Source organism: Falco peregrinus, chromosome 7 (genome assembly GCF_023634155.1).
Source record: "Falco peregrinus isolate bFalPer1 chromosome 7, bFalPer1.pri, whole genome shotgun sequence".
In the NCBI taxonomy this organism is placed as follows: Eukaryota; Metazoa; Chordata; class Aves; order Falconiformes; family Falconidae; genus Falco; species Falco peregrinus.
In genome coordinates this window covers 28,440,931-28,729,288 of record NC_073727.1, presented here as the reverse complement: position 1 = coordinate 28,729,288, position 288,358 = coordinate 28,440,931, and the positions used below count along the sequence as shown (strand labels likewise).

The following is a 288,358-nucleotide window of genomic DNA, read 5'->3' as shown; positions in this document are numbered from 1 at the left end:
TCTATCCTCTTTTAATTCGCATCTATCGAAACTTATTTTGAAGTGGAACACAGAAAAAGAATGTTAATTTTATATTAAACAGAACTGGCAAAAATATAATGAGAATTCATTACTGCTTTTTTTTGAAATTTATGAATGGCTTCCTATACCCTCCCATTCTTGATATACATTGTTTTAATCACTTATAAATAACCATATACTATATTGGTACAATAACTGCATTTAAAGTTTTTTGCAATGTTCCTGGTTACATATTTCCTGCTGCCTAATTATCTCCAGAGCTCATTATATGGCTATATTCCTATCCAATAGAAGATGAGATTACACCAAGCTACTGCTTGTGCTGGAGGAATCAAACTACTTTCCACATACATTTTGAGAGAGTCTGATATGATCAGCTCTCAACAACCAATATCTTCCTGCTGCATGTCCAAGCAGAATTATGGTCCTCAGGATGGCTTCTTAAAAAGGCATATAGATGGGCCACTGAAGTTCTCAAATTTGCCCTAACAGTATCTCTATCTCTGTATGATTTTATTATTATCCCTCACTCAGGATTTCCTGGAATAAATTATTTGGGTCTCAATTAATTGCAGCAACTGAGAGTTGAAGCTATTAGCAAGACTTTGGCAAATAGCTGGGCATTAGTATTTATTACAGACACAGATGCATGAGAGGTGCAATCAATTTTGTCTTGTTGGATTTCAACTTCAGTGAATTGTTCATTGATTTTGGAATTTGAGAGGATTCTAGGAAACTATTAAACAAATGGGCAGTTTTGGGAACCATTTTATAACACATATGACAGTCTAGACAATAGATTTCGTGCCATTTACAAAAAGGTCCTTTTCTGCCTGACTTGGTGCACACTATCTTCCACCTCATTACTTATTAGCCCATGGTAAATAGTGTTCTTTAGACAATTTCTCCCCTAGGAATAAATGAGAATAAAAACAAACAAGGAAACATCTCATACACAGGTTTTGTTTGGTCATCTTTATTTTTCTTCACATTAATACCCTTTCTTACTTTTGAATTTTGCTTCTAATATCATGTGGTGTCTTACCTGGTGCACTAGAATTCCAGAAGTCAAATAAATTTTAAAATATCCTTTAATTCCTATGTTTTGGTGATTGAGTTATTTCCCTATGTCTCTGAAATATATGGAATTATTTGAAAAAAAATCATGGATTTACAGAGTTTACCCAAGTTACATTCTCTGAGCTTTGTGTGGAATGCGTTTCTATAATTTTAGTAACAATGTGGACATTGTAACAACAGCAGCTTGAATTTCCAAAACCCAAAACTCCTAGAAACAAATCCAAAACTCCCCAAAAAACCACTCCCAAAATGAATTGAAACAATGCATGAAACATGTAGACATGCAAACAACTTTAAGAAACTGTCTTACAGGCACTTTGAAAATGTGACTGTCACATTATTATTCATCAAACAGTTAGATTTGGTTATATTCTATTAAATATTTGTTGAGTGTATCATTTAGAAAAGCATTCATTTTCTCTTCTGTGGCTGTTAAATGTTTCATGGCCCTGAAACAGTGAACATATTACTGCATTAAATCTTTGTTGCAACAGTGTAGGAAAATAAGGAGAAATCTTTTAAAACAGGATTAATTTTTCCCTCCCAGGATGTAGAATTTCCGCTCCCAAACTTCATGCTATCTCTTACTAGCAGCAAAGTGTATCTGTCTAGTGTAATATCTAATATATCTCATATACAAAAATTTTATCTTCAAATTCAGATCTATGCATTTGTTGCAAGATAATGGGGGTTAGGTGGTTTGTTGGGGGTTTTTGCCTGTGCACTCATCTATATAAATTTTAACATTATTACCTTTCACAAGGGTGTTTTTTGTTGTTTGGTTGGGGTTTTTGGGTTTTTTTCCAAATAGAAACTATCTTTAAATCAGCATAATGAAATTATTTTTTGTATATTTTTTATCACTTTGCAATACATAAAATTCTTTCTTATGCTAACCATCATATCATATACTTTTTATTTTCTTATGAGATGGTGTATCTGTTTAAAAAAGAGGTTTTTATAGTTTTTTTAAAAAAACAGTCCTGGCTGTTTGAACTGATACACTGAAATACAGGAGTACAGACTGTCACTAATCTAGGTCTGTATTTGTTCAGATGCCATAATGCTCTCTTATCAAGCACAAAGTTATTGTCTTCACATTTTCCCTTTAGTGCTAATTCAATTATAGCATTCTCACATTTAGACCAGCCATATTTTTAGTGGTATGCTAGCTGAGCATCCTCTTGCCATTTCATTTTCTTAGCTCACTCCTTCTTCAGAGAAACATCCATCTCAGAAAATTTACCATCCTTTCCTGCCAGTCATGCTCCAGAGAACTTTACTTTTCCCCAAGATTTGAGATTTTTTTTATTAGCAGCTTTGAAAGTTACATTTGAAAACATTTGCTATTTTAAAGGGAATCAACATCCTTTGAAATAAACAGACAAGTTCTTTTTGTCTCATGCTACAGATGGCAAATAAATATTTTTATTTATGGGCTGTTTAAACAACGCTCTGCAATAGGAATCTATTTCTCCTGTATGTGTCCATTCTTAGATTAGCAGCAGAAATACATTATTGTTTATAGAATAAGGATAACAAAAACTATCGTGGTACATCCCTTCCTACTGTTATACTACATAACATTACCTGCAGTTACCTCTTGAGTCTGAATTCACCTTGCCAACTGATGTGATAAATCCTTGCACTGTTTTCTTACCTGCTCTACATAAAACTGTTGTAGACTCATGTACTGACACTGCTTTATATAAATTATTTTTTTAAAAAGAGAAATTTTAGAATTGTAGGTGTCCTAGAAGGCCTTTAATGTTTCCCCTTAATTATCTTCTCTCCTTTACACTTGGTTGCTTGTCCTCGTTTTTGCCTTTGCCTTTTGCTCCCTATAGAAGATGCCGTTTTAATGTTTTCTAGCTGTGAGGCTTCTGATGAGATAAGACCTATTGCCAAGTCAGGAGAGTTCCTAGGCTGAAATCATTTATGTCTTTAGCATCTTTCATCTCAAAGTATAATTTCAGCCTTTCAGGAATTTTTACCTATGAGCAAAGTTCTGTGTCATAATCTCCAGTTTTATCATAGGGCAAATATCTCTATGGAACCACCCGCGATGTATTTTATTAGATTATATGAGCACTTCATTGACTGTTTTCTAATGTGAGGGAGGAAAAATTTTGAAGAATAACTGATCTCTGCACTTACAATCCAACATTTCATATCCTAATTGCTCTCATTAAGTGATTCATGTTTTCACAGCAGTGGAGGCAGGTAATACTCCTTGAAACAAATGTTAGGTGATTGTATATTGGAAATTAATTCTTTCCCCTTTGTTACAGTCTTTCTGAAGGGATCTCAAATATTCACATTCACATTTTAACTGGGTATACCTTTAGATATACATGATTTTTTACATGCTGTTATCCACATATTCCTTTTTAATATCAAATAATATTTCTATTTCCACCTGATATTATTGCTCAGTGCTGGTAATTGCCACTTTTGGATTTGGGAACTTTCCTTAATTTTTTTCCCATGGAGCTGTGACTCCTTTAGAGGTTTTTCAGATTCCTTTGTAGTTTATATACATTTGTTTTCCTTAGTCATCTCCTGCAGAGCTTTAAGAATCAGACCCTGGACCCATGTGGCCTATACAGGAGAGGAGAGCATCACTGGCTTAGGGCATCTGGGAATTTCTTTAAGCCTTTGCCAGCTTCAGTCAGCCTACCAAGTGCTTCTACCTTTCCAGTTTTGTCATTTCCTAGAAGGAGATTTGTACCTCATGTGCCATAGATTTTATTTCAGGTAAAGAGTCTTTAATATCTGTCCTTGTGAGAAGCTTTCCTGTTCAACACCAAGATTTTTGGTGGTGGTGGTGTTACTTCATGGTACCAAGCTGACCCTAGAGACTGTTACAGTTCTACCCTTCACTGCCTAAAAGGAACAAGTGGTGGGAGGGGTGGCGGGTGGGGGGATATGTGTGTGTGGTTTTGTTTCGGTTCCTTTTAAACTACATTCCTGTACTTGGTCTTGGGGGTCTCCAGAGACTTTTTAGTTGGGAGTCTCAGGTTTCCTATCCACTAAACTGTGGATACAGATGCTCTTTTTCTGTGCCAAATCCAGGACCATGTTATTGCTCTCCTTCATTGCATGGAGTAAAGAGGCAGTGGACCAGTGGACCAGGATTATCTCTCTGAGGCTTAGATACTTTCACTGAATGGAGCAACTTAGTTTCACTCTAGATAAGTAAAAGATAGCTGATTTTTAGAGTAATTTTGTAAAAGGACACTGCAACACAACATTACTGTTCTCATGACATCATTTTGATCCCAAGCATTTTAAAAAAGAAATGGAATGAAGGAAGGGAAAATACTCTTGTTTATTCTGGAAGAAGTAGTACTCTCACATTCTCCAGGTGACAGCACAAACCAAGAAACCTGTTTCTGCTTGTTCTAGTCTTTCCATGGACTCTCTGGGGAAGGCTGTAAAACATCTCCTATATCATGTCTTTAAATCTTTTCAATATCTGTCCAAGGAAAGTGTATGCGCTCATGGACATTCCCTGGGCTATCCTTGTTTGAGATTCCTGTTTGCACAAGCCAAGGAAAGCAAAAGACCATTAGCCCTGACAGGTCACAGGTCAGGCCCTGGTAGCAAATAATCTCCCCTGCTCCAAGGCTCACCAGCCACAACTTCAGCAGCCATCCTATTTTAATTCCTAGTCCTCAGCAAAGACTGAGTCACACCAGTGCTAAGCCTGGGGGATGCACTAAAGGAAGGCTGTTCTGCTCAGATCTTCTATACATCAAGACAAGTTTCAGTGAGCTCACTCAGGGAGAAAATAAGAACTAGTGCCTGGCTGCACCTAATGCTGTTAGTTAAACAAGTGTGATCATCCCTGAATGAAAGGTTAGATTTTTTTTTTTTTACTTGAGGAAAAACAATATTGAATTCAACTGTGAAACACTACACACCAAATTGACCACAACACTCACTACAGTTAAGTCTGAAGTTTAACTATATGTTACAACAGCTGTATTACAGTCCAAGAGGGAGTGCAGGAAGACTTTTAAACAAGAAACAACAGAGTAGGTTTGATATTTCTGTGGTGTTCTCATACAAAGTAAAAATATCAATAAATAGAACTCGGGATTCAAAATTTATTTTCTCTCTCATTGCCCACAGAAAAATATATGGTATGCCTGTGTCTGAACTGGTGCAAGTCCACATACTTCTACTTGTGTTCTGTCAATTTACAATGGCTGAAAATTTTGTTGAGCATTTTACTGACTTTCCGACAGAGGGGGGAAAATCAACAATACAATTAATTTCAGATGCTGAAACAGTAAGTCAGGCTGATTCAGTCACTCAGAATTCAGAATTCATAACTTTTGAATGACACAGCTAAGTCCAATAAAGCAAGAACTGAGCACCAGGTTCACAAAAGTGAACATGATACACTTTTGGAACTTAATATACTTTGGTGTTATAAAGAAGAATATTAAATACATCTACTGAAACTTTCTTTATTTCATTGTTAAGAACAAAGAAGAAAAGAGAACAGAACATCTGGCAATTGATCTGATTCAGATTGAACAGATGAATGGAAACTTATGTCTCCTCATTGCAGGAATTGTACCTTGAGTCCTGTTAGTTCTTAGAAAATTGACCAGATGATTAACTTATGGGTTAATTCATGATCTTTGGTTTTACTAACAAATTTCAGTATTAAAAAAATAAAGCCTGACTTAGGACATTGGAAGCATAAAAATGGCCAGAAGTAATTTTTACAGTAAATAACATCTTGCTTTGACTTTGAATTTTTATTTACTTCTGTCACTTCCCAGTGTGAATGTCTGCATCTATATTTATTTGCTTAATGCTGTTTCAAACCCCTGTGTTTTCTCAGAGCAACTATTACTGGAAGATCCAGGAGAGACTGCATTACCCAGTTTTTAGTAAGCAGCTCCCTCCCACTTCCCCCCAGTACCCCCAGTTTTAGTTCATTAATTCTTTTCCTCCCCTTCACATGCCCATGTCTGATCACCCTTCATTACTGATTACTAGTGTTTGCCTCAGAGGAACACTGTGCAAGAGACTGTGGAAACTCTCCTCCTAAAGAAGTTCAGGACCTCAGAAGATAGGAATGGTAGCATGTAAGGAGATAGGCAGGGATAGCAGCCTTCATTCCCAGCTTGGAACAAACCAACCTGTGCATGGGACCAAAGCCATGTAGTAACTATTAGTACCCATGACCATATGTGGTCTCTCTCTGCTCAACACACAGGAACGTGCCAGAATCCTCTCCTCCAGGTAAGGACTTGGCAGTCAGAGGCCTCAAGGAAAGCTGTGGCAGGTGAGTGTGTACTTCAAAGCTGAAGCCCTAGTTTGTGGAGGTCGGAAGAGGTGGAAAGAAGCAGAGAGCATGGATGTTTGTGGTTCAGAAAGACAAAAATGTAGGGAGATACGCTTAAAGATGTAAGGAGATAAGTGTTTGGGAGATAAAGATTTGTAACTGGAAAACATCCTCAGATGGGCCCTTGGCACGGACAGTGGGTTACTCACTAGTGCATTTTCCTTTTTAAAAAACAAAACAAAACAAAAACCAGCCAAACATACAGCCCCTCGTCCCCCAGGCCATTTACTGAAGTTAATGCTTAGAACTTCACCTTTTACAGATTGCACTACCTCTGGATCTCTTGATGCATCACTTGTCCCTCAGTACATTCTTTCTCTTTTGATAGATGTGGAAATTCTTCACTCTTGACCAAGTTTTTTTCACAAAGGACATTATGAAAGACTAGAACAATCTCTTGTTGCTGATCTTTTTCTTGTTTCTATTCCTACATGCCCCAGAGGAGATTTGAAATGGAGAAACTGAGCTTACAAAAAGACACTGAAAGTCTTTCCCCAGAAGGCATGGAAAAAAATTTCTTTAGTAGAGCTAAAAAGTTGTTAGACGGCTAGAGTTTCTTTCATCATTAGAAGACTGCTTCTAATGACTGCTAGCTTGCCAAATTAATGCTGTAGCTATTAACCCAATCTTTCAAATTACTATCCCTACAGAAAAACATTGAGGAAATAAATGAGACTTTATTCCCTCTCTGGGGAAGTCTGGAAGGAAGAGGTAGTACAGAAAGTGTGACATGGTAGGTACTTCAACCAGTCCTTTGTAGTTAGGGCCATGATTTCACATGGGAACCAGCCTTACTCTCTGACAGTTTCACAAGACTGTTCACTCTTCCTGAAATGGCTGTCTGTATAGTTTTTCTGTTGTACGATATATGCCAGGTGTTCACTTTGTTTCCATGTAAGAGCTAGTTTCAACCCTATGTTCATTCTCCTCTACTTTCAATATTAAACTAAAGATGGATGTTTAAAAGTCGCTTACCATAAGATAGGATCCAATATTTAGAAAAGTTATGGGTAAATGTGTTATATATTTCACTGCTTGAATATTTGCAACTCTACCATGTGAAGAGAACATTTTTGTTCAATAAGAAATGCTTATGCTGATTCTCAGAAGAGATGTGGCTATAAAAGTGTAATACTATTTGGGTCCTTCAAGATTTACTCTATCAATGATTTTCTCAGTACATTACAGAACTAGTTACAGCTGTAATATAATGCAGATATGATCTCTGTTTAAATGAAAAAACTTGAACTAAGCAGCTTACCATATTCTATACTGCAAACCATCTTGCAAAACTAGAATCTCCTCTGAGACAATCTTAATGAGTGAGTTATATAAATTTTGTACATCCTAACACCCTTACCCTCCCTGGGATTTGTCAAGAATCACTTTCTTTACCTCCTGGGGTGGAACACAGCAGCTGTTTGACTGTGCACACAACGGTTTCAGGGAATAAATTAAGATTAACACATTGTTCAGAATGAAAGGAAAGCTTCCATAAGCCTCATGTAAACACTCGACAGGGTTAAGACAATTTGGCTAATGCTGTACGCTTGTGAAAAGCTTTATTGCATGTTTAATGGTGGCAAAACTATTGCCTGTATGTAAGTGACTGCCCTGTGGCAAGCAAGAAAAAGTTGCCTTAACAGAATGACAGATAAACGCTGATTTTCCCATGGTTACTTCTGGTTTTGCACAAACATGATTCTATTGAATCAATGGACTTCTAGATAGCAAAACTGATGCACAAGGGAAGAATTAACCCCCAAAATATCTGAACATTTACTGAAGGGAAACATATGGCCTAAGACAGTGCTTGCCAGACTTTCTTTAGATCAGATCCATTGGTAAAATAAAGTAGCTCTCTAAGTTTTCCATAGGAAAATAACAAATCAATTCAACTTTACTTGGTTTGTTAAAGTTATTAAGAACACAAACTAAGGTGGTCAGGCTGCAGGCCTCTGGTAAATACCATATGGACAAATTACATATTTATCATATTTTATACCCCTTTCATAAATATGATTATTCTGGTATGTCATAATTTATTCATCAGCTTGCAGAAATAATGTATGCCAAATTTTGTGCTTCTTTTATGTGTAATTACTCAAAAAGGGCAGTCACGACAAGGTAAGGAACCTGATGAAGTTCAACAAGGAGGATGGCAAGGGTCTGCACTTGGGGATGAACAACACTATGCACAAATACATGCTGGGGGCCACCCAGCTGGAAAGCAGCTTAGTAAAAAGAACCTGGGGATCCTGGTTGGCACCAGGTTGAACACGAGCCAACAATGTGCCCTTGCACAGGAATGAATGGTATCCTGGGCTGTATTAGGCAAACCATTGCCAGTGGATCAAGGGACATGATCCTGCCCCTCTACTCAGTGCTGGTGAGGCCACAGATAGAGTGCTGGGTCTAGTTCTAGGCTCCCTAGTGTAAGAGAGACATGGACACACTGGAGAGACTCCAGCAAAGGGTCTTGAAGATGATGAACGGACTGGAGTATCTCTCCTATGAGGAAAGGCTGAGGGAATTGGGACTGTTCAGTCTGGAGAAGAGAAAGGCTCAGGAAGATCTTATCAATGTATATAAATACCTGAAGGGAGAGTGCAATGGTGCAATGGGAAAAGAGCCAGGCTTTTTTCAGCGGTGCTCAGTGATGGGACCAGAGGCAATGGGCACAAACTGAAACAGGTTTCCTCTGAGTGTCAGGAAACACTTTTTTACTGTGAGGGTGACCAAACACTGGCACAGGTTGCCCAGTGAGGTTGTGGAGTCTCCGTCTTTGGAGATATTCAAAACCTAACTGGAAATGCTCCTGGGCCACTGGCTGTAGGTGGCCCTGCTTGAGCAAGGGGGTTGAACGAGATGACCTCCAGACGTTCCTTCCAAACACAACCGTTCTGGGATTCTGTAACTGCATGCATACAGTTACATGAGGTTGTATGTGCACTCTCTGTATCTGTACAGAGGGTATTTGTATTTCTGTACAGCATATCTGTTGTGTAAACAAAGATCATTTTTTCACAAAATGCAATATAATGTACTGCAAAGGCATCCTGTGTTAAAACCGGATGTGGTAACACTTACTGTGATGATACAGACTTCATTATTTAAGGTGCGTTTCATCTGACAATTTTTCCCTGTTCTTTCAGGTTTGTTGTCTTGTGAAAATCTTATGAACTCATAACAGGACCCGTATATTCATCCAGTTTTATCTGCTAAGAATAATATCAAGATGACTGGGAAATAATGTACTGGTCTGACAGAGACTGAGTACCCTGATACAGAGTTTGCATTCTCTGATGCAGCAAGATAAATTACTGAGGTTTATTTCCACTTTAATACTTTTTCATGACAGAACAAATAAGGTGGCCATTGAAAGTAAATAAATAATTAGATCAAACTGTTAATTACAGACTGCACTCCCTCCTGGCTGAATTTGATATACTGTTGGCCCCTTGCCTTTCTATGTTGACTACGTCATTACTGTTCAGTGCATATATTATACATTTTGGAGGCAGGAGGGAGGTGTGCAAAAAGGTTTTGCTTACTTGCAATCAATATGAAATTTTTAAACCCAACATAATTTATAATCTGTCTGCTGTATCTTCTTTCAGGCAGGAATAGCCTTTATAATCTATGTTATTATGTGTGCTGCTATCTCAAAGTTACTACCTTCCTAAGTATTTGGCTAATCAGTGTATTAAAATCATATATATATAATTTTAAATTTTTAGAATAAAATCCTCTGCCATTGATTCTTCCTACATGACTTTTTCCTCCTCTAATTTGTGAAACATGCATAATGCCATTGAAGCTATTTCATTTTTGCTAGAATGTGACCCCAGCATTTTAGTGCTAATAAATAAGGACAGGAGAAAAGAAACAAGGCAAGCTTTGAAAGATGGGGCTGAAGATAAGAAAACAAGTTACAAACTGAGAATTGGAGAGACAAGTGGACAGGAAAGTGCAAGTGAAACGGCGCTCACACTTGAAGCGGAGTGTAATCACAGGCAGATCCAGATGTGCCAGAGTAACCAACGTGCAGCAGGCGCAGTCTTGCTGGGAGCCTGCACTGTGGCTTCCAGGTCTGACTGCAGGAGTACCAGCAGAATGGCCTCAGACCAGAAATCACCCCACTGTTTACGACTCATCTGGGAAAGAATGAGCAGCATTTGAAGTAACCACAAAATTAGTATCTTAAAGTTGTAACAGGCTGGCTTGTGCCATTTGTCCTCTTTGTTACCATTTGTCATGTGTGTAGATGAATGTAAGGTTATTTCCTACTCTTGTTGCAGTCTTTTGCTATGATAATAAAGTATGAGAATTTGAATGTCTAGCATGTCCTTGGAGTACAGGAGCATTTGACATTTTCCATTTTAGTACCTAGCTCTGCCTTCCCCAGAAATGAGTACGGCTGTAAATGCTGATGAGTGGAATGAGTAGCCAACCAAAATTAAGAACATTATAAAGGTCAAAGTAATTTACCACTACCATTCCCAGTGTGTCATATTCCAGTCACTAAACACCATCACAAAGTCTGCAGTAAAAAACAAAGCAAAAGCACACAGGTTTTTGGGTTGGGTTTGGGTTTTGGTGTGGGGTTTTTTTAAATTTTTTTAAAGTAGTGACAATAGTAACAAACAGATGGAAAACAAGCCACTTTCTTTACAATGTACAGATACTAACTGAATGGTCTTTGTGCTACAAAATAGCTTCCATTTACTTTGCATCTGAAATGATTTTTAGAAAGAGAGCATAGCTGAATAAGGTCCATGGAAAACAAAAGCTGTAAGTCCCAAGACTAATAACCAAAAATGTTCTTCATAATGCTTCATTTTATATTGTGTGGCTTTTTTGCTTCCTTTTTTATCACTTACATGTCAAAATGGAAAATCAACTGTAATGGCATCATTCTAAAGAGAAATGGAAATATGACATTTGTCAATCCAGCCCAAAATGGTTGCAAAGAATTTATGCGTGTTCCCATAAAACACAGCTGTGATACTGCTGCAATTTGAGTTGAAAACAAACTGTAATTTTAATGACAAAATGGTTTTGTTGTGTAAGCTTGCACAAAAAAGATGATTACATCTAATGTTTTAATTTCATCAAACGAGAAAACTGCTAGCTGACTCCAGACATATGATTCTATTATTAAATCTAATCTATTTATCCATCAGTTGTACTTCTGTTAGTTCACTGAGCGTTGCGAAAATATAGGCCCAGAATTATTTGGGACAGATACTGTTACAAGCTAAAATAATTAATCAGCACATAGGACTAGAGAAAGCCCTTAAGTAAAAGCATTTCATTGCAAAATAAAAAGCCCAGTGTAGACAGGAACCGTCAGTGATGCTGCTCCTTTTAAATTTTCTTGAACAGGAATTCATGGTCATCATCTCCAGTGCAACACGCTGTGATCTCACATTGCACAGAAAATAGGAAAAGAAAGTCAGCTTATCCATCCTTCACAATTAGCTTGCCAGACCTTTTCCATACTAAAATATCTCTGCCAAACTGACTTTCTTAAAGAAAAATAACCAGGTTTGAAAAGAGAGTCTCAAGAAAAATGGTAGTATCCTGAGCTATGCTTACAAATAGTTTTTTAAGTGGGGTGTGGGGTTTTTTTAATCTAGAACTAAAACCTACTTATTTTTATTGAAAAAAAAACCATAATTGAAGACTATAATTATCCTTTTTATTTAGCAAAATGCTAATGAGGATATAGTAAGGAGGTTTTTTGGTGGGATTTTAGTTAAAAAAATAAATATTCATTTTGTATTCTGCTTTGAGTATTTTGAAATCATGCAGGTTCAGTTACAAGTTTTTCAGCAAAGCCATCTTTGTAAGGGTTTATTTTATTATCTCAGAATTTGAGATAAAGAATTAAAAATGTTGCATCATTGTTAAAATGCATTTTATATTGTTATGGTTTGTTTTGCTATAAATAAAATATATCTTGTGTTGTCTAGATTACTGTAAAGAAGTGTTACCAAAATAAGTAATGATTATAGGTGAGAAAATAAACACAAAACAAAGCCTAAATCTGATTCAACAGGAGATTTCTCTACCAGTCATAAATAAATGAAAATAAAGTTTTAGAGACAGAGTGTAATTTTGTGCTTCATTTTTCCAGTGTTCTCTTTTCCTTCCTCTGGCTGAAATGTACCTTACTTTGGGGGCAATTTGACATCCTTTTGTTGGTTAACAACAAAATAACAGGTGTCATTTTTACCTCACAGATACATAATCAGGGTTTATGAAGGCAGACGCCACTGGACTGGCTAGTGACCAAAAAAAACCAACCTAAGTATCATTTTTATCACTGGTTATTAATTGATTTTAGGATCTGCTGTGTCTTTATCTAAAGATTTATTTTTCATTAAATTAACATAATTTGCTTAAATGGAATGATATTTAGAAAAAAAATAGGATGAATCATTAAGTCAGCATGAAGTTTTACGTTAATGACATTTCCCCTTTTTCTTCTAGACTCGGCCAGGAGACATTTTTCTCTAAAGCCTTAACATATCCTCACATTGCAGGAAACCTTATCTTATAAGCTTAATAACCCCAACATTCCCCAGCTGTATAGGTTTCTCTGCAATAAGATCCATCCAGTAATTTGCAGATGTGGAGGTTTTCAAGAACATCCTTAGAAATCTTTAGAAAAGTGGAAGCATAGGAACACATTATCAATACTCCTTTCTAAAGTCCTGAAATGTCCATCTTCTCTACCGCCTTCTGGAAGATAAACCAGGTTCTGCTATGGGGGCAAAGAAGACACCTGGAGATAGTCCAGATTTTGTGTTTCACTAATGCTTTGCCTTTCAATGACTTTTGGCATTCTGTTCCTGGGCTGATGGCCCATTGCCATGTAACCATCAAAGAGAAGACAAGGCAGATCTGGTGCTTCCTGAAGGTTTTGTCCTGGAGATCACCTAGTATCACATAGCACAAGAGGGTTTTGAGATAATGAGAACTTAGGCTGAGCTCAGATTTCCAAACCAAAAAATTCTTCACAGTGATAGTGGTCAAAATCTGCAGAGACTGTTCAGGGAGGCAGTAGAATCTTCATCCTTGGAAATACTTAGAAAAGCTTAAATAAGACCCTGAGCAACCTCATGCAATTTCTAAACTGGCTTTGAGCTGGGGATCAGACTTGATAGTGTCCTAGGATTCATCCAAACCTATGCAATTCTATGCGTTGGGTGTTGCAAACCTTTGAGCTTCAGATATATCTTAGATGAGTACATGAGGGGAATTATACAGAAGGGGTCAGTCCTGCTTCATTTGGTATTCCGTTGTACACCAAGTTGACATAGTCTAGGCTTAATGAAGGCTTCAATGTCTACTGACTTACAAGCTACTATAAAGCCATAAAAGTATTATTCATTACTATTATTAGCTCAGCTTTCATTACTGAGTAATTGTCGGTTAGTAATTCTTTGTTTAACCTGCTCTTTTTGAGGGCAACCAATAAAGAACTAAGATTTAAGACATTCAAGAATTTAAGTAGTAACAGGTTTTCAGTTAGCTTCAGAAAGAAATACACAGTGTCAATTCTTCTTTCTCAATATTCTTTGATAAATACAGTGCTAGATTCTCTTATACATTGCTCCTTATTCACACCTAGTATGGAATGTATGGGGGTTTTGTTTATGAAAAGACTGGACTTTGCTGGATTAATGAAGAGGTCATATTCCTTTTTCCGAAGGGAACAGATCATGATATAGATTTTTAACATTTTTTTCTTTTTACACCTACATATTCTCGAATAAAACTAGAAGAAAAGTAAAAAAATATGTAGTTCTGGTATTTTCTTATAGCTCAGATGTTCAAATATGGTAACTGTATTTCTGAAGTCAGTATATATCGTTTTCTGCTTAAGATGCACAGAGGATCTGGGAGATAAGTATTCATAAATGGATTTTTCATTTCTCTTATTTGAAATCCTGATAGTCTCTTCTTTTTTTGACAGGCTTGCTAATGGCTTTTTGGGCGCTAAAAAAAAAAAAAAAATAAAAAAAATTGAACTTTTAATATCATCCATACTTACTGAAGGTTGCCATAATCTGCGGGTTTTCTGCCTGGAATGTGCTGTGCTTATCATAATAGCACTGTGATATTTAAGAATGTTATCCTTGCCAACTTGTGGATGTGCCTTGCTAAAAATGATTTCTTTGTTTTGCTGACACGAAAGGAAAAGAGAGGAAATTGCAAGAGGCTGGGGAAGGAGTAGTAGAGTCTGGGGAGGGAGAACATGTTTTAATAAACTCTTTACCAAGATCCAAGAGGATGTCTTTTGCCGCTGCAATGTGTGTTCTGGAAGCAGGTAGGGAGCAATCTCATCTGGATGTATTACTAAAATATGTGGAAAGAAGGATCGCACACTGCAAGACAAGTACATCACAGAGAGGAAAAGCTCCCCTTCTTCTGTGAGGAGACTCTGGGAGCTCAGGGGGAAGGGAATCCTTCCTACTCCCCCTTTAACTGCCTCTCGCTGTCCATGAAGACACAAAATCACAGTATTTGTTGTATTGTCTCTCCCCTACAAACCTAGACACTGAAAATAGGAGTATTTCATCTAATTAGTTGCCTGAAAGTTCCCATTTTAATCAAACTAAGTTATTACTTACCATCAATGACTGAAAGAGCCTAGAGAAATGAAAGAGAGGGACCTCTGTAGTGCAATTATTCCCGTCCTCTAGGGACCAATTCAGACCACATAACACAAACATCTCTCTTAAAATGGAATGAATAGCTCTCCAGAGATGCCCCCTTTCTCTCCACTGACTGTAAAGGAAGCAGTAGACACCTAGCACTGGTAAGAGAGAGTCTGGATGCCCAGACAGATTTAGGTAAAATTAATTCCCTTCTGAATGCCTCATATTATTGACACTGTCAAATAAAGTCAAGGTAATTAAACTGAATTAATCTCTTACTTTAATTTACAGGTAAAGAAGAAATGTTCTCTCCAATAGTACCCTTCAAGGTGAGAATATGTGCTGTAGAACTTCATTAGTCTATGAAAAATGCAAATAAAGTACAGTGTTAATAATTGCTGAAGTAAGAATAACAAAGTGCAACAGAAACTTGGGCACTGATCTGGGAGGCACGAAAGCTAAAGGACTTTTACTTATCTTTGTCTCAGTTTCCTTTTATTAACATTAAGTTTCTAGCTATTTAGAAGCAGAAACAGTATCAAAAAGAGCAATAGGAATGATCAAAATTTTGGCATGGCTTACATATTAGAAGAGACTAAAATGACCATTACTCTCCAACCTGAGGAACAAATATGATGGAGAATAATGACAAACATGGAAAAGTAAGAAGTGAGCAATTAAATATTGCTCCCTGTGATTACATTTCTTGGAGGAATAGAATGAGATCATTAGGGAAAAAGCTGGAAATAGAAAAAGGGAATACTGCTTAATTCTATCTTGTTTGAAATAGTAGACCTCTTGCAACAGGATGTGCAGGTGACAGATGTTTTTATGGACTCAGAAAGTATTTGGATCTATCAAAGTCTATCATACATAGTCACTTCCACATTCAGTCCCTGAATGTCTCATTGTCAAAAGCTTTCATGATATTTCAGATAACATTTCACAATACGGTTGTCCTATTCATGTGTACTTTCCTAAGACCCTCTACAGAGAAAAAGTTGCTCAGCCAATTAGAGCTTTACATGGTTTGATTAAAAATAACTGTTCAGATGACCACAGAGCATTCTAGATCCTAAAATGTAAAGGTCGATAACATTTTGAGTATGTTACAATTACAAGCTTAGAATAGTAGCCGTATTCACTGATGCTGAGAAAATGTTTTAAAGACCAGTCACATTCCATTGGTAACAGGCAATTTGCTATGGCTCACAGTAATTGTTTTCTCTCTTTTTTTTTTTTCTAAATCAGAAAAGTCTTCAGTTTCTTTGAAATCAGGCAACCTAGATACGTACCCTACAAGAGAGTACCTTCACTTGCTGTTTTGTCGAATGTCTTTTCTTCCTTATTTTTAATAAATTATGTCAGTGCAGACCCCTGCCAACACACTGTTAGAAACTTAATTGGGCAATTATGCTACTAGCATGCTGGAAGCATGATAACTTGTGATATTCTTAATACCCAACTATGGCCCCATGACAAAAAGGACAACTCTTTTTCAGGTTTCCAATATACTGTCAATGCAGAAGAAAAATCCTGGAAGTCATTATTGCAATGGACTTGCAGAACTTTTGTCTTGATCTTTCACAGCTCTCAATGAAATCAAGCTTTCTTCAGCATCAAATACTAAATACTTAAATAACTAAATACATAGTTCAATACTAAATATTTTTATATTGCATGATGTGTGAGAACACTAACAATAGTGACAGATCACAATTATAATTCAAAAATTCTTTTGGGGCCATGACCAATTGATTTTATGCTATTTATTATGTTTAGGGTATCCTTCCTACCACTATAACCACAGAAAGTGGCATTTTTCAATTTGGCAGTTCAGAATGTATTGGTTGTTTTCCTCCTGTAATTGAATGCGGTCTTTCCTAAAATCTCCAACCAATTTCACAAGCTTCTATTTTACATGGATGTGGTCTTGAATTTTTTAATAAACTTGCTTTCATTTAAAAAAATGTGCTAAACAAAACTGCAATTTCTTCCATGCTGATGCTGACAGGCTTGGGGGATTCCAACTGCCCTCTCAAAGCTTTTCACGTGGAAAAAAATATTGCCCTTTGATCTCTTGTTTTAACTACTGGAAATTGTTGTAATATCATAGGTATCACTGCAAAACATATTAGTAAATCAAATGTAAATATCTTCTATGTAGATATCTGCTATTTTGTCTGAAATAATCACCTGAGGGACTGGACAGAAGTAGTCATGCCAGAGCTTGACTTACAGGCACATAAATAAATCAGAAATATTGGCTTCAAAGTTTCTCTGCTTTCTCTTTCCTCCAGGGAGACTCTCACCTGATTCAAGTTTTATTTTGTGGTCATTCAAAGTCAAGTGACATAAGAGTCTCACTTTAAAAAATGCAACAGGTAAATCAAAATAACCAAACATTCAGATCTCAGCTGCTACGCATACTTACAGGTGCTAGTTTATTTGCTATGAGCGCTACAGTGTATGAGCACTTTGGTATAAGTCCCCTGAGCACTAGTTACCAGATTCTCACTGTACAACAGATCCTTTATTTGCAGAACTGGAAATTCCTCTCATCCTTCTTCCCAGTCTGGAACTCTCCCAAATCCTGCATATCTTTACCAACAATACAGCTGTTTTTGAAACAGTCTGCTCCTTGTCTAACTTACAGCAAGCATGTTCCTCACTGACCAGAGACAGTTACAGTAACCGAAATGTTGGTCTGGTTTTTTTGTGTTGTATAATACACAAAGAACCCTAGAACCTGCTCAGTCCTTCCAAAACGTTGAAGCATGGGCAGAAACCAGCAAGTCTCAGACATTTTACTTGCCCTTACTGGTCAGGTGACTTATACCCATGATCACCCTGACTGCTTTTGTAGGATGTATGCTTACCTGTAACATATTCCTGTGAACCTTTTGTCTTACCATTTTTTAACATGGTGATAATCAGAACAAATTGATTTTGTTCCTAAGATTGCTAAAATCCTCCCAACACATTCTTCAGCACCAATGCTGAATAAATCATTGTAATGTTCCCCTGAAGTGAATTGAAAATTAATTTACACAGCTAAGATGATCCTCCTAATAACAGGGTACATGGAATGGGGAAATTGGAAATCATTACCCAGCAAACATTATCTGCATTATTTTTGTAGCTGCTTTAGATTGCATTGTAATAGAAAATTAGGAGACTGGCTGTGAAGAAGTTTAAGAGGGTCCCCTGAAGAGCTTCTGCTTTAAAATTGATTCTTTAAGAAAGCATTAAAAAGCTATTGGAATTGATTGCCTGCTAATATAAAGGAAAAACTCTTTGCCACCATTTGTGTTAAAAAAGAGCATCTTCATTCATGCATGTTATTAAAACTACTGGCCTGAAAGCCCCTGTAGAAAGATAAAGGATATGGATGGGATATTAAAACAGCAATCTTTACTTTATCTGGGATTTAAAGTTAATATGTCGCTTTTATTAATTCAGCAGGAACCATTAGTTAGGATGTCAAATAAGGGATTTACAATTAAAATACTATAGAACAGAGGTGTCTTTAGTAAACAGTGAACCAGGAATTCTTCATTAATCTTCCAAGCATGAGGTATACCCCTGTAAAGAATAAATCCTGCATTTACAGTTTTCTTTATTGCCTGGTTTGCTACGCGGTAGCAATAAAAGTCAGAGCTGATAACACCCCTGATTAGCTCCATCAACTTCCACTGCTGTGGGGTAATGGTGAATGAGATCTTAGCCACCAACGAAATGGGATCCACCATGCTTTGCTTACAAAGACTCAGTTGAATGACCTTTGGAAGATGCTGCTGTATGTAACACATTTGTAATATTTAAAAATTATATGAAAATATAATTTCCTTTCCTGACTTTGAACTGCTCAAAGCTTTTCATGTTTTTATGATTTCTAACACATTGGGGACAAATTTTCCTTGTCTTAATTTGTGACAACAGGAAACGTTAAAGGGCAATGAACATTAAGGAGGGAATATCTTAATAATGATCTTATTAGGAAAAAAATGGTATGAACTTTAATGCAGTGATTTACATGGGTGCATTCTTCAGTTTTCCTTTCCTTTTTAAAGGGAAAGAGAGATCGTGCAAGAGGGAACACAGTCCTGGGAACTTTGCCCGACACAGAAATCAAGGTGAAACGTCCTTAGGTAAAGTTGCAAAGAAACGCAAGTCGATGAAACTTTATGTCAATTGCAGATCCAGAGTGAAAAGGGATAGAAACAGAAGAATGACAAACCAGATTAGCAACCAAGTGGAGATTAAAAAGAAATAGCCCCGTCAGGAAAGTGACAAGCCAGGTACAGTGGAAGGGCACCTAGCTGATAATAGCAGCCAATGTTTATTTATTTTGGATTTAAAATGTCAAACAGTAGTAAAATATTTTCAGAAAAAAAAATATGTCATAAAACAGGAATGAATTAGCTTAAATTGAAAGGAAGCGTGATGAAAACTGAATAAGGATATTGCCTACAATCAGGACATGATGCAAGGACAGTAAATCTTTTTCCAACATTTTATATATTTACGATGAGAAGGAAGATTATCTTGCAATTCAGCCTATGGACAAACACTAATTCTTGGACTGAGTAGAACTGAAGAGGAAAATGGAAAAGTTTAAGAGAATTGAAGGGTAGAAGTTTCTGTAACATGAGATAAAATTCTTGGGAATCCCTGGTTCAACCTTTATGCATATTTGGTCTGGTGCCTGGAAAACAAGGTGTAATGTAAATCTACAAGGATTTTCTCATGTGGCTCAGAATTCAGTAGATAACCTAGTTTTTTAGGCAAACAGCAGGAATTCCTCTCCCTGAAAAAAATCTGGAATTTTGGTCTCTGTCTTTGCCAATCAGTCTAGAAAGTCAGCACATCTTTGCATGAAATAGCACGTTCTGAAAACATGAAATTAATTTAACAAAGGTGGTTGTAGTGATGAACTCAGTATGATGTATTTTACATGTCACAATAAAATTGACTTTGCTGAAATGACAAATATCAATATTAAAACAAGCAAAAATACATAAGACCTAGGAATTATTTTAATTTTTTTTCACACCAAGCTTTCCTGGCAGAAAGAACAACTATGACAGCAAGTGTTCCACCACTTCTGGTAATGACACCATTTTTGTGTGTTTGTTTCTTGCAATGTAAGTTTTTAGGGAAAAAATGTAAATATTGAGGAATAATAAATGTTTTTAAAAGGAACTGGTAAAAAAAATGTTCAAATTTGGGAGTACGCACTGGCAACAAGAAAAACTTTTATTTACAAGGAAGAAACATTGATTTTTGAGTGTGGTGAAAGCTATATTGGAATGATCAATAAGCTGTTAATGCAGTTCTGAAGGTACTTGCAATAGAACTTTCTTAGAAGAAAAATAATTGTTTATTTTGTGTGACTGTTAATGATTGAAGGGTTTACTACCATCAATAGCTTAACTTTCATTGATGAGCAAATGCAAGTTACCTATAGGCTTCACCTTGTGGTGTGTTTGCCATTCATAAGTTTGGAGGATGATAATGGAGAAAAAGCACCATGAGTCTTCTAGGAGCAACCAATCTAAGAAGAAAAGCCAGTTACAGATTTCCTAGGCAGATATGATGTAATAGGATGAGAGGCATAAAATACTGACTTTATAAAAAAAATCCTTAACTTTTTACATTTTATGTTTTAAAGCCTGTTGTTAAAGATTTGGTAATTTCAGTGTTGTGTTGATTTATCTACATGTGCTGATTATAGCCAAGTTAAAAAAAATCCTGCACAAGAAGACAGCTACATGGATAAATTCTCACAGGTAAGCTGGGATGTAGATTTATAACATTTTTGTTACTCTCTAACAACAGTCTGAGTGCTTGCTTTCACTCTGCAGTAAAAGTGAGACAGCTTATCCCTCACTGAAGAAGAAAACTACCTACATTTACCATGGCATAAGAACAGAGAGTTATTACAGAGTAGCTGATATCATAAATTCAAACTCTTAACTTACACTTCATTAACCTGTTGAGAGACTGGGAGCCCTGTACGATAAGCACTGTACAAACACAGAGGGATAAATATTCTTTGTCAGAAAGAACAAAGAAAACAAAGGATGGCTTTAGAAACGATGATCTGCATCATCGAAATCAGATGACTTCTTCAAGGACATATGTAAAGACATGAAGTCACAGACCTGGGACTTGAATATTTATCTTTGACATTCCAGTCATAAGACCATCCTTTCTCACCTCAGTAGTACAAATTCTTATCCGCAGACAAAGCGCACATGTAAAACTTACCTATGTTCTTTCACTTCAGCATTGCTATAAATCGCTGAAGTCACATCCCTACCTAAATGTGAAAAAAGAGATGCTGGATAACAACATGTTTGATATACTCACTGAAGGGTCAGTGTAGCACTGTGGAATCTTATCTTGTCCTGCTGTCTGAGGAGAGCTAGGCAGCTTCTTGGTCAGGTCCCAAAGGGGCAACTTAACCGAGGGACTGCTTGGGAATGGGAAACGTTTGTGCTACTCATATTTGTTTGAAATGATAACTTTCATTTTCTCAGCTGCTAACCATAATGTGTGTGCTGATACAGGAAGGTATGCTTTTTGCTGTGACCCTGAAACAGATCCTGCATGGAGAAAAAAGCTGGTCACCCAGTGCTACACCTGCAGGCTCACCTTAGAGCTATTCGCAAGACCTCATGAGGCATGCCCTTCCCTCCTCCCATGCCAGCAGCCAATGCTGCTTTGGCTTCTCTGAGCCATCCTCCTGAGCAACAGAAGCAGCAGGGAGTAAGGCTTGCTTGTGCCAGTACCCTCTAGGGACCCCTTGCTGAGAAGGGTTCAGGACTTTCACCGCAGGTCCTAACCCTTGCTCTCACTCTTACTGGCATGAATGTTTCCCTGACGTGCAGCTGGTTAGTGTTTTGGAAAGCTATGCCAAAATAATTACAAAATTGCAGTAAGCTGTCAAAAATGCGTATCAGCTATAAGAAAATCACGCACAATGATCACTGATGCATTACATTGGGGGTGGGTGGGTGGGTATGTTTTTTGAGGAGGGAAGGGTGTTAAGTTGGACCATGCATACGTGTATATCACGGGGTATTTCTCTATAACATGCTGGGAAAAGCTACTGTAAAATCCAAATAATTACCCTTAAAAACCCCTACATTAATAAATTACTTTTATGACCGTGATCTGTGATACATTTCTGTTATGTCATAGACCCTGAAAGTGATTTTACAGATTTCTTCTCCTTTTCCTGTGTTGTATTATTCTTGTGGGTTCCTTGATTTAGAGATGGATCCGGGTCTTCCAAAATTATAGCAAAAAATCATCATTCTACTTTTCTCTTTTTCTGGTTAGTATTTTTAAACGGCCCTCTCGTTAGCAGCCTCTAGTTTTGTTTAAAACTTGCATCAAAGCATAATTCCAGGCACATACTGGACATTCAACAACAACTTTGCATTGCAATTACGAAGGAAATCAGCATTCCCTTGTAATTAAAATAATAACATAGCACTGCCTTTTGCTAGTCCCTAATGCCTATCTCTCTTTTGCTCATTTTTTTCTCTTCAGTTAACACAGTGAACAGCTGTGGTCATAAATATGATACACCTGGCAGCTTTGAATGTCCAGATGCCAAGCTTATCTTTCCAATATTGGCATTCATTTATTAATTTAGCTTTACCTGAAGTGAAGATTTTGCCTAGAAAAAAGTGTTCCAAGTGACAATTGTCAGAGAACGGAGATACTTAGCAGGAATAATTAACCTCCCACTTGAAATTTATTTTGAGTGCTCACAGGTATCATAATTAAAAGGGCAAGTGAATTATGGGACTAAAGGAATCTTTGCCTATTTGAAATTCATTAATGAAGGCTTCAATAGTTAATGTTGAACATTTAGATAAATCTTCAACTGAGTTTTGCATACACCTCCCTGGCCAAATGGTAAGGCCCCGGATCCCATCTCCACTGTTAGTTAATAGACAGAAGTAGGTGTAAAGGTAATAAGATTTGCTTTTCTGGAGCACTCAATTCCATCTAAAAGTGCCAGAAGGTACCCTCATGACATCTTCACAAGATAGACTGTATCATTTTCCCCCCAATTTGCTGCAAAATAAATTGAGGATCAAAGAGGTTAAACTACTTGCCCATGTATTCACACAAAGCCTGGGGCACAGCCAGGATTAGAGTACAAGCTTCCTCACTCCCAGCCTATGTTTTGCCACAAGACCATTCAACACTTGGTAAACAACAGACTTGTAACTCAGCCATGGGGAAAATACTGCAGTAAAGTGGTTTGGGTTTTTTCCATCTCACAGTATGATCAAGGAAGCTCTTGAGCCAAAGAAATGACAGTATTTTGTAAGGAAGAGTTGCAAATCTTAAATGTTTCTGAAATTCTTCAGCTCAGGGACTGCCTCATTTATCATTTACAGATCATATAATACTATATATACTGGATGATTAAATAATTGAAGAGTTTATCAACTCCAAGGGTTGAGTTCACATTGTTTAGGATGGCAATCAAAGTCTATGCTTGAATTATTTCAAAAGTCCAACATTGTCTAAAAACATTAGTGTCTTTGCAGTATTTTTTTCCTCTGACCTACCAGTCTCTGACACTTCTCTTCAAGAAATCGTAATATTTTTGCTAATTCACTCCCTTATTTAAATTATGTAAGGTCCCCTCTGTAAACTATGGTATTGCATACCTCTTCTTCTAAGGCAGAGAGACATCATGCATATCATCTTACTCAAATGGCATAAGGAAATTTTTTGCATTTTGGTTTTTTTCTAAAATGTGCCACCTAAACCAATGTCAAATTCCAAGTGTATACAGCACATACACAGTATGCTCCACATTTTCCAAACTGCAATAAAATCAAACCTCTCTAAAAAGAAAAGCCCTGGTCTTTCTTTTCTTTAGAAAGTCACACAACCACAGAATGGTCAGGGTTGGAATGGATCTCTGGAGATCATCTCGTCCAACCCCCCACTAAAGCAAGTTCTCCCAGAGCCGGTTGCACAGGATCGCATCCAGCCAGGTTTTGAATGTCTCCAGAGAAGGAGACTCCACAGCCTCTCCGGGCAGCCTGTCCCAAGGCTCTGTCACCCTCAGAGTAAAGAAGGTTTCCTACAAACTCAGAAGACACTTCCTGTGTTTCAGTTTGTGCCCATTGCCCCTTGTCTCCTGTCACTGGGCACCACTGAAGAGTCTAAAAATTCAACCAAAAAGTCAACATTTTATTTAAAAATGTGATGCTGTCAAATGCACTTCACAAACTCAACTTGTCTCCCCATCATTTGCTTGTATGGTTTATCTGGATCACAATGAAAGCTAACCTGGAGCCTAATTATGTAGCGCCCTGTAGCTTTTTTGTTGTTGTTGAACTCTGATGCTTCAGCATGGGAAAGCTCTGAGGAAGAGGAGGTTCTCTGAATTGCCAATATTACCTCCCACTGCCAACCTGGAGACTGCCAGAAGCACTTCCAGGGAAAATCAGGCATAACTGATTACAATGTGCCATATACAGGTAGGTAAAGATTAAGTTAGATCTACTGTTTTCAATACCGTATGAGCGACACTGATCTCCTAGCAGTCCCAAAATTTGTGAGGTACAAATCAAAAGAAAAAGTTTATTTCTCTTTGGTACCTGCCTCTTATGAAAGGCTTGTATAAAGTGAACAGTTTGGAAAGGATGAGTCTGGGTCAAGACAATTTACAAACATTTTTAAAAATACTGCTATTTTTAACTAAATAAAATACAGTGTAGCTCAAATCAGATGACTTCCAAAACCCTGAAGTAACACAGGATAAGCTACAACATTTGGCTAGCAGTAGGTAGCACTGGCTTTAAATATAAATAAGAGAATTTACTGATTTTGTGTTGCTTTGTGCTAAGAATGGTAATGAGATGTTGAACTTCTCAGCAAGCCTTTTATTTGTGAAACTCTGTGGTATAAGAAAAAAGCTTCAATGAAAATCTGAAGCTGCTAATAACTATAAAACCAAGTAAAGAAACTGTGAACAACAATTTTAGCAATTTGAATCTACAAGAAGTGTTTAAGAAAGCGAATATTACACATTTTCATTTAGAGTGCAATTTAAACCAGAATCTTGGTTGTTCTCCAGTGTGTTCCTTTCCTAGCGGTTGCTGTGAGTTACTCTAGCTGCATGCTGTGAAGGTATGGCACTAACCCACAAACTCAGAACTTAATCTGGACACATACTCCTAGACTTTCTGTTTCACTTGTCATTTTAGGGCATGGAGTAACTTTTAAATCATTAAGTATAGTGGAAAGGAGATATTTTTTTTTCCAGGCAAATACTGGCTTACCCATCAGATCTTATTTAGGGGGGATCTTCCTGCTCTCTACAGCTACTTGAAAGGAGGTCGCGGGCAGGTGGGGGTCAGTCTCTTCTCCCACATAACTAGCAACAGGAGAAGAGGAAATGGCCTCAAGTTATGCCAGGGGACATTTATACTGGATATTAGGAAAAACTTCACTCAAAAGGGTGGCCAAGCATTGAAACAGGCTGCCCAGGGAGGTTGTGGAATCACCGTTCCTGGAGGTAGTTTAAAAATGCATAGATGTGGCGCTTAGCGACATGGTTTAGTGATGGACTTAGCAGTCCTGGGTTAGTGGTTGGGCTGGATGATCTCAAAGGCCTTTCCCAACCTCAATGATTCTATGATTCTATGATCTCAGTAACATGTAAGCCTTCAGACTGCAATGAAACATTTTAAAATAAATCTAAGGGGAGGGAGCAAGAATTACAGGCATAAAATGTCATGAAAAATGGCAGAAATTTACCAAACGGTTTATGCTAAATTAATCTGTTAATTTGCTTTGAAAATACAAGGGATTTCTCTGGGATGTTCTTTTAAGAATTTTATCTGATGCTTTGGGAGAACAAGTTGGTTAACTTGGAGAAGTTTAGGACAAGGACAGAAGTCAGAAAAAAAGTCAAGGAAAGGGAGAAAACACCGGAACATGCTGAAGGAAGCTTACCACCAAAGAATCATGGGGATCTAACTAACGTTTTGGTTAGTGACCTTGGTGCAAAAAGAAAGCTTATTTTAATGGAATTTACTGACAGCAACATGAAGTTGGGAGACATCTCCAATGAGAGAGGATTGAAAGACACGATGACCTTGGGGATTCGCATAACAGCAGTGAGATAAGAACCCAATCATGCAAAGGGCAATGGCATACACTTAGGGACTAACATAAAGAAATTATAAGCTTGAAATACTAGGAAAAGAGAGGATCTGTGTGTACCAGTGATGCCTGTGAACTGTAGTGACGTATGTAAAAAGACCAGTGTAATTCATACTTGTATTAGGTTAGGTATTTCCAAAAGGAGCTATGGCACTTGAATGGCTTTACATGAGGTCCTGCTGACCACTTTTACAGTATTTCAGACCACTCAGCAAGGAAGAGGTGAAGAAAAAGCTCTTGGAGTGATCAGAGAACCGTGAGTCCTAGAAGAAGAGTAAAACTGGGTTTGTTTTGGGTAATTTGATAAAAGAGGTTAAATGATATTGAATTACTATCTATAAATACACAGACAGGGAAACACCAGGGCAAGACAAGATCTATTTAAACTGCATTGGCACAAGAACAAATGGATGGAAACTGGCCATAAATAATTCTAGTGTGGAAATCAGAAGGAGGTTTCTAGTCGTTAGGAGAAAGATACTCCATGTAATATCTTCCCAGCAGGCTTTTTGCCTCTCCCACTCAATAATTTTTTGAAAGAGATTATGAAGAATGACTGCTCACAGCAGCTGAGATAGAGAACCAAAGATCCGGGAGCTTCCAGTCTAGGTTAAACACCCATTCCTATTTTACTAAATAAAGAAAATCTTCTGCACATGTTATGTCATGTTATAAAACAAAAAATTTTGAATCTCTGCCTTTGCTGGTTAGTGGGTCAAACTGTGTGGTGGAGGAATGAAATAGAAAACAAATGTTTTATAAAAGGTAAAGATGCCTAACTGCAAATTGCTTTAACTGCCTTTTAATAGAGAGATTGCATGGAACGGCAAATCCTGTGGCCTACCCTGTAAAAAAAAAAAAAAATCTAATGATGTGAAGTTCCTACATACTCCTTTTAAAGTTTACTGGGGAGTTGTGCCAGCCTGGAAAAGGATACTGCCTAAACCTTTAGACCATTATTTATTTGTTTCTACTCAGATTTATGTCAAAGCAAGACAGGAAGAAACACGAAACTTTTTATTGTAATGAAGCTTGGCGTTTGACTTCCATTATAAACAACGTGAACTAAAAATGCCTGAAGGCACAATACCTTGTGCATCTGGCATTTATATAGCAGGTTACCAGCACTCTCACTGACCTTGGTAGCTCTGGAGCGGACACACGGCATTGTCATTTAGCTGAGCTGATTTTAAAAACCTCATGTCTGTGTGCGTTCATATCAGGGTGAAGCTCAACTTACCTTCATCATTTTGTCAAAAGGATTCATCTGAACCTCATCATGCCTTCAGCAAAGCACATTTGCAAAGGTATTAAATCAGGTGGCAAGGTATTTAAAAGTCCTGTGCTCCAAAACCCCCAGGCTCTTACACGTTTGTAACCCACTGGGTTCAGTGCAAACAGTTGTGGGAGTTGTTACATACACTCCAGAGCCTACCAAATCAGAGGATATAAACATTAAGGGTCAAGTTTCCCTAGGCTCTTCTGCAATTGTAGGAAATAGCTGGACACAAGAAGTTTTCCATCTACTTACATGTTCTGTATAAAAATCATCTCTACCACTTCAAAGAAATAAAGTTTGAAAAGTAGGCCACTGCCATCAGACTTGCTGGATGGTAATGAAAGGCCAGCTGACATGAAAGGTTTGGGGGAACAGATGTAGCACTCAGCAAACAGAGACTGCCTTCACTTTCTTTGCTTATCATTCCACTGTACCTTTAGAAACCAAGTCTCCAAAAATTCCCAGCAGACTAGGCACCTCTCGGCCATTCAATCTCAGAAATCCTTTAAAATGAGAGTGTGGCTTTTGCTGCAATGCACTGTTTGAAGTTATAGTAGTGGTAGCTGTAGCAATATTCCTAGTCTCAATTTCCCTTATTGTTAAGTTCTACTTATAAAAAGACTTCAAATAATAAAAATGCAAAGAATTAAAATTAGTTCTTCTGGCAGTCTATTTTGTGTGTGTTTACTTCCATCACAGTTTTCATTATAACGGAAACATAGTGGGTGCTTATAATCCAAACCCTTTGGATTTTTTGAGAAATAAACCAGCCAAGATCATGAATACCATGCAGATTATGAATGAATTTATTTCTGACCAATATACACTATTACATATAAACATACTAAGATGTATGTACACCATTACATGTATATTAACCTTCAAAAGCCTCTTAAAAAATCTGTTTCACTACACCGTAAAATGAATATCTATTAAAATATGTTATTTAGACATAATGCAGTCTATAACATTTCTTTTGAACGTAGCATTTACCATTCTAAAAACAGATCTAGTAACTGCACATGCTGTTTCTGAAGAGCTTTATTTCATGAACATAAAGAATAGGAGAATCTTTTTAAAGGATAGAAGAATCTTGTAGTTCATTGAATAACACCGTAGTTCAAAGAGCATGCTGTCAGATATAGCTGTCTAAAATGTGTTCTAAGAATTGCTGAAAGAATTATATATCTGCATTTTGAAGTAGAGGCAGAATGAAGAATATATAAATTTTCTGAGAAGAATTTAACAAATAATGATTCTTATTTTTTCAAAGTTTTCATAGATATTATTATGAGAAGCAGAAATAACTAAACCCACCATGCAGTTGTTTTTTTCCTGCAACAGAAAAACACAAACTAACCCCTCCCCCACTCCCAGCAATCCTAACAGGAAAAAAAAAAAGAATGTTGGCTTTGCATTTACAACATCATTTTCAGCAGTCAAAAATATTGAGCAAAATATACCCTAAAACTAATTAACCAATTGTAATCAATAGCAGCCTCAGTATTTCACTCATTTAAGCAGGTGTTTTTTTTTTCATTTGACATGTTTAATTTTAGCTGCCAAGCACAGAATGAGCTTTCTAGTCATTTAATTACCTGAAATTATGAGTATCTTCCTGATAGAGAATGCCACAGTCACGGTTAGATGGTCAGGGCAGAACTCTTGGCTTTTGTTCCAGAGTCTATGTTGCTGATGCAGCGCAAAGCTGACCCACTTGCTTCAGGTCCCAGTCCTCAGCCTTTCTCAAAAGTGTTATTGAGGAAAGAAGTGTAGGGGTGAAATGGGGATGGGAAAAGAGGGAATGGCATGTGTAGTGCCCTATTGGATCTTTGGCCTTGAGTAGCGTGGGCATCATTGTAAGTTAGAGTACCCTAAAAATAATCTTAAATTATGGATTTTCTTGACTAGACAGGAATTGTAAAAGTATAGAGAAATGGATGAGAGGCACCCTCTCCTAGACATTTCTGCAGGTACTTTGAGATAATGAATTCTCTGACACCAGTATAAGCACCCAAAACATCAGATTTCCCATATACTAAAAGCATGAAACAATGAATGCCTGTTCTTTAAAATTCTTTACTATTTATTGGCAACCAGTGTAGGGTTATTTGAAGCAAATGTATATTGCAGTTCTCCCTTTGGAGTAATATTTTCTGCTAACTTAACAGGTCAAATAATAGTCTTTTAGCTAGAACCTGGCCTGTCATGCTTATTGACATGAAAAAATTAGCAACTGGGAAGGAGGGAACTTTAGAATGTAGAATAGCAATTAGCATGTATATTAACATTTAAAGAGTGTTATGTGCCTACAAAAGAAATGAGGCATAGTTTGCTGCATTGGTGCTATTTCTATACTTCAACAACTTTCAGGTCACACAGTGAGGCAGTATCTCATTTAAAATGCAAGAGTGAACAAGGAGACATTGTTTCCATCTATCTTGTTGTTTCAAGTATGATGTTAGCTCTTGGAAGTAAATTTATATGGTTTCATTTATCTCTCCAACATAGGAAATTTCAAGAGAAGCCCATATATTTTTCATACATATTTTTGAGTTTATTCATTCTGCGTGCTGGTTTTCATGTTTTTGCAAGTTCAGAGCACTTGTCTCACACAACTTGAGATATAATTAATCGCACAGGAGTAGGATTATATGTTTAACACTTTGTACTTTGAAAAAAATCAGACTCTCCAGAGGCTGCTCCATTTCCAGTGTAGTAATGTATATAAGCAACTTTCCATCAGCAGACATGTTTGAGCAGATATACACAGCTTTACAGCTCCTCATTGGCTTCAGAATACAGGAAAAAAACACAGACTTGGTTACACTAATGAATCACAGCAACTTGTTTTAAAGTTTTTGATGAGAAAAAAAAGCTAATGAAGGAGTGTTTCCTAAAATCTCTTCATGGTTAAACTCTGGTTTAAGCCATTATGGCTGACACACAATATACATTCACAGCAGAAATATAAAAGAAAAACTAATTAATAGTAGGGAAAAAAAAAAGAAGAAGTAAAACCCTTGGACATCATTTCTTTCTTCTGCAGAATATCCATGCACCAGCTACTGCTCAGAGGAAGTTCTGCATAACTCAGGGTGAAAATACCCATCAGTGCTCTGCCATAGCAGGCACTCTGCATGGGATTCATCTGAAAAAATGTGGATTTCTACACCTGAGTGAGGCTTCCTTTTTAGTCCCCACAGAGAAACAGGCATTTCATGCTGAAATATGTCTCATCTTGAACTAAAGATCTACATTTGGTCAGATGAATCACGCGATAAAAATACCTATCTCTATCCACTATGCTGCTCTCTCCCAGAGTTAAAGATGACCAACTCAGATGTAGATGTCCTTGTCATACTTTCTGACCTCTAGGTGACAAGAATCCCATCCTAACTACCACTTCAGCATTAGTTGCTAACTACAGCTGCAGCTGCTTACAATTCCCTCTTACCCTGATAGTCATCCAGCTATATCTCCTTGGGCAGCTGTGCATGAAAAACACTTTCTGTAATGACCAGCCTGAGCTGGGTACTACTGCTGTCCCAGCCTGTACTGTCAGGCAAATCCTGTAAGGCTCAACAAAGTCCATATGGGAGAAGTACTGACTGACTGTATAATGGTACATTTTTTCCAGTATAGTACAGTAAAAGCAATGACAAGTGAAAGTCATAAGGAAAAACAGAGGGGAATTCAGTAAAAAGAATAAAAGTATATCTAAAACAGAAAGATAAAAAAAAACCAAACATTTCAACCAGGTACATAACATATGAGAGAAAATTATGTTTTAAGGTGAAAAACTAAATAATTTTGATGATTGTTATAAACCACAGTCCTTCTCCTTTGTACTCTCAGCAGAAGTCATCACAAGACTGATCTGTACAATGCTTCTAAGGATGCCCTGAGCATTCACTCTTCACTGTTTCTCTATAGCCATTAACTACGCTTCTCATTTTCTTCTTTGAACTTGTGTTCAAGCTGATACTCTCTGGCCCTTTTTTTAATTATTTTTCACATAGTTCACTCAGTCCTCTTCCTCTCTTGTTCATCTTAGAAACTGATAAGAATGATAAACTGACCTTTTTCTTTGACTCAAATATACAGGAACTTCCTGATACCACAGATGCAGCAACCTGTCTTCTCTCCTGTTTTCAGTTCCACCTGCACTGTGGACACTAATTGAGAGGGAAGAGCACAGCTGTTCATTAAAACACAATATGTGCAGCAGCTTAGTCTCCTAAAGGAGTCATTCCTTCAATCTGTTTCAACATGTATTACTCTGTGTGTATATATAGATATGTATATCAAAGAAGAAAAAAAAAAAAAAAAAGTGCAAGTTTAAGGTTGCTAAATTCTGTTAGGGTGTGGATATTTATATATTTATGTAATGTATGTATTTATAATGCCATCCAACAATTTTATCAAAATTACTCTGAAAGGTTCTTTCTTGTGAAAAAAATTGTAGCTCAGAATATAAATATATATCAATAGCTGCAAGTATTTGATACATTTAGAAACTAGTTGAGAAGAATCAAAATCAAACATGAAGGCATGCTGGGGCAAAAGTATGTTCTGGAGCATGCCTTGCATTGGTAGCACCTAAAAGAAGAATAGAACATCAGAGGTGCCTCCAGCCCAGCATGCTGTCTCCAACAGCAACCCAAACCAGATGGCAGAGGGGGGGTAAGAACTAGTAACCATTATTTCTCCCAACTAACCCCCTAGACTTCAAAATTTTTCAGCTCAGGCTGTTTCCTGAACCAAATAGGGTTTGTCTGTTTAGTAACCTTCCATGAATATTTCCTCCAAGAATTTATTCAGTCTCCTTGAAACGATGCACCCACAACATCTTTTGGTGAGGGACTCCTCAGGTCTGGTACCTAAAACTTAAGTAATTCTAAATGCACCAGTTGTGAGGTGAAATCTGGGCAGAATTGTAAGACAAAACCATGAACCATCCATCTTTAATTGTTACAGCATATAACCAGAAAAAATACTGAGGATTTTCACAAACCTATTGCACTTTCAGATACAACCAGTCTATTTCTATTTTTTTTTTTTTAACTCTGCAGCAGTATGAGGATTACTCAGAATTTCCTGCCACTCTTTCCAAATGGCTCCTTTGCATTATTGCTAATGGTCATTCTCCAAATCTTTGACTCTTTTTGTATAGACACCATTCATTTGATATTAATGTCACTTGCCCATGAATTTATAAAGCTGTTATCGCTGTGACGCTTCTCAGTTTTTTGCTTGGTTTTGCCAGAATACCATAGGTGGAGCTTTAATCTTTGCTGACTCATCCCAGTAAACTACTAGCCCATCACGTCTCCAGACTTTTCAACAGAGAATACTTTTTTTTTCTTTGAAGAGAAACCAAATTGTGTTTTAACAATCTGTACACTGTATGAGGGACAACCTACCAAATCAAACGTTTAGGCCTGAACTTTAACTTTTTGTTAAAGTTTTGGCTTTGTAATTTGCTGTGATCCTTTTTTCATTTTGGGTCCTTTTACTTGTAACAGAATCTGCAGACTATAAATCACTCTCCAGAAATATCCACAGCAGTATCTGACAAAAAAAGCAGTGAGCTTTGTGTTTGAGTCTTAAAAGGAAACATTTTCAGAAGGGTACTAGAGGAGCTAGTAGAAGAAATGAGGAATCACTTCAGATTATTTTTTAAAGAAGAATGACTTAATAAAGATTTTTTGAGAAATGGTGAAAACATAATGCTCTGATTTCCTGAATAAGTCATAACTTATCAACAGCTTTTGCCTTATAAATATTATTTTTCCCAGCATGAAGGTCTTTTAAAATCTCAGATGCCTGGGTTTCAAGGGCTAACGATATAGATAGTGTGAAAAAGAACACAGAGACAGTGTCTTTGCATCTTAACTATAGCAGTCCTCTTCTTTCCAGCACTGAACCAAGCTACACCCAGAGCATAGGGAGATAAATGTGGGAGCTGTACGCTTGACGTCTAATATCTGCTACTGAAGATTTGGGATTTGATTTAGTGCCTCTATTGGAAGGTTTGAAAAAAACAGGTCTTCCATCTTCTTTTAATAAATTCATTTTTAGACCTGCAATTTACCTTTTTGGCAGTTTTACGATTCAGAACAATGGGCCTTTTTTAGTTGTGTAATTTTTTTGGCTGTTTCCGTTTTCTCTCACATTTATAAGCAGAAAAGTGGTGTTCGGTAATTTGCAGAATAGGGAAGCAGGACACATTCATAGCTCCCTAGCTGGAAAAACTTCACCATGAATCCTGATTGCAGAAAATGTTGGGGGACTATTTGACATTTTTTAATAGTTCCTTGCACATTACTAGGCTACATTATATTAATTCCATATATGCCTGCTATATTGGAATTTCTGAAAAGTAACAAATTCTGAAGTGACATAATACAAATAGTTCCCAGCAGAAGGGAAAAGATATTTTCTGTAAGGAAGAAAAGGATCCCATAATAGTATGACTTTGCCTTTATTTCCCAGTAATCTAAAAACAAAAAGACATTAGAGTGGGTGGGGGTGGGGATGGCACAGGACAGGAGATGTTTAAGAGGACACGGGTAAGCTCTGAAGACTAGTGATCCTGATGAATCTGAGACATGGTGAACTCAGGACACTGTGCTGGCCAAATTTGTGCAAGGCCACCAACACACATTACCAGAAACAGGTTGTGTGATTACTCAGACCACATACAAGAATGTGGTGACTGCTATGGGCAGAAAAAGACAACAGGATTACATGTTCACCACCTCCTGGGGGACTTTCTGAACTTGTACCTAGAGGCCACTGGGGCATCAATGTGACCTTCCACTTTTGAGTAGACTTCTCAGTTGACCTCCTTATTGTCGCTACCACTAGGTAACTATGACTGAGTGTGTATGTGTGTGTGAACTGTGTGAGGAAACAAGTCAATGCACTTTGTGAACAGCTATTTGGTATTAAAAACAATGACTAGATTCTTTAAACAACAAAAACTTAAAACAATAGTCATTCTAATAAATTTTGGTTATGATCTGCCCCCGCCCCTGACACAAGAACCTGTCAGCAAAAAAGGAGGTCACAAGAGCAGCCATCATCCCTCTGCATACATGCATGGCATCCCGTCTGGCGGCGGTTGTGAGTAACACATATGCTATAACTGCATTTTCTTAAAGATTGTACAATTTGATAAAAATAACAAGAGTGACACAGCTGTTGGGTCAGCTTCTCTATTGCATTAACCTTTTACAAACCTAGATGTCTTGAGCCCATGGTTCAACCAGTTTTTAAATAAACTGTTAAGAGAGGAAGAAACTATTCTGTATTCTATATAGATAAATATAGCATCATCTAATCTGTCTTCTGTCAGCCAAAAGAAAATAAAGAAATTCTGAGATTGATGCAGCAATTCAGTTGTGTCATATCACCATATCACCATAAAACTGAATTAAGATCATAGTAAATCAGTCCTGTTATGTTTGCAACTTTCAGCAGATATTCTGTGCTCCAAGTTCCATTTCTTTGCTAGGAAGCAGGGAATGTCCCTTGATCAGAAACCAATACCAGCTTCACAGTCCGTTTATGCCTTGCTTGCTCATAGACCTGGACAGGATCCCAGTCTGTGACTGCTCCATGTACACATACCTGCACTGGCTTCAATCTCCCCTGCTATTAGCAGTGCACACAGGATGATTAGGGTGATGGGATAACAGGTGTTCATGTGGTTGTTTCTATAGGGAAAATGTCTTCCATGCATCAGGACCAGTAACAAGAAAAAGGTTGTGGTATTTCTTATTCAGGTTGCTCATGGTTCAGTGTAAAGGATGTGTTAGATATAGCATGGCTTTTTTTTTCATTTAGATCCTTTTCTACAGTTTGTGGGAGGAATCTTGGAATGATGCTGTGCTTAGCATTTTTCTAAAAATAAAATCACAGCATTATTTATATAATAAAACATTCATCTTCACTTTCTCCAGATTTCCACAAGAGTTTACTATATTATTCTAAGGGAAGCACAACTGCTTTTATACTTCTATTCAATTCTGTTCATTAACAGTAAAAGCCAGGGTTGTATTCTTGTTCTTTTGATTCTTGTAGTCAGCATCCTTTTCTGTAAATGAAAGTCCCATAGGGCATCTTTGCCTTTGTCTAAACCCAGTAAGAATGGAAGAAACACTTAGGCTTTCAAAGGAAAAAAAAGGGAAAAAGAAAAAAAAAACCCACAAAAACAACACAAAATCACCCCATTCCAAACAATATAATTAGGACAACTAAGGATCTAGCCTCCACCCAGTACGCATACATAATTCTGATTAATGTTATCAGGAAATACAGACTCACAGACTGGAGAATAGGTCCCTTAGCTCGGAAGAGAGCATTACTCTTGTATCTGAATGTGTCCTTTTAAAAAATGACCCTTAAGTTTATCCCACAGCAACTATCTTCCCTTTTACTGCATATTTGAAACTATTTTAGTTTGAAGTGCTGTCAGGAAACTAAAATCTTGTTATAAAATTCCCCAAAGAATTTGAACCACATGTTTAAAGAATCACTTGATATTAATTGCAAGATACGTGGAAATAAATTCTGTGATACCCATGTGGACCATCTCACAGATGGCAAGATGTAACAGGGAACAGAGTCCATCCAGTTTATGCTCCTTAATGCAACAGCATACAGGAGTATTTTTGTAGAGAGGAAAAAGGAAAGAAAAAGGAAAGGAAAAGGAATTGTAAAATGGTTTTATCCCCTTGTTTTCTTAAATATCATTATGACTATATAGGTCTATATTCTGCAGTAACAATAACAAACGGAAAATCTATGCAGATATGGGCTCCAGCAAAAAAAAACCCAAACCAACCTCTTAGACAATTACAGAATCTTACTTCTGTTTCAATTTTCCATATTGTAAGAAGGGAGGAAACTTATTTTAGTAAGCCATTTACTGAAACAATCTCAAAACCTATTTCATTAACTCATGTTCCTCATATCAGCAGACAAGATTCAAGCTTTTGCCTTCTCAGCTGTTTTGATGGGCAAAATATTACACCTCCCTCACAGATGTGCCATCAGGCAGGGATGCTTTCAAAACAAGTTTAAACAAGAAATGCTGGACTGGCAATTAAATTCAATCACTCTGCTTAGCTAATACATCCGTAAAAACAACCTCTTCTTTTTGCCAGTAGAATACAGATGTGTTTCTGACTTGCTGTATACACTTGAAGGCCTTCAGGTCATTTCTACCTCGATATACCAGAGATGGTCCATTACTGTGACACCAGGCACTGTAGTTCACTTGTGTATATATAGTTCAGTATCTCTTGTATTCCTCTGTGTGAAGTCTGTTATCTCTTCACTAAAAAATAGATGTTTTTAATCCTGGTAGAATGTGATTCTTCTGGGAAGTTTACTGAGAATGGAAATAATTGGTGTGTGGCCTAAGAAGGCTAATGCTCTTAAGTTATCTTTACAGACAAAATCTACTGAGGTCAACTGGAATCTTTCAGTTTGCTTCACAGACTTTTATGGCTAAAAGAAATCATTACATCTTCTAGTCTGAGCTCCTTCTTATTAAATTTCAACCAATTAGGTTTGCAGTGTGCTCACTAACTTGTTTTTGGCTAAAGCATCTCTTTCAAAAAGGCATCCAACCTTGATTTTAGGACCTTAGCAGTTGAAGGACTGGTCACATCGATACATATGTTGTTCCAGAGATTAAAATCTGTGAGAAAATAACATTTGCAAACTTGTGCTTTTCATACATTAGAATTTGCTTGATTTATGTTTCTGGAAATTGGCTGTTGTCCTTCCTATCATTGATAAATTTTAGCCTTTTACCACTCACTATTTTCCTTAGAAACTTACTTATAGAAATAAGTAATTTCTCAGTCTCTCTTTTAACAAACAAAACAGATTTTTCTGTCTGCATAAATCTTGATCTAGTTCTAGTTAATTAGAAGCTGCCTTGAACTATTTTCTCTAATTTAAAATTATCTGTCTGTATGAGACAAAAAATATCTCATTTTTTCTCTTCCAGTTTTTAACATAGATTTAGAAACAAGAATAAAAGAGTGGTTTGCAGCTGACAATTTGATTTAAGCCACATTCAGACATAGAATTACCTAAATGTATCCTAAACACAAGTCACTGATTCCCTATCTATAACTCTAAAATTTAGGGGTTTTTACAACAGCATCACACTGGACAGTTTCCTGTCTGCTATAATCACTTCTCAGAGGTGTTGCTTTCCAGAGTTGCAGCCCCTCATTTTGTAACAGTTATATACTTCAGGTTTAGATGTATAATTTAGACCTATGCAAATATGATTCTAAATTATGCTGCTGTTCTGAATTTCAGGCATTTTCTACTGGTCTTCATCTGCCCCTCTCCTTCATTTAATAGAGTTTCTATACTGGATGCTAGCATGACACTAATACCTAATGCTAGTTCCTTTTAATTCTGCAAAAAGTTAAATAGAAAATAAGAGCTAGTGACTGACATGGGTGAGTTTCAAGCTAGCAAGCTTGTACATTTGACTGAAAAGAGTAGGAAGCACTGCAACAGAAGATACATTACATCATTCTCAAATGCAGCTATGCCAGCAACAGCAGCTGGGAAGAGTATGGGGTTCTAATTACAGATTGCATCAATCTCTGTGAACAGAAGCAAATCTCCTTCCTAGGTTTCAGAGTTGCAGCTTGCCTGGAGAGGCATAATGAGTTAGGATTAAATGTTCACTTACAATAGGATGACATTATAGGATGTAAGCAGATGTTGCATGTAAGAGCTCTAATGATACATATTTCAGTGCACCAAAACTTCGAACTTCTAAATTAAGTCTTTATTAACCTAACTGTAGGCGTGAGGATCCCTTATTTTGGGATGCAGAATCAGTGATTGGAAGAGTGTTCTCTGTGCATGTATAGTAAGATTATAAACCAGCTAGAAACATCTTAAAAGAAATACTGGGAGAGGGTTTCCACACAAGAATGAGGCAATGTGTGTTGAATGCAAACAGAAATAGTGAAATTACAATGCTAAAAGTCAAAGTTTACCAGATGATACTGAGAGGTAAGCATGTTATCATATTCTCTCCCATCGCAACATTAATCCCCAAAGACCCCAAATTAAGATAGCACTGCTGTGTACTGTAACATTTAATCTGTGTTACTAACAATGCAATTGTAGTTCTAAGAGGATAATGAAATTGTGTTAAATCTGACCTCAAAGCACACATATTATAGCCCAAGAGTATGGTTCAAACACATCTCCATTTTGTTTGCTTTTTATTCCTATTACTCTGACTTCATCACTGCTGCTGGCTTTAAAAAATATATTTCCTACTGTATCAGGAAGTTTATTCAACAACAAAGAACCTATTTAAAACCTTTTTAAAGGGTGTATAAAAATCAGTAATAGAGGTTAGACGGATTTCCTTTGCATCATCTGTACCATGAAACCAAGTATACTGATGCCCTTGTCTTCCCCTCTGCTGTTTAAAAGCCTACACCAAAACACATAACTCTCCAGGTGTTTGGAAGTCTAAGCAGAGCCTTAATAAATGGTGGTAAGGGAATTATTTAGAGCCAGAAGACTAGATACCTAAGACAGGCTTCTGCTTCAAATGGTTGAAAAACCTAAGGGATTCTTACATCAGAAGATCATTAAAGCCAATGCATCCGAGCTTCTGCTGATCTCCAGGCATCACATCTTCCATGACCATCCTCTCACAGAAGGACACACTGCACCAGCCTTCCTCTGCTGTGAAGGACTCACTGATACATGTGAAAGTTAGGACTGCCTGGCACCAAGACTGGCCTTCAGAATCAGACAGCTATAACCAGACACTGACAAACCCTCTCGCTCCTGTGCCAAGAAAAGATCTACTGCAAGACTATTGACAGCATCATTTGCTTGTAAAAACATTGTGTTGTCAATTCAGTTAATGCTAGAAGACAAACAAGATGCAAGGACTAGAAAGCCAAAATAATCCCTTTTCTCCTGTTTGATGGAAAGGAACAAAAGGGGATCTGAGAACATTTTAGTTTGATATTCCTAATCATTCCTCACAGAGCAGACATCTATGAGCAGAAAATAATAGCTTGCTTAATAAGTTATCTTGTTTACTAAACATAAAGAGAATCATGAACCTACAAATTTATATCTGGCAAATTAAGATTTTAAAATATCTTTAATGGAACTCTATTGAGTTTACCATAAAATTTATCTAAGGAGTCAAAAGTGACTCCAGGACAGAGCATGTCCTCATTGACAAGCACCACTCTGGACTACCTGAGCAGGTCACAGAAGTGGATCCCATCAACAATCCAGTGAAAATGAGATGAACATGAGATGACAAGTCAGGTCCAAGATCCAGTCAACCCAGGAAATTCAGCAACATCAGCTGGGGACAAGGCACAGATACTTCTAAAACACAGATCAGCAACAGCTCCAGGCAGATCTGAAACAGGGCACCCAGGCCCATGTGCAGAGTGTGGGAGAGGGTCCCAGGTGAGGCTGCTCAGAGCCGCTAAGGCCTATTGGTGCCCTCAGGGCCCTGATACAGAGACCCTCTTTTTTTTTCGTTTTCTTTTAATGCTAAGTACATTGCTTCTGGGATGTACTTTTAATGTTATTACTTTTCTTATATTTTGACAGACATGTACAGCTGTGCTCTTCAAGTACTTAGAATTCTTACTAACGTGGGTTTATTCATTTCAATAGGAGCTATATGCAATACCTATTCTTAAATAAATATGCAATTGGGTCATATTAGTTCAGTGACAGTGGTTTATTTGTGCCTCAGAGCTTCCTATGCAAAATTAGCCAGAATATATGAAGAAAAATTCTCTTGGTAGTTTCCTAGGATCTGTGTACAGAGGGAGGTGGGCTTGCCCAGCCACCCACTGCTGCAATGACGACTGAACCACTGAGCCGCACAAGTTTCCAAAAGCCACAAAAGGTCCAGGGCTCTCTGAGGGCTCCTCTTTCTTTGGTTGCTGTTTGCATGCACACACCTGCTTTCAGCAACACGGCTCCATCCCTACAGGCACTTCCCAGGAACAGTATGTTATTTTCATTGCTATGGCATGGAGAGCTTGAATTTAACACTGAGATTACTTTTACTTAAACACTGCGCAACTCAAGCAGTAAGAGCTTGGCTTTGACTGCAGACCAGAGCCTCAGGCTTTGAAAATAGAAACCAAACTTTGTTCTCTATAGCTGCAACCCACTTCCTTGCTGAAAAATAGCAACTGCTGCATGAAGAGCCTGTGCAGAAGTTGTGCAGTTTCACGAGGATAGATTTTTATTGAGAAGAGACCCTGTATAGAGAAAATCTTACTATTACCAAGGTACTGAATAAACATGGTGACACAGAGCAAGGACAACTAGCTAAATTTAGAGCACAGATTCAAATGCCTTCAGCTTATATTGCCAATTATGTCTAATTTAGGAGCATAGTTGTGACCAGAGAAAGAGATTTCCACAAATAAATTAGAACACTAGTGGCCAGAGGTGCTATTTTTTTTTCTACTGTCCATACACAAAGTTTAAGTGACTGCCCTGATTTAAGTGGTCCACGCTAGGTGATTTCATCTGAGCCTAGAATGGCAACTGTTAGAAATACCACTTCTGCAAATCCTTCTCCTTTTCCACCCCTGTGTGCTTGAGTTTAGAATAAGATCACACATTTTTTCAACTGGATGAGAGTAGAAAGATTATTCTTTCCCTCATGTAGGCTGTCCAGGCATTTGTCTTCTGACCAACACAGGTTTCTGTATGCCTGGAAACAGTACTGGGAGGAGATGTGGCTGGTGGGACAGGCATGGGTTTGTTACCCTAGTCCTGTGAATCCAAGAATTATGAGGGATATGAATTGGATGTGTTCTCTTTGCAAAGGAGTTCCAAAATGCATAGTATTACCCTGGAATAAAATTTTATTTTTTAGTTCTTTTCCTAGGTGTGTAGTTTATCCAAGAAACACTCTTTTCTTGTTCTCTTTCTTAATTACTTACCCTTTCTGAGAATTTTTTTCCTACCTTGTTTCATAGCCCGGTCCAGCTTCTCTTGACATTTTCTGCTATACAGCCACCATTCCGGAAAAGCGCTTTTTTCCCTGTTGCCCATCTATCTGTTCTTCTATTTCCATCATCTCAGCAAACAGAATACATACCTTTTTGGTTTTGGTTTTGGCATCCTTGCTTGTTCATTGTTTGTCTAAATGTTACTTATCTCACTGAAAGTCTTTAAGGATTCTGTTGACACAGAGAAAGCAAAAGTTTCATTATGCTGGATTTTTTTTTTTTTTTGCGGACTACTTATATCATACCAGTGCCTTATAAACCAGTTAATCCAATACTCCTGAAGTCAAGGTTTGCAGTTCTCCTGAGGAACTGATTTTATCATCTTGTCTATATTATAAAGGCACTGTCTGGTTGCTCAGTCAACAACATATCCATTAAAAATACTATTCTTCTTATAACTTAACCATTCCAAATTGTAATTGGCCCAAAAGCTGGCCTACAAGTACTGGCCTACTGTTGTGTTCAAATTGTTTTCTTCAAAAGGAAAACCAAAGGCCTTTTAAAAGATCTTACTATTCTGAATCCAACTGAAAGACTGTCATGGTAATGGCTAGACAAAAGCTATCGCCTGCCCTGTCTTCCTTTCCTGTTCCAAGGTAATATTACTGCACATAACAAGTGCTGTTCTGATACTTCATCTTTAATTTAGACTTCCCTAGAATTTGTCAGCTTAAGCCAGAGACTTAACACTATTTTTATGCAGCCTTTTTGTACTTAACGACAGACAATCCATTCTGCTGCAGAGCAGTAAACAAGCTCACTGCAAGATGCCAATTGGGAATCACAATGGGAAATAACTGATCTCCTGTGTGATATTAGCTAAAATGGTGTGTCCTACAGCCAACCTTGAGACTTGATAAAACATTGTTTTGTGAGAGATTAACTCACACTTAATACAAACTGCAGCAAACACCATACATTATCAGATAACACAGAGGTGTTTTAAAAACAACCTTAGTTTATTGAGAGGCAAGTAAAGCTAGCAATCATATATATGTCGAGAGATGTCTGTGTATTTATAGTTTAGATGTGCAAGTGCACGTGTATGAAGTTGAAAGCAACTTTAAATCTGATCTCCTTCTCTTGTTGCCACTGATACTGGCATAGTACTGGGGTACTGTTGATTAATTTAGAGACACATAAGAAAGTGTGAAGGATCAAATTTATCTGTTCTTTCAGGTGGCTATGAGCTGCTGTAGTTCACACCAAAACAAAAGAACTGTAAATCTGAAATAACTGGCAAATGGTCAGGGGGTTGACTTTCTGACTAATTTTGATTTAGAGAAATAGTCCAAAGCAGCTAAAATGTGCTGCTGAAGTTTGCAAACAGTCTTAGTGAAACATTTTCATTACACTGTACTAAGACTGAAGGAAAGAAAATTTAGGAAAGGCCATCTCTTTCTATCCATCAAATACTTGCCTTCTTTCCAAAAAATCCCTCTGAGATCATATAAAAACCTTCAGATCTAAGCCTAATCTAGTTCCTGTTTTGTTTGGTCTTGAGAAGGTATAAGAAAGAGAACTTACTTTAAACTTAAAGGTCTACAAACTAAGGATAATGCATCATCCTTGAGTTATTTTTAGCTTGTTCAGATCATGGAGAAAATAAAACAAAATCTGACAAAGGAGAAATTATATAAAAGGAAACCATGACTCCGGATGCCTGAAAAATACCTGTCTTCATTTAAACAGATTATTGGGGTCATATGATTCACAATCTAACGACTGTTCTTTTGTAAACAGACAAGGAAAATTCTTGTCATTCACAGTTGTTTCATCTTAAAGCAGTTCTGAATGTTTTTGCACAAAGCACTGTTACATTCAATATGAAAGGATACTGAAAGGAAAATCAAGCAACTCTGATGGCGGGGGACAGGGGTTGTGTGGGGGTGGCAATAAGGATTATCAGCATTAGCAGTCCAGGTGTCTCCCAATGTCCTATTGCATACAATCAGGAGGCTGTAACTGAAATGTATCAGTTTACACCCGTCAGCATTATTCCATTTTCTTTTGCCACCCACTGGCTGAGAATTTCTGTCTTGTACTGTTCAAGTTGCTCTGCCACCTCTCAGTGCTATCTTGATAAGTACCTTGGCTTTCCCAGTTAAAATGCATAGTAGGTCATGCATATGAAAAGCATTCCTATTTCTTGGAAATGATCAGAGTACACATTATGCCCTGGGGTTATCAAAAAGCCCTTATGAATATGTCCAACTGTTCCCCAGATCAGGAGGTGCTTAAAGTTGCACAGTATGGACTTCAGGTATTGCTGCTGTTAAATGCTTTTTTTCATCTGGGGAACTTTTATCAGAGAAAGCTATTATCTGCCTTACTTCCCGGACAACACCGTAAAGCTGAAGATTCTTAAAGATTCTTTGCTGCTATTTCTACAAAGTACTTGCTACATTTTAGTTATTCATTCTTCCCTTTTGCATGTATGGATAGATATGCATATACAAGTGAAAGTACCCCATTTCATTCTACAAATGGAAAAATAACAATACCAATTATCTCAGTTTCTTTCTTAATTGCACTTACAGACACAGAGCCTTTTTTAAATAGCATATAAACGAAACATGTTATTTGAGCACTGATAATATATATTCCCAAACCTCACTGTTACTTGAGGGGGAAAAAATCACAGCAAAAGTATTATTTCAATATGACAAATTCATGTGTAATACTGACTCTTCTACTCCGCTTACTTTAAAGCAGGGGTCCTCAAACTACGGCCCGCAGGCTGGATACGGCCCCCCAGGGTCCTCAATCAGGCCCCCGGTACTTACAGACCCCCCCGCCGGGGGTTGGGGGGACACCAAGCAGCCGCAGATGACTGCCTGCCACTGCATCCGCGCCGGCCCCCTGGTTAAAAAGCTTGGCGACCCCTGATGTAGAGGCTACCTGCACTGCAGGCTTCAGGGTAGGTGGGACAGCAGCATCTGTGGAAGGGCAGTACCAGCTCCACATGCCTGGAGAAGGGAACAGGCAGTGTCAACACAGACAAGGAAGTCAGCGTGTGGTGGAAAAGCTTTCTCCTCTCTTCGGGTGGTGCTGGAGCCATGGAGAAGTGGCACAGACTCCTAGAAATGGCTTCACTAAGTGCTGGAGCTTCATGGTAATTGTGCAGCTTGGGACTCAGATGTTTTTCCAGGAGACCTTAAAATGCAGTCAATGCTGACAGATTGTGATAGGTTTATATTTTCTCTGTTCAGTGTCAGACATGATTCCCTGTGTTGTAGTGTTGGTAAGAGTATGAAAATAATATTTGTGGCAGAATGCAGTTTTGTCAGGCTGTACATGTAGACTAACATTAGGCAAGCGGGACGGTTTGCCCCAAGGCCCATCACTTGGAAGGAATAGAGTAGATTAAAGACTTTACAGTAGAATATGTCATCATATAGATAAGAGACATACAGAGAGCATATATTTGTGAATATAGTGGAGGGAATAAAAATTTTTGTCCTCGATCTCTTTGATTATTTGTACGTCATTACCTTCATGGGAAGGCCTCAGCTAGGCACAAACGTCTCTTCACACTAAAGTCTCTTGGAAGAAGACTATGTCACTAGGTCCTGTTTAAAACCAAACCACATACACACACACAAAAAAATCCAAAACAAAAAAAACCAAACACCTTTTTTTTTTTTTTCATGCATTGCATATTTGTAAGGGCAGAGCAAGGAAATGCTGCCTAATTTTCATCATCTGGCTTCACCAGGAGGTAAGAGTGAATCTTAATCTCTCCTGCATCCTCTATTCTGAAAAATGTGTGCTTCAGAAGAAACAACTTAAGGAGTTTATACTCCACGCCCCTAATTTCCTAGAATGTTAACAGTGAAGCCTAAAGCAACTTGGATCACATTATAAACATGTTTAAAGCTAATCCAGGGATCTAAGTGCAGCCCAGAGGGGATTCTTTGAAACAGGAAATTCTTGCCCCAAAATGCAAAGACTTATATGGTTCAAGTCAAGCAGTGTAGCAAAAGCAGGTCAAATAAGAATTGTGTTATTGACCTTCCTGTGGTTTCTCTGTGTAAGCATTGAGTAGCATAGCCTAGCTGATAATTAAAGTTTGTACATATTGTACAGCTTTCCAATACCAATATGATTTTCTTTTACTCTCAGATAAAGCTGGAATCAGAAGGTTAAAGGTTATGTCTACCTTACATTTGAACATATCTATAAATGTTTGCCCTTGTGCGGGTTACAAGCCTTGAGGGTTTTTTGTTTGTGTTTTTCTCTTCATTGACTACAAATCAGATATTGCATAGAGAAGCTGGCTAGATTCAATCTGATATCCAGTCCAACTTTGGTTTATTGCTACTATCTGATTCAAAGAATTATTTAACCCATGTGTTGCTTTTGCATTGGGTTTTCCCAGTAGATATGCTAGAACTTGTAATATTTCTGAACTCTTGGGTGTACAGATGAAATACTTTGTACTTGTTTCTCCTCATTAGCACCCTAGCTGATTTCTCTTGAACTAATAAATAAAATGACACTAAAAAGCAGAGTGGCAAAACCATGTTTGTCATCCTCAGCAGCAAGAGGTGTTATTTCTTGCATGCAATAATGCATAAAAGTTCTTATCAGGGAACAAAACAACAATCAAGTGCCAAGAGCTGAAGCATATGAAATAAAAGCCTCTTACATTTTAAGTGGAGTGGGTAGAAGAAAACGACAAAAAATAAGACAGTGGGAAAATCCCAGAAAGGAGGGAAGTCAAGGCAAAGGCATACCTGATATAATCCGCAGCAGCTGTAGTACAGTCATTATCTAACCAAGTATGTCACCGGATTCCCAAAACATTAGATGAGCAAATATTTTGCCTTTAGAAAAACTCTGAATGATCTGATAACAGGCACATGGCACAGCATAATTGTCTCACGCTTTAATCCTAGCTTGTTTCACTTCATAGTTCAGGACAAATCACTTTTCACCCCTCACCATCTTCTAAGTGTGAATAATTATAGCTATCCTACTTCACAAAGGTGGTATTAGGAACAATTTAATTGATGCCTGTGCAGTGCTTTAAGAAACTTGGGTGGGTAGATCAATGCTAAATTAGAGCAGGCAATTATATTCAGCCTGAGGGAGAGAAATCAATATCCATATGGCAAGACAGGAGGAACACTTTCAGGGGCCTGTTTTAAATCTCCCTTACTCCACTCTCACATCCCTGTATTCTGTGTACTTCCTTGGAATTAGCACTGGAAAGATAAAAGTACAGTCAGACCTGGTAAACCCATACCTGTGAGTAACAGTGGCCAAAATGATCTGCTTGGGACTGGAAGAGAAAGAAAAGAGGAAAAGCAGTTACAGCTGAAGCTCTTCCATACTGTGCAGACTATTCTTCACTTTTACGCAGGCTTGGATTTTTATCAAGTATTACATTTTAGGGGAATAATGTTATTACATTTCTAGAGGAAAACTGAAATGCTCACACTGAGATTTTGTATTTTATGGCAGAATATTTTTTTATTTTCCTTCCTTTGGAATAATGACTGAACCTTTTATTTAGTTACTGTCTCAATAAAATTATTTCTTAAATGAACCGAGGTATGACCTGAACCTTCAAAATCAATTCACTGATTACATCTTAGAGGGTAAAAAAAAAGTTTCTAAAGAAGATTTTTATGCCTAAATATATAAACTCAACTAATAAATATTTTCAAAATATTAGATCTATTTCAAAGCATGAAACATGAAAACTTTGACATTTGTTTCGAAAGTATTTTTCTCATGTGCAATTAGGCAAAAAATCCTGACAAATTTTATGGAACAGCCCACTTTTTACAAAAAGAAAATACTATATAAAAAAGGTTATAGCTAAATTTGTTTTCATTCACAGGACCCCAATCTTAATTTTGCTGTGATCTCTGCACCACTCCAAAGAGTCTGGAAAGCTGTTTTATCCAGCAGGTGAGGACTGTCCTGATGAGGGGGTGAGTTATAGCAAAAGCAGTGATCGGTTATTAGAACAATTCCTTTGGGCAAAGGGGAGAAGTTGGCAGCTGGAATTATGTTAGGCTGTCCTGGAAGCTTGAGACTGCTTTCACACCGCAGATCCAGTGCCAGAATTAAACAACAACTCAGATTTGGGCCTGGAGAGTACAACATATTAATATCGACATGTCTTCCTTGAAAAAGCGTATGCACAAGTGTACAAGTGTATTGCACTTCACACTCCTGGGAACCAGCAGAGAGCCTTTCAAGTCAAGACGTGATTAGATTTGAACACTGGCCCTTTTTTTATGGTGTTTATTGCTAGAGAAATGCATGTTTTGTAAACTTGGTGCAAAGCATACTGAATTTCCACAAGCTGAAAAGGCTGGATCCTTCCACAAACACACGCTTCTACCTGAAATCTTTCTCTTTACTGTTACTGATGATGCTGTTGCTGGTTGTTGGGACTTGCAATTAAAAGTTAAGTGAAAGTTTTTGTTTATTTTGCAGCAGAATTCTTAAATATTTATGAAGGACCTTAAGTCTAGCTTGCCTTGAGGAAATATAGATGAATTAATAATTTATGTGGTTGTTTTGCAGAAAATTAAAGGTTGGGAACAAGTGTTTAAAAATTAAATCATCCACAATCTAAGACAGCAGATGTTATTTTGGTAAAATCTTGCAAACGACAAAGTACGAGGTGTTATCTTCTCCTTGATCCAACTAAAATCTTAATGATTTATTACAATAGAGCAGATTCTAAGGCCTGAGGCTAGTTAATGTCAGAATAATGAAGAGGAACTTCAATTATATAGCCTAGATTTTTTATATTTGCTTTTGTTTTATTTTATTGCCTGCAGTGAGAAAGACTATCTGTATATTGCATAGTGATTTGTAAGATGTTGCACTCCCACAAAAATCACTGCATATTTCATTAGTAATCCCACAATGGAATCCCCTGTAACTAAAATGCGTGTGCATCTACCTGTGTAGCAATAGTAGTAGTAGTAGTAGTAGTAGTAGTAGTAGTAGTAGTAGTAATCGTTGTCATGATGATGATGATGATAATAATAATAATAATAATGTGGAAAATAGATTCTGTAATTACATGGCTTAATAACTTAATGATTCTTACTTTTTTTTTCCAGTATAACTTTTTTTCCTTCTTCATTTTTCTGTTTTATCAGTGACAGGTGTCTGTAGCTCTCACTAAGTCTAGACATCATAGTTAGCCAATTTCTGGTCAGCATCATAAGTTGATAGTTAGACAGCATCTATAATGGGTTTCCTTCTTGGCTTTCTCTGCTTTAATGATCTGCCCTGATAATACAGTTCCAAATTCTGCTTTTGTATATTTAAAAGCCTTCCATGATTAAATCTATATTGAGAAGTTATAAACAAATTGTCTTGCTGGAAGTAATGACAGGCATGCAGTCTTTTGGAACTATCTTTTTACAATAAAATTCCCTTTACAACTACAGTATCTATGTCCTGAACACAGTCTGATGGCTAGTTTAGTCCTGCTTCTGGATCTGTTTCCAGTGCAATGCTTCTGCTAAGATCAATGCAAAACTTTCACAAAAAGAAAAAACTCTGATACCAGAACTTGGAGAAAGATCTGTTCTGTGAACACAAATTCCAAAAGCAAGTGCAGAACTTCATACCAGTATCCAAAGAAACCATACACTAATTTCTTCTCTCATTTTTCGCTTGTTTGACTGTGACTTCAACTGCATGTATAAAACTTGGTCATTTTGGCAATTTAAAGACATCAGTATATCAGCCTGTAACCACAACTGCAAATACAAAAGAGGTTTTTTACCCTGCAAATAAAAGATCTGTACAGCAGAGCAGATGAGAGAATTTTGTGTTCATATTCCATCTAATAAGAACCCAAAGGATTTCACTCCTATTAAAAATGTAAGTTAAGCAGAGACATCTTCAATTTAAGTAAAAAGTATATGCAGGAAAAAAATCTAATCATAAAGGGATGCTCTTTCAAGATACCATGTGAGGATTTAGCAATATGATTCCCAAGATGCGAATAAAGGCAGAAGAGCTAAACTTTTACATTGCTTGATAATATAATTCAGCTCTGCAGTTTGGCATTTTCTGCTCAGAGGAAACCAAGCACTGGCAATTCATCTACACTGATGCTAAGTTATGGTTGGTATAGGTATGTAAGACTGTAATTGCACAGTAATAATAAATGAGAAACTTTCACAAAAAAAATACATACATAACAGTTCATAGACTCAGTCTGTTCTGTTTTCCTTCTAAATGTTCATCTTCAATCAGTGTTGCAAAAATCAATCTCTTTTTATCTTGGTGGGTTCCCCCCCGCCCCGTTCTAAGTTGCTGTTTATGAGATTGACTATTCCTAGGGATTTCAGAGGAAGCTATGTTTGTCTAGCACACATATCTTAATAAAATGGCAGCACTCTGAGTAAACTGAAGTGCTTGAAAGTAGAATCACTTTTCTAAATATTAAATGTAAAGGACATAATGAGTAGATTGATTTGATAGCATTATAGTTTGCATCTCCTGACTTTCTCTAGATGTGCATTTCCATATATGTAATCTTTCCATTTTTTAATGTTCTTTCTAGTAAGCAAATTAATCTAACATTCCCACTGCTGGGGTTATTTTCATCATTTATTGTGTCAATGTTATTCAACATAGTCAAAACATAAATCTATTGCCTAGTTTTTAAGGGTCCATTATGAGATGCCAACCATTTTGTTCCCCCTTTCCAGACACAAAATGCAATTAGTGAATGTCATCAAGTTCTAGGGGCTTCCTGCATGATGCAGAGCATTGTTGTGACAAGCACTAGTACTGCAAAGGCCAAATATTAGGAATGTTCAGGTTTTGAAACAGCAGGTTTGGTTTGCTGTGAGATATGGTTGAAAACCACAGTTATAGCACATAAAAAACCATCAGGGGTCTCAAACTTGCTCTTGTTTACTAGCAGTTGAAAAAGGAGAGGAATGAAAAGCTTTTGAAATCTGTCACGGGAGAGGAGACCATCTAGCATGCCTCAAAATATCTGGCAAGTCAGTGGTTAGAGAACACACCTCACACCTTGAAGTTCAAGTGTCAGATCCTTCCTTTCAATAATCTGAAATTAAAATCTCTGCCTTCCACTTTTCTGATAAAATTTCTGCAAAGAGTTTCTATGAAATATTTCAGTTGCAATGAAACATCTCATAATATATGAACTACTGCACTGTTAAGTACTGTAAAAAATTATGCAGTTGCACCTCTGTAAAACAGACTGGATTTAAAATTGTTTAAGTGCCTGAAGCTCTGTTGACTTCAGTAAAACAAAACCCCTTTTAATTCAATTGAAGTTCTGGCCCAAAGGATCTAAGAAAAACTGTTGAAAGTTAAATGAAAATAACTTAGAATTATGTTTCTCAAAAAAATTCCTTTTATCTAGAAACCAAAAGTAAGATACAGAAATGTTTTGAGAAGTTAATAATGTATCTGACACTTCTTCCAATTTCCAAACAATCTGGAATTCACAAACAGCTGGTTTGCATAATATCTACAAGCATTGCAGATTAGACGCAAGCTATCACTTTCAACAGGACTAGCCAATCTGAAAATGCATTCTCTTTTACATTTTAGCAGTCATGTTTCATTACACAGCTAATGTTCTATTAGTCTGTCTAATGTAACATGACACGACTGGTAAAATTTGAGGAAGCAGACAATTTTTCATATTAGAAAACCACTCTTCCTCTCTCTGAACTGGTTGTCAATTCTGTTTTGAATGCACCAAACTCTAATCTTGTCTAAATCACCTATATGGGAGAACTAGCTAACAGAGCAGCTATCTTACTACCAGAGGAATTAAAAACTAAGTTTGAACAGCTTGGCATGTCACTTTAAAACAAAAAAGTTTTAAAAAAATCATGACATATGATGTTTGTTTCTGTGAATGTGCTTTGAAAGCCTGTTATGGTTGAATACACGCTTTTTCTCTCCTGTTTATGTATTCAACTACCCACACATACAAAATATAATAGGGTTGTACTTTTTTAATTAAGAAAAACATCACATAGATAGATGTTAAGGAAAATATATTGCAAAGTTTGATTCTTTTTGGAAGCTGAGTACTAAGAATTGAAAGCAGATGGAAATATCATAGTCCCACACATGTGACATGGATGTAGTCCTTAGACAAATGCAATTCTCATTAACTTTGGCAAGTGATCTGTTTTAATAACGATTTTGAACCGTAATGAACAAATATTTCTTTGGTGCATCTATCCGGAGTATGAGAAGTAACTGGAATGTCAGCTACATCAGAATCCTCAGGTGGGTTGATTTGACTCTACCTGTTGTCTTCAGCAGGGCTAAGGCTGATATAAGCTGCTAATTCAGTCTTAACTACACAGACTTAGACCTGTGAGGTTTCCTGTTGCCTCTGTTCTTTGTGAGCCTGGCATCTAGAGAAAAGAAGAAAACTTCATGTCTGAACCTACTGAAGTCTGATATAAGTAATGTTTTAAATGAGATACAATGAATCTCATGGTGATCTTTAATGAACATGGAAGAATGACCCGGTTCACCTAGAATATTTGTAATACTAACAAACATCGCTTAACGCCTTAGGACATCTTCATAATCTCAAAGGTGACCAGGTCTGACTAAGACATTGACAATAACAGGAGGAGGATTACAGAACCAGTAATACAAATTAGGCTGGTAGGGAGTAGCAACGGTCTTACAAAAGCAGGTTCTCCCAAGTTTGTGGCAATCATATACTTGGCTAGATATCAGAAATCCTAGTGCCTTTGGCCAGTGGCACCAACACCTCTACCTGCACATTGCTGGAAACTAAAACTATTAATAAGATTGTTTAGCAAAACCCTACTACATACATTAAAAAAGGCTCTCACAAAACCATATTTGTGCTCTATTCTGATGTTGGGTGCTTCTTTCTTTATTTTTTTTTTATGTCAGTCAACCAGTGTCTCTGGAGACGAATTCCCTGTCTTGGCAGGAGTTGAGTTAGGTATTAACTGGGCAAAGTTATTTTATGTGATAGAAACTCATACGGGTTTTGATGCATCAAAGCTGCACAATCATGGAGGAGGACCATAACAGCTGTTCCTTTTTCTACTGAGATTTTGGAAAACTTCTGAAATTTAGGAGAGGAAAAATAACAAAATTAATACTTTTCACTCAGTGACTTTAGATACATATTTAGTATTTTTGATAGTCATAATAGTCTTTTCTTAATTTAAATATACATAAACTATACACAGCATATTTATGCCTGGCATCAGGAAATCATTAGAAATACTTCAATTTTTATATAAAATTTGTTGGAAAAATAAATTTTTTTGTGTGCATCTTTTGCAAAGAAAGTCTATTTTTCAGTTGACAAAGAGGGCATTAATAACCAAAAAATTACAATTTTTCCTAAACTTTCAAGTTAAGTATACCATGCTTCAGCAAAATTATTATTTCTTTATATTTTATTGAGGTAACAAAAATAGTAAGTGAATTAATCTGCAGAATAAATGTCCTACATGTAATTTTTTCTTTTCAGTTGCAAGACCATTATGAAAGACCAATATTAAAGAATATACCTAGATTTCACCCCAGTGTAAATAAAAGAGTTTTCATTGCAGACTTTTCATTCAGGAAGGATACATACTTATACTATACATGTTTTTCATATTTAAAGAATAAAAAAAATGATGAGGCAAAAGTGTGATAGAACTTAATTTTTCTTAGTCATACTGCTAAGGAAAAAAAAAAAAAGGGGAGAGAGTGGTATAAATTAAATATCTGCTATAGCAATGGATAAAGCTTCTTCACACAACCACTAAGACATATCCAATTTTTTTTACATGTCTGAAAATTGTAGACTGGAACCCATCAAAAATATATTTGCACTCCAGGTGTTTCTTCTGACTGACACTATTTTTATCTTTCTTACCTTTTTCTAGATTTTTTTATTATCTTTTAGATCTGCCATTTTTAAAAATAATGTATGAAAATGAAATGTCTGCATGTCAGAATCATGTTCTTTTCCTTCATTCTGACCTCATATCATTAATATGCATTCAGAGTACAGTATTTACTGTGCAACACACCTATCTTGCAAAGCAGCCACTAAGACTATAGACAGGTCCTTGAGATACCCATTTTTGGACAACTAATTCCTTACAAATAACCATAAGGTGACTTTACATAAACAGAGGCAATGATGCTCTTAAAACAAAGTGGTTTTGATTAATAGCTATAAGGTGGTTTTGCTTACCATCATGATCTCATAGGGAGCTTAAAATACATATATATAGAGAGAGAGAGAGGAAGACCATAGAAAATATTTTAGCCTAACTGCTATCCAAAGCAGAATTATCTGAGCCTGAAAAAATCCTAACAATTACTTCCTTGCACCACTCTCCAAATTTCCAGTGAAAAAGATTCCCTAACCTCTGCAAGAAGTCTGTGTACATGCTTAACCACTGCAACTACACTTTTTCTCTGATGGGCTGTACACCTTAAAAAGGGATAGTTCCTTGCAGAAGAGAAAAAGGAAAGGAATATTCTCTTTCAAAGGGTGTGTTTAGGAGAATGAAAAGCAATAGCCCAAGCTGCTATCTGCTGTGGACTTCATCAGGAGAAACAGTTTTTCTTCTTCTGAAAGGCAGTTATTTACCATTCTGAGGGGAGCAAGTTTTACATTCTGCTTTCCTCCAGAAATATTATCCCAAAAATAGTCCACATTTTCAGTAGTCATCTCCTTTTCTAAGTCTCAGATTTACTAGCATGTGTCCACACATGCATATATATACACACACATTCCAATCCCACGCATATCTTGACTCTATGAGAGAATACATCCTTGCTATCTTCAGTGTGCCAGGTGAATTGGTATCCTTTTTTCTTTGTTGCCAGGATTATTACAATGAAATTGTCTCCACTTGTGATCTCATATTATAAAGATTACCGAAGCTCTGACAACTCAAGGCATTATGATATACTCCTCTCATGCTGTTAAAGCAGATATGGGGAGCAGAGTTCTCTGTAGAGCATAAGTAAAGATTTATAGACATGGTGAAAGAACACTTTCCCTGCTGCCTTCTTAAAATAATTATGACTTTCCATGAATCTCTTTCTAAATCAACTGCAGAATGACAAAAGCATAAGGAAACAAGCCACAAAAATACCATCTACAACAAGCCCTTGTGGACTTATTTCAGCAGCATATCACGTCCTTAGGTGAAAACTGTATATAATTATTTCAAGAAGACATATGAGACTTAATGTGAAAAATAAGTATTTATTGTGCCTGCCACTACGTTTCAAAAGCTTGCCTTCTGCCTTGATTGTTGTGTTACTATAATACTTTCATACGATGGTACTAAATATTGAAGGAGTGAACAGATACGAAGTGAAAGACACATAAAAGGGCACAATATGACACAAACATAATAGACTGACCAATTCCATCAGTTATGAACAAATATTTTTATTAAAAAAAAATAAATGTAAGCAAATTTTACAGAGACCATTGCTGCTCTTCATTCAGGTTGTAAGAGAACACCTTCAGATTTGTCTGACCTAGCAGCAGCAGCTACGTGGGCTTATTGATATATGGGGTTAGGTAGCTGCTGCGTGTTCAAGGGTATCAGTGTCTTTCCACACTGCCATTTCTGCCTAAGCCTTATATATCTTACTGTAGCAGTACACAGCACTGAATTAACACCCTTTGTTCTTTGTGTTAATTACACAGAATAAAACCATTCAAGATTTGTTGTTAACTTGTCAAGAAACAGTGGGGACAAAACCACCCTTCTGTTATATGGATCATAAATGCAGAATTTCTCTCTCAGGTGCTCTCTGACAGCCTCTCTCAGCTGAACAGTGCCTTGACAAGCTGTACAACCATCCTCATGCCTGGCTATTCAAGTACTTCAGCTCACCCACTCAGCCTCTCACCCTGCTGGCAAATGTTCCCCTCAGTCTCACAAGTGCTGGGCAACACACACAACCCTCTCATAACAAGATTATTTCATTTCATGAAGGACACCCTGCCCATGAGAAGTCATCAGAAACCCTTTTAATGAGTAGACTTCATTCACAGTCATCCTTAACTGACTGCTTCCCTCATAGCTGACATGTCCCTGGTTGTGTGGCTCCACGTCGGTAGGTAGGCTGGGTTACTCCATTCTCCTTGGGTTTGTAACCCCAGCTTTTCTGACCTTCAAACACTGGCACAGCCTCAAATGCTGTCTGTGGTTTCATGGCATGAACCTGATCCCTGTATTTTACAGCGATTGCTAAAGCCATTCAGATAGACTTCTCCTGTTGGGTAGTAGCACATTCAGTGAATATCCTCAGATCCAGTGAAAACCCCTACATGTAGGCTCTAAAAGATGATCTGGACACACAAAAGAAGTGAATAATAACTACTGATCTATAGGATTTGTATTATTAAATTGCATTAAACTAAAAGATATCAATTTGTGTGATGACTTCAAAGAAAATTATAACATAAATCCAGGTTTATGAACTACAAAGGCTCAGCACTCAAAACTGAGGGTCTTATAGCAGACAAGCATGACAAAGCATTTTAAATAAAAGACCCTGAACAGTAAAACACAAAAAGGTTGGTTTCTGCAAAGAAACAGAAATAACTGCTGAAAGAAAATAGTGACTTCAGATCCATCAGGTTTGCCCATTTTGTTTAGCCAAACCTTCCACTCTCTGATAAACTTCTAAGCTAGTGGATCTTGGTGGATGGCGAAGCTTTCTAACAGCTTGATTCTTTGAGATAAGGTAATTTTATTCTTTAAAATAAAACAATGCTGATGTTTGCGTACTTGGAAGGCAGGCATTCAGGTAATTCTTTAAACTGTGTGTAAACTTGTGCATGCAAGGAATAAAAAAAAAAAGCTTTTAAGTAACACTTGGTTTGCAAGTACTGTGATGTTAGCTTTGGTTTCACTGAAGCTAACTAGTTTACAAAGTAGTAATGCCCTATAAACATTTAAATTATTGAGATTCTTTAATCTAAAGAAGACAAAGAAGAGAGAAGGAGCATGATGGAAAAATGCCTCAGAACAGACTTCAGATACGAATCAGACCATTAGCAAGACCTGTGAACACATCCCATTTAGATTAAGGCAGCAATTAAAGTTGTGCTCATAAGTTTGTGATGTTGTCACTGCAATACAGCTTCTTCTCCCTTGTCAGGGAAGCAAAACATAAGAAGTAGCTAGAAATAATTTGAGAGGGTAAAACCTCCTGAATCTGGGGCAAAAATTCTCCAGTACAAAAAAAACCAACACCAAACAAACAAACAAACAAAAACAGATCAGTAATGCTCCCTCCATTGTAACAAAACTTCTTTCTACAAACAATTGGCCTAAGATGGTCTTAGACTCAGTGAATGTTCCGTGAGCTCACTAACCTGCAAGTAGGTATGTTTTTTGAAGTCCCAGTACCCTTTACAAAAACCTTTGCTTAGACAAAAAAGAAAACAAACCAACTGATTTTGTTTTCTTATTCTTTGATATAGAAAGAAAAGGAAACAAAAAATGGAAACATATAGAAGTGTCATGCAGAAGTAAACAAACTGCAGATGAGTATTTATTTTTAATTTATTAAATTTAATTTATTCTGTGTTCAGTGTTTTTTTCAAGACTGCATTTATATCAAAGTTCACAGAGATCTATCTTTGTTGCATTTTGTATGATAACTTTCATTTTCTCTTGGACTTACCCAGAACTGATGCTCAAAAAAATCAAATAAGAAAAGTTTTAATTAACAACACTAACCAACTATTGAACTCTTGCTTATATCTTGACTCTGTTTCTATTAGGCTTGCTGATAAAGGATACATATCAAATACCTGTAATAGCATATAGCATGAAAAAGATATGCTTCTTTTTTTTGGCTATAATTTACTAATACAAAGCTCTTTATAGAGGTGCTTTTTACTGAATGAGAAATGCTCATGACTATCACTTTTCTTTTAGACAAGTTACATGGTAAATTATGATGTTTCGTAGTGAACTTCCAGATAAGGAACTAAAATTAACAAGGTCAAATTCATGTCCATTTCACTTCCATTAAATTCAGTGAAGAATTAATTGCTACATTTTACTATATGTTTATTAATATGTACACATTATATGTTTATAGAGAGAACAATGAATAGTTTATATATATTTCAACAGATATATATGCTTACATACTATTATATTACACAGAACATATTATTGTTAATATATAAAGTACAGATATTTCAGTATACCAATCTCTAATTTGTAATGGCAGCATCAAGTTCAACCCTACAGGACAGAGGAAAAGCTCAAGACAAAATCTTTCTATAATTTTTTTAACTGGCACATTTTAGAAGAAGAAAAAATATTATTTTTTCAATGAGTTCAAACACAGCAGAGGCTGGCTTTTAAAGTATAGACCTCTGGTACCCCTTTAACACTTTACTCAGCAATACACAGTACATTTTCTCTTGTGCTCCATATTACATTCACAATGTATAACACAGAGCTTTTGTGTAATTAAATGTGTTACTCTTGACACTCATACAGAAAACATTCACATTTTAATGGGAAGTGCTGTGTGGATGAAAAAAAAAGACCTATTTGTCATCCTTCATTATGTCAATTTGCCATAATAAATTAACAGGGAAGAAATATTCTCCATATTTCCACTGTGCATTCTATAGCTCTTCTCCAGTGTGTTAAGAGACCAATCTCTTCAGGGAAATAGTGCAGGAGTACTTAAAAGCACTTTGCAATCTGGTGTCTGAATTATATTCTTGTAAACTCTGTTTGGCATTGGATTAATATCTAATTTTGCTCTGACAAGAATAAGCACAATTTATGCCTGCTAAAATGCATATTTAGACTGAATATGAGAACATTTGTTTCTTTCTGGGAAATATACATACAAAGATACAAAAGAGCACTGGAGCTATGGGGAAACAAAAACCCACACCACCTCTTTAACATTTGTAATGCTGGCAGTTCATGCAGCTGTATACAAAAGAAATTATACAACATACATAAATGTTTTAATAATCCATTTCAAACTCTTTGCAATATACATGATCAGTCACAAAAGAAAAACAGATATATGAATTATGTTGACAGAAAATGTAATGGAAATGGGTAGGGAACAACATATACCCTACATTTTATGAAAAGTGTGTTCTGATAAGCATAATTAATTGGTAAAAAGATCTTATGGGAACATTGTATAATCACTGACCACCATAGTTATCCTGCCTACAGGACTTCAGAGAATATTTATAAAATTATTGCATATTGTTGATAATTCTTGGTTAGGTCGTGACTGACGTCTATGTCTTTTCTATTCTTTGTATCACAGTTTCTTTAGAGATCTTCGAAACCAACAAAAGTCAATTGGTCTTTTTGTTAAATGCCTGGGGAAATTAATCTTTTCCCCGACCTCTCTCCCTCCTGTTATGACAAGAGACCTGATTTGATTTAGTCACTTTTTTAAAAAGTGACTTACTGATTACTACTAGTTAATCTTAATGCTGCTGAAATCAGTGAGAGAATCACTCCGGGATTTTAGTGAAAGACCATGTGTTCACCCAACTAATTGAAAATTTAAGCTCAAAAGGTAAGTTTTTGAGGAAGCTACAGTCACCCACAGATATAGAATTAGAAAAGATTGCCTTGATTCCACAGAATCCCCACATACCATTTAGTACTTAGCTATTCTAGAATAAAAATCATAAGTTTTGCTTTGTTTGAATATCTAAGCAGCCACAAATATGCTTGGTGGTTTATTTTTGTTTTGGTTTGGTTTTAAACAGCTGAAAAAGCATTCTGATTGCAATAAAAACAATGTGACGACTGCTCCATCTATCCTTGAGAACTATTACGAGATTTTTCCTTATCCATGTATTTCTTTGACAATGTAATTTTTTTCTCTAGACAATGTAGGAGATTTTTCTATTTAGACATTGGATATGTATATTTGATATAGTAGCACTTGGTATACTATCAGTATATCTGGAAAAAAGATTACAATTAATAGAGAAATTGTAAAACTGGCACAGATGCATTTTTAGGGAGAGCAACACAAAGATGTTTCAGATGGTAGTAACAAGGTGGTTCCTATGCAGGTTCCTCAAAATTTTATTTTGGAACTCATCTGGTTTATTGTCTTCAACCTGGCACAGTTTTAGATCTCTAATAACACAGTTTGTTGATGCCATGAATGTGGAAGATAGGATGGAAGAGACTGGAACTGAATACCAAAAGACCTGGATGAACAGAAATAGGACTAGATTGAAATGCAAGGTCATGCACATGGAGCTAATAATAAAAAGTTCTCTGGTATCAGATGGAAATGCGTTGTAGAAATGGGATGTGATAGTCAATCTCTGAATGAATGAACTGACAGTATGATGCAGCAAAAAAATGGCAAATGCAAACTGAAAATGTATTGCAAAAGGTAAATCCGTCAGGGACAGGCAAGCACCGGTACCATTACACTAGGCCCTGGTTTAAACTCAGCTGCAATTACAGCATTGAGTCTTCTGGCTGGGAAAGGTAACCTTGAAAGAGAACAGGTGCAGAGAAAGCTATGGAAGAAAACAGAGGAGGCCAAATTTTCAGGATGAGCCTGAGACTGTTTTTCTGGTAGGAAAATATACAGAAAAATGAGGCAGAGATGAAAGTGATTGAGATCCATAAATACATCAGTGGATAAATAAAAGAAGGAGCTCATTAAAGGATAATACTGAAGCAAAAATCATTCTAGATGGACATAAACACACTGAGGTGGAAATGAAAAAGACTTTTAGCCATTACACCAAGCAAATTTTATAGTGGCTTTCCAGTTAGATTACTGGAAGATTAGGATTAGATTAGGAAGAGAGCTTTTAAAGGAGATCTTGGTATATCTAATCCCATTATGAATTGGATTATTTGGTATATGCCTGAGTCAGGAAAGAAATGGGATACATGACACGTCCCTTCCATTCTCAACAGCAAGACTCCAGGGGCATCAGTGCTTCTAAGTTACTCTAAAAGGGTAATACATGGTTCTGTAATACCTAAATGTATAAAAGCTGAACACATGTTTAGTGGTGTGTGTCACTTCAGAGAAAATTGAACAATACCAAAAATCAGATTACCAAAGTTGGAATTGAAAGATTAATTTATACACCAGCTTCTAAATATGGCATCTAGAAAGACTATGTATACTTTATAGGATGTCACGTGCAATGCAGGTGCCACTTATTTCTCTCTATTTCTGCCAGCTACAGGTATCATGAAATGCAAATTTACTAAGCATGTGATGCTGAGTGTTTGGATTTGTTACCAAAAAAATCTGTTAAATATGGAAGTAAATGTAAACAGTCACGCTCACAGGCAGCTCTTGAAATACATTATTCAACACAGACTTGTATACATTTACTGTTTTTTTCCATAAACCTAGAGTATGAGTTAAAGAAATTCAGCTGTTTCCATTGTCCAGAGCTTGCCGTGCACCGACAGTTCAAGGAGGAAAACACATCAGCAAGGAGAGGGTCCTAAAATGTGTGTGACACATTTTCTGAATTTTGCAGAGAAGAGCAGAGGGCCCAGCTCTGCAGCATCTCTCCTCTGTCAGCAGGACCAGTGGATTCAAACAGAAACATGGCTCAGGCAAAGTTCAGAGCAGCAGTCTGCAGTGTGGCTCCAACAGAACTGGTAAACTTATAAAATTTCTGGTGGTTACAGAAATGATGAAAAAAACAGGGTCCTTAGTTTATCCCCCACAGGCTTGACCTTAACTAAGCTAGTTTTGGATCACAGATGAATCAGGTGATAGTCTATCTTGGTCTAGCAAAGCAGTTCCTGGCCAACAAGATCCTAGCCAACAAGAGATAATTCAGAGGAAATATCCACTTCATGATTCTCACAAAACTTCCCATAGAGAGAATTCCCCGCCTATGGGTTTTAGCAGAGAAAAAGGAGCGCCTCTATTTTATATCAATTACTCCTTGTCAAGCTAAAGATTTTTGATTTTCAGGTTCAGCAGTTAATTAATATGAAAATAACTAACATTTTATGTTCCGTTGAAATTCTCTGAAGACTTAGTTTAGCAAAAGAAGTTTCCTGTGGACAGTAAAGGAAGAAATGGTCATATTTCATTTTATTCAATGCTTGTTCCAAATCAGAAGACAGGAAAGGTTATCCTGGCCTCACTGTTGTTAGAAAACATGGAGAGAGAAGCAAAGGCTTCCAGTCTCCAGCAATTCCAAGCACTTTCCCTCTCCTCAAGCTCTGCTTGGATCCTTTCTCCCCCTCTAAGTGCAATATTTCAAGTTCTTAAAATAATGAGATAACAGCACCAAAAGTGAAGTGGTCTGTTGACTTCAAAGCTGGAAATTTTCCAGGCACTTCTACAGTGGACAAACTTTTCCTATTTGGCTCCAAAATAAATGTTCAGCAAAGTTTTAAGTAGCAGATTATTCTGGGATTTAGAGTTTCACTGTGCTTGAAGAACTAATACTCAGTTATGACCTAAGTCTAAAGCATAGGTGGGTTCCAGTTTAGCTTGTACATAGATTTTGAAGATTTTTTTCTTTTTCTGTAGGACCTCTCCTCATCAGCACACAGGATAACTTATCTTTGGGGATAACGTGAGACATCTTATAATAATGCTGTCAACTGTTTTCTATCTGTTTTGGTTTTTTTTTTAAATTTTTAAACACATAGAGTGAAAGAAATTTCAGTATGCATTTCAATGAATGCTTCATTCTTAAACCATTTAAATGGTGACATGAAGAACAGGACACTATCCCCTTGCATTGCTGGGAAGTTCCAGCGATAAACTGGAAAAGCCACCAAAACTGAAGTGTTCACATATTTCTCACGAGTTATGAGTATTTTGTTTTGGATGCCCTACTTAAAAGCCTGGATCTCATTTGTAGAAGCACTCACCTCTCAGCTGAAGTGATCACACAACAATCTTTCAAAAAGTAAAATGCTAATTCCTAGATAATTTACATTTACACGCAAAATTGGTGGATACATTTCCTTTAATTTGTTATGTCTCAGTTCTCATCTCTACAGTGGGAATGAAGGAAGCACTGTGAAAATAAATTAATATTCATTTGTGAGGTATGGATATGCTATATTGACTGGTATGAGAGAAAATCCTCTGAAGATGCAATTAATATTTTTTCTCAGTAGAGTTTGAATAAATTGGTAAAAAGTGTCTGACCTGCCCAAAAGCCAATGAAAATAAAACAAAACATTACACAGCTGTTTGGTCATTGAGCAGGACTCATCTCCTGCAGTGATAGATGACCTACACTGATGGACCGAAATATAGTACATGGGGTTATATAATTTTAAACTTCATTGTTTCTTTATAATATATATCCACAAGTAGGGAAGGAGAAGATGAGTAGTTAGTAAAGGAGACTTCAGTTCTGATGTTGCCTAACACATGACAGCAACACTTTATTGTAATAAGTGTTAGAGGGTCCCTTCTTCCCTTTCCTTTTCCTTCCTCTCTCTTCCTATTCCTTTCAATTTTCCATGCTCTTTCTATTCTTCAAAGAAGGATGCATAAAAATATTTCAAGAAATGGCCTGATACCAACAAGACTCATCATTGAGGTCAGGAAGTTAGACCTACAGTAGATGTTTCTGTCAGTAGAGCTAACATCAAGCTTGACAATGGTAACAGATGGTCAGCCCTTGCGCAGAGCAGCACCAGAGGAGAGAGAGGAGCACACTTTGCCAACAGGTTTCACAGATATTCATTGATAACAGCGAAATGCTGAGGTTCGGGATGGTTGGTTCATTTCCAAGATCCACATGGCAGCATGCTCTCGTATTACAGACTTTTCTGTTTCTTTTTCTGCTTTCATGTCTTATTCAAGTTCTCTTGCTCTCTCCTCCACTTCTGGGACTTCATTCTTATCTTCACATCTTCACTGGCTTTTTTCCACCTGATTTTTTTCACTTAGCCAGCTACGGTCTTCAGTATTTAGATTTCTTCTTTTTACTTATCAGCACATCCAAAATTATAAGGTTCTCACATAGTTTTCCCATCTGACTGTCACACAGACAGATCTGTTGTCTCTTCCCATGTTCCTTTCCTGCGCCTAGCTGTTAGTCATCTGAGTTAAGGCTCTTCATTACCAGTTCCTCCCAGGTCTCAGACCTTTCTCCCATATGTTTTACCATTGAAATCCCTGTACTTCATCTGTGCCAGCTCCTCGATCCCAAGAAATACAGGGAAGACTTGCACTCCTGTTCTCAGCTGAACCAGCCTCCTTCAACAGCATTGGGAGAGGCAAAACCAGGCAACATCTGAATCACCTGGCTGGAGAACAGATAAATGCATGCATTTAGCTGCATAACTCCAACAAACTGCTATTTAGCACGTGTGAACTGAACTCCCAAATGTTTATGAACTGGAAAAATTTAAATGAAATTTAGGAAGATTCCAAGTGGTCCTCAACTAAATTAATACTTATCACCCTGACAACTTACAAGTCTCTTCTGCAGAAGTCTCTGCAGGTTCTAGAGTTATTAACAAATTAAGTCTTACAAGGAATATATTGACAAGAAATAAAACAAAATAATGTCCCTCAGTCTCATTCTCAGGTATAGCTCAGCCATTTTTGTTGGCATGCAGCCCGAGGCAGAGCTCCAGCATACAGAATTTCAGGTTGAATCCCTGAAGTTTAGCCAACTGGTAAGAAACTAAAAGCAGTGTAACATAACGTCGGTGTCAGGACCACGGAGGGGCAGTAAAATAACTGAGAGTTATTCCTCTTAAATGTAAACCTTTGCTATTTTGTTAATGCTTATCTGAATCGAAAACAAGTCAATAGGCCGTATATGTTAGTTTGGAACTGGACAGAGCAGTAAAAACATGGTAAACCCATGAAAACAATTACTAGTATAGGTGCCCAATGACCAAAGAACTCTGCACATATCCATTGATCTTCTATTAAAATTAATGTTAGGTCTTTGCAGATAATTTTTTTCTTCTTAAAGGGAGTCATGCATGGACGTTTGAAGACAGAATTTGATACTAAGCCTAGTATCTTTGGAGTTCTTTCTCCCAATGTGAAAGTCTCTCTTTAACATGCCAGTCACATTTCACTAAAATCTTAAATAAAGTACCTCACAGCCAATTATGGTTTAGTATGTTTTCCTGTATATTTAGAAAGAGTTGCCAAAACTCTCAGGTGCTGCAGATAAGCCTGCAAAGCAGAGCTTCAACAAAATAAAGTAGGAGATGGTATAAATTCTGAAATATATCAAGGTTAGATTACCTTTGTTGCTTTGTATATCTAAGATTTGAATTGATTTTTCTGGTATGAAAACAATGGGGGGAAGGGACTCCTGATGTAATGCTTTGCAGAAAACAGAAAAGTCAATAATATGCAGACAGCTTGAAAATATAGTATTTACTGATTCAGTGAAGCATGTTTTTAGTGGGTTATGATGGCAAGTTCCAACCTAACAGAAGTATGTCAGCTGTATTTCTTATAAACTTTATCTATTCTTGTAGTGCATGAGTTTGCATAATTCCATAAGATCCATAAACACCTTAACTTTTTATGAAGTTACTGACAAGTACAGTTTCTTCCCCCAAAAAATAAATTATTCCCATTATAAATTAATAAAAAATTGGGGTATGAGACACTTCACATTGAAGAGAATGCAAGTGTGAAAAATTGGGATATAATTACGTAAAACAACATACCTTTATGACAGACCAGATGTTTGACAAATAAAGCAACACTCTAATCACCAGAATTATTACTGAAACTTGAATTTTAAAATGAAATTGCAGGCAGAATCTATTCCTATTACCATTAGCTACAACTGAGACCATGCATCTATGTGCGACAAAACAGTACAGTTTTTAGTGGTCAGATGTTGTCTTGTGATCTGAATTTCGTATTTTGTCAAAACACCACCATTCCAAGCTACCATCTCAGTTCCTTTCTTTATGTAAGGAAGAGTAGCCATCTTGCACCAATCAGTGTCATTTTCTCCATCATTTTGACTTTCTTAGAAAACTCTCTTGAGTATTCAAAACGCTCACTTGGTTTAAAAGCAGTCAATGAGATTACAAACCAATGTAACCATGTAGGAAATGTAATAAAGGCTGGGCATTTAAATCTTACTATTCTTATCTATTGCTGTTGGATTTGCTTTTTTTGCAGCGAATGACAGCTCTTGTTTACTATTTTCTTCTCAAAGCCTGTTTGTAATAAATGATACATACTTCTTCAAGTTACAGTACTGAAAATTAACACAATAAGGTTGTTGGACAATACGCTTTGTAGTAGAAAAAGAAATGAATGGAAAAACCCCCACCTTTGTTAAAAAACAGAGGGCTTAACTTTGTATTTCCTTAAAATAATGGCTAACAAGTATCAGCTATTTTTGTACCACCTGAAAGGCAGGAATCTTGGAAAGCCCACAAATTTACAGTTTTGTGTCAGCTAATATCAACGTGATTATCCTATACAACATATGCAAAGAGAGACCAGTGTGTGATGCCTTACACCTCTCCCATACTACAATAGGCAGCTCTCAAGCAAGGAGAGAACATTTTGGACTTAGTGAAGAAAACAGAATGAAAAAGCAACCAGCTAAAATATACTTACTTACAATATTTAACAGGCTATCTACAGTAGCAGTAGGCACTCATTCATTTTTGAGTATTTAATGACTCCTTTTGCCACAGCTGGTTGAAATATAGCCCAAATTTTACACTATACAGTGTTGATTTACATCTCCTTCCGATCCCAAATGTCTGCTCTTGAAGCCAGGCAGTCTCACACACTCAAAACATTCTTCTAATGTATCAGTAATTTCTTGATTTTGTAACTGGTCTTAACGAAAGTGAGACTGAGATTTCATTTTCTCAGATTAAAACCATTAAATACCCAGCAGTCTCAGGCCTTTCTGTCTTTGGGCTAAAACAGCATAGTGGCAGCTGACTATGTCTGAGGAGTTGGTTAGGGTGACAAAACACACCCCTAAAACCTTCCTTCTTGGGATAAACACATAAAGAAAGATCATCTAGGAAGTGGGTGAGTCCTGTCAACTGAGATTTTTTAACATTTCCCAGAGTTTCATGTTTGTTTTTTGGGCGGAGGACTTTTCCTAAGCCACAGAGGGTTTAGAAGCAATGTGTGGAGGTCTTGAGAGGATGTAGGTGTTATCCTACACTCCACATCCCCCAGTGAGCAATGGGATGTGTTTAACAGCACAGCTTAACTATGAGAATTGAGATGGTCTTCTTTCATGCTGTCTCCTACACATGAGATGGCATTTGTTTTCAGGCCCAGTTTCCCCTGTAACATACCAGCTTCTCGTATGCACTGCTGTCACCCAGCTAGCTCTACTCATCATTCCCATCACCTTTCCCATTCTGTTTTCCCAGATAATCATGGGATCAGTCATCATTTTTGCACATACTATCTTCCACTCCCAGACCAAACACAGCTCAATTTAGCAGTGACAGATTCAACTTACCTGAATGCAGACTTTCCAAAAACAAATATTTTGGCACGTGTCAGTTAGGACCACAGCCTAATGTCAAAATGTCCTACACCAAAAAACAAACAAACAAACAAAAAAAACCCAACCAGAAAACATTGTACTTTCATTTTTCCACAGATTTCTTTCAATTAAAGAAGTTGCTTGTGTAAACAATCAGGTGCAAGCTACAACTTTCATATTCGTTCTGTATCAGTGATTCTATGACTTCTCCAAGTGGTAGCATTTCTGTATGGCGCTTGGCAGGGTGTTGAGAGCTGTGGTTTTAACTACTCCTTTTTCATACTCATTTTTTGAAATTATTTTGATGTATGTTATTTACATAATGGGTATATAGCTATATAATGTACATGTGCACACACATTTATGGATAAACATAAAACTTCAGACAATGTATTGGGATTAAAGGGCATATATGTGTATATACATCTGTAACATACATGGAAGGACAAAAGGGCCCAGTATATATCCTATTTTCAGACTATGCTTTTTCACGTTTTTTTTGCTTCGTTTCTCTCTGTAAAAGAACTGGAACAAAAACTTTAAATGGCACACAGTCTAAATAATACATAATTAAACGGGGAAGGTAAACTTATCCAAAATCCTTGTTACAAAGTAAGATTTTTTCATATGCTGCTGTTCACCTTTATATATACTACCTTAAGCATGGCACAGTGTTTTTACCCAAAATGAACACGAAGTGGCAAAATCCCACAGTATATTTCTTTCTCATTACTCTTATTATTGAAAAGACCCTTTCTAATTGCAACACAGGAGAGGGGAGTTTACTATGAAAAGAAAATGGCTTGTCTTTAAAATAAAAGAATTTGATTGCGTGCTGTTGTTGCCCACCACCAATGAGCTAAAAGAGGTTAATGGATCATGGGTCTGGCAAACAGCCAGGCTACCTCCGGCTTGATACATTTAATTGTGTAATCTGGGTTAAGGTTTGGTGCTTTTTTTTTTTTTTTTAATAAGGGCAGGAATTGTTGGTAAATAAAAGTTAAGACTTTATTCATTTTTTTTTGGCCCCGAAAACAGCACCACTTACCACTGATCTTGACTTGCACAGCGGGAGGAGTGAGGGCGCGCAGGCAGCACCCCCCGCGCCCCAGGCTCCCTGCGCCCCCGCACTCGGGCGCTGCGCTCCGCGGCCGCCGGCCCGCCCGGCGCAACCTGCGCGGGGTCACGGCGCTCCCGCTGGCCGGGGGCGGGCAGCTGCGCGGCGCACCGCGGGCCTCCGCCGGCATCCCCAAGGTGCTGAGGCCCGGGTCCTCCGCCGCCCGGGCGCGCATCAGCGCCCGCTCCCGCCTCCCCCGGGGTCCCAAAGCTCCCGGGGGGAGCGGTGTCTGGGGTCCTCTGCCCACTCCCCGCGGCAAACTCGGCTTGCTACTCAGAAACCGCCACCTGGGGCCACCCCTCCGGCAAGTGTGCGTGTTTGGTTTTGAGGTTCTGGTTTTTGAGAGATTGAGGGAGAGAGCTACCGTCAGGAAGGGCGAGCACACGGGAAGTATGCAGCTCCCTCTCCCATCTTGGGTGTTTCTTGGGTACGCTGTCGGAGGCAGGCAACAGCGGCAGCCTTATAATGCAAATCACAAAGCGAGCAACTTTCAGTGCTGCCGTGGCTATTTTTGAATTCTCTCCCGAGAACGGGCTTTTTTGGTGTGCGTGTTGCCTCCATCCCCCCCCCCCCCCCCCCCCCCGCCTTTTCCCGTGTGATTGTTAGAATTATGCCCACCCTCTCTTCTCTGCTTGCTCCCCCCCACGAAACCCCGCAGTAACGATGCACTGTCCTCGGTCCGCTTCATCAGGTCACTCCGCTCAGGCAGAAGGTGAGCCGAGCAGGGAGAGCAGCGTTTGCGGCGGGGCACTGCACCGCTGCCCGGCCAGGGCGGGCCCTGCCGCTGCTCCTCCGTTCCTCCGCCGCCGCTGCTGGGGCCCGCCGCCGGCTCTCGGGGGCAGCCGGCTCCCCCCCTCCGCCCCTCGCTTCCCCCCTCCAGCCGCGCACCGGCGGGGGCCGCCTCCTGGCACCGCCCCGGTGCCTGGGGGAGCGCGGCCGCGGCTGGCGGAGGGGCGGCTGCGCCCCGCGGAGGGCCCAGCCCTGCCCTTCCCTCGGCCGCCGGGCGAGCGGGCAGCAGCTGCCTGCGCTGCCGCCTTAGCGGGCTGGGTAGGAGGGAGGCAGGGAAGGAGGGAGGCAGGGAAGGAGGGAGGCAGGGAAGGAGGGAAGCAGGCTTCTCTGTGCGCGGGGAGAGGCTCCGGCTCTCAGCTGGGCGCTACCGGCAGCGGCAGCCGCGGCCGTGCTGCACCGGGGGCGGTGGCGGCTCCCCGCACGGCAGGAGAGCGCCGCTGCCGCGGGACCGCAGCTTTGGGGCGGGGGGCTCAAACCTCGCCCGAGAAGTAGAGACAGAGTTTTGCTGTTTTTTTCTTTTCTTTCCTGGTGACTGGGCTTTTTATTATCATTATTTTCAATCCTCCCCCCCCCCCCCCCCCCCCCCGGCCGCGGTGCGTGTGCCACCGGGGAGGATGCGCGCCTCCCCCAACCCCTTCCCCGGCAGCTCCCGCCGCGGCGGCGGGGCGGCGCGGGGGGCCGCGGGGCCGGGGGCGCGCTGGGCCGCACCTGGCTGCGCCGCGCTGCGCGGGCTGCGGCCCCCAATTCCCCCGCCGCCCCTCGGTGCCTGAGCAACGCGCACACACGCACGGAGGCACTCACTCACTGACTCGCAGCAGCACGCTGCCGAGCTGCCCAGGCTGCCGAGCAGGGCAGCTCAGCGCCGCGCAGCCCGCCAGGAGCCTCCTGCCTCCTTCCTCCTTCTCTCCTCCTCCTCCCTCTCTCTCTCCCTCTTTCTTTCTCTCTCTCTCTCTCTCCCTCCCTCCCTCCCTCGCTCGCTCGCTCGCTTGCTCTCGCCCGCCCGCCCGCCGCTCTGGAGGATGCCCGGTAAGCAGCGGCGAGGAACGGCACCTCTGCCAGTGCGTGATGTGACGGGTTAGGGACCGTTTTATAGTGCTGCCGCCCGCCGGGGGAGGGCGCGGAGCGGGGGGGCGAGGGGAGGGGACATGACAGCGATCCGAGGCAGAAGGCGGCGGGGCTCGCCGAGTGCTCCTCAGAAGGACTTTTAGCTGCGCGGCTGGGGCTCGGATGTGGGCGCCGAGGGACGGGGTCTGTGCACCGCAGCGGGCACCGGCCGGGGCGGGGGCGCTTCGCCTGGGCTGCGGGTCGCTGCCTGCAGCACCGCGGTGAGTACGGGGCTGCGCGCCGCGACGGCGTCCCGCGAGGACGGGGAAGGTGCCAGGGGCTCCCTGCCGTGCCAGGGGCTCCCTGCCGTGCCAGGGGCGCCCTGCGCGGCGGCTCCGCTCCCGCCTTGCTGCGGCCGGGGCGCGAAGGGTACGGTGTCCCCGGCGCGCCCCGGGGACGGTGCCCTGCTTCTCCCCCACCTCGGTTTTGACGACGTCCCCGGGGGCTGGCAGCGCGGTCCGGTGTTGCGGGAGCGGCGGTGCCGCCGTCCGGGCAGAGGGGGAGCTCCGCCGGGCGCCTCACCTGCGGAGGGGAGCAGCCAGGTGCTGCGCGCCCAGGCGCGGCGCTGCGCGGGGCGGCGAGCGAAGCCCCGGCCGGTGCCCCGGCAGCGCGGCGAGGGGGTGCCCGCCGCTGCCCTGCCCGCTGCGCCCCCCGTGCGCTGCAGCGGGCGCCGGTAGGAAAGCGCTCGTGTCCCTCAGGGAAGGCTTAATGTTTGCAAAATGTTTGCGATCAGTTCCTGCGTGGCTCTTGCGTCGCTGGGGTTTGCGCACGGCTAACTCTGCTCGGGCTGGGGCTGAACTCCCGCTACCCAATGCCAGGGGCGGCGGGCAAGGGGCTTTTTGTTCTCCTAGACCTCCTGGTGCGATTCGTGGGAAACGTATGTAAGGGCTGACTGCTGGAGATTTTTAAGGGGATTTTGCTAAATCACGTAAATATTTTTTTCTTACTTTTACAAGGTCTGCTTTGACAATGATCCTTTTTCTCACTGTTTTGCATCCTGTGTATGATGACTCTTCCACTGAAGTCAATGGCAAAACTCCCAGTTGACTTCAGAGGAAGAAGGTTCTGAACGATACCGAATACTTTTCGAATGAAAGGGACTGGGCAGAAAGCTGAGAGATGGCAAAGTGAGAGAGATGCAGAAAAGAAACTTCATTTTTAAAAGATGGCTTTTTAACCAAAGAGATTTAGCTGCACTCTGTCAGAAATGTCTTCAAGATTTTCATTCCCACTTTGCAGTGGAGAAATATTGGAATGGTTTCTTGACATGTTTCATATCAAGATAGACTGAAGCCCATTGTTTTACGTACCGACATTATAAAGTATTACCAGATCTAGTACCTTATACTTTTCCACTGCTGTATATCTTTTTTTTTTTTTCTGCACTAAGAAGTTGGAAGCTGAGGGATACGACTGGATGGGCTCCCACTGACTTCAGTGGCCTGTGGATCAGGCCCAGAAAGGCTCAACACAGAAGTAAAGGGAGAAATGTAGTACAGTTTGTAAGGAAAGGTGTTGCATAAGCATTTAACTCATGAACAACTTGCCTCTAGGGAGGAGGAAAATCTAAATGTACATGAATTTTTTATCCTGTTTTTAGAACTCTTTCACAACACAGATACAAATAAGAAAGAATGCTTCTGATTAATAATTAAAATGCCCATATTTATATGGATGGCAAAGAAGATTTTATGCAAAAAAAAAAATCCATTAGCAAATGGAAGTTCTAGTTCACAGAACGTCCTCTGTTCAGTGCAGTATTTAGATTGGGAGCAGTCAGATATATAATGAAACACAAACGAAAATACTGATATTCAAATGACAAAAGCTAGTCTTATTCCTGTAACCTGACTAACCATTTTCAGTTGCTTGGAATGCCTTAAAAAGGGAAGTGTGAAGACACACTTTTAATTCTTTTTCAAATCTGAGTGTTGAAAGAACCCAAAAGATGCTGCATGTGGTCAACAGCTTGTCAAGTATCAGAATTATGCCCATACTCCTTGAAGAATTTAACTATTACATTGGTAAGTGTGGTGGGGTAACCCTGGCTGGACGCCAGGTGCTCGCCAAAACCACTCCATCACTCCCCTCCTCAGCTTGTTGGGGGAGAGCAAATATAACGGAAAGCTTGTGCATCCAGATGAGGACAGGGGGAGATCACTCTAATTACTGTCATGGGCAAAACAGGCTTGACTTGGGGAAAAAATAGTGTAATTTATTACCAATAAAATTAGAGTAGAATAATGAGAAATAAAACCTAAATGTTACACCACCTTCCCCCCACCCCACCCTTCTTCCCAGCTTAACTTCACTGCTGAGTTCTCTACCTCTTCCCTACCAGTGGTGCAGGGGGACAGGGAATGGGGGCTGTGGTCAGTTCATCACACGCTGTCAGTGCTGCTCCTTCCCCCTCAGACTCTTCCTCTGCTCCAGTGCGGGATCCCTCCCACAGGAGTCAGTTCTCTATGACCTGCTCCAACGTCAGTCCTTCCCGTGGGCTGCAGTTCTTCACACACTGCTCCAGTGTGGGTCCCTTCCATGGGGTGCCATCCTTCAGGCACAGACTGCTCCAGTGTGGGTCCCCCACAGGGTCACAAGTCCTGCCAGCAAACCTGCTCCAGCCTGGGCTCCTCTCTCCACGGGGCCACAGGTCCTGCCAGGAGCCTGCTCCAGTGTGGGCTTCCCACGGGGTCACAGCCTCCTTGGGGCATCCACCTGCTCCGGCGTGGGGTCCTCCACAGGCTGCAGGTGGGTACCTGCTCCGGCGTTACCCTCCATGGGCTGAGGGGCACAGCCTGCCTCACCATGGGCTTCACCAGGGGCTGCAGGGGCATCTCTGCTGCAGTGCCTGGGGCACCTCCTGCCTCCTTCTGCACTGACCTGCGTGTCTGCAGAGGTGTTGCTCTCACGCGTTCTCACTCCTCTCTCCAGCTGCAATTGCACAGGTTTTCGTTCCCCTTCTTAAACATGTTACCCCAGTGGTGCTACCACCATCACTGATGGAATTGGCCTTGGCCAGCAGCGGGTCCGTCTTGGAGCCGGCTGGCATTGGCTCTATCAGACATAGGGGAAGTTTCTAGAAACTTCTCACAGAAGCCACCCCTGTGCCCCCCCTGCTACCAAAACCTTGCCACACAAACCCGATACAGTAGGGAAAACAACCTTTCTCAGTTATGGTCCAATAATGTTTCCCTTCTAAGCACAACTTTGTGTTAATAGGCAAGTATGAAAAAGGTCCGAGGTGCTGCATCTCTTTTTCAGCTTTATTTGTAGGCATCTGGTAGAATTGTCATTGAATTGAACTGAATGTGCCACTGATACTCAACTGTGAACAGATTAATACGTTCATGTTACAATAGAAAAAAATCCTTGTAAAATGGACAAATGCTTCACTGATTGTCTCTTCTCTCATTGGAATTACATAGGGAAGACAGAAACCTCCCTTTTAAAATGTCATATTACAGGTGCCTTTCTAATTTTCCTGTGAATTCAAATGCTTTTTTTAATCATGTGTCATATATGGAGGTGAAGGGTAAATATTTTATGGGACATTGGATGGAGAAAAATTTTCTTTGAACTGCTTTGTTGCTTCCTGTATTCTCCACTTTATCTGGTGCTTACTAATACATTGTAATGCCATGATCTATTTTTGTTGATAATACTTCCATTTCAAAGTCAAATGTGAAAAGTATAGTGATTATTTCCATATTAAGAGTTCTGGACTGTTTTGGTTGGGGTTTTTTTGAGGGGTGTTGGTGTTTTTTTTTAAAGTCCAAAGCGATGCTTAATCCTCTTTGCTTGCTTGAATGAAGACAGTCAGCAGTTCTAAAAATGAAGATTCATATTTGAATAAATCTTAAGTTTTGTCCTGAGAGCCATTGTTTGAAATACTGTATTCTTTTCATTTTGATGTTCCAATACTTGTTCTTCATATGTGCGTATGGAAATGCAGCCAGTTCAGCATCTCCAAAACAGAAAGTTAGGTCTTTAAGGCTTACCTGAAGAGTAAGAGTATGTAAGATCTGAGTATTTAAAACAGGATTGAAAGAAGCCAGATAATGAACTGCCAGGAATCTCCAGGACATGGTTCTGAATATCAGTTACTCACTTTTAGCATGTTTATAAATCTCATCCTGTTTTGAGGAATAAGTGCTGTTCATCTTTATTCAGGTATATCTTTTTCTAGACTATTTTTGCTGTCCCTTGCCTGCCTCTGAAATGTGTTTATGCCATTGTATTGCTATGGTTGTCAAGTGAGTGGTAGTGAGGTCTCTTAGTATTTGAAAGTAAGAAGCAATATTAGCGTGACTCTTGAAAGTCATCTGAATTTTGTAATTCTTAACACCTTTAAAAACTTTTTCAAAGTCAGTTTGATTCTTTGTTAATCCTAGAACACATTCATCAGATAATCTATTTAGGACTATATTATTCTATCCAGCAATTTTAGAACAAAAGCCTCCACTGTAGCTCAAATCAATCAAAATATTGGTTTTAGGTTATACATTGTACATATGGAACCTGGCATGTAAAGCAGATGGTATGTAAAATTATGCATAGCATGTCTGGAGAGCCATACAATATCTAAATGCAGTGCAACAGAACAAGGAAAGAGTGTCACATGCAACTTAAAATACCAATTACTGGCCTAGCCTAGCCTCAGCTGCACTTTGTTTTCATGTGTGTGTTTGTATGTGTGTTAGTGTGTGTTAATTTTCTCTTACCTCAGTCAGGACTAAAAAATCATGCAGATTGAAATGATATGCTACGGGCTAAGTGAAATAAAGATGCATATACCAGTAATACTTTAGTTTAGTTTGGTATCAAAATACAAATGCATGCAAATTGAAAAAATAATCAAGAACAGAACTTTTAGTCTTTTAAGGAAAATGGCCAGACACCATTTACTACCAAGATTGTGGTTTTATGTTTTATTTATGTACCTGGTTTGCCCAACCCAGCAGTAGCACTTAGTAGTACTTCTGCCCTATTGCATAAATACTGTGTTAGCTCCACATGCTCTTTTTGTAAAGTATTACAAGTCTGTAAGCACAAAATTTCTTCCTGAACAAACAAGCATTACTGTGCATTGTTAACTTAATCAGATGAAATGGCAATTGCAGAAAGATTCACATCAGCAAAACCCTTAAATAAATATTAGTCTTTAAGCATGTGTGACCTCAAAGGGACCTAATCACCTGTTTTGTTGAACAAAGATTCTTTAATGATCAATGACCATGAAAAGTAATAATTTTCCCAAGTTTATTCAAGTGTTTAAACCTGTGGTTATAAAATATTGTCAGCAACTTTAATTTTTAACTTCCAGGGGAAAAGCTTTAAATATTTCTACTTTTATTCTTTTTAATGTTTTGTATGGTTTAGAAGTACTGCAAGCTATTAACTGTTTTAAAAAGAGTTTCACAGCTGTATTCTTTGATATTTCTAATCAAAGTGAAATTTTGTATATAAGGTATGAAGGATGAAGTTTATAATGAAGGACTACTGCAAAGTGAACTCTAGATATAATATTAGGAACTAATACTGCATAAGGTAGGCTTTAATAGCCAATTTTGTAAGTTCCAGACATTTTTCAAGGAGGCAAATTGAAGGAATGACCCCCTGTTTAAACTGTTGAATATCTCCAAATATTTTGAAGGCTTTTTAAAGTACCTGAGTTGCCATAGAATGTTTCACACTACAAACAAATAAACAAAAAAAGAAGATAATTTCTGTACTTTTTGTGCCCTAGCCCTCTTAGTCCTTTAGGATCTTGTTGCTTTCAGCAGTGTTGCTTGAGAAAATACAGCTCACTGTCTGGGGGATAAAAGTCAAGCATTTGTCCTGATATGTTACAGAACAGTGTCTATCAATCCATTTCTCTTTTGGAGATGAAAGAACTTTTATCCATTCAAATCACTGTAATACAATCTTGTATTATAATGGCTTGAACAATCTTGACTGCACACAGTTGCTGGAGTCTCCAAGGGACTGTCATAAATAAAACTATTAGACTGTATTACAGCACACAGGTATTCAGAGTCTACCAAGGGATGACAGGATTTTACATTACAGCACAAATTGCTAAAAAATGTCTGCGAATACCAAAAATGATTGGTAGAAGGACTTCATGAACCGATTTATAATCTAGCTATCTGTTTATCTATACTATTTTTCTTTAAAAGTATGTAAAGGAAATATTAGTATTAGTGGATTAATCCTATGTAGAATTTAGTGGAAAATGAGCCAATGAATAAGGGATTTGTCCTCTACAACAGGTACTTAAGCTTGCTCAGCAGCATGTAAACTTCCTGCACTAGCTGACGGACTTTCAACCTACATCGAAACCTCCCTTTGCAACCTGGCATTGCTACTATGATGACAGCTTTAGAAAACTGGCATCTCATGGGAGACAAGTCAGTTTACATCAATGGAAATGGATTTACACTGCCTCCTGGATTCTGTGCAGACAGGTTTGGTTTTATTTTTTTCTCTTTCCAGATACTGTTATAGAAGGTGCGACTTTTGCCAGATACACAGACACAACTGAGTTTGCTAAAACCCTAAGTGAACCTAGAAACAAGGTTGGAAATGGTGGAGACATGGCAAAATCAAGTAAAAAATATGTAGGGATTGGTCTTACTGGTTTTTTTTTAAGAGAGGAAAAAATGTACTCTTTTATGAAAGATCCTTAAGGCAGCAGTAAAACATAAAAATAAATACAACTGAGTTTAAAAATAAAATTACAAAAGCTGAGTTACCTAACATGTTATGGCCATGGGAGAAGTAACTAAAGCTGATGTACCAATAGGATGGAAGCTTCAAAAGAAGACAAAAGCCAGAACATAACTATTTCCCACATTGGAAATCCAGATGGCCCTGGCAGATTTTGTGTGTATTTGTATACACACATATCTGTGTGTATATATGTGTTTATATATATAATCTTTTTCTTCTAATATCAAAATCTCTACAGTGCTATGCTTCATTACTATTTGGTTTCCTCACCTCAGCGGGGATTTGCTGGTTGTTCTTCCTTTCTGACCATGAAGATACAGAGGAAGATATGACAGCACAATAAATAGCTGAGTGGTTAAACTGTTTCCTGAAGGTAAAAGAGCAGCGTCCAGTGGTTCGCCTGCAGAATGTTTTAAACCCAAGGCTATAAATAATAGCCAGCACTGCCAACAAACAAACAAACAAACAAACAAAACAAAAAAGTAACCGAAACCTGAAAAAGGAGAAAGCAAAGTGAATCATCAGTTCAGTGTCTGAAGCCAATGTTACGTTATGTCCTGAAAAACATGAATCTGAAAGATATTTTGCCAACAGGGTAGTGTCATCTGCAATCACAGTTAAGATCTTCCTGTTAAGACTTGAAAAAGCAACTACACTCTTACCTTGAAAAACCAGGAAAGTTTATCAGACAGTGTAATGTGGAGCTTCAGGAATACAGAAGAACAGAAGATGACAGTAGAGCAGAGGTGTATTTAATGCAGCACTGTATTTAATACAGGAAATAGATATACCATTTTTTAATATCAGCTTTTGATGCTGAAAAGGCAGTTGATTGGTTTGAGTGGAGCTAACTTTGGCATGATATCAGAAGTAGGATTTGGGGGAAATTATTTTAATTTGCTGCTGCATGTCCTCGTCTTTGTAACTGCTGTGTAAGTATAAATAATGGCAGAGGTGGCAGAAAACCCTTCCTATTTATAATTTCACATTCCTGCCTCTTGTAAAAGGATTAATCTCCAATTAATCAGTGAATCAGATTTGCAGTAGGAAAACAGTCTATCAGTGTAGAGTCTATCAGTATAGTCAGACCACATGCCTTTATTTGTCTTCTGGTGGAAAATAACATTCCTGAATGGTGATGCACAATCTGGCTAAAATAATCTATTATAATCTTTTTGGTAAATAATTTAAAAAATGAAAAGATGACTGGTAACTTTTTTACCAGCTACAGAGTTTTCACTCAGAGGTCGAAAAGCTTTGAGGAGAATTAGTGAAAAGTCATTCTAGAATTAGAAGTTCTCAGTTTGCATGTACCAAACAATTCTGGTTACAACTGACATTGGTTGCCCCTCTTCCAGTATCCTGTATTCAGTGGTTTTTGACCTAAGAATGAAATTAATTTCCTTCAGGTAGAGTCAAAAAACCCAAGCTTCAGAAAGTTGAATTGTGCAACTGCAGAAAATGGAAACCCAATCCGGCATTCAGATCTACCTAAAAATGTGTTTCATTTCTGTGGCAGCTTTCCCAGCAGTTCTTTGAGGAACTGTTCCCTGGCTGCTAGTGGGGTAGATTCAGGTGGACACGAATCAACAGCTCTTTCCTCCCTTATATATTGAACCTACTGTGTTGTAAGTACCTTTCCTTCTCTCCTGGTGGCTGGCAAAGAGGCTGTCTATGGTGCAAATACTTTAGAGACATTTGTGTATACCTCCACCTTACACAATTTAATAACAAGAAACAACAAAGGATGAATTTCCTGACAGAAGCTTTACTTACCAGCATTATCCCTGAACAGAAATTATTTTCTTTAACAAAAATGGATCGAAAAAGATTTATCTGTCATTCAGATTTGTCATCTTGCTTCTTATGTAAACAAAGCGCAAACTAGAAAATTTTGGTTTCTTTGCCTCAGAACCAAGTAAGATATAAGTTTCTTAAAGATATGTATGTCATTTTTCTTTTCTTTCCTGCTTTCCTTTTTGGGGAAGCAGGGAAGAATTTCAGTGAGAAGAAGAGGGGGAAAAAACAGAAAAAGGCATAACAATATTTTTAAAGTTTCAAATAATTTTCTCTTTTACACAAGGTAAATATATCCAATTAATGCCTTTTTATTATTTCTCACCTTGAAAATATTCTGCAGTAAAAGAATCCTTATTTTTTGTGTCACTTCAGAATGGATCAAAATTTTTATTACAAAAATTTTGTCTTTGAAGATATTTCAGCCAGCTCTAATGAAAAACTTGAAGCTGGTTGAAATGTCTTTGAAATTTATGTTCTTCAGACATGTAAGTTCCTTGAAACCAAAGCTGTCTGTAGAAAAAAATGTATTTTCATACATTTTCTGTGTGTTGTAATCATACTTCTGTCAAAAGGTATATTTTTCTTTTTTTTTTTTATCTACAGGGTGATTTTTAGTAAAAATACGGGGAAAAAAATGAAAAAAATGTCCCCAAAATATTGACACAAGACTCTTGATTTGTCTCTAATAAAAATGTTTTTATTTCTAAATTTTTAGATTCATAACTTCCTTTTACAACTTCCAAAAAGAATTTCAAAAGCTCCAAACATTTTTCCTGATGTGGGGAATACTTCTTGCCCAGTTCTAGAGTGCACACTGTTGGGTAGATGAAATTTTTAGTCTGATGGTTGAAGTGGAAGTTTTGGAAAGGTAACCAGGTGCTTTCCTGGAAAGGCACTTACTTAGTGGAAGGTTCTAATTATTTTATTCCTGAATACAGCTCGTGCTTTGAGGCAGACTGAAGGTGAGAACAGAAAGAAAGCAGAAGGGAAGTGTCTTTTTGCCATAACTAAAGAAAATAGTAAGTGGGAAGTCAGGTGTGTCTCTTTAACGACTTTAAGAGGAAAATGTCATCTAATGTGTTTAGGCTCAGGGTGTAGGTTTAAAAGACAGTGGGCAGCTGGAAAGAAATCTAATTTACTTAGTCTACTGTTTCAGGAATTTAAGTTGAGAATGTGTTCTTTATGTGACTTGACATGTATCAGTAAGCAGCGCTTATGGATGAGACAGCTTGCCTCTAGACTGGGATGTATATCAGCACAAGTGCGCTGGGTCAATATGGAAAGCACAGCATGGAGATACAGTGTAAATCCCCAGCATGGTGGTAGACAGAAGCTGGCCGCTCACTTCTGTTTATCCCCCAGGGACACAAGAGAACAGATTTGTCAGGGTTTGTCTCTTTTATTCTAGTAATAATGATATATTAATTGGGAATGTATGTTGTTTTGGGGTTTTTTTCCTTCTCTCTATTTACAGCTGCTATTATTTCTGCTCCCTACCTATATTTTTTATGTATAAACTGAATGATGCATGGCCTCCCTCTAGCCTGGAGGCCAGCTAAGCATGGCCACTTCCATATGGTTAAGCTCCCTTAGCCTCCTGAGCACAGGCTGCAGCTAGCCTGCCTCTTGGGAATGGTCCCCAGACTGGGCTAGTGCCCTAGCTGTGCCCAGGAAACCCTCAGAAAACAGCTGATCAAGCAGCCAAGATCAAAAGAGCGTCAGGGACTGCTGTGAGATTTTGTTTCAGAAAAAAAAATAGGTCCAGGGCATGGATTCATGCCATAGCACTATTTAATTCACTAGCATAAAGGTAGTCTTAGTATTATTTAGGTCAGTATGACTCCAAATACACATTGTTTATTCACTTTTCTCGTTGGGAAAGAACTCCACTGATTTAAGTGGTGTTACTACAACACAGCATGATGTTTTCACAAATAGTGAAAAAGGGGCTTAGTATTTGTTTGTAAGCAGTCATTAACTGTGGCATATGTAATAATGTTCTGAAAGTAGCAGAAGCTTTTAACATGGTATAATATTTTAGGAAATGTTAGCTACTTTTCCACATACTTTTCATTATAGTTACGTTTCTGATTGAATGCTGGGGTCAATTTATCCAGAAATCACTGTTATAGGAAAACTGTTATCTATTTATAGTGCATTTGTTGTCAGAAGTGTGTAAATTATTGAAAAATCTGGTTTATAAAAGTGAGGGTACAAGCACTCCTCAAAGATGCATTGCTACTTTTGCCAGAGAAGGCAAATTGAGACAAAAATCCTTATTTGGTCGAATATTCACTATTCTGTGTGTCAGAAAAAAATGGTTACACACCAAAAGGGTGTGGTCTCAGAAATCAAACCCCTTTAGGTTTTAAAATAAAGACATTCTTAGTTAACTGAAAATTATGCTTACACAGCATAGTTGGATAAAATTGTAATAAGTAATTGTATGGCAGTAGAGTAATTGCATAACAAAAACAGTATTTCCTTTAGTTGTGGAGGAAAAATACATTAATTGATAGTGGTCCTTATCACAGGTTTTTAATTCTTGGTATTTAGCGTCACTGTTACATCTTTTGCAACACCTACAAGTCATCTTCTCTACCCTTTCTTCATCTTATACTGGTGAGCTGTTGCAATGTTTTATGGTTCTTTCACTGATGCAGGATAGCACAGCTTCAAAAATACTGAAAATTAATCTGGGTGTGGGTAAATAAAAATGTTACCTAGGAGAGATTCTGCTTCTCACTGTAATCTTTCAGTACCAGTTTTGTGCTTCATGGGTTGCATACTTACAAGTGCCCTTGGGGGAAGTTACCTAGCAGAGAGATAATACTTTCCCACCAATGGTAAAATAATTGCCTCCAAATGCCCGGTGTGGGGTAAGATCAAATCTCAGGGCGAAGGTCGTGAGGTCCCGGTGCCTTCTATGGACGGTGTTTTTGGTTAGAGGTCCAGCAAGCTGCATTGATTAAAAACCTTTGATGGTTTCAAATTGGGGGAAAGAAGAAACCTAAATCTTTTAGCCGTTTCTTCCACTAAGTGATGCTTTTAGGATATTTCTCAGGGGAGTTTCAAGGAGTCTGATTTAACTATTGCATAAGTACGTACATAATGAACCCAATGGACTCAATGTAGGAAAAAACCTGGATCTGAATCTGATAAATAGACAATAATTAAATATCAGTTTCATTGTTCAGTAGGAGCTCTTTGCCTTGACCAACAAAGACGTGAAGGTTTCTGTAGAAAATTGAAACTTAATGAAGCATACCAGGATTTTGAGCTTAGTTTTAGTTTGGAAGATGGAGTGATATAGAAGTCACTTTGCTTTCCTATTGAAGTCACCGAGTTTCCTAAAATTCTTTATGCTTGGAAAATTATGCATGTGAGATCTCTTCAGGTTTCTTTCTTTAAAAGATGGAGCTTTTTGATCCAGCCTATTTCTTGGAAAAAGCTCAAAAATTATGTCCTAGCTCTGCAAATCTCTTCGCAGACTGCCTTGATACCAAAACATCGTCACTGTGGCAATAACTGTAAGTGTCTATTAAATATTTCTGCCTACATTATAGAGGTACTTTGAACAAATGTTAGGTTGAGACATCCAGGGAGAAAGATCATGACAGATTTGGTGACAGTGTGATACTGGTGCCAATAGCTTCCTATAAACTACGAAAAAGCACATGTTACTCTGGCCAAAATTGTACCTTCCTCTTGACTGCTCTCAGCAGGCAGCAGGCCTGACGCTGACCCCCCCAGACTAACCTTGAAGCTGCTGTTACAGTAATGCAGACCCCTCTGTTAGCGTGGTCCTGCAACTGTTTGGCACACGCTACAGCAAAATTCTTCTAGCCCAACTGTGTCAGCTGCCACCTCAGAAGTGTTACTGCCCGCTTATAACTCAAAGTATAACTCTGTCATACAAACGCTTAGTGCAGTATGGTTCTTAAAAGGCATTTTAATCTGCTGGCATTTTAGTTTGTAGGCCTCTGGGGTCAGGTTGAAAAATTACACTAATGCTGAACTTACTCTGATATTCTGGGCAGCGTTCTGAATTTTAAATAACTATCCTCAGAAGGCCACTCTCTTCAAAAATTATCTTTAAGACTGCACACAGAATTTTAAGCTCGTTCAGTTAATAGCACACTGATATGCAGACAGAAATTTATAAAAATGCAAGGTAAGAATCTCTAAATTTATAGATACTGGCAGTTACTTTAGTTTTCATTATCTGAGTATCTGACCCGTAGATTGCTAACTGTATGAGTTCTGTGTTACTGTAATTGTTAATATTTGTATCTGAATTAACTGTTCTGCATTTTTGGTTTTGCAGTTGACTGCCGATTCAGATATGTTGGATTATTTTGAAACCTATATAGGAAAGGATCCCTTTATAGAAATTAGGAATTAGGCAAGGTGAACGATGTAGGTCTATTTTTCCAAACAATGGCATTCCTTAATCCATTCCCTTACACGTATATAAAGAAAAAACAAGACTGCCACCTCTTGCTTTAGAAAGATTTATGTAAGTATTTCATATGTAGCTTATCAAGTATTTGTTGCTTCTCCCAGTGCTACTGATTCTCATCACACATGGATTCTCATGCCCCCCAGCCTGTATTTTACAGCTTCTTCTGCTGTGGCCCCTTCCATTGCAAAATTGAATTGGATGATCCTTGCTTGTCCAGTCCAACCCATTGGACTCCTTCTCTGGTCCTCTATGAGCTACCTCTTCTGGTCTGACCCTGCCCTCGCCCTCAGACTCTTTCCAAACCACAGATTGCAGTGGGCATCCAGCCATGGAATGGGACCAACTTTTGGGCACAAAATAAACCCCACTGTTTCCAGGCAGGGACTGCAGCTCGTTAGCCATCTGTTTTGCTGGATCGTTAGGAATAAAGGCTACCCAGAGACAGGTTTTAGCAAGGCCTTGAGCTAGTGTACCTTTCTGGTGTATTTGAACCCTCTCTTGCTTACAGCCTTAGAGGCTTGGTAGATCTAACCCTCTCTGTCTTTAAATTAAATCTTGAAAAGCTGGAAACATTTCCCATCTCACAGCACATCTTCTTACTGAGCTTGACTGGAGCTGTTCTCCTTTGGGAGGAGGTCTTTTTGAGCCAGAGGGAAAGGAAGGATGAGCTCAATATATTCCTTGTTCTACCAGCTGCCACCGAACGTATTCATCTTCCCTCCAAGGAACTGTGAGTCCAGATCCATTCGCACTGCACACCCTGATGAGGCAGAGTGACATCTTCCATGATAGGTGATGAGGCTGTGGTTCCAACCTCTTTTTTTTTTTTTCCTATCGTGTCTAATGAAGAATGCCAAAACAGATGTGTTTCACTGTTGGTGCTTTCAGAAGCAGAATGAAGTAAAAAGCCTAGGATGGCAGAGCTACAGTGAAATCTCGCAGCATGCCATGTACCTGGACTGTGAGAAAAAGAGATTCTTTGGCTTCCCAGATAAGTCACAATCTTTTCTGAGTGCTCCTGCAGATTCTAGGAAGAAGGTTTAACAACTGCTTATCTACCCTGTGTTGCAAAAGGCGTATTAACTTCGGCGTGTATCCAGCCCTTTTGCTAGTTAGCGAAGAGTTTCTAGAATGCTTCTTCGGCTCTTTCTAAGATCATGTGTCTTATTTTTAGATTGACAGCAAACTGTGCCTGGCAGTGACATCTGCAAGCTATTCTTTCTGGGACTGAATGGTTGCTTTTGTGCTAGATGTGTGATGCATAATACACCAGTTCTGGTCTTTGAGTAGAAGGAGGGCAGCGTTTGCTTCAGAGGGTTTATTTTATCCTTGTCCTGGTCTAAAATCATTGCCTCCTTAGGAACTGGGTGACTTTTTTTGGTTGTTAGTTGAGGTAGATAATGGTTCTGATTTTCCATGGGAGTCTTTTGGTACATAGTGCTCCAAATAATGAAAATAAGAAGGTAATGATAATGCTTTTTATTATTTTCAAAACAAAACAGAAGGAAAATTAAGATTGTACAATTTCAGAAATAATCCATTAGTTCAGTGTAGAAATTGTTCTGTTAATGTCTATAAGCATGCAGTTTTATAGATGTAAAGGTGTATCAAGGAATCCCTGTGTCTTTTGATGTTTAGATACTTCTTTTGAGAGTTCTGGTTGGGGTACTTAGGAGGGCAGAGTCCTCCTGTCAAACTGTTGTGCTTGATTAGTTGCCCATTTTCTCATTTGGGGATATCTGCTGTTGCTGCAGAAAAGGATCAAAATGGCATTTTGTTGTCTTTCTGTTCCTCTTGGGAAATAGACATAGAGTTGCCCCTCGTTTGTGAGCTGCAATTGTGATTGTTATCCAACAAATTCAGGTCTTCAATATTGAAATACTGTGTTACTTGCTTTCATTATGTTAAGTGATCCATGTCAGTTCTTCACTTATATGAAGAATGACCTATGCTTTCTTATCCTTTCCTCTCCCAGAGTTTGACACAGAATTTCAATGCCACAGGAAGAAAATAACATATATGCAAAAATAATCTATTATTATATATCATTCTCAGTAACATCACACTTTCACCTTTTTCAAAATTAGATAAAAAATTAATAAACTGGTGTTTGTTCCAATCATAATGGAAAACCGCGACTACTTAACATGTTCATGCTATCCCTGTAATAGAAATTTGCAAATATTAATGAGATTATACCACTGTTCTATTAATATTATCAACTAAGTTCATTTATGTGGAGGTCTTGGGATTTCTGCACAATTATTTTGCATTGTCACTCTAAAGATTTCATTATAAGTCTTAACGGGTCCTGACTACCTTTTTTAATTAAGTCCCCTCAAATTGTATATAACATGTTGCTGGGTATGAAGCATACAGCTCTTCCGCATGTAAGCAGACAGGGAGAATGCCCATTGACGTGACTGGTGCTTGTGAAGAGTTACAACTATTTGGAGCCTTGTGGTTGCTTCCCTAGCAGAAAAGAAGTGAATGGCAGATAATCTAGATCTATTCCACATGTAACTCATTCGTGAATACATATATGTCTCTCCTGGGCAAAAAACCACTCAGCACTGTCTCGGGGAGACACAGCCTAAAGCTCCTGCCTAGTTCTTATGTGGCAGCTTTGCAATAAAAAGTGACCCTGCAGTTAACAAACTCTGTAGTTACTGATGCAAAGCTGCTGGAAAAATGACTGCCTTTGCACAGAGCCTGGCACAGCCAAAGCTGAACACTTGTACGCACACAGAGGACAAGAACTCTGTATGTAATAGCACTGCTTGGTGACACCTGCCATAAAAATACCATCGTTGGGGTGGTTATGGTTTAGTTATGTTTAGTAACTGTTTGATACCATAGTTATTTTGTAACTTACATTTAATAACTGTGAGGAGTCAACACTCAGTTTTGAAGGGGTTATAAGTTTCTGAAAATGTCCCTGTGAACGGAAATTTCCAAGAAGGGGCTATTGCTGTAGGTACCTGGAAAGTGCAAGGAAAACAGTTCCTCTTTTTTAACTTTACAGAAAATTCCACAATCATGTCAATCATTAAAAAACAAAAGACCTGAATATTTTTAATGCCTGTGGAAACTGAAACTTCCAGGACTGAAAAACTGGGAAAGTTAAATCCAAGACTATCACCCAAAGAAACCTTTCTTAATATGTATTTGGTCATTCTAGTGCTATTTGACTGAACTCCAGCTTTTCGGAAGGTATGTAGTGCAAGATTTTTTTCTAAACTTATAAATAAATATAGTTCTATATATATATTCTTGTAATTATTTGAAATATACTGAGCATTCAAAGGAGAGAGAACTCTTGTCCTCTGTATTTGGCATGAAGGATGTCCTAATGCACATTTTCAGCTTTTGATTGAAGAAGAATGCTGCTGCCCTGTGGATTGCTTACAGAACATGGGAGAGTCTGGATCTCAGACAGGCAGTCAAATGACATTGTGTAATACACAGCATGTTTCAAACTGAGAAATCTTTTTGCTTTTGTTACCTACCTCTCACATTGTCCCTTTAAAACATCACCGGATAACCTTGGAAGAATCCTACTAAAAGTCCATATAGTGAGACAAAATTAAAGCTGTCATTGTGCAAAAATGTAAACTTAGTAAAAATAATTTACTGCAAATATTAACTCACGGATTTCTGTGTCCTGTGTTTTGAAAAAGGGTAAATTATCATTGTTTCCTCCTGACCTTAGAATCTGTGTCATTACGTTTTATTTTTTATTGGAACCTGGCACTGGCAGTTCTTTCGTGCTTCTCTGAAGGTGCTATCTTTGATTTTTAAATAAAAGCAGCAAATGGGGAGGGGGGGGGGGGGATATGTAAGTCTCTAGCTGTGACCATGACAAAGAAAACTTAAAACAGAGTTAAAATTTTGTCTTTTTTTCAGAGAGAGTGATTGGCACTTGGATTTTACTACTTGACATAGTCTAATTTTAGGTGTGAATAGTCATATTCAAAGCTCTTTGTGTCTGCACTGGGTCTGAATTTGCCTTTGTGATGTGCAAGAATTCTGGCTCTATTTCTAACTGCCTGAACCCTGCTGCAAAACTACGCCACCCCATATTTTTTTCCAGTTAATTGAGAAAGAACTTCTGTGCTGTAGGAGACTTTCTGAAAAAATATGACATAATTTAAATAAGGGGAGATTCCAAAAATAATCAGTATTCCGTCATTCAAATAATTTTCCTGGGAATAGAAATCCATAAAATCATGACATGACTTTCAGTATAATCTCTGAATGGCTTTCATACCCTAGTATAATCACTGAATTTTCCAAAACTACATCCAAAAACTACTACATCTATGGCAAAATACTATATGAGCTAAGGTATTATTCCTTAAAAATTAATCTTCTTCATTGCATTAATTTCAGAGAAATAAGTAGGGAATAATTAATAAAATACATTCAAAAAAAATTTACAGAAACCATTACAACTGTTCTCTGCCATATTCCAGGACCTCTTCTTTTTCTTTTTTTTTTATTTCCCCATAAGCTTTGCATTTTAGTTTAATTGCTCTACAGATTACCAAATCCTGTCACGATATTCAAAGCAGTATTAGAACGGGGGAAAATCTGGGGCTTTCTCCAGACTGCACCTGCACAAGGTGTTCTTCACCGTTTTTAATTTATCATGTTCAGAAAATTATCACATCTGTGTTTTTCATAGTGGCGTGTCCATGGACTCTGCCAGCGTGAGCATCCTTACATGAGATTAAATGCTTAGTCACATATTTCAGTCTTTTCCTTTCTTTACATATATATATATATAAAAACCAATTCATGCACAGGCATGTGTTATATTTCAACATGGACTGAGTTTTGGAAAGATGTTCAGCTACTGCTACTTTAATATTTAATACTAGTTTTAAAAATTATACCTTTAAGTATTTCCATTGTATAAATCTGAATGACATATTTTAGACTTTTACCATTAAAACTCATCACTTTGTACATTCCTGTAGAATGTACATTTGAGCAAATTAGTTTTTCATCTGGCTGAGCTATTTAATTTATTTTCCTCCCTTTTGTACATTGGTGCATTTTATTTTTTTGAAATGTGCTATTCCAAATAATTTATAAGGAGTCATAATATATTTAATGGGACTGAAAGTGTTGAAATAGTAAAAAAGTTCACTGTTCTGCTAGTAGGAGGGAGATGTCTGTACTAGAAATGGGTAACAGCTCCTGTAATTTTTTAGTATGATTGAAACCACAGGCTTGTTTCTGGTAAGACAGACACTACTTTCTAAAACTGTCTCATCTCTTAGCTCACACACCTACCAGCAGAATATGTGACCGATGACTGGAACAAATTCATTTTATTGGACATTATGCCATAATTATACCAAATTATAACGATTTCCAAAGTAAGGAACCTGCGTTTCAGGATATTCTTTCACAACAGGAACTTTAACAAATATTTTAAAGGAAAATGTAGGGCAGAAAAAATAAACTATCATATCCAGCCTAAGGGCTTTTCAGGTATTTGTACCTAACATAAGAGAATTAACTGTTTATCATTCCTACTAAAGTTGGGTGCTTCACAGTATTTGCTTTTTGCAGGGAGGGTAAAAAAAGAAAATGCTGCATATCCCATTCCCAGCATGGTAAGAGGAGCATATTCCCATGATCAGAGCATTGCTGGTGCTAAACATAGAACCTTTTCCTTGCTTTTGGAGGCCATTGAGATCTAAAGATTTAACCTATCATACCTTCTGCAGAATCAGTAACAGTAGTTCCATGTATAGGCAAAGGTGAAGTCTAGGGCAAGATGCATAGGCTTCCTTAAAAGTTTTTTGAAGAATCTGATCCTGGAGTAAGGTTTTAAGTTTGACTACATTGAAAAGTGAAGTATGGGGGTGTGTATGTGTATAACTGCAGGAATGTTCATATTCATAATACAGAAGTGTGTCCCCAAGCACCTTCATGTGGAGCCCTGTTGTCTGATTTAAAACGGCATATGAGAAAAAACATGTACTGAGCCGTAAGCCATGACTGTGCTCACTGTTCTTAAGGCCAACAGCAAAAAAGTGCATCCATATGTAGACAGCAGCCGTTTTCCAACAACATCCCATCCACATAATTTCTTACTTGCTCTGTTCTTCTCAGACCTGCTAGTTTGTATGTGTTTGCTTAGCATCTCAACCCTCAGATGCCCAGGGTGTGCTCCCATCCCTCTGCCTGGCTCCACAGAGCAGCAGGGCGACCACTGCAGCCATGGCTTGGGCAGGAGGCTGTCCTGTGTCTGCAGAGAAACAGTTGTGATTGTGGTGGGGAAGACCCACGTTGGAGACCCTTCTCTGTGGCATAAATGTTAACATGTGTGGTCAAGGAAAAGGGTGGAAATGCTCTGAGGATGCTGGGAGGAGCTGGCAAAAGGGCAGGGTGTCAAAGGAACAGGCAGTTGAGTCTTTTGGTTCAAAATGGGCCTGTGTGGCTAGTTGCACCCATAGGTGGGAGCAGAGTAGGCACAATTTTTGAAGCACATTTCGAGGCTGGGTTAAAAGAGAGGCATACGAACAGAAATCAGATTTGCAGTCTGCTAGTGATAGCTGCATAGTTTTCACTACTTTCTCAAGAGAACCTGTGGCATAACCAGGAGGGAGTTTTCTTATACAACCAACTAGTACATCCAGCTCGAGACTCTAATATGCCCCATACCGGTGATTACAGCCACCTTTGATGACAGGCTTCTCTCTGCCCAGTGCATCCAGCATCTGTGATCTGAGACAGGTCCCACCTTGGGTGAAAACACGGGGAGACAGCAGGCGCTCTGTGGTGGCGGCTGTCCCGAGCGTGAACCGGTGTGACATGAGCTGTGCTCCCAGCAGGACTGCAGTGTAGACATCCCTTTGAGATTCCCAGGTAGGACAAACTTTCAACAGCTGCCTTAGTAGCTAATTAGTCCTATCCATGCTTTGATACGTGGTTCAGTCACTGCATGAAAAGTCTTATTTACATATTTTCCACCTGTAGCCTGTTTTTCTATGAGCAAGAGTTTCTGCAAGTGTAATATAATGCCAAGCTTTCCCATACCGATAGTGTGTTTGAACTGGTACTATTTAAAGGACTCCGATTTTATACTATTAAGACCCAAACCAGATGCCTCCCAATTTTATTTTTTTTTTTACTGTATTAAGTTTTCATCTTGCTTTTCCTTGAGTCTTTCCCTGGAGAAATTCACAGTAGTCCAGTGCAATAGAAGAAAAAATAAAAGAATATCAGCTTGATGGAAGAGACTTTTTCTTTCTATTGACATTGAATATAAAGAGGAGATATTCTGTATTTCTTTGTTCTTTTTTAAGAAAAAAAAAAACCAGCAGAAAAAAGAAAAGGGAAATAAAAGGACTAGGAAAGTTAATATGTTTCTCATTCTTTTGAAGTCATTTATACTTGGTTGTAACTCGGAGGTCTTAAACTCAGAAATGGCCATGATGGCCAAAGGTCCAGCTGAGTCCTTCCTTGCTTTACAAAACTTACGACTGTAATTTCCTTTGCGTATTTATAACTCTTCTACAATTGTACACAAGTAACTGATATTCCTGCTAAAATCACGGCAGTAAATAGGTTTGCATAGTAAGTTGGTACTTGAGTTTGTGAAGGAAAAATACCAAGAAAGAGGAAAAGACAGGAAATTGCTTTTGATGTATTAAAGTGCTCCAAAATGATCCAAAACCAAACCATTCCACCAAGGGAGGTGTTTCTCATCATCAGCTACACACTGTGGCATTCCCACATGACAGTGGGCTGCCATTTTACCACAGATGCTTAACCTGCCATACATTAAAATAAATAAAAAAAAGGCATAACATCCTTTGCTGGTCTTCCTCACCCACTGTAATAATTGCTGGACTTTGTTGCTTCCTGCACTGAGTCTGCAAACAGTGCTGACGGTTATGTCACTGGGAAGGAATGAAATCCCTGCTTGTCCCTACAGATGAATGCTGGAGCTCTTCAGTATTTTACACGTTGCTGCGCAGTTCATAGTGTCATATGCCACTGCCCCTATGACTGACTGCAGCCTGCAAAGTGACGGTCACCGTTACGTTGTCAACATACTCTTTCTGGTATGGAAAGTGTATACTAGCTGCATTTAAAGTAGGGTTCCAGATACTTTTTCCAGCACAGAAATTTGAGGCAAAAAAATCTTCTCCTGGCCAGATACTGAGGGCAGACTTGAATTCAGAGCAGCGCATCACCTAACCCTACACCACAGAGTAACTTGTCTTTCCAGCCACCAGCAGCAAAACATTTTCAACTGACTAGATACCATAAACTCATCTGCTAGGGATCTGAAGCAGGCCAGAATAGTCTGTTTCCATATAGTTATGAGTATCTTTTTTTCTGGATTGGAATGGCCTTGGTCACTTGCTTGTCTGTCCTAGGAAATCCTGAAAATATCCCTTTTCTTTAGTTGTGGAGTCCTTGCTAGTTGTTGCACACCTGAAAAATGATGGTGTGATGTGACACGTGGTTCTGCACCACAGGAGCCTAGAAGCAGGTTGTTTGTCCTGTGCACATCCAGACACTCCTGGTTCTACTTCAGTCATCACAGGATGGGGGAGATCTCAGCCTCAGGGTCAGTGCATGTGCAACAGGAGAGAAAGACGAGGGAGTTAATTAGTAAGTGAATCCTTGGCATGTTCCATGTTTATGTTTGAGCTTGTTATACACGAATGACTTAATTTCTTATAAACTATTTTTTTACTTTTATAATGTCTATAGTAGAGCGTAGTTCCCCAAGAAACCCATTAGTTGACTTTAAATACCTAAACGTATTCCTGAAATATTTCATTTGTCTACAGATCTTCTTAGACACAGGTGAAAGTGTTTTTTTAAACATTAAGTATTAATTTTGTAATTCATATATAACTTACCATAATCATGTAAATGTACATTCTAATTAACAGTGTAGAAATCAAATTTTTCTGTTAATCTGTGACATACCATTAAATCTGATATTTCAGCCATGATGAACTATAATTAGATGAAATATAATTAGATCAAAATACTGTCCTGAACATTTGGTATAAAAGGAAAAATATGTGGCTGCTTACATATGCACCATTATGATAGATGTATTACAAAAGAACATAAGCTAGTGTATTCTAGGGTGTTTGAGTGGTCTTGTTCAGAACATGGCAGGAGTAATTTAAAAAGAGTTCTCTATCAGTTTTATCCACATTATACTTAATGAAACTGTCAAATTGAATCATTAGTATACTAATTTTGGCTCTCTTAATAATCCATTTTGTATTGTATAATCTTACATGATCTTGCAATGATGGGGAATGTATATAATTGTTGGTTGCACTAACAGCTTGTCTGTGTAAGAGCAGAACAGATTTCAAAAATAACCACAGCTTTCAGTTGTGAAGTTTGAGAAACCTTATTTAGTCATCCAGGACAAGAAGGAACCAAAATCAGGGATCATGACGTCAAACTAGTATCTTGCCTTTTAACAAGGCTGTAAGCAAGTAAGCAGCCATATACCAAATGGCAAACACTTAAAAATACTGGAGAGGTTTTGAAATCAAGAGCTCAAATGTTAGGAAACATCACAACCAGGGCATTTTGCTTTCAGCCCTCTCATATAGATGCATTATGATTTAGACTTCAATTACAGGAGTGCATAGTACTTTTTCCAAAGGAGTCTTGGCTCATTTTGTATGATGGTTAGAATGGGCTTTCTAATGAGCAACATTTCATTTTTTTTTCTTTTTATTGTTTACTGAGTGAACCTGTGCCTCATTCGCTTCATGCTATCAAGGCCTTATCTTGAAGACAGAAATCCTGATTTTCTCGTTGGCTTTTTCCAGTGTTCATTGTTGGAATTTGCCAAAGTCACTAATGTAATCATTAATTTTCATAAGTCCCGAAGAGGAAACAGGTTATCAGTAGTCCATTTTCGCAGTTCAGAACTGAAGCTCAACTGAATGTTGGGAGATGAACTCATTTTTGCTGTTCAGCTTGAAATTCTGCAATATAGGTATGAAGATCTCAAAAGGAAAAAGAAAGAAGAAAGTGGAGAAAATGGCTGGCTTCCTTCATATTAAAAAACCCAAAATAATCTCCTGCTCCTGCAGGAACATGCTAGCTGTTTAAATGTTCATTTCCAGAATATGACTCATTCAGTGAAACTTCTCATGTTTAAGAACAAATTCTAGAATTAATTTTTATTTCCTAAAACAAAAACCAACCCCATCCACACGCCCCACACACCCCAAAAACAAACAAATTTGAGACCTCTACTTATCAAAATAAGGAATTCTGGTAGTCTCTGTGTGTTTAGGGAGTGCAATGGCACCTTTCTAATCCATGAAGTAGTAACCAACTCAGAAAATGTGTGAGAGTAGATGGGGCTGTGGTTGGGCAATATTTTATACTACTAAAATGATGGTCTAATTTTTTTAAAGTATAGACTGACTCATGTATTTAATCGTATGCTTTACTAGAGCCCATCAAAGTCCCAACCAAGAGCAGATCTAGAGGTCAATCTAAGATCTATATTGAAGATCTATTATAATTTCAAAATGCTTGGAATTCAAATGTTGGTCCTTTTGTTCTGCATATTTGAAAGGTGTATTTCATCAATATACTGGATGTATATAATACATGTTTTCAAAAATTGTTTTTAATTCCCTTGTTACCACATACAACATATTAGACATAGCTACTGAACAGCCCTTTTCTCCTGCTAGAAGTTCTTTCTTTGAAAAGACCCTTTTATTTTATTAGTTACATTATCAATTTACAATTCTTACTGAGTTTTGATGCAATTGAAGTGTAATAAATAAATAAAAAAATCCAAGATCTTCCAAGCAGTGCTTTCTAGTGGTGAACCTTTGGGTTGTTTTTCACTTAGGTTTGTTGGGATTTTTTTCCTTTCATAAAAAACTATGAAACAATGTCCTATTGTCACACTTTGTTTTGTATTCATATGGGCATTATTCTGCAAGGTCCTCAACTCCTCATGTCATAGGAAAAATATGCTATAGTACATTTTACAAGAGCAAGGATGTTAAACATGTCCTGGCTGTGTTCCAGGTTGATTAATTAATTTTCTGCATAATTTCTCTGAAATTTCAAATGAAAAGATTGTCATTTATTTAGACTCATAGCAGATACAGTATTACATCTACGTTACCCTCCAGAAAAGAATGCATTTCTTATTGCAACTTAATTTTGTGAAGCCTTCTCAACTTCAAGGAACATTGAACTACTAATTGTAGAAGTGTTAGTACATCACAAGAAACTAAGGTTGGCTATTCAAAGCAATGCTCTACCTGTTTCAGGATATGAGATCTTTCATGGTAAATTCAACTTCATGTAAAAGACCAAGATGTAAATGAGACATGGGTTGTGCATATGGTATAGTAACATGGCAGTGTTGTCACATAAAGATGAACCAAGATGGATTTGACGGTTCCTGTGACCTTACTGACCCCTGTGAGGACAGGAGCAATCAGAGTCCTTGAGCACAGATGTGCCCAGGGTTGTTAAGTGGTGCTCTTGACTTGGAGGGAGGCGGGATGTTGCACACACTTTCCTTTCTATTGAACAGCACAGCTGGCCTGTGCATATCAGAGCATCTGCTGCTCCCTCTGAAACGCTGCTGCTGCAATCCCCTTACCACAGGCTCCGCATTCTGCTTGATTCCCACACCTGCCACTTCATAATATAACTGAGAATTACCCCAGTGCAATACAGAAACTGCATGAAGCAATCCATAACAACAAATTTACAGTTTTAAAATCCAGCAATATCGTTATATAAATAGAGCTGGAACTAATACAGTAATGCAGATGTGTTTCACCTCATGTTTTAGGAGACAACAAAGGATAAGTATGCCCTCAAAGAACCGGTTCTCTCTCTCCCTCTCTCTTTTATCTTACAAAATAGAAATACTCAGTAATCCAACTGTAAGAGGTGCTGAAGATCAGTATCTATATCTTCAAAGTTGTTGGATTTTTTCCTGTGGTATAAGTAGGAGGAAGGAATTTTTGGAAGGACCGGAGGGTCTTCAGCCAAAGAAGTGATGGATTCCCGTGGGTTTGTCTCTTGTGATGTGATTTTGAGAGAAGGTGCTTCTGATACGTTTCAGGATTGTAAAATGCCAGCCAGGCCTACTTGTGGGTATACCACGTATTTCTGAATTACAGTCACTCAAGATGTCTACGGATGACTGGAAAACAGAGGCTGAGGCCTTGGCTTCTGAGTTCTGAAAGGGCTTTGGCTGTGAGATTTCAGATGATCTCTGCAGGAGATCTGGTTCCTCCACCCTGCTGTGCTTCCATGCTTTATTCAGACCAGGTTGCTGTAGCCTTTCTGGTCATGCTGGAGCCAGAAGGATCATTTATCACTGAGAGATCTGAAAAACACTCCTGGTGACTCAGGCTGCCAACCCATTGGCACCTGAATTTTCAGAGCTACTGATACACTCGTTTTATCTGAGTCAGTCTCCAAATGGCAGGGGCTTGTGTTAAATCAGCATTGCATAATCCTGGGGAATGTCAGTGCCTCACCTGCTTTAGCACAGACAATTAGATGGCTTGGTCCTCATCTGTCGCCTCCGCTTCACAGAGTGCTCTGAGGAGACAGTGATTTGAGGACAGAATCTCACTGGGAGAAAAGGGTTTGAAGACAGAGCCTTGTTGTAAGGAAAAAGGGTAAGGTAAGAAAGGTAGGAGGCCATTATGTGGCAGGGCAGCACAGCTCACCACGAGCTAATTGCTTTTCTCTTTGGAGAATGATTTCAGGCTGGAAATAAAACCACTCAGGTAAAATAGCACTTGTCTGGACTGGTAGTGGTTTTCTGGCCAGAAGGTAAGCAAGTGTAAACCCCTCCGCCCATGGTTCAGGGGAAAATAGAGGGCCTGATGCCTCATGCTGCAGCCAGCTCCAGTCCTAGCCTACAGCAAGGCAGGAGTATTGGCAGGGTTAATGGACCAAGGAGAGACCCCTGCTCCTGCGCACAATCTCCCCAATCTCTAATGACACTTGTCCACATGTTTTAGTAGCGTCATGATCCCTGATGATATTGTGCCTTTTTTAATACCAGGGGTTTGAGCCACTCAGGTGCGTTCCAAGTCATTATTACCCATTGGTCAGAGCTGATGACTGAAAATCCCCAAAGCAGTGCTTAAACTTGGAAAAGCCAAAAAAAAGTATTTTGCCCTTTGGAAGGGTCATCCACTGAGTGCAAGGGTCACAGATCTTTATCTCACTCTAGCCTCACACTCTCAGGATAGCAACAGAGGGAGCAATGTATTCACCTGACATAGACACAAGGACCTTGCGTCGTCAAGCCCCGATATTGTTACTGAGTCTGGTGAAAACTTCAGCCTCTCAGCAGGAGTAATTCCTGCGGAGGGTCTGGTCTGGTCCAGTGGAGGCTGTGCAGAGCCCTTCTGCCCCAGGCGGTGTGGGGGGAAGCTCAGATGGGCAGCAGCGTGGTAGCTGCACAGGGGGCTCTCACTCAGGTCACAGAACTGGTATGACTGACATGAGAAATAATCTACCAGAGCAGGACTCTGCCACCGGAATCTGACTCTGCTGGAGTCCCTGGTGGGTCTGAAGCCAGCTGCACAATTTAGGGATGGCTGTCACAAGGTATAATGTTCAAAAGGGCTGGTTCCAATGCTCTGACACACCTCACTCCTCTGCCGTCTGTTTAGGAGAGAATATAATTATCTGGGTCATATGTTACCATCTCATATAGGAAATGAGCTGTGATGGTTAGATTTTTCTGGTGCATACCCAGTATCTGACCCTATTTAGGGTTCTGAGCATTTTTCCTTTCATTTTTAATTCTTCACTCTTGCTACAGAGGTTGTGGTATGTGGATGACGGTGCTATGGAGCCAGCTGTCTTTATCAGACCAGAACAGGAAAGGACAGACAGTCAATATTTTTAGGTGGCATAACTATTAGTTTATAACCCTGTAACACCAATTCATTTCAAGTAGCCTTTATAAAGTTCACAGTAACAGAAATGTTTGTAAATAAACACTGAAAAGGAGATTGTTCTCCAGAACTTTTATGGGCTGACTTTTCTCTTGTACCATCCATTAACAGTGCTTCAGTTTCTAAAGTCCCTGTATATATATGATTGTTCATTAAGAAAAACCGGATGTATTCATTGACAATGAGGCAAGTGATCTTAAACTGGAAAACCACCAGATTTTCATACCATAATCCCTACATGAAACTACTTTGTTATCATAAAGAAAGCACTATAAGCTAAAGTCTAAAAAAAATTTCTACAGTTTTTGAAGTTTCATTAACGTAATTCACATTCTTTTTTGAATGATGCTAACTCTGTAAGAATTTTGCAAGTTGCTTTAATGATAACTGGGATCATTGTATTATATTCTGTATTCAGTAACAGTAGCGGAATATCGTGTATTAGTCTGAATAACTGAAAGCTGGAAGAGACATTTATGCAGTCCACAGATGCATTATGAAAGTACTTCATCTGAAGCAAACACAATTGTATATGCTTTTATTATGTACTCTTTTGGATTTAGCTATGACAGAGTATCTTACAGAGCGTTCTGAGATATTAGACAAAATTGAACATATTGCCTCAGTTCATCCTAATTTTAAGTAGATACGTCTTGGGTTTTTTTTAAGAAAACTTTTCTCAGTGATTGCAGAAACTGTCATGAGGTGGTACACCATGCTACCGCTTCTTGTAGGCAAATAGCAGCTTTCTGAATGGCAGTTTATTTTTTCCCTCTGAGTTTTCTTAATGATGTTATTCATAGAGTGATAATTTGTCGCTGTGTGAGGCTGCCTGCTCCAGAGGAACTCAGCAGGGGCTGGGAACTGCTGCCTCTCTCAGGTCACTCTGCTGTGAGGCAACAGCTTGTATGCCTGTAGGAACTCACTAACGTCCACCCCCCTCCCCAAAGAAACAGCACAATAGCACCCCTCAGTTTCCTCCCCTCCCCCTTCTCAATACTGGGTAGCATTTCAAAAATCCCCAAAGAAATAGGAAATTTTGCACACCCACCCAAATATGGATTTTACAAGTGGAGAGAGTGCTTTTCTGTTCTTTCAGAATGCATAAAGTACTTTTTTGACACTTTACATCTGTCAACAGACAACTAAAATATTAAGGAAGAGGACACTTCTGTGACCAAGGTGCCAGCCTAAAAGTCAAATTGGTTGTGTTCCTTATTGAACTAAGGAAGACTGTAGTTAGTCCACCAAATAAATAAATAGATAAATAAAAAGCTTTCAATATCTTTTGACATGTCTTTTCAATGTCTGCCTTGCATATCTAGAGGCAGTGACTTCATGTATGTGACTGCTACTTGAGGCTGATGTGAATGCTACTGGAACCATTATGTCCAACAGACATCTTCAACACATTACATTTTGCTTATTTTCTCAAATAACTCTAATTGTTAACTCTTGAAGCTTTTTTTTAGTGGTCATTATTAAAAACAGATAGAAGCTAACAACTTGTTTTCACTGTGTTTTATTAGCCACAGGTATCAGAAGATTATTAAAGGTTTAGATGAATGTTTCCTCCACCATTATAGAATGAAATGTACTTGGCTCATTTTATAATGTGTTTCATTTTGTGAAGTGGACATTGTAATATGTTCACTGAATATTTCCTAATGACTTTGGAGAGCCCACAAACATAATACTTTATTAGGAGAAGCTGCAATAAGGTGTGAAATGCAAACCTAAAGAGCCTAGGTGGGAAAACGTGTCTCAGTCTCTTCTGCCTTGTACAGCCCTTTGGAATTTAACATTTCTGTGTAATCCTACTTCTTCCCTGTCTTCCTTAATTAGTACCCCTGTGTACCTACTGAAAATTTCAGCAAGAAAATATTGTTGATGTGCACAGAAGCACACAACTACCTTAGCAAAACGTTATAAAATTTTTCGTTTTTAAGTTATACTTCAGCGTCATTGTGCCTTTGTATTTCCTAAAGGCCAGAAAGATGCTAATTTTGGTGGAAATAGCCTAGATAGTGAGAGAGAGAGAGAGAGGCAGGGTGTGCTGGTATTGTCTGGATCGTGGACATATATTTGAAGGGAAGGAATCAGGAGTCATCCTAGAACTATGGGTTCACTCGCAGTAGTGTTGCTCTGTTAAGATGAATGGGAGATGTATTGGTTCAGTGACTTTGAAAATGAGGTTATATAAACTCTGCAGGGATCCTTACGTTCTTTCACACCCTCATCCCCAGTGCCATGCAGAAGCCACGTGTGTTGAAGACTTCATAGTTTCCTGTCTCCTAATGCTTTGTGTCCTCAGTTCTTTCTTATCTTTAAACCTGGAGTTCACCCATTGTCTTGGACTGGATTCTTCACACACACTTCACAGTGTTGATTACACAGCTAAACACACACTTCTTTTGGGGAGAGGAGGAGTGGGGGGAGTGTGAACTATAGCTTGTGCTGTTCAGCACTGAAGTTGTCAATAGTTTTATCCGATATAGTGCAATTTTTCATAGAGTTCCAGAAAGCTTTGTTTTTTCCTCCCCTTTCTATGTGAAAAAAAGTGGCAAATTAACATTTTTTTTTCTATCACTGAATTGCAAAAGGTGATTTTTCTTTATTGGTTTATTTGAGGACATTTTGGCAAGAATTGATAATTTAGACTCATTTTGACTCAACGCTTAAAACTGATAGTCAATTTCTCTTTTAACACAATAATTACCCAAAAGAATGGAATTTTCACAATGAGTCTTCAGGCTCATTATAGACCGTGGACATATGGATGGATGGATGCATTTTTTACTTCTGGAAAATGAAATTCTTACAGAAATTAATTCAATGTGGTTGTATACAATTAAATTTAACAGTGATAGTCCAGTAAAGAAGTCTCAATAACTAAAGAAAACAGTTGAAGAATTAAAATCTAGGCTTATCTTAATTCTGGTAGTACTGTAGACCAATTTAGGTAATATGGAGTGAGCTGAGTCTGTCTCCCTTTTCTTCCCTACCAGAATTATGTACTTAAGTTCCAGTCAATTACATCTATGTAATTCCATCGCAGGCTTAATCTAAAGACAGTGGGGTGGCCCAGCATTATTGTGGGGTTTAATTTTGCCTTCGGAATCTTTATTACTGGTGATGATGTGTGAAAAGGAAAGAGCACAGCTTGGCTTTCAGAAGCCAGGGTGAGTTTGTTTGGCTGACACTTAGAAACAATAACAAACAAAGCCTTTGTCAGCTGGTCACAGATGATGTGTAAGTCCCTAGAAAACAGTAAAATTTAAATTATTCCATTTTGGAATGTAATCCCAGTTTAACTTGTAGGTGCTGCAGAGTTTGTGTTGCAAAGTGATTATAAAATATTTATTTACATGCCTTAAGCTAAAAAAAAAATTATGATTGCAAAGAACTAGATCATATCAAACAAAACAACATGTGCCAAGTATTATATTGTTCCTCACTGAACTCAGTGGTAAGATCTTGACTGAGAGTTAGGCCTACATTAAATAATTTATGACAGGCATTTTTCTAACAAAAGATGAATTCATTTTCCTAAGAAAATTAGCAATCCTTAAACTAAAGCTGAAGTTCTGCTCTACTGAGGTTGGACCAGCATATTTTATGTCTACTTAAATAACGCTCTTAGATACTGAGAGGACACTGCAGTTGATGTTGATAATAGGTGTGATTTTTGGAACCTCATTGATCGTCTTAAAAATACAAACAAACAAATAGTTGGTCAACTGTGCTGAAAACAAAATGCCTGAGCACTTGCATTGTCAACCCTCTTCTAAAAAAACAGGTTGTTTATCTGATGATGTTCCTTAAGGTTTGTAAAAGTAAATATGGTAAAGTTAAATTAACCTCTTGATATCCCTCTAAAGACTTAACAGTACCTATGTCCTATGAAGACTGAGCCAAGACAGAGAAAGTGTGTGCCCTCCTCAGATTACTGGTTTGTAAAGCACTTCCATTACTGATTTCATGTTCTGTCCCTAACCCGTATGAGTCCTGTGTACTGACTGACCTCTCCTTTCTATTTCAGGGACCCTTGACACTTTTTGTTTGTTTTGTTTCCCTATAGGCATTGATTGCACTTTGCTCCTCATTGGTTCCCGTCCCAGGTCTCCACTTTTCATTGTTTGATGTGATTCCTAATACATTCTGCCCCGCTTTTCTTTCCAGACCCTCTTTCACTGTGTTAATATTCCCAGTTTCCTGTTACCACTGTGTCTCTGTTCTGCTTTCCTCACATCAAGATTCATTATACCCCTTCTCATGTACCTAGAGCTTTGGGTCTTCATCAACAGTCATGCTGGGTCCCCTGTTTTTCTCAGTTCCACGGAAGGTGCAATTTTTACCTGTGCCTAAACGTTCTTCTCTCCCCTATGGCTCTGGCAGCTTCTTCTCCCTCTCTCTTCTCTCTAATCTTATTTTCCTCTCTGAAAGATATATCATTTAGAGTGTCAGCCTATAAAAATCTGTTGGGAAGATAGATAGAGCCAAGGTGGGAGCATTGTTTTGCTGCAAGGTATTAATTTATGTTATCAGCCCTATTCTTTGAGCTGTAGATAACTGGAAAGATGCTTAGCTGCTTAGGTAAATAGATGGTGAAGGCTTAATGTGTGATGCGTTTTTTTTCTTTTCATGTTTTCCACTTTCTTTTGCTCTGAAAAATCAATATGTTTCTGCCTATTGAATATTTTCTAGAATTTGGAACACTGATCACATGCAATATACAAAAGTGTTATGGACAAAGAAATGTATCAGGCTCAACCAGAGGCTTTATAAACATGGTTAGTTGGTAAACAAAGGTAAATTTTCCTGTCTGCCTTCCTTCCTTCATGAGCGAGCAAGTGAGTAAAGAAATAGATGTTGTTCTTTTTAGTTCTTATAGGTAATTATGGTTATTCACTGAGGTTTATTTCTCATAGATGGATTTATGAAACTTCCTCAGATTACCTTCTCACTTTCCATGAGCAAGTCTCTCTTTCCATTTATTGTTGTCATCTTCTGATGGTTACATACAGTGGGATTGAAATTCATTTCACCTAACTTTCCACATCTACAGTATTTCAGTTAGATGGCCTTTATAGTTGAAGGAAAGAAAGGAATTTTTAATATATGATTTATTTGACCTGTTTAAAATGTCTACTTTAGATGAAACATGCCATACAAGTACCTCCACTAACTACAAAGAAAACCTAGAGGTACTAGATCAGATGTGAACCTTTTATTTTTGTATTTACATTTACTCAAATTAGGAATCTCGATATATTTATTGGAATTAATTAATAAAATCCACTTCTGTACAGAGCTGGTGTACAAGTAATTTTTATCATGTAAACCTTAACTTTAGAATATGCTTTTTCTCTTTAGTTTGGCTGGAAGGAACCTTTAAAGAAAATCTAGTCCAACCCCCCTGTCATGGCCAGGGACACCTTCCACCAGACCAGGTTGCTCACAGCTCCATCCAGCCTGGCCTGGAACACTTCCAGTGATGGGGCATCCACAGCTTCTCTGGGTAGCCTGTGCCAGTGCCTCACCAGCCCCATTGTAAAGAAAATTCTTTTTCACAGCCAATCTAAATCTACCCTCTTGCAATTTAAAACCATTGTGCCTTATCCTGTCACTACAGGCCTTGGTTTAAAGACTTTCTCTGTTTTGAAAGGACACAATAAGGTCTCCCTGGAGTCTTCTCCAAACTGAACAACCCCAGCTCCCTCAGTCTTTCCTCACAGGAGAGGTGCTTCATCTCTCAGATAATTTTCATGGCCCTCCTCTGGACTTGTTCCAACAGGTCCGTGTCCTTCCTGTGCTGAAGGTCCCAGAGCTGGATGCAGCACTCCTGGTGAGGTGTCACAAGAGCAGAGCACATGGGCAGAGCCACCTCACTTGACTTGCTGGCCCTGCTTCTTTTTATGCAGCCCAGACTGGCTTTTCTGTACAATGTTGAACATTGTTATTTGTGTCTTTTTCCACAAATGAGCCCTACCTTCAGAGACAGCACATTGTTGAGGCACTGAGAAAAAAGAAAAAGAATGGCAGGATAAAGAAGAACAGCTCTAGGAATCACTTAAAATCCAAAGTATAATTTATAGTGAAATTTTGCAAACAAAATCTAATACAACAAAGCTAAAATAATTTCCAATGTGTTTTACTAAAACAAGCAGACCTTAAAAAAAAGTCTCTGATAGTTTCTTTACTTAGACCATGTTTGCCCTTCAAACAATTTGCTGACATAGCTGGGATGGGTAGGGGTGAGATGTTTTCACCATCCTGACTGACATAAGTATGATAGCAACTCCCTGGATGTAGAAATGCTTCTAAACCAGAAAAAAAAGCCATTTTGCAAGTACAGCTTATTCTATTCCCGGAATGAAACTCTTTTGCTGTTGCTCTATCTCCATGGTTTGGATTTACTAATGTAACTTTAGTGTAAAGCTTTTTCAGCAAACCCCTGTAAAGCTAGGGGAGGCCTTCTGCCCTCCAGAAGAATCAGCCCTTATATTCTTGCTTTTCGATAACCTTATTAATCACCTCTGATGAACAGCCTTTTTCTTAAGTGACCACATATAAATACCCTCATGTTGTCTTTGGAACAAATTAATTTGACCTTTTGTTGAGGACCTTCTCTGCTGTACAGTCAGTTTATAGTGGTCTCGAGTGGTCACTTATCAGATATGTATATTCATTCAATAAAGATGTGATGTCTAGCTGAATGTCTGCCAAAATGTTATGACTTCCCCTCTTCATTTCTGCCGAACAGTCTGAAACTACTTAATAATTTCTGACATACTGTGTTTCATCACTACATATAACCTGAATTACCCAGACATATATTATACAGAGCCTTTATCTCTTATTTTTCAGTGGGTGGGAGAAAGTCAGTTACTTATCAGGAAACTGCCATGTTTAATTCTTGAGGGTATTTAGTTCCAGAATATAGTAGGATTTGCATATTCAAGATACTCATTTTATGCTATCCAGGCAATACCTTGTTCTGTAACCTTCTGTAAAGTTCACAGAAATTCTTTGTAGCATTGAGGGAGGAGGGTGCACGCTGCTCTGTGCACTGGAGAAGAGGTGGGTCAGCATCCCTCACAGCAGCACATTTCCCCACACTGTTTTGAGTGCATCAGCTTTTGCTGGAGTCAGGGCACAGTGGGGTCATCGAGCATTACGGTCTTGTCAGCTTAGGGAGAGTAAACTGCTGTAAGCAAAGACAGGGTTTTAAATGATGTAAATCTACAGGTCTAAGTCTGATTTGTAAATTCCTTCATTTTAATAGCTTTAAGTTGTTTTTTTTGTGGCTTTTCTCTTTTTAAACAGAAAATACAAAACTACAAGAAAGACCCATAACAACTGTTCCAACTCCAGTATGAGAGCATTCATATGAGGAGTTATACCTATATGGCTTGTATGTCCAAAGTAAAAACATCTGTGTTCAGACAAGCCCTTAGAAAGGAATATTTTATAGCTCACCAAGCCTCCTCTGCTCTTCCGAGTGTGGCAAAGCTGTGCTGCTGTGCTCACGGGGATCCTGATTTGTACCCGTGTTAGCGTAATGTACCCATGTTAGCGTAATGCCCTGCTGGAGACGTGGCTGTACCAGGATTTCCTGTACATGAAGTTGACTCAGTGACTGCCTGTACTCTGTCAGCCCAACAAATATCTCTTCTGGTTAAACAACCTCCCTACTTTTAACTTATTTGCAGTCTGTCTATAACGAACTGGTGAGCCTGCTCGCAGCTGCTTGGGCTCTCTCTTCCACCAGATTACATTGTCTCTTCAATTGGTCCAGCATTACCATTTTACTGCTCTCTACATTAAATATCTGCAAATGATCCAGGCTAAAATCAGAGCAAGGGAGGTGTTCTGCAGAACAGAAACTTGACACTATTCCTGCTGACCTGAGATTCCCCTAGTATTCATGGATTTTGGTATGAAGTTAGTAAACTCTTGGTGGACCACAGCATGAGGTGGAGTGCAAACTCAGTGTTATGAGAGTGTAGCCTAGTAAAAAACGAAATCTCATTCAGTTGTGTCGAATAGATTTTTTTTATGAGAGGTGTGAAAAAAATCTCATTTTCTGCCAAGATGTTGTTTGCGCTTATTACTAAATATTGCAGAATTCCTTTGGGGGATCTCTAATACATAACCAACATAACACCACATGCATTATCCTGGAGATTCCTCTTAAGTTGTTGTGCCTGTTCTTTTACCTTATGTTTTCTTTCTGAGTTAACTCTTTCATAGGCAGCAGCACATCAGGAGAAACAAATTTATTATACTGTTATCATTTTAGGTTACTGATAACTGTCAAGTGCTGTGTCATCTACGTCAAACAGTATAATCCACACTAACTATTACAAGCCAGGGTTCAAAGAGAGAGGAACAAGTTCCTGCACATATTGAACGTTTCTTTAGGTCATGAAAATGGTAGGAACTAGACATATGCCATGCCACTTATGCTGATTCAACTGGAAGGTTTAATTACCCCTAATTTTGTTATACTGTAGAACCGTCATGGCAAGAAGTATCTGCTGTGTTGCTGTTGGCTAGAAGAGCTGAGGAACTGACCAAAACAAGCTAAGTTATTGCAAACAAGGTTATGCCTGGCACCTGGGGCTCTTTAATTAGCTAGATTGAACTCTAATGAGAACAAATCATTAGAGGAGAGAGCTTTCTGATTTTTTCTTGCATCTTTTTGGGCAAGAATATGGTGCATAAAAGATAGTATGAGGTAAAAGTTCAGATAGGAGCTTAGGATTTTTCCTTAATAACAGGAACAATTTTTGGGGTTTCTTCCCTTTTCTGTTATCTCTGTGGTGCTGGAACCTTTAGGCCAGAGGAAAAGGAGACAGCAGCCAGGTTCCTCCTGGTGCAGGGGTGAGAACTTTGCAGCCCTCACTGCTCCACGTTTTTCACTGCCGAGTGGTGTGCATATAAGAAGTCTCCAACCAGCTTCCAGGACAGAGGGAAGCAGGCTATTTAAACAGCTTAAAATGCTAGTCTGAACTAAGGTGATTTTATTGGCAGTGGATTAGGAAGTGGTTATGCTGTTGGCTCCACAGCAGGAGATGAACCTATGGCCAAAGTTGAAAAAGCAGTAAAAAGAAACAGGGCATTTGGGTGGCTCTACAGAGCCCATCAGATAACTTTTCCTCCAAATATGCTTCATGGCTGAGTTGTGGACTAATTATGTCTCATTTGGTTAGCAGTTTTAGTAAACATGACACATCCAAAATACATTTAAGAATTGCCAGTCCCACATGCAGCCAGTCCCACATGCAGCCAGTCATTTTGGAAAGTATTAAACAAAGGCTGATTACAGCCACCAGCAAGCTGGTCTACAGATAGTGGAACGGGGAGAGCAATCTTCCCACAGCTCCTCTGAGTTAGATTTCCAATCTGAGTCACCACTTTAGGCAATCACTTAAGTAGGAATCCCAGTGATATTGGTACTGCTTTTTTTTGAGAGAGATTATAGAAGGAGTGGGGCTGGAATATTTTAGCCACACAGATCAGACACTGGTTAAGCTGGATTCAGAACTATATTGGTGCTGAGTTTCTTCTGGCTACCATAATTGCTCTTCTTCTATCTGATGGGAATCAACTTCCCCACACTGACATTAAGGTGTCAACCATGAGATTACTTAAATTGGCTCACTTTTCTGAAAAGATCCGAATGTATCACTGAATGATTACCCCTTCCAACTATTGCGCACACACAGGAATAAAGCAGTGGGTGTGATCGGTGTCTCCCTATTCCCCTTTCAACCCTTTTCATAAAACAGTGATGTTGGAAAAAAAAAATGCATGTTTGCTCCCTGCTCTGGATTCACTTCGTATTTGGACAGCAATTCAAGTTACCCAGATAAAGAGCAAAGGAGCTTGTAAAATTCTATAATATATTTTTCAGCCACTATTCTAGTACAGACAATTGCTTGAAATACAGAGAACACCAGAGTGAGCCCAACAGTGAGTCAAAAAACCTACAGGTACTTTAGCTGCACGTCCACTGTGTACAGTGCTGTTCAGGTAATTTCTTCTCCACCACATACCTGCAACTCAGCTCTACAGATCTCTGTGCCTTAGGCAGCACGACTTCAAAATCCCTCTTTGTATAACTTTCATCTTTAAAATAGGATTTCAGTGCCGATGGCCAAGAAGCTTCCCTCTTAGAGGATCAGAAACCATTCAGCTCTCCTGCAAGTTCAAGGACTTCAGCCTTAGCTCACTCCTTTGGAAGGGCAAGAGAAAAAATGTTACTGTTTCCTCAGTGTGCTTAACCAAAAAATAAATTCTCTGCAGAAAAAGCTAAAAGAATGATCTGGAGTTGTTCTCCTGTACTTGGAGTATTTGAGCAAGTTTTCTTCATTCTTTGAGAATTATTTGACCCAAAGTGATTCTATACAATTTGGCTTCCTTTTCCATTTCAGAACTTCAGCCAGTTAAGAAGGGTGACCTTACTGTTGGATAAGATCCAGACCAGTTCCACTGGTTAATTGTTTAATTAGATCTTTACAGCAGGTAATGCATCTGTAATATGGTTGCTTTGATATATCAAAACACCATAAAAAGCTAATTTTTTTTCTTAAATATTTACTTTATAAATATATTAATACCAGTGTTCAGACATGGAAACTTGCTCCAGGTTTCTGTGCCTGAAATTAAAATGCAAACAATATTTAGTTACTCTAATATTTATCTAACATTTAATTAGTCAGACTTTTACATAACAAATGAATATAAGAAAAGTATTTCTGTGAAACAAGCCACTTTCTTTATCTTGTATCAGTAATTATCAGCCAAGATTTTCTATTTTGGGCTGCATGCAATGTGCATGATAACTGCACAATAAAACAAAAATTCAAGTAAATAAAATAAATAAAAATAAAATTCACTGCTTGAGATTTGCACTTAGTTTTGGTCAAAACCATGTATAAAATTGACTTAACTGATTTTGATTGTAGTAAGTATTTATCTATATGACAAGACTATCAGAGACCTAGGCATAATGTGTAATGCTTCCCAAGGCAGCACTTACAAAACAGCAGAGGTGTTGATAGACCTATTTTATGCCTTTTGGCAAGCTTTTGTGAGGAAACTTGCTGTGTTGTATCTACATTATGTTATTCTCACATGTAGTTAATGGATTTCCCACCACTGAAACAGGAGATCCAAGAACTCCTTGAAAATCTCCAAATTCACTTGGAAGTCCAACTTTAAATATTCAGCTGGAAAGATGGAAGGCCCAGGAAATAAACTCCTTCCTTGTTTTGTCTTTTAAATAACATAGAGTAACAATTTTAAATACTAGGGTATTGTACAGATTCCAGAATTTGTCGCTTTTCTAAGATTTTTTTAAATGATAATATTATAGATTCTTATATATTGTTTATTCTTATGGTTATTTTGACCACTGTGTTCTACTACTTCAGTGAAATATCCAGTAGAGCTGTTAAGAAACTAAGCCTATAAGACTCTGTAGTGTCACTTTTTTAGTTTGAATTTGAGTCTTTATCAAATTTTAAACTCTTTCTCAGATTAAAGGAATTCTGCAAGCTTGAGAGCACACAAACTTGAAAACATTGCAGTTTAAAACAGGCTAGAGTAATTTGCCTTTTAGCAGCGTGAGCCAGCACCACATGTATTGATTCCAAACGGCACAGGCATTGGAGACACATGATGACCCAGTTTTAAAATGCATATTGTTGATTAGAATGGTCATTTCATTTTGGTGGCAGAATGAACAATACTGGAGCACATCCAGGCCCTTAAAACAGTTAATGGCTGCCCTCCTCCAACAGATGGCCACTGTGTTTGTTGATAGTTTGGGTCCGTGCAGCTTACTGCATCACCGGCTTACTGCAACTAGTTGTGCTACAGTTGGAAGAGCCAATTCCACAAGCAGGTTACATGATGGTGTAATTTATGTACATAATTATCAGCATGCAGTCAAACCACTGTAATGAAAGGATTAATTTCTAGCGACTTGAAGAAAGTGTTAGAGTCAAAGAAGGTAGGTTATTACCAGTTGCTCATTCACTGATGGCCTTATTTATTTTGTATTATAATGAATTTGGTAACTGTTGATAGAAAAAGTCATGCACACAGGCCTACTTCCATTTACCTTAATGGTACTGCAACATCAGATTGCAGCATGAATGAAAAGCTGGTGTGTTTCAATGCCTTGGCAGCTTGCAGTGACCTTCAGGAGAAATGAAATGCTCTGTTGGCTAGGGAAACAACTGAGCTGAAACCAGTCAGGCACAGTAAACTCAGTGATAGTCTTTCCAAATTAAAAGCTGTTAGTAGCAGCTCAAAACAAGGCAAAAAGTGAGAATGTAACATCTTGCAAGGTGATTTTTATGTGCAGATTAAAACAGGAGGAAAAAAAAAAGGACAAAGTTCAGATCTAAAGGAATTCCCATTACCTTGAAGAATTTGGAGATTAGATTGAACGTTAGCATCCAAAGGTAGCTGATGTATGAACACACTGCAGAAGCCATAATCTGCTGAAAAGTACTAAGATAAATTTAGGCTACTGACCTTTTAGCGCATTAGGGCATGAAATAAATCACTGGCTGCAAGTAGTAAATTTGCTACAATCAAAATGCTTTCCAAGTACTTCTAGTTAACAGAATTTTGCAGTCAAGAACACTACATTTCTGGAATAACCTTTTAATATTTCAATTATGCCTGAGTATTATGGACCCAATCCTGCGTTGTTGCATGCCCCAAATTCCTATTAATGTCAATGGGTATTTCAGAGGACAAGACGGAAAAGGTCAGGCTTTAAATCAGCCAGCAATGTCCTCATAAATTAGTGGTTATTTACAAACTGATAAAGAACTCAGATTGATCTCTAATACATTTCCACAGATTTCAGCTGCAATGCCTAGAAATATATATTTTTGGTGTTAAAATACGCTTCACCAGGATCCCTTTCTTTATTGCATGGGTTTTACTTCACAGGTGGGTGCCCTGGGGAGGCCAGCCCAGAGGGTGGGAACTAACTAGCTGCTGCAAGTTGCAGTCCTTACTTGAAATGTAACGTTTCAGAAATAGATTTTGTAGCCCTGTTTGTTGTGCCCTGCTGAGACCAACAAAATTACATTTTCATCTGGTCTAGCAACACAGCTTTAACAAGAAGTCACTTCAAGTGCAGGCAGTGCTTTCCTCTTCTTTCTGTCCATTCCAGAACCTTTGTGTGGATGATACACAAGTAATTACACAGTTATAAAGGAAAAGAGTATCAGTGACCTGTATTTGGGGGAAGGAATAATATCTTCCGCTGTCCTCGTACATTTTCCTGCCTCTAATGCCACTCAAATTTTTCTCTGCAGAAGATGTAATCCATACAGTACATATTCATCTGTAAATGTCAAATGCCTTCCTCGAGGTGGCAAAAGCTTCATTCTTTCTCTGATATCTGGGGTACATAGAACTTTGACTGGCCAAGCATGGACTTTTTCAGAGGTCATCAGGAACCACTGTTGTCTTGAAAGCTCAAAGGAGTTACAGGGTTCAGCATCTTTCAAGATCAGACTTTGGAAGAGACAGGGAGAACTACTATCTCACTGCAGCAGGAGATGATGTTTGTTTTATTTTGCTAGGCCTGGTTATAGTCTCTGTGTGAGGGGGACCAGAAAACTGTATGGAAGGAAACACAGCTCTGCTTTGTCAGCTGAAACCCAGATCTCCCTCACTTCACCTGGTCAGCAGCATTTGCTGACCGCAGCAACCAGCGGTGGCTCTCTCCTTGGCTGGAGCAGTGAGTGGTCCCATTTCTCCTCTCCTTGGCTGGAGCAGTGAGTGGTCCCATTTCTCCTCTCCTTGGCTGGAGCAGTGAGTGGTCCCGTTTCTCCTCTCCTTGGCTGGAGCAGTGAGTGATCCCATTTCTCCGCCAGCCAACTGTTAAGAGATTTTAACAGGTGGATGATCAGCTTTTAATAAAAGTAATTGGTTTATGGAGTGCTTTCATGGGCAGAGTCCTGTATTTTAAAGGTCTTAACAAATAACAGCAATTAGCTAGTTTTCAAATAATTTTTATAGGTTGTTTTTTCTACTTTAGTATCCAAGGGATATTAGCTAGTCATGCTGGACTTTCACTGTTACATGCTTAGTACGTTTCCCCTTCCCTGAAATAAGTATTCAAGGCATATGCTTTCAGGCTGCTCAGGGGAATACTTCTCCCCACACAGCTCTCTTGTGAGATTTTCAGGGAATAGCATGTAGGAAGTTATTTTCTGCACAAATGTCTTAGCAAACCCAGAAGGCTGAAATTTGCAGGTTTCCTTCAATTCTGAGGTCATAATAGCATCTAAATAGACAAGGAGAGGTCAGGCACCGACCACTGGTGCTCCTTAAAAATACATACATACATATATAAAGCTTTGGGAATTGAATTCAATTTCTGACTTTCCTGCTCCTCAGTTTAACAACATGAAGGATAATATGATCACACGTGGCCTGAGATCTGCCCTTAATTCCTGATCATCTTGTTTGCAGTTGAGGTGCCATCTTCTGCTAGGCCTGTTGCCATCCAGGGGGACCTTTTTACGAAGATGACATGCAATGGAAGGATCTTTATTCCACAGCATCAATTCACCAAAAGAAGAAAGAAAAAATAAACCCCCAAGCCCTTTGTGTCTTTATTTTTCAATTGACTACCAGCCTGTTTATGAGCAATTTTTAAAATTATTTCTCAAATTTACAAAATCTGTTCATAAAGCTCCTTTATTTTGCCTTTCTTCAGAGTTTGACTTATATGTCCACAGAAAATTTGAATACAAAACCATCATGCACCTGCACTCTCAGCATATTGCTGGAGTTCAGAGCTCTGTATAGCTTACTTGGCTCTCTGCAAAATACCCCATTTGGTGAAGATATTCAGATAGTATGTCCCATTTATTCAGTGTTTTCAGAGTTTGGTGAAGTACAGAGTAGGAGGATTTGGGAGGAGGCTGCGATAATAGTTGACCTTGCAGGCAGTGATCAAGGACATAAATAAGTTACAAGTAAGGTATACAGAAAAGGAAACACAAAAGAGAAGAGAGAAAGTTAAAAAGGGGCACTGGAAAAGCAAAAAATCTAAGTTCTTTCACATTGAATATGATCACTGAACATGTATATGCCTTTTATTTGAAGCTAATTTTTACAGGGATCAAAGAAGAGTTTTTCCATCCTAGCCTCCCCTTCTGTTACAGCACATTGTCTCCAGTACTTTTCTCATCTTTTATTTTGCTTGTTTATTTTTAATCTTTCAACTCCATAGCTTTTGGGGATGTTTTTGAAGCTATGTGTAGCATTATCCTTTGACATTTGCCTGTCCAACTTAGTAGCCTGTGCACTATCAAAATTTAATCAGGATTTGATATTAGGAGGTGTTGCTTTTAGGTGAGTGTATCATCACAGGGAAAGCAAAGGGTTTGTCTGTAAATTTTCAGAAATATTTGTATCATTATCTAGCAATGAGTGAGAGAGACAGAAATGATTGCCTGTTACGGGGTCATGTGTCAGTCTTAGTGGAGAAAATATTTACACTCACAGTGACCTCATAAACAGTAGGCTTGGTAGTTAATATATTTTTTATGGGATGAGCAAATCACTATAAGGACACAGGATTTGCAATAGAAAAGAGAGGTAACATTCTCCATGCTATTTAGTCTCTCTTAAGTATGTTGACAAATATTCTCCTTGAGACCATAGGCTACAGACAATAGAAGGTGGCCACAAGCTGCACCATAGGTCAATACAAACTGAAAGTCCACTAAACGTTCAAAAGAACATTTGTCCCAAACACATGGGTCAAGCATCCGTAATTTTTTCTCACAATGAGAATGTCAAAACTATTGACAGTAGCTGGAAAACACCTGAGTAATAACTCCAATGTCTTCCTCATGCCCAGCTTGAAGTATCTCTAAAAGTCCAATTTTTGTGAAGTCCTGAGCATGAGCCTTTTAGAATCAGTTTCTTGATGTGTTCCAGTTTGGGGAAGGAAAAATTTAGGTATCAATAAATCAATTACCAGAGTTTGAAAGTCTGCTGTAGATGTTTCTGCAATATTAATTATATTATAACCTTGAATAGTTTTCTGAAGAGGATCACCACTAACATGAATGATGATGCTTTGTTCTTGCATATCTACAGTAAGTAATTTACATGAAGCATACAGTCCATGCTCCAAGGGGACATTAAATGCATAAATATGCCTTTAAAATACTTGCTTTATTAATGTATTTATTGATGCAAATGCCTTATTTTTGTTATGTTGTTTATTAATTTAAAGTGCTTCCATGTATGTGTCGCAAGCGTCCTTTTGGAATCCCAGCAGAAGCTGCTGCACACTCCATTATTTAAACTTGCTCTACTTCTGGGTTGGGCTCCCTGTTGTCTTCTGTGAATTCATTTCCCTACTGTCATCTGTTGTATCCAGTTTTTTTTTCTGGTGGAGAGCTGTCCCTTTGCTCTTACTGATCTAGAAATGAGCAATCAGTAGAGCAAAGTCAAGAAGCTCAATTTAAATCAAACCCCTTTGCCTTGCTAGTTTGACTATACACTGCTGTTTGGTCTTGGAAGTAAAGCGTGGCTGGGCCCATTTAGCATTGAGAAAGGAAACATGAGATTCCTGTTGTAGCACAAGCCAAGGAATTATGGTGAAACAGCTGATAGAAGTCAGTCTGCAAAAACCGGAGGAGCAGAAAGGTTTCACTTAGTCACTTTGTCATTATTAAATAAATAGTGTGATTCCAAGGAAAAACCAGCCAAGACAAATCTTTCACTTCAGGAGGACAAGATACTGTCTTCTTTCCTGTCAGCCAGAATCTTTCCTCAAAGCTTCTTGATTCCTTCCCAGAGCCACCCATGCCTATTGCTCATCATCCCATTGAGCCTACTTTTCTATGCTGACAGTCACTCTTTGCAGCTCAGATGTGACCTTTGAGGCTTTAGCTCGTTATAGCAGAGAGCTAATTTATTTCTTTTTCATTTCCAGTTGTTTAAGCAGTGTCTCTGTTTTAGATGCAGTAGTTAAACCCCTAAATTTTCCTGAATCCAAAATGAGCAGCGCGCACCATCTGAAAGGGTTCTAAATATGAAAAGAAAATTGAATTCATCATTTAGCAGCACTAATTAAAATTTTTGTTTGTTCAGTGCCTTTATTGTTTATTTTAATATCAATATTTTATTAGGCATTGAGAAAAAACCTGCAGTTCTTGGTAAAATGCAAATTCACTTTTGTAGCTTTAAATAAAAATGCAAATTCCTTCTTCCCACTTATCTCTTCAAAAAGAGAACACGGTAATAAAAAAGGAAAAAATTCTTTCTGCCACCTGCATTTCCTTCTCTAGCTTTGGCCACACAGGGAAGTTGCATAGGTATAAACCAAAAAGATGGTTTTAAATTACTTTGCTAAATAGGTGAAAACCTGTCTGTGGATACTGTTTTAATTTTAATAGTGTATTTTATGGGTCAGCTGGGACCAGATTTATGAATGAAACCATCCTTTCACTAATATAAAGCCATGGACATATGAACACAAATGCAGAGGTCAAGGCATAAACCAAATCACTCCACAGTAAGTTCATGCAGCAACACCCCACACACACCCCCCACACACACACACCCCAAGAAAAAAACCAAAAACCCAACTCAAACCAAACAAAACTCATTAACCCTCATTTAAGCATTTAAGGCAGCGGGGATGCCCATCTCTTTGGGAAGCTGCTTCATGACTAAAGAGTTTGAAGCTCGTCAGGGTGAGGATGTCATCTCTTGTAAAAAATGAATGTATTCATATGCTTGAAGATTAAAGCATATGTCCATAGTGCAGCTACAGAGGCAATTTCAGTGTAACATGGAGACTCAAATCTAGGATTAAACAGTATAGACTACTACTAAGTTTTATTGTAGTGGCAACATAAAACTTGGGATAATTTACCCTACTTGTGTGAAGTATTTAGACATACTCTTTTCAAATATCCATGCAGGTGTCTATCACAGTATAACAATCAGCTTTCACATATTATCAAGTGACCAGGTGATAATATTTTACCAGACATCAGCGACTCCATGATAACTGTGCATTGTGCATGCTCCATTTCCTCATGATAAATGTGAAATATTTGATACGGATTACCCTTTGTAAGCAGACATGTACAGAGGATGCTGCAGAGTAAGATAATGCACAAGAACATCAGCAACGGATTCCTAGGACTACATTTCTGTGTTAAAGCTTCGTGAGAGATTGAAATCCAATTTAAGTTAAATCAGTGCAATTCTCCCCTGCAGGTGGGGCATTAAGATTATTGCAATAGTACACACTAAAAGCTATACTGGTACAATATTTGATTTAAGCAGTTGCCCAGTGTTAGTGGGTATATATTAGTTCAATCCCATATGGAAAGGGAGTAAGTCACACCAGCCTAAGGCGAAATTTGCGTTACATGTTTTACTGGCATACTATATTAGCCAAAAGCCTGACAGTGCACACTCTAGTTGACACAACTATAGGAGTAAAAGCACCTAAAAGCATTTAAAGAAGCAGTTAAGCCAAGAATATTAAGCTTTTGCCAGCAGTAGTCTACATTCAAAGATGTTACATTTCTGGTCAGTCTAGATATAACACCCGTAAGCAAAACAGTAATGAAGGCAGAAGTGCTAGTTCAAAAGCCAGAAAAAAACCCACTTTGGTAGTATATGTTATTCCGTTCAAGGAGCTGGCTTAAGCTGTACCTGCAAAGAAAGCTATTTTATCAGAGTGATCTATTTCTGTACTACAAAGGAGTGGCTGGTGTAATTCTATCAGTGTAGCTCTTATCACCAAACCTGTTAAGTGCAGCCAGGCTCTCAAGATAACTTATTTATCATAGGAGGAGGAAAGGTGTGCTGGAGTAAGGCATACTGGCTGCAGTACAGTTTTGCTGATTTAAGTTGCCTTCTCAAGAGAAGGATTTTGCTTGTCATATTCCAGCACAAAGTACTCTTATAGTGGCCTTGACCTTAGAAAACTTTTTACCGTGCAAGTGGTCTTATCAGGGCTTACAGCAATATATAGCTCTCACTAAAAAAGTTAAAGTAATAACTGCAGTGGCTATGTAAAATCACATTAAAAAGTCTCTGTATAGACCAATATTTAGGCTCCAAATATTTTAATTGGATTTTATTGGAAGTTGTGACTGGATTTTTTTGTAGATTAGCACTTCATTGTTCTGCTCTGGTCCCGATGGTTAACTTCCTGTGTCGTATTAGCTATTTGTAACTTGGTTTTCACTGGAATAAATAAAGGTCTTATTTTGATGAGGCCTGAATTTCTGATCTTGTCTGCTGTGTCCTCCTTTGCCTAAGGTCATACGCATGTGCTGCACCCTGAGAATTCCAAATTTATTGTAAAATTCACTGCCAGGCAATTTTCACATAGATATTACATATATAGGTATGGCACAGAGAAGACTCTAAAACTAGCTGTTGTTTTTAAACTTTTTTTTTTTTTTAAGAGAGTAATCGACAGGCTTAATTTAATTGCAGTGGCTGAAGAAAATGCTGAAAGCGAACCTGTCTCTCCAGAGACGTTTGATTTGGGATTTTAGCAAGAACTTGCAATTCTGTGTATTTCGTCCACATTTCTACCAGAGTCGTATTAGCTATTGCTTTCATCAGCATGTCTTCTCAGGAGTCCTGCCCTTCTCTGCTTTTTCCTGTGCTGAAGGGTGTCAGACTAAGCTAACAATTATATAACTCCAAGTAACTTTTACTCAGTTTTTCTGAAAGATGAGCTACTTCATCCCAGTTCTCACATTTATCAAGTTCAAAAGAGACATTCTCTGTCTTCACAATGAAACAGTCAGGACCCCATAGTTATTCTACCTTGTTGAAAATAATAATCTGATACAATGATTCCCTGATCTTGACATTTCTAATTCATACCTGAGATGTATTTATAATTGACTGTGCAACATCGAAGAGTTACTGTATTTTTATGTACATCCCATATCTCAGAAAACCTACACTCCAACAAAAGCATCGGCAATTAAAGTGATGCTTACATTTGAATAACCTGTACAAAATCAGAAGTGCAGATGGGGTACTTTTTGGAAATATCTTTTCTTTTGGAAGAAAGCCGTCTTCTTTTCCTGCTTTCAGTTCAGCTGCGTGAAAATGCTGTACTTGCCAGCCACCATTGCTTTGGTATTTGGTAATACAGACTAGTATGGTTTACATGATGCTGATAGGATCACAACAAGGGTAAATGTAATATTTTTGATAAATGCAGGAGTTATTTGTACTGTGATATTAAGAATTATTTATAGATAGCAAACTTTTTTTACACAACTAGTCCTCATTCAGTTTTTGTGTTGAGTGGGTAGCCTTTTCTCCTGGAAGGAAGCATGGAAAATGTGGAAGAATGAGTTCGTTGACAACGATGAATGCCATTCATCAAAATCTAGCTAGTACTGTTTTCATTTGTGTTTAAAATACTGTTGTGGGAAGTTTAGTAATTTTTCTCTTTTCCCCCTTTTTTTTTTAATAAAGAAATTTTGGCCAGTGATTTTATACTATCTCACCCAGAGCGATTTTGCATCCTAACCTGAAAGGAACTTTTCTCTGGTGAAAAGCTGGACCACATGCATTTGGAGTTAACTGTCACCTCTTCTTGAGCTTTTAAAGATAGGCTGCAACTGAAATAGCTTACTAATTGTTACTGATCAGAAGTCTGGGACGGCATAAAAAATACTTTTCTGTGGTCAGCCTGGTCCACGTACCTATCCCTACACTGTTTATGAGGAGAAGGAATGTCTTCCCACCACAGGTCAGTAGAGATCATTGCACTTCTCTGTGCAGTGTGGTGTGAGTCCTGTAGTACAACTAACTGGGCATGCTATATTTATTCAGCTCTCAGTTATTGCTAGGGGTTTAAGGAACTACCACAGCCTAGTTTCTTGCCTTGCCCACAACAGGTTAATCACCTGCAGATCGAAATAAAAATTCAGTCTAGTCAAAATATTAGGTTCTAAACGGGCCAATGGATAACATTTAATGGGCTGTGATATTCAGGAGGTCAGATTCAATGATCAGATGTTCTTTCTGGCATTAAATTGCCTGAAATCAATGATACAGGAGGAAGCAGTGATGCTAAAGTGAGTTAGACATACTTTCCATAAAACAATGCAGAGGCCTCATACACTGTCCAGAATCCCTCAGTTCAAGGAGAGAAAATACAAGCTACTTAAAACTTATGTGAGAACTAAATAGTGCCATTTTTAATTCAACTTCCATGGGATTAAACTGCCGCACACTTTATGTGAGCACAGTTACACATAAAACATAAATTTTAATCTCTTTGAAATGTTTTTAACAGTCCAGAGAGCTTAATGGTATCAGTTTCCCTCCGCTATTTTTGCTCAACCAAATGCTTAACATTTTTTTGGCCATACAAGTCAATTTTATACTAATGGCAATGTGGAGACATAAATGCCCTTTAATTATAGGGCATTGCGATATTAGTATTGTAAAAAGCCAAGATGCCACTAACAGAATTTTGGCAGACTACATTAGTTGGGGAAAAAAGCTAATTTCATCTGATCATACTGACTGTCTATAAGATCAGCCTTTGAAGTCCTTTTAAGCCAATGTCTCCCAGTTGTGACTGAAAGCAAATGTGTGACAATATAGTAATAATACAACCTGTTCAAAACAAGGACAGCTTTTTGTGATTTGCAAAACTGAAGATACTGCATAGACATCAGGGATCAGATAACTAGAATTTTAGCAAATCCTATATGCATATTATTATGGTATGCTTAATTGAAAGGAAACTTCTTTGCTTTATAGAGAGATCAAACTATTTTGAGCTGCAAAGTGTTTGCATAAATTACCCAACATAAAATTGTTTCTGAAGCTGCAGGCAGTTTGGGAACAAACCAAATAGTTAAGAGGCTAAAGAAGACAGTGCTTCCTCATGGGTACTACTACTCAGCTGTATGAAGGTCAAAAATTAAATGGTAGTTGAGTTCAAGGGTGTCCTCATGCTTTTAGCCTCAGCAAGCCTAGCTTGTTTCTTCGCATCACAGGGACCTGTCATTACCCTGGCAGTTGCTGCTGTCATGCCATATACACTTGGCAGGGGAGCCTCACTTGAACTTCTCAAAAGCCACAAGATAGTCTCCCATTAATAATCAGCTTGATTTGGTAGCTACTTAATTTCTTATGTATGCCAATCAAAGATTCCGGTAGTTCTACAGTAACAGTCACTTACTTTCGGGTTAAGATTTTGATGGTACCACTTTGCACAGTGGCCACTGCACACAATGAATCCCCACTCCGGTTTCTGTATCCTAAAATAACATCAACATTAAGCTCTAGGTTGCTAGATGGTTCACACTCTGCTGGAAAATAAGTAATTGTAGAGTGAAGATGGTTAATAACGGAGTCCATGGGAACAACCAGATGTTAGAAAGAGTTCCTTTGAATGGAGGAGAGGGATTTAATCAGGACATACTAGCAGTTTCTTTTGAGATAGTGTTCTGACATGTGATTTGTCCTGTTTTTAAAGTCTTTAAGAGAAGGTTAGAAATACATACACTTCAGTTATTGCACTTGTTTACCAACGCAGACATTTACACATACAGTTACATGTTACAGAAGCATGTACACACATGCAAAAAGACCCCTACACAGAGGAATGGTGTTCTGGGATGTGCCAGAATTATGGTGTTTAGGACATCTTCATTCAGTTCCCCAGGGTGTGTATCAGGACACAGGAATCACACAGTTCCCAGCCTGCTTTCCATGCCCACATTCAGTGCACAGAAGAGCATCATATGCTACTGCATGGTGTAGTTCTTTGTCCTCGTGGTTTAGTATGTCTTTACCCAGCATTGTGTACTAGTTACGCTTATTCTGAATATAGTGTTGTGGTTTTCCCTACTCAGATGTTCATTACCATCTTGCCTGACTGATTCACAAATACTAATACTGCTTCACAGTGTCCTGTAAGGTGTTACGTATTAGTTCCAATTTACAGGTTGAAAAGTGATATATATGAAGATTGAAATTAGAAATGTCCACTGATTTTGGAAGTCCAGCTTGATAAGTTGAAGAACTAGGTCTATTGCAACATTAGGCAGTAGTTTAAGTAGTCAAAACTGAGCATTTTTTGCACCTGTGATTGTCAGAATTTCTGCAAATATGATATCAGGGCAATAAGGAACAAATGAGCAGAGATTAATCTGATTTAAACAACTCTCATAGCATTACATACTAATTGTGTGACTTGATCATATCTCCAGAGTGTATTCTGTTCCAGTTCTGGAAATATTTGCCTTATCACTAACACCTTCCATCTCCCACAGGAGGTGAGGCAAAAGCTCCTGCAGCTCTGTGTCTTCTCCTCTGCATGTTCAGAGTCATTCATACAGCAGGTCTGTCACCAGACCAGACAAGGCTCCCATTAAAAAGGAAAACAGAAATAAAATTTAAAGGTAATATGTTGCATCTTTCAAAAACTGATCTTATGACATCATACAGATACTTGAGTGTACCTCAGCAGAGCTGAGACATTCCATATTCTCTTCGTATTTGAGGAAATGTTTATATATATCAGATAGTGAGAGTACTGTAGTACTATGCAACTGATAGTGAAAATGAGTTGTTATCATCAGTATGTATCAGCATTACAGAAGAAACCATCACAGATTTTTCAGGAGATTTCACAGATACCTTGACAGCCATTTCAGGCTCTTCCCCCAGACTTCTGGATGCTATTCCCTAGACCATCTCAGTTGCTTGCTCCTTATCCAACTTGTTAGTCTCTCTTATCTTGATTTATTCCCATGTCTCATCATACTGTGAAAGTGTCTTTCTCAGACCCTCTTCAGTACCAGTTTCCTTGACTGCTTGCCTTTTAGCTCCCTCTTCACCCACCTAGTATCTTTTTCTTATCTCATTTTGCCCTTTCTCTTTTTCCTCAGCATCTGCAGCTTTCAGGCTGTCTCAACCATCCCATTCTAACTTCTTTATCCTGTTCCATCTCCTAACTTCTTATACTTCTGGCCCCGCATCTGCTTCATCCTTGCCTTTCCAGGTATTTCTGTGGAGTATACCTCCGAAGCCCATCGGTGCCCAGTAAATCCTAGTCACTTAATGGATCCAAATCTGAAACCTTGTCCTCATCCTGTCCCCATCTCCTACTGCTCTGGCTGAACTGTCCTGCTGACAGCCTCCTGTTTTATGCCCACATCACTTGTTCAGGCTCCTCCTCACCTCCAAACCTTCTTCTTGCTCCTCCATCAGCACAGGCACATGCATGCAGTGTACCTAGCTCTTGTCTACTTGTCACTTGAGCTAGACAGCTTTCCTGCACCATGCTGGCTGGGATGCCAGCTCCCTGTGCTAACTTCATAGGCTCAGATCAGTGCTTGGGGTGGGCCACACAGCAGCCCAGAGCTGGTACATGCCTACTGAGAACAGGATCTTCAAGAAAAAATTCAGCTACAAAAATCTAACTTACCAAATATGAAATTACTGATTTTTTTTTTCCCCCATGAAAACATATATTTAGATGTAAGAAAAGGTAAAAGATAGATCTTTGGCAGAAAAGTCATATCTGTGTAAGATTTGAGGATCTTGCTCCCAAAACACTGGACCATGAAATCTATTACATGAGTCATCCCTACAGGTATTGTGGGGTTTTTTTATTTGTTTGTTTGGGCGATTTTTAGCAATGTTGTTTCCAAGCCTCTTTCTTTGAAATGGCTGGAATGAACCAAAATGTTGCAGTCTAAGCCAGACACTTAGGATGAATGCTCTAAGCCCCTTTATTCAAATTTGGGAAGGTTAGAAACAAGTGAAATTAAGATTTTATGATGGAAAGTATTAGACAACTTTACATTTTCTGTGACTGAAGCAAAGTTCAGACTATCACCTGATTAATAGCTGTAGAGTTAATGAGTATGCAGAAGACATAAAAAGAATTGATCAGCTCTCTGTGGAGTCTTTTGAATAGCTTAGTAGCTTTGGCACCAATGTATAATATGCTGTTGGGTTTTTTAGATGTTATACACATGAGAGAAGACTGGGGCAATGATCCTGCCCCACTTACAATATTGTTTATTCTCCATTCTCCCCTCTCCCCTCTCCCTTGACATCTAATGCCTCAAGATTTGTATTCAGACTTCTTGGCTTTATGAAACTGTTTCCTTTTGGCTTTCATTCCTTCAGTCTCTAACAGTACAAACTGTTTCAGTAAACAAGAATATGATACTGCAAATGGAAGTCTGTATTTTTAGGTAAGATAGAAGCAGTGTAAAAAACAGAGCAGAAGGAAACTTACAGAGTTCTAAAATCTGGAGAGTGTTTATTTTTTCATCAGCTCATTTATCAGTAATATCCAACTTCTTTTTGTGCTGATGTTCTTAATATCTAAAAGGATATGAAATTGCATCCATTATTTATATGGAAGATAATCCAAACTTTATAGATGGCTGATCTGGCATTCATATATGACTCTTAAATATCTAGCACTCCTGAAACTGTGTCTTAAGAACAAAAAGGAACCTCAAGTGACCAGATCCTTTTCACTTGAAAAATAATCATAGAATAACAGAAAATCTCAAGTTGGAAGGGTCCCATAAGGATCATTGAGCCCAACTCACTGCTCCTCACAGGACTGCCTAAAACTAAACTATATGACTAAGTTTAATTCAGATGCTCCTTGAACTTTGACAGCTTGGCGCTGTGACCACTTTCCTAGGAATCCTGTTCCAGTGACTGACCGCCCTCTCAGTGAAGAACCTTTTTCTCATGTCCAATCTGAACTTCCACTGATGCAACTTCATTCAATTTCCATGTGTCTAAATAAGTTCTATTAAAAAAAAAAGAAAAAAAAAAAAAAAGAAAACCTTGGTTACATAAAGGTTTAGTCTAGAGAAATAATCAGGCTGGAAAAGGATTAGCTTTTCAAACGAAGCACTCTTCTGTGCTTCATAAACTCCTATGTGAAAGCTGTAAAATGTGGAGTATATGTCCAAATTAGCTCAAACTCCTTTAGATGAAACACTGAAATGGCTCAGTCCTATTCTATTGTGGTTATTTTGAGTGTTTCAAGCACGGGTAGCTGGGAGTCTCCAAAGTAGCTTGATTTTTCAAAAACTGCCTATCTCCACTTGGAGCCTGTAATTCAGCTCCAAGCCACCTGAAACGAACACCCAGCATCACATTTAACAATTGTAGTGCAGTCAGCTCTGTAAAGCTGACTTTTTGACAGTGTATACCAAATTGCCTGCTTAACTGCAGTTTCTATAATTTAATATTACTGACATTGACATAAGTCAAGTACACATAAATGTGGATATTCAAGTTCAAAATATTTTATATATTTTTGCTTTAAGATGAAGTAAGTGTTGCTTTATGGCTTTATTATCCCTTTGCTAAAAGGAATCTTCATAGAGATATAGGACCTATAAAATGGAAGAACATTCTAGCACATTTTTGCTGCTTCAGACAAAAATACATAAATAATTTATTATTATTTTTTTTTTTAATTTTGGAAATACAGATATAACCTAGTATATTTCAGAACATGCCACCAACTGGCAGAAAACAAGGCTGTAGCACCCCAACTCCCAAGCTCAGCTAAGCTATGCACATCCTGACAGGCTCATGTCTGATCTGTTCTTAGAAACCTTCACTGAAGAAGACTTCACAGCCTGCCTAAGCAGTCCAATCTGCCACCCATCTACACTGTTCACAGGTCTAAACTAATGCCTGAACTAAGCCTGTAGTTTCTTCATGCTCCTATTCTGTCAGAAGCCCATCACATGGAAGATGTGTTGCTCCCGCCCTACAAGTGGCCATGCATTCCTGTCTCCCGTTGAGCCCCAGTGTTTATTTCTGCCAATTCAGCAGTTTTTTCCCTGACTATTAATAAGAATGGTGAAATTGCATGTTTTTATTTAAAGGCAAGATTATTTTTTTTTGAGCACTTCATTTAAACAGGTCCAGTTTAAAGCACAGACATGTGAAGGGCTGAATCAGCATGACTGAGAGGAGGCAAATCTCCAAGGGGGAACTGGAACAAGTGGCTAAATATAAAGAAAGTGAATAGTGTATGGACTATTATAAATGCCATGGTTAATGTTAAACCACAATCTGCAGGTCCCTCATCACAGGATCAGCCCTTCACTTGCTTCTCTGTTCCCAGTGTGTTCCTGAGAAAAAGTTAAATTTCAATTAGAAAGTAGTCAAGAGGTCATAATATGATGAATGAAAGCTGGCAGAAAGATGGTAGAGCTGACCCATGTAACTGCATAGATACCATGAAAGATGTGGTCCCCAAACCATCTGCCTGGTCTGCTGTTCCTCTTTCTTTCCCCAGCCTCAGCTATTCCTGCTCTTTTACCCCTTCCCTTGTCCAAGCTCTGGTGCGCCTCCGGCCTCACAGTACTCTTCTTCAGCTCACTAATGTGGCAGAAATTTACTTGCTCTTTTCACTGGACTAACTTGCTGCACTGGTTCAGCAAACTCATACGAGCAGCAGCAGGCGAGTCTGAGCCCGAGGGGGGCAGGAATGGGAATCTGCACTGTCCCTGTGCACAGCTGCCCCATCAGAGGGGTCTTGAACTCCCTTATATCATAAGCAATCAAAAGATGTTATTCATTCCTTGTACTAAATAAATCATGTGCCAATGGTGCTGTCTTATCTGTAGGGCCTTTCATGAGCAAAACCTGAAGACTTGTAAAGCTGTGGCTACTGAGGTTGCAATGTAGCTCAGTCGTGCTTCGTTCTCATTTGTGTGACTAGACCCATTGACTTCAAGTAAAGTCAGCACAGTTAGTAAGTACTCACACTAGAAAAAAGGACTAGAGAAAGGGTCATTATTTTAATCAATAGAATTGAATTAGTTTTCCTTAAATCTAACAGAAACACACCGCTTGCAAAACAAGGGCGGGGGGTGGGGGGGTGGGGGGTGGGGAATCAGGTCAACAACCCACAATAGAAAAGGAAGCATAAGGCATGCAAAGCAGTGTCTGAAGCAAAATACTGGGCAAACTGTGTCTTGTTTCTTTCCCTGAAGGCAGCAAGAGACTTGAGTTTCAGCCCAATATCTCCCTGAGAGATGGGTCAGCATACCCTGACTCTCCACTTAGGGTTTTGGTGGGCGGGTGGCCTCCCTCACCCTGTCAGACGTCTTCAGCTGAGAGGGCAGCAATGCAAGGCATTGGGGAAGGACAAGCACCAAGAAGAAATCCTCTCCCTGAGCATAATTGGGTTATCCTACTGTAAGGATGCCGTAGCAGGGCAGACCTGGACTCTGATGCTGGCCCTTTTATGCAGGTTTTTGTACTAGAAACAGGAATAATCTTGCAGAGGCCAACACCTGAAATCCTCCTTTCCCCTCAATTCCAGTTTTTATTGTAAATATTGGCTTTCTTTTCTCCACTTTTCATCTGAAGTTTTAATTCTATATTCCTAAACAGCTGAAAAACTAATCTTTGTCCTCGGACTTAGACTCCTTAATTTTAGTCAAAACACGTGCATATATCAGAAGATATATATAATCTCATATCAGCTATAATCTTGCGTGACTGATTAATGAATTGCTCTTTTTTTCGTATTATTTCACTTCATGTTGCTGGCAATCTCAACAGCTAAAGGTTATGATCACTATTTATATGGCTGGTATTTCACATTTGTCCTCATGTCTGGTTTGCTTAGGAAAAGTGGATTGTATGTATAGAAAGTAATAGCTACCCACAGTCACCAATATACTCTCTCGTTTGAAGTTTTTGCTAAAATTAGATTGGTATTATGGTTAGCGCATCCTACAGAGTTACTGCCTTCTCTAAGATTGTTTATACGTACAAGATTAAAAAAAATGCCTAGCTTGTTGAAATATTGAGGGTATAGACTTTTTTTGCTGAATTGACAAAAAGGAATCTGTACTTGCATTGTATTTTCATATGAAAATGTTACATTGTGTGATAAGAAAAAAATCAGTTTCAAGTCCAGATATACGTTCTTATGGTATTATTTCTAGTAAGCTTTATACTAAAAGAAAAAATGGTTTCTGTATTCTGAGGAATTGTTCATTTAGCATCCCCTGGTCAGCTTATACCTTTTTGAATCAAAGTCTTGTTCTGCTTAGATTTCTTATATTGTTCTGACTAAATTCAGAGGTTGAATTTTACCCTTAAAATAATTTGTTCAAAAAGCAATGAATTGTTCCATTGACTTAATTACTTTAAAATGTCCTAAAATATTAATCAATGGAAGATCATTCCTAGTAATAAATGCTTTAATTTATGTTTTTATTTGTAACAGCTGCCCATGAATTTCCAGGATTTGCCCTTTGCAACAATGTACATCACCGTGGCTTCTTCAAACTGCCTTTCATGGTATATTTGAAGAGAAATGTTACTTTCACTGTTGCAGGGTAGTAACAAGGTTTCCTTCATCCTTGTTGCTGCTGTAGGGCTGTTGGAAAAAAAAGAAGTAAATAGTAGTCATTGTGAATGCTTGCTAATAAAAGTGGATTCCTATTTAGCCTGTGCAACCAAAGAACACTAATACTTTGTTTCAAATCTAGCATGTTCTACTGTAAAATACCTAACACATGACAATATCAATTTCTTTAAATACTGAACTGATATACAGCATATGTATTTTTTTTAGTTAAGCGGGTTTTCTGAGGGCTGACTGGGTATTAGTGTAGAAGAGGTTGGTTAAAATGTTTGGGGTTTTTTTTCTTTATTTTGCTGTCTTACCTGATTAGGTTCTCCTCAATGCAAGCCCAGCTTTATACAAAGTTCAAGGTGAAAACTAGTTTGCAGAGGGCACTTAGAATTATGCTTTTATCCTTTAATGATGTTTTCATCATTATATCTGGAAGAAATCTTTGAATCCTCCCTTCTAAGTCTAATCAGCTGCTAATTATTCCAAGCCTACGAAAAGAACAATAATAAAGTATTTGTCATCTTAAGCCCCAAGCGCGATCTACAGCAGTTATTGTTTTTGGTACAGTGAACATTTTTAAAAGCTGATTCATGCAGTGTTTAACACATCTTCCTAGACTGCTTTTTGAATGTCAATTAGATTGAAGCTGAAAATGTAATAGCAATAGCTAACTACAGGAGAGGATTTATATATATCTTATATCAGCGTGTTGACATTGTGCAAACATACAAAAAAGAGAAGAGAAGGAAGGTTAAAGGGAAGCATGATTTGCAATTACCTACTGGATTTTAGTAACAAATAAGAGTAAACTAGAAAGCTGCACCACCACAAAGAGGCTTCAATAATTTATGCACTCATGAAGACTGTCAACAAGTGTGCCATTTATACTTTTCAACAGAAGTTACTCCTTGCTGCCTTAAACTGAAAGCCAAGATCAGTTCTGAATAGAAAAAATGAAAGCAGAGGAGTTTATAAATTTTGAACATTGAAAAAGGATTGAAAACTGGAGAAAATATCTGTAGATGTCATTTGTGGCCCATTTTAACTTGTATTCAGTACTTGTATTCAGAGCAGCACAGAGACAAGCTGCTACTTGTCCATTTTATGAAACCCTGATGAGATCTGCAACAAGACCCTACTATGCTAGATGAGGAAAGGCCTTTCTGAGGTTAAGGGTCCATCTCTAAGAGGTTTTGCTCTTTTTCTTCTGTATTTAAATTAGGGACATAGCTTTTTGCTAGTGACAGTTGCTGTGCTCCACATAGTTGTTCAGGTAGACAGAGCACAGGTTACTGCTCTCTTTACAAACAGGTGGGTAGGGATAAACTTCTGATAGGAAGTACCCTGTAACTTGTCAGGAACTGTCTACTAGCCAAAATTTCAAAACTGTCTTAAGGTAAAGCCCCATATAGAGAAAGTTAAATTTTTTAATGGAAGAGAACATAATTTGGCTCAAATGCATATTTGATTTACTCATTTACATGGATAAATAACATTAAAATCCCCAAAACATCACAACTTTTTCTGGGAATTCTTACCATAGTTTATGATTACTGTATTGCACGAGTCCATTTTAGAATGTGAATAGAGCTTAGCATTTTAATCAATACTAAGCCTAGTAACACTGATTCTATATTGATGGCCTGATGACTGATCAGTTGAATTTGGATCTTCTGATAAAATGTATTGTTATGATTATCTTAGAGTTCAGAAGACTGTGAGAGTGTCAAATAAATACTAATGTAATCAAATTTAAAGGTCGTAAAAGCCTGGTGATGTAAAAGTAGCTGAAACATTAGTGTGTAAAAATATGAGAGCATTCTGACTATGGAAGATATTAAAATCAAACTGTAAGTAATTGCATTTTGATTATCTTATCTCAGAAATGAAATATTGCAACAGGGCAGAAAAGTAAAATATTTTCTGAGGAAAGCTAACTAATGGAAGCAACCTGTAAGGGAAAATGACCTCCCACATAAGGAGATACAAAAATCTCAAACTTGAAAAGATATGAAAGCTGATATATAATCTAACTATATGTAGTGGATAATGTTCAACCTCTAGGTAGCTACCTGCAGACTGGATGTGTCCTGGAGACAGGTGTGTGGCTGCACAGAGGATGCTACTAAGAAAACTGCAGTTTGCCTTATCTGAGATCAAGTTCCATGAGCAGTGGGGCAGGGATGAAAAAGAAGAAAGGAACACCTTTACAAAGCTTGTGGAAGGGGGTTTACAAGTAAGGCACAGAGAGGCCTGAAGAACAGAAGCCCAAAGGTAGCTGAACAGCAGAAATCTGCTCAAAACCACAAAAAGTAGGAAATAAACATTTAGTAAGAATAGGGTCATAAGAGGAATGTGAATCATAGCAAATCAGTCTACTGAAAATCTAAGGTATACTAATGCAGAGAATACAGGAAAGAAGAAAAAGAGCTGGAAGTCTTACTGCAAGATCAAAATATGATTTAATTGGTATAAGGGAGACATACCAATTACCCCTTTTAATTCATATGACAAATATTACAATAAAAGGTTACAGTTTGTCCAAGGGCAGCCAGTGGAATAAGGGAAGTGTTCTTGTCTGGTACATCACAAATTCTTCCTTTTGCCTTCAGACTTGGATTGGTAGAAGACAATAGACCCAACACCAATCAGGTGGATGAGACTTTTTGTGAATGCTATAGTTGCTGAGTGGCAATTGGGAATTTTGACTGTGGATAGAGAGTACTGCAGGGATATGATGTCCAGCACTTTCTAAGATTTGGGTACAAAACTTCGGGAAAGGATTTAGAGGGACATTTTTTATTAACTGATTCCAGACAACAGAAGGATATTCACTGATACTATAAAGGCTGAAGACAACCTGGATGACAATGACAGTGGATTAACAGAGTTCACAGCTTTTCAGAAGAGAGCCCAAGCAGCAGAATGGCAAAACAAAAGCAAGCAGGCAAATTCAGCAGAGACTGAGATTTGAGAAGTAAGGTTAAGGGGAAAGGAGTTAAGCAGAACAGCAGTTCTTTTAATCAGCAATTTTAAAAGTAGAGTTTCAAATTGTTCCATTCTTAAGAAAACATATAAAGGGACCAATATAGCTGAATCACAAGCTGTTAAATAATTCTCAGAAGAGCAGAAAAACTAAGGAAAGGGGAAATTAGATTAGATAGTCATGAACAAATTGTAGGAACAAAGCAAAAGACCACAGATATACAGTACACAGAGCTATGGTTAGGAGGGACACCAAAACCTCTCTCTCTCAGAAAAAAAGAGCTATTAAGTACATTTATAAAAAGATAAACAGCAAAAGCTGATATTAAAAAGGAGAGAAGGCTACAAGCAGATGATTCTGGGAAGGCCAAAATGTGTAATACTGTAACAAAATATTGACTGATACAACAGCAGGCTGATGACAGAAAGATGAGCAGAAATCAGCACAGATTTCTGAAGAGGACACTGTATTTAATTTCAATCTTACAGAAAAGCAGGCCCCGTGGAGAGGGGAAAATGGTTTAGTAAAGTTCATGACATGATCTCATATAATGTTTTAAAAAATGAGGGGTTTTTTTCTCTATAAAGCCATAATAAAGTTACATGAAATATATGAGCACATCTGGATATTTCTATTTGCCTTTGGCTGGAAGATGTAAAGTAAATACTTTGCAAATGTAATATTCTTTAAAAATAAAGACTGCTTTGCAAATTCAGAAGTCAGATTCAAACAGAACAATATAGCTAGATAAAATTAGGGGGTTTATCATTTGCTTAATTTTAGAGGTTTTCCAGTTTAAATTGAGGACACAGAATAAATGTTCTTTTCCTTGATCACACATACATGGATGTGTGTGAATATGTAGCTGAAGTGGATTCTATTCCTCCAAAACACGCACGATTAACCACTATTGGAAACCTCTGTTCTATTCAATCAATCCAATCCCATCAGTCAAGCTAGACACACTTTGAACTGGATATATTAGAATGAAATTTTGTAGTGTTTGTGTGTACTTGCTGATACGTACTGTACGGGACACAGAAATCCCAAATACTGAGGTGTTTTTTCTTTGTGAGCTGCAACATCACTTGTCTTGTCTGGTATCAGAGATACCTGCATGATTTGGGACTTGTTGAAAAGAATATAGCTCCAGACTCAGGTGACCTGTAATATGTTTCACAGGCAAACCATTCAATCTGCTATTTTTTTGTGAATCAGATACACATCCCATTCTCCAGAGGTGAGATGCAAGTAATTGAAATCAAGGCTTTTCAGACTTTATGTCTGCATTGTACCATGTAATTGATTTGTTTTTGATTAAGTCAAATTCCAGCCATGCCAAAAATCTGAAAAACTTCCCCCACTCCTTTTTTTTTCAGTCTGCTCTCTAAAGTCATTACTCCACTATCTTGATACTTTTGATGACATGAAGTACAAGGCAGAATAATAAGTTGAGCCAAAGTATTGGTCACAGCAGAAAATTTCTTTAATCATCTAGAAGATAAACCTGGTTGGGATGATTCACTGGAGGTACATTTTCCTTTTTTAAAATTTTTCTTTAACTTTAGGAACATAGTTCTTAGGAAAAACAAGCAAGCAAACAAAAATCAAATGCCTTTTTAAATGTATTTGCCAGCTGCATACTCATTAGCAAACTGTGTTCATTCTACCACTACTTGCTTATCAAACTCATAGCAAACATTAAAATGAATCACGTTAAATGAAAATGTTGAAATTCGCAGTGGCATGTGGAAGACAGACTGTTGTGCTTATATCAGAAGGAATAGTAGGAAAAAATGAGGCAGAAAAATAAGATAAATCCCATGAGAAAATATCTTGACTTTCCTGTTCATCCTGTTCAATTGTTGCAGTTTATTTAATTTGGTATATACAAATGAGATTTAAATTATATTACCTATAGCCTAAAGCAATAAGCATTTATTTTAATTTGTAAAAGGGTAAACCATATTTTGCTGTCTGCTTAGTTCTGTGTTATCTAATTTTTTGGCAAATATTGACTAAAGATAGAATTCTGTCTACTTCCATTCTTCTTCGACATTCTTCTCTTGGGACAGGAACATAGATAAAAGAATATTAAACTTTTAATCTTTTCTTCAAAATCCAGTGCATGGTCTAGCACTCAGAGCACACATTTCACTTTTCTAGCTGTATTTGGAGAATTACTCGTTGATATATTTGGCACTTAAGTTTTTACAAGATGGCTACAATTACACAAAGGAAGTCTCTTTTGCAGTTGTCAGTATTCAGGATTTATATTCTACTCACAAAAATTATTTGGGCATATTTTACTTGTTTTTAGAATAAAAAGCAATAAAATAAATAACAAATAAGGAGTCACTAATTCTGAAGCAAATTGCATTTTTCTTCCAGTAAAAGAAAGTAGAGCTTATGGTACGCTGCAGAGATTGTTGTAGGTTCTTGGTTTCTACTAGGACCATGAACAACAGCTGGAGATCTCTGTGATTAGCACACTCTATTCAGAACAAAGATATGATGGTTGTCATACTATTTAAACTACATTTTTGTAATAAGAATACTACTGAAAAGTTCAGCGTGATCTTAACACACCAACATAAAATTGCAAGACACTTGAATTGTCCAGAAGGGAAATATAGTAGAGAAAATAAGAGGGAAAGTTAAAAACATTCTAAGACAAGAGAAAAATACAAGCCTCGTGTTCTAAAGCAATTTAATAATTAATATAATTTGTGAAATGTTTGATTCAGGCACTCCAAATTGGACTGAAAGTGTTGCTATGAATTTTGTATGTGGCTAAGAGTAGACTTTTATGCAATAGAAGTAGAGAGGAATACTTGCAACATCCAGCATGTGGATTAACCTTTAGAAACAATTGAATGTTTCATGAAATTCCACCAGCCTCTATGCTGCTTGTGTAACCTGGCATCTCCAACTATCATACTCCCCCCATTCCTAAAACAGCAATATTCCTACTATTACAGAGCTTTCCTTACTCTGGTGCATATCATGTTGAAATAGCAGTAAAAGCAAGGAGGCATTTTTCTTCTTAGCAAGGTCATTGCTATTAGTTGGAAGTAAATATTCAATCATTTTTTCTTCCTCAAAAATATTGGCATTATGCCTCAGATACCTGATATTACTTTGATCATTAATTTTTTTCCTAATCATTGAAGAAGTGGAAATCCAAACTGTTTTTTAATTTTGGTTTTGGTAAATTTGTATCATTGTTATTAGAACATCTTTTGAAAACTGGACACCTGTCCTCCCCAAGCCATAGAAAAACTTTTACTTTATTGGTCTTTAAACAAGACACAGATTATCCAACTACATTTAGGAGAAAAATGCAATGTTCAAAGTTTCTGCATTCAGTAATTAGAAGCACCACAGCACTCTACAAACTATCAAGCTGCAACAAGGTCTTTGACCGTCTCATACCAACATACTCTTCAGACAGTCCTTCTCACTGCCTTCTCCTCATCTCTCTTCTTGCTCATCTGCTCCCTCTTCATTGGCTCTCAACCACTTAACAGAACCAGCCACAGCTGCACCTTATCTACATTGGCCAACCTGCCGCCCCTGAAGCCAGCCCACAGCTGTATATTATCAATGTTAATTAACCCAGCTTCATTCTTCTACAAGTAGTTTCCAACCACATCTGAACATGACGCTTGAAATAAATTCTGTAAAATTCAACACTCCAAGGGTTTTATTTTCTACTATGTTTGTTTTCTGGATACATCTCATTTTAGGTGTTGTGAGATCTGTTGGAAGTATGAAAATGTTACAGCTTGTCAAAAGTTAAACCAGAAAACACTAAGTAGAAACAGTAAATTAAGAAGTCAAATAATACTGCTGTTAGGCTATGTGTCAGTCTCTAACAGGAGAAAGTAGTTCCTGTTAGAACAAGTTAAAGCAGCTTGAAAAGACTAAAAAGAGCAGGTTCATGTTCTTAAATGCTATTGGAAATTGATAGCTTATTATTAGAATATATGCTTGCTACTAAAAAATTCCAAAACTGTACAATAGATTAAAAAAAAGAAAAAGCAACCAAACCCTGCACTAGACTATCTAGTTATTCACACATTTTAGTGAGGGCTCAAAAATCCCCAATATTATAAAGTCTAGAGTACCACAGTGTGTTCAGTCTAGTATCCTTCTCATCAGCTGCTGTTTTCATAGCTTTCCCTTCTGCTCCTTTAGAGAACACCATGCATGTAGTGTTTATAAACAACAACACTAATGACTAATTTGAAGTTAAAGAACAGACCTTCCCAGCATGTTTAGTCTTTGGACAAAGCTCTAAACATCTCAAAAATGCTCTTACAAACCAATGCCCTACCCTAGAGATTACAGAATATTATACATCTGTGCAAACCTTTAAGATTCCAGAGTCAGGAGACTATAGAAACTGAATCAAATTTCTGTGTACTCTCCCTGGGGTCAGTAACAAATCAACAGCTGCGTGTTTCCATCAATAATAGTCCATCTGCTGCTGCTACTGCAAAAAAACCCCAAATTTGAATTCATGTGATTCAGCTAAGGTGAGACAGTGTGGTGGGTGACTGGCTTTACAGATTATAGACCAGGTGTGTTGCTGTCAGCTAAGCAGAATGGATAGTGCTGATGCTAATTACTATGCACTTGGTTAAGTCATGGTTTACATAGTAAAAAAAGGAAGATTTACAAAGTAAGCCATTCTGTTTAAGATGATCTATGTAATGTAGCAACATTACCTTGAGATTAGAAAGGTTTTAATATAGACTAGATCTGTACTTCCTTATGAAAGCTGTCTTTTGGCTACTGCAGCACCTGGTTTTTATAAGATTTTCTGCAATGTAGTTGTATTTCTAGAAGGTATTCAGTCACTAGTCCAGATAAGCAAAGGCTAAGGCAGTAAAAATGTCCACTGGTGATAATAAGGAGATTCATTGATATCTCCTGTTTCTTAATTGGGAAGTGAAAGAGTGGAAGCTTTCAGAAACTCAGTTATAGTCCTCTGATTCTCAAGGGTCACGTCCATCCACTTTTAATAATTTATAACAATGTAAAGAGTAACCTGTTGGAGTCAAAGTGCTTTCCTTTCCATGGTTTTCCCCATCCTTTGATCACCTGCCTGGTGGGAGCTGTCAGAAGGGGTGCTTGTTCCCTGAGACTCCTGTAACAGTGACATTTCCGCATGGTGAATCTAGTAACACTAAAATACCCCAAAACCCCAAATAATATTATAGATACCCTTCTACTGATACATACTGAACACTTGTTTTACCTTTTTACCTGCCAGGTCCACCCACCAGACTTTTGTAAATGTTTCTGATACCAGCAGAGGTATTTCCAACATGACCAGATCACTATCGATGTCATTTAAAATCCAGTAAAGCTTGTAGGCTTATAAAGACCCTTTTCCTTAAATAATTAAGTATTTGAAAAATCTAGGAGGCAAGTGGATAGGTCATCTCAACATCATAAAGATTGCCTTGCTTAAAAATTTTCTAAGTCTTCCCTAAATTATGTTTTTGATCATATTTATGTTGTAAAAAAACCTACACAATTTAATAGGTGAAAAAAACCCTAATAATGTAAATCTGAATAGTGAGTCCAAGACCTGAGCAGCCCTAAATACAGATCCTGCTAAAATATAACTCAGTTTGAACTGACTCAAACCCTAATTCTACTCAAAGCTTACAGAGAAAAAGACAGTTTATCTGGATCTAAATAATTAGGACATTACAAGTTCAAACATATCTCTTAAGTGAACAGCCGGTGTAGCTGCTGAACTGTTGTATTTGTGTGTTCACAATAGGGTTTGCCCCATAATATTCAGGAAACAGAATTCATAACTTGCTTTAGGTTTGAAATGATCTCACAAAAGTGATTTCACACAGGCTGTATTTTGGCATCCTTGTCTCAAGTGATGAGGCACAGATAGCAGCAGTGCTCCCATCTGAAAGAAGAAATGTTTTGATCTCACCATACAAAGGTAGAAGAACTCACTGTTACTTAGCTGCTATGTGAACACTTAAGAGGAATAAAAAAATCTGAAAAGTTGCATAAATTTTGAATCTATATAACTATGTGGCATGTACAGATGTGGTATAATCTGCATGTCCAACTTGTTTCTTTCACTTTGTTAATATCAGCATTCGTCCAAGTTCCAGTGTCCATATAAGTATCCTGCACATATTACAGACAATACACTCCCTTTTACCTGTCACTTCGAGAAACCTCATGCCCCATATGATGGATAGAAAAGCAGTTCATTGCAGAATTAACAGTCTGTGGTTATCTTAAAGTTTAACCTTCCATGTCCTTTAAAACATAGCTGTATCTCAAACGTGTTTGAATATCCATCTTTTTCTTTTATATTCATAACAAAAACTGAAAAGTCAGCAGAGCAAACTCAGTAAGGAACATCCTTCCACCTTTGTCTTGAAGCAACAGACCACTCACAAGTGGAAAAGCTGGCTAGAGGGTGAGCTGGAACCTGGAAGTCAGACATTTTCTCAGCCACATGCCCAGAGCCTGCAAGGGGCAGCCCAAAATGCTGTCCCTGACAAAAGGTTGGACCTGGGTTAGATCTGAGCATGGCCAGCAACGGGCTACTTGAGTCAGCTGTGTGCTCTTGCAGCAGTGAGGGCTACCTACAGACCAGACTGCATTGTCAAGTTATTTGCAGTCATTCGAGTAAAGTGACTGTTTCCCTAACATTAGTGCTTGTGAGACTTGTCACAAATCTGGACAAATGAGTCCAGCTTGAGGCCCCCAATACATGAAAGACATTGACATGGTAGAGCAAGTCCAGAGGATGGCTGTAGAGGAATGAAGGCAGTGGATTGATTAGCACTGATAACATGCAGCTGTTGCCTTGCCTTGAAGCAGTGGGTTGATTGACATGGACAATGTGCAGGTGTAGATCGTTCCTGCTAAGTGGTTAAATAGCCCTGAGGATGGTGGGAGTGGTGGTTGGATGGAGGAGAAGCAGTGTGGTTTGGCCTCTGGAGGGAGGAGAAACAGAAGGGACAGTAGAATCTGACTGAAGGTAAAAGCCTTGTTGCAGCCTACTAGTTTGTTTGTGCTACAACAGATAGCTACCAAAATGATAAAGGGGATGGAGCACGTGAGGCATGTGGATGGGTGGAGCTAGGTTCCTCTGAAATGTGCAAAACAAAAGGGCCTGAGTTATAATGATTGATGCTCCAGTTAAATACTGGGGAAAACATTTTTTTGCTCCTTTCAAAGTAAGGGTGGTCAAACACTGCACAGGTTGCCCGGGGAGGCTGGGGAATGATTCTCCTTTGGTGATACTCAAAACTTTACTACATATTACCCTTAATAAACTGATCTAAATTCAAAGTAAGATTTAACTTTAAAGGTGGCCCTGCTTTGAGCAGGGAGGTGAACCAGGTGACCTCCATATGTCTCTTCAAATCTAAGTTGTTCTACAATGCTGATATTAAACTGAATGTTTCCCAGCTTTATAATCTTTCTCTACCACCACCCTTGAGTCTGTCTTCTCTGCAGATTTATGAAAGATTTATTTGTGTCCTGTCACAATAATTCATAGCAATCGAAAGGGTTGTATCTTGGCTCTCAAAAAAAATCCCCAAATTACTTTCTCTACTACCTCCTAGATTCATTAAAATATATACAAAATTGAAATTCTCAGTCATCTTCTCTTGTCAATGAAAATGTCTACAAGCTATATTCAGTTTGTTTCTGGACAAGCCCTTTGAATCAACACAAGTCAGTTATCCAGGCTGCCTTTTTGACCTAATTATGTGCTCTAAAACCTAGAGTGCATCTTGCTCTAAAGCACACTTGATATGATATGGATTTATTATCCACTCCACATACAGAACAGCAGGAAATCAATGTGCACATAACTTGCTAATCTTCTAATAACTGATAATTTAAAAAAGTCAAAGAACTGACTGTCCATTCATATGTACTGTCCAAAATGTGGTCTGTGCAATGTGCATGAGTAGGGAGTTGAAAGTTGTCTGTGAATTTGTAAGGCAAATCATCTGCTAGTTTACATTATTTAAACATTCTCAGAGTCGATAAAGCTATGAAAACTTACAGCGGCTACAAATCTGTCCCTTCCAAGTCTTAATTTTTCACATTTTAGTTAAATTTTGAAACAAAACATTTTAATAATCTCCTTTGGAGCTCAGACAAAGATCACTGAGGTCAATGAAAATGTTCTCAGCAAAGGCAATGGGCTTTTGGTCAGAACTATTACATTTAAGTTACTTGCATTGCAATTGTTACCTCAGTTGCGTCAAAATGACTTTATCGGGGGGAAAAAAATCAGTAGCTCTGGGACATGCAAAGAAAATATTTTAATAGATATTAAACCTAAAGAATAAGATGACATTAGTCAAGATTTGAGGCTTTCTTGGAGTCATGCTTAAGGAAGATACCGCTTTTTCCTATTTTGGTTATATTATACCTCTCTCTTTTTCCTCCTCCCCCCTCCACTTTAAGGTTTTCACACACACACATCTACTCCACACCACCCCTCTTAAAGTCCAGTTTCTTCAATTAAGTTCTAATGGACATATTTTTTGATACAAGTGTTATCAGAAAAGTGGCATATTGGTAGCTGAGAATGAGTTCAAATGTCTCACTGTGAACTGTGTCACAGAGAAGGAGAAAATGAAGTTCTGTTAAGAGAAGACATCGTGTTCTGGATAGGGATAATGGAAGAAATATACCATTAAAAATCTGTATGCCCCTTGTCCTGCTACAGTGAACAAATCTAAAAGCCTATCTCATTCCTTTCTGTTTTTTATCAGAGTCAAGCTTGGAAAGCTTCCCAGGTAGCCATAAGGGAAGGAGGGATGTGATTGGAGAAGAGGGAATATTTCAGTTTTTTGGTTTTTTCAAGACCAATTACCCTTTTGGTCATACTATTTTAAAATGTTAAGTAATAAAACTGCCACATGAAATTTGGATATGATGCCACATAGAAACTTCTCAAGCAAATTCTTATTTTTCACTATAACATAAACATTTGACACTAATGTCTCATTAAATAACTGAGTCATGAAAGAATTGGAATTTGTGCTCAATTGGTGCTCTGCTGATGTGTAACTGTTAAGAGAATGATAGGCATGTAAAACAGCATGAAGGGAAACCTGACATTTATTTTTAAAAATATTTTTGCTATCTAGTTCTGTATCATTATTCATACTATTAGCAAATTTTACATAAATGAAGGCATTTTTTAAAAAACTTCAAAAGACAGCTTTTGAATTCCCTTCTCTTAGCTTCTCTCACATGGAAGCAGCAATTGTCCCCTCTACAATGGCTTCAGATATTGGAATTATTTCAAAGTTGTTTTTTTTTAAAAAGATCTCTTTAAGCATAATGAAAAAAGTACATTTGAAGATTTTTAATTTCAATGGAACTGTTTTCAGGGGCTAATGTCTGAAGCATTGGGGTGACAGTTTATTAGTCCCTGATGTAGGACAGTGAAATAAGTCTCTTGGCTGCTAGTCATCTTCCTGCTAGCAAAATTTCCCTGCAATAGATAATAAGTATCTTCTTTTATTATTATTAATTTTTGCTACTTGTGTTGTCCGTGTTTCTGTAGTATTGCATTACAGTCTTGAATAATGATAGTTTGTAATTAACAGCTAATACAAGAGGTATAATGCTATTTTCATATATGTTCTTTGACTCCTTGCTCTAGTATTGATATGTATTTAAATTATCAAATTAACAAAAGTATGAATTCAGGAAGTCTGGGACAAAGAAGGAAGCAACAGCTTTTGCACTTTTTAAAAATTTACTTCATTAGAACTTTTAAGGTAGCACACAGATTCTTCAGATATGATTTCAGCTAAATTTTATTCATGGAGAATCTTGTAGGGGTAATTGATCTAGTCTGTTGCCAGCATTCAGGTACTGCCAGTGGAAGTTCAGTTGAACTGACTGTGTCTGTTTGTTAGGTGAGTTCAGATATCCTGAGTTTGTAAGGATTTAGCTGCATTTTTAATGGTTTTCTTCAGCAGATTAGAACAGATTAAGGCAGATTCTATTTGACAAGCTTTAAAAGAAAACTCAGTTTTCTCTGCTAGAAGGACAGCAAAGATGGGAAGATGATGCTGAGTGACTGGTGTTACAATGGATAATGTTTTAGGTTTAAAAGTGAACAAATAAGATGAAACTCTGTGTTTTCCAATTGTGCAAAGTCTGCCTGGTGCAGGAGCACGGCAACCAACAGAGTTACAGGTCTGATTTGTACACATTGATCCAGGAAAAGATTTGAATCTGCCTATCGAAACTAATGCCAGCTGTCTGCAGCACCCCTGGGACAAATATGCCAGATGGAGGTTGCCAGAACAGTATAACCATGTCCCTTCCCTGCCAATATGTTCCTTTACAGCAGTGGGACTTGGAGAAAGCACTTGAGCTGTGTCACAGGGGAACTCCTCGGATGGGGCTTTCCTCTTTCTTTGTCCAGAAGATGCAATAAAAAAAATCCCATAAAAAAAGAAAGAACTGAAAAAAAAGCCAGTGACTGTATCTCTGCATCTTCCAGACAATATTTAAGTTATCATCATCATAACTATGGTGCAATAGCATTGCAAATAGTATTGTAAAGCTGCAATTAAGTTCCTCCTTTGTTCCTATTCTGACATTTTCCTTAGCATTTTATCAGTTATTGTAGCTTTTGAGTTTCCCCTATGTTGTTTGTTTTGCCAATAAATAAGATTCCATTATGGTTGCAGTACCACAGCCTATGATTTGATTGCTGTTTGAATCCTTTATGTGTGATTTTTCTTAGGACTTAGTTTTCTGAATCCCAAATAGTTGCACTTGAATTGCACTTGATTTCCAATTCATCAGGCAATGGATTGTGTAAAACTACTGCTAAATATGACCATTCTCTACTCCTTTTCACTAGCACGTACGACACTCATTTCCTTTGAAAGGTAGTGGAGCTTTTGTCGGGACTGAAGAGCTAGAGACATCCAGGCTGCTTATACTTAACCAGTGATGGGGTAGGACTATACTGATGGTCACCTGGTCTGATTTAATAGACTCAGTGGTTAACACAGCCAGACCTAATTCAGTAGTTAAAAATGTTCCGTACAAGTTCTGTTCTACTGTGTCCTTCTGGAACCTTGGCTTTCCACATTTCTAGAAGGGCTTTTTCTAAGTTTGCAGCTATTTAGAAAGCACAAATATCTCTTCTTGTCCCTGTCACAGGTGCATGGGAAATGGTAATCTAACAGTGAGTTATTATGCTAAAAAATTCTGCTGTCTGCTTCTCAGGTGCACATCACAAAAAGACTAATCTTGTATATAGATTTTCCTGTTTGTTATCAGAGGCAAAATGGGACTTATTCAGGTATATAAAAGTGTTTTTCCTCTTCTTTTCTTTCCTTCATTATGTACAGTGAGAGAGAAGGGTAGCTGCAATTCTTTACAGCTATCAGGAAAGACATGTTACCCTGATTGTAAGTCAATTATTTAAAGTCAATAAATTTGCTTTTAAATAGGGAAGTTATCTGGCGTGTAAGTTAACTGAGCCATGGGTGAGGTGATGCTCTGTATTGTAATGCTTCCAAAGCGAGCTGCCATTTCCAGATCATTTAGGATATCAGTGGTCTGCAGTCAGTACTGTGTTGTTTTCTCTTCCAACTTTTTAATTGTATATCCTTACAATTACATATGCTCTGTGGTATCCATTTTTTGCATCGTTTGGTGCCCTCTGTTATCCCAGAAGATCAGGACCTGACTATAACAAGTCTGTGCACGTGTCCTGAAAGCACTAATAGGCTTCCAATAGGTATGTTCTTGCAGGAGGTTATAACGGCGTACAGCAATGCATTTCCAGTGAGTCTGTCCAACACACAAGCATTTGCCTAGTGACACTGACTTTGCCCCATGTGACCATGAAAAGCAGAGGCCTCCTCCACAAGGAGAACATGTTCCTATTGCTCCATTTATGATGAAAACAGCCAGGAGCTACTGGCTTAGAGCTGTACATAGCCAAAGGTGCACAGCTTCTTGGGACCCACAGTCACCAGCTGACCTCCAGGTAGCAAGGAATTGGCCATAGATGGCACATATTTATACATTTACAAGTTCCTATGTGTTTTCAAACTGGTGTGAAAGACTGCTGAAGTTCTACAGTCTCAAAGTAAGCCTAGATTCCATTTCAAGGCAAGAGGCTGTGTAACAAACTCACTCCCAGTTGCAGGCTCCTTTTAACTGATTAGTCATTACTGCAAGCAGTATTCAGTTGCACAGCTGGTGTCTCTTGCCCTATCACAATGAACTTTCCCTCCTCCTGGTAAAGAAAAATAAGCAATCTCAATGTCAAATACTAAAGTATGTTGTGTTGACATCAAATTTTGCACCCTGTTGTGTTTTTTTCCCTCCCTGCCCTCCTACTCCCATAGTAAGCTACTGGTGAACTATCTGGATTGTCTGGCGCTCTGCAGGCTATTTCCTATTGCTTCACTTTTTATTTTGAAAAATATGCAAACTTCCATCTGTTTCTTGAATACAATCCTTCTGAGATCTATGTATGAGATTTTTGTGCTGAAGAGGCAGGTTTCTTAGGACTGTCAGTTTATGTAAACACATTTTGAGATTAGTTTTCTGCATCCACATATTCATCCTATCAGTATATTGTATTTTAGATGCCACTCAGAGTAATCACTAAACTTCTATAGTGTTTGTAATGCAGGCAGGCATCGGTGTTAAGTAAAGCAAAGGCAGAGCTGATCAACAGTAAAATCTCAGGTTTCTGTTTTTAGCCAGGGTGTATGTGCTTGTGCTCTACAGCAGATGTTTCTGCGTTTGAGGCAATTTCAATGCTGAGCTATTTTAAAGATAGATTATTCTACATGAACAAGTAAATTCATAATTAATTCTGCTTTCAACTTTTCAAGACTATTTTTTTGCCACTGAGGGAAAACATGTTACTGCCTAAAATGTAAGCTCTGAGAGTTTATATAATTCTAGTTCCATCAGATGGTGTTTCAGTGGCAAAGGATAATGTGTTCTGACCAGAGATGGCTTTGATTCGTACCTAACGCTGAGAGGTAGGATGTGAGTCAGATAACTAAAGGCTGTCATTATGTAACTGAAGAGATGCATGTCAACCAGACCCCATTAGAGCACATTGCCTAAAAATTCTCTCTCTCTGAGACAGGTGATGTTGACAGCACTTTTTTCTTACTTGAATGCCGATATAAGCTGTGTTTAGTAATTAACCCTGGGACAAGACTCAGTTTGGAGACCCTGACTATGCAATCTTTCCTCAGAACCGTCTGGCAACTTTGCTGCAGTTTCAGGATACCCTCTTTAGGGTAAGAAAGGCCACTTTGCTGAGTGGAAATAAGCAATGTTGGCAGATATCTGCATGCAATTCTACATTTTCTGAAGGAATGCTTTTATGGCTTCTTGTGATGTGGTAAATCTGAGTTGCTGCAGTGACTTGTGATATGACTTCCCTTTTCTGGCCTCCTGGAATGAAACTGGGGGAAAATGGAACTGCAAAAGGTCTTGTCAGTGGTTTAGCATGTGTCCTCACCACAAAAGGGGAGAGCTACTGGTCCAAATGACTCTAGATTTTAGGCAGTCCTACTTAGTCATCCAAAAAGCACAGGCTTAAACACCAGAAAATTTGGATTAAATGTTTGGAATAGACACAAATGGAAAGAAAAAGCTGCATGTGAAAGTGGAGACTGACCTTCCTTTTCAGCAAAAAATGGTGAGCTGAGATGTCTGTATAGCTCTGTGCAGGGCTGTGTCCTAGGGGTGGTACAGCTGCACCTGTGTGACACAGAGACATGGGGCCAGCTGCCCTCGGCATCCTGCTGTACCAACTCAGCTGCATCTCTGTTCCAGAGCTGTAGGTGGTCTTAGTCCAGATACCTGAGTGGAGCAGGACAACATGACACAAATATACATTTGATGTGAGGCACTCTGTTCACATTCTTGCAGCTCTCACTGCTTTGACTCTTTTTTTTTTTTTCTTTACCTCTTCAGTGGCTGAGGTTTTGTGTATACATTTTTTTGTGTGGTTATTAAAGTGACATGATTACGTTTGTTTTCCTTTCGAGGGTTGTTGGTGTCCAGATTATAGTATTTTGGAATATTACTATATTTTAAAAGTTATCAGAAAACATTTAATCTGAAGAATGTTATCTTGTGGATACAAACACACCTCTGAATAGGGCAAAATAAGTTTTGGGTCTGGTAATAGCTTCTTCTTTCACTATATCAATGGAAGCTACTGGTGGTGTGCAGTGTTAGCAGTCAGCCCTTGGGCAAGAAAGGAAAAATCACTAATGCTGGCAGCAGGAGTAGGTTTTTCTGCATGGCCTTATGGATTTAATTTTTTTTTTCATGCTCTAGTGTGTATATTTACAATGTGTGTATTCTTGGGTATTTGTATTTTGGAGTTCAAATGCAGCTTCAGACAATAAAGCAACATTTTCTTGATCATCTCTCTTGCTAAAGTACAAAAGGTTCTTTGCTTAATATCATATTTTATCTTTTTTATAGTCTTCCAACACTTCTGTGTTCCACAAAGAGCAGTTGGGGGAGAATTTTTGGACTTTATAGTTCTAATCCTCTTTTATGTGGGTCACAGGGTTTTTTTTTCAAATAGGTGTCTCATTATCTTCCACAAATACTAAGGCAATGCTGGTCCTAATAGTAAAATAAAAATTACATCAACTAATTTAAGACCCAGTGCTGGAGTTTTGGTGCCACTGTTTCCCTCTCAAGTGTCATTCTTCTTCTAGAATAGAAAGGAGCAAGCGAGGGGAAGATGGGGGACAGGGGAATAAAGAAACAGGAGTGGTTTTAGAAAACAAAACCTATGTGTCACTTGGCTAAAGGAGGAGGTGACAATCAACCATATTTTATTAAATGTAAATGGAAGAGAACAAACTTGTAAATGCTGTGTTCATGTAACCCTGAGTCAATGAATGACTCCGTATCAAAGACTGTTTTTCGTTTCAGGAACTGGTGTCTGAGACACAGCCTAATTCCTGGAGGCAGCCATTCATCCAAATGGAACTTGTAGATAAAATGAATGGAGTTTAGTCTTAAAAAGACAGACAAAAACTGTGTGGAAAAAGCAGATTCCTTCTTTCCCACCCTGCTTAAGAAAAAGCTTTTGCTTTGAATTGCTTTTATTAATTTTGTATTGAATTAAGTATACTGTCAAACCTCTTGTCCACATTGCTCAAAACAGTGTTTGACTAAGTTGACAGCTATTATAAAAGCCTTTACTTGAGCCCAAATCATCTTTTCATTGCTGCTGAAGTCCCTCAGAGAATATGAAACAAAATTGAATAGGTTGCACTTTATAACTATTAATGAGCCTTCTTTCTAGGTATATAAACTGTCAAAAATGGTAAAACATTATAAAAAAATCTCTTGTCTAGTTAATATTTCTTAACATTGCCAGATCACATCAGTTTTTGACAATCATTCATGTTATGTCAGTTTTAATGCTGTTCAACATGGTACAGGATTTCCCTTGGTTTCAACCTACTTTTATTATTTATGTGAAATAACTTTTCTCTAACATAAATGGAAGCTACTTTTTCCTTATATGCTTTGTAGCATGTTTTTATTTTCTGGACACGTGCTATATTATAACATTTCATTTCATTTCTTGACTTATTCAGTAATTACTTTTGAACAATTTGAACAAATTAATATGTATCTGAGTTGTATTTTAGATAAGTAGAATCTAAATTAGCTTGTGCAAAAGGCAGACCAAGTCTCAGTTTCAGAAAGTCCTTGAGGATGTCCTTAGTTTTCAGTCTTTAAGTCCTACTTGAGTCCTATTCACTTCCCTGGTTTACACCAAACTTCAGCTCAAGGTTAGCAAATCATATAAGCACATGCTTAAGCTTTGCTATTCAGAAGTCATGATGTAAGAATAAGTCAAAACAAGCCAACAATATTTGCACTTGGTTTTATTTGCCTTTTTTTACATGTTCTGATAATATTTTCAAATTTTAGCACAGCTATCAAGGCCAGCAATATGCTTAAAAATTATAACTCAACAGTTAAGCAAAAATAACTCCTAGAAGCTAGTTCTTTAAGGAAAGCATGTCAGGAGACTCACAAAAAGTCATGGGCGCTCTCAGTATTGAATTGTCCTGAACAAACTACTTAATGCTGAATTATGGATTACATCTAATAGCAAAATGAGTAAGCGAATGTTTTAACAGACTACTTCTGCCAGGCTAGGCTTTTCCCCAGGCTTCTCTTCGCCTGGACATGAATCAGCTCTGGTCCTTAAACTACATAACTATGTCTGTGTATTGCTAATTTGCTCTGCTGTGTCTCACTGTCTTCCTGGTTTGGGAGGCAGGTGGGTCAGCCCCTCTCTAAAATGCTGTAACTGAAGGCTTTTGTGTTTCGCACACTTAATCTGAAACTTTCTGTATTTCACATTTCTTTCTAATCTAAAGATGTTGTTTCTCATTAAAATCTGTACCCTGTGCTGCAGTTGGTACTTTTGCAGCAGTGACTGCTTTGAATTGGCTTAATTTTCATTAGACAATGGGTAACAAATCACTATGCTGAGGAGTCTTACTAACAGTTAATGTTTTATAAATACATGGCCATTATGCATTGCAGTATGCTACTTTAAAAATAGCTCTTTTCATATCATTCTTATGGTACAAAAGGGAGAATAAAAGGTAATTATGTGATACTTCACAAATCTGTATTTAAAGTGATTAAAAATTGGGATGATGTTTCCCATTGTGAATCTTCTTAGTAATGACAATCGATATGAAAATACACAAAGAAATGGAATTAAGTATTCCACATTCTTTTGCATATCCTGTTTTTTCAATTGTCTAAATAATAGCTTAGTTTTTCTATAACATTTTTTGTATTTATTTCTTTCACTTTGCTGTTAATTACTTTTATAGTGATCAAAGAAGCCTAGGAATCTTGATTTACAAGTGCTAAACTAGAGACTTCACTTCTCACAGTTCCGATTCTTCTGTGATTATGGTCTATTAATGTTACCAAGGACTTAAAAGTGCTTGTGAGGCTGAGGCTTGCTCTCAAACAGAACAGAAGCTGTGGGAAATATTGGAAAGACTGAGCATGAACAATTAACTTATTCTACCAGCATAGGCTATAATCCTATTGCTACTGTGTATTGGTTACAGTCTTCAGGACTGTGTCCATAAGCTAAATATTTAAAAGTCAGATGTTAGAAAAGGGCCTCTGCCAGCTCTCTCCATCTCAGCACTGCCTGAGGGTGGGATTTGTTTGACCTAAGTCCAACTGTCAGAAAATCAGGTGTCTAAAAAAATCCATCACCTGTTGTGGCACAAAGCAGGCAGATTCACATGCATAGAGATTTACCGGTGGGGTCCCCAGCTGGTGCCATGCATTGCCACTCGAAGTAGCTTCTGGGGAAAGGTAAAAACAGAAAAGGAAAGGGGGGAAAAGGGAAAATGAAAACTGTCCCTGGTGGCCATCAGGGGAGAGCATTGACAAGGTCCACAGCTGAGCACCCCCAGGCCCTGCTTCCATCAGCAGCAGGTGGTTTACCAACACACACACACACTTTTGTAGTAAGTATATGGATGTCTTCAAGACCTGCTCGAGCTGTCCGCTGTTTAGGGGCATGGTGCTGTTAGTGCTGACGAAGCACACTTTGGGGGCAGGTGCTGCAACTGGTTAAGCTGTGTGCATGCATTTTATTTGGTTCAGTGGGTAACCAAAGTGTAGGGAAAAGATGGAAGAAGGGAGACTTGCACACTGGTGGCAGTCATTTCCCATAAGAACACACCATAACAGCTTTGAGGCTTGCAGATGCAAGGATGTGAGAATAACAATGGGAAAACATTGCCACAAGGCTCTGGGAAAACACTGTCGTGGTGGCTTTGACACATGTGATCTGCGACTGAAAGGCAGGTTGTGACTGAAAGTTGCAGGTATGAGGCCCTTGGTGATAGAAAACACGAAGAGACTGTGTAACAGTGCCTTGGGAAGGGATGAACCACCCCAGGGAGGTGCCTGTCTCCACTGGCTACAGAGGGATTCCCATTGAAGTTTTTTGCTTAACTTTTAGTTAATGCGAGTTGAATCCTACTCCATGTACACACATCTGACAGCATGATACTTTTAATGTGAAGTTATACATCTGCCTCCAGGAATCCTCATAGGCCATGCTCCTGGTGATAGTACATTTTTCTTGTGTACTTACAGCTATCTTTAGCTTAGCACTATCAGTAGAATACTTCTATTTATATCAAAATGACATATTCTGTAAGGAATTGACACTCTTCTAAAATGATCTGAGAAAATGGCCTTGTCCACACTCAGCAGTTGCAGCACTTCAGCTGTGCCAGGAAGCTGAAAAAGGCCAGTATGCAATAACTGAAAATTATGCCTAAATATTTCAGCAGCTCATGTTGTTATATCATCAGTTATATCTTGCTTATCCAGGCATATTCCCACAGGATTTAATGAACTGCTTAGAGTGGTAGTACTTCAGTCCCATTAGCAGCTGGAGAGGTAAAACAATTTCAGTAGAAGGAATCCCTTCCATCACTGAAATAGTTGCACAGGCACAATATGTCATGTAGAGCAGGGCTAAGAAACCATTGTAGGATGATTTACTGACTACAGCACTGGGTTTTTTGTTCTCTTCCCTGCCTTCTACCACCTGCTGTATCCAGTTTTTAAGTTAGATTCTTCTTTTGACAGAGCATCACTCATGCAGATCACTGTCCTGTTAAGGTTATTCTGATATATTCCCTTTGTGTGACTACCTCTCTGAAGATCAGGCCCTTCACCCAAGTCTACAAGGTTGAAGAACTGCTGCTGCTCTAGCTATGATCTCTAGTTCAGGAGCAAAAGGACTAGCAGGAATAAAACTAGTCCTCAGGCTCTTTAACATACAGTACCTCAAGTATAGTGAACTGCCTTATCTGATCCCAGCTCCGATACTGCTCATCCCTCCTTCACTGAAGTGGCTACTCTCATCCTTTGGTGGGTGTTACATTAACCTGTAGCTCATAGGACCCCATCACAAACCTACAAACACACAGATGCCAACATGCAGTTGCATCCAGGAATGAAGCTCTGATAGTCAGATTGACATAATCAGTAATCCACATATCAACCATTTTTATGTGATTTGGTAGCAGCTCTGTTCCCAAGGAGTATAGATATTCAGTATTTCTATCAACAGCAAGGTCTGTGCTTGATGACCAATTTGGCTGGTTTGTCTGAAATGTGTAGATAGTATCTTCAGCAGTCATGTAGTATCACTTTTTAAAACATTTTTTGTCAAATAGTTATCAGTTTTGCAGGTATAAGCGTTTAACAGAATAATGTTTTTTGACAGCTTAACGAAGTTTGAAAGCATCAAGCACCAGCACTTAGATAATGACACTGGCAGGAATGCTTTTACTGCATTAGATGCCAATTAAATTACTGATTTCATAATTATAAATCAGCACGTTACAGTGGATAATTAATGTTGTCACACTCAAGCTGAAATACTTTATATAAGCACAAGCCTTTGCTCTGTTGATTTGCTAATTCAGGAACCAGAAAATATTGCATATCGTCTTTTAATATTTGAATATGTATCTTTTTAGGATTTCTGCTCCTGCCTGCAGCCATAGCAGCACACTGTGCTATATAATTTAATGAGCCTGGACAGTGTTCAGAACGGAGGTAACAATCTCCAGGAAAAGAACTGTTCATATAAAATTAAGACTAGATGGGGGAGGGGTGACCCAAAAAACTTAAAAACAATTGCCAGACTTATCATTTTACCAGTAAGATAACCTGTTAGAAGAAAGGTGGTTGGCAGCTCACAGGAGCAAGGACTTGGTGCAGAAAGTTTTGTTTGTTATTTGGAGTTGCTCTAGATTATAAAAGGGGTGGTGAAGACGTAGTCCTAGAATAAGGTCTTCAGTCCTATAATAACAAATTATAATGCCCCAAATCTTCTCAGCTACTTGAACTTCATTGTGGTCAAACTGATTGATTTTCCATTGATAAGTCACACTAATAAATGCATGGAGAACCTAACCATAAAACACCTGGAAAACTATAGATTAAAACACTTTAATCCCTCTTTGAGCGGAAAATAGGGTCTGATAGTATCTTTTTTTCTCAGAGATAAAAATCCTATGATAGTTGACCAAGTATCAACACAGTAATTCCACTTGTAACCACAGATGTGTTCTATTGATTTGGGCTAGGAAGTGGGAGACCAAATCTCAAGGCCATCCCTATCTTCAGGGAGTTTAAAATCACAGCTTCCCCAACCAGGAAAACACCATCAGATTAATGGACTTGCTTTGTGAAAGCATCTTCCACATCTCTGTTGTAATTGGGCCACACGGAAAAGTGGTGGGGCTAGAAGAAGAACTACAAGAGACCCATTTCTGGTTAAAAATTTAAGACACTGTTCCTATTAGCCAGATACGGGGTTCCAGCCTCTGCTCTCAGAATTCTTCGTGCCTCTGTTGTTCAATATTGTTGTATTAAAAATATACCACAGTTCTCAGCATGTTCAATAAATGAATGAAACTTATGTGCACCTATCCAAAGTTGCACATTCTGGTTTGTAAGGGAATCAGGCGTGCATGGGAACAAAATAAAATCAGAAGCTGCTTTAGGTCACCATTTGTCTTTACTGTCTACAACTTCTGACACAGGCACCCTGCAGTATGCCTTTCAACATTGCTTTACTTTCCCAGCTCTTTTATTTAGTTAGTTTTCTTTCTTTACCAAATAACAAATTTCTGGTCATAAAGTAGAACCACTTTCCTGACTGCTCAGTAGGATCTTGAACGCTCCAAATATTATGTTTGAAAGTGTGGAACTGCCAAGTGTACGCAGCAGTGGAGAGTGGCATCTGCTGACCTGATCGTTCATATTTACACTAAAGAAAATCAGATTAAGTACTTTATGATTTTAAATATCGAAAAAGATGTAATTTTATCAGTATATGGCTTTATGATAAAAGTATATGAATTTAAAGAGGTTAAAAATGAAAATAAAACTAGTTTATTTTAATGTAATTTTTCAATACTAAAATAAGGAAAATGTTAAATTTTTACAAAATGTCTGTACTTTATCAAATACAGTGTAAAGGTAATTGTTATGCTTTTATGAGTAAACAGGAATGATACAATGACTGCCTGTTCCCAATTTTCTACATACATATACGTTCTCTCTTTTTGACGTTAATACAATTTTGAAACATTTAGCTGAAAGAATTAGTCTTGGGATTGTTTTATGCCATTAATAATTTTGTAGTCCACAACTTTTTAAATTGAAAAATAAGCCTATCTTTTATTATTGAGACAAAAGCAACACTCTCTTTATAAATATGTATATACACCCAAAGTTAATCAGTTCACTGTTCTGGAATTAGCTGACTTGTTTGCCTTGGTGTGAGGCCAATTAGCAGGAACCCAGGGACAGTGTCAGCTGACAGCTGGAAAGAGATCCCAAGCTCTGCAGCATACGGTTTGCTATGTTGTACAAAACCCTGAGCTTATGGTATTAATGCTTTAATATTACTTATTAGAATTTTCATCAGCAATCTGTCTGTCTGCCACTTTTTAATGAGCAAAATATACTGAAAGGGACTGTTTTCCTCAAAACAATACTTACGCTGGTGTTTGAAAAAGCAGCATTTTGGTTGGTATTCCTAAAAAGGGGTTAGTGAGAAGAAAACCAAAAGAAAAATCATAACAGATAAGCAGAATGGGGGCAGAGGGGAGGAGAAGGAAGACATTTTACTGTCCAGAAAGCTGCATAGGTCAGAACAATTTCTTAATGAACACCTTTAGAAGATTATTAAAGAGGTTTGTTCATGTGAATCTAGCTTTAAAAGAAAAATATATGCTTTAAGAACTGAATGTTTAATGGACTTGTACTTTTGAGGTCCAAAAGTGGATTCAAATATTTTTTTGGTAAACAGTTGTGAATAGTTGAATTTTTTCTAGCATAGAATATACATGCATAAATACAGTCTACTGACATAACAGGTACAACATAGAAACACAGTTTGTGTCTTTTAAGATTTAGAATGAATCACAGCTGTTTTCCTAGTCTGTTTATACTTGAAAGGCTGGATAAATAAAACAAAACCACCTAATAGGATCAGAAAGTTAAGCCCCACAAGAGTGAGCAACACTGAAGGTACATTATTTATTTTCAATCTTTAACTTTATTCTTCTCTAGAGAAGAATATATTCTAGAGAATATATCCTCTATATATCCTTATATATATTTATAGGGAGATAATGCAATTCTCCCTGTATTTCGCACGTCATCTGTATGGGCAACGTTGATGTTGCACGCTCCTGAAATCCCTGCCACGACTGGGAAGGAGCAGCCAGCCAGAACCTACTACATGGGATGTGGCTGGAGTCATAAATATAAGATGTCCATGAAAATTACACATAAACAATTCAAGATTAGTATTGATCTATTTTTTGCATTATTTACAGTTGCCCTTGAGTCCATGTGCATGGTTTTAATGGAGCTTAGCTGCATTAGGATTCAAGCTGAATATCACATTAGATGCCCCCCACCCCTGGGGAGAAAAGTTTTCCAAGTGCAGTAATAATGGAAAACACATATCTGCAGAGTGCCAAAGATGACTGTATAACCTCCTGTGTTGGCTGCTACGTAGATTAACGCATGACTGTGCAAAATAATAGATATTTGTTGATAAGGTAGAAGTAATATGTGTGGTTAATGGACTAAAATTAAAATTGCCACATTTCTTCCTTTGTCTGGAGAAGTTTTATCACTGAATTGAAACATTAGGAGAATAATAATAGAAGTAAAGAAAGGTGTGGTTTTTTTTTTTCCAGAGAAATTTAAAAACAAAAGTGTGATGGGAGTGAATGACCTTGCATGATTCACAGGCTTAAATAGGCTCCCGCTGGCAGCGTACTTTTGAAGGGCAGATAACAATCCCGCTGTTTTCGTCAGGAATTGCAGTCACTGTGACAGAGCTTGTCATGTGCTGTCTATGGGAGCAGCAGCAGAGAAGAGTGCAGATTTGAGATCAGCGTTATCTGTCAAGAAAGAGATTTATCTGTGACTCGAGTATTTTGAAACGTACACATCCCTCATTTGAGTTTTGGGAGTTTGAGAGGGTCCACAGGCAGAACCGCTGGATCAGCACTTTCCCTGAAAAAGCTACACAAAAAGGGTTATGTAGCGATAGGAAAAATTTATGTCCTGTGCAAGGAGGAAATGACGAGGAGCATGGGTGCAGCCAGTGCTCCCTGGAGAAAGTACGGTCGTGTGTGTAGCGGCAGTTTAAGGTGGCAGCCAGTCTTCCTGATGAGGCAACTGGAGATATGATGCAGTGCCAGCATCTCATTGTATCGCTTTTTTCTCGGAATGGTCTGCTTTTCTGTATGAAAGCTGCAAGGATAGCCATCAGCGGAACAGCCCGACTCTTCACCATGCGACGTTCTCCCTTAGCAAGGATAATTTTATTTCTCAAGTCATGTAGGCTTTAGCGGGCAGTATCTAAGAGCAGCTCCAGCTTCCTAGGGAATCTAATACCCTGAGTTACAGATAGAGGAAAAAAGTAAGTTTGTTACTGGATAAGAGCAAAGGATTTGCTAGCGTGGAATTAATATTTTTTAATAATGGATTGTTACTGAAAAAATATGTGTAATATAAAACACTGACATTGTTAGCGCTGCATTTATACTATCATAACTGAAAAGCAAGTAGAAGACAGTAGATCTGTTATTTTACTCGGTAGCATGATGCAATGATCTTACCTATGATGCAATTGGTATAAGTGTGTTTTATAATGGTCTCCCTTGCTTAAACCAGAGCACCCTGTCTGTCTAGCCCTGTTTGTTTGTCCTGCCTTTCCAAATCCTTACAGTCTGGGACCCTGCTCCCCCCATATCATAGACCTTAATGCATTTGTACTTCCTGAAGACTAGATAGCAAGGAGAAAGATGAGTGTCTCAGGATTTATTTTTTTTTTAACACAAAGTTGGTGATTGTGGGTGAATGTAGAGTTTAGGTATGTTTGAGACTGAAAGCTATATGTAACATTTGGACATTCATATTAATACTTTGGGAAAAGATTCAGATCATGATTCAAACTACTAAATTTAAGCATTCACATCTAGGTGTCCAGATGAACTAGGTGTCTAAGCTCTCATTATTGTCAGTAGTTCATTAGTCAAAGGCTTAATACAGTTATCCTAGAGAGCTACCAGTAGGTGTTTACAGCAGTCAAAAGCATCAGAAATAGTGGTTCAGCCACCTCCCTGGCTGCTTGGCCTGTTCTACTGCTGCTTATTAAAGATTTCCTGCAAGATTTCACCTGGTACCAAAGTCCAGAGGGACCAACCCTTGTTTTTTAGGGCTACAGGGTGTTTTTTTGACAAAACAAACAGAAATGACTAATAAAACTCAGCCTTCTTAAACGGAAGTTATTTGGTGTCAATTTGTGCAAAGAGTTATACTATTGAGATACAGAGCTGCATGCAAAAAAAAATATATCCATTAAATGTAAGGGTTTGAGAAAATTAACAATTTATTCTAAGTAAGCTTGTCTAGTACAATAATGTATTTCCGTCCATGTTAAAAACATACTGCTCATAAGTTTTAATCACATTTTGTGAGGTCTTATCTGCAAATCTTCAGCACTTAGCCTTCAAAGAAGTTCTATGTCATTTCACCCAGTGTTTGGGTAGCAAGAGTACTGAGACAAGTGTGCCTGGTGTCTGTGTTCCTGAAGGGAGGTAAAGGAAGAAAAGGAGATACATGATAGGAAAGGTGGTCGCAAGGCTGCCTGTTACTTTTAGGTAAGAGCCTCCTCTTCTGTTTGGCTTAACTCCCAAAGTGCCTAAAACCATGCTGAAAGACTGTGAACGAGAAAAAGTTACAGACTTGTATATGATGGTGATATCCTTGACTTGAGACAGTGCTTTCACTTTCAGCAATTTGGAGGACCTGAGGCAGAGCAGCACATCTGTGCCTAAACTAATAGGTTCTGCTGAGAAAGCCTGCAAGCATGGCCATGGCTGTACTGCTCCTTGAGTCAGCTCAGATGTTTCTACATCATGTTGTCCAACACACAGAACTCCAAAATTGTCTCTAGGCAGGAAGTGGAGCAAAAGAGATGTCTATCTGTACCCTCTGCTTAGACAAGCCCCTTAACTTTACGCAGGTTTTCCTTCCTGGAAGGCATGTCAGCATTTTACCAGCTGCTCCATCCTGGAGAGATATGGCAACAGAATCAGCTAAAAGTCCTTAGAAACTCAGAGAATTATCGTAAGGGACAAATACTGGTCCCACCACTATCAACACTGCATTTATAAGTTAGGAGAGTTGAGACTGCTTTCTGCTGACCAGACTGCTCTACAAGGCAGTGAAGTCTGTCAGATTGCAAGTAGCAATCCTCACACACCTCCCACGGCACATGCTCGCCATCAGCATTCATTTCTGTATTCCCCAAACATGATGGGGAACATCAGCTGAGGTTCAGCCTTCTCTCAGCAAGCTAAGAAGCTACATTGCCAGGAAATCACAAGGGTGTAGCTGGACATGGTGGGAAAATATAAATGTTTCACAGATAGAACAGACTAGTTCTTTTCTAGATAGGAGGATCAAGAAAAATATCAGCTGATGCAATAGTTAATTTCAGTTTAGAATTATGCTAGTTAGCTATGATTTGTGACAGAAGTGATTGTAAAATGAATTGTAACACCCCAGCCTATGCAGATATCAGTTTCATTTTCTGGTATTTTTTTTCTGACCTCAATGCTTTTTTCCAGCCTCTTTTGCTTCATCACACCTTGTCTACTTCATTTCCCCTTCTTCAGCGCTCACTCCCTTGCGGGTTCATTGTTGTTTACTGCTGATATGACTGAGCTTTGTGCACGTCTGTGCCCAGTGCAGGAGCTTCTTGATACGAATGTTGACCGAAGACTTTATTCACACAGTTAATATTTGACTAAACATTTTTTCATCAGTGGGTAGCACTGAACATCTAGGCTTTTTTTTTCCTTTGTTTAACCTTTGGTGCTTTGCATGAGACTATTATTACACATATTCTGAAAATGGGTATCACTGACTTCAGCGTTATTGGGAGAACACACTAGTCAACAGTTTCAGAGCAATTTTTATACTGATAGTAATTTGCAATTAAGCACATGAACAGAAATAATATGAATTCTTACAGTGAGTGATATTTTTCTCTGGGAATAGGTCAGAGATGCAAAACACCCAAAAAGTGTACTTCTAGCCCTTCACAGCTAGCTTTTCAAATTGTATTTATTGATTTTTAAATATGCAGTAACACTTGCCATGTATTGCATAAGAAGGCATGAGGGACCTTAAAGAAGTGTCAGCCTCAACAAAATCATCTTTCACTGCGATAATTTTTTTAATTAGTCTTTAGTGCTCTAAGCTTAAATCTTGATGAAGCAGTTCAGTTCAGAGAGGTGCCTGGTTTAGAAAATGGACTCCCTTGTTGTAGATGATTAGCTGTCATCACAGATTTTGAGTTTTTACACTTAACATACTCCAAGCTCCATGGAAATTCTTCGAAGAATTAATCTTACTGTGTTTTCAGATTCCATTGGAAACCTATAATGTTGCCTTCTATCCTTAAAAGCCATCAGGTTATGCATTCCTTTCTATGAATTTTTGATAAGGTGGTCCAGAACAAGGGAAAGAAGTAGATAATCTCATGAAGTCTGTATTCTGTTTAAATGCTTTCTTTGTAGAACTAAACTAGATCATGCAAAACTCCCAGCAGATCCATGAATAAGAAATACATTTTGACTTGTATATTATTTACTGCTGCAAAGCTTCTGCACATTTTATGAGAAAATAGATCCTAGTTTATTAAAAGAAGAAAAATTCAATAATGGGATTTTTTTAATTACTTAGTTTCATCATTCAGTTCTGTCGTATATGCAAGTGTCTTACTACACAAACCAAACTTGCAAATCTGCGTGTTTCTAGCAGCTGGTCTTAGAAATGAGGTTTCCCTTGGTACAATGGGGAAGAAATCCTTGGGGTCCTGCACGCAGTTATATTTGCACCTGCTGGATTAGTTGGGCTCACCTGGTCCATGGACTGTACATGCATGCTGCCATGCAGCTGTCTTTCATGCCACCCAGCCTCTTTGGAGCCTCATCTCCTTTTTGAAAACATGAATTTGTATAAAACGGTGCCCTGTTTAGTGCAGCTTGGGTGGTGGACAAAGCAAAAGATTGCATATGAGTACACAGCATAGAATTTATCTGTACAAGGTGCATTTCACTTCACCATGGTAAGCTTGATATGCTGTATTTCTGGAGCCTACCTAATCCACAAAAAAAGTGTCAGTTTTCTTCCTGATGAGAAAAGCTGAAATAACTTAAACACTGTTTCCCTAGTATTTATCTGCTTTCTGAAGATATGAAAGCATGTTCAGAGACTATAACAAAAAGGTAGATAAAATGTGAGTGATATTATGGAACTATAACAAAAAAAAAAGGTAGAAACAATTCAGTGAATATTAATCTTTAAATCAAATCAATCCAGCAATCAATCCAGTATTGAAAGAAATGCTGGGGTTTTTATAGTCTTAATATTTTCTCAGATATTCATAGCAGCCTTAAATGAAAAGAGAACAATTATTGTTCTTTTGAGGGCATGTACAACAGGACACTAAAATGTAAAAATGAGTTTTCTGTGTTGTGTAATATTATTGTGATAGAGAAAAACACAGTTAAAAAGTTAAATAGTTTGCAGTTTGGTTACTTTTAAAAAAAAAATAATTGATGATTCACTAAAGAATGTTTTTCAGGGTCTTGTATTACTCGTTACAGGCACCTTTTTATGAAGATTCATAGCTGTGACAATTCAGCCTATTGATATCAAAACCACTTTGTGCAAATGCTCTGTGCTCCTTTGTTCCACTGACAATATGCAAAGCCCTTCTTGTATCATTTGGGATGTTCCTCTATTTGAACTTGGAGATTTCTAGCTTCAGTCATCTGTTCAATCAATAATGCATTTTATAAAACAACAATGCTTTAGGATTGTTTTCTGTTGCTCCAGGCACCACTACATACAGAATGGCAGTGGTTTTGTGGGTTTAAGTTTAAAACAGTATTTTTACTAGCTGTTGCAGAAAACTACAATTACATTTCTTTTGTGTTTACATTCTGGATATGTTACAAAATGACTATAATTATGTAGAAAAGAAAGTGATGATTATATGGTTGACTTTTTTACATTTCAAAACTATACAAATATTATAATAACATTGCATGTCTGAGTTACTGTCATAGAAAAGTGAAGGGTACACGTTTCCTTCTGGCCTTAAATCAGGCTGTTTGTGGTATATCTCGGGTCAACCTCTGTAGGGTGTAACCACTGCAGTAAGCCCTCCAGTGTCTACAGTTCAGGGGTCCTCAAGCTTTTTAACCAGGGGGCCGGCGTGCGGCTGCAGTGGCAGGCAGCCATCTGCGGCTGCTTGGTTTCCCCCCAATCCCTGGCCGGAGGGGGGGGGGGGGGGGGGACACACTGTAAATTGAGGGCTGGATTGAGGACCCTGGGGGGCCGTGTCCGGCCCGCGGGCCGTAGTTTGAGGACCCCTGGTCTACATGATGAGCACAGTGGATGATTTAGGCACCTCAGAGGATGAAAAGAAAAATGGCTTTGGAATATGTCATCCTTGTGTAAAAAGTATTAAGTTAGCAAACAACTAGAAACTTTGAAACATGGAAATGAGACCGAATTTGCTTATCTGGTCTGGCAACCAACACCTCACTCAAATCTCACCCCCAGCTAGATTTTGATCACTGACAAATTCAAGCAAGCAACTTCTTTTTGTTACTGATCAAGAAAGGAAAGCATGTCAGCAAATTTGGTATGTGTGTATTTTTAACTGTTGCCTGGACAGACAAATTAGTTTTTCTTGCATAAATTACTTTCATAGGTTGCTTTCTTGAATAATAAATTTTTGCACCTGTGACACTGGTGAAAGAATTTTTTAAATGAAAAATACTCTTTGACCTGACCATGCTGTGGGTTCTAGTTCTATCAAGGTGCAAGTGTAAAATGCTTGCTTTAAATAGTCATAGCCATGACTCCCAGCTTCTAAACCAACCGAAGTGAATAATTGTGACAAGTGGCAGGCGAGTATGCTGGGTGCCTGGGGCTTTGCTCTCTTCAGTGGGGAGAATTAAGTGTCCTACTTAAAATTGCTGCAACCTAAGGAGCCTCACTGTGCGTAGCTTATGAGTCCTCGATGGGGCATAATGTCATATAAGTCATCCAACAAGTGCTTTGTTTGGGAAATAGAACCCAAAAGGGAATTTTAAAAATTTGTATCTTTAATATCTTTTTAATGGAACTCTTGTTTGAAAACTTTTTTCTTCTCTTTATCAGCTTAGTTTTCCCTGTAAGCGTAGCGTTCAAAATTTAACCAGGGAAAAAATACAGAAAAGCTTCTTTCCTAATGTCAGGATAATCTTTTAAACATAAAACCCAGAGGATAACAATATGAATGCTACCTCAAAAACTGGGTCACTCATCACTCTGAAGAAAAGTTATATTCCATTCTTACAGTGCATCAGAAAAAACATAGTGCTTTGATAGAAGTAAAAAACCACTGCTAAAACAGCAAGATAGATTTCAAATTATTTTTATTATTCCAGTCCACCTTGTTTCTCTGAAATTTTCTTCTGGAAAACTTTTATGAAAAATAAGCTAAGTAAACTTGTTTTCTACTATTCTTTCTTCCTAAATGCCAATAACTTTATTTGTATCTGGAGTCATAAAACTACCTAACTTGTTTTGCATTTACTACCATGGGTTTCCTGCACAACTGAAAACTTTCCCAGACCACCTTCTGTGTTGCCCTTTCTTCATCTATGTGACAGTGATTATCTCAATCTATAATAAGTAGAGGCACAGAGCTGAATTTCTTATGCCCTCCTTGCACTTACGCTCCGCCTGGCTCAGGGTGTAGATGCTGAATGTACTTACATGCTAATTCAGCACTTCTGCTCCCCTGGATAAAAGCTAAATAAAGTTTGAAAGTAGGGGGGAAAAAAGGCATTTCCTTGGCAAATGAATGCAGCATTTTTTAGGTCAGGTCCTCATTAGTGGAAATCAATGTATCATCATTGACTTCCATAAAGCTATGGCAAATTACATCAGCTCACAGTCTATATGCAGTGATGATATTTGCATTTGTTGAGGCTTTGAACAAGAGCTGTAAAGCTTTCATATGGAACAGATTTGTTGCACTGGGAGTTCTTAAGACAGTTTCTGTTTAGAGCATTTGGAATTTGCTGTTTTTCAGATTTTCAGCAGTGCTATAAAGTATCATATTACTTGTTCTGCTGGCATTTCCTAATTAGTAATGCTGAGCAGAAATTTTTTTGAATGTGAACTGATGTGCCTCTGTCCATTTTGCACATTTCAAAATTAATCTGTTTGATCAGAAATGTGTCTATAGAAATTAATTAAATTACCAGATGTTACACCTGAGTTCTTGAACCTGAAAGTTTGTCTATGAAAGTACTCATTTGAGAAGTATAATTGATTTGCATAATATATTTGCAAATAAGATTATTCTTTTGTTTTTCAGCAAAGCTAGTGTGAAAATTTTAAAATTTTGATCCCCAAAAATACAAGAAAATGTTTCTCCTAAATTGCTTTCCTTTTCTTTACTATCTCTAATCTTAAGCTTATTTGATGGCAAATCCATCATTGTCCACTTGAGTCGCCACAGGGCTCATACATAACTGGTGGGCAAGCTGAGCTTCAGAAACACGAGTGCAGGTTATATGCATGCTGTGACAGCAACAAGCCCAAGGGCAAGGTCTTCTATTCTGTAGAAGTAAGGTTTAGGTCCTTTGGACCATTGTTCCACAGGTCTCTAGAGAAGGGTATGAAAAAAGGAGTGAGCACTTTCTGGAATCTTCTCAGATAGTGATTTAAGAATGATTCTTTCTGTGTACTCCTGAAAGTAGTCCTTCTAAAAGGAAAAAAAACCCCAAACAACTTGGTAGATTAAATCCCCTTCTGAGACATCCATCAGTCCCTAGCTGCACTGAGACTGTACCTGCTCAGAGCAGGGTCAGAGAACAGGGCTGCAAATATGTGTGTGACTAGTCACAGTTTAGTTCAACTCTGCCTGTTGTCTTTCCCATCACCTTTATCTTGATGCTTGAAGGTAGAAGTGGAAGATTTGCTGAACACCAGTAGTGTCACTTCAGCCTGAATGAAAGGGAGTGTAGGAATCAGAGCCGAAACTAACATTTCGTTAGGCCCACACAGCTGTTCCCTTTTTCTGGCATCCAGGTGCCTCTGACATCTGTTTGGTCTCTGCTGCTGTATGCAGGGTGGACCTCAGGATCTGGGGAATGGCCATTGATGATCTCTTTGGGTCACATGTTGGGCCAGATCAACCCAGTCTTCCAGTAATTCATAGCTGGTGTGTAATGCAAAGTTAACTTAAGGGGGGATTGTAAGAAAAGAAGAGAGGTCTCCCTCCATAAGCACCTGCTTTGAAAAGATTGTGTTTTGCTGATGGGTGTTTTGGTTTTTGTTTTTTCAGTGTTGCCAGTGTTCTTGATGTGATTGTAGGCACAATGATATTTTGTGGTCATTTTAAAAGACCAGAGTCTAGTGAGCACATAAGAACCCCAGTTTTCATTGAAGAATGAATTAAGAGACCCGTGTTGTAGGAAAAATAAAACCTTGAAGGCATGCCCTGATTGCATGGGAAAGGCTTGGTAACCAGAAGAGGATAGAAAATAACAACTCTTTTATCACAACAGGGGAAAAAAAATCCTCTTTTTTTATTTTAATTCAAATGAGGTTTTTCAGCTACGGATTCTTTCTGTGCTACAGCAGTCATGAGAACTCCTAAGAAAATTTATACTCTGCATGTCTTTAAAGCTCATGGGTGGAGTAGTACACATGTGGAGCTAAATCAATGCCCTTCATGTCCAGCTTGTCATACTGGGATGAGAGGCTCGCAGAGTCTCTGCTTAACTTCTTGCACCCTATTTGCAAGCTTTCTGTGAAAAGTATTCATATTAACATAAGTGGAAAACTTTTACTGGGAAAGGCCCTGTAGGGTTGCCTTTAAGGCTTCTTGGCTCCATCTTGTAAATCATAGTAGATTAATTAGATGTTATGGCTGCAAACCACAGCTGAAAGAGAAGATCTATTGGCCTAGTTATGTGGCTAAACAAGCTTTCTATGCATCCACAGAAGCTCCACTGCTCTTACGCGCAGTCTGCTGAACATAATCACAAGTGGCACTGTTTCCACATATTGACAGTTTCTGCTCATTGCAGGTTCTTGTGTTGTACTTACCAACATGGTGCCTGAGTACCCTAAAGATGTACACTTAATTTCCAAAACTGACATGCATGAGAAGTAATGTGGTTACTCACTAATGTTAATTGACTTCTAAAAAACCAAAAAGTTTTTCAGATAGTACTGATCTTGATATGTTTAACAGAAATAGGGTGGAACTTATCCACCAAAGCGAAAAGTCTTTTCAAGCATTCATCCTTCTTTTTCAGTGAAGCAGCTTCTGTCACTCACTTGCCAATCCTTGACAATCTTCATTCATCACATGCCTCTTTTTCCGTTGTTTTCCCCAGACTTCCTATCACTTTCAGATGATGAAACACCACCAGCCAAAGACAGCAATTCTTGGTGCTGTGTTCTAGAGGATGTGGTGGTTTTCACCAGAGCTGGTAAACACACGTGCATAGAAATAACACGTGAAGTGGGAACAACTTCAACTGACCCTGTTTTGATTTCAGTTGCTTTCTCAATTTTTAATGAAAGCTGCCTTCCTTTTGTTGAAAGATTCTACACACACACACCCCCCCACACACACACCCCCCAAACTGTCTAGTTCTTAAGCATCATTAGGTAAAGAAGATATTATGTAAGATATTATGTACATGTAAAGCTGAACATCAAAGTTAACTCTGTATTTTGCTGGATTGATTCAGTTCTTATTCTCCCAGGTAACCAAAAAGAGCATCAGATCACCTCAGAGCAGATTGTAATTCTTTATTTTTCTTTCTTTCTTTCTTTCTTTTATTTTCATGGGAAAGAATGGTATATTGAAGCTGCCTGAGCAATGTTGGGGTTTGGGTTGGGGTTTTTTTTCTAGTTTTAAGTAAAGCAAATATGACCATGGGGAGGAATAATTTTATCCCAGTGGTCCTGATGCTGATCTCTTTTTTGCCAAAGTAAATCAAGAATAATCTTACCAACATCAGTACAGCCACATCAGTAAAATTCTAGTGGGAATATGGAATATGGCACAGTATGTCTGTAAAGTATAATGAAAGATTGCAATGGGAATTGTTGTTCCTGTGTATCTCTGCAGGAAATCAGTGGAATTTGGTATTTGAGATGGTTGAATAAAAGAAACTTCTAGTTTTAGTTAATCAAGGCTGAGTTAATTAATCTGACATGTGACAGGAGAACACTGTGAAACTTCAACCATGTCATCTGAGACTGGACTGAATACCTCTGCTCTGGAACTGAAAAATGCTTTTCAAATCTGCTGTTAATATGATAATGGTTGGCAGCATTTGGGCAGGGTGGGAACTGACATAAAAACAAATTGGAAACAAAGGCTGCTGCTCTGTTTCAAACCTGCCTGTTAAGTGTTGCAGAGCAGTCCTTTCTCTGTGTATTTATGAAGGAAAGCAGGAACCGGTAAGATAATTTTGTTAGCACAGGCCACTTCTTTGCATTCTTCATGGCTGACAGTGTCTTCACTCAAACTGCAGAACCAATTTCTGAAAAAGCGGCCATTTAGGCTGTTTAAACAACTGACTGGGTAGTGACAGGCTGCTTTTACGGGCTGCACAGATAGATACATGGTGCATCCATACCCACAGCGCTGCCTCATACACCTCACAGCTGTCCCTTGGCGTGCCCATGGAAAACTCCAGTTCCCCCATAGCTGCGGGTGTTGCACAAGGCTGCTGCAACAGCCAGGAGAGAGCAGGGACCAGTGGGCAACGTATGGAGGTTGAAGGATGCTGCCTTTGAGGGAGGGAGGTTAAATCAGATCCCAGGAGGTTCAGTGCAGAATTACATTCTTTTCACTACCTGCCTGGAAACATACTAAAAGCCTTCATATTGAGAAAACGAGAAACTGCTGAAAACACACAATAAACACATAAACTGTCCAGTCAGAGAAATTAGAACAGGAAAATAATAATTCCTCTAATTTACATGCTTATCAGTTTAGGATGAGAAGGTGGTCAAGAAGAGACATTCAACTCATTTTATAATTGGCTTGTACTTCATTTCCAAATGAGAAAAAACTTCCTTTAATGGGCAAAGGTGCTGAAAAGATAAGCCATCATGATACTTGCATTGAGAATGTACATACGGCTCTCTCCAGTCTGCGCACCTTTGTATGGCAGCTCAGTCTGTGAGGTTAGGCTTCTGTGAGGCTGTGCTTCCTCTGGAAAGCTGGTGGGGCTGAGGCTCTTCGGGTCACGTACATACGATCTGGTTTGGGATTTGGAGTGCTGCTGTGTCGATTTCACTCAGAAAGTTAAGACAACTCTTTCCTCCTAGCAATACCCAGCATTTTATGGGCAGCAGGTCTGGCGGTAGCGTTTGATCTGTCAGCGGAACTGGGCCTTCTGCTCAGCAGAGTGACCCGGGGAGCAGGGGGCCTTGGGGCGCCTCGTGTCCAGCCTCCCGCTGAAAGCAGGCAGGTCATGCAGCAGGTAGCCCAGCCACGTCTTGTTGAGTGTTGAGTATCTCCAAGGATAGAGATTCCACAGCCTCTCTGGGCAACCTGCTCCAGCTGGCCACCTTCACAGAAATTATTTTTTTTCTTTTTACGCAGCCAGAATTTCCTGTGTTGTGTGTTGTGAGTGCTGCTTCTAGCCCTCCTGCTGTCCACCTTTGAGGACAGTCTTGTTCCATGTTCTCCACACATTCCTCTTAGGTGCCTGCAGACTGCAGCAAGGTCTCTCATTAGCCTTCACTCCTTAAGGCTGAGCACAGTTCTCTCATCCTCTCATTGTAAGTCATATGCTCCAGTAATGGGTCTTCTGGTGGTTTCTGTTGCCTTTTTTAAAAAAAATCCAGATAACTGGAATATTTGGAAGCTGCAGTTAAGAGGACATGGCACAGGACGAAGTATACAGCTACCCTTACACTCCCTAACATTAAAATAAAGAAGAGCTCACATGTGATCTTGAGCTCACGGACTAGGAAAGACAGAGTACCGTGACACAGGAACGAAGAATCCCTTCTTATGGTGGCTTGCCAGCTGTTCTCCCCCACTTACATTTTGTATCAGGTACTACATGGTAAGATGTAGTAAGTAGCTCTTACTTACTACATCAGTAGATGCAGCAGCTGATACTCATATGGATCCAGGTTTTGAAGGAAAACACTTCTGTAGCACTTATCATAATATATGCTTATTTTACCCTCTTCCTTTTGCCACAAAATAATTAGTGTTATGAATACATGTATTTAAATACATGTGAACATAGAAATGCATCTATTTATGAGAAATATCTTCATACCAAATGTCTCTTTTTTTAAATACAGGTTCCTTAACTGCATTCATGAACTCTTTGGACAGGGTTGTCAGTTTGTAGTGCGCTGATGAGTGTGTGTGAGTCCCACTGGCCCTCCCTGTCTTCTCACTGTCACACAAAGCTGCCAAGGGTCAGTATGTGTTGCAGCCCTCCTTTCACAGCGAGCATGCTGTAGCCAAGGCTGTGACATGGATAGTGTCATAGTTCCATCCACACCTTGGTTCCTTTTGCGCTGTCTCTCATGTCAGTGTCATAGTAAGGCATCTCTCATCCCAGAGGTGTGGATGCTGGGCCGCTGGCTGTTCCTTTTTCTGACTCTCATAGAAAACAGATTTCCTGCTAAGAAAATTCACATTGGCCTTGTGTCTGCAGGGAGATGTCCCCTCAAGGGGAAGTTCACTATTTATGTCCTCCAAGAGCTAGAGATTTCCTCATAAAACTGACCCCTTTCTGTAGATCATGTGCCAGAGCTTCAGCTGCTGTAGCTGGCTGTACAGTTGTGCTGATGTGGTGAATTTAGGTTAGCAGAGCAGCTGCTCTTGTCCCAGGTAGCAGTTTGTATTGAATAACTGTTGCAGAGCTGGTGCACTTGAACCTACATAAATTGTATGTGATGTGTACATATTGCATATACAGTCTATATATGGAATATGGTGGATTAAAGGTATATGCATGCTCTTTTGTGGTACTTTGAATAACACTTAGGTATAAATGAGGTTTTATTTATTGTACATACTGTTGTTAAAGGGTACTTTGAGATGAAGTGTGTTGATGATCATTTTATCCTTCTTTTTCTTATTAAACATTTATTACAATAAACTTTGTTATTTCAGACTACTGCCTCAAGAGATTTATAGCATATTTAACACCTCTCTTTTTTTAACATAATTTTAGTTTGAGGATTTTTTTACTTGTAACTTTCTTAGTGTCGACACACTGCAGTAGGTTTGCACCATAGTAACACGTTACTCAGCATGGAATGTGAATGCTGCTTTTTGCCTGACAGTTAAGAAACAGGAGGTTTGTGCTTATTTTGAAATGGGGACACACTAGCACAGTGTGTTTACCAACCTCTGTTAGACATTGATGCAAATAGTCCAAGTTCTGTTTCACCACACTCAAATTTGAGTTCAAATAGAAAACCATATATTTTTAAAAATACAAGTTGCTAGTATTCAGCTTTTTGGTGGCAAATTGTTAAGCCGCTTGGAATTCATTCCATAATGCAGACAAAATTTATCTTGGAACTGAGAAGTTGATGGGCATGGTGGTGTGGTGGTCATGATGATATGCCATGGCTTCACATGTCTCTAAAACATATTGAATAACAGCTAAATAGGTAATATGTGGCATGTCAAAATTTGTGAGAATGGACTGTTGTTTCCCTGAGGGTAATTGCACTTCATACATATGCAGCAGGTGGAAGAAGCAATCTGTAGAAATTCCTCCCAGATTTCGTCAAGAGTTCCTCGACTAAGTGCGGTCAGCTCTGCAGGTCTGTGCTGGAGGGCTTCCCAGTGCTACTGCCCTGAGGCAATCTGTCAGAAGGATTTACACCAGAGGTACAAATACTAGAAGCTCCAGCTTCTTAGAAGTTGGGGCAATCTGATTGTCAGGGTTGGACAGATGCCATAGGCTCAGAAATCTTGGGTTATTCTAAAAATTATTTTCATGGAGCAGAGGGAAACCAGGAGGTGAAAATCTGTATGAGAACCCCAGATTCCTATTTTTTTCCTTCTTCTTCATCCCCAGTCACGTAATTATGGCTCTCTGTATGTGTTTTCACAGCATTCATGGCAAATTCATTGTTTTTGTAGGAACCAGCTCTGACTGTGTCTTGAACCTGCCAGAGCAGCCCTGATACTTGCTACCACGACAGCCTCTTCACTGCCATCCAAGTAGCTGTAGCTGCTCTCTGCACTGTTTTTCAGCAGCGTCTAGAAGGAAATGTAGCCAGTTGGCTGCTTCTTATTCATTTTAACTTTTACATAGATTTCTATTAAAATACTGACATGTGAAATGCTTTGGAAGGATGCACATTAACTATTATGTTATTAAATTATAGTATCTGGATGTGGGCTCAAAATAGCTCTGAAAGCAAACAATGGAGTAGTTCATTAGGTCTTAGTCTGAATGACCTTTGGCATTAGTTACTTCAGGTAGTTGCTACTGCAAGAGATCACAGTAAGAAGTAAAAGAGAAAAAAGATCTACCCTTTGAGATTTAATGCCTTCTCTCTCTGTTGAAGCAGAAAGTATGATACAGCTGCCATGGCTTAATCTAACTCATTTAATTTTACATTGCAAGGGACTAGGTGTATGCACATGGCCGGGTTTTGTGTTAGTATTTGAGGAAGAGTAACTTTCATGTGTGGAGAAAGAGGAGGTCACTTCTCAAAACGTACAAATTTTTAGTTGCTTGCTATAAAAAAAAAAGGTTTCTTTAATATTTCTTCTTAAACTCTTCTGTTTTCATCTGTTTTCATAAGATTTCTTGCAGAGTGCTTTCTCGTACTTGGGGGAAAAAAAAAAAGCATTTAGCAGATTCAGAGAAGGAAACCCGTAAACTAACTCAAGTTCATTATTAAACAAACAACCTTCAGCAGATCTTACTTCTTGGTGTGCCTTGACTCATGGTTTTTAATGGTTGGAGTCCATGATACTGGGCACTGGCGCAGCCACACAATTACACAGCGCCTAGCTGCCCTTGGTAGGTGTGGGAACCAGCTCAGCCTGGAACAGTGCAAACCTTCATGCAGTGCAGGTGGCTCCTCTTGCATAGTCTCTAATGAGAGACAGTATCCGTTGCTTTGAATTCAATGAGCTTTTGAAATGCTTTTAAGTCATCAAGTGGCTGAGTAAGGGGCTTGCTCTCTTAATGGAGAGGAACGATACATCTACATCTATTGGTTATTCTCTTATTGTTTCGTCCTTCTCTCCTCCTGTCTCTCTACTAAGTGAATGGAGGAAAGGCAGGAGATGTGTCGTAAGGGTGTGTGGGAGTATGTGAGGACCACAGCTGGCTGGATTATGCTCAAACAACTGTGTAGGACAGGAGGTGTCAAGCCTGGCAAGGTTTAGGCCCTACCACCTATGGGGGGTGATGTCCATGTGAACTATGGCCAGGGTGATGCCTAGGACATGTGGAGAACCGACCAGTTCATTTCAAAAGGGAGCCCAGGAGCAAAGTAACGTGTGGCAAGGGGGAACAGTCAGAGGACCAGGACCCAGCAGCAATTCATGGACCAAAACAGTAGCTAAGACTGCATGAAGGCACTGCTTGGATCCCTGAAAATGTTGCTGCTTCCTTATTGATAAAGCCCCTGGATATGCCTAAGTGTATCTAGCTTATAAAGAAAACAGCTAGAAGATTTTGTGGGCAAAAAGAAACACAACTTACTGGTTAATAATGTTGACACTAACGCTAGCACCTTTACAAGAAAAACAATCAGTCCGCTGAAAGGAATCCTACTCTGGGAAAGAGCTAAAAGGGGTTGGATCTACCATGTTCTTTTGCCCTTTTGTGGGGCATGGAGATGCCTGTAGATCCTAGTCATGAAGTCTGAAAGGACACATTGGCCAAATAATCTAGTCTTAGGTAAAGTGGATAAATGCACGGTGAGAATGGACAGTTGTTAATCAAAAATCTGTAGTGTTCTCATTATCACAGCAAGAAAGAGTTCAATTAGAAATCAAATAAGAGAAAAATAGTAATGATGTTACCTCATTTAATTTGATTTTTCACTTCATATGTATTCATTTAATCTATTTACAATAAAGAAATTTATGACATTTGTGTTCATTATATATAATTACATATATTGATATTTGCTTATATTCCATGTTGAATTGTGGCTTTTATTGGTAGATCTGTCATTCCTGAAACTTACTGTTTATAATCAATATGACATTTCATCAAATAACAGATGAGAAATCCTATCTATTACTAAGTTTGAAAGCAATCTTTTCTTGGCAGAATATGTGTGTTCATTTGAACTGAACAGTATCCATTTTATAAATAAGTCTACATACTGTCAACACATTTCTGACTAGTCTCCTGAAGTCTGATGGGAAACAAGTCCATTCGGCAATTAGAGAATGCCTATAAAATAATAGGACTTTCAGCAACAGTAGTATTAGGGAGCTTGAGTACTGCCCTCGAAAATTTCAAGTTATTTAATTCATGTAATACACTTATAGGAAAGAAGGGAAATGCATATATGCAGCTTTCCTCCAGAAGTTTTTTCAAATCTCCCTCCTTTTCTCTAAAACCTCGAAGGTAGTTGAGGTTGTCAAAGCAGAGCCCTTAGAATACATTCTGTTTATCTTGTGATCAACTTAGCTGAAAATCCTGTAACTCAGAGCACGGCTTATTTGTGATCTGTCAAGAGCCCTTGAGAGCTCTCTCTTAAGGGGTTTATTGCTTTTGCTTCTCGTGCTGTCTATGTCGCACACAGGAGTGATGGCAAACACTGTTTGGATCTAATGCTAAAATCTATATCTCTAAGTGTCACTGACATCAAAGGAATCAGACCCCTCTGATTTCCAAGGTCCCAATCACACATCTGAGAGAGTTCTTTTGTCTCCTTCACATGACTATTAATCTCATCTCCAGGGAGAGCTTGTGTACTTGCAGAGAAGTTTTGTGGGGCTGGTTTCCATGTTTGTTTTCTGGAGACAAACTGTTGGTTTCAAAGATACTGTGCATAATATGGCATGATTTCACAGAGCTGTAGTTGAGATGTTTTATTATTTATTTCAGCTGAACATTTACTCTATGAAACTGAGCAATCAAAAGAGGGCTTTTGGGACATTATCAGTTCAGTCTAATGTATGAGCTCCGATTATTGTATCATTATAATATGCTGCTCGGTGTCTTTTGCCATTGATTTACCTACATTTTTAAAATTGCTCAATCAGAAGCCATTTATCTGATAAATTATTAACAAATAAATGTTCCTGATGGAAAAACAAATAATTCAGTGTCGTAAATCATGTCTCACACAGGCAACAGCAGTCAGAAGTTAACTGCTTTTGAGCCAAGTAAGTAGTTTATGTAATGTACATGGAAATTATGTAGTGAAATAAACATTTCATTGCAAAGAAAGGATGGCTGTTATTTTCCTAGACTTATACCAGATTCTGCAGTGTCTGCATTGTACATTTCTATTTTCTTTTATTAGTACACCAAACATAAAACAAAATTTAGTTTCAGGTATGCATAGGCATCTGCGTTTGTTAGACTCTGACCCTACTGGAAGGTGCTCAAACTGGTCCTTTGTAATATTTCTGTAGAAACCTTTTGATGTAATTCTGCTTCTCCACTCAGAAGTACTTTTTCTAATATTTCTGTAGAAACCTTTTGATGTAATTCTGCTTCTCCACTCAGAAGTACTTTTTCTTGATTAATGGAATATTTACAGGGTTAATGTGTTTGGCAGGTCATGTTGGCATTGATGATTTTGCAGGCTTAACTGTATTCCAAATTCCTTGAGGTCTGATATACTTTGAAAGAAAGTAGATGTGTTCATGCCTAAAGCTAGAAATTGTAGTACAGGGTTGGCAATTAAATACCATATTCCTGTTTCTGTCTGTGTTCCATTTCTTCAATATGGAGGCACAGATAGATAATTTAAAATAAGAAAAGAAAAAAAAAACAACAAAAACCAAAACCAAACACAGGGGAAAAAAAACAACCCCAAACCAGAAAAAAACAAGAACGGTCAAACAATTCTCACTAAATACTATTAATATTTTCTCCAGATGGGTCTGGCATTGTTCTCAGTATAAAAGTGGGGTTTTCACTGATTTACAAAAAGCCTGTAAATCACATTTCAGGTCAATGTCAAGGGTAAAAGGCAGCAGAGTAGCAACAGCACATGCAGTATATCATCTCTTGCTAGTGAAGTTCTAACATTATTTTTCATGTAGCCCACTTAAAATAAATGTAATTAGCAATTTTCTGTTATTGGGAATATTTTCATTTGGAGCTTACTATTGAGAAACACATTTGATGTAAATTTCCTTCCCCTTCCTCCCTACCCTGAACTTCAGATTCCAGGCTGCTAATGTTTACAAGATACTGAGACAGTACTTCCAAAAACTTGAGCTGGCAAGTACTACTTCTGGGGCCCTACTGCACAAAATTTCTGTTTGGTCTTGAAGAAGGGAACTGAGTGTTTGTTGTATTGTTTGGGTTTTGGTTGTATTTTGGGGGTTTTTTTTCCAACTATGCAGCAAGCATCTTCTCTTTTCATACAGGCTCAGCGAGTTGTACACTATTTCAGCAGAGATGTCTGATCTTTCCATCTGCGTACCTGGAGTTGCTTTATTCCTTGACTGGTCTTTTCAGTAATCACTAAAGATTCTTGAGAATGAACACTGGAACAGATGAGTTAAATGCATCCTGAATGTTCTTCATCAAAATTAGATGTCCTGGACTTCCTGGATGTGCATAAGGACACAAAGGTTAGTGTATTCCTTAAAAGCCTGAAGTTTCAAGATGGTTTCATTTAACCATTAGCAGTGCAGACTATGTTTCAGTTTGTTGCTTAAACATAGCCCCAGGTGGATTAAATGGTGGATGGATGACAGACATCTAATATATAGTTGAGGTCATGCTTTTGACTGCTGTAGAAAAAATGTACTTAGTGAGCTGGTGCAACTTAAAGCCCTCTGAATGACTTGCTAGCTGCCGCCAAGAGCAAGACCTACCCATGCTCTGAGCTTGGTTGCCATTAGCCATTTTTGTGGTATTTCTTCTGAGCTTCAGTTTAGTGCATTGTAATCATACTCATCTGATTTACAACTGGTCAAAAGGGGATGAAAAGAGTATTCTAGTTACCTCTGTTCACAAGATGGTCCTTGGTTACAGCCAGTGGGGATAAGGGGGTTGATGTTTGTCCACCTGTGTGCTTATTTGTTCAAGGTGGCATGTGGGCTTCAGGGTAATGCTGAAGACATATATAACTTTGAAAAAAACCTAATTTCTTCCTAATGGCAACTATTAACTTCCTGGAAGCTGTGAGATTTTAATAAAATGCTTTTATTATCCCTTGATATCTGTTAAAATATTATATCATCTATGGATATTGGTCTGTCTCCACTCTGCCATCTCCAGAAATCACCCTCAGTCAGGACAATTCACTGACGTAATTTTTCTGTGGTACAATCGAAAATGTAGAAGAAACCATTCTGCAAACAGATACATGCTCAGAAAGGTGGTGGAATGTGTGTGGGCATATGTGCGCATCAAGTCATGTCTCAAACACATAACAGACAAGGAAAGTAACAAGATCATAAAGATACATCATGATTTTCAGCACCAATCATAACATTATAAAAAAAATGTTTATAATGATGTGGATAATGCTACGTGCAGTAGAGAAGGAAAGTGAACAGTCATGTAACCTTGATTTTATTCTATGATTGCCATCTGTTTTCCATCCTTTGCAGAATATTCTTCAGGATTATTGCTCCGTCTGGGTTTGGGGGAGGAAGGGGCAAAGTTATTTTCCATTTTACACTGTCAACCTCATCCTATTTGATTTGGCCATTAAAAAAAAAAGAATTAGTTTTACAAATACTATTTGTTCTTATTAAACATTTCGACAACCTATTAAAACAGTTTCAGGAAACCTATTGGCTAAAATAGATGGAGTTCAAACTTGATGCAATTAAAACTACATGAATTGAGTTCTGCTTGCTCATTTTTGTGGAGGGATTCTAGTGACATCATTTGAATAATCGCTTTTTAATCAATGTTTTTTTGTCTACTGCTCTAGCTAGAATGCTTTTCTTTTTGCATTCTAAATGCCTAGTCCCTGTATAAAGTAAATAGAAGACAAAAATATCATTCCTCATCAAAAGAAATTGTTTCCCCATTGGCACCAAATGTCTACTCCAGATAGGAGAAGAGGAGAAAAAAACCACAATAACAATACAGTTTTGTTTAATCTAAGTTCTATTGAAGTTACTGAGAGTTTTTTAATACAGTTCAGTAGGAACAATAACCTGCATATAAAAATACAGACTCCATTTAAAGGCAGAAGGTCAGACAAGTTGTAAGATTTTGCAAAGATTTCCATGTGGGCAAGAGCTATGTTAGTTCTGTGGAGTGCACTCACTGTGTAGCTAAATATTTTACAAGAAAATAAGATTCATATAGGAGATATATTGTAGCTTTAATGTGTAATCATTTTTTTTATAATATTACATCTTCTATACGTGTGTGTACTAAGGGGTGAATACCTCACACAGTTGCAGAGCTCAAATTTCAAGTGCTGTGAACTCCACCTCCCTGCACTGCATTCATGTTTTTACTTCTTGGGGTATTTGTGTAATACGTATTTGTGTGGACCGTTAAATATATATAATGTATATGATTACAGGTTCTGCAAACTCAGTACAATTGTTGACACAGCCTTGCTATGTTAGGGTAGGTAAAGCTAGAAGATCCTATGTATCTTTCAATGTGCTTATGGTATTGCTACTAAAGCACACATTCATTAATACCAGTATATAAATTTGGATGAAAAATTATGCAAACAAATGCTTTATTTTTCAGTTTTGTGGACTTTGTAGTTTATGCTATGACAAATGTTACAGACATTATTTGATAGATTGGAGATCAAATTTTCATTGATAGGTAATGGATATGTTCATTTAAACAGCGGAAATGAAAAAATGAGCTAAATTATCTGACTGGCTGCAAACCTGGTGGAGTTTCACCTGTCCAAATTTTCCACAATGACTTTTTTTATTGGCAGAAGAAAACACTGCAAGAACAGAAGTGCAGCTAGGTTTAACCACTAGGCCTGTGGAAGCTTAAGTAGTAAAAGTAAGAAATTACCCTGATGTAAATGAATAATATGTTATACTAGATTAAGTACCTAGCTTATTAAGTCAAAAGAAGTGTTGTGCATTTAATGAAGAAGCACACACACAAAAGAAAATATATGATGGCTTATGAAGTGGGAATGTTTACCATAAACCTAGATTTGAAATTGATCCTGGAGATTTTGTGTGAAGCCTATACAGCATACAGACCAAGCTCTGGAGGTTACAGCTTCATCCTAGAGGTTGAAAGGAGAGTCCCCTGACAAGGGGAAGACTGAATTATGTCTTGGGAGGTTGACTTAATATGCAGGAAAAAAGATGTCTTCTGTCAGTATATTTTGTGAGGAGGAAAACCAGAAGTGATCTAGCCACCACTTCAGAAGTAGGTCAGAGCTGTGAATCCTAATCCAAAGCAACATGACTGCAACTCAGCATAAGGTCTCTTAAGTTCCAGAAAAATGGGTTGTGTTTAAGACATGTCTCTGCCCTTGTCATCACCTTTGCCTGATATGCTGGCTTTCCTGAGAACCATCTTTCACACAAGAGTAACCACACCTTCCTCTCAGCTATTTTGCCTCTTCAGCAAACCTAAAGTTACATACTTCTGTCTATAGCAGCAAATCAGGGCTTGGGCCTGAGTGTGATACCTGGCTTCTGCTCAGCCATCCCATCTGTTCACATGTTCCCTAGCATGGTTTTGCCCCATAGCCCCAGACAGTGCCAGGGTGGAGTTCAGGGAGCAGCATAGGGTAAGGACGGTTTCCAGGAGGCAGCTAAGAATACAGCCACCTTGACTTGGGGTGGAGATACTGGGTCACCCACACTCTGGGCAAGAGAATTAGCGCTGGTCTGTTTAAATTACAAACATGCACACAACCAGTGTTGCAAAGCTGAAGCCTCCTCTAACTTCAGCTGTGGAGCACTGATGTCCATGCAAGTTGTTCTGTCATGTTTCTTTACCTTTAACCTTTTCACTGGTCACTACTTAAAGAACAGAGAATTTGGGGAGGTTTAGCTGAACCACCCCCTCTTCCATTTTAGACACTCAGACAGTATGTAATGCAAAGCATTTGCAGTATTTGTGGCTTTTACACAGTAGATAACGATTGTTCAAACAACTACAGTGGCCTCTCATACTTATCCCTGGGACTGTTTTCTTTCTCTTTTTTTTTTGGTGCCATTTCTAGCTTGAATGAGATAAAGAACTTGCATGAATGAAGTTATGTTTTCCATGCTGCTCTTGTGGGGGACATTTACTCCCTGTAGTTGCTTGCTACTTTGTGGTCTTTTCATTTTTGTATAGTCTTTATTGAATACTTTACATATGAGTTTTAGCTTACTGCTGTGTTGGGCATCATATCTATTAGTAGATTCTGATGAAATGTCTATTTTACAATTTTCTTCTGTACAAAAAAAAGAAGCTTGTAAACATGGAATTTTTTCGGTAATAAAGTGATGAGGGAGATACGATGTTCAGCTTTATTAATCTAATAATTAAATTAAGATAAAAGTATAAAACCATAACACTACTATCAAAAATTTTAATATCAAACAGCTTTTACAAAAGGAAGTGAAGAATATATGACTTTCCCTTTCTCAATAATTTTATTCACATAAGATTTAAAAATATTTGATTTAAGAAAATGTGGGTATTTTTACTCACTTTGAAAAAAAACCACATTTCAAACAGCAGGATGTAATTTCAGACTATTTGCAGTCAAGAGGCCTCTGCTGAGCAAAATACTCATTCAATTTAGGAATGCAGATTATAATAATTTTCCTATCTCCCTCACAGCGGGATTCCTGTCATCGTTTTGCAAACTCACAGGTTGCAGTATTGAATGACTAGCTAACTTCAGTTCCAGGTAACACATGCTCCAAGCATATTCTCATTAGCTCAACTTAGTTATAATGCAAAGCTGCTTAGTTTCACCAAGTGAAATGGGATACACTTAAATTGCCTCATCTAATATAATGCTTGTTCTTAATACATGCAAAGTGGTTTATGATGGCAAAGCTTGTAGAGCATGAAAATCGGCAGGGAAAGTAAGGTTTTCTGACTAAAACTGTCAAAAAGAAGTCCTATTTTGTATCATTACTTTTTAAAGAGGTTAAGAATGAGGAAGGAGAGATTGGAGTAAGAAATAGTCAGGCTAGAAAAACGTAAATTTAGTGCATTAACATTTTTAATACATCAGCTCTACCAACCAAGAAAATTATCAAGTAAAGCCGTTCTTTCAGTAATGTCTTCTGCACCATAAAATTACATGTAAAATACACACTGGTCAAAATATATTGCAGTAAGGAAAAACAGGCTTTATTCTGTTTTATCCAGAGAATTTTAAATAGTACACCATGTTTCCATTTGTTGTAATTATTAATCCAGCTTCCTGTGGCTGTATTAATTTGCAGGGACTTTTTAATTTCAGATGTGGATAAGCAATTATTTATCTTTCTTCTTCTTTTTAATGCGCTTTAAATAAAGTGACTGTATCCCAATCTCATATACCTTGCAGACACAGAAGCTGGTTTCAATAAGACCCCAAAACACCACTGGTAAAATTGTGGTTTTTTTCCAGTATCCTGCACCTGCAGTCTGACCATAGGGCTATAACTCCTCTCCCTATATTCCTTTCCAATACTTCCAGAAAACTGTTCAGAGAGGGGCTAAGCTGCTGCAGGCTTTGCAGATGACACCCAAGCGCATATCTCATTTTCCACAGATGTAACCAGAGCCGTCACAAAGATGTTGCACTGCCTAGAGGAAAGTGGCTCCTAGAGAAGAGCATCTGGCTGAGACTGAAATTGGGTGAGATCCAGACAGTACTGGTTGAAAGGCAGAAATGATCCAGGCAGCCAGTTGAGCAAGATTCCTAGGCATGTGCCATTAAGCATTAGTTTGCAATGAGGCTGCTCACATCCTTGGAAAAAGGCAGGGATAAGCATTGTCCCTGTTGCTTAGCTGTGGCCCCAGAGAATGAACCAAGAACTCTTCCTACGAAAAGCATTTGCGACACAGTTTTTTTTCAGTCTTTCTTAATTTTTCACTGGGTTTAGAAAACAAGGCCGCAAAACCAACAAAGTCTAGAAAACTATTCCATACCTACCAGGCAAAGGCCTAGACACAGACATCTCTGCAAACTTTCTGAGAGGTTGATATAACTCATAGTATCCAAGGCTGTTTCACTCTTCACAGTAAGAGAGCATTGCTCCTGGACCGCAGTGTCTCTGAGGCTCCTAGTTGCATTTTGGTGGAAGGCACTGTTCTTGTTCTCAAAGGTACAGCCATTTTGGATCTCTTGATATCCATGAGCATTTTTTCCTTTTCCACAAATGAACTGCTTCTACAAGAAACGATTTTAAAACTTCTGAGCAAAGAGGGCTCCTGAGAGAGACATAATGCATCTTTTCTTGTTATGCAGCGAGCTTTTAGGAACTGTACACACCACAGAGTCCTTTCAACAAATAAGTTGACTTTCAGAAGTTCTGTACATCTACTGAAATTAAGCCTTCTGCTCTTGGTAGGAGAAAGGTGAAAGATGAGTGATTTAAACTCTGGGATGTCATCAAACATCCCTCATCTGTGAAGTGCCAGGACACAACAGTGTTAGCTTATAGGAATGGATAACTGGTGGGTAGAGATGAAAGTATATGTGAAAGCTGCAAGCAAATAATGCCCCATGAAAACACACAACTGGAGCAGCTGCACACAATACCCTTGGGGAAGCTGGAGTCCAGTTTCAGGATGGAACAGGTATTGGAGCCTGGTCCCAAACATTAATGAAAAGTTACGAGTGTCTTTATGGAGGAGAAATAACTGTAAAACTGTTAGTATTCACTGTCAAAATCTTGAACCTTCTCCCTGACAGCATTATCTTTGCTTTACTTGGTTCCCTCAACAGGGAGCAGAGAGAAGGCATCCTGGATCTCATTTGTGAGGATTTTGTTGGTGTAAGCAGTCACCTGCAGTTTTATTTCCCTGGATTTTCTGAGGTCACAACATGACCCAAGTAAGACATGGTCATCTAAATATTTCTCTTGTGTTTCCTCCACTTCACATTCAGGAATAAGCAAGAGTAAAATGGTAATATAGGTCTTTAGCTTTTTGCTTTTCTTACTGGTGTTTGCATGGTTTTGATTTTTGGTAGATACTTCTCAGAGAAATTTCTGTCTCAAAAGCAAAGATGCTTTCAGAAAGCACTCAAGTCACCCTGTTTGTTTTCCATATATATTTTCCATTATATGAACTGAAGTACTAAATTTAATTGGTTAATCTTTGGGCCTCATGAGGAAAATACATTCCTAGAACATTTTCCTCCTGGTAATTCCTTCCTTTTAGTCTCTTCACTGGCTCACCAGCTGTGCTGCTTATCACAGCTTCATTCACTTTATGAAAACTATTTAAAACATTCTCCATTAAAAACTGTGTAGAAAACTCAGTGCATGTTTGTGAAGCTCTTGTAGGAACATGTAGTTATTGGGAGGAATAAAATAAAAAATGCAAAACTACTATTCAATTGGTATCTGTGCAGCCAAGCTGTACTTATTGCTATCATGAATAAAGCATTTGTTTTTCTAAATTGTGTGTATATTCCTAGAGGGGTACTTAAAAAACAGAGCTTGTTAGAGAAGGCATGGAAACAATGCAGAATTTCTCCTGTTTCAGTACTCAAATAATAAGGCATAATCATAAATTCTTACTGCAGTCCGACCAGCTAAAAGGGCATGGAGGACTCCTCCAGAAATCTGGGAATTTCTTTTTCTTGACCATTTGTGTAACCCAGATCCTCTGAGGAATGAACGGCCAACCGATCCACTTTGGGGTCTGCTTTTGTCTTCCCCCAAAAAAACTCCCTGTCTCTCTGGGCAGTCCCAGTGGAGCTGGGAGCAATGAACACTCCAAAACATTATCCTGGCCAGCTTTTGCCTCCTGAAGTTTTTGGAAGCCAGAAGACTAGGGTGTGAACATTTTGCTCTTGACGGGGTATAATGAGAGCTGGTGTGCTTTGTTCAGCTAGGAGACTCACATAAAATACTGGGTTCCTTGGGGAATTTATGCTTGTCAGTTTGGTTGGTGTTTTTTTCTGGATTTGTAACTGTTACTTTAAATCTTAAATGCTCCTTCCTTCTCTAAAATAGAATTACAAACTCAGCTGCAAAATGCGTATACTAAAGGATGCCAAAAGTTTTCTGTGTCCTTCCTTTTGTTCTCATAGACAGTGGTATTTTTCTCTCCTTTATTAATATGCTGGTATCTTGATTAAGATCAAGAAAGCTGCTGTCGTAATGGGCCTGACAAAGTGTGCTTTAACAGCTATTGCATAGTGCTTCAAATATCTTTTAATATTTCAAATATACTAAAATTGAACACATAGTTTACGAATATATAATTGCAAGTTGCTTTTTATATTAGTAATGTAAAAGGAAAAAATATCAAATAGCTTTCTTTTCCTTATTGTTTTTGATTGATTGTTCTAGCTGACTTTTATATTGTGTGGCACAAATACCATTCTCTGAATTTTTTCTCCTTGCAGATTAATGTGCATAGAAATGAGGTAGCAATAGTATTTTCTTTCCATAAACCACTTCCTTTTACAGCTGTATGTATTGTATGACTCCATCACATGGTAAAATGCACATATTGCTACATGTATATCTGTAGCAGTTTGTTTGAAAGTGTCAGCTGTGCCTTTATATAGTCATAAAACAGCATAGACAAATCTTGGCTATTTGAGTTTTTAACATCTTGTAGATGTAGTGTTCTAAAATATGTAAATGCATACAATGGATAGAACTTTCTGATGTAATTTTGCGGTCTAATGTCATGTAACACTAAGTTATTCCTAAGCCATGTCCTTAAGAACAAAAATCTATCTCTTTATATATGTTTCTGGATTATTGGCGTGGTCCTAGAAGAATATAAATAGCTGAAGTATAATGCAAGCAGGATTTGGATACAGAAATGTACCAGTATAATTGCCAAAAAAACCCACAAAAAAACAACAGGAAACAAACAAACAAAAAAAGCCCAAAAAACTTTAATGTCCACTTAGTATTTGAGGATTCACAAGTATCTTAGCTTGCAAGAAAGATTGTCACTTCAAATAGTGCAATCACACAGATACAGCATTGCTGTATTGGCTGTGCTGTGTATTCAACTAACACTCATATTCTGCAGGCAGATCAGATCTCATAAGCCAGGTGCCTCCAAAAATTTGTCTTCTGCATTGACCAGACACTGAAAGTTTCTCAGTAATCTCATGCTTCTCACCTGAGAACATGGGCATTTTTTCCCTGATTTGAATACTTAGGCTTTACTTAGAAAAAGCAAAAAGGGAACAGAGACTGAACTCTAAAATTTGGTCTCTCATTTTCAGAGGTAACTGACACCAAGTCTGCTTCCCAACACCAAGTCAGCAGAGATTGTGAAGCCGTAGGATAACATATGGAAAGTGTATTCACTAAAATACTGTTCTGATTTTCACTGGCTTGTGCTCATGCATTGGTATTCTTATGCTATCATATATAGAAATTATGTTCAATTGTAAATGGAAGAAAAAGATGGAAAATAAATGGGCTGTGCACTTTATCCACTTCTCCTTACTGTCCCATATCAGAGATGCTTATTTAACAATTCAGATCCCTGAACAGCTTAAATCTGTGGATGTTTAAAAAAAAAAAGAAAAAAAAGTTTTTCTACTTTTGTTCTGTTTTGCAAAATTCAAAATGTCACATGAAAATCACCCTATTTGTGGCTCACATGAAAATGTTTGGTTCTTTTCAATTTCATGTTCTAAAAATGACATGGGTCTGAAGTTTATTTTTTTCAATATCGTCCCTTAAAAAAGAAAAACCGAACTGGAAAGATGGGTTTGCTGCACCTAAATAGCTATTTCTTTCATCAAATATATCCAAGATTTTAAGTCAGCTTCAGAAGATATTATGGCTTCATCCGATCCTCTTATCCACAGTAACTCTTGGAACCTGGCAGCTCAGTCAGGTGTGAAAAATAATCTCATTTTTATAAGCACTCCAGATATGCTGGAATTTGGTTCTTCAGTAAATAGATGACATGAAATACTTTTTTTTATCAATATTCATTCCAAGATAGTTGCATTACTTAACAATGACAGTGAACTAACACAGAGGAATGCAGAATTTCTGTGCCTATGGAGACTTGACATGCATTTGGATTCTTTGTCCCTGTTTCTGAATATCATGACTTCTTTACTTAGAATCTCAAATATAAACTAAAATAAAACAAGGAAACATTTTTCTTTTTTTTCCTTCCCACACACACCCCCCCACACCCCCCCACCCCCCGACAAACTGCTTAGATCTCACAGGCCCAAACTTGAATTGTACAATCTGTTCCTTGGCCTTATTGGAGGGACTAAGGAGTTTTCCTGCCTAGAAGCATAAGCATGTAGCAGAAGTCTCTACATTGAGAACTTGCTCATTTTAAGATGATTCTGTAATCAGCAGCCCAGATCTGAATCACAATCTGGAAGCGTTCATCTCTTGGCATTGATTAGAGGGAGAGTTTAAGGTGACTTCAGCTCCCAATTTAGGCGCTTAACTGAAAAAGTCATCACAATGGATGGTGCATCCAGACCCTAATGTTGCCACAATCCTACTCCAGATTCTACATGAAATCCAGGTGTAGCTGAAGCTGATAGGACTTGTGTCGTTGACCCCAGGCACCTAGAAGCTCTTCTCAGACCTTAATTCAAAACTTGCCAGAATGTTTAACCTTGGGAGATAAGGACATATGGAAATATTGTCAGAGCCTTAAAAGCTGTAACTCAAACGTGTCTGCAGTAAAACGTATCAAGCTTGTACCTTTGACACAGGAATGGGATGATGCATAACTCAATGAATATAAGAGGTCCTTTCCTTTGAAACTCCAGACAGCAGTGCTCTCTCAGCAAAGCTTAACAATATATAAATATCTCTTTGTCACTGTCATGAATGCTTGTTTACAAATCCCTCAAGCCCACAGAGTGCAAATAAAAATTGACAGGTAACATTATAATTGAAGGTGCATGCATATACACTGCAGTGGTTTTTATTTGTGCAATGCTGTGTCGAGCTGTGCCAAGCTCACTGAAGACATGGGACCATTGCAATCATTTTAACAAGTTATTTGGCTGCATGCATGATGTGATTTACTTCTGGGTCTCGTGAATGCATTCAGCTTTACTTGTTAACCTAGCAGAGCATTATTTATTAATGAGTTCTTCATGCTTTATTAAGCCTAATGTCAAAACACCTCTGTGGGACTCTAGGCATGTTCTCTCTTTGTGTTAAAGCCTTCTAAAGAAAATGAAAAATTATGCAGCAAGCTGCAGATAAAACCCAGTAGATATCAGTTCAATTACTCTTGATCCTGGCAGATGATGTTTCTGAATATTTGTGAAAGCACAGCATCTGATTGTGTGCTGGCTTAAATTAAAGCATTCTGCAATCTCAAATGTATGTAATTAGGGCTCCTTAGAAACCTAACAAGGCTACTGTGGTCTCCAAAACTGAGTGGAGTGCTCAGATGGCAAAAACTGACAAGTTCACCATGGAAGTAGGATTCATGCTTTTTTCTATGAACTGATGTTTGGTATCAGAGGAGGAGGCTTCTTTATGAGAACATTAAAATGTTTCAAAGTAGTAACATGGTGAATTATCTGTGAATTTCTGTAATTTGAGAGGACTGTTATGACTCAGAAAACTAATAGTGGAGTTCAACAAACTTTTTCACCCCTTATCTGACTGAACACGTTTTTTCTAGCACTGACATGAGATTCAAATCCAGCAGTGCTGCATATCTTAGCCTGTAAGAACATTCTGGGACATACTTCATGATTCTTCTACATGCGTTGGTATTTAATATAGCAGCTTTTACACCACAGAAACACAGACATAATGGAATAAACATGATTTCATGTAGTTGAAAAAATGATAATTTCCAGAAAGTTAACACATTCATCACTTTTAACATGAAATAGATATAAGTGTAAGAAGCTTTCAGATAAAGTTCTTGGTTTGCTGTCATCTTACATTTGAAAAGCAACCTTTTAAACATGTGCATTCTAAAAAGATTTTGGTTAGCAGACTTAACAACAGCCAATCAGAATCACCTGACTTGTCACAATAAGCAGAAATAATATTAAAAAGCCCTAATCAATAAGAATGAAAACAATTAGAAGTCAGTTCCTTTTATGAACACAAAAGAAGACATTTAGCATCTGAAGTGACAGGCACAACAGTTTAGCTGTTGAAAGCCAAAAGTTTTGCACAGTTGAGATGCCATCTTGTTTTTACTGAAGACAGAGTTTCATTAGAGGTTTTAGTGGAGAGTAGAAATACGGTGTGAAGCCTTACTTTTACTCACAACTCAGCGCAGTACCATGCGTTTATGTATTAGATAAAAAAAAGTAGCAAAATTTGACCGAAGATACAGGCTAAAAAGGCTGCCTCACTTTCCAACTCCAACAACAGATCTGTGGAGAAAAAGTCCTGGAGGGAGCTGCAGATAGATGATTTGGACATGGCATAATCACTACTGCTTTCTCTCCTATTTTCTGTTTGTAATTACTACCAGTTATGAATATTTAATGTAAGCTTGTTTTGAGCTTTTTCTTTTTCTTTCATCTTCATACTTTCATCATCTTTCACATCTGAGAGATCGATGTAATGCAATGGGATGGTAAGGGAATGTACTGTATTGTTACCATATCACAGCGAACATAAGTAATTGAGGGGACAGATCCTCAGCTGGTGCCTGTGAGTGGGGCTCCCCTGGTTTCAGTAGAAGCCGGCCAGTTACAGGCTGTCACACTGAGACCTCTTGGCACAGAGATTTTGGTACTGTAAACCAAAGAGTCACAGGCCACCCTGCTGGAGTGCTTTCTCCTGTTTTCTGTCAAGTAGTCACTGGAGCCGGGTTTGCCTCTTTCTGAGTGGGTGCCTAATCATCAGGGAAAGAGTCCTGTTTGTCTGGTGCATGTGTTTTGTCTGGCAGTAGCTATCAAGCTGTGAAGTAAGGTAAGGATGGTAAAGGAGGGCTCTGCTTTTTCTTCTCTGTTATCTTTTGTGATAAGTAATTGATCTTGCTACAGAAATTAGTCTGCAAATCCCAATGGGAAGGAAGCATCCTCTGCTGGCCCAGGAAAAAGCCAGGAATGACACAGAGGCAGGATCAAAATTTAAGCCACATCCATTGGCGCTTCCTATTGTTTAACTCAGTTAACTACAGAGAGTTTCTCCTACAGGGTTTTTAGGGATTTTTCTCCCGTGTTATTCAGCTACCACAATTATTACAGATTTTCCTCTTCCCAACCTTCCTCATGCATTGCTTATACACAGAACACAGAGTGTGGATGATGGAGGGATGTGAAGTGTGGCATTGCAGTTCTGTGCCCAGCTGCCTGCTCTGGATCCAGCTCAATAAGCCTTGGACTGTACAAGGGCAAAGAAAATGGGTAATGTGGCTTCCTGAGAGTTGTAAGGCAACGTGGTCTCACTGCAGGCAGGCACGTTGCAGGTATTGTTAGTTTAATGGCCACTGTTTGCTAGTTTTACACTGCTGTTTGTGTACGGTCAGAAACTTCCACTAATAAGAAAGTAGAAATATAAGAAGCTGTTACATCAAACCCTTTATATATTTGTTCAATTTTTTTCTTTTAGAGTAAAAAGATGTCAATAAAATTGCATTTGTTTCCAAACCAGCAAAACACAATTTGCCACTAAGACTTAACTAGCATCCAGAAACTCAGCAGTAACTTGTCTTAGACCAAAGGGAATCTGTTGAGAGCTTGTTAGGTTCCTCTAGACTACAAGGGAGTCAAGCAAGTCTGTCTTGCACAGCTTTCCCAAGAGGACACAATTAAAAATCATACTGTTCAGGAACTACTTTATATGCTTTTGTTTTTAATAAAGCCCTTTGAGACCAGCAGCAGTATGTAATATTCATCCTGCTTTTAGTTTGTGTATGGTCTTTACTCTGCTCATCGATAGAGTCTACCATGCTTTCTTAATCGTTTGCTGTCTAATGAGAAAACTCATGATTAAATGGAAGGTCACTTGCTTCTTTACACAACTTCCATAAAAACACAGCATGGAGATATGCTGTTTCATTTATGTGATTTCCAGAAATAAAATTTCAACTGATTAATGTGATTTTGTGATACGCTTATTCCTGTGAACACATCATTTTTTCAAAATGTAAGTTGTCTACTTACAACTTAACGCTGGTTTGGGCTGTGGTATACACCTTTCACTGAGGACAGCAGAGCAACGGTAAACCTTGCTGGCCTCAGCCATGAGCTGATTTAGGTACAGACTGTCACTGGCATGATGCCTGGCACACTGGCATCTCCCTGTGCTGCATGTGTGAGAGAGCTCACGGGGAACGGTGAGGCACGTTCCTGCCTGTGATGGCGTTTGGAGGAACCTGCTATGGAAGCAACTGTCAGCTGAGACAGAGCTCTGGCAAAACCCCTGTGAGCTTGTGGAGCTGAGGACACAAAAATCCTCTTGTCTTAAATCAGTGCAGTTACTGGAACATTTGTTCTGTAAATCAGAAGGAAGGCATATACGCTGAAAGAGACTGGATTCTGTGCAGTGTCGTCTTAAGACAATTTCGCTTAGTCATGTAATTTTTGCCCTTTGTTGCATAGATGTGCACCCCATCGTTCTATATCACACAGAAAAATATGAGCTTACATATGCAGTCATGGGAAGAGAGAAACTGCCCAATCATGTAAAATTAAAGTTCTAATGATTGAACTTTTGCTTTGTTTTGCTTGTGTTCAGGGGAAAAGCCTATTTGGAAAGCTCTTCTCTATCCTCAGTTACTGCTACTCCAGGCTATTTATGCTGTTGTAGCAGTTCCGATAAACCAACAGAAGAGAATCGCCTTTTCTGTTGATGGCACATTTGCTGGTATTTCTGCAGCAGTGCTGTAATGTCTTTATTGTGTAATGCTGTATTTTAATAGTCAATTAAAATTCCCATTGAATTGACAAAATGGACTTAGGAACTTCTGAAGACTATTTGGCTAAAAGTACTCATGAGACTGTTCTGATAATCACTGCCATGGCACTATTCAAAATTACTCAAAAGCCTTACCTTATCACAATAGGAAAAGTAATGAGGCAAGAGAAAACATTTTTTTTTTATAAAGGAAACCTATTGTGGAATTGAGTTTCATCACACTGTTGTGCCCATATCTCCTCTCTTTTTTCTTTGTCCTCCAGCACCACCACCATGTCTCCTCTGCTTTTTGCCCGTTTCCCCAACTTCATTCTGTGTTGTCTCTCTTTTTTCATGTTTTCCTCTTTTTCTCATGTTATCTAATAATAACAAATGGTGCAGTGCCTTTGTGATGAGAATGGGAAGGTGATGAATAGTCCTGTAGCAAGATTTCAGGGGCTTCCCACAGAGTTTGTGTAATTTTATTCTTTTCATAACAAATGTGTTTACAGCCTGCAGGTTAAAATGAATGAAAGTAACAAAGAATACATAAGATAAACTCTGTATGAGTAAGTACACCGCTAACAGGGAACGGGGCATGCAAACACATGAGTCATTCCAACTCATCCATTGCTCACTTCTGCCACCCCCGCAATGTTATCTTCAGTCCTGTGATACTTGATGGGTTTAACACCCCAATTGCTGGAAGCGCTTATTGCATGAAACCTTTGCTTCCCTTCAATGTGTTTCTCAGTTGTCCCAGTTTCATTAGAGGATTTGTTTTTCCAGATGTCATTGGTAGATATTATTATGGCACTTTTATGACGATTTCCTCAGGGCCTCCCCCATACAAAGAGGTAACAAGCTTATGTAGTGTAGTGCACTGCCAGATGTGTTGTGGGATCGTGTTCATAATATTTAGCAACTTTTGCAATTGCTCCACAGAGGAAGGACGTTGCAGCTTTCGCAGGCAGACTCTGCAAGCAAGGCAAATGACAGAACTCGGGAAAAGCCATAAATAGGAAGCTCGCAATTCAAGATACAAACCGACCCATAGGGCTACTGTGTGAGAGGATAATAATAGTTTTAGCCTTTTGAAAAGACATGGACAGACTGAACTGCAAACAACATTTCAGTCTTCCTCATTCTATTGCCTCTGGCCTTTTGATTCTCCACTATAGTGTGCAAATAAAAGTGAATTGGCACTTTCAGATGCACTTCTGTAACCCTACAGATGTGTTATCAATGTGGATTTTTCCAGTTTTAAGACACAAAAGGAATGTGATTGAATTATATGAAAACATAAACAGAATGAGCATCTGCTTACAGGGCATTCTTCTTTCTGTTATTTACCACAGATTGTGAAGAATCATTTTGAATAGAGATGGATGTTGGGGGAGGGAGCACACAAACATGCTTTTACCGGGAATAAAATCTGGGGCAGGATGGGCAGGGGAGTGAAAAGGGTAGTTTTTAAAAATGGCAGAAGTGGTTAAGCCCATGGGAGAATTGCTGCAGTGAGGCAAGGGCTTGCTGAAGGCAAGTATAGGGGACGGCAGCAGACGGACAATCAGCAAGAACTAAAGCCACATTTTTTAGTCTAGCATTTCTTTGTAGGTAAATCATTCATTTGACCTAGTGAAGTGTTTGTTCCCTCTTCCCTAGTGGGATCTCCATGAAGTAGTGCACAGTCTGGTTTCAATTACATGCTTAAAGCAAGAAGAAGAAAAGATTTATTCCATGTGGGGAACAAGTCCAGATGCTCCTTGGCTGCAGTGACACAGATGCTGCTGTGTGTGTACTGTAGAGCACCTCTCAGCACTGCCATGTAGACGGGAGAACGCTACAGCATGCTTCTTGCCTACAAGTCCAACCTTTCTGTCATGAAAAGCAAGGGTGCATGGAGAAATGACAGGATTTTGCCCTGAAATGTAGCCAGGGTAAATACCCATGGGCTAGAGTAACCTAATGCGGCATTAGTTAACTCCCTTTGAGTGTATGCATTATAGCACAGTCTTTAGTTCATGCTTACATACTATTTTTTTCAGACCTCTGCTTTGTTCACTGCACTGGAGGGACTATGCACTGAGAACAATCCAGCAATACACAGAAAAAAATATGCTAATCTCTGTAGGATGCCTGTCTCGTATGTGGTAAAAATGGAAGTTGTATGACAGCTAAGGCAGAAAAATGCAGGAAGAAAAAATTGAAGCACCTGAGGCTTCAAAAGTCAGTGTAGCAATTTTAGCAGTTACTACCCACCAGCTGTTCATTACTATCCTTTAGCTGGAAATTTCTGCCTCCACAACTGAGTTGCATTCACTGCTGACAGTTTAAAACAAGTCCACTGACTTTGTGCTGAAGCAGACTCAAACTCTTGATGAGGGGAATAAAACAGTATAGCTGTGGATGTTGTAACAGCAGGGGAGGGCAACCTCTTAAATTGCTTCAACTCTATCCCAAAGAAGGTGTACCCAAAGAGAAGACTCTGTCTTGGGTTTCTCCTGGCCTCTGCCACAGGCTTCCTTGTGGTGGTGGACGGGTGATTGAAATTTACCTTTTCACAGCTGTCCACCAAGTGCATTTTACTCAGAGTTCACTCCATCTGGCTAAGTAAAGAGAAATACTTGGAGTCTGATTGACCAAAACGGTGAACAACTCCCAACTGCAGCTGAAGTTCATGGCACCCTTCTCTGAAGACGCTAGCAGCATAGGACCAGGTGCAGGCTCCTTGGACTGACTTTCTGTAGTGATAATTCTGACAATTCATCTTAAATCCCTGTAGGTCAGTTCCCTCTTTTGTGGAAACACTAGCAATACTCTCATTTCACATGGGCATTGTTAAGATATATTTATTGGGTTTTATAAAGAAGTTCATTACAGAAAGTTGTTTAAGGAAACTGTCATTCTTATTAGAGGTATACAGTGATATTCAACCCATCTGTTGCGTACCGCTGTCCAATTTCAGCTTTTTCTCTCATCCTTATAAACTTTTTGAATATGACAAAAAAAATGACAATTTTTTTTTAAAGTTGCTCTTCAGAGCATGTGGCAAATGGTGCTTGGATACCCTTTTCACATTTGCAATGTGTGAGTGAAAGGATGTATAGAAAGACTTGTCTGCCTTTTCTTTTTCTTTGTTTTAGCATAGAATGCCTCCTTTCCCAACATTACAGAGTACCTTTCTGTGTGTGCCCTGTGTCCTTTATTGGTTAGCATTATTCTGTCAACTTAGAGTTGATTAGGAAATTGATGCATTTACTAACAAGCTGTATTTCATATGTTGGTTTTGGTCCACAAGCTACGTTTTCTTAATACTACTTAAGCTGATAATGTATTAAAATGCATAGTTGACTTATTTCCTGGAAATTTGCCTTACATCATCACTAGATGTAACAATTGTTTATGTTCCTGTGATCTGATCATCATACAGTGAATCAAGCAAGACCCATCAGCTTGGTTATCTTCCTGGGTACTGCTTAATAGTGACTCTGCATTTGTGATGAAGAAACAGCAGTTTGAAATATCCCTTACTGATAGTGCCAGAAGAAAACTGGAAAATCTCCAGAATTCTTTCATTTTTAAAACACTGCTGAATTTCTTTGTGAATATATGAATATACATATCTTGCTTATTTGAGCAATGAGATTATTTTTTTTCTCACTTGACTGTACTTTCTTCTTGTACTACATATTGGTTCAGAAAGAGATTAGAGTTTACCCCATGTATCAAGGGGGATGAGAGGTGGGAATTTTAGTGTTATGCATATTAAATTAAGGAATTTGTAATTTTTTTTATATATTGCAATTTGTAAATAAGGGGAGAGTTGGAGAAAAGCAAACACTACTGAGCATGTATCAATTGGCACTGCAACAGAATCATTCCAGAATGGGAGGATAGTTGTTTAAACCAGGATACTGATTAGAAAATAGAGTAACAAGTCAGTAAAATCAAAAGGCCTGATTTCTACAAGAATTGTAGCCTCTCTTGTTTGAATGGAAACAGAATAACAAATTAGAAAACATGCTTTTGTATGTGGTCACATGAGAAGGAATGTCTATACCCTTCTTTATTTTAGGTGACATCCTGTATTTTTTCTTCTGATGGTGGGGAGCAAGCCACAAAGACTCCTTAAGTTTTGGGAGGGAAATGTTGCCCTCTTGGTTCCTGCTGCCACCCTCCAACAAGCAGCTGGGGAGGCAAGTTCCCCCCGAGCAGGATCTGACCTAGCCTTACCCCTGCCAGTGGCTTCATTTCAACCTTTGTCATTGCTCAGGAAGGACAATCATAACCAAATCTACAGCAGGACTTAAAAGGAAAAAAGCCTGAGGGTGATGGAGAGTTTGTCAGGTGGGTGGGTGGATGGATGGACGGATGGATGGATGGATGATGGACGGATGGACGGACGGATGGATGGATGGATGGACGGAGGAAAGCTTCCTCTTTTTCCTCTGCTCCTGAGCTGTCACTCAGCTAAAAGAATTTACAAATCAAAAGTTATGGCCCATGTGAAACCAGAGAAGGAAGTACATTAGAAATACCCCCTGACTGCAAACCCAGGTGAACTGGTTGCAAATTTAACAATATTATTGCTCAGAGAGGAGGAATTTGGGGGGATAAAAGGCAATAAGCACAGAAATATCTTTGGGTAAGTGTTAGTCTCTAGTGTGACCTGAGCAAACGCAACTTTTATTGTGAGCCATGTTAACAAGGAGCTGAGCCTATAAGCCGCACAATAGTAACAAAGAAGCAATTTATGCAAAATGGGGGCAATCCTTATCTCATAGTATCTAGAGAATATGCAGTTGATTAATTTAAAAAAAAAAAAAAGGAGGAAAGAAAAAAAGGCTTGCATAAGTTATTTAAAAGCCTTTTAGTAAGCTGCTATTGAGGAAGTATTAAGAAAAATAGAAAGGGTATGGCACTTGAGGAAATGGCAAGGCATTGTGGGAATATAGTATGAAATAAAGCAGGATTCATTTATGTAATTATTACAGAGACACAGTAGTCATACAGTAGTTAAAAGTTATGCCATGATTCCCCAAAATAAACTTGTCTTCATGAAGGTATGTTTCTTTGTCCTTTATCTTTTCTACTAGGTGTTTTTATTGAAAGCAAAGTAAATGTAAACATACAAAGAAATTAACAACTATTTCTAAAACACTCTTCCAGGTTCAGAGTTTGTTTTGCTCTGGTTTTGTTGTCTTTTTTTTTTTTCCTTTTTTTGATAACAACTTCAAAATTATTTAATCTAGGTATTGCAAGCATAGCCACTCTGAAAGGAATTGCATACTGCTACCTTTTTGTATATTAATCAGAGAGTTGAAAGACATATAGGTTTACATTTTCAAAAGCAGTCAGTAATTCATGCTGAGTGCTCTATTTGATATGCATAGAAAGAAAACACTGAGTATTAAATCAGCATTTAATATCAGGTTTCTTTAAGTGTGTAAACTTAGCTACCTGACATCATTAATCAATTTTGGTATATAAGGTCATAAATATTTACGTAAGCAGTCACGTTTGGCGTTACCATACAAAATAGTAATTATTGTTGAGACTTTCAAAACAGCTGAAGGATAATAGACACCCTGGGTTAAATTAGACTAGTCATGAAAGCTAGAAATGATAAAGGACTTGGAATTAATTTCAGAAAGTAGATGTGGGGACTTCCACACTAACATTTAAAAAAAAAAAAAATCCACATTCATGTTGCTATTTCTGAGGTACTGAAAGTCTTTCAGTAGTTGTTGTTTATTTCAGATTTTAAAGTTCTTGATCCATTTTTGATGTTTCTGCACAGGCACCAAACGACTTTTGCCTTCGGGAATTTAAATATTTCCTCCATACAGGAGAATGCATTAACCACCAAATTCTAGTTTTATTTTGCTGTAGCCACAACACAGTCAGCAGACCGTTTAAAGCACTAAAACTAGAAAAGCCAACCTTCAGATCTGAAATAAAGCAGCACCTTTCAAAGTTATTACTGAGTTCACACCCTGGGCTGGGTCTGAGATTTTGCACCTACCTCCATGCTTGGTGTTTTCTTCTGTTCTGCTCCAGCTACTCACCCGAAGGCTCACAGTTCTGTCTCTGTGCTTCATTACACATTGTATCATATATGGTATTTCTGAATGTATTCTGGGCCCAGCGCTGAAATTCCTGACAAAAGCAAGTCTTTGCCTATGACAGTACTGCCACAGTTGAGGAGATGCTCAGAGCATTGACCTCAGCTGGTAAAGCAAGAATTTAACCTTGTCTTAGAAGAATTTGCAGCCTGTCAGCATCCAAAGCTCCAAGGTACTGAGGCTTCTGCTTTTGCAAACAAAACCAAAACCAAAGGTTTTCCAGGGGAGCTGGTTAAACCCTCCTTTGGATGGCTCTTGGCCCCCAAGAAAAGTCATTAATAGTCATATTTAGAGCAAGGGCACAACCTAGCAGAGAGCCAGCAAGAGCCCTGGCCGTGGCACAGAGGCATCTCGGTCAGCACAGTGATAACCAAGCAGCATGTCCTTTGGCCAGGAGAGGTTCCTGTCGCCTAAAAACCATATGGACTACTTTAGGAGAAGGTCATGCCTCTTGTTATGAAGAGGAGAGGAAAAGGGTGTGAAAAAGGCCTGCAGCTACTGAGACAAAAGTCTGCTGCAATCAGCTCCACCGTGGCATGTGGAAGCAGCTCTAGCCCCTGTAGAAGTAGCAACTGGAGGATTATCTGCTGTATTTCAGCACTGAGAAAACAACCACTGTATTTTAACTAATCCCTCAGATTTATGCCTGATCAGCAAGACACTGTTGATGGTATGATTAAATACTTTCAGAATATATATGTAATCAACTTTTCACTCAGATTTTATGGTTTGCAGAGAAAGTGGTAATTGGATAATGTTAGGAATGTTCCTTCAACACATGGCTATCAGTGAATTAAGTAGTAACAGCTTTTTAAAAGCCTGCTCATGGGTTAAAGGCATTTTTTTCAGTCTAAAATACTTATTCCAGGCTACAGTTTTAGAACAAGACCAAATTATTTCTGCAACTAAGTAGTTTATACTCTCCTTTAATTTATTCCATCTCTGTCATTATATTGTCCTTGAAACTATTTTCTGTCACTGTCAGACACGATAGCCTCAGGACAGAAAAGAAAGTGAGATAATATATCTCCATGAGCTTTTCCGGTGAAATTTTTTTGAAAGTTTTCAAATGCAGACATTTGGATTTAAGCAGAAGATGAAAGAACAATGAAACTAGGAGATTAAAGGAACAAAAGCAATTATTTTAAATGTTATCATTCTAACATTCCAATATTAATCATTGAACACCATTATAATTGCACCAAATTATTTATATAAGTAACAGAAAAAATTATTTTATGTTAACTTCTGCTATTGCTCTGCGAAGAATGTCTTCTCCGTCAGTCTCATCTCTCATAATTATGATTCCCAGAAATGTCACTAACATTTTTCTAAATATGGTATTAATAAGAAGCTTAACTTTAGTGTTTCATAAGATTATCAAAACCAATTCTTAAAAACATATAGTATATTCATTTTCATAAATCAGTGTTAGTTCAATGTGTGCTATTTTTCCATTTCACAGATAACCTAAGTAGAACAAGCAAATCCAGAGAGTAAGACTTTCATTGTTGGAATACTGTGGGAGGAAGAGTGAGGGGCAGAGATTAGAAGATTTATGCTTTTGCCCTATTTCTTCAGTGTGTGTTATAGAATTATCAATTCTTTATTTCCCATATGCTAGCATTTTAAGAGATTATTTTCTGAATAATTTTTTGCTCTGCTTAACCACCATTACATTTTCTAAACTGGAATGTCTGTCATTTAAGTTTTGAATTTCCACAGACTGACGTGTTTAGAGGTAGAGTGACTGGCTGGCTCAGGGAAGCCATGTCTTAGGTTTCAAGAAACATGATTCAGACCTCCTTGTATTGCTTTGAGTGTTGCAACATTTTCTTTACATAGAATTACCCTTGCATGTTCCTTTGCTTTTTCATTTTCTCCTTGCTTAGCACTGGCAACTTCATCAGCCCCTTGTAAAAAAAGCAAGTATAGTCCCACCTTCATAGAGTCCATAAAACAGGCATGAGTAAGAGATGGTTCAATGAAGATACACAGGAGAGGATATACAGATGTTTTACTGCTTTAACTCGCTTCCAGTTGTTGGATGAACCAAGGCCTTTGTGCATCCCAGTTATTTTGATACAATTTCTGATAAGCTGGAAATTAATGTATGATAAAGGGTTTATATAGGATTGGCACATTTGTGTAGGAGCTGAGAGCACAAGCCCTCATCCCCATCCCCAGCACACAGCAGTCGGTTTGTGCAGACAGGATGGAGGAGCGAGCCCATTTATTTTGTTGATCTCGCCACGATACATTTTCCTTATCCAAAGGGAATTTTGCTGTGCAGTGCTTCTCTTAAACTACCACTTCAGCCTCTTAACAATTTTGCTAGCCGTGATTACTGCCCCTACTGAACAAGAATATCAGACAGGTTTCAGTCTTTTCCTGAAGATTGGTGGTTGAGTATATGTGCAACAGCAACAAGCAGTTCAGCTTACCTTATTATACAGGACTCGCTGCTTACTTTTCAGCCTACCAATACAGGGAGGGTTATTATATGAGTGCATGTGTATACTTGTGTGTGCATGGGTGTATGCTCTTACCTTTAAATACAAGAAAATTCTAGTGATGCTCAAAATTGTTCAGATATTGCTGGTTTACCTGCCTTACACAAACACATGCACACACAAACATCCATATCTATCTTTATATAAATACAGGTATTTTTATATTCATGCATAGTCAATGTATTTTTGTACATATTCACAAAAAAGTGTTTTAACTGCAAGTGCATACATTTAAAATTGTAATTAACTTCCATGTTATTAAAGTGAATGAAAAGACATAACATGTAGTCTTGAAAGCAACTACTGTCTGCAAGTGAAATTCTCCATTATTTCACCATGTCTTTTTCAACATTCTTTTACTGTCACAAGATTTTGTAAATCACTGGCACCAAGCATGCGTGTTCTATACACCGAAAACTGTTTACCCACACGGATGGATGGATGTGTATGACGCTGAATCATACTGAAATAAAATATTTTTCATGAAGGAACGTGTAAATACTAACCAGTATTTTTCAAACACTTTTCCCACTACAACAAGAAATAGTTATAACAGCACTATTAAAGAACATGTTAAAGAGAAAGATATTCAGGAAAATAAATCTTATTGAAAGGGCCTATTAAATTTGGATAGCTCCATAGCTGAGCACCCAGCTGGGGAGATGCTGCCTTTTAGGGACACCTGTAACTGTGATTGACCTTAGCAGGTACTGGAGGTGGTTTGTGTCACTGGGAGGAATAGTGCAGAGGCCATGAAACAGGAATGTGCTTATGGGAGGTTTAGAAAGTGCCAGCAGATGGCAAGCGTGAGGCCACAGCAGTGGGTTTTTTCACATGTGGGGGAGAGTTCTGAACCAACAAAATTTTCTTGAGTGCCCCAGGTGACTTACTGTGCACAACTTTTGAATGTTACTCTGAAAATCGAGATTTCTGAAGACATCATGTTTGGTGAGGAAAAGCAAAAGAACCGCAAACTAATGAATATATTTAGGAAAGGATTTGCCTGAGTCATTAAAAAAATGTCTCTGCAGTACTGAGAAAGCTCAGTTCCTATTACAGATACAGATTAAAGATGTTATTTGTATGCACTTCTTCTTGGCCTTCACACTTGTCTTCTTTGTTGGGAGTTTTATAAAAACACATTAAAAACATCAGCATTGCAAAAAGGGATTTAAAAGCAACTTGTCTTCTGGAAAATGTTTGTTCCATTGATGTTTGAGCTTGCACAGAAGTAATAGAAACTGCATCTCTGATCACTGGAAAATGGATTCTTGTCAAACGCACTAACTGTCCTAATAGTGTGGTGCTATGTCTTGCTCCGTCTCACTGCCAGGCTTAGCTATAGAAACAGCGTAATTATATGAGTAGCAACAATTCCCTTATCTAGTATGAACACTTGCTACTGTTAACCATATTTCAATGTGCTGAAGATGAAGCAAAGAATTAAAATTTAAGCTGAGTTTTTTGGGTCTTTTAATCCAATGGAGGTTGTTTTTCTGTTGGGTTTTTCGTGTTGTGTTGTGTTTTGTTTTGTTTTTTTTAATTTTACACCTTTCAGCATCTGCCAGCCAGCCCAGAAGCAGGTGATGTTAGCAGAGCCAGAGCTGCTGCTGCCCAGGGCACACCACCTGCCCTCATCTGGGCACTCTTTGCAGGAGTCTTTCCTGGACCTGCTAAATCTCTGTTCTGCTTGACTTCCTGTGCCACTGCCATTACCATGACCACGGACTGTGGCATTTGAGGACTAATTTTTTCAAATAACCTCAGCAGAAAATTCTCCATTTCTCTCTGTCATCATATATATTTCCCAAGCATAGACATTACTAGTAAATCAGTCCAGATATCTGCATGCTGTTCTTAAAGACAGCCAACTAATGGCCCGATATTCCTGATCTAAAGCTTATTAATGTCAATGAAAATTCTTCTAGAATAAAACTTGAATGCCATATGAGGCAACCAGAATAAGCATCTTCTAATCCACCAAACCCATGAAACTGTATGGATATTCAAATTACAATAGTGAAGTAGTTGTAATGATATTAACAATTAGCAAACTTTTGATATTAGAATATCTAGAGTTTTGAGAATGACTAGCAGTTATTTCCAAAGCATCTTACAGAATCACTGAGATAACAAAGACCTCTGTAGAAGGCACAAAATACATTTTAGTTAGAATAAGGGAAAGCAGAGAAAATCCAGCTAAGAACGATGAGTCAAAATTCATTGTATATCGAACAACATAATTACAGTGATTATGTTTTTTGTCATTGCAGAGTTGATGACTATTTTCTGGAGCAAATGGAAATTTCCATCCCACAGTCATTGTAGTCGTCTGATATTGCTGTATATTAGTATCTTAGAGCACTGTGATAGCGTCAAATATAAACAGATTACTGTAGACAATCACCAGCCAAAAACAACAAAGAGGCCAGATTATATCTAGGCCTTCTGATGATCAAAGCTTTAATGTGCTTCATATGCTGTTTCATAAATAATGAATGTGAAATGGTTGTGGCAGTAACATCAAGGCTTACATATTTTTGTAGTAATTATTTCAAAATTAAATATAAGTAAACATATTTTAAATTACTGTATTTATTAAATATAAAGCCCGAAGAGCCAAACACAAAGAAAGAGAGAGGAGGAGATTTATCATTTGTAGGTCACTTGTATCCTATTTGTAATGATTCCTTCCCTGCACTAAAGAGAAAAGCTAAAACAATTTCATAAAAGTGTCATCTAGTAAAAGATAACCCTTTCTTTGGAATTATTTCTAATTTGTTGCAGAGCTTCAGAATGAGATATGCCAGCACCAGGATTTATTTTCCCCTTTTTGTTTCATACATGCTGATTTACGTATTTTGCTGGTCTTGTTTAAGTAGCATACCATCTTCTGTGAACTAAAGAGACTTTATTAGCAGCAATGATACCAGCCATTCAAACTGGAATACATAAAATTCCATATTATTTCACATCACAAAATAGGCATCCTTATCTCTAGAAACTATATAAGTAAACAACATCTAAGTTTGAACACTCAGCTTGCTCGTATTATCTTTGCCTGGACATCTAAAGAACACTAAAAAAAAAATTGAGATAAATTTTCAATGCCCTGCCAAAGAAATTCAGGTGAAGGTTCAATAAAGTTAATCATCCTTTCCAGAATAATGAGGAATTAATACTCAAATCATCTACATTTGATACACTTTATATTCAGCAATGTCATTTAAACCTTAAAACAGCAAGAATTATGGGACCTCTGAAGCTAATATTGATCTAATGCCGGCAGCTCAATGACAATGTCAATTACTTTATCTTCTTTTTTAAGATAATATGGGAAGTACCCATGCTGTTAGAAACCATACATGACAGCAAGGTCCTCCTTCCAAAACTGAAAAAAATTGATTTCCCAATTTCTTTTCATTGCAGCTGATTCAGATTTTAACTCAAAGCATATATAGGTTTTCCTTAGGGGAAATTAACAGCTTACTTGTGTAAACTTTAGACTATTTAAGGAAATTGGTTTAAGCTTTAATTAAAAATCCTTTCTCATTTGCTTTCTGTTTTTAGGGTTGGAACTATTGTTCCCTTCCTGGTTGTTTCCCTTTTTAGGACACTAAAACTTACCTGTCACTGGCCTTGTCTGCATTGTTCCATTCAAATTCAACACCTGAAAATACTTATGCTTGTTATTCTTTCTCTCAGTCCTTGCAGAGAAATGAAAGAAGCCCAGGATCCCTCTCACTGTTTGCACTATGTAGTTTTACCTCTTTGTTTAACACCTCCTTGCTATTTTATCTCAGGCCTTTCATAAACAAACCATCTCCAGATGTAGATCACATACCAATTTATCATGAGAAGGTTTGGGGGAATAACAGTAGGGCAGTGGTCTAATAAACCCACAATGTACTTCAGCTGCCTATATCTAAGGCCACACTACACAAATTCTTTACAAAACATGAGTCAATGCAGCATATGTGAAAGATGTAGCAGGTGTCTGCAGGAGCACCACGCTGCTGCATCGGAAGCACGTGTCTCCTGCTTCCTCAACACCTTCCTGAGTGCTCCACAAGGCAGGTCAGGTGCCTTCTACTTATCAGACAGTGGTCAGCCTATTAAGGGTATTACCAGAAACAAGTCTGGATATTAGCAGCCTGTTTACATGTTGGCAAACCAACTACAGAAAACAGTTTTTAATTTCCAGGTGTTGGTTGCAACAGTGCAAAAAGGTACTGATTGACCCAACCTGTCTCCTCAGGGTCAAAAAATTTCTGAACATTTTCTTATGGTCACTCTGAGAGTTGTCTCTGAAACAAGTTCTCTAGGTTGCAGCTGGTTTAAACTGATTATGTGTTTCTTAATAGCATACTTGTAATAGTAACATCAAGCCTGAACCAAAGGACAGTTCAACGGATAATTTTTCCTCAAACCCAAACTGAATCTCAGTCTCTCCTTCTCAACAAGAATCAGAGCAGAGACAAAAATGTTGCCTGGTTGGGACGTGATGAATTCTTCACTACAAAGACCTGAAGAGTTTTCCAGTGTAGGAATGGTAGCTGCTGCAAGGGTGTGCCTCTGCAGCTCCGTGCTGCTCTGGTAGATCTATGGGGATTTCCCATGGTGGCCCACAGAGTACCCAAATTATTGCTGCCAGTGGCCCTTTATATCAATTTCTGATCTCTTGTGCTGAGTTACTGGGCGTGCCTTCAGAGCTGATGTGTCCACATCCTGGGTAAAACTTCTTCCTTCAGGCCTGTCGTATGGCATTTTCTGGTTTAAAATGTATTTTTCGATGAGAATCACTGAAGCAGAACACTCAGCCTGTCTTCACATCCTGGAAAATGATGATTGAAATGACATACCACACATCACAGTCTGTGAGGCAACCTATGAACATCTGAAGATGTTATGGCCAAATATGTGGGCCCTTCTTGGAGGGAAAGGACTGTGCTGTCACTTCACCACACAGAATTAAAATCATACTCATTTTAAATCTTTTACATCCAGAACAAGCCAAAGTAGTGAAGGAAAGGATGGAAATGATTATTTCTAATTGTAATGCTCATGGTACCATATATTTCACCTTTAAAATTAGGTCATATGCATCTATTTGTTCCTTACAAATACCTGAAACGCCAGCACTATGCCAAAGAAAGCATTCCTCTTGGTGGACCAGCAATCTTTGTTTCTAGTAGCACATGTAAGTTAGTATCTCCTCAGTTAAAAAAAAGCTTAGTGCTTTTATCTGCTTGTGTGACACATACAGAGCATCTACTTCTAAATTAACTCATACTTTAGAAGATAGTAGCATACTGTCTTCTCTGCCGGAGAAGACATGCGTCCAGTACTGGCAACTGCCACAAGATTTTTGGTTTGCCTTTGACAATCACGGATTTCTACTAATGCAAAACCAAGTCTTTAGTGCCTTTGCTAATACTACCACAAATATTTTTCTTTCTGACTGACTTCAAAGGCTTCTCAGTGTCTTTTCTCCATTTTGTATACTGACATAAATACTTCTTGCAACAGTTTTTCAAGACTTGATGTCCCTGAGAAGTAGTAATATGTAAATGATCCTCTCCCTTTCATGCACTAAGAGTCTCATGCCTATACTTAAATGAGCTGATATGGAATTGCTACTTCTTAATTTTTATCACAGTATGGTAATGCATTTACATTTGTTTGACTTCTTCCTCTGGAGCATGGTACGTAGATTAGCAACAGGTTCTTAACAATTGCCCGGTCACTTGATTGCAGGCACTGGCTTTGTTCACTTTCTTTGGAATTGCTTATTGGGCTGAATCTACATTAAGTAAGAACATGAGTGACTATATTATCTTTTGTCAAGTATTAAATGTAATTATTGATTTAAAAATACCTTGATTTTTTTTTATTTACTGATAGGTCACTCAGTTGCCTTATCCAAGACACCAAAAACTGGGCAGCAATGAATTACAAGCCAAATTTTGCAAGCTATCCTTTTCAGTAAGCTTCTGTATCACATGGAGATGAAATAGAATATGTCTAACTATAGAACAGCAAAACAGTTCTGTATTTCCTGCTTCATTATTCTGTAAGACCATCTGTAAACTGCATCTAATACTTTTTAAGTTATGAATTTTTTTACCTGTGGGTAATACATGAGGGATTTAAAGTGCAGCAAGTCCTACTGAATCTACTGAGTCATGATAGTATCTTCTATAGTACTTTATCCAGAAAATGCCCTAATCTATATTTGTGTCCTTTCATTGTGCTGTTTTGATTATGATGTCTAAGTGGAAATGAAATACAGAAATCCATCTCTGACACTACTTGTTTAATAAATTTAGGACCTAGACATGCTCAGAAATTGATTTATAGTCCTGAGATTTTTTTATCCTGTGTCCTTAAGTAAAACCTCAAACATGGGTAACCAGGGTATGTCACTTCAGCTTCCTCTTAGAAAGTGCTGGTGAGTCTTTTGGAGAATAACAGTAAGTGCAATTTTGCTAACCAGAAGACGCACGTCATGCATGCCATTTCCCATGGAAGGATGTGGCTGCTCAGCCAAAGCTTAATACAGTTCACCTCCTTGTGTAGCAAACTGTTCCCAATACCATTATTTCAGTCCTGAAGAATGTTGGCTAGCCAGTGTGTTCTTTCATTGCTTTTGTTTGCAAGATTCTGCCCAATCCTCATTTGCATTTCTCATATCCTACCCAACACATTGTGTGCTTCTTGCCACAGACCAACCCTTCTTTCAGATCTCTTTCCTGTCTGGATGTTACAATGTTCTAGGCTGGGATTTTTGTTAGTTCTTTGGCCAAACAATGCTGAGAATTTACTGCTTCATTGATAGTCTCTTCTTTACATATATCTTACACCTAAACTTGCTAATTCATGGCTATCAGCAACATATACATCAGCGTTGGAGGGAATCTTGGTTTCTCTCAAGTGCTCTGTTGCCCTATGTCATTCTTTTTATACGATTAAGTGTACTGACTTTCTTTTATGCCTGAAAGCTGATCTATTCCTTCTAGCTGTATCAGTTGGTTTAAAAAAAAAAAATAGATCTTACTCTTCCTAAAAGTCTCCTCTGGTCTTTAACCAGTAATGCTAATTATACCAGGGATTGTTTGGATGAATATCTTAAATGTAAAAGCTTTGGGAAGTTGTATGTACCAAATTATTTAAATAGGTCCTACATCTTTATAGTTTTACAAGTTGTATAGCTTTCCCTGCCTCTGTGACTAGCGTTTTTCTTCCTATTTTTAGGGATATTTTTTAAGAGGGAAGGGCCTTCAAAATGACCATAATATTTTAGCTCCTTCCTGTAGTCAGAGTAATGGGTGCTGGAAGAGCTGAATTCCAACAGAAGTGGTAATTTTTATCAATGGTGCAATTTCACCTCTCCTACAGACATGGGATTTGTCTTTCTGGCACTTTCTCACTCTCACTCCTTTTCTCCCATTTTCTTGGGAATTTCATGGTTTTTCAGTGGAATATGTGCTGCAGAAAAGAAAAGATACATATTACATTATATTACAACCTCAGCCCCTTTCACTAGCAGGGAATGTCATTTTCATGACATTTCAACACTTTCAACATACAAGTATGCTAAGTATATTTTGTTTGGGAGGTTTCTTATATATTTATTTATTTTGTAGATGAAAGAAAAGAGGAGAGAAGGAAATGCTGCTTCATGCAATATGGTCTGTGAAGCTGAACTGTTGTCATAGCTGGTATCTCATTTTAACTTTGCAGGTCTTGATGAAAAAGGATCTGAGTTCAGGCAGTTATTGAGCGTATGCTCCAGTGACTACCAGATTGATGCTTCTGTCATACAAGAATGTGACAATAGTTGCTATGGGTTTCTTGATTTGCTTAATTAGATTTTTCCCTGTATAATTAGCACATCTTTAGTCTGAACTTCAAACTATGTCACCAATTTATTTTGAAATTAGAGAAAGTGTTGGAGAGGATTTTATTCCTCTCGTTTCTTGTAAATGTCTGTGTGCTAAGACCCACTAGGAATATCACAGAGCAAAATTGTTAAGAGGTCAGTATGTGATGTGGAAACAGGCTGATTGACCTAGTTTTGGCTGTGGCTCAGACATCCAAGCTCACTGAAGAGCGGCTGTGAGGAGAATCTCTTTGTTTCATTTCTCGGGATTGAGGTGAAGCTAGTGAGAAAGATTGGGGTAGCTTTGCAATTATATGAACTAGCTATTCAGTTCCAGAGGTTGTTGCGGACACAAAAGTATTGTCATAGCACAAGAAGGACTGGCTCACCATACAGAGAGGGAAGGAGGAAAGCAGCACTGCAGAGCAAAGAAAGATACATAGATGGTATGAAATTTTGTAAGTCATTTTATTCATATGGGTAACCACAGGAATTCAGAAGCCTTTGCTTTGTCCAGTAAAGTTTCTATCCTTTCATGGGCTCTTGCAGAACTATTGTAAAACTATCAAAACTTTAACTTTAAAAAGTCCTGTTTTCATACTACACAATGTACTACACAGTTGTGACAGGGATGCTGTTGGGGATATTTGGCTGAGGTGGTGTCATTAAACTGGAGGTCACTCTATAAATCCCCAAACTTTTATTTTGATTTATTTTTAACATACAATCTGTTGCTGCTTTAAGGCTAAACAGTATAACACATGCAAAGAGAAATTTGTCATTTTGAGAGGCTTCTGAAAAACATGTCAGCACTTTGCATTAGCTGAAGCCTGGCTCTGCACACTGCAGCAGCTCCTTAAAGATTTCCAATAGGCTGCTGCACGCCAATACTTCACTGCAGAATTGTTTAAAAGCACATTAACATGAGGATGCATTTCAGTGGAGTGAGAAGGGTCCAGGAGAGGTTATGATAGGTTTGTGACATCCCCATGCGTGACATGAACCAATACACATCAAAAGGTGAAGCATCCTCAGCGTCCCCTCTGGCACCGTGGTCCCATGGGCTCCCTGGTGTCCCTGCAGTGAGTGCTGTCTGTACTGTGCCACTCATTCAGACTCCTTGCTCCCTCCTGCTTTCCCTTACTTTGCAAACACACACTGTACTGAGCATGATTTTTCCTCTGTCTTTATGGCAATGGAAGCTCAAGTGAGCAGCCTTTAGGATGGTGCTCCGTACCACACCACTCAGACTTTCCAATGGGAAGTGACAGGGACCTCTGCTTAAATGCGGTTACCACGAAACATGCCAGGTCACAACATTTGCCTACACTTTTTTCTTTTCTTTCTTTTTTTTTTTTTTTTTTTTGGAGGCGGGGTGGGCGTAGGGAGGGGATCTTGTTTAATGTGAACTAATATTTGTTACCCTTTGAACACAGGTTCCATACTGGAGAAAAAGGGACAGCAATAACTTTCTGCCATTTCAAGACATCAGTGTTCAGATTGTTTATAACTCTTTCTTGTCTCTCATAGAAAAAAGTACTAAAATCACTTTTGTAGCACAGGTTTATGCCCCTGCTGGCTCCTTTTATAAATATCACTGATTAAACTTCCATTAATTCAGAACTACAATTTCAAAGCACAAACACTGGAACTAACAATGCTTATATAAACACAGATGGCCTTGGTATCCATTTGGAGAAAGAATGCCAAGAGATTTTGTGAAAGGCAAAAAGTAAAATAAGTTGACAGAATTAGGATGTCTAACTTTTCTTTACAAAGTCGTTCTGCATGCATGCCTTGAAACATATTGATATCTTCAATTCTAATCCTAGTAATTTAGTATCATTGCACATACTACTCCGTAATGGGGACAAACTTGTGTTAGTCTTCTTCCTGTGAACTACAACTCCCAATTACATTCATCAGCTATTTAGTTCCCAAGAATATCTTCAAAGTTTGATAATAATTTATGGTGTCAGTCTATTAAGTTGATTTTATGGGATTCAACACAACCAGCGCTTACTTACAGGAGGCCTGAAGACTACTTTGGGTCTCTGTGAAGGCCATTTGATATTTGCCTTCTTTTATGGTTGACCTTGAAGGAGAGTTCAGTTTGGTAATTTACAGCAAACAGCATCCAGGAAGACCCATTTGCAAGATTCACTGTCACTTAGTGCTAAACGATCGCTCCTGACTCTGAAGACAATCTGAGTCCCTGACAGGGCAATCCCATAAAAAATATTGCCTGGCCACCCAGGTGTCTTTTCCAATTATCTGGAGTAGAAATTAATACTTTTAAAAGCTGCTAGTTTTTGAAAGGTTATTACAATTTATTCCAGTAGTTTCTTTTACACATTATGATGAATTGGTTTATTACACTGTTATTTTCCATGTCAGCTTTTTAGAAGATTGAATCATAATGTTGAAACATTAGAGTGAATGGCAAACATATTATTTTACAGCTGACTAATATATTACCCCTAAAAAATTGTACTCTGTTTTTAATAACAGGTAATTTTATTATTATATTGCTTAATGCTGTTGTCCCACATTATTTATTTCTATGTAGTAAGGACTGGAGGACTTTCTTTTAAGATGTCAGTGATAGCTTGGACAGGACACAAAATACATGAAAGTCCAAAAATCCAGATTGTGAACTGTGCTTGGAAACATAGCAATTCATGACTTCTCAATATCAGCTTAATATATGGAGCAGTGCCAGGGAGAATAAATGGTTAGACTCACTTTGGTGGGCTTCTCAATTTAGAAGTAAGTTTTTCTAATGTCGTGTTTTCTTCTTTGATATTATTCTTTCTGTGATAATCTCTGGGTGCTATTTTTGTTCCCCAAATCCTCTCCAACTGATCTATAAAAGGACAGTAATTAGCATTTTAATGGGAATAGTTGAATATCACTGTTTCCCTACAGTGAGCATATTCCTATTTATGTAGAGCTCAGCAGTACTCAAAGACATAAGAAATTCATCGTTTCATTTTCTTTTTTTTTGGAAGCTGGGAGAGGGGGAGGCAGGGTGGGGAGGAGAAGGAACTAAAACTCCCATGCTTTTTGACACTGTATCTGCATGTAGAATAGTTTCTTTTTACAGTATGAATTACAAATTTTTGGCTCTCTATCATCAGTTCTGCAGGTGGCTGAATACTTTGAACTCCCATTGACTTCTTTCACAGCACAATAAAGTTTCATCCTGAGGTGCACAGCAATGCCCCATGTATTTTTTAATTGGAACAATTATCTCAGAATGGTTTAGTACAAAGTGCTATTTCAAAAAGACAATTTCCTGTAGGTAAATGGTGTCAATTTCAAAAGTTGTAGGTTACTGCTAACGAGTGTCTGACACTATTTTTCAAGCAAGCACATGTACAGATAAAGATTTGGAACTCAGCCCAAATGTTTAGAGAGTAAGGCACCTACAGCTCAAATAGTCAGATAATGGCATCAAAAATAATCTTCCCTCAAAACCAGAACTTCTTCCCCTTCACTATCACCCTTCTGTTGGCTGTGTGAAGGGCAACGTACTGTACAATCTGAGCACCTCACAAATATTACCAATTTTCATACTCCATTTCATTAGGCTAATTTGCATGGCAGTGTAAAGGGTAAAGCCCTGGCGAGTTTATCTCTTGTGTGATGAGAGAAGTAACTTAAATTTAAAATATGTAATGTGTGGATTCCTGCTTCATACCTTAGCCACAGTTCCTATGCTCCTAAGCAAGAGTTCATCGAAGGCACCATGGTTTTACGGATGAGAAAGAGGTTATATTGCAGGAGAACAGGGCACAGTTCCTGGCTTAGCTGGGAGAAGCTGGTGGTGTTGTATGTGAGACCATGGAGCTGATCTGCCTCTGGGCCTCACAAGGAGATGCGTGCCCCAGCCTTACCCAGACCCCTTGGCAGGAGACCCCAGGGTCTGCCACCCCCTTCACCCTCCTCGTGGTTCAGATATGGCCTTCGTGAACATTCACACGATGTTGCTGAACAATGCTGAACTGTGTGTACATCACAAGACTCTGGGTTTTACCAGACCACAAATCAATAAATTTGTGGCTATGTTGACCAATCTGTTCATTCTTAAAAGTAAATGCCTCCTAACTCTATTCAGCATATTCCCTAGAAATGCTGGTGGAGATGAGTTAGGAAAGATGGTTTTTCCCAGTCCTATAAACATTTTTTCCACTGTATCATATTAATATCAATGAGAAAGGTCACATATCTGAAATTCAGATCCATGGAGAAGTGATTTCCAGATATTTCTGGTTAAAACACTGAGACTACAAATAACAATATATACATAACAGCCTCTTGTTTTTTTGAATATCGAGATTTATTTCCCCTCAAGATAAATATTGACCTTGGCTTTAAATTGGTCAGAATTAATCTTTCTGGTCAATAAATCTTGGTATTCCCTTCCACAGAAATCAATACCTGTTTAATATATCAGATTATTTAATGAAATTAATAAATTTAGCTCTGTGTGAAGATTTTCATAAATCATCCAAATTTAGGAGGCTTCAGAAAGGCTCACAACATACTATATGGACTATTTCAGTTTAATGTTAAGAAACTGCTGAACTATGCATTAAATAAATTACTGTATTGCTCAGAGAGTTACAGTAAGGTCTATTAAGTACTTATTTAAAGACTTGGCAACAGTGAACAACAATAAATAATTCAAGTAGCACCTCTAATCTTGTTTTCTTTCTCCTTAATTGGTTTTACAGCATTGTTTTGACATTTACCCTTGAATTAAAAAGAAAAAATACAAAGAACAAAATGCATGCTGTGCACTAATCCAGCTGCCAATGGAGTACTTATATATTGATGCATCAGAACAGCAGAGGAGCTCCACTCTGTCTTCAGAGCTGGCAAAGCCCATTATAGGTGTGAAGCAGTATGGGTTTCTAGGCTTGCACAAAAACTGAGTTGAAGAACTGTTTGTTTATACAGATGCACATGTTCAAACACAAATAACAAAAAGTTATGTAAAAAATGTAGAGATATTGCATCATCATTTCAGTGAGACTCCAGAGCAGATACGTAAGAGACAAATGTCTGATGTATTGGCCAGGGAGGCATCTAGATGCAAAAATTTGCCAGGAAGGACAAGTGGATCCAGAAGAGCTCAACAGCTTGAAAACTCAAGAATTAAAGGAGATCCAACAGTTTTTCTGTCCAGGTTTCCCCAGCCTGGTGAGAACTCTGGAGTGATTCTAGCCTTCAGGTTTTGAATTCAAAGGGACTGTGTCAGGTCATATTTGAACTCAGGTTTTAGAACTGGAAAAATTGTTGGGTTTGGTTTTAATTAAGTTTACAGAAAATAAGACATAGTTTGGTTTATGCAGCAGTTTTTCAAAATCTTGTGTCTAAAATATTTTGAGCTAATTGGCCTTTTTATTCAAAATGATAGCGTTTATAGACAGGATTTCTTTCAAATTCTTTTTTTCCTGAAGAGAAAAGAGACTAGGAACAGCAAAGCCACATATATTTTCCATTTTTGTGTTTTAATCTTGCTAAATATTTTTATTTTGAGGATACGTAAGGTATAATTTTGCGTGTGTGTGTGTAGGTAAATAAACACAGACACAGATATGAGAAACTAGATTATACTGGCCTGTTTTGAGCAATGTATGAATATGTTCAAAGCATACATTTTAGTGAACCCCAAACTGGTAAAAATATGGCACATACTGCTTTTAGATGTCATATTGGCACCTCTTGGAACTTCAGATGGAAGTATTAACACTTTTGTCATGTACGTATCACCTCCATGCATATTCATATTGGGACTTCTATGCATACAGTAATTTTTTTCCCTGACAGACACTGTGTGGTTTTGTATAAGTATCCACTGTTTTAAAAAATTACATTTTACAACACATACTTCTCTTAATTGTAAAAAAAAACCACATTTTTTTTCAAAACAGCATTCTTACTCTGTACTAAAGTTTAAAAGTTAAAGACAAACCAACCCTTAATCAATCTAAAACTGAATAATATATTTTTATTACCCAGAGACAGATGTAAATACTCTTCTCACTTACTTGTAAGTTCTCATGCTCCCAGCCTTCCTTTCAACAGGGCATACTTTTTTTTTTAAAAAAAAAAAAAACACAACTCTTTCCTTTGTACCTAGTCCGTCAAGGTGTTTCCACTGCACAGAAGCCCAGCAATACCTCTCTAGAGTGGTATTGCACTGAGCAGTGGAAGACTGCAGTAACATTAATATATTCCCCTCTGATAGTGATATTTGCTTGAGGTGTTACATATTCACACCTCCCCAGTAAGCCCAGACACTAAAAGTAAAACCTACTGCTCTTATTTGCTGTTCAGTTTCCTACATGTGTCCTTGTGAAGCTTACTGTATTAGTTATAGTTAAAATTCGACTCACCATGAAACATGAAACAAATCTAATCAGTTTCATCTTTGTTTCCAGCCCGGTTATTAACAATTCATTATTAGGATAAAGTAGCTTTTACATACCATATTTAGCCTTCCGCAAGCAATGACTGCATTGCCAGCTCTGCTGATAGCCTGCCAAGTGAACTGGGTTGAGTCACTTTACTCCCCTTACTCCATTCCCTCACCAAGGAATAGAAACATTTAAAGTCCTTAGACCTTGTTCTGAGCCCTGGGAAACAAAACCCCTATGCATTATTAATGTCCATGTTGCAATAGTGTAACAGTCCCCCAGTAGGATAACTGGGTGGGTTTCCTCTCACTTAACACTGGCTGAAGAAGTGGGAGTCAAACCTGAGCTAGATGGTTGCCCATTAAGACCTGCTCTCTACAGAGAAAGGCAACGTTCCACAAGCGACGAGTACTATCTCTCTCAAAATGGTATCACAGGCTGAGACGAACTGCCTTTGGGACATACCTGTTACTCTCCGTTCAGAGCTTCCATAGTTTACTTAAATTTGAAACCTAGGGAATTAAGTATTTAAATACATGTCCCTGACGCATTTTGAGGTGCCCCAGAGTATCAAAACTCTGAAAGGTGGGAATCCTCTGTCATTCCTTTGTCGTATCTGTCAGCACCTTGAATTATCACAGAGCATCTCAATTGGCATTAAATGCCCATGCCTGGGTACCTGAATTACTCTTCACATTTTTAGGGCATTGCAGTTGAAGGAATTCTTCCTACTCCCCACATACCATACAGTGAGTCTTATGCATAGGCACAATGTTACAGTGCTTGTACAAGAGATGTCTTGACAACATGCTGTCACATGCAAAAGCAATATTCTCTTAAAACTATTTTTCTTCAATGTAAATAAATATTTTTTGTCAGTCAGTTTTATAGTTATCCACCCTAATATGCCACTGGTATTTAGCTTGCCTTAGGTAACAAACTTACTCATGGTAGTAGAACTAAAGCACTAATTCTGTGGTTTGCACTCTTGAAATAATTATTCTGGTCTGGTTTTATTTTCTTTCCTCTTTAAGAACATGTTCTGTCTGCAAACACACAACTTGTTTTCAAGAAGAGTTCTTTCTCTAAAAGAAAAGAAAATCAAATAATATTGATCTAATTGTGCACTTACTAACGAGTGTCTCAGGAAAGCAAGTAATTCAGGAAAAGGAGGTGACATGTTTGTAGTTTAGCCATGTCTATTATCTTTTTAATTTCATAAACTATAGACTGACCTTGAATTGACCATGCATTTTATAAGCTCAGATGAACAGTTACACAACCAAATCAGCTACCACTTGAGAGAGAAAAGCAGTCAGCTGACCAGTCAGTTAAACTCAAGAATAGATGAATCATAAACCTATAGATTTTTCATACAGTTTTAAAATAAATCCCTACAGTTGTTTTGCTTTGCAGCTACATTGCAGGCACCCTATGGTATGGGCAACTTTGTAATTTCCTTTGAATTTACATTTACCAATCTAACAAGTTTGGCTTTCATATCCTTGGCAAAACATTATATTGGAAGGCTCATTCTCTCAGATGGCCTAATTCAGGTCCCATTAAAGTCACAAAATTACCTTATTGGCTTAAATGATAGCTGAGTTATGTACTACGCACAGAACAGCTGTGCAGGATCAGCTCAAAGCATTTACTCCAGTATCCTATTTTCTGACAACAATAAATAAAGTGTGCTTATGGAAGAAGTCTAAGAAACAGGGAAAATACAGAATGATACTTTAACTTGTATCCTTGCTGCTCCCAGTAATTTGCCTTTCAGAGACTTTGTGAGCTGTATGTTGTAATCACTTCTCTGTGTTTAATAGCTTTTGATGGATTTTTCATTTGAAGTCTTCAATCTGCCTTTGAATCCACTTATACTTTGACATTCACAAAGAGTTTCACAACTGAATTATGCTTTATTTGAAAAAGTACTTCCTTTTGTTTATTTTAAACCTCCTAATGATAATCTCATTTGGTTCTTCCTAGTTCTTACATACTGAAACATAATGAATAATCAATCTCTTGTTCAGTATCTCTATGCAATTCATAATTTTATAGACTTAAATCATATTTTCCTTCTACCAATATTCCTTTTTCAACCTGAAGAGTTAAGAGTTTATGTAATTAACCCTCACAGGGAGGTCACTGCCCAACCTTATCATTCCTCTTTCAATAATTTATAATTCTACTTTGTCCCTCTTGAAGTGACACAACCGGAACTATCTGCAGAATTCAAGATGTAGGCACACCAGGAATGCACAGAGTGACATGATGATGTTTCCTTTCTTGTTCTTCCTTCCTTTTCTATCATTTATTTCAACTACCCTGAGCACTAAGCTGACATTTTGCATAGAACTATTTGCATCCATTTCTCCTGATGGGCAACGTTTTCATGACCATGCTTTAGTGCACGTATATACTTAAGATCATTCCGACAAACATGCATTAGTTTCCTTTTTTCAGCATTGAACTTTGTCTGCTATCTCATTTTCCTGTCACTTGGTACCAAGAAATTCCTTCTGTAACTCTTCTCAATCAAAGTGGGTTTTTTTGGACTAACATGAAATTTTTGTCATACAACTGTTTCACTATTCAACTCAGTTTCCAGGTCAGTTTTGTTTGTGTAACAACAAATCACATCAGAGACTCTTCAGAGAGGTTGCTCATTAGTGATTAAATCTGTTCATTAGAAAGAACCAGAATTTTGATGTAGTCCTTGAGCTGAAGTTTTACAGTGTCCTAGCTTCCCACCTGTCTGTGGAAATGCATCCTTCAAGATGTGTCTCTGTATGAATCGCAGCTCCTCAAAATTTCCTTTCTCTGATACATCCTCACCTATTTCTTCACCCCAGGTAGCTGAATATACCTTCACATTTTTAATTTGGGATTAAACCAGCGTTTACTTCTTTCGGTGGCAACTGTGAGCATTCAGGGGTGATGCCCTCCAGCCAGCCCAACCACCCTTACACCAAGCCTTCCAAGTGGCCGCAGTCCCACCCTACAGCAAAGGTGGACTCCATTCTCTGCACTGAACATGCAGATTTTAGTGCCTTTGAGAGCCCTGTTAGCACTGGCAACAGAGCTTGTCTGAGAAAGGCATTTGACACATTCTAGTCTGGGTGGCACATTTTGGGTTTTGTACAAAACTGTTGCTGGTAAGCGTTTTTGAACAAAAGGTTCTCCTCTGCCAGGTCTATGAGTGCTCATATGAGTTGGTATACAAGGGTATTAGTTTCAGAACAAAATTTGGATTATACAGGAATTTTTTCCTTGTGTAGGCACAGCCTAAAAGGTACATTCATAGCCAAGGCACAACAATTTTTCTGCATCAGTCTACAGTACTGTCCAAATAGTTCCTAAAACAGGCCACAGGCAAGCCAACGCAGTAATATAGGTGTGTAAAGGGAAGTGGCATACCTCAGTACAGGGCGCAGTGATCAGAGGTGCCGCAGGTGGAGTGATGAACTTCACTCGTAAGTAATTCAGTAAGTAACTTCACTTGTAATGCTACTCGCAAGTAGCAATATATTTATTGCTATAAAACAGATTTGACAAAGTTTGATGGTAAATGTGACAGTGGTTTAAGACGATTCGGTGGCAAAGTATGCTTGATTGTTTCCTGCACAGGGGACAGGGTCAGACAAAACTGTCAGAGAGACCCCCCTGCCGCTGGGCCATGAGGCTCAGAAAGGACGCCCTTACATTCTAAACTCCTTCTCAGAGGGCAGTTTAGGTGCGGCTAGATCCAGACTTACTCTCAGACTTGGTCAACCGTTTATATCTAAAGGATACGTGCAATCCATCCTTTATACCACTTAGCTAAGATTTCAAAGTATAGCGTGCTATTAATCACTTACTGATGATCTGCTGTGGCAAGGGATCTCTCAACCTCGAGGAGCAACCTCGAGAGGTGTCCCTACTCAAGGGGCGATGCTGCCGTACAGGAGATCGCAGGGCCTGGGGGCTGTCCGCTGCTCAGGGGTAAGGTAACTGACTCGGAGTCACATTTGCATAGCGACTACAAAAGTTATTTTCTTTCACACATAGCCTGAGTTGGACCCTGGCCAGCACTGTTAAGTGGGCCGGTTGTTCACAATAGCCTTTTGTGTCATTATCTGTGTCCCCCAAATCCACTTTGAGTCAGATACAGCCATCGCGTCCCCCCAGATGGTTATCGCTTGAGCAGTGTCACGGAAACAATGGGTGGGGTGGGGGGGACTGGGGATGGGAGGGACACCACCACAGGAGGGTAAGGCGAGGCCAAATCTTGCTGCGTGTGAAGGATTGCTCCATGTTCCTGGAGGGACTTACCTTGAGTTAAGGAGCTGGGGAATGAGCAGTAGGCAAACTCAGTTCTAGGGCCTTCCAAAATATTTTAAAGCTTTGGATAAAACTTCAGATGTGAATACCAAATCATCAAGGGATTTAAATAGAGAAAGGTATATGAAAGGTAACTGCAAGAAAGCTAGCATACCGTATACATTACTTGGTGAAAAAAGCGCTGATATATTAGATGCAGCCCTGCAGGGAGCTGTGACAACAACAAAACCCCTGAAGTTAAAATACTATCTAACGTGCTTTAAATCAAAAGCCATGTGGGCCTTTTGGATGCTCTCTTCCATCATTGCTGTGATTAACATCATCTGTTCTTTCTGGCAAGCAAATAAATAGATAACTAAAACATGCTCAGATGCTCTTGCCTGACATGTGACAAATATGCCTTGCCAGCAGATGAGAAAATCTCTTTGCCAGGGATGGACCAAAGTCAAAAAGTTAGGAGGTAGGGGTTTTTTTTTTAGTTTATATATCCAAGTGAAACTTGGGAGTGGTACACTTCTTGAGTAAAAAAACATCATGTATATGAGTATGGCTTTTGAGCGAGAACTGATACCAAACACATCAGTATATGTGAATTACTTGATGAGATGAATGAAATCATCTACTTTTTTATCTTTTTTTTTTTTCTGAAGAAAATGTGATTTACTTAAATATGCTGTCCATATTTGTCTGGCAGGCTCTTCTGCCTTTCTATTAATTTTTGAACCCATTAACCAAACTTGACAAAAGGTAGAAGTGTCAGTGATAGCTATGAAGAGAAAATTATTCGCGTATGCAAAGTGGCTATTTTTAGTATTAGAATATTTTCCTCTACTATTGTGTGCCTGGATTTAAATGGAATGTGTTAGAAGTCATACTTATAATGAAAATATCAAGGTTTAATTGAATTTTTTTATCTGCTTCATTATTTCCTTTAGAATATTTAGAGTGCTGTATTAAAAAAAAAAAAAACATTTTTTTTTACACTAATCTCTCTGTACATGCAGGTGAACATGGAAAGCACAGTGCAGGCTGTACGTTCTGTACTTTCTCCCTGAAATTTTTACATCTAAAGAACAGCTAGATATCCCAGGTGTGTTGTAGCATTTCCTCTGGGTTAGTTTATCCTTCTCTCCAACAAATTGCGAGATTGTACTATGTACTCCACAGTAGGTGGAGTAGGTGCAAGCAGCAACAGCCACAAAAAATGAAGAGAAAAATGTTTCCAACTGGTAAGACTGTAATGGAGCCTGCATTTAAGAACAGCCTTTATTAAAGGCTATCAAAGAATTTCCATGTTAGAAATACTATAAACTGAATACTGTATTTCCTGGTAGATTGGGACATATTTTGAATTGTCTTTCATATAAAGTATGAAACACGACTAACATCCCACAGGTCAGTGAAAAGAGCTGTCATTTTCTTGATAGTTTGAAGTGTGATGTGTGTGAGTTTGTGTTTAAAAAATGAAACCTTTCTTTCAAGAGGCTAAATATTGGCATATTTTTAAAAAGTGTGCATTATAATATTCCCCCCAGAGTATTGGTTGTTCGTATGTTCGTTGTCGCTTCAAGAAAAGAGGGCATAATTCTCATGTTTCAATTTGTTTCACAAGATAGATCTCAAACATCAATGTTCCATGGAGGAAAAGTTGCCTAAAGATTGTAGATTATCTATACTGGTAGTTTTCTTGCAGGCTATGAATTACATAGACCTCTGATTTAATCTGCTTTGGCATTTTCTACGTCCCCATGTTTCTTCTAATTTCTTCAGTGTAGCTTCATAATGATAAAAATCCTAAAAGCGTTGTCACTACATGCTTTACACAAGAAAAGTGAATTTGTAGGATGACTGGCTAACATAGAAACAATTAAAGGTGAAGGAAAAAGTTTCTTATGATGGGTATCCATGTGTGCTGCCCATGCACATTAATGGCATAGTTAACAATAACCACTTAATTACGCTGCTTTCACAGGTGTTTTTATAGATGCTTTCACAGCAATCCTTTCAGATATCCTTTCAGTTAACCTTCATTCTTTGGAATGCTTTTCCTTGAAAGCAAATATTCAGATAATTTTCCTTCTCAGAAAGCCCACACTGAGGAAAATGACTTTGCTCAATGCCATGAGGGATTAAAAAAAATGAGTTTACTTCATGTTAAGAGAAAGGACTTTGTGCTAAAGGATGAAGTCAGGAAAATACTCCAATGCAAGTGAAATATGATGAATATAAACAAGGGGAATTCACTCTGTGATGAGGGAAGGGACTCAGCTTTCCCTAGCTATACAAGTACAAACACCCTTTTAATGTGTAGGTCACACATAAAATATAGTAGTAAGGAAAAAATATATTTTAAGAGGAAATATTAATCTAAAAACTGCTATTGACAGTTGGCAAGATTACATTGTGGAGTAAAATTGGGTAAGAGATTTCAGGTAAAAATTTTGAGTATTATTTGGAGTAACTGGAAATAATTCCAAAATTAACATGTTTTTTCCAGTTGGGGGTGGGGGGTGGGGGGGGGTGGTGGTAGTGGTGGTGGTAGAAGGATTTCTCTTCAATGCTTTTTAAACAGAATATTTCAGTTTCCCATGTGATTATCCCCCTTTTTTCAAACCTTAATATCATAAAGTCAATTCATGGTTTGGAGGCTGGGGCTTGTCTGCATATTTGGAGTTGTCCCCAAGATGTCATGCTGAAACCAAATGAATGGTTTGCACACCTGTAATGATTTTTGCATTCAAAAAGCAGGTAATCATTCCTACTTCAACAGACTTGATTAATTGAATAGATTTAGAGCAAAGACATGTTTTACTAGCAAAAGAAACAGTCATTTAATGTTCTCTCAAATGTAATCAGGAAGAGGACAAAGACAACGCTGCCTTATTGCTCTACCCCTTTGCAGCTGCAAGCCACCTTGCACGGGTTTTATAATCGACTGCATGAAATAATTCCTAGACATATATTACACTCTGAAATGGCAACATGATCAATTTTCACTTTATGAGCATCCTAGCACCCAATTCAGATCCTGTCCTCTGCCTCTGTGCACACTTATTTCTTTCATAATCACTCTTTTACTTATTCTCCTTACTGGCTTCTGTACTTCTTTCCCTTTCTTTGTTCTCTCCATCATAATTTCCTTGGGCTTTTTCTGATTATATTTTTTTTTTAAGAAGCACTATTCAAAACTGGTTCTTTTCTTGTTCTCTGAAACAGATGAATTGACTAAGAAATTTCAATGCCCAAAACAGGCTAAAAAAGACACCAGACAGAAAACTCAAGCCCGCTTCTTCAAAATCTGAGGAAATTTGAAGCCACAAAAAGCATTTTTTAGTGTGAAGAAATAACAAGGTTTTACTAAGGTCAGCAATACCTACCTCATAAGTCCTTCCTTTCTACTGGAGCAGAGAATGTGTCTAAAGAGGCGAGAGAAGAGTATGGTCATGTTCAGGTGGTAAAAATGTGCATCTGTTGGACGAAAGACCAAATAACAACCCATTCATTTAATTGCCTGACTAATGGCAGGATTTCACTTGAAATCATTTCAGGATTGTGATGTTGAATTATTTTTTATTCATACTGAGTTCAAAAGGAGCTAATGACTCTCAGCCCCTTACACAAGCGAACATTAGTAAATAAGCTGGCCAGGCAGAGATAGGACCTACAGGAGAGATCCCTCTAGATGAGGTATCTGACTTCATGGAGAAGAGGGGTTGGCCTCAGTGTTGGCACCCTAGAAAACAGCTGTCTTGGAAAGATGAAAACTCTTTTGTAAGCAGAAGTGTTGGCAGTGGGCTGGCTGTGGGACTTGGGGTAGCTTCACCCTTGCCAGTAATTGCCCTAGCTGCTGAGGGCTGCCTTTAGCTCCTCTGGATCTTGCTGCACACTTCCCCAAAACTGAAGAAAGGGCAAAACCAATCCAGCTGCCTCTTCCCACTACTTTGTGTGCCACCTATTGTGAAAACCCACATCACGACATGGGAGAAGAGGTGTGCTTCTGGCAGAGAGAAGGCCAGGTCCCTTGCCTGTAGCTGAGCAGTTCCCTCAGAAGACGTCCCTGACCTGTACTAGAGCATCACAACCCCATCCCCTTCTGCAGCACTCAGTGCAGCTGCCTGCAGCGGGCTGCCTGGGTGGCACTTGGGGTGACCGCGATGCTCTGCGGGAATGTGCGTCACCAGATGGGACAGAGACACCAGACTTCACTCCAAGGTGTCATCAGTGAGTGCAGCTCGACAGGGCTAATGGATGCAGATGTGTCATTTTGTGTGTGCACAGGAGAAGGCCTTAGATAACACGTGTTCTCTCTGACAAATTCAGACTACTTTTTTGCCTTATATCTGGCAGGAAATATAATCTAGTTTTTGTTCTGGCAAACACTAAATCACTTTCTTTAGGTGAAGAAAAAAAAAAAAAAGAAAAATATTTTAGGTTTGCATATTCTCCAGTAGCTGAAACTTTGAAAAATGTTTAGTAGCTTAAATCCCAAAATGGTCTGTCTTATCACTCAGCTGTAAAATGCAATTTGAAACAGAAAGTTTCATACATTATTTAAAGCCTTGTAGATCTGTTATTTCCTGAAGGACATTCTAATTTCATGATGCTGTTCTGTTTGCTAGAATTTTCTCGGCATAGCTGTCTCGAAGATTTAGGTTAAAAATAACAAATATATCATACAAATAGTAAAAATGTCAGAAATTGGTAGAGGAAATTCAGAGGATTCTTGAATGTTAAAAGCAATTTGGAGGACTGCTGCAGTAGAGAGACATTTTAATTTCCAGAAACTTCAAAAGTGTTTTCCACTGGTTTGGGTTACTGATATTATTCTTAAAGGAGTGCCTTGTCAATCAAGTGCTACTTCTTAAAACTTCCTTAGATAGACCAGTAAGACCATGGCTGTTTAAATCTTCGTGTATCTTTTTGCATGAAATCTAATAAGAAACATCCTAGTTATATTCCAGATTTCCATGAGCATAATGGTTTTTCCCTTAACAAAGCATCTGGGAGCCCCCAGAAGGATGCTGTGGAGGTAGGGGAGGGTCCCCTTCTCCCTGCAGCACCGCAGCGCACGGTGTGCAGGGCAGGAAGGCTTTCACGCTTGTATGCTGTGTTGAGCAGCGCAGAGAGGCACCGACTGTGCTGAATGGCACAGTGCATGAAACAATGCAGATAACCACAGTTACAGGTTTTTCTACCCAGTGTAATTTCTTGTCTAAGGTTCTGATCCAGTATGCAGAGAATTGCATGTGGGTTTTTTTTTCATGGGAAGTTTTATGCTGAAGTCTTTATAGGATCTAGGCTTGCCCTGTACAAAAAAAAAAAGAACACTACACCCCCTTTGCAAGCAAGGCATTGTATACCCCAAGTAACAATAACATAATTAGCACAGCAAGGAAAGAAAGCTAGAAATAATATTGTCTGATGTACTTTAACCTTAAGATTTAAAAAAAAAAATCCACAAACTTTACTGATGCAAGGGAAGTGCAAGATAATACCCCTCAGGCCACTGCTGGCTACAAGTGTCAACTTCTTGGAAACCAAAAGGTGCAGTCAGTGCCACTGTGATCCCTGCTGCCATCAGAAAAGCGCAGCCAGTCAGGAACTCCCTGCAGACGTATGGAGTAGTCACTGATGCAAAGGGGAGCTTCCCAGCATGAGTTCCTGCACCTGCTCGCTATGCTGGGGCTCTTCCTTCCTTCAAAGGCTTTCTTTTTGATCTATATATAGAAGAATTGCAGATGTCTGTTGTGAGGGGGTGGAAAGCATGGCAGAATAGTTGCTTTCCGAAGCTATAGAAGTTAAGGCGCCTGCAATAACGCATTTGACTCATCTTGTACTTGGCACTGAGTCAGCATCTTAGAGCAAAGGAGGGATCGCATGCAGCAAGGTCATATGCAACCACTGACAACCTCACAGTACTAAAAAGCAAGCCCAGCTAATTTTAGTCACTTTATTAAAATCATTATGGAAAAAGGTTACCCCTGACTAAAGGGTTTCTAAACACTCTTCCATCACCAAATTTGTGTTTATGCAATGGGAAGAGATTGTAAGCTGAGATGTATTCCTGAAAATTGTGCCTGAATCATGCTCTCACTGCCATGGCTTGCCTGAGTGAAACAAGCAGTGCTGCCCTGTGGATGCCCTCCAGACCTCCACCACACACATCCATGCTGGTGGTGATACCAGACCGTGATGAGCATGCCAGGGGCGGTGTGCTCACTGGTGAACTGCTTGCGTGTTCATGTAGGAGAGAAAGGGATCTCCCACCACTTGTTCCTAGCATGTTACTCTCAGTCTTGCCTTGGTGAGGACGTTATGGTAGGCATGGATAGGAGAAGCCTTATGTCTTTCATCCTTAATTCCCCCCAGCCCTGCTATGGAAATGGAAATTAGCTGGGCAAGGGACAGATAGGCGCAGCCCATCCCCTCCATGGACTGAATGGAAAGCAAGGACACAAGTTTTGTTTGCACACATCTTGGTTTTCTGTAAACTAGTTGTTGATTTTCATAATTTCTAGCTCTTAGAAGTTTTCTGCCTCAGAGACTGAGTTTGTTTTCTAAGGAAAACTGGTCTCTCTCTTTAGCTGTTCCATGGGTGGTTATAAAATTGTCTTAAAAGAAAGATTAGTGTAAGTTTGCTTACTTTTTCACTCATATCCATAGGTACCTGAACTTTTATTTGACTCGTAGCTATACACTGGCAGACTTTTTAAAAGGGCTATCACTATTAAGGAATTTAATGTACTAACAAGCAAGCTGACACAGAAGCATCAACAGAATCCCAGCTCTCCATTCAGCTTAGTCGTATTGCAAGGCAATCTGAGTTCAGCAAAATTATTTCACCAGCCTACAGGCAGAATCAGACCCTCAATATTATATTTAGAGTTTGCTGGAAATTTTTCAGCAGGAAAGATTTTCAATAAAACCCAGGAGGATTATTGATGAAAATGTTTGTGATTAAAAACTACATTATGAGCTGACTCTTGAAATGATTGTTTATTTGTTTTTGCTGGTATCTTTCCAGCTGGTTAGAGAAAAGTAAGAATCTTCCAGATTTTGTTTCTATTTTTCTGTCACTCTTCTGATGGAAAATGTTGAGGGGGAGATGGCAACAATGCAAAACAAAGCAGCATTCTTCAAAATACTGTTTGTTTAGAAAAAATGCCCATTTCTCTCTCCTTGAAATTTTAACAGCTCTAATTCTTATGTATGCATGAAAGGAAGGGAAGAATTGTTCCACTAACTTGTCCCCTTAAGCAGAATACCTTGCCCATATGTTTTGCTTGCTCATGGCTCTTAGCCATTTTTCATCACATTTTGCCCATTTACATCCTTTCTCCACCCCCTCCACAGCCCTGTGCCATTTGCAGAACACTTGCAGGTGCTTTTTTTCACTGGCATTCCCCAGGCTGCTCCTACACCAGGGTGACTGCTTAATGCAGCATGCTGGCAGGGCTCCACACGGAGCACTCGCCAAGATTACCCCCCTCCCCCCTCCTTGGGATATGAATGGGCGCAAAATAAACCCAGCAGAAATTTGCATTCAGGCTTACATGGACCGAGCATGGAGTTTTGATGGACTGACCAAACTTAGCACAAGTTTTCACTTTTCTTTCAGTCAGGGTAGAATTTCAGACAGGGTATTACTGTCACATTTTCAGTTTGTATAAGAAAAGAGCTGCATACAGTTAATGAAAGTCATAGGAGCAGTTCAAACTGTGCTGTTAGGTTCAGAGCATGAAAGATCATATATCACTGTAACCTACCTAACCTTCCCTGTACTAAATGACAAACTGCTGGAAATAGCCTTTGGGTCAGGTCTCACATTCACTAAAATACTTGTCCTTCAGCTGAGGACTCTGCTGAACTCGTATATCATCCAGCATCTTAAATCACACAGACTTGCATAAATGCTACATACTAATTAAGATTTTTAAAAATTACTGAAAGATAAAGTCCACAAAATGGGTCAAATCAAGGCTTAATTATATTTAGAATTTATCTTTTTAGGTGACCTTAGGAAGATATAAGACTGCAATTTTCTAAGTTTATTAGGTTGCTACCATACTTCATGCTGCAACTCATAGCACCCTCAGAACCCATACAGACTACAGCTTGTGCTCATCCAGAAACAGATCTCCAGTCGAACACTTCAAGAAGCAGGACGTGGTAACATGGCTGAGCTCACAGGGACTTGTCAGGTGCTGAGAAGCTTTTCAAATTGTCCTTCAGTAGTTTGATTAATGGATCTCAATGAGCCGTTCTTAAAAGGCTTTATTTCACAGGTTTTATTTCACATACAGGGCATCATTTGCTGGGGAAATGTTATGTGAAAGATTTCAAGGACTGATATAAAAATGCATTTTGGAGTAAAGCAGGTACTATAGGTGGTGGCTTGTGCAGTTAGGTACACAATTAAGTTAGTAATTACTTAAGTACTGCTCCATGCATGTTAAATGCTTTTTGAGCAGTGTTTCTGCCCTGAGGAGCAAAGGCACTAAGAGAAGACAGCTAAATAGTCAGCAGACACTGAAAAAGGAAAGATGAAAGACAATTTGTATGTCAAATCAGTCAATTCCCTGCAAGTAGCATGGTAGAAGTTGGGGGGGGGGGGGTATGTGGCAGAAGGCAGGAAAGTAGCAGATATGATCAGGGAGGTCAGGCAGTGAATATAGAGCTTTTAGGTGATGGAGAAGCTGACAAACTGGCTGCTTTGATGTGAATTGAATTGCACCGGGGTTTTCAGGACTGAGTAACATGACTTTGTGTAGGGCACATGGTATAAATAATGAAAAAGAGAAGGAGACATGGTACTGAGTTATGTTTTGCGATAAGATACGAGTTGCTGGCAGGGAGATGCAGGACCTATTCTGAGCAGAGCGGTAGAGGAGAGGACTCTGACTAGAGGGGTGATGAGAGAGGGGAGAAGGCGAAGGGCAGGAGGTCAGGAGGAGTTGCATACACATGACAAGCACTTTTCTCCTGCATTTCAAAATGTGATGTTGGCACAGCAGCCATATTTGAAAATAACAATATAAACAAGTTTGCCCCTGCCCTCTCCCCATTCCTAGAAATCAGACACAAAGGGTGGCACAGCAAGCACTACCTCAATTTACAGTCCATCATATTCCCTTCTGCACCTGGGCTGCTGCAAGTGTGTTATTACTGCTGGCCTCTGAGCCTAATTCAGCGGCTCCTGAGGCAGAGGTGCAATCCCCTCTGTCAGCTGAGCTACTGCGTGTGCTGTGCTGTCATCGTCCGCAGTTGTGCTTTAGTCCCTAGGAAACTATTACCAGCTGGTGGAATTTAGAGATGGTCCAAAGATGCTTTGAATTATACCCCAGCTATGATTAACGCAGGAATGTAGTGCAAACTGAGCTTCTGTAAAAACTGCAGGGCAATGTTCTGCAAGGCAAGGAAGGAAAGAGCCTGGGGTAATTTTTCCCCTCTATTGTTTAAAAAGCCACAATATATCTGCAGCTTTTTAAATGACATTTAAAAGAAATTCAGACAGGATTGTGATTCTCAGGTGTTTGATATGTCTTCTGATTAGTCTTTGTTGGAATTATCTGTACTGCAGAATAATTATCTATACACAATTCCCTGCATTAACATTATAACCTAATCAAATCTATATAGCTTTCTGTATAACTTTTTTAATTGGTTCTGTAATAGCCTCAGTGTAAAAAAACAGTAACCTGAAGTTATTAGTCATTCATTATTTTCCCTGTCCCTGAGTCAAAAGAAAAGAGATGAGCTAATCAAATCCACACCACTACCCAGTGTTTTCCAGAAGTAGCTAGAAGTAATGTAAGTTGCTTTTACAGGGCAGAAAATCACTTCAGTTCTTTCCCCAAATGACTGCACAAAATTCAATGTGGAGCTCCTTCAGTATCTTCCTTGAAACCACTGTGGGTTTATTTACATTGGAGAGAGAATTCATGTGATTGTGTGGAAGTCAATGCCTTATTTAGCAAAAAGGAGAAACATATTCCTTTATGTCCACTACTATCTTATCAACAGGGAAATTTTCACTAGATTAATAAATATTAAAAAGTAAAATATGGTGCTAATCAAACAACATAAATGAAAATAACATATGCAGTATTTATAACATGCAGTTAACTACACTGGCTTATATTTTGGAGTGAAATAAACTGGCACTGTCTTACAAAAACTAAAAGCACTATGGCTAAATAGCTGGTTCTGTACCTTGAGAAAGAAAAAAAGAAGCTATATTTGAAGTCTGTGGTTTCATATTCTTCATTTAATACACAATTTTACATATGTATGATATGTAGTTATATGCAATGCACAAAATAGTATTATTATAGTATACAAGCTTATGGCAATATTTAATCTTATATATGATTTATGTACACTATGACAATATTATGTTAAGTATTATTTAAAGGTACAGGTGACCACTATTAGAGGTTAACATTGTTAAAGATACAGATGTCACTATTTAATTTACTAGTGCATATGTAGCCAATGTACTCAGTACAACACATCTTTTTATGTTAATCACTGTACATAGCTAGACAAGGTCCCTAACTTGAACAGTTTGAATCTATTTAGATGAAATGGAGAAAGAAATATTTTAGGATATGATGCTGAGGCACAGATAAACTTAATCACTTCCCCAGTCAGCTGATAGTCATTAGGTGAAGGGGAAACTGGATTTGGATGTCCTGAGTCCTAATGAAGTATCTTGAATTCAATGACCGTCCTTCCCTGCTAATGTCCATCCTATTCTGTTATTCCCCTTTTTATCTTTACACAGTGCTGTACTTCCTTTTTCAGCTTAAGTATATAATGGTCAAAGATAATAGTGGTGCCAGAGGATAAAACTTCCATTAACAAGCTGATGATGTCAGATGCTGTTACCAATTTATTTGTTTAAAACTACAGATCTGTCTAAAAACTAAAACTAAAACTAAAAGGGAGTTTACATTTCCCCAAGTCATCCCCAAAAGATTTAACAACTAAGCCAAGGGCATCAAGCTGGACTGATGTTACGCAAAGGCTAAAAAACTGCTGCTCAGCATCTTCACACCCCCAGTGCTCTGCAGGTTTGTTTTGTTTTTTTGTGGGATCCCTCCCAATGGTCTGCTCTGTCTCCCCTGTCCTGTTGGTCTCTGGGATGTGCCCTGGAGAGGCACGCTCGGGTGCCAGGACCAAGGCAGAGGCTTTAGAGCACGCTCCTTTGCCCAGAACAGCACGGTCACAAGCCTCTCACAGTCATGCCTTGCTGGATAGCTGCCTTGTGACATTGGATTTCCTTGGACTCAGGATGGTTGGCCAGAATATCTAGTTAGGTCCCAAAAATCATGATATTGCTAAAAACTATTGAAAAATATTGGCTTTCTATCATCCTTGAGCTTAGCTTTTGGACAACACTTCAGTAATGTTTGCAAGCTATTCTCCATGGCTGTTAAAGCTGGTTAATTGGCTGCTGATACATTGAGTGGGTTCCTGTTAGTCTGTTTCTCTTTTTTAATCACATGAGTCTATGAAATGAGGCTTTATTAAAAAAAAAAAATATCTGGATATTATCAGATGCACCGTAAAAAGATGAAGGTGTTATATATAGAGGGGAAAAAAAAGAAATTTTATGCTTGTAAGGGCAGCAGGTGTGATTCAAATGGAGCCGTACCTTCAAGCATTTTTTTTTTTCTGCAGAATTTTTGAAAGACTTTATTCCCCAACTATGTTTTACCCAAACACCATTAATCTGTTCCATCCAAATGGTCACAATACTAACAGATCAGAAAAAGGTTTCCATGTCTTGTTATTAAACCACCTTTTTTCTCCCTTGTCTGCACATCTTTTGTCATTTCAACTAATACCATTTTTCACTGTGATTTAGATGTCCAATTAGTGTAAGCACATGTAGTGTCAGGAGTACAGGTGAAAAGAAGGGGGGGGGGGGTGTTGGGGGCAGAAGGAGAACTTGTGAACCTGAAGACAGGAGAAAACAGAGTACTTGTCATTGTGTTAGCAGAGCCTAACTCTGCTACATTATTTTCTAGTGAGATCTTTTTTTTAGATGTACCATTTTAAATGACATGAGAAATTAAGAGGAAAATAGCACAGGCTGAAATCTTTGAACAGGAGTTCAGCAGAGCTATTCACTTTAGATGTAGGAGCCCTTTTCCTATGTTCATAACTACTGCTACCTGCTAAAAAATGTTACTAAATATCCAGATTAAATTGTACCCTTGCAGCAGATCTTGTTATGAAATAGGAACAAGGTGGTAGTTTGGGAACTTCAGGACAACGAGATCAGTCTGCAAGGCTTAATACCAGTTTGAAGGGAATCATGCCTCATCTATATCCTTCTACAGGCAAGGACCATGTCTTGTATGTTTTCTACAACCAGGCTACACTCACAGAACTCTGTAAATAGCTAATGATAATACTAACAAAAAAGAAATCTTTGTCTGAAATGGTCAGTAGCTGCATGAACAGTGACATTTGCAGATCCAACAGTAGGTTTACAAGCACGAGGGTACACAAAATAAAACAGCTGGTTTATATCCACCTTACTTTTAAAAATTATCCATCTCTGGATCGAGACAGTGGCAAGAAATTAAGAACAGATAATTCTCATGCAACTGCACCTTCCTCGGAAACAGCTGGGTAAATCTTCTGTCTGGAACTATTCAAAACTAGATTGGACACTTCGTCAAAAAGCGATTGTTAGGAGAAAACCTGCCTGGGAAAAACACAAACTAACATGCCACTTTAATCTTCCTCTCCTAGAAGATGGTTCAGTAATTGAACTAAAATCAACTTTGACTTTCACAAATGTTTTTCTTATAGGAAAAAATGTGATGATCCTCAACAAGTTTGTTTCTAGGCCTGGTAAACACAGGAGAATTTTTATTTTGTGCAGCAGCGATACCGCAGGACCATAGCCCTGTTTTTTCAAAAGAATCTGGTTTATGTATATTTATGCTTATCTGACGAATATAAATACCTGATGCACACACACCAAGCAACCATCTGTGTAAAAGTTAGTGTCAGGCAACACGGTACGAATCTTTCCCTAAATAAATGCTAAAAAGTGATAAAACAAGTATTGTAGTACTTGGTAATTGTGGTGTATATTCTTCAGGCAAGAAATGAGTGGAAGGTTAGATGGAGAGTTAGTTTCTTTTTTTTCCTCCCACCTGGGTCAGCCCCTTAGATAACCTGACTCAGTAAAGGTCCAAGTTTTTAGCTCATTGGGAGATGTTTAGCACAGTATGATTGTGGGAATGCTTGTCTCCAGCATGTGAGCCTTCCTATCTCAATACAGTCCTTTTCCTTCCTACCCTGCTCCTGCGACTTGCACACTCCCAGCATTCTTGCTTCAAGACCAGCTTTGTTGGGGAGAGAAAAGAAAGCTTCTGGCTGGGAAGAACTGATTTGCAGCATCCCAGCCTTGCAAGGAAGCCTTGCAAGGGATGAAGCCGGAGCCATCCTGAGAGCAGGGATCACCAGTGGGAGTGCAGGGCTGTACAGAGCAGAACAGCCTCAGGCACACAAGCGCCACAGGCTGCACTACACCAGTAAGACAGTGCCAGCATATGGGCTCAAACGTTATTCGCACCATTGGTCACTAATGGCTGATGTGCTCTCCTACGTGCACTTGGGTTCATGCCAGCTAGCGCTCCCTAAGCCAACACGCCAGCACCATTCAGGAGGCTGTAAGCAAAATAGATGTTCTCACCCTTATTTAAAGTGTTTAGCTTTCTGGATGCAAACTGCTTCTAAGGCCAGAGAGTGGGCTATGGATTGCTTGATTTACTAGTCTAAATGTAGTGATGGATACCACAAGAGTGATGACACTTCATGGCTTTAACATCTTTTGTTATCACTTACATTCAGCTTTGTAGTGCTACTACACAGTGGGATATCTGCCTGTAACGTGAAGGAATTGTGCATCCAGCCGCACATGTCATTGTGTGTGACTGATACAGATATGCTGGGAGAAATGCTCATGTTAGGACAAGTACACGTGAAAAATCCAGCTTTCTAATCTTGTCTCTTTAGAGGGCTATTTAAAATGGGGTTTAGCAGCATAAAGATGCAATATTGTGCTCACTAATTCTTAGGACTGTTTGTGGCAGGAAAAGTATTCTCCTAATCTCTTACTCCTGAGAAGCGTAAGGGAAATAAAGCTATTGGTATTAGTGCCTGGACTCTGAAGAGATGCCATTGCAGTTTTGTGACTACTCTACAGAGACCTGTTCATCAGCATCAGATTTTTAACTTTTCCAAACCAATCCAGAATTCAGTTAATTGTGTGTCTTTAAAAAACTCCTTTTCTACATAAAAGTAGGTTAAAATATTACCTTAACATGTTCCCCTTAGCAGACGTTTACATTGCTGGGTAGCCATGTCTGTCATCCTTATTTTGCTTTGTAAGTTTTACTTGAAATAAAAGGACATAAATATCTCAGCAGACACAGGATATGCAACATTCATTTGTACCTTTGCATCTACTTTTACATCCCTGCCCATAACACTCTTATAGCCCTGCTTACTGTCATGCATCGGGGCCAGGATTATAAACAGGCAGGCACTTGCTCAGCTTTTCAAATGCAGGTCTCTTCTGTCTGCCTTTTCTGTTCACAAGGTAGCAGCATCTCAGCAGAGGGCCATGCTGCTCACCGGTGGAAAAGGGAGATGCTGCTGACTAGCAGGCATGCTTCTGGACTGCTGCGAGCGTGCACCTGTGAGCAGCAAAGGACAACAGCCTTTCTCCTGCTCCAGGACGCTATGCATCAAATGCAGGTTGTGGGTACCTGAGGCTGACCCTGACACACGAGGCCACAAAGCAGGGAAGAGGTGTAGCACAGTGCTGCAAAAGGGTGATGTGCCAGCCTGGCTGGAGAGGAGCAAGTGGCAGACACCTGTGATGGCAACCAGACACTCAGACCAATACAATGGTCAAGTGTCCAAAGTGGCCTCATACAAAATACTCCTGTTTCTAACACCAATATAACATAATGTAGTCAGCTGCAAAAGTTTGAAAGGTGGTATCTGTTTAACAATAGTAAAGAAAGGAAAAAGAAAATGGTCCCCAAATACTTTTCTTCTGGCTGTGTCTTTATTGCTTTGGGATTCCACAGTCTCAGGATCAGAGCAATTCTGAACTTCAGACAAACCCAAACCAGAGAACAAGTTATGAGCAGGGTTTTGTCCTGGGTTCTCTGGTGTTTCTGCCGAGGCCAGAAGTGTTCAGCTCTGTGGAGGTACATTTGTACTGGGATCAGACTGGTTGAGAAGGGGTGATTGTTTTTTCAGTTGCATTTCACCATTAATGAACACAAAAGCTGATCTGATTAATAACCAGTGTGTTGCAAGCCCCAACTGACTCAAGAATAAATGATTAGCCAATGGAGTTTTCTGTCAAAAGGAATGATTGAGGACATGAACTGAATAGGATTAAATACATTTGACATCAGAATTTTAAAGCATGTAAGCAGCAACGTGCCATATACTGGGCATAACCCAGTAACTGACTGAGAGGGTTAGGAATTAACTTCCTCATTAAGCAGGTTCTTCTACAAATGTACATTTTGATTATATTTCACTGTGTTGTTTCTTATCCATTTTGTACCATTCAGTTCCAGGGAGAGCGAGAAAGAGTGTAAAGGAAAAAGCCAGAAGACTTTGGACTCCATTGGAAACTGCTAGGAATGATTTGCTTAGATTCCCTCAATACAGGCGAAATAATAGTTCTTAAATTTTTTTTTTTTTTTCTGTTACATCAGCCTTTAATCTCTCATTTCAGGAAATGTGATGTGAAAGAACTGAACGGCCTATAGTGGAGTATTGTATTGGAAATTGGCCTAAATATGGCATTGGGTCTGGTCATTTGCAAGTATTGTGCCAAATACATTGTGTCAAGTGTTTCACACCGAATGGCAACTCATTCCAAGAGCTATGCCACGCACAGACATCGTCTGCTTCCGTGAGCAATCATAAGGCATTTAAAAAATGTAATACTTGAGTCCTGGAAGTAAATCCTGGAATTGCAACCCCAAGAGAGAATTTTCTTTTGCAGATAGCATGCCAGGCTTTTTCTGAATTATTATCACAGATGGTGAAAAATTCCCATGGCCTTATCCTCCTGTTCTTTTTCATTCCAAATGGAGTCCTTTGTGAAATAGCAGCATGATTGCATATGTTTGAACTCTGACTGTCCACTTAAACGTATGCTGCACTTCAGTGGTGTGGTCTTTGGGAAAGACTGTTAGGCTCCATTTCAGGAGGTTTAGAACAATTTATTTTCAACGCAAGGCCACTGAAACCTAGCCTAGTATTTTCTCTGCTGGACTATACCTCTAAACTAGAGCAGTCAGAGCTGAAACACAGCCTGTCATGCTGTGCTTAATCCAATAGAGCTGCAAGCTTCAAAAAGACAATTCCAGTCTCTCCCTGTCCTCTACACCCAGCTCCATGTGCCCGTCACTTCCCTCAGCTCTCCCCAGTGATCCTTCAGCTGTAGAGTTAGTGGGATCTGCTCGCTGATCCAGTGCAAAATGATGTGTGGCTGGCTCTGCAGTCTCTTGGTCATTGGACTGATGGATGACCTAAGGCAAGGTCTTCAACTTGAAAATTCAACTTCAAACTTCAACAAATACTTCAACTCCCTCTCCCTCCCACTTATGCCCCTATGAAATGGGGAAATTATATTGGTGAGGTCCCTGTAATTAGTTTCTATCCTGGTGAAAGATCTTCAGTGATAGTCTATTTCTCAGTAACTAGGGTGAGCCTATTTAACTGACAGGAAAGCCAAATTTAAAATTAGTCATCTGATCTTAAATCTCAGAGCTCAAATGTTCTTATGTTTGTATCAACAGCTATATAACGCCCATTTGTTGCTTGGTATAATAGCTCTTCAGAATGAATTTTGAAAGTACATAGTATCAGAGACCTATAAAAGAAATCACAGGATCTGCGAGTACTTTTACAGTAGGTGTAAAATTTTATATGTGCTATAAATTTGGGGCTGAAAGTACTGCTCACATTTTGCAGCTAAGTAGCGAGTGGATTTTAGAAGGGGTGTGGGGGGAGCCGGGCAGCCTGACGGCAACCCTTCTGGTGTGCCCACTGTTTGTCACCTGATAGGGGCAGAGCTGACTGCCCACCCGTCCTGCCTTCATCCCTCACCCTCCCGCTGCCACTTAGCACTGGCTGCTGTGGCTGTCCGCTGCCTGCTTCTGTAACCCGGGGTGATAGCCCATCGTGCTATACAGGGGTAATTTACCTTGACTCCTGTTGGTGGAGCAGTATAAAACAGCTGGAGTGTGCTTATGGACTTGGCATTTAATGGGCTTTACGGTGAGTAGTGAGTGGTACAAGCCTTACGTATCTGGTACTGGTACACGGTGTACAAGCCGTATTGAAAAGGATCTGTTCCACAGGAAATGCGATTTATGCTTCCTAATTAAGCAATTAATTTGAGTTTTGCCTGCTATTTTGCAAATGTCAGGGGACAAAGTTGAGAACAAGTGCATGCTGTATTTGCATCAGGAACCAAGGGCTAAAGATTTGTGCAAAACAGATAGATATGCAGAGCCGATTTCCAGATTCATGTTTGGATGCATTTGAATAGATAATTTTACTTCCTTCTTTGCTGATTTAATATAACCTCGTTTGAATCCCTGCAACAGAATAAGAATAGAGTTTTAAAGAAAGTCTTGGCTGACTGATCTCTTTGAGTGTCCTTGAAAGTCCTTCTTTATTCTTATTATGACTCTGTTCTTTTCCACTGGGAAACACATGTTGTCCTGTAACTGAACTTATAAGAGACAAATGTCAAGAAAATTCAGATAGTTAAATAAAAATTGATTTGCATGGTCTGAGACTGACAGCTGTTTCATACGGTTTGGACCAGACTATGGAAATTTTGAAAAATTAATAACCAGCAAAATCTGTCTCAAGTAAAATATGCTCTGTGTGTTCTAAATGATACTCATTTTATCCACTGAAAACAGATTCTTGAATAAAACTTGGTTCGTTCACAGAAAAGCAACTAACAATTTTGCTTAATAAAGTGATAGCAAACCTGTTTAGTATGAGCATGTACTCATTTACCATACATTACTGTATTATTACACACATCTGTGTAGGTAGATAGTTAGAGGCCTAATCCAGGAAAACCCAGAGAGGGAGAGTCAGTGTTGTTCTGGGTGTTAGATCAGTTCTGCACCTGAGGAATCCACTTTATTTATGGAGAATCCCCATGAAAGCAATGAACACAGTCAACGACCTGCTTTACATGAGTGGGAAGATGCTAGTCATGCGTGTCTAAAATGTGCCATAGAAAAGGACATGATTGCAGCAACATTTTATGGAATGTTGGACTTCACACAGAGACTGCTTGTAGCAAAGAACATTTCTACGGTACTGCATGCAATAAATGAATCCTCTAGGCTCTTGTTTTCAATGTTGCATGCACTTCTTTAGTGTGAAAACTTCTGTGGAGGTTTCATGAGCTAAAAATTCTCTGAGGTGAGGTGCTGAGACTCTGGGAAACAAAACCGATAATGTTGCACCTCTGGGCATCTGTATTCCCACTCTTCTATATTCAAAAATCAATGTATGACAAAGATGTGGTTTTAGAAGGCCCACTGTATGCAAGTGGCTATTAAAATGGTATTAATGGTATCTTAGGCAAATTAGCATTTGTTAAGCATATGGGTAGTACTATTAGCATGATATGTGCCTGGCATTTGAGTAACTCTCATCAGTATATCTGAAAGAGAAGGTGTTCATGGGTCAGTTCTCTGCTGAAATCTGTAGAGACATGAATTGAAACTAAATAGTCGCTGAACCCAGTGCAATTTGAAGAAACTACTTGGTCCCTACATCTCCCATGTAGAGTTGATATTGAAGGAAAAGCTGCAATTGACTCAGGATGCATTATTCAACATAAACAACTGAGGTGACGCAGATGCCTTCATCATGCAAATAAAAACATGTAATAGCAGTGCACCTGCGGTGTGATAAAGTGCCCGGTGTGTGTGTGTGTGGTGGCAGCTCCACAGGCTGTGTACTGTGTGTTTTGAAACTAAATCTTTCTTCCTCGTATTGACTTCTTGCCCTCTAGTACATTGAGTTGGCTGCTTGAGATGCTTTCACTAAGTACAAAGTCAATTGAATGTAAGCGGTGATGAAGAAAACGTTGTGTGATTAATATTACAGTTCAAGCTCTTCTGATCAGTTACAGAAAGAGCAGTCAAATAAACTCAACTTCATTTCGAAGAGTCACACACTGTTAATGGAGAGTCTGCCTGGAGCCCAAAGGGAAAAACAAGCCACTTGAGGCAAATCTCTCCTCTTTTACATAGAACAAACTAGTTGAGCAGTGTTAAAAGCTGCCTATTGATTTGTGCCCAGACTGAAAGCCATGCAGTGATGTAAATGAAAATGCGTCAAGAGTCAATATTGATTTTTTTTTTCTTTTTCTTCTTCTCTTTTTTTAAAGCAAGGCCACCCCCCTTGGGAAATGCTGTTAGCTATAGTGCTAAGCTTGTCAGTGAGTGAAGTAAGACCCTTTTCCACAAGACTACATATGTCCAGACATCAAATTTCCTTCTTTTACTGAGGTAATACGGGCAGCATGCTGACAGCAGCTATGTTGACAAAATTTCTTTTTTTTTTTTTTTGAGAAAATTGTTAGGTGAAGAAAAAGAAATGGCAAGAAGAAGAAATCAAATGTTAGAGAAGACAAATTCACTGGGCTGAGCTTGCAGTCTAATACTTGCAGAGTAAACCCAAATTTTTAAAACAATGTTTGCTTGCAATAAATTTGTCTAACATAAATTATAATCAGCAATAGCCAAGGACAAGGAAAGGGTAGAAAGGGAGTCCTGCTGTCCCTGGAGAGGTGTGCACTCAGCTGGAGTAGACCTGAAAGGAGTTTCTCTTCAGAAAGGTAGAGGCTGCAGCAAGAAGACCTACAAGTGTCTCCCTTTTGAGTGAAGGCTAACAGAAGAGAAATGGGCAATCCCTGAAGGGTAATCCAAACATAATTTATTGAGTCCTCCTCAGCTAGGGACATTCAAAGCAGTTTAGGAATGCTTTGCAGTTTAGGAAAATACAGCTAGCAGTTGCCTATTTTTTTCCCTGAAGAATCAGATGCAAAGTCCAATAACCACTGTTCTCAAAATCAATGTCATAGCTTTTCTTATTAGATTACAAACTGCAACCAGGCTCTTTTAAGCAAAATTTCTACCTTGCTACCTCTTAGCGAGCGATATTCTTCCAGGTCTGGCAAAGACTCCTTCTCTGTAGCCAAAATAAGCTCTTACCAATCTGTGTCATCAAATCTGGCAACTAATTGTCTACACCTCACTTAGAGGTGACAACATGGCAGATAGCCCACTGCAGCTCTGATCTTCTAAGAATGAACAAAGACCCACAAGGGAGGGTTGTATTTATTGTGGAGGTAGCCTGGTGAGAATATTTATTGGCTTTGAATACTTTCACAGCTCCTACCTTTGCCTCCTAGACAGAAGAAACACCTCTCCATCTATGGTGGTGGCTTCCTTCTGGCCATCCATCCATCTCTAGTGGCCTCTCTCCATGAAAGAAAAACATTTCTCCTGACTCTGTATCTATGCCCAAGAAATCCTCAGCTCAACTGTAGTTTTACTGGGGTGACAAAAGAACTATTTCAAACTAAAAATAAATAAATGGAGAAATGAAATTCCAAATTGTATAAGGAACCAGACCACAGCAGCAAACTAGCAGTCTTGCAGCTGCTGGCAGAAAAAGGTTCCCCAAGCTAGGAAAAAGCTGTGGCAAATCAAAAGTGCAACCCCAAACAAATTAAGTGTGTGGAAATACTCCTATCGATTTCATGTTGATGAGGTTCAGGTTCCAGCTGATTAAAATAAAAGTTCATTTTTAAAACTCCAGCAAATTGAATTTGGCCTTCTATTAAAGGCTGCAACTGAGTTATAAATGAATGCCTGGTTATTTGGGCTGATGAACTGAAAGTAGTTGAATGAGAGATGTACACATGGCTCCCTTTTTCATTTTCAGCATCTCAGACAGGTTTTTGATCCTTTTATTTTGCTTTTCTTTTTTTTTTAACTTTTGTTGCCAAACAAAATGAAAACCATAAACGTAGTGACTTTTTTTTTTTTTTTTAAGAGAAGAAACGTGAGGATAATAACATCTTCTGTACAAACTAGATGTAATTTGTCACAGATCTGGAGAGTAAGGCAACACTGAGTTTGTTCATGTGTTTTGCCTGGTTTGTCAGGCAGGTTGCTTTCAATTTCACATTAGAACCATTCAGACATATTATTATTAAAATTCAGGCAGAGGAAGACAGAAGAAGATATAAAATTATTCTACTGCTATGTTCTGTACATTATGCACAGAGATATTCACTTAGTGGAATTCTACAATAAAAGAAATTAACAAGAAATATGAAAGGAAAAACGCTTATGAATTGGAGGCACTTTATAAATCTGTTTTAAAAATGTATGAATGGGAATGATCTGACATTAACTACTTTCCAAACATTTTAGTTGTCTCACAATAATGTTCTTTGTGTAAATTATTTCGCTTTGTCAACACCACAATTTCCAGTGCTATCTCACACTTTTCTGTGCACAACAACTGAATGTAATATGGGTGATTTCAGCTGACTTTGGAAACACCTATTTCTTCTGTACATCTTAAGAACTAAACAGAAGGGCTGCAGGTGCTAGGCATGTAGAAGACAGGTGCCGACATGCAGAGGATTTAACTAGTATCCCCCAGACTCCTCAATCCCTGGTGTGGTGCTCTACCTTGGAACTGCCCAGGAAGCCACCTGAACTAACCAGGCATGAAATGAAGGGGAAAGAAGCACCTGCCTCTGGCCAGACAGACTTCTTCTTTCTTCTTGGCTGCAAACTCTGCCCTACAGCTAGGTACCAAGCCTTCTTTCAATATTTGATGAAGCAGATGCAATGACATTTCACGTTTTTCCTTGATATTTCTTTCATCCATTCATTCACCCAGTGTGAATAGAAACTTGTGGTTAATTATTTGTTCTGGAGCAAGGACTTAAATCTTGATAACCCAGTTGAGTGACCCAGCTGTTGGCAATACTTAGACCTGCAACTCTTAACACCAGCCTCAGACATGTTCTGAAGGCAACTCTGTCACCTGGCATGGCTAGTAAAATGGGTGGAGAACTGCCCTTTTTGAGAATTCAGCTTTAAGGACACAGGATCTTTGGTCTGTGCTAGGACTCTTACCTGAGGTTTCATTGCTTTTCTTTAAGCCTGCCCAAAAAGAACTACCGGTACAGCTCTAGTATCTCCTCCACACCACAGGAAGAGAAGTCAACCCAACACTAATACAGCATAAAAGCAACACAAGCTGAGTCCTGAGCTTTCTGAGGTGCTGTTTGACCTTTGGGGGCACCCAGCACAGCAGTGATCTGCCCAGATGGTGACCCAGCAGACACTCAGTACCAGCAGCTGCCCCGATGCAGACACAAGCTGCAGCAAACAAGGGAAGACCTCTTTTCCTGGGAGTCCTCCTGCTGTACCTAACCAGTCACCCGGAAGGTGAGGGCTTCCACACCTCACCAGCCACGGCAGAGGGAAGGACTGAGATATATCTTTCATTCAGGGCTGTCACTGGTTTAAATAGCAAGTAGTCTTTAAAGCAAAGAGCAGAAAACAGGTCTCTCTCCCAGCTGAGTGCCCTAATTGCTGCTCTGTGGTCATGCTCTGTCCTGCTTTCTGGCCCAAGGAATCCTTAATTATTTAATGTAAAATAGAACAGCTTTTTTTAGGAGCAACACAGAGTGCTCTATGTCTCTGTGGATATTTGTGTATGCATGTGCATACATAAAGACACCACCAGTCCATAGATGGAGAGGCTGCAGCTCTCTTGGGAGGTGAGATACGTGTGTTTGAATCTTCTGAGGCTGGAGGGCAAGGGAGGATTAATTTTGTTTTGTTCATAGTCTTATACTAGAAGAAGGTTTTAATGGGGGGCTTGAGGGAGGATAGTAGAGTGACCTTGGGAATGTTGTATGCCTGGTAGTATTTGGTTGAATGCTAAATTGTTGAAGGGGAGAGAGGATAAGTAGGGGAAAAGAGGCAAATCAATTTATCTCAAAACTGCATCAGTTGAATTAATCATCTAAATGATCCGATCTGGGTGCTTTATAAGATGTATACTTTTATGTGGAAGTCACTTGTCTTTTTTACAGATTAAATGCTTTGAAGTCAGTGTAATGGTATGTCTTATTTCTCAGCCCAGAACACAGAAGGTAGACATGATAATAGCTTATCTGTTTTTATTTTAAAAGAAATCTGAAATATCTTCAAGATGGGGGAAAAAAAAAAAAAGGGATGAAGTAGCAGCTGTCCAAGAGCTCCACTTTCTCTGAGAAATCTTTATGAAAAACAACATAAACAATTTTGTTGTTTACATAAACAATTGTGTTGTTTACTGATTTCTTTGCTTGTTCAGGTGTTACATTCAGGAATGAATTCAGCCTGTAAAAAAAGAGGCTGTGCCTGAGTTTCAGAATATAACCAACAAAATATGTGACTCACACTTTGGAGAAAAGGGTGAAAAAAACATTACTTATTTTTCTAACCCAACTTTTTAATGTTCTTTTAACACTTGCCTTATTTCAAGTACATGCTTCTGTTATCCTGAATCCAATCCCCTCACCGCTGGAAGAGGGAAGAGTCTGAGTCACATTGCTTTGGGGGTGTGACTGAGTGTGGAGAGGGAAAGCAGAAGTTTGTGTTTTGTTTAGAAGAAAAGGAGACAGGAGAAATATTGTGTGAATAGGAATAAAGATTATGCATTCAAAAGCCTTTCAGAAATCCAGCCCTCCTCCCTTTTCCCTCTACCCACCCCATGAAATTATTCTGGCTTTGATCCCATCTCTCTCTCTCCCGCTGTGTTCAGTGACAAACAAGTATGTGACCCTTGCCCTGAAAGGTATCAATTCCCATTTCCTTTCCTGCTTAGGTCAGGAGGAGGAACTGTTTGAAAAGCAAGGGTTATGAAATGGATTTTTCATGTGAGCTCTACTTGTTGTAAACATTTATGTCAAAAGAATTTAACCTGCCTGATTACTTAGAGACAAAAGCAAATACAAATAGACTGGGAACACAGTTAAAATGTGATTTCTAATTTATTGTAGAGGTTGGGAGCATATTTTAACTCAGTTTGCCACATTCTCCATGATTACTGTAGACTTGTCAATGAGAAAAACTCTTCCCAGTGAAATATCTGAATCCTTGCCCTTAAATAAGACAGTATTGTTTATGCCTTCTAATCAAGGATATTGTTTACAGGGCAGATAACTGTTAAGTCTTCTTGCCATTATTGACTACATGATTTATTTCCTTTTGCAACTGCATTTAGATGTAGTAAAACCTCTCTTGACTGTTTATAATCTTCTCAGTACCTTGCTCTAGTATGTGAATGCAGCACAGTTAAATCATAACAGCTGAGTATGGAGCAGAGCCCAAGCTACTGGTCACCTGTGTCGAATAGCTGTGGCAGTCTTTTTACTGTTTGTTTTCTGCTCTGTAGCAGAACATGTAAAGATGCTCAGGGAATAGTGTATTATTGGACATGGGTATAAAGACTTCATCAGCCTAATGGAACAATTAACTTGACCATTCTGCTGCTGTTGATCTGCAGAATTTTGCTTTCAGATCAGAGTGATAAGGTGAAGATTAGCACCTCTGGGTCAGTGGGGCTGATGAGACATGATTTATTAATCCTCAAAGAAAACCTTAATTGGACACTGGAGCACTCTTTCCTTCATTGTTAAACACTGCCAGAGAGTTATTGTAATTAGATGCACCAAAACTAAGATAATGACTTTTTCCCCTGGGAGCCCATGTGTTATTTTCTCCAAATAAATCAGTGTCAATGTTTGCTAACACCTGAAAAACATCCCCTACAAATGGTCATCGATGACCCAAACATAACTTACAGAAGGGAGCTGGAGAACAGGATTCATAAGAATCCTTTGATTTAGAGGAACTGTCTTAAATCCTGGTCTTCAGAGCACAAAGAATTTACTGTGCAAGCAGGTTAATGAGCAGGTTGATTTATTCTTATTTTTTCACCTATCACTGCTCATCTACCATCAGGTTGCTTCCACTAAGAGGCACTGATTTATAGGAAGAAGCACTCCTCTAAGGAGTTTGGTAGGTTTTGAAACCAAATCTTGGAAACACTTTCTTTTTCAAAGAAATGTCTTTTTGCAGGCTGTGTAATAAATGGGTTCATTATAATGCAGCGTGCAGCTCAAGATGGGAGAAAAGTCCGTAGGCATACTATTCTAGGTACTGTACCCCAGGCTTAAGAAACGGAGCTGTGTGACTTGAGGATTCATTAAGACGCTTGGTGTAGTGCAGCCCTGATGAAATAAGTTAACATTCTCATTAGGGGGTTGGAGCAATCATTTGGAAAAAGCCTCCCTTTGCTACATTTGTTTACTGTGTCACAGGAAGCATGTCCTCAGTCGACTGGGATAATCATTGTCAGCATTTTACATAGTTACGAAGCAAACTAATAAGCCAGATTGTCGAATTATGTCAATCATGTCTAAACATCAACAAGCAAATTGCTGTATGCAGATGGGAAATTTGTAAAAAAGCCTAGCTATTCGGTGCAGCGTGAGCAGTGCACGTTGCGGGACTGTGATTTAAGACTAGTTTCTGGGGAATGTGACTTTCCACCATGTGGCTCCAAAGCCAGATTGCTGTCTCTATTAAATTGTCTGGTGAGACTTTTGACATTTAGGGCACTGACCGAGGAGAACTTGTATCATCAAACATTACGTCCAGCTTCTCCTACCCTGTTGCTGTACCCACCATATTATCACGCTGGTGCATTAGTTTTCTTCTTGTTGCCTCTGCTGGAGTCCTCAGGATTTATTGCAGCTTCACGCCCAGACTGGCTTCCCAAGGCTCTAGCTGGAGGAGAGATGAGAATCAAGAAGTGGTGTCAGAATTTTTTTCTGCTAAAGGCAGGAAAATTGTATATATTCCTACTCAGCCCTGTTGGGGATTGGAGTCAACTTTTAGCTCAGTGATCCTCATGTCAGCTCTCTGAGTGACAAATACTTTTGGCACATGTCATCGTTGCACCAGGCATGACCCTAGGGGGGAAGGGACCTGCTTGTGGCTGGTAGTTGCTGAGTGCTTGCGTGATTTCACCCCTGCCCAGGCTGATACATAAGGGACAAAAGAATGAAGAGTTTAAAAAATGCTATAAAACTTGCAGAATGCTTAAATAGACTGAAGTGAAGATTGCACGAGAAAGCAAGATAAAAAGTAAGACATTAATCTGTAGAAAGAACAAAAGATCTATTAAATCAATCAATAGGTCTTTTACAGTGGCAAATATAATTTAGTTAAAGAAAACATAGAGAGTGCAAGAAGAATATAATGAGTTTTCCACCTCTCCAAAAGCAAGACCTGAAGGAGAACAGTTATTGATTGACAGGTATGTTCTTCAGTGAGGAAAAGTGTGCTCTGGACGGTGGGTCTTGGAGCTGTGCTGAAGTTACAGACCCCCTTGCACCGTACTTTCCCATGGGAGCACGGCCTTCAACTCACAGCAGAGAGATGTCACCTGATCAGGAATGCTGGAACATGACACACACCAAAGCCAGTTTCTGTCTTTCCTCATGTTTAGAAGGAAATAGCAAGGAGGAGTTAAATATTAATTCCTCAGCAACTTTAACTGTCCTTTGGGAACATGATGAAATAATGAGAGAAAAAATAATGTGTATTGCAAACAGGGACAACTGTCCAGGGTCCCAGGTAATGGGAAGACCTCTTTGTTATTGTATATACCAGTGTAAGTCACTCTTTCATTAGGTAAGTCCCAAAGGGTTTGGTGTTGGTTCTTCCCAAGACCAATCCAATAAGTTGTTTGGTCTCAGTGAAATGTAGACTTGGGTTTTTTACTGAGGATATAGTGTGTCTTTATTCAAATACTGATACTGAAACACCATCATTTTGATGGTCATTCCTTACTGATGAATGGCTAGTTTAATGCCGATTTGTTTTTCCAAAGACTGACTTAGCTATAGTTTTACCTGCATCACTGTTGCATGTCATTTTATATTAACTTCCACTGATCCATAGTCATTATTAGTTGGGATTCCTTCATTTGCCCTGCATAATATGGACTGCTTGGTACTTATTTTGTTTTTTCTTTGCTAACACCTGTTTGAAACATAGTCATGAGCTACCCAGAGGCCAGGGATTTGAAGACTCAGGCTTTTGCAGTAGCTCTCCCCTGTAGCAACAAGACTTAACTTTGAAATTATTAGTTATATTATTACAACTTCCCAAGAGTTTAAGTGTCCCAGGCTGAATCGAGGTGCAGTGTGGAATGTCCCTTCTTCTAAATTTGAATGCCCAAACATGGGCACCTGCTGTTGAACAACAGTTTCCTGAAACCTGGGCAAGAGGAAAGCCAGAAGCACTAAATAAAACTATTAGTATAACACATAGGAGGAGTGGGGGTGAACAAACTTAACAATTGTATCATGCCCCATCTGACTGAAGTACTGATGTTATTAATTTAAAGCTGAACCAGCCATCTGGGCTCTTTAGCATCCATGTATGTTATGTTGGAGTCTGATCCTCACAAAGCGGGAACCAGGGAAAACTTAATCTGCCATTCTGAAGAAAGGCGATGATATTTCCTTCTCTCAGTGTGAAGCAGCCTTTGCTGAGCAGGAATTTAGGAGGCCCATGGGGTCTGTATGTGCTAGCAGGCACAGAGGTTCATTTTAACTTCAGCTGGCCCTTTGGGAGAGAGTAAACACATAGAGCATCTTTCTTTCCACATAGCTTCATAATAAACTTCCAGAGGAAAATCGGCTTGACAAATCTGGCTGTACAAGTCTAATTAAAATAGATTTTCCCTTAAAAAAGTCAATTCCATTAAAAAAAAACCTCCACAGTTCTGTTTCAATTTCATCACTAGAAAGACAAGTATCAGTAAGCTGCTGGATCTTGTGGAAAAAAACCCCAACATATACACAACCTGAGTGATTGATTTTAAAATGCAATCAATTAGAAATCACAGTTGACTCTTTTGCTTGGATCTTAATTTGATTTGGAATGGGTTTCTGTCCTTGTCTACTATTAATTAGTAATAATAATAGTATTGTTCTTCTACGGGAATTTCAGACACATCTGCCTTCCTATCAGGCAGATGGTTGGTACAGCTCAAAGCACTCTCAGTCACAGCAGAGGTCTCAGCTCCATTACTTCTGTTAGCTGGCAAGGGAAGGCTTTGGTGAAAAAAATGGTAACACTGAACAGAGGAAGAAATTGTCAGTGGAATGAGTTTCTCTTTTTTCCAAGCTGCAGCCTGAGAGACAGCTGCAGGCAGGGGGGGCTGCAGCATTCTCACAGCATTGCAGCCATCAAGGCTCGGATGCTGGGGCACTGCAGGGACATACAGAGGAATGCAGTACGGGAGCAGCTAGAGCCTGATCTAGAACTCCAGGTATTAAACTGGTGTCAAACCGTCTGATCCCCATTTTTATCTAAAGCAATAGGCCAGACCTTCCTTGGGCAAAAGCAAACTCAATTGCATTATCTTTTGTTTGTTCAAGGGATAAGCCTAGCAGCTCTTCTTGTTGTGTAATGTTTATAGCTTTACAGAGGCTGCAATAACAAGGGAAGCTCCATGTGCAGGTATTGGCCCCTTCAGTGACCTTGGAAGAAGCAGGATGCACAGCCCCGAGCCGAGCAGTCTCACTGACAGGAGACAACTGGGGGGATGGCTTAATTTTCTTTTTTTCACTTTTACAATGCAGACTAAATACTGCTCTGCAGTAATGCTTTCCATTGATATTCAGCTGACAGACTTGATTTTAAAGCAAGTATTTGTTATTTTCGTAGATGGAAAAAAGCTGTTAGTATTCTAAGAGATAAAAGAGGCTTTTCTCTTTTTCCTTGTGCATCAAAGGTTGCAAACACATCTGTAGTTCTGCAGTTGGTTTCTCCAGTGTACCCTGGTAGAGCTGTGAGGATTTAAGACAAGGAGTGTGAGCGCACATGAAGTGTTGGTTTCTTTTTAATCAGCCCCGTTCTTCACACAGCAGTGTGAATAAAGCCTGAAGCTGGGCACTGTGAAAACTGACATGTAATGGCACCTTTGGGGGCAAGCTAGGCAGAATGATGCTTAGTGCCAGTTATTATGTAGTACTAGTGTAAGGATACACACAGAGCTCCATGACCTGCGTATATAAATAGCAGAGGGAGCCCCTAGGGATCTCAAGGTGGCCAGGTACAGGGGAATGTCCTCTCACTGGGTCTTGGCAGGAAGGGGACCAGCTACATTGCACGTCCCTGGTGGCCTGGGAGTGTGGGCAGATTGGGCAGGAGCCTGACACCTTCTCCATGGGACAGGCCTCCTACCAACAGGTATGTGGGGAGAAGCAGAGAGCAGTGGGGAGGAGTCGGCCCACAGCCAGGAACCGCTGCTCACCTAGGACACAGAAACTTGAGTAAAATTTTTGCTCCTGGAGCCCCAGCAGGACCATGGGAATAGTTCCTCTAATATGGGGTAGTTTGAGAAACCTACTATTGCTGAGGCTATTTTGACATATTGCTGCAGGTAGATTTAGCTGGTAAGGGCACTGAACCAGCAGCTTTCGGAGATAAAAGACAGACACATACAAACACAAAGGGGAAGGGCAGAAGCATGTGCTGCAATGGAAAGCAAGGTTCTCTGCATATATTAAACTTCATCTGCATGGTACCTTTGTACCTATACGCACCTGTGTTTTACAAAACAGAATTTAGCAACTTCCTTAGCTCACCTAATACAACATAAAGGCAACTCTACAACCGCATAGTCTGTTAGGTAGCCATTAAATAAACAGCATTAGGACCATTAACTTGGAGGTAAGAGGTGCCCCACTCCCCAGAAGTCTGATTCTGTTGATAATAGCATGGCCACAGACATCATCCCACCTGCTTGGATTCTTATTTTGATCAGTCCCACAGAACTACTAAATACATTAAATTTAATCAAACACAATACATTTAGTGCTTTTAGAAGAGTAAAAGTGCCTGCCATTCTCAAGAATGAGAATTGCTGAGGGAATTAATACAGGGCATTAGTACATTAATGCACACAAAACCCAAAAATATTTCTAGGGAAAAATAAGGTGGTTAGTTAGCAGCAAGAATGTTCATGGAGTCATAGGAGAAGCGTCCTCAAAGACCAAAGGGTTAAAGTGAACCTGCAGATAGGGCAGAGCACTACTTGAAAGAAATCACTGAATTAATCCATAGCTGGTACTAGAAAAATAATCTTAGGTAATATTGCAATATTGTTTCCTTATCCTAGGCTATGATCTTGCATTTGCAGAAAACAGGGCCTGTTGCAGAGATGCTAGGAGGCAAATTGTTTGCCTGAGTGGTTGTCAGCACAGAGGAAGGAGCGTGGCACTGCCATCCATCCTCTGTCATGTCAGGGGCCTCAGGTGGGGACGTGCCACTGCTCTACAGCACAGGCAGCTCCGTCACAGTCTCTCACAGCCAGCTGTTCAGTGCAGCTACTACCTCACAGATGTGGATTTTTAAGCAGGTATCACTGGGTCTTCTTTGCATAAGAGGAACCACAGCTGGGTAGAAATGGCCACAAGCCCTGTCTCACTAGAGCATCTCCTTCTTTCTCCTCATTTTGCAAGAGGGCTTCAGCTGAGGAGCCCTGGGAAGGGGAAGAAACAGATGCACAGCACGGGTGCTTTCCAGCAGAGGGGAAATTATCTTGGACCAGTGTAATTGAGTCTGCTCTTCTACCACACAGTAAGGATAAAGTTTTCTGCCAGGCTAAGTTATGATCTGGCTCCAGTAGCACATTGTTTTGGGTGTAAAGCTACCCATTTTTATTATTATTTATTTTTTTAAATTTTTTTTAATGGAAATCTGCCTGGTAGTCTGCTACCTGGTAATTCCAGCAGCAGAGCAGGATGAGAGATGGCACGAAGGGATGCAAGCTTGTAATGAAAGTAAACCAGGAGGAAGTCAATCATAATAAATGTTTGCTTAAGAATATACCATACATTCTGACATGGAAAAAGACTAGTGTCTCCTTTACACTCTGTAAGGTGAAGTAATTGAGAAGCTGTTCCATTCAGATGCTATTGCAACTGGGAAGCTATGAGGTGAACTGCCTCAAAAATTAACTTCAAGGAGACTTAGAGTATATAAAAGAGGATCCGTCTCTGAACTTAACCAGCATAGCACATGATTCACTAAGTTTCAATGGTGAATTTATGATGTCGAAAAAATTATTTCCTGTCCCATCTTCCTACCTAAAAAAAAAAAAAAAAAAAAAAAGAGAGAGAGAGAAAGGAAAACAGAAATATATCATACATAAACTTCAGTTACATCTTCTGGTGAAATACAGGATAAAAAGCATAATTAGGGTTCAAGGTCAAAATGAAATTCTGTTCACATCTCAGTCCTTCACACATCATTCTGCGAAAAAAGAGAGCTGAATAGAGGAAGAATTAACTGATTTCTTTTAAGTTTAGTAATTGCAAATGCAAAATGAGTATCATTCTGCAGACATGGTGCCAGAGGACAATGCAAACTAACGAAATAATGGTAGTCCTGATAAATAATTTATGCACCATATCAAAAGCTGAATGAGATAAAGAAATGGAGAACCCATCTGAAAATTTGGAAATTGCTCAAAGCTCTTCCTCCAGTGACTCCCAAGAGGATGAGCATGGAGCACTAATAAACTCCATGACCGTGTATAATTCATAAACTTTCCCTCATTTTTTGATTTTTAGTGCTTACAGTTTATAGTTAACAAAGGAACAAAGAGTGGAAAAATCCTGGTAAGAGTTGAGAGGACAACATAAGCCAGCTGATTCCTCCACTTAGTCTATTCATAAAGGGCATTTGTTTTCATCCCAAACTGCACATATATCCATCATTAAACTAGCACACTGGAAACAGAAAAAAACCCTTCTGCTCACAGCCTCATGCCTACTTTGTATTTGTTTTTTTATGACAGTTATTACAATGTGAGATTATAACACACCAAAAGCCATTTCAGAATGATTTTTATTAACAGTATTCTGTTGTGGCTCTTGGTTAATGTTCAGACCGGATATGTTATGGATTCATTCAATAGCAGCAAAGCAAACTCAGAGCAAGCCAGTGGGTGCTGTCTAAAGGCAGTGGGGTGTTTCTGGATGGATTACATAGCAAGAAACTTCCCCTCACACAGCCACATGGAAAGATATTACTAAATTCAACAAATCTAAAAATTACGTTCAGATAAGACTTGCCTTGAAATGATTTTGACAGTAACAAGCCTGTGAAGTTCTATTCTGAAAAGACATGGTGGGCAAGAGGGTTATTTCAACTCTTTGCACATCAGGAATTTGTTGCTTGCTGTCAGGCACAGCACAATTCAGTCGCACTGCCAGACTTTTGTAATCAGTGTGGATCTCAGTAGCTTGATGATTTGCCCTTCAAGGATGCAACATTAAATATTTTAAGCTGTTATGATTTTTTTTTTTCTGTAAGATGCCTTGGAGCTTTAATTTTTTTTTTTTTTTTTGCAGTCTTTAGAAACAGGGGACAGTGTCTTGTGGCTTTCTGAGGGAAACCCTCACTTTCTACGTTGACTACACAAGCAGAGCACAGCACACCTTGCAGCTGCATGATGAGTTTCAAGCTGCTGAAAGGCTGTGATGGCACCCACAGCCTCTGCTGCCACATCAGAGTGAGCAGCATCTGACTTAAGCAATCACAGCAGAAGCTGGTGGAACACAGAGGAGGAATCTCCAAACAGCTTCCCACCATCACCAAAGACACAAAGAAATCACATAACGCTCTCAGGGCTCTTTGAGATCTGTTGTTCAGGATGGGTAGACGGGAAAGAAGGTGACTACTGTCAGCAAGCTACAGAAGTGGCTACAGGGCAGCTGCCCACTGGTGATCCCCTCTGCTCATGCACAGACTGTCATGAGGTTGATGAAAGGGATCCATTCCCTCAGTTCCCCCCGTCTGTCCTGCCTGCCTCTGAGAGCCTGTTGAGTGTAATTCAAATGTTGTTTACTTCATTAATTTCCTCCTACCATCAATTGATGAATAAATTATTCATAAGTAAATTTATAAATTATTCTACCGTTTCTATTGATGATTGACTAATATTGACCAAATAAATTATTCACTCTTCTTTTCCCCCACCAAATGACAAATAAATTATTTGTGACTATTCTTTTTTTCATTATTAGATCAACTCTTCCATCTATTGAGACATTTATAAGATGTCACTCACTCTGACAGCTACAAAATTTGTAAGCAGGACCCTTTTAGGACCAATATTTTCATAGACAAAAGAATTGGTTTAACTATTGTATGTTTATATGACAGCTGCTCTAAGTATGAGGTCCTTTAGAACATGAGGAGGTGGTTTTGTATATTTCAAAGCCAACTAAACAAAATGCTGCGATATTCTGGGGTTAATTCTCACCCAACCAATATATTTTGAACTGTGTGGATTTTTTTACAGTCTTCTGTATTTGTACAAAATAGCCAGTGTTGAGGCTTGCAGCCAGCTGCTGAGCTCAAAAGGTGTTTGGATGCAGGTTCCATAAATGAACAAAGCCAAATCAGACAGATACCTTGACTAACGGCCACTACAAACAGGAACAGCATAGGCCAGAGCTTATTTCAAGTTCCTGGATAAATTACATGAGCTTTACATCTAGCTAGATCCATTGCTTCTCTCTCTTCTTTCACTGATACAGCAAGAATTATGAGGCAGACAAGTGATATCCTTTTCTAGTGGCATCATTTGTAGCATATTTTACCATGCAGACAAAATGTGTCTGCATCCAAAAATATGGACAGTCCATGTGTTGGCTGTCGTTATGATGGGTCAGGAAAAAAAAACCAAAACATAATAAATAAATTCATGTCTACAAAAGTGATACTAAGTCACAAGCACCCAAAAAGGATTAAATCCTCTCTGGTCCATGGAGCTCAAGTTAGATTAAGTCCATCAGGTCAATCAAGCTGTATTAGCGTGAAATCAGTATAAAGACCATGAACACTGAAAAGTATTCTCTAAAAAGTCGGTCTAAAAGAGACAGAGAGAGAAGGCATCTCACGCCATCAGAGGCGCAGCCCTGCTGTGTTTTATCAGGTGTGACTGCCAGTGAGGGTCAGAAGCAGAAGCACACACCTCTCTCTGCTCACATCTTTCTTGCCTCAGAGACCCACCAGCAAAGCATGTGCAAAGAGGTTTCAGTTGACTTTTTATGGGTTTATGTTTTTTTAATTTAAAACCATGGAGCAGGCATATTTACCAAGCTGGGTGCATGTAAAAGAGTGACTACAGCCCCCAGACAGCAGTTAGTTGAACAGCTCACGCTGCCCGATGGAAGATGAATGGGCTGTGCAAGGTAAGCAGGGCTGCTCTGCGCGCAGAGCTCGTTTGCAGAGGGCTCATTTATGGGGGACTCTCCAGCACCACGCGGCTCTGTAACACCTGGCTGCTGCAGACATGAGCTGTCTCTTTGTTTTCCCTTTCCTTTCCACCCAGAGGGGGGCTGTGAGCTGTCACTCGGGCCAGTATAGCAGTGTAATACTGGCCTTTAAAACACACACACAGCAGAAAATCACAGCTCTCTCATTTTCTGAGAAAACTGTTAATAGGTCTCCCTCTCTCATGGAGGCATTGTTACAGTTTTAAGTTCCTGGCTAAACTGGCATTGATTTTTTTACTTAGATTTCCACATTAAAATAGGCAGCAGTACTTAGGGAACTGTTGTGGTCAGGACTTAGAGGGGAAGCACCTAGCTCAGGGGTCCTCAAACTTTTTAACCAGGGGGCCGGCGCGCGGATGCAGTGGCAGGCAGTCATCTGCGGCTGCTTGGTTTCCCCCCAACCCCCAGTGGGGGTGTGTGTGTGTGTCTGTAAATACCGGGGGCCAGATTGAGGACCCTGGGAGGCCCTATCCGGCCCGTGGGCCATAGTTTGAGGACCTCTGACCTAGACTTTGCATTCTGAAAAATAACTGAGTAGCCTTTGGGGTCAAGTTTTTAATGTCCCTTTCTTCCTGTTCTCCCAGCAGAAACCCCATGGAATACCCAGACACAGAAATACACAGAAAGGTATGACAGAGAAAGTGGGAAGGTAATAAAAGGGTGCCTAGACAGATGTGGTGTAGTCAGAGAGCCAGGCTGGAAGAATGCTCTTTGCAGAGTGGATGTGGATGGACCACAACTGTACTGGTCAAGGCCAGAAAAAAGAGCACTGCAGTAGCTGGGATAAAATGGTGAAGGGAACCCATGGGTAAAATTTTAGGTATACAGGTATGTAACAGACTGTATCTTTGGGACTTTTATGCAGAAAGAACCTATGAAACTTAGACTTCATGTGAGGTTTCAGAGAGTAGTCTGAGCTGAATATGTCTCATATTAAGAGTCTGCGTAAAACACAGACATGCTACCGATCCAGAACAAATGTAGGTGCTCCATATTAGACAGTGTGATGTCCGTTCATCAGTAATGGAGCAGACCAGGATATGAGTTTGGACAAGACAAAAAAGATGAGCAAGTGTACTATGTGAAGATATGCAGGTAGGCAAGAGAGAGCTGCCTCCTCCACAGGACACTCAGGGGAAGCTGAGGCTGCATAAGAAACAGATCACAGAGTCACAGAAGCTGAAGGAGAACAGGACCACAAGAAGACGTCACCATATTTAGTTGTCTTGCAGTATTTTGCAATACCATTGCAAATGGTCATTTGCATCAATAATAGGAAAAAGGACTTTTATCACTGCTGCTTATTCCAGTTTAGCAGCCAGAGCAAAACAGCTGTGCAGGTGGTAGGTATTACTGCAGCACACATAGCATGGTGGTTGGCAGCAGTGTAGCTAGGCCAGTGTGTCTGGCCTGAGGAGCAAGGACTGCAAAAAACTGTTCAGAGTCACCCAAATTATTTTTTTTATAACATGTCCATATAGGCACAGAGGGGTGTGGGTATGTGTTATCTCATACATTGGAATTTTTTCTCACTGGGGAGTAAAAGCCATGAACAAAAATCTACTTAGGTGTTTTTTACTGTAAATGCAGTGTACCAGCAAAATATACTTGCAGCTTGGTTAGGTTTTTGCTGTTAGTTTTCTGATGAATGCTTGTGACTCCTAGTAATGTTTTGCATTTAAGTCAGTTTTGCTACTTTGCTAAAGGAAACTCAGAAAACAGAGCTGCAAGGAGCTGCAGGAGGCCATGTAGATTTAGCCACCATAATAGCTAACAGGATAATTAATTTAAATTGTCTGCCAGTTTTAATTAATTAAAGAACCTTCAAACAGTCTTTCATATGTCTTATTTCAGGAATGATATTATTTGGGAAAGGACAACTTTTTACAAGGGAAAAAACCATAAAATCAATAGTCTGCAAGCACAACTCAAAGTAGTGGGAAAGAATATTAAAATTACAAGCATGTGGAAAATGTAATTTTATTTCACGCTGAATCATATCAAGTAATACCTCTCTGCTTTCGTAGCTTACTCAATGCAGTTAAACTGTTCATGACGAAGACTGGACTCTAAATGAAGGACGGAAGAAGAAAGCTCTGGCTACCTACCTGCTTACCTTTCCCTCTGAGGTCTCATAATCTTCTTGTTTAAGTCTTTCCCAGAGCAGGAATACAAACTGTTTACTTCTAATGTGTCAGTGCTACTGGCCTTCTTTTGTAATTTCTTTTGACTTTTGCAGTCATTCCTCACCCCTCTTCTGTTTCACTGCATTTTGCTCCTCAACCTCCTTCTTCCTTTTTGCTTGCTATTTTTGGTTGCAGCTGTTGTAATGCCAGCTGGAAGAAACATGGCTGGTATTCTCTTTTGAAGACTGTGAGATTAATATCTATTATAAACTTTCTAGAGTCAGAATTGCAGTTCCACAGGTTTTCTGCCTTAGTGTCATCAGCTCCCCTGTTCCTGAGAAATGGAGCAGACAAGGCAGGTGATCATTTCAGAAGAAAAGGAGGGAAGTAGCTGGGGAAACACCACTAATTCGAAGAAAAGGGCCAGGCCTATTAGATTAATCTCGTGCTCTGTGCAAAGGAGTGGAGGGTAATATACTCAGGATGCTGGCAAGGAGACAGGCATCTGTATTTTGAACTAATGAAGTCCTATTAAGATCCATGTGCTTGGAAGTGTTCCTGGAGTACTGTAGCTAAGTGTGGATCATGGCAACCTAGTCATCATTCGGCAGAACACGGCCGCCTGCCTCGCCGGCTCAGATGCAATAAGGCAGTTTTCCTAAGCAGATGTGTCTGAGACCTCAAGGGCATCAAAGTGTCTGAGATTCCTAACTACTCTGACAATCTGGCAGCAGATCTGTTTGGCACAGGGCACGGCAAAGCCAATAGCAAGCTTTGGAGTTGTTTCTCTCTTCCCAACACCATCTTGCTCAATGTCTTTCAGTAAGATGCAAAAAAAAAGAAGGGGTCAGGCTGAGAAAGGAATGTGATAAAGAGCTGCTTGTGGCCTTCTGTACTGTTGTCATTTGACACAGCAGCTCTCTAGAGATAGTACAACCATGGATAGATGAGTTTTGAGGGTGTCTGGAGTTAAATGTCCTGTGGGTAGTGGACTAAATAAACAGCCATTACCACTCTCTATAGGCTTGAGAGAACCTCGATATCTGGGTGTACCACCCACGCCAGCCCTGGTGGGCTTGGCATTATGAATCACAAATGCTCTTTCAGCACTGATAGTGTGCTAACTTCTGTGAAATTAACATATGTTTTCTTATCTAGTATCCACACACAGGTGCTGATTTTGTGGGTGGTCTCCCAGAGTAAAGCAGACTTTCTGGAAAGAGGGTCTTAACCAGTTCTTCACACGAGGAACTGGCTTCAAGGGCAACTTTTAAAGGCAGCCCTAAATGTCAAAACTCTACAATAGCAGACAAAAAAAAGGTATTTTTAAGTTATTGTTACAGCTGTGCCATAAGATTATAGGAAATCTTTATGTTAGAGTTTATCTGCATGGTTTACTGTTTTCCATCAGCTTTGCTGACATTTTCTTCTCTGCTGTTTCAGTCAATATGAGTCAGGAGGAGAAAAGGACATGTTTAGTACACAGGGACATTTACCTGAACCTGAACTTGTTCCATGTTGTGAACATATTTCCTTCTTTTCTTCCTTCACAACTTGGAACTGAACAAGTGTGCATTAATCTTATTTCATCCCATCCCACTTTTATGCTAGAGAGAAAAAATTGAAACACTGTAATTACTCATCAGACTCAAATTTATTTTTATATTAAAAATATGAACCATTAAGGGGAAAAAAATCCAAATTCCATTTCTGCAGGCTCAGCTCTTTGCCATTCCCTCCAAAAAATGGTATTTTCAAAGCTTTCAGTTCCCATTATCCATTTCATTTTACTGTGTCAAAAAGGGAAAGAATTTCATCTGTTCTCAGGCTGTTCAGTGCTATTAGGAATGAAAAATCCTGTCTAGAATGAAAAATCATGTTCTGCTTTGTTATGATTATTCTAGCTCTTTAATACAGTCCACATGGTGCAATTAAGCCATCCAAGCAAAGGGTAGTGGGGGAAAAGTACAGTGGGGCTGTATCTTTTCTTTGCCGCTAGCCTAGTCGTTCATCGGTGAAATAGCACAAGGGGAAGGGGAAGACCTGGAGGAGGCTAAAGGAGCAGGAGCATAACCAGCCAGACCACAAAGAAGATCATGAGCTGCTGAGATGATGCACACAATGTGAGGGATAAATTCCCTTCTTTCCCAAATGCCATGTGATTTCCTACCCCAGAGAAAGTCTAAGTGCTTGATTTGTATGAATTTTACTCCCAGTGTGAAATGCAAGAAGCAGTATTTAACGTTCAAGAAACATAATGCAAAATCAAGAGAAATGGAAACGTGCCAAGTGATCAGTTCCCTGACTTGTTTTCTCAGTCACTGTATTTAAATTCCACATAAACTCAAAGATCTTTTTTCAGTGTACGAAGACAAATATTTGTTGGTCAACAGATGACCCCTGCTGGCGTGCAATATCAAAAAAATCTATGCTAACTAAAAATATCTATTTATTTTTTCCAGCCTCCTTTGTGCATATTTGCCTGTGGTTTCTACTTCACTTTGATTAATCACATTACTCCATCAAGACTGTATCTCTGCAGTCTGTTTCCCAAAGGATTGTATGTTGCCTTTCTTTCTTACACTTCTCTCCATAATGAATAATATGCTATCCATTTATCTACAGCATCTTCTCATCTCTGCTCCATGTGTCCAACAATTTCCCTCTGATCATTTTCAAACAAGTTCCTGGCGATCTTCTTGTCTCACTGTCTGTTTATTTGGTGATGACAGCAACAGCTTCTCTTTTCAGTGCTTCTGCACAATTTGTAGTGTTATCAAATTCAGACTTTTATCAGTAATACTGTCATTATTGGTATGCTTTTCTCTGTTTTCTCGTACTTATTTGATTTTGACCTAACTTGGACATAAATTAGTTTTTACAAGAGTTCACTTTATTTGGCCAGCACATGCAATATCTTCCTTTATCTATGACCACTTCTTGTTGTCAGGAATAGTCCATCTGTTTTTCAGTTGGCATTATCACTGGAATTCTACATAGTTGTACTGTCTTTTGGCAATTCACTCAATAACCCCAGCATCCTCTCACCAGCAAGGATGCAAACATGGTAAATGGGATTGGGTGAGACATTCACATCAGTACAATGTAAAGTTACTTTCTAGTGCTAAATGAAAATTCTTTATTTAACTTTACCATGTCCATCTAACAAGTTCAGTCAGCTGTGCATCTGAAATCACAAAGTACATTATAATTTTTCTCTACATGATGTTGGACACACTTCTATTACTAGAAATCATGCATCGCATGTTGTGAAGTCTTTGTGATGTTCTTTGTGCATCGTGACTCTCTTGGATAACCAAGAAGAGACTTTCCTCATATGCGTATTTAACTACGTTGTTTGAGATAGGTACTTCTCATGTAAGCCCACTGGAGCTTTTTGTGAGTTCGTTTTTTTTTTTGTTGTTGTTGGGTTTTTGTTGTGGTTTGGTTTTTTTTTTTTGTGAGCAAAGACTAAATATAAAACAGAACTTTTATTTTATTCCAAACTTTATTTTGCTTTTATTTTTGCTTTATAGCTAAAGGATGTCAGCAGCTTAGAGCATGCCTTTCCATCAATATTCTTCGCTTATTCTTGAAATCTTTACTTCTACCCATGATTCAGAGTTGTTACTCCATGAGGTAGTGTGTCACTGCTCACTGACTGCTTAGCAACCTCAGTGCTAAGAAGTGAGGTGCAGAAGAAGCTGTACTTACGACATCCCTTAGGACAGTATACTGTCCTCTCTTTGGTGGGAGGTTCCACATTCAGCATCCACATCCAGCTACTGGGAAAGTTCTGCCTGTGGCTTTCACAGCTCTTCTGCTGGTCAGTTCCTTGTTTAGCAGTTCAGCTGTCATCCATAACACAGAGGAATTTTGGTTTTTTTTAAAAAAACACCCTTATTTGCCTTGGATAACTGCTAAAATCTTGTCACTTTGGATTACTTTTTTTTTTTTTTTTTTTGCCTTCCAGCCTCTCATTAAGTTTAAGAGCATGTGTTCCTTATAGAAAACTTTGTGCAGCTTTCAATACGTCCCAGGATTTTCATTTCTTCCTTTTCATTTCTTCTTTCCATTTCATTTAAGTGTTGCCATGTTAGTCTCCAGCAACATTTCTGCCTTAGGGACCTTCGCCTTAAACACATTCTGGTTGTATTAACTCCATGGCTTAAATAGAAATGTTTCTTCAGTCCTTTCCTTTGTCACGTAGAGCCATCTCAGTACATCCACTGCAGATGTAGCCTTTTCTGAACCAAAGATATTATTTCTCTACTTTTTTTTTTTTCATGAAAAAGCCTAACATCTGAGGAAAGTATTATAGAGTTCACAACCTCTCTTGAATAAAACTCCTTCCATGGACTTTAAATTAGATGCTGAAAGTGATCACAAAAATGAAAAAAGCAAATAAAAAATGTTATATTTGCATTTCTAGTGAGTGTAGTTGTCATTCTGTGGAAAAGTTTTCTGTACTCATGCAAACACAGAGCAAATGGAACTGATTGGGTTTGGGGTTTTTTTTTTGGTTTGTTTGGGTTGAGTTTGGGTTTTTTTGCATTGAATCTTATTGCAAACATCAATATTGAAGTCATGAGACCTTGTGGAATCTATATCAGGAAACAGCTTGTCATTAATTTGATTTCATTATGGCCTGATGACCTCCACAGCTTTAGTGGGGCTTGCAGGTAGGACTTAATTGGTGTCCAAGAGCCTGTATAAGGGAGAACATGTGGACGGCACTTTAGTCTCTTGTATATGTTTTCTGAGAGATGAAGTTCAGAACCAATTCCTATAGTGCTGAAGTGATACTTTTTATTTAGAGAGCAGCACTGAAGGGTTTAAAACTGGAAACCAATGAAAATTTACTATCATCATCATCATCATCATCATGTTCTTCTCTTTCCTCTTTTTTAATTAAATAACTTAATTAAAAGACTAATTAGCAGTAGCATATCAACATAGAGATATAGTATCTGTGCATTTTTCTTAATAATTAAGCTTCAGCTATGGGTTTTCTGCCTTGCTCAGTGTCTAGAATTCCACATTTATATGTCATTTTAATGTTTATTTTTCAATGTTAAGAAAAAGCATGCTACAAAAAAGGAAGAAGTTTATCATGTGGTTAAGGCACTAGATAGGAATTCAGGCATTTCACACCGAATCCCACTGGTGCCACAGGTTTTCTCTGTAACCTTGAGCAAATCGCTTAACCTCTCTACCTCTGCTCCTCATTTATTTTTAAAGGATGAAATATTTTTCCTGTTTCTGTATTTACATCGCAAACTCTTTTTACTGTATGTTTTGTATGATTCTTTTTGCAATAAGGATCTTATCTAAGAATTCTTATAACAGAGTTGTTTTTATCTATGTAAAAAGAAATATATTATGTATGATAGGTTATCCTGTATGATAGGTGATCCTAAGTTATGACCTGGCCGTTTAAGGAGTTACTATTATTACTAGTAAACTAGAATCACAGAATCATAGAACGGTTTGGGCTGGAAAGGACCTTTAAAGCTCATCTCATTCCAAGCCCCCTGCCATGGTCAGGGACACCTTTCACTAAACCAGGTTGCTCACAGCCCCATCCAGCCTGGCCTGGAACACTTCCAGGGATGGGGCGTCCACAGCTTCTCTGGGCAGCCTGTTCCAGTGCCTCACCAACCCTCACAGTGAAGAATTTCTTCCTAATATCTAATCTAAATCTGCCCTCTTTCATCTTAAAGCCATTTCCCCTTCTCCTATCACTATGTGCCCTTGTAAAAAGTCCCTCTCCAGCTCTCTTGTAGGTCCCCTTTATGTACTGGGAGGCTGCTATAAGGTCTCCCTGGAGCCTTGTCCTCTCCAGGCTGAAAAAAACCCATCTCTCAGCCTTTCTTTATAGGAGAGGTGCTCCAGCCCTCTGATTGTCTTCATGGCCCTGCTCTGGATTTGCTCCATCAGGTCCATGTCCTTCTTCTGTTGGGGACCCCAGAGCTGAACACAGTACTCCAGGTGGGGTCTTACAAGAGCAGAGTAGAGGGAGAGAATCACTTCCCTTGACCTACTGGCCATGCTTCTTTTGATGCAGCCTGGGATTCTGTTGGCTTTCTGGGCTTCAACTGTACATTGTTGGTCCATGTTGAGCTGTTCATCCACCAGCAGCCCCAAGTCCTCCTCAGGGCTGCTCTCAACCCATTCTCTGCTCAGCTGGTATTGATTCTGGGCATTACCCTGTCCCAAGTTCAGGACCTTGAACTTGGCCTTGTTGAACTTCATGAGGTTTACTCAGGACCACCTCTAAAGCCTGACAGGGTTCCTCTGGATGGCATCCCTTCCCTCCAGAGTGTCAACCACATCACACAGCTTGGTGTCACCAGCAAACTTGCAGAGGATGAGCTCAATCCCACTCTTCATGTCACTGACAAAGATGTTGAACAGCACCAGACCCAATCCCAACCCCTGAAGAATACCACTCATCACTGGTCTCCACTTGGACATTGAGCCGTTGACCACAATTCTTTGAGTGCAACCATCCACCCAATTCCTTATCCACTGAGTGGTTCACCCATCAAATCCATGTCTCTTCAGTTTAAAGACAAGGATGCGATGTGGAACAGTGTCAAAAGCTTTGCACAAGTCCAGTTAGATGATGTCAGTTGCTCTTCCCTCATCCATCAGGGCTATAACCCTGTCATAGAAGGCCACCAAATCTGCAAGGGAAGATTTGTCCTTAGTGAAGCCATGTTGGCTGTCACCAATCAACTCCTTATTTGCCATGTGCCAGGAGGGTCTGCTCCATGATCTTGCTGGGCACCAAGGTGAGACTGACTGGCCTGTAGTTTCCCAGGTCTTCCTTATTTCCCGTTTTAAAAATGGGAGTTACATTTCCCCTTTTCCAGTCCATGGGAACTTTACCAGACTGCCACAACTTCTCAAACATGATGGATAGTGCTTTGCCACTTCATCCACCACTTCCCTCAGGACATGTGGATGCATCTCACCAGGTCCCATGGACTTGTGCACCTTCAGGTTCCTTAGATGGTCTTGAACCCAATTTTCTTCTACAGTGGGTGGTTCTTCATTCTGCCTGCCTTTGCCTCCTGTGGTTTGGGTATTAGTGTGTTAGAGATTCAGTCAGACTCAGAGCTTCAGTGTGGCATGGCTCTTTTATCAAGAGATGATGGGCTGGTCTTACAAAGGCTGTCTCTATAGCAGTAAAATAAATGTGCTTGGGAATTACTATGCCACCCTTGAAGACAACCAGTACAGAGTGACCTGCTTCCATACCATTAAAGTCAAGCCAGCACTAAGGCAAGCAGGCTGCATCCATACTGCTTATTGGGAATTGTCCCTGGGTTGTAGTAGCTCCCAAACTATATCCTGGAGTCTCATGAGAGCTTTCTTGGTAAAAAAAATTAAAAGTATGGGCAGAACAAAGAAACATTTGTAGGCTCTGTTTAACAGTGGCCAGTCAAACACTGTACTCTCACTACCTACTCTGCTTCTCTATATAGCTATATGCTTACAATACTCTATCCCAGTCTTGCTTGATGTAAATCCTGAGGCTGGAAAAGAAGAAAGTGAGCTGCAAAAGGAGCTTTGCTAGTAGTAAAACATAGGAAACGACATAGAAATGGGTTCAAAGTAAGTCTGGTCAAAATCCAGATAAAAAGCCATTTCTGTGGAAACTACTCCATAATACATTAAACATTCGCTGGCTGAGTAAGTTAGACTATGGAAGAGCAGTTCAAGTGATTCAAGTTTATATTTTTTTTTGTATCAAGAGGATCAATTTGGTGATTAAAGCGTTCGTTCAGTAGGTAGATGATATGGCTTTACATTCCCTAAGCCAGTGAGAGGATTTGAATTTAATTGTCTTTTATATTTATAAGAAAGCCAAGGACTGGTACAGAGTGAAGAACCACATTATCTTGGGCTGTGCTCTTGAAAAGAAGAGTTGATCGTTCTCCTCAGTATACCTTGTAAGAAGGTATTAGGCATGCAGCTGAGTCTCCTAAACAGGTCTGCAGTCCTGAGCACAAACCTCAGGCTTAGGGAAGAGTCAAGCTAAAGACAAACAGGTTTACTCAGCTCTTCCTTCTACCTTACCTAGGGACTCCTGGTGATTCTAGTTGAATCTTCCTGGCACAAAGTCATTATCTTTTGACTCCTGCCTGCCTCATATCTAAAGTATTTGAAGCAAAGTTCATTTGTGGGCTTTAGGTCGTCTCTGGAGCACATCAGAAAAAAAAAACCAAACCATTAAGTCTATGCTTTGGTGTTGCTGAAATCTGGGGATTATAGGCAGTTCAAGGATGCCAGTTTGTGTCCCAGCCGCTTCTGAGGTGAACAGCCAAGGCTGGTGTCAGGCAGATGAGGCGCTTAAGAGGTTCTCTGCAGAACAGCCCAAGCTGACACTCAGCACAGGGAGAGCTGGTAGGATGCACTGGTGTCAAAAATCATTGTTGTGCCCACCCCAGCTACATGCTTCTTAGGTCTGTCATCGTGAGCTTGCTGGCACAGACCCCTCCAGCTTACACTCTAATAATAGTAGAGACAGAGCAAATGTGCCCCCATACACTGTATGCACAGAACCTGCAAGCCTAACTCCTGATGCCTTCTGCCTCATTTGACAGCAGAGCATTTAAATCTCTGTTGAAATCTAAACCAGGCTGATTCTGAAGGGCTTAAATTCTAAACATATTTACCTAAGAAGAGATCCTATTACAGTACAAGCCTCTACACAGTCAAGACCCACAGTAGGGCTACCAGACAGCCCTAGTAATGGTGGGTGTAGCTGAACTATCACTTCTAGAATTGTCATCCTATCCCAGATATATTGCCCGGTGTTACCATGTAGGACAGAAAAACAGTAGCAAACAAAACAGTTTTAACTCATTATTTTGCAGTTTAAAAAGATTTTGCAAGTGTGGCTTAATCACTTGCAACAACTGACTAAACATTATCTTGCATATTGCTTTCCAATGAGTATTTTATGTGTTGTTGTCTCTGCAGACTGAAGAAGTCCTGAAGATTGATGGAGGGCCATGCTATTCAAACAGCAGGCGTTGCTGAGACAGAAGCTCTTTGTGCTAGGCAGCCTTGCTATTGGAAGTCTCCTATATCTAGTTGCCAGAGTTGGGAGCTTGGATAGGTAAGTTCTTTTTTAATAATAAATGGACTAGGATTGTTCAAGTTTTTGCTTCAAGGATGATTTATTTTCCTTTTTTTTCCTTCTTTCCTGTTGTAGTGTCTACTCGTATAGAAAGACAGAAAGACTGTCTATTCTAGTAGTAGTTTTCACTGTTCTTTCCGCCTCTTTGGAGAAGAAAATAGGAAAATAGAGTCACAGGTCATCACTGTTGAAGAATTTCTGTCTGTCCATTTGTATTCTAAGCACACTGACACTTGTTTTCAGAGAAGAAGTAAAACAGCATCCAGTAAAAATGTCATTACAGTAACTCATTTTTGTTTGTGTGCATCTGTGTGTTGACCTCTAGTTTCAGCAAAACAGTTATGATGTATTTATATATCGTCTTTTCTAAATTTATGAGCAAGCAATTAATGTGCTACAGTGGTAGTTAAAATTAAGTATGAGCCTACAGAGTAGCTCGTCAAGTTTTGAATACTATTTCACTTGAAAGATTGCTTCAGGGTTTCAGAATTTTAACTATGTTAATTATCCAGTATTTTCTGGAGCTGAATGTGCTAAATAAGTGGGTTTTCTCTGCAAGTGATTTCCTGGAGAGCAGTAGAAAATCCAGCAGAGAAAATCAAAAACTATTTGGCACTTTCGACCAAGCTGAGTTTTGGCTGGTTATTGACAGGGCAGCAGTAGCGCTACCTGCACCAACGTCACTGTTTCTGTCACCCTAAAAATGACCCGGGTTTGGTCTGTTAGGTGCTACACAAAGACAGGATATAAAAAAGCTCTTTCAAAAGAATGAATGAAACAAGACTTCAAGATTTCCAGAAGCTGGTAGAAAGCTTGCCAGTGCTAATGCTCTAATGTCCTTCTTTTAAATAAAGAAAAGTATTAATTGAGTTCAAAATTGAGACACAATGCTGTGTGAACATGGAGTGTGTGGAAAGTGAATCAAAACCAGAGCTCCCTAGTGTCCATTGCTAGGTAATGTTGAGCTCCATCCGAGATCACTGAGTGCCTTCTTCAGCTGCTTAAATCCATTGCAGAAGAAGAGGGAGACCGTGTACTCAGCTAAGACCAAATGCATTGCAAATTAAGCCCCAGAATTTATATCTTCTTTCCCTTGGTGGTCAAAGCACCTCTGATGCTTCAGAGGTGAAAACTTCACTGAGAATAATGTCATTCTGTAAATGGAGGCAGAAATCCTTACCGGCTCTTTCAAAAGTATATTTTATGTTCAGAGGCATGAAATCTAATTAACCTTATGCTATTATCTATGCTTGCACATCTACAGAATTTACTGATGGCTATAAAATTATCTTGCCACAGTATTTGACTTGCTGACCTCCTGCGGCACTGAATTCCACTGGTTTCATATATAATGTTGCCAATGACAGTAAAATTCTGTTTCATTCTTTTGCATTATCCAGTGCGAAAAATACCACACTGCTAAAAATCAGTCCTTTTGTATTTGGACTTGGTATGAAAGAGAGAGAGAGAAAGAGAAACTAGAAAGGATGAGACACAGATGAATTAACTGGAAATGTTCTTCTGCCTCAGCACTAGGGCAAAATCCAAACTTGTTGAGTCTGTCAGTAAAAGGATGCTGAATGGCTCCAATAATTTATGCTGATCTAATTTGAACAAGAGAGCTGGTATTATCCCAAATCTGGATTCTTCACACAGTGTGCAAGAGCTGATCCACACACAGAGTCAAGATATTTGCTTATTGCATGTCTGCACAGAGACAGGTGCTGGCTGGTAATCCACAAAGCCAACCTGCCTCTTCACACATAGCAAAACTTTTTATACACTTTGAAAAACTGTTTACAATTACATTTAGTCACACTTCATTTTCATAGGTTCTTACAAGCCTCATCTCCATTTAAAGGTACAGTGTTCCTTTTTTCCACCGCACATGTTCTGTGGGGAGGGGGCTCTATTTGCTCGAGGGTAGACCTTGTAGTATGCTAATCAGGGTAGTTCACACCTAGTTTCAGTAATTTCCTGTTTAGTCTCATTAACCACTTAGTTCTCCTGGAGTTTATCTTGTTGTGCCCCAGCTTGACGTGTTTATGGTGTCTGTTCCTTACCCCAAGGCCAAGATTTGTTAAGTGTTTGTAAGGATTTCACTAACATCCTCTGTGTTTCAAATTCTTCCTTGTTTTTTACGGTAGATATTTACATTTTTTCCCCTCTGTTTTTTTTTTTTAAAGTAAATAATTCTTATATCACATACATCAGTGGCCCACATTTAACAGCCTCAGATTGGGCTCTTCAACAGGAATGTTTTGAATTTTCTTAGGCCCAAAGGGAAACTGCCACTAGTTTATCAAATTCATCGAGTCATCAAGTTTGATAAGCTGAGCACTTCCCTCGAGAGGCAGCCACCATCCTGCAGATCCTGAGTTCACGGAGCTGTTTAGTAAGTGAAAGCTCAAATAGATTCTGTGCCTGGCAATTTTGAGAAGATCTGGTTCAGTCTTTGAGTTGCCCGACTCCCTCACAGTCAGTATGGGGAACCTCCATACCGGATTTCCATGCGCCAAATTGCTCCGGCTGGAACCAGGTTTACAATCTTTTGCCACTCTGACGCCTCCATTGGAAGAAAAATAGCAAGTATTCTGGATCAGGAGAGACAGCACTGCTACTTGTCATTAAGTCTGTCCGGCTTTATTTTAGCTGTTTTGAAATTTGTGAAAAATACAGTTCTCTCAGATGAGTTGTTTTATGGTGGGTTTTCTCAAGAAGAATGTTTGTGGAGTTTTACTGTAGCAGTTTGAGAAATTGCCTGTTTTGGGAGAGCAACTCAGTGATATAATAAAGGTCATGTAATTTTTTTTTAAAGGCTTTTATTTTAATGGAAAATATTACTCAGATAATAACAAATATTAACATGTTGCAATGTAACAGCAAATAGTTACATTTGGGGATTCAACTACCAAGATCTGACTGCCTGCTTAGTACCACCACTGCCCAGATCTTTTTAAAGGCTAATTTTTATTGTTTAGATAGAGGAGATGAAAGGGGAGAGTAAAAAACCTGAAAGGTAAAGGGTAGAGGAAGGACTTTTAACAACATCCAATCTTTTCCCGTAGGCTAGAGGATATCTTGAGTATTTATTTACTTTTAAAGGAAACCACCCTGTTTGACAAGCTGTTGTGTTACACTGAAGGCAGTGATAACTGTCTTTTTGAGAAAAAAAAGAGATAAAATTAGTTGAGATGGGTCTGGAACTGCTGTTGTGGAATCCTCTTTGCTTGAAAACAAATAACAAATACACAGAAGGAGAGGGAAGAGAAGAACAGAGCTAGCAATTGCAGCTTCTGTTTCTTATGCTTTTAACTGCCACCTCGCTGCTGCAGAAAGACTGTCTTGCCAGCCACACCACAGTCTGATCAAATTGTACCACTGTTAAGTCAAGACATTGCTTTCTACTTCGTTTTGGGTTTGGTTTTGGGTTTTTCAATTGGCAGGTTTGCATCAGCGTTTCAATGATTCAGCCTTCGTCACCAAGTCAGGCTCTTATTCAGTAGGTGGCAGATAGTAAAGGAAAAGAAGAGACTAGAAACTTGAGAAAAGAAATAACAACAGGAACTCACTGCTCATCACAACTTCTAATTAGTCTTGCAGGACTTAGCCAGACTTTATGTGAACTCAGCAATGTCATCTGGGTTATTTCTTCGGCTCTGTCTGGACAGGCTATATCTATCTCTCAGCATCTGGATAATCAAGGAAACAGCTAGCAGGTCAGCCAGGGGGATCAAACTTACTTTGTCCAAACCATCCATTGTCCTAACGTCAGTGTCAAATTAGAGATCCCAACAAGCAGTGATGGATGGAAAAGCCATAAAGAAATAAGTAATTCTGTCCTGAAAGCAGGGTTTGAATAATATACAGTGAGTGAGTGAGGGGCCACATGCTGAGAAACCAGAATAAATCCTGAATACCTAAACAGCTATTAATGAGCATCGCCCATCTGGTATGCTAGCTGAGGCAGGGGTCCTGCAAAAAATAATAGCATGTGGCCATGTAATTTAAGAACCGTATCATAATATACATGCACAGTGAGCTCATATTAAAATTGCCTAGGCAACCTTTGTTCTTACATATCCTTAATTTTGGAGAGCATGGATCTGCAAAATTATTAATAATATTTTTCGGTAGGACTGTGGAAGCTCTGTCTACACACCAATTTAGTCTTCAGTGCAATATTGGCCTGTATAATGACCAAAGTGCTGATTTGGGAGTGGAGGTGAGGGCTTATTCAAGGTTCTGTAGTAGCAAAATTTTAACTTTTTTCTTACTGCATCATTTCTCGCATACAGTGACATGAATTACAAGAAGGGAGCATTAGTAAAGTGGAAAACAGGTGAAATAATAATTGCAGGTGAATATAAAAGAGAAGCACAAAAATGCAGGCGCAAAAGAAGAAACCGTAAGGCACAAAATGAAGTTCACTGGAGTATAATAAATGATAAGAAAATCATTGATGTAAAGATGTAATAAATGTATTTTTAAAAACTTTTCTTGCCATTCTTTCTGTGCCTTGCTTATCATGTCTGGTTCAAGGTTCAGAACCTTGATCTTTCCGATTCTGATTTGCAGGGAAAACACTGCGCATCTTTTTAAGAAGAGGGAAAACCCTGAAAGGTTATGCCTAGAAAGCTGGTTTTTATCCCTTTTGCTCCTTTTCACTAAAAAAGCCAATTCTGGATCAGCAGCTAATAAAGTCAACACAATGGGAAGCACAGGAAAGAATTCAGGCTAGAATAGAAAAAGCATTTGAAAGAGATGACTTAAATGAACTGGATTATCAGATCAAAATGACCAAATAAAATTAATCTCAGAATGCTTTAAAAACTGCCAAAGCAATCACAAAATAATGAGGAATGTGGGAGGTGAGGCAAGGTTCAAGAGCCCTGAGAACAGTGATCGTAGTGCCTATGCCTGCAAAGACCAGAAGGGTGGAGTCAGGAGTTACTCAGCTAAATCACAGCGAAATACCAGAATAATCAAACCATTTGCAAACAATTTAACCGTGAGCAGAATAAAATAAAAATTGAAAGATGGACACATCACATTACATTGCAAAAGGTTTCCAAGAGCGTGATTGCCTTACGTGGAAAACTTACCTTAAGAGATCCCCTCTTTTTACAAATATCTCTTATTTTGCTTGCAGACTGCAGCCCCTCTGCCCCATTGACGGTCGATTTGGACCCCGCAGCCAGGACGAAATCCCACTGCGAGCTCTGCAGTTCAAGCGAGGGCTTCTCCATGAATTCCGAAAGGGCAATGCCACGAAGGAACAAATACGACTGCACAATCTGGTTCAGCAGCTCCCCAAGGCCATTATCATTGGGGTGCGGAAAGGAGGCACCCGAGCACTGCTGGAGATGCTGAACCTTCATCCCGCAGTGGTCAAAGCTTCTCAAGAGATTCACTTCTTTGACAATGATGAGAACTATGCCAAGGGGATCGAGTGGTACCGGAAAAAAATGCCTTTTTCTTACCCTCATCAAATAACAATTGAGAAAAGCCCTGCATATTTTATTACTGAGGAAGTACCTGAAAGGATTTACAAAATGAACTCATCTATCAAATTATTGATCATTGTCAGGGAACCTACCACAAGAGCTATTTCTGATTACACTCAGGTGCTGGAAGGTAAGGAAAGAAAGAACAAAACTTACTACAAATTTGAGAAGCTGGCTATTGATCCTAATACCTGCGAAGTGAACACTAAGTATAAGGCAGTGAGAACCAGCATCTACACAAAACATCTGGAGAGATGGTTAAAATACTTCCCAATCGAGCAGTTTCATATAGTGGACGGCGACCGGCTCATCACAGAACCACTGCCAGAACTCCAGCTGGTTGAGAAGTTCCTAAATCTTCCTCCAAGGATAAGTCAGTACAATTTATACTTCAATGCCACCAGAGGGTTTTACTGCTTGCGATTTAACATTGTCTTTAACAAGTGCCTGGCGGGTAGCAAGGGACGCATCCATCCAGAGGTGGACACCTCTGTCATTACCAAATTGCGCAAGTTCTTTCATCCTTTTAATCAAAAATTTTATCAGATCACTGGGAGGACATTTAACTGGCCCTAGACTAAATTTCATACCACACTTTCTGTTGCACCTGAGGCATGCAATAAATGTCTCTGCTAAAATATGCACTTTTCATAGACACGGCTATCAAAGTAACTTTTTTTCATGCATACGTGTACATATGCAGTGTGTGACCAAATATATGGTGGGATCAATTTTTTCTACAGAATAGTAACTAACATAAATTTACTGTCAGCATAGTTGTATCTTTTAAGATATAATAATAAAGGGAAAGGAGGTATTTAGGGAAATAAAGTCAGACACCGTCAAAAGGGTCAGTATTCCTCTCACTTAGTGAAGTGTTTATGTGACATACTTATTGATCTAATAAGAATGTTAGTCATGCCATTAAAATTCATGTCAAAAGTCTGTGAAGCTGTGAGCAAACATAATCTTCAGGCTATATTTGGTATGTATATTGCTAAAGGAATACTGACACTTTACACACAGTGCTGAATTTTTACAATGAGAGTGGATAGTACTATTTTCTTATTATTTGAAATTAATATCTTATCTCATACAAACAACATTGTTTCAGAGTTCCTGTGGTGAGTTTGCACTATTGTTTTATTGTATGGACCATAGTGTCACTTGTAGCATGTCAATCATGTGTCAAAAAAAGGTCAAATAATTTTTAATTCTATGCTTGTGTGTCAACAAAGCTAAACATTGTGTACATAGTGTACAATGTTTGTAAATACTGGTTTCACACTAAGTAATTCTATTTTGTAAACTGAATATGGCTATTTAATTTATTGTGAAAATTAAATTTATTGTGGTATTTAAAAATGGAATGGATTAAAATTACCTATATGTGCAATGGCTTTTCACCTTTGCTTGATGTACATCAGCGTGGTCCCTTAGCCCAGACAGATCATGTGCATGGGTATGAGAGAGCGCTGCACACGTAAACTTGGTTTCTAGATGGTTGAGAAAACTGATACGTGCAGTGAAGCTGAGTTTATTAAAAAACTCATCCATCTGGGAATCTGGTGTAATGCACACCTCAGAGAACATTATTGCTGTTCTGTTGCAGCAGTTTGCTATAATTAATACAGTTGCAGTAGCCCGTGAGGCTAAAGAATGACTGCAAAAGTGTACTATAACCAGGTGCATCAAAAAAGCAGAGCCACCATTAAAACCAAGATGACAGACAGACAAGATTAGAAGAAGAGTTATAGAGATTTCAACACCAAAAGCTGGTGATGTTCCACAAGTCAAAGAAAACAATTGTGATACCTCTGCTTTTATCTAGTAATATATGCACTTGCTCCAACCAACCAACCACAGTGTTATTACTGGTACAGATAGGTCATGTTCCCATTCAGTAAGGGACAAGAAATTAGCTCAGGAAATGAGTATTTTCATGCTTTATACATTGTATGGCTCTTAAAGACTCATAAGCAAAAGTATAAAAGCAATTGAAAAATTTCCTTTAAAATAAGAAAAAAAAAAGAGAGAAAAAAAACCCCAAACCAACCACTTTAAAACCAACATCTAAAGATTGATGGGGACACAGATTTTGGAAGTATCCAGAACATCTGAATATTCTGAGCTACAGTATCAGAGTAGCTGGTAGTTCAGATTCTAATAAAATAAGTTTTCCCTGTGGGCTGTTTATCTTGCTCGTGATTTGGAAGCATTGGTTTTCTAAATAAGTGATTTTTAAAACTCTTGTGAGAGATTGCTGCTTGTCTTGCTGTATCTTTAATCATATGTGCTAGCACTGTGAGCAATGTGCCCTTTCTTCATGCTGCTTCAGAGCCTTGCCAACACAACACGGTAGAGCATATGTGAAATTTTCCGCAGTAGCTACAATACTACTCACTGTTTTCCTGTATGAGAGCCATTTATCCCGCCCACATCCAGACATAAAGGCGGAGATATTTAACTCATCTAATAGCAATCAATGAGGAGATTTTATCCAATTTTACATTTTCACGATCTTCAGGTGAGCAGACAGATTCCAGATGGCTTTGGGTGATACTGGCTTCATGTAGTCCTGGCTGCAAACTATGACTGAAGGCTGAAATGTTATTTTCAATGAAAGGGACAAATTAGGCCAAAGTTACCTCTAAACATGAAATATGCATATTAAATTAATATCTCTCTGCACTGATCAGAAAAATCACGGAGACTGTGATCTAACTGATACACTTCCACTGAGCCTTCAGTGCAATGTCCTCAACTCTTTCTGACATTACCTAGTGAAGAGAAAATTTCAAGACTGGTTCTTAATACACAGATCCAACGCACCACCCAAAGCACACTGCTAGGTTAATGGGGGTTTTGCTGCAGTATTCATAACCAGTTTGAGAAGTTCTGACCTTATGGTATTTACCTTTTCGGGAGCAATTTGTGAATAATTCATTGCAACCTCCTTGCTTTGCTTTCCAAATCCTGAGTGAATAATTTCTATTCAAATTGATCATGACTGTTCAGACTGGGAAGAGCACTCTTAGCTGGAGTTTATGATTGCAGAGTGATGCACAGCTATATGAAGTTGCAGCTGTTAACTTACAGTATTCAAGTTCTCTAAAGACTTGCATCTTTCATATTTTCTGTACTGTCAAATAGCAGTCTTCACAGCTTTGATAAATGTTTGGATAAAAAACTGCTAATATTTCTGTGCGTTTTTATCAGATTGTCCCAGCTGCTATTTAAACTACATAGAACAACAGTTTGCAGCATAAAAGAATATCAGAGATTCAATTGAAATTGTATTTTCAGAAATCAGTATATAAGTATATAAAGGACTGACATTTGGAGATCAATGATTCATTTAACAGTAACCCACTACACTGCCTTTTCTTAAGGAAAGCAGAATAAGCACGATGAAAATGTATTTGCCTATTTTAATGGACTTTTTCCTTTGGTTTTTTTTTCCTTTTTCTTTTTTTGCCATGATGTCTAAGCGTACAAGAGAGACATTTTTGGCAACATATTTCATTATAGTACTCCAAGATTTTTAAGAGGCAACGATCACAAACTGAAACACAGGAGGCACCATCTGAACAGCAGGAAACTTTTTTACTGTGAGGCTGACAAAGAGCTGGCACAGGTTGTCCAGAAAGGTTGCAGAGTCTCCATCACTGGAGATATTCAAAAGCTATCTGAACACAGTTCTGAGCAACTGGCTCTTGGTGGTCCTGCTTAAGCAGGGGGTTGGACCCCCCTTCCAACCTCAACCACTCTGTGATCCTTGTGAAAGTCTCCCTCTACTATTAATGTTCTTCTTCAGTATTACCCATTAGTTCAGCATTGCACTGACCACAAAGGTCCAAGCTCAGTGCCACAAGCCAGTCCAATCCCTGTTCAAACCCAAACTGTGGAAGCACTACTGTGCATGTTTACTCCCTGGCTAGCTGACCTAACTCATGTTGGGAGCCCATGCAACTTACTGGAACCCTCTATTATTGGAGAAGGTGAGGAAGTAACTTAAAGAAATCTTTCTTTTTCCCATTCTGGATGACCTCAGCTATGATGATGAGTGGCAGAAGGTATAGTAATTCAAGGTCCATAGCAGGTAAACTTCCAGAAAAAAGAATTTAGTGAAGCTCTTTTCAAGAAGCTCACAGTAAACAATGTCTCTTGCATGGTATTGTCTACAGCAAGACTGTAAGGTACACCAATAAACTTGAGGAATACAGCCATTAAAATTTGTTCATATATGCCTATTATTTAAATTCTCTGCAGTTCCAAATTACATTATCAGCTACTTACAGTAGACACATGCCTTAGGGATATACCCAGAACATGTGGACTGCTTAGTGAATGCAAAAGATTCATGTCTGAATGTACGTGATAAAGATTTAACTTATATTGCTTCTCCTTTTTGATTTGAGTTATATTAAAACCAAAGTGTAGATCATAATTTGAAGAAAACCGAAGAAAAAGTTCAATCAACCCACAAACACATGACAATAAAATTTTAGAGAAACTTAATTTCCCTGTCCTCAATATAGGTTCCTTGATACTAATGAGACTTGTTGAGATCATTACTTAGCAAGCTAGAACTATTTTATTCTAACAATTAAATGTTAGCAACAGTGACAGAATAAAGCTCCTATAAAGTTGCTGGTTTGTATGAAGCTTTCAAATGATGCTTTTGTAATAGACAAGACTTTACTACTTCAATGCTCACAGACCTATGGTGTTAAGCTTAAAGATTTCATGCATTTGAGGCCTTTCTAAATTCCACAATTCTGCTTCCAGATATTTTCAATTTAACGGAATAAAGTTATTATTAAAGTGGAGTACCTAAATTCCACACTGAAGTCATTGCATCCAGTTATTTTGCAGACATGATTTCACACATGCAACTGGTTTATCTCCCATGCAGTAGGGTTGAGTGCTCTAACAAAAGGTGTTTGCTTGCAGTTTAACTGATATATCTCATTGAAGTTCCAGCAGTAACATATGACTGAAATGAATTATCTGCTTCTCTGGAGAAGGCTAAAGACAGAGCCATCACTGGAAGGGATTTTTAATACCCACTTGAAAAAGTTCAAGGCCCAGTTCCTCCTAAAGCAGCTAATGCTGGAGCAAGGATCATCCAGAAGCATTGCTTGTTACAAATCACTGCTGCTGGTTTTGGTACAATGACTGAGAAACCCACAGTGACCATCAAGTTCACAAATAACCCTTCTTCATGAAGAAAAGGTCAGCAGTTGAATGTTACAGGGAGTGGTATCGCTGCTTTCATTTAAAATGGGATAAAATGCTATTTCTTTTCTGTGCAAAAATAACTTCAGAAGCCAGATTTGTAGGAGCCTACAATCCCACAGTAGTTTAAGTCAACCCAGCTGATGCCTGCCAAGGTCCCAACCTCCCAGCCCACACAACCTCCCAGCCCTCTCCTTTGCACTGACTCATGTTTACTCCTTCCACATGGAGCTGCTTCAGTTCACTATGCCAGCAGAAGACTAACCTGTCCTAAAAAGGTGAGTAACATCACTAAAACTTCACTGGGTCAGAGCAAAGGTCTTTTCAAACCAGGATCTGTCAGTAGAAGTGGCCAATAGTTAATCCTTCAGGAAGTACATAAAGACAAGGGAAGCATGAAGACATTCGCAGGCTTCAATGGTTTGCAGTCATCGGATGTCTCCAGTGAGAGAGGGTGGTCTTCAGATGTAGCAGCACTGAGTGCCCTCCTCTTCCGTGCACTTAGCCAGAAACCCCTTGAACCCACTGACAAAGCGTTTCTGAGCTGCACTCTAAACTCTCCTATGCTATCAATTTGCAAGAAATGAATCAGAGAAGTTTGGGTAGTACTTCTAAAATCAGATAATGAATATAATGATATGGTAATAGTAGTTTTATTTTCCTCCTAACTCACTTTGAAAATGCTATGGTTTGTTTTATTAATTATTCTCAATTACTCTTATAAAAAACACTTGCCACACTATTTCAGACTTATTGGAGATCCCTCACCAAACTTGGTCCTCAGATTTGTAAAAGACTGCAGATGCAGAATAAATTATGGCAAATTTTACTTTCTAAAGAGCTTGTTTGCAAAGGAAAGGACTTCATATAAATGCTTTAAAGAGAATTTAATACTAATATCAGACTTTGATACAGTACACATACCATACATATATAGTACATATACTGTACATGTAATACACAGCAAACCATAAGACATGGCAAGGAAACAATGCCACTTCAGATGTCAGACATTTTTTGTTATTGTACCTGTCAACTCCAAGAACCCCAACTGGCTACTGAGCTGCAGTTCTACTTCAGTGTCACTGTTTGGAGTCTATAGCGTAAGGTTTACTTCACAGAGGAGAAAAAAAATACTTTAAAACCTTAACAACATAGATCTAGTGAGTCTTAGATTGCTTTATAAGGACTTGATTTTGTTACTGAAGGCTCATGCATGTTACTGAAATAGTGATGTATCCAGGCTAACAATCATCACTACCTATAAGCTGATTTTTCCTTCCTTTATGAATTTCTTTGAGGAGATGCTTTATGTGTGATATTCATAGAATCCTAGAATGGTTTGGGCTGGAAGGGACCTTAAAGATCGTCTAGTTATAACTCCCCTGCCATGGGCAGGGACCCTTCCACTAGACCAGGTTGCTCAAAAATCCATCCAACCTGGCCTTGAACACTTCCCATAGCATTCTTCTACCAGCTGATCAGCTCTGGCTAATCTGTTCTTTAAAGCCTGATTTACCTTCTGACAACTTTGAGACAGACATAATAAAGCATACAACTACCATTATTTACATCAATAGAGAAAGGATTTTCAATTCTTTCTGCAATAGTGCACCGATGAAGGAGTCAAGCCCTTAGAGAACATCCATGTGCTATCAGTCTGTATACCAGTCTTTTCTCAGCGCTTGAATTGCCAAGTGCAAGGAAAGACAGAAAAGACTAGAATGCTGTCATCCATCTGCTGCACCATGCTTAGCTTATGGTAAATAAGATTACCTGCTTCTTTGAGATCCCTATTACAACAGGCAGTAGCATGACTTGAGGAGCTGATGTTGACCAAGCTACCTGACTCTTTTTAGTTTATATCTAGCTTACTTTCAGTTCAGCTTTGCCTCCATTCAACTTTATATCAGTTGAAAGATCTCTCACATGGTGCACAGTGATCCACAGCTCTCCCTGAAATGTGTGTCTTGTGAGACACAAAAAGAAATATCAGCAGAGGCTGTCACAGTCTTTGCCACCGTGGCTGCAGAGAAAGATTGTGGCACAATGAATTTAATTCTGCTGGTGTCCTTGTGATTCCTAGCTGATTCCCTCTAACAACTCTCAAAATAATCTCCCCTCAGCAGCAGTGGTCACTACTTTAGAAGGTTAATGCTTCTGTTAAAATGTCCTGATTATTGATCAGGATTCAGGCAAAATACGACACATCTATATTGTGAACAGATAGCAGTCCATTGATACAGTACTTATACTGTACATGTAATACACAGCAAATCATAAGACATGACAAGGAAACAATGCCACTTCAAAACATCTAATGTTACGCCTCAGGCTGATTAAATAAACAAAAAGGAACATGACAGACTCATGCACATCTTACTCCTGGCCTTAATTGCAAACAACTGTTTTGTAATGTATGAGGCCTTTGCCATCCAATTCCTTGGTTGATTTTCTACTGATGAAAGACTTTCCACTTCATTGAACTGTGAAGGTATCGTTTCTATTCCAAACCCATGGAGACAGAAGATTTAATTTACAATTCCCTACTATATGAAAAAAGTGATAGGCATTTCATAAGAGGTGGGACTAGCAGCAGCACTATTACTAACTTCATCTTCAGAAAATTGCTCCAGCTGTTACAAGCTCCTCAATGTAGCTCCACTAGTAATATAGCTTTACAGGAACAGAAAAAAAGTCTTTTTACTTTGAATGGCTCTGGTGCATCACAGTGCCTCGCAAAGAAACAGCCCAGACCTAAAGGGTTGGTGAAGCAAAACTATAATTTGTCTCAAAAAAGGAAAAGCACCACATTTGCTATTCATTGAAAGGGCCAGCCTGCATCAAGAAGATAAAGGAAATAAAAAAAAGTAAAAAAAAAAAATATGTCTAAGTGAATGGTAAGGCCAGTCTTCTAAGAGGTAGCCACAGGTCATTAGCATTGCTGTCAGCTGTAATTAGCAACACATACCCCATACAACAGGCAGTTACTGTTACACCTTTAGGCTCATTTAAATCACTTTGCTCTGAACGCCCACAGGATTAACTGGAGGAGAAACCTCCACCCTGTGCTGATTAGGGAAAAAGTCTGACTGTTTCCATCCTGGAGTCTAAAATTGCCACCTGCACGCATTCAGTCTGCCCTGGCACAGTGGCCTGCCATTCTATCCACTGATAACAAAAGGGGAACAAGTACAGCTACTTACACAAGTTCATTTATATTTAAGATCCAGTAAAATTTCATTTTGCAAAACTACACAGGCTTTATTTTAAAATGTTGTAAATTGACTTGAGTATTTCACAGCTGTCATGTTCGCTTCCACTTTTGACACTTAGATATTAAAAGAAATCCAGAATATATCTACTCTGAGATCTTACCAAGCCTTGGAGCTACCTGAACACTCCGGATCTCTACTTTTACTCCATTTTAATGGATTAGAATAGCAATGACACAAAATGCTAAGTTACTTGATATATAAAAGTATTAGCAATTCATTTTTATATTGCATAAAAGAGTAGAAACAATAACAAGAGTAGGATATAATTGTAGGTACCTTCTCTCCCTGTTTGTTAGCCTACAAGGCTCTTCCTGCCAGCTTTCTTGTCAACCTCAAAAGTGCGCTGAGCTACATCCAAGGGCTGTTTCTAATTGCATCATGGCTAGGATATTCTTTGAATATATGAGATAAGCATTCAAATTCTCCCAAGCTGAGGAAACTCTGCAGTGTAAGGTAGCCATTTTGGGGGACAAGTACAAAACAGAACTGCTGGCAAAGCAAGGCTGTAGGTTATGTGCTATGAATATTTTCTAGGCTTGCTCAGCACCAGCTGATCTTGTACAGCCTCCACAGGAAGCCTAATGGATGGATGCCACGAGGTCTTGAAGAGGTAAGAGGCTATACTCATATTTCTGGCATGGACTGTAGTGGTTGCTGAATCATTAGAAAGCACTATCCTTACTGATGGTAAAGGTAACCTAGCACCTACTCCGGGATTACAAATTCTGCAAGTTGGTTACAAAGTTTAGACATTGCAAAAATGATCCCCAGTTACCCCAAATGTCTTGCAGTGACACCCTTGAACTAGAAAATCCCATGTGTGAAACGATGCTCTAGGTCTGCAATTTAGCAGCCAATTTAAAACCATCTAAGCTTATGAACACCGTACCAGCCTGCACAGTGAAACCAACACTAGCTCTGTTTCCAGAAGACAGATGAGACCAGGTACTCTGCAGTATTTCATCTTTGAACAGTGAATTACAGGGCTGATATTATAAGTGTTCACATGGTATGGGGAAAGCTAAGTACTCTGACTAGTTTGGTCAAACAGTCAAGTGGCAGAATTGCTCTATCAGCCACCAAGCGATCTTCAAACCTATTCAAACACATTATGGAAACAGAATTAGAGTTTGTTTGAGGAACACTGGTGATCTCATTTAATTTCCTTTATGGCTCTTTATTAGTTACAATTCAGCAGATCTGATGTCCTTTCAACTTGCACAGCTTTTTGGGTAATCAAGCTGAAGGTGTAGTAGCACTTTATATTCCATTAATTCCAGTTTTTCTGCTGCAGCTTTTTGGAAGCACACTCTGAGAATCTAGAAGGAGCTCATTTTCTACCACAGAAAGAGAAGTCAAATCCAAGACAGAGGTAGAGCCCACAGGAATGAAATACCACTGCCTTTAATTTAAGAGGCCCTGTCAGCCACACCTATAGCAAAATCAGTGGGAGACAGCTCTGTAAAACCAAACCTAATGATCCTGTAGAAAGAAGAGGAAAGCTTCAGGTGTGAAAAAGAGGGGAGCATCACAGCTACTGGAGCCATTGTTCAAAATAATGTAACCTCAAAGACAGGCCAGGGCTACTCAGTAAACATGCTTTGTCTATATTTATTTTGGTCCTGGCATACCCAGCCAGTGTATCCCAGCCAGACTGGGAAAGCTCCATTGGCGTTACACTGCCGTGCCCCGAGTATGGTTAGGTAATTGACAGAAACCTCTCTAGAGGACTGACAACACCCCTGGGAGCACATGTGCACCTGTTCTCCTCCTCCTCTGCCTTTCCTATCCCTTCACCTTCCCACTCTGAATCCTGCATCATTAGGCTCCCCATAATTTCTACCAAAAGGAAACACAAATCTAGAATAATGACTAACCCAATGTCTCCCATGTGGGTAATTGTGGATAGTGCTGACTGGTACCCAACGGGTGAAATCAGGGAAGCCCTTGAGCCAAATACAGCTCATAAACCGCCTCTGTGCAGCTCCCAGGGTTGGGCTGTGCTTTCCAGCTGGCAGAAAGGCTTGGATTTGCTGAGAAAACCCAAATCTGAAGTGGGGGCAAAGCAAGCTTGCTGATGCACTCCAGCCCATCACTCAGTAAAGATCTATGCTTCTGAGGAGGCTGCTCTCATCTTCTTAGGGATGTAAGGCAGGTCCCTCCCTTGCTATATAACCTTTTTATATCTGTACATGCAGAGCAAGCCTTATTCTAAAGCTTTCATATACAGCTGTGCTTTCCTAGTGTCTGGAGGTCATCATCATGTCTGAGCTCTTTCCACCTGGGAGACAGACACTTGGCACGAGCCTTCTCTCAGTCTGTCCCTAAGGCTGTTTAAAAAATCTCTTATCTTGGTAAGACTTCTGTTTGTTTGTTCACATATATTGTTGTGGGTTTGCATTAGGGAAGGGGTTCTGTGACTTTTGTGTGCTGGATTTACGTCCTTTTGTAAAACAGTAGGTATGTAATTGCTCAGACTTCTCACATGAGAGAAATCTTGCCCTTGCTCTGGGTTTCTGGCTTGACGATTCACCAAATTTCCAAGGGGGCAGAAAGGGTAGCTCTATATGTCAACCCAAAGGTCCTATGAGCATGACTGACAAAGGTTATTACTCTCCTAATCAAAATATAGGAGAAATTAACCACTTAAAAAGGAGCTAATTCCAGTTGTCAGCTCAATGTTTCAAATTAAGAGAGATGTCTGCATACATTTTGAGCTACTCTAAAGCAGGCATTGCCAAGCTATGACTCCTGACCCACAAGAATTTTTCTCAGGGACAGTTCATGCATGCCTTTCAGGCCACGATTATGTTATTACTCCAAGACAGGGAATGCTGTTAGGCTGCAGGGTGCAAGGGAACTTGCAAAAGTTGTGGATGAGAAATCTAATGCACTAAGCTAGCCAACTTGAATAGTCCAAATGAGTCATTGCTACAGCCCTGCAGTTTGACTCTTGGAAGGATAAACAGTTTCTGTATCTCAGAAAAAAAGCCTTACAAAAAAACTTGGAGGAAACAAAAATGATAGACAAAAGACACTGGTTTCTTTGGAAGGAAAGAATACATTGAAGCAAGAACAAATTAATTTGACAAGAAATAGGAATAAAAATCTGTGGCTTTAAGTATGAAAAAAATTATATTGAAGAGAGGAAAAAAATAATTAAACAAATCAGTTGCCATATGTGAGGGCCCAACATAAAAGATGGAAATAAGCAAAACCATTTAATGTCAGTTAAAGTATTTAAGAGAAAACCAAAAGGCTTTTACAGCTACATTGAAGAAGAAAATAATAGAGAAAATAACATTATAAATAAACCAGGACATATATTCCCCAATGAATGGAAAAATAGCAAAGAAAGATTCAAAAATGAAGTTTAACACAAAACATAAGAACTAAAATAAACTGAAGACATATACTGTAGCTTGCATTTTCTGATATTTTTTTTCTCCAGGTCTATACCTTTGCTATGCAGATTACGCACCCCTACATAATCCTGAGTGTCTGTGCCAGATTTGTGCTATCTGACGAGCTGGCTGAATTCTGTCCTTATGGCTGTGTGAATGAGGGCAGAGGCCCACCAGCACAACTATTCTTTTCCAGTTAGGAACACAGGACTCCGCAAAAGCCTCATTCCTTCTTATTGTAAATTAGAAAACATCCACCTGAAGTGGACATGTTCAGTTTAATACCAGGCATTTGGGGTTTTTTTTTAATTTTCCTTCTATTTTCCAGCTGAAACTAGGACATCCTTCTATAAGTCAAACTTGCAAAGGATCCTCTTGCTCAGCTGAGTGCCACAGCTCAGCTGCGAGAGCTGGGCTTCCTCCCCTGCTCCCAGCAACATCCCAAACCTTCCTGCCCTCAGCTGTCCTCCAGCAGAGAGACCAAAAAGGATCTCCCACCAGATGGATACTTAGGCTTGAATTTCCTTAGCTTGTGGAATCTGAAGTCTTGGTCTCCACCTGCAGTTCTCACCATCAGGGTTTCATAGAAAAGGTGAGCTTGGCAGCGCTAAGCACGGGTCTCTCTGAAATAGCACCTGCCTCCTGTTTTTCTGCACTTACAGTGCTGCCAAACTGGGTTCATAATTAGGTCGCTTTAAGCTGTTACAAAGGCCAGTAGTCCTAATTCTGAAGAACTATTACAGCTGTAATTCTAATACTAAAAACAAGAACACAACAACAGCCATAATAATGAGAATGTAAGAGCTGGATTATCCAACAGAGCCAGTGGAGAGACCTCTTTGCTCATTGCTCAGAAGCAGAGATGTTAGTTTTCTATTCAAAAGCCAGAGACATTAACTAAGATGAAAATCCATAAGCAATAGGACAAGCTATGGAGCAAGACAGCATAACCCACAAACTAAAAAAAAAAGTAATAATAATTAAGATTTCAAACTATGATCTTATTCTCAAACTCCGCTGCAGAAAAGCACTGTAATGCTTTAGGATAGGCAGAAACTTGTTTGACCCATTACGTGCCATGGAACTTCAAATCATCCCTTGTCATGTAAACTTGAATACTTTGAAAGTCAGAATTTCAGTTAGCAACAGAAATCCTAATAATAGTAGCTGTGATAGGGTGCTGCTGTGGATCTGCTTCAAGCCACCAAATCTACCTAAAGAAAAGGATGGATGTCTCCTTAAAAATCTGTCCAAAAATTATAAGACAAAGTAGCACCACAGCTTATGATTTTGTCCAAGGGCATTTCTGCTGGAAAGCTCATCAAATTGAACATAACTTTAGTGGTGCATCTTTTTAATATGATATTTTAAATACACTATTATTTAATAATTAATTACATTTTTAAACACAGAAAGTTCAATGGCTCCATAATATTTAATATTTTAGCAACATTGATGAATATAAAAGTCTTTCCCCGATCATTTCCAGGTATCATAAATATTGGTGAGAGAATTAATGATCGGGAAGTCAGCTGCTATCACCCAATGATTGCATTTTATTGTCATTTTGACAAAAAAATACATCATTGGTTCATTGAACCTGACAAAAAAAAGATCAAGATCAGTTTCCATGCAGAATTGCTCCATCAGTGTCAAGACCATTTACATTATGTCTCCTTCAATACTACTGTCCCTCCTTCTAATATTGTTATCAAATAGTGCACAAGTCCCTTTTGTGTCATCTGCAGGATGAATTATCAGGATGCAAGGTAGTATTCATAGCTGCCTGGGGGTTACTATATTTCTATTCTTTTGCAAATGTCTTCAGCATACGATATATCTCCATTGTGCACAGCAGTTATGATGACAAGGCTGGGATTTCTAAACATCTGGTAGCTCAGCTGGCTTAAGACACAACAGCTCCATTTGACACACTGGATATCCGGAAGCTCCAGCCTGATGGCCAGGACCCTTAAATCATTCCTAGGTCAAAATTGCTTTTAGTGGGTTGAAATTTCTAGGCAAAAAAAATTTGCACGTGCTCTAGAAGAATAGCAAGTTCATCTGTGTCATGAAGCAGCCTCAGAATTTATCCCACAGAGCACATGAAAGAAGTTTGTTTGACAGCCACATTGACTGAAAGCTGTTGTGAATAGCACCAATTTGCCAAGAGCAGCATGAATTTCTCTACAGTTACAATAAGTGCTGGACAAAGCAGAACAAGAGAAGAGAGACTGATCTAGTCTTCATGCCTTGTTCAGTCCTTTGCTTTTCAGCTGGTTCATGTGACAGGGTTTCCTGTTCATAGAGAAGACTAAGTTCTCAAACATTTTATTTCAGTAAAATGACACAGGAATACAGGCATAAGCTGTCATAGCCAAGGTTTCTAAAGGTAGTAGTAGTTACTAGCTGGTGAAAATTTTAGTGGTATTTTTAAAAAAAACCATCACTGAATCAAAGTTCAGCAGAGACCCCTGAAGAATGGAAATGGACCAGTTTAATGTCATAATTAAGACAAAATCCTATGAGTATTCCAGAGATTATAGACCAGTTAGTCTAACTTCTTTTTCAGTAAAGCATTACATACCACTTTTTAGAGATCAGATGGGAACACTTAAAAAAGGAAAATGTCTTGATTTAAGGGTAGGTAGCCTTTCTGAAGAGAAGCATAATCATGTTTCACTTATTACTTTTCTAAGAGGCAGTTGACTCCCATTAATCTTGAGTAGATCAAAAAGATACAGACAGCATAATTAAAATTTCAGTGAGTGCGTAACCAAGTTTCACAGTGGAAGTGAAGGGCTAAGAGTTGTGAGAAAAAAGGAAGAAATTTGTTTGGTGTTAATGCAGTATAAGCTTTTGGCAGCAATGATATTTCTATGAATATCCGTATGGGTTTGCCTATTTAAAGCTAGAAAACAAACTGTTCCACAAGATTAGTATTAGTGACTGTTTCTAAATTGCAAATGAAAACATAGGAAGACTATTTTTACACTTGGCTTTCCCACTTTCAAGAATACGTTTTATAATTTAGAGAAAACATCAACAAAAATCTCAAGCAGCAAGTCAGCAGCTGAAAAGCAAGATATTTATGGAAGTACACACAAATATGAATTTATGTTTATAACTTTAGGCATTCAGGCTAGAAATTACTGGCTTTTAAGAAACATGTATGATCTGATAAAAAGGAAGGCTCATCTTACTATTAAGACTCTGCCTGAAAATGCAGGCGTGATGGGTTGAATTTCTGGCTCTGCCTCACTCTCCCTCGATGACCTTTGGCAGGTCACTTGTGTCTCAGTTTCTTCTCAACAAAGTGGGAATCATGTTTCTGTGCTATGCAGAGGTTGTACCAGGTAAATTCATTACCATCTGAGCCTGACAATGCACAGCAATAAGGAACAAATAAATCAGACATGTATCAGAGAAGTCTGTGACTACAAAAATCTGTGTTAGCGTGACAGAAAAACAAATTCACAAATATGTTTTATTTTTTTTTCCCTTGACGTTTAGAGTTTCTGGACTTTTACCAAACTTCAAAATGCCTTCAAGCTTCAGTAGCTTAGCTTCAGCCTGATAAGGTAGCAGATGCCACATGAGACAAGGCACCTGTTTTGCACCCTTGCCACATTAGGTAATTATGTGCAAAACAACTTAGATGTGCAATCCCTAAAAGTCAAACCATTGCCTCTATCAACACCTTGAGCTACTCATGGAGGCAGTGAGAGTGTGCTGAATGAATTTACAGTGAAGTATACCTCCTCGATGAAATGTGTGTGTACGAGTGTGCCTGCATCTGTTCCTGTGTGAAATACAGATCCATAGATACAATATTTTTTCCTCCAGAAACTGCTGGATAGAGCAGGAACAGAAAGCTCATGTTTGTGTGAATGAATTAGAGCCAGATGGTGAAATATTATAAACTGAAAAGTTCATAAGGTCAAACAGACATATGGCTGAAATGCCAAAATGTCACATCAGGTCAGAAAAGGTCACCACAAAAAGAGATACACAAGAGTATTTCTGCTACTTTGCAAAACAGATAGGAAAGAGATAATGATCCGTCACTGATATCTCCTGCTTTCTGTTCTTACAGGTCCCAAACTGCAACTGGTTCTAGTCAATACCATTGATTTAGCTAGTGGGCGTGACTGACTGGGACAGCTCATACCTCGGAACGGAAATGATAATACAACATTTTATTTTTTAGCTGAGGATTTACACTCCTGCTAAGTCTGTAGCAATCTCAACTTTTCTTCTCATCAGTTTGTTTCACCAGCGTCAACTCTTCAGGCACTTGTCTATCAAACACCTTTGGCCTCCTGGCAGTAGCTGACATTAAGCTACGCAAGTGTCATGATCCCCTCTGCAGGTGGTTCTGCCTTAAGAATTTAGGAACATATTCTTGCAGTCTCAGTCACCGTGGTCAGTGCTTTAGAAGAATCAGATTTGAAGATTATCAGGGTCAAGAGAAACTCCATTGGTACTTAAGGGTCTCTTTCCCATCAGGTTTCCTTTCCATGTGTAATTGCAAATGCAATAGTTTCTTTCTATGGTAACTCTATTACATCTGTAGTTCGGGAATATAAAGTTTTCCTGTCTGCAACTAAGAACCTGAAAATTTTGGTGATATCAAAGGCTTTATGGCTCCTCCAAAGCACAGATAATTTGGTCATTATTATACCATTTAAAGCAGGTAACTTGAACCTAAGCAACAAATCAAGGTGATATATAAAAAAACAAAAACATGAATGAAGTAAATTTGGAAAACAGAAGATAATTATTAGCAAAAGAACATGCAGAATGCTATTCTGTGTACTATTATTATATGTACTAGCCAGCTGTTTCTGCTCATCTTTGAGCAGCATGTTAATAGCTAAACCTGAAGATTGGCAGCAGTCATAACATGTGGAAAAACAGCTCAAATACTTTTCAGAAGTCTTTTGTGAGGCAACAAGTGTGTATTTTCATGAGGAAATTACCAATGCACAGAAAGAATATACATGTATACTGAAAGTAAAGCAAAGAAACATTTACAGTTTTCATATTTACACATTTAAATTTACTTTGTACAATATGCCTAATGAACCATACATCTGCGGAGAAAAGGAACAGCTCTGTCACCATCTTTTCTTTCCATTTGATTTATGTTTGTTTGTAGTGATGCTACATTCCTAATTGCTAGGTTTATTGTTTATTGATTTTTACCATTATTGGGCTCTACATACACACAGGAATTCATGGTCCAGAGATTTTTACTAACCGTGCAGTGAGAACTGTACACGAAGACTTCTGTCAAAGTCAATGAAATACCAAGGAGGTAGGGTGAGGTTCTAAGTGCAGTTAGCATTCGGGGACTGAAAGTGCACACAAGTAGGGTTATGAAAGTATAGTCATACAGAACCATGGAAAGTAAGCTGCAATCTTGTCCATGCTGTAGATGTACCATAGGATAAAAGCTCACAGATTTCTGAATGCTGTAGCCAGCCCTACTAGTGTGAACACTTAGTCAGCATTGACCTGGTATCTCATCTCCCAGCCTTCACCACAGATAGCTGGGACCAGACTAGTTCTAGCTTTGCATTGTAAGAACTGTAACGCTGTCATCACAGAATCATTTCATATTTTTACTTACAGAATGTTGTCAAGAAACTTTTCCATTCTGTTACAGTTGTGGAAAGAAATGTCCTAGGCCTGTAAAATGTCTCCCCAGTATAACTACTCTCAGGAGCATGGTCATCAAGATCTTTCATTAAAACTTGCTACTTTCAATGGCACGTTACTTTTCCAATAACCTACACAAAAAACATTCAGGATTTTGAGGTTGGAGAAGATTAACTTCTCATTTTTTACAGCCTAGTCATGAAATGAAAACATCTCAGAGAGGTTCACAAGTGAAGAACACGAAAAGGTTTAGGTTACTGATAATAAAGTCTTCAAAAGTTGGATCATGCACCTACTTAAGAAAGATGATAGTTACGCAGCAAGCTAGACAAGCAATTTATCACTTCTGAGTTGTTTGTCAAGGAAATAACTGATGCCAGGAAATACTGAAAAATGTGGAAGAGCACCAGGTTCAGTAAGATACATCCTCTACAGACAACATTCTATCTTTGTGTGACATAAAGGGCAGAAATCAGAAAAAGTCATAGGAAAAGGTGAAAAACAACTAATATAGACTAAGTACCATTTAAATACAGTTTAAGGAAATAATAAACGATTATACACTTATACTTGATATAATTTAGATTCTAGAAGTCTAAAGAATAAGATTGGTATGAATACAATAATAGGCACATCAAGAATCCATTAGAAGGAAAACAACCTGCTGAGCACTATGGCTGCGTCTACTAGTAACCTAACCAGGGTCAGGTCTTAGCCTAGAGCACTGCCTCAGCATGGTCCATATTGCTAGCACTCCTCATGGCAAGGCAGTGACTTGTGGCAACAAGTGCTCTCCAGATATTTTATTTATTAGTATATATGTAGCCTATAGTACTGAAGCATACAGAAAAGCTAGCATATGCTAAAGTTAAGATGTGTCACATATACAACTAAGGACACTCTCAGCCTTTTTTTTCAGGTCTAAGCCAAAAGGATTCTCCTTTCACTTTTGCTAACTGTAACTTTGCCACTTTACATACCTTAACAGATAAAGTAGAGAGGTCTCAGCCTTCTCCTTCGCTCCAGACACAAGAGCCTGTTGGCCATGCCCAACGGGAACACCAGAAGCCTTTTTATAATTAAGCATAGTTCAACATAAAACAGATGGAAGAGCTAATGGAAGGAGCTGCTTTGAAGATGGAAAAAGAAGAATGGTGGAGCCATCCCGTGCTGAAAAAATGGGATAAGCAGCGATAAGGTTACCTTCATTCAATACCAGGCATACTCACAGAGGTGTGTGAGCCACTTTGTCCCAGCTTATGAGCTTCAGCACTTTACTGAGACACAAATAAAGCCTAGAAACAGGCTGCTACTACTTACTTAATGCAAAACATCAAGCCCAGACAGATACAGATCAGTCTGGGACTATAAAGCCTACACAAAGCTGTCTTTGAGGTTTCTATTTCAATTAACACTATGCTGTCCCTCTTCTTGTCAACACAGGCAATATCCAACACACTTTGAGTGTATGCTGTCCCTCAGTTGCTGCATGGGTACAACTGACAGCACTGACTGTCACCAAGACTCAAGTTCTGAGAGGAAATGTCTGCATTCAAAACCCTTGCAGGACCTTGGCAGCGACCATTGCCATGACTGCAGCAAGCAGCAGATGATAAATTGTTCTCCTTCAGGCAGTAGCTTCTGCTCCTGCTGAGCTTTGGCTGGCAGGAGGAAGCAAGCTGCAGTGTTGTCCAGAGGGGAAATTCTTGCTGTAGTAGGGGGCAGCTTGCTTTATCATGAACTTCACAAATCCAGTAGGAGCTGGAAACTGCTGCCCCAGCTACACATGGTGCTTGTGAAAGGCCGCCATTGAGCAGGTGGGTAGCTTTTGATTTGTGCATAGGGAAGTGAGCATTTTGCTTTTCTTTTGCTCTTCATTTTGGGCACACTTGCCTGAGAGGCAAGATTCATGACAGTAGGCAGTTCTGTAAGTCTGGCCTGTTTCAGCTCAGCAGCCTTCCTCCGCCCTTTGTGACAAAGCCTTCTTCATCACGGTGAAGAAAGTCTGTGTTTGATGATATGCTCTGCAATGGAAGAACGGTGGTAAAGTGCATCTTTAGACTGACTGCCTTATCGCTGAACAACCCTTTCACATTTGTAGATGGAAAGCAAATGAAAATGGATAGAAGAGTAACACAGCATATTCAGGTTGTTACGAGATAAGTCAATCTTGTTGCTTTTATTCACCCAGGAATATGTATATCTTAAAGAAATAAAGATTCCTTTCTTTCCAGCTTTACTGAACCTCACTGATGCCTAAAGCCTATCAAAAACAGTATTCTAGCAACCATGTGACAAACAAAGGTCATAAAATTATTTACATACCTGCTGTTTCTGTTTTATTGCAGAAGATGTAGAGACAAGTCAACAGTATGATGGCTCATGGCTTTCTTATCCAAACACTAGGTTTTCTATTTTGAAATACAAGATAACTGTCGCAGCACTCTCCAAACTACCAGCTGCAACAAGGTCTTTTACCATCTCATACCAGCATACTCTTCATGTCAGCCCCTCTACTGCCTTCACCTCATCTCTCCTCAGCCAGGGCACATGTTCTCTCCCTTCTCTCTGCTTCTCTCTCCTCTCCCCTTCTCTTCCTCGGCTGCTCTCTCTTCATTGGCTCTCAACCACTTAACTTAACCAGCCACACCTGCATCATATCTACATCGGCCAACTCGCTGCCCCTGAAGCCAGCCCACAGTTGTATATTATCAATGCTAATTAACCCAGCTTCATTCCTCTACAGATAACAAGGACAGGAATCCCTGAGGTCTCAATTTTCAGCAAATTAGCCTCTTCCAAAGCATAAAAGGCAAAACTGATGCCCAGGCACACCTGTGAGGGTAATCTATTTCCATTTCAAAGGCAGTAAGATTTTTTTAAAAAAATCTTAAATGTCAATAATATTGTAGCAGTTAACTCTTAAAGTGCAATTACAATTCCATATTAAAATGAACCTTAAATTAGAAAAACACACAAACAAACAAAAAAAAGCAAGGGGGGTGTGTGTGTGTGTGTGATCTCTCTCATTGAAAGAGAAAGATGTTCCAGGAAGAAAAATCACAGCTGGAAGATCCTACCTTACTGTAAGAACCTCTGAACCTGCAGATTAAAATGCAGTACTACACTCAAAAAGATCAGGGTTAGTACTCCATACAGAATTTGTAGCACTTTTGCAACATTTTCTCAAAGGCTGAGATTAACAATACTCCTTAAAATATAAAATATTTAACTGATTTATCTTTGTGTTTCATAAAATAATATTTTTTTTAAAAAAATAACTTAATGGAAACTTTTATTCTCTGGAGAGTACCTGGGAACTCACCGAAAAGTAATATATTCATTCTGGACTGGAAGAGGCCTAGAAATTCTGTGCATAGGAGGAGCACAAGCTGAGGGCATAAGAGATGGTTGGACCTTTGTGCTCTCCTGAAGATGACACAGAAATCCTGGTTATAAAGCTTTAATGTGTACTGATTGAAGGGAGCCAGCTGACAAAGCAGTGTATCGGCTAGAAAATTAAGCTTGTGACAGATGAGTGAGAGATTCATTCCATCAATTGGCTTATTAGTATCTCTAGAAAATATTCCTTTACTTCGTAGTTTTTTCTCCAGTGGATTTCCCCCTAAGTTGTTTTCATTAACTGGAGCTCCCCCTCAAGGAATACAATGGGAAAATAGTTTTGCAATAAAAGAGATTTCTCATTTTGACTAAAACAATCCCAATATCCAAACCTACAAAATCTTAGAGATTTTCTTCAGTGTATTCCCTTGCTTACAGCTGATACGCAGTTTGCTAAGCAATTTCACGTAGAAGGGAGGCTGTTCTTAAATAAAGAAATCTAGGCCAGAAAAGATTAAAACATTGATCCAAGTGACTCTGGATATTTAAGTATGATTTTACTCAAAATACATCTCTTGTACCATAAAATGGCTGATATCCACACTCTGCTGTAGTACAAAAAGCCTATATTTTGGCTCAGCCCTGTCCTTCACACTTCAGCAAAATTTAAATGAGACCTGCTAGATGGGTTACTGGATGGAGCTTTTTAGCTGGGCACCACTTCACCAGCCCCACTGCCCCCTGTTTGCCAAGTTAGTACATGCAGAAGAGATGATGGCTCAGAAAATACCCAGTGGCAAAAAGGGAGGACACAGGACAACAAATCACCTGCACTCTGTCAGGGAGGTCTTGACCATGGTGTCCAGAAATATTCTCTAGGTTTGGTCAAAACTGTGGAAGGAATTCTTCCCAAGACATGAAGACCTCATAAATCTTACAGACTGTAAGAGTCAGTCTAAAGAGAACAATATTTTGTCTCAATATTGCCAACAGAGACCTGGAGATGGAATGTGGTCCTCATGGACACCAAGACACAAAGACCCTGGGAAAGAGAACTGCACAGTACGAGGAGTACTATGCCGCTCCCTGCAACCTGGGACTGAACACCCTGGGAAGGAGAACTGCACGGTACGAGGAGTACTATGCCGTTCCCTGCCACCTGGGATTGAATAAGGCCGCATAACAGCTGTCCAGAAGATGGATCACAACTGTGGTCATAACAACGAACCAGAAAACAATACAAGAACATGCCTCCTGGTCTGAAGCTACCCGCCTCTGGGGCAAGATAATCTGGCTCGAGAAGGCGGAGACTGGCGGAAGTCCATGGACCACAGGAGGAGCAAGGTGTGTTGCTTGGCATAAAAAGATGCCTTCTTAGCAACTGAACTTTGGAGATATTCCCCACCAAGGATCACGATGATCGGAAGGACCAGCGGGACGCTGCCTGGACCTGGGACCATAGGGACACCTTGGACCCGTGGTGGTAGCTATAATCCTCTTTCCTTTTCTTTTTACTTTACCTTTTATTCACTTTCTGTCTTTCTACCTATTGCACGCCGCTTTACGGGCAAACAATAAAATCATGCTGTTTGATTGAAGCATAACCCCTTGGCGTGGTTGCCTTGATTTTTGCGCTTCAAGATCATAGTTAATGAACCATCACGAGTCCACTGAGTGGACCGTGACACAGATTAGGTTTTGCATTTCTTCAGCCTTGACTTCTCTGATATAGGCGTTTTGCGGTATAGATAAAGAAACCCACATCCTATCAAAACAGGGGTATGTATCAAACAAAACACAGAACACAATTATTTTGGGGTGAGGGAGAGGAATGAGTCATATATGACAAATGTTAGTCACCTGGCTGAATTCATTACTGCAGCATCAGTATATAACGTGATGATACCCAAAAGGGAGGGCTGAGGGAGAGAAGAATGAATACCCAGTACCAAACAGCTTCTACTGCAGGGGTCCTCAAATTACAGCCCGCGGGCCAGGTACGGCCCCCAGGGTCCTCAATCCGGCCCCCGGTATTTACAGACCCCCTGCCCCCCCCCCCCCCCCCCCCCCCCGCCAGGGGTTGGGGGGAAACCAAGCAGCCGCAGATGACTGCCTGGCACTGCATCCGCACCAGCCCCCTGGTTAAAAAGCTTGAGGACCCCTGTTCTAGTGTCTCTACTACCAAGCAGGTGAGCATGAGTGAGAAGATCATCAGGAAGGAGACTTAACTTTGTTCCCTTCTCAGTCCCTTTAGTACCTCCAGTGTCCCTTCACCTTCACTTGTCATTGGTCCAGTCACACAGCTAGAAAACTATCTTAGATGGGAAAAGATGTCCATGACTCTTAGAATTTGGCCAAGATACCTTCTCCAACTGTTTTGGTAGCATTAGAGCTTTCTCTGCCTGTCCACATTCAGCAACACCGCGGTAGTAAAATTATTAATATTTAAGACTTCTTGAGGTCTGGCTAAGGAGTTTATCCTAACTGAAAAGAACATTCCTGGCGCCTACAGGCTAACAGTCTGTGACTGTCCTCCCTAAGATAATACTGGGTATGCCACTCCCACAGGGTCCACTGACAGCTGTCTCTCCATATTGTCACATACTGTTTGATTTCTTCTTTGAATTGTGGCAGATAGCAAGATACTTGATGAGTCCATCCCTCCCATGGGTGGATTCCTGGTTTTATTAACATTGAAATTACTGGGTTTTCTCACCTCTTTTTTTCCTGAAACAG

At 38.9% G+C, this 288,358-nt stretch overlaps 1 protein-coding gene across 2 annotated transcripts; it reads left to right on the top strand.

The window, feature by feature from the left end:
• The first annotated feature begins 70,298 nt into the window (after positions 1–70,298).
• HS3ST5 (heparan sulfate-glucosamine 3-sulfotransferase 5) lies at positions 70,299–266,089 on the top strand. 2 transcript variants are annotated; one of them, XM_055811305.1, is made up of 5 exons: positions 70,299–70,459; positions 76,511–76,705; positions 171,531–171,737; positions 259,027–259,165; positions 264,339–266,089. In XM_055811305.1, exons 4-5 carry the CDS (start codon positions 259,059–259,061, stop codon positions 265,267–265,269), a joined length of 1,038 nt encoding a protein of 345 aa, XP_055667280.1. In that variant the 5' UTR covers positions 70,299–70,459; positions 76,511–76,705; positions 171,531–171,737; positions 259,027–259,058; the 3' UTR covers positions 265,270–266,089. The 2 variants fall into 2 exon arrangements, with proteins under 2 accessions (XP_055667280.1, XP_055667279.1); XM_055811304.1 differs by lacking the exon at positions 76,511–76,705.
• Positions 266,090–288,358: the final 22,269 nt, after the last annotated feature.

What these genes read in the sequence shown, in the direction of transcription:
- HS3ST5 (XM_055811304.1), top strand. Translation starts at nt 259,059, where the DNA reads ATGCTATTCAAACAGCAGGCGTTGCTGAGACAGAAGCTCTTTGTGCTA. An exon ending in AGAGTTGGGAGCTTGGATAG is followed by an intron (nt 259,166 to 264,338) that starts GTAAGTTCTTTT and finishes TTTTGCTTGCAG; the next exon opens with ACTGCAGCCCCTCTGCCCCA.